Here is a 287,251-nt window from a genome sequence, read left to right on the forward strand (position 1 = left end):
TCTCATGGGGATAAGCTTCAGCCATGAAGAAGGGGGAAGCAGAAGACTTCTGCATAGCCAGCTACTGCCACACTCAGGGCTGTGGCTTGTGGGATCCTGGGGAAAGGTTGTCGGGACACATGGGAAATGTCTGCAGACAGCAGGGTAAGCAGCCAAGAGGCTTCAGACAGTGCTCCCATGTTGGTTTCTCTTCTCATTTCCTTCTCCATCCTCCGCTGTGAGGGAGCTGGGGGTGCAAGAAGAGGCAGCCAGCACAGCAGGCCAGGGCTAGGAGAGACCATGTAGAATAAACAGCAAGACACTTCTTTGGAGGGCTGGAAAAGATAATAAGGATGCCTGTTATTCGGACTGAATGGTGAAAATTGCAGCGGTGAAGCCTGCCAGCTTGGGTGTGATAGGACAATGTCCTGCTGTCCCTGGGCCCTGCTTGGGAAGAGCCTGAGAAATGCTGAGTGCTAATAGGGAGTGAGACCCAAGATAGTTCCTGGGGCAGTGGTTTTAGTTTCCATGGCAAAAGTGGAAATTATCTTTGCTTTCCTTTGATCTTCAAAGCACAGGGGGAAATTTCACACTTATGGGAGGCCACCTGGTGTAAGGTGAAGTTGCTGCAGCTTGTTAGAGTCAGTCAGATGCCATAAGATCAGCAACTCACCTGCCTTAGTGTGAAAATACCTTGCGTTTTCGTGAGGCTCGTTTCAGTTCTCTGGTTAAAAAATCACATTTGTTTGTGGATCCCGAGGCTGTAGACAGATAGCTTAAAGAGGGAGTAAAGCCCAGGCAGTGTGATCCTGATCAGTTTAGATATGTATTACTTTGTTGAATTTATGTGGCCTAAACTATTTTTGTTCTGATCTTATAACAAATTTACTGCAGACACTTCTTTCCAGGGTGCTAATTAGGAGCAGAGGCAAGGGGAAATGTTTTTTTTTTCAGAATTTCAGGATGCTCTGTGGAAGTCAGATATCCAGTCTGGCATCTCTGTCAAATGTAATTTTGTTTGTACTGGCCACAAAGACTGAAAAAGCTGCCCCAAAACAAGGCAGTCTGGGTGACAGACCTACACAGACTCTTTCTGCCTCTGCCCCACTGTCTGGCTCATCACATGTGCTGACTACAGACATTCAGAGATTCCTCTGTATCCATCCCCCAGTTTCCCCAAGGAGTCTCCATTGCTCTCTGTCAGTCTGTGTCCTGCCAGTGCTGGGAACAGATTGCAAAATATCCCTTTGGTCAAGTATGTCATCAAACAAGCAACACCTCCAGGGCCAAGACAGGCACCGCTGCTTCCCCTTGGCTTCTCACCCCATCTTGTGTAAGAGCAAGAATCAGTTTTCCTGCAGACACACCTGCAGAGCAAGCAGCCATTCCTGCAGGTGGGGGACATGTATTTATGTCTGTGTGGCTCTCCTGCTGTTGGGATTGCATTTACTGCTTGCTTGAACATTAGGAGATTTTTTTGGAAGTGAAATTGACTGCTTTTAATTCGCCTCCTGATTTTCTAGTCTTGCACTGTTGTCTGAGCTGGCAATCTTTCACCTGGATCTTGGGATTAAACAGGTCTTCAGATTTCTACCTTTGTTTATGAATTATTTTGATGAGAACCAGTTGATCCTGTCCTCTGTGGGCTGTCCCTAAGCCCGACTGATGGATGGGCAGCTGCTGGCCTCAGGAATGTCATACAGCCCCCTGAAAGAAGCCACCCCCTTGCTCTGAGGCCTGTGAGCAGGTGCTGACCCACTATCTCTTCAGGGCAGCCCCTACTGAAGCCAAGGGATGCTGTGGGCTGCCACCCCCACTGCTAGAACAGCTACTGGGTGCAACAGATCTGTGGGATCCAGCATCCCTGATTTGCTTCTCCTTCGTGTTTGATCCATCCAGAAACAGGTCTGGAGTTGCATCTATGGGTACCCTCCAGCACAGCTGACCCCGTAAACCACTCAGCACATATCCCTTCTCCGGAGCTTAAAATAGAAAAAACAGAGAGTAATGCTTTTTTTCCACAAAATTTCCAAATGCAACAAAGCTTTTTGTTGCATCACAGCTAGGGAAAGCATGGCTGGTTTCTCCCCTGGGGCAGGATGTGACCCGGGCTGCCGCGAACAGAACCGGCCCGGCCCACGCCACCTGCCGGCCCCGGGCACCGCGCTCGCTCCGCGTCTGCACAATGCCTGCATTTATGAAATCCGTGAAGCAAGGGAAATTCATTCAACCACAACTACATCTCATTCACAGAGAGGCTTGTCTGAAAGATGATGAGCAAAACAACTGTTTTCCTTAGTAAACCTGCAACAGATTTATTCATAATAACCTACGCCCTTTTAGAAAAAGGAGCCTTTCTCTGGTTCATTTTATGCTGATGTTTTACCTGGCCACTCTCGATAAACATGTTAGCTTTCTTAAAATGTTGTTGCATTTAAAGGTTTATGAATGAATACTTAACAGTCAACAAAGATTATTTAACTTTACACATTCAAAGGATCATAGTGATCAAGAGAAACATTCTTTTTTATTTTTCAAAAGAGGCTGTCTGACTGTTTTGAGCTGTTTAAAGTGACTAGAAACTGAGTCAGAAAAAGAGAAGCAAAAAAAACCCCTCCAGTGCTTTTCATGCATATTTATCATATAGATGCTCCCGGCAAATTCCCCTGTACAGCCACCACCCTGGCACCCCTCGGGGCGCACTGTGGTAGGAAGCAGGAGATAAAAAAGAGCAAGAAAATGGTTTGTAGGTGCTGGAAACAGGTACCCACTACGGAACAGAGATGTCACTGGCTAATGCTGTGCAGCCGGCATCTGAACCTGTAATTACATCCACCCCTTATCAAACTGAGATTCCTTTAAGGCTCTTGTAGGCTTAGGGCTCCCTCTTCTAAGTTTTGTGGCAGGCAGTTTCTCACTGTCAAAATTACAGACATTTCTGCAGGTTCTGATAAGGGGTCAGACTGTACATTGCAAGGCTTAGATCACTACACAATTTGAGAGCAACAGAGCTCAGTAATTTGTTCAATGCAAAAAGACATTGTTGGAAAGGAAGCTCGTGTGGTTTGCTAGCATTTTTTTACTGTAAATGTTCATTGTCCCTCAAAAGCTTGGTGGGTTGTTTGTGTTGAGCTGGATGTGTGTGCCAGGGTCTGTCAAGAAAGCACTGGTTTCTCTCACTTTGCCTGCTAGAATCTCCAGTGAGTTCAAAGGTGAGAGAAAGATGCATTATGGCCCTGCTGCCTTAGGATTCAGGTTTGGGTGGTCTAGGAGGAGAGGTATTATTGGCTGTCCCACCGTTGCCCTGCTTGACCTTGGGCAAGATCCTTTCTCACTGCCTTTGTTTCCCAGCCCAGAAATAGAACATCAGAATATCTGTTTGTGAGTTCAAAGTGCCATTGGACGCTGGTTTCTGCAGGGTCTAATCAAAGTGTCAACCAAAATCCAAGTTCCCCGGTTAGCTCCTGCTGCTGTGACACCAGCACTAACAGGAATTGCCTCCAGAAGTTCTGCCTCCCCTAATGATTTCAAGCGATGGAGCACAAGGGATTGACGCTGCAGTGAACCTACTGATTTCTACAGGCATTTGAAAAAGGCAGTAAATACCTCAGTGATTGCAGCCATTCATGAATGAAAGCAGTCTATACACGTGCTGTTTCACAACTGAAAGTGGTAATAGAAGAGGTTAATAACACTTAAAGTGCTTTGTCCCTCCCCACAATAGGTTTAACATTTTTTTCTGAGAGAAATTCTACTATTTGAGAAGAGAGAAAAAAATCCTACAGAACTGAAATCCCATCTATATGTTCCCATTAAGTTTAATGAAAGAAATGCTTGACGTATTTTTATGCTGATGAAGCCTAGATGAATTAAAGCAGTGTTCCCACTTCCTCCTTTCTGATGCTAATGTCTAATTCTAGCATATTTATACAAAAACACTGCTTATAAAGCAGGGCCATGGAAAAGAATCTCTGCAGCACCTACTGAAGCAAGGTGAACTCCTCTCGCTTAGCAAGCGCTGATTATATGTTTGCAGGCTCTGAATATAGAGCGCTGTTTTACGAGCTGTCAGCTTTCTGCACTCCTACAGCCACAGCAGCTTGACAGAATAAAAATGACATACATCACACTTGGGTTGGAAGCATATTTTCATCAAGTACTACAAAACTGAAAGAATAACAGGAAATTTAATACCTACCCCACCACTCTGCTCCCTCAAGTACGATCTCTAAAAGCCCTGTGGAAAACTTGTGTGCAGGGACCTTATTTGAGTATACGAAACACTCTTTGAACCAGACAATCATTTGCCACTTAATCCTTAATGAATACAGTTGCTATTTTTGCGAGCACGTCACACTGGTGAGAGCGTTTGATGATGGAATATCAGTAGGATGTGATTTTATTGCTATGAATAAATATAATGTGGTGTCTGTGCACGTTTGTATGCACACGAGCCCTCTCCATACTGCTGGAGTGTGCTGTATATCCAAAGTCCCTGAGAGAGAATGAGCACCTGGGGATAAAAGAGATCCGAGGTCCTTGTTTGTGCTTGCTCATAATAGTGATGCACTTCTTGGTGCACCTCAACAACAGGAAGCTGTCTGGAGCACCAGATGTGGATTGTTTGGCTTGACACAGAAGACTTGGTGCATTCAGGCACAACAATGTCATTGCATCAGTCAAGAGAAAAGGCAAATTTTCCTCAGCTGGTTTCTCTGAACCTCTTCTTTAGGGCAGGAAGATTAATTCCTTGCTCTGGGAGTCTATGATTAAGTGAAAATAAGCTTCTGAACTACAAAGGAAATTTCTAAAATGTGACTCAAGGTATCCTGTACCTCTAAAAGCAGAAAGCAAAGAGGAACGAACTTTAGAACCTGCCAATTTAAGAACATTTCTATGCCTATTACTGCCCTGAGAAACAGGGATGGTCTGTCCACATCCAACTGTGTCTTTAGCAGGAGAAGATTGTTAGTGTTAGAGGAGATATCTTGGCTGTTTGTTGAGACAAAATCCTAGGTGCCATATCTCAGCAGAGGCTGAACTGCACTGCCTGCTGTGGAGTGCCAACAGTCTCAAATGCATATGCAAAACATATTTCTGTTTACTCCCATCTGAATGCTTTCAGGTGGTTTTGAAAATTCCAAATTTATTTAGATCGCGTAAATATGTGTAATCTAGGTTGTGTAAATGGATACATTTTATTTATGTGATAATGTTAACACAAAACTGGATGTTAATAATTCTTTTAACCAGGTACAAGGTTGTTCAATTGTGTTGTAAAGTGGGGAATGTGACTTTTGTTTCTTTTCTTAAACTCTCTCCTCCCCCCTGCCAGGAGTCTCCTTGGATGGGCCAGGCATCTGGGACCTGAACTACCAGCATTTCTACCTCACTTTACCCCAGGAAAAAAAAAAAAAAAAAAAAAAAAAAAAAAGAGTAAATTCAGTATCACAAACTAATCCCACAAGGATGCTGTGAGATTTATTTGAGGATTTAAAAATCCCTGAAATCATAAGATGAAAGGGATTTTGAAAATGCAAGTAGAGAAAATATTTTTGCCTCAGTCCCATTGAACTAAGTTATTTAAAAGCCAAATATGACATGCAGGAAATTTTTGTTCTGAATTTGTTTGTTGGGCAGCCATTAAACGCTTTAGGTTTTTTAAGCCCCACGTTTTCTGAAGAAACAATGTACCACTTTTTTATAGGTGCTGGTAAAATCTGTTACAATAGCCTCTTGAAGGGCTGTTAACAAAACCATTTAATTACATGGCACTTGAGAATGTCTGGCACTGGGGAAATTCTCCCATTAGGGAAGAGAAGTAATTCGTCCATCTATTATTCTAGGAGAGGTGGAAACTAGACCTTTCTGTTCAAATCGTTTTTATTAGTGTTAAGAGGCTCAGCGGAGGAATTCTACTGCCTGTCTAGAAGTGCTGGCTACAGATGTAGCTTTGAAGGAACACTGTTAAATTGAAAATTGCATTTTCTCTGAGATGTCACACCCCGACTGTTGTCACAACACCTGAAATCACTGTAAGTAGAAGAGACTAGGTGAAAATTAATATTTCTCTCCCACCATTTTTCTTATTTTTATGTGTTTGACAGCTCCTCCGGGGAGCTGGATAGTGGCTCTGCGAGGTAAAGGAGCGGGCACGGACGCCAGCCAGGCTGTTTTCCTGAGAATGTTTCGCACTATCGCTGTTCGCCCAGCTCGCCCTGGCCAACTCTTCGGCTCTGCCCAGACCTTTTCCCTGTGAATGCGGAGCTCGGCTCCCAGCCCAACACAGCCAGGAGGAGGTGGCTGAGGGAGCGGGTGCGCTGGGGAAACGGGCGCGTCAGTGCAGGCCCTAAGGCTGCTGATGCCTATTTTTAATTATCATTCTTATTTTTAAAAATTATTTTTAGATCCTCGAAGAGAAGCCTTCACACCGAGCCTCAACTTGGCCTCTCGCGCAAGCGGCCCCTCAGGGCGTCCCCGACAGCGCCGCCTAGAGGCGCGCGCCACCTCTCTCTCCGCTCGCCTCAACTTGCCTTTGGCGCCCAATCCGCCCCTCGACGGGAGAAACCACTTCTCCCAAGTCTCCGGGGGGACCTCGGCGCCCGGGAGGTAGACTGGCCTGCCTTCCCCGCTAAACAGCGCCTTCCAAGAGACCACCGAGACACTTTAGAAGATTAAAAAAAGAAAATTCCCGCTGTTCCACGTGGTGTCGCATCTTCGGCGGTACAGGAGCGCGTTCTCTCTACTCCGCAGTTCTCCCTCCAGGTGGCGGTGGATGGTTCGCGCCAGGACGGGATGGGGAGGATCCGCCGCCATTTTGTTTGCGTGAGGGGTAAGCGGGCCCTGTGCGGGAAGCGGGGGGCGGCTGAGGGGGCGGGAAGCGGCGGCGGAGACCCGCGGTCAAGCCGAGCGCTCGGACTGGAAAGAAACGGCGAGAGCGGGCTGAACGACAGCGTGGCGGGCCTACCCCATCCTCCGCAAACATGTACATCAAGCAGGTGAGCCGGCGGGATTCGCGCCGCCCGCAGTGTGTGGTGCGGCCTGGGCCTGGCCGAGGGGGTTGGCGCAGCCCGCCCCGCCCCGGGGCTGGGGGCTCGGGGCTCGGGGCTCTGCACTTCGCACTTTCCCGTCTGCCCGGCCCGCAGCAGGCGGTCCGCGGGCTTTGCGGCGGGCTCGGAGGCCTTTGCTTCAATCTTTCCTGTCCCGGGGGGCGGATCGAGGTCTGGGCTGAGGGGGCCGCCCCCGGCCCGGCCACGGGTCAGGTCCTACCGCCGGCTGGGCTGGCGGCGCTCTCTCTCCTCTGCTCCCTTTTCATTCATTGCAGGTGTGAAGTGGCGCTGGGGGCTCTTCTTTCACGGACCCGAGACTCTTTCGCTGGGCTCCTTTGTACGCCAGCCCCGGTGTCCCGGCCGCGGAAGGCTCGTTCCCAAACAAAGGGCTCTGTTCAGCTGTCAGAGGCATCTTTCAGCTGTTCAAGTTGTGGGGTCTCTGCTTTGGGGTGCAGTCTTAGGCCCCCGGGCATGAACCATTTCACCTGTTAATGCTTCACCCTTGCCAAACGATCTTCGGCTGGTGCTCAGTTAAAAAGATCCTGGTGTTCACCTTTTTCAAACAGTTCTTGAGGTTGTCATTATATTACTTCTGCAGTTTCCCTGCAGCCGCTTTAGGAGCAGTTATTTATTACTGCTTTCGTGTTGATGCATATGTGTGTTCATACAAAGCCTACCAGGATTCTCATTTTCTGGTGGACTCAAAATTGACCTTTCTGACACCCTGCGGGTGTCTTTCTTAAGAAGAATACTTTATTAACTTTGAAAGTGCATGTTCTACATAGATAACAGGTTTTCATCTACTGTTTGGCTGACTGGGCAGTGTTTCAAAAGCCTTTTCATCGTGCTTTTGTAAATCACTCGTAATCATAATAGGTGGGTACATTGCTTTAAAGACTTTGAATAAGAGTTTTTGTTCTCCAGATTTGAATTGCTCAAAAACAAACAGTAGTGTAGATACATGAAGTAAGTCCAAATTAACTCAGAACAGGGGAAACGATTCATTTTGAAGAAAACAAAAAGAAGGAAATTTGGGTGGTCAGTAACCAATACTATTACAGGAGCTATAGAAGAAAGTGTAACAATGTGTGGCTGTGAGAATTAAAAGAACGAGAATGGATTTGATTCCATCAGTATCCCCTATTTTGTTGCTTTCCAAAAGTTATTCCTGGAGTTTGAATATTAAGAATGTTTAAGTCTTAATCTGAGTCAATACAAGGCAATGAAGAAGTCATGAGATTTCAGAGTATGTAGGATGGATGAAGTGATAAACCGTCTAGAGAAAAGCTCTGGGGAGAAGATGATGGCGTTCAGAGCCTGCCTGTATCACACTCCCGTGATGCCCGAGTATGTGGGTGGTAAAAGTTTGTGGTTCTATAGGAATATTCAAGAAATAATAATTGGTTGGTTTTATAATTTTGTAGAAACTTTCAGGTTCTTATGAGAATCAAGTAAATTAATTATTCCAATTCAGATGTTCTTTATGTATTATGTGAAAAAATGAAAAGTAGTAGAGACCAACTTTTTTAGTTTCTCTCCTTCCCCCTGAAATGTAATGAGTTTGGAAGTAGCACTGTCCCAAAATGTTTGGGTTTTAAAAAATATTTTTTATAAAATATGTTAAATCAAAGTGAATGAACATGGTTGCTGTGGCCTAGAGTAAGTGGCAAGCCCTGAGTAAGATATTCTGTTCCTGCTTTTCCTTTGAAAGCTGCTGGCACTGAGCTTGCTGCAAAAGTCTCCATCTGGCAGATGAGGCAGTCTGGTTTTTTTCGGGGAGGTCAGGTGTTTGTGTTCACAGTGCTTGGGTAGTCTTCAGTCCATACATTGTCTTAAACTTGCTTTCTGTAGTTTGGTTTATTAAATTCTGCAATCCTTGATTGCTTTCTGTGCAGTTGATCTGAATACAGTGCAGGTGGTTAAAGAAAACTGTCTGGCTTAAGGAGAGGGAGCACAGTCAATTGTAGTTCAGAAGAGGTTTAGGTATGCAGAGTATTGAAGGAAGCTGAATTGGAACACTATTCCTTTTCCAAAATAGCCTCTGCTTCAATCTGATGTTTGATGGCCAAGGATTTGTAATTTGCTGCCTACCTGTATTCTTAGCTTCAGATTCCAGTAATGAAATAATTTTGCAGAGAGAATTTGACAAGAAAGCCATAGTGCCTGGGAAGAGAAGGGCTTTCTTGAATTCTGACTAAAAGTTAGTTAACGCCTTAAAGTTTTATTTAATTTTGATTTTTATAAATTCCAGTGTTTGATTTGCTGTCTGACACAGCATTTTCATTCAATATTAGTGAGATGGAATTCAGCCATTAGTACAAACAGGTGATAAGAGGAGTTTCCCACAACAGTACTTAATAGTGGCCTGTCACATAATGTGAGAAAGACTGAAGATCACACTTGACATGAATAAATAGGGGCATTTTCTTCTCCCAGTATTTTCTTCAGTACTTTTTTTGGGCAGGATTTTTTTCCCCACTGTTTAATGCTACCAGCACATGACAGAATATGAATGCAATTATGCAGGTAGTTGTTTCTTGAAGTACACTTAATAGAGGCTTTTGTAGTAGTGAGGAAAGACTTGCTTAAACGTTTGCAGTACTACTTCTAGGCTTTTTGCTGAAGTTTTGTATGTGCTTCTTGAATAAAAAGTATTATGCTCATTTTCTGGAATATGTACTACTTTAACACTTGAAGGTGTGGGAGAAGGAATGACATGTTCAGAGAAATAGACAAAGATGATGGGACCATAGACCTTATAAACAAAAAATCTGAGTAATTTTGTATCTTAATCTTCAGCAGTAATAATGTTGAGAAATATCTTGCAAGCTGGTTTTGTGTCTTCTTAAGAGGTAATTTTTAGTTTATTGTAGCAATCATAGTGAAAAACTGCCACTCTTTTAACTGTATCCTGTTTCTGTTGGGGAAGAGCTTGGCAAAGAACAGAGCTATTAAATGGTAACTGTAGTCCTATTTCAAGTATTCTTGCTGAAAGATCTGCAAATGTCAAATCTTCAGGTGGCTGCTCTCTTTCTGGTGTCTTACTGAGCAGAGCAAAGATGCTGTGCTTTCAGCACAGCTTTGATGTATGGAACAGGTTGCTTGGTGCTAGAAGTTGGATCAGTTTTGTTGCTGTGCAGAGATGAAGTTTTAGAATATTGTAACTCTGTACCTTTTGTATTGCTAGGCCTGGCAAACCTGAAAATGCTGCCGAAAAGAAATAGTTGAAATTTGATGTGCTGCTTCCAGATGACTGTTTGCTGCATGGCTCTTGAAATTATTTGTGTACATTTTTATTTGTCTTGTTAGGCTGTGAAAAGCTTGCTTTTTATGTTTCCATTTAGACTGAACAGTAAAATGAGACTAGTGCACAGGTAATAGACAGTCTAGTACAGTTTTTGCAGCCTGCAATTGCACTGCTTGGAGAATTTGCTAATAAAATTCTCATGCTGTAAGTAGATTGCATGTTAAAAATTAAATATAAGTGCCTGTTATACTGAATTTTCTTTCCTGTATATGATACTTTAGGCAAATACGTGTTTTTGTCTAGTTTGTTACAAAAAGCCTCTTGGAAGTCTCTTGCTTGCCATGCTTTGGCCTGCACAGCATCTCTTGCTAGGGGAGAAATCTATCCCTAAATTGATGCTTAGGTGGGGGGAAAGTTTGATGCAAGCTTCTGATCTTGAGCTGGAAAGTTGAGTGTGTGAGTCGTGTGCAGGAAGGGCAGGCAAATTAAATTATAATTGATTTAATATTCTGTCAAACCTTATACTAGAAAAAATGTTCAAGAACAGAAAGAACTTTGTTAAAATAACTCCCCGTTCTCACCAGGTAATCATTCAGGGCTTTCGAAGCTACAGGGACCAAACCATTGTGGACCCATTCAGCTCCAAACACAATGTCATTGGTAAGTCCTGATACTTGCCTTTAATCACTAGTTAAAGATTGCACTTTTATTTCAGATGATATTCATGTTAGTCTCCTTTATAGTTTTTAATATTCTGGTAATATTTGATGATTGTATTTGATATTTTAGAAACTTCTGTACAGTTGTCTGTAATGTACCACAGGGTGTGTTCCACTTACAGCAGACAACTATTAAGGTTCTATTTTGTGGGGACATGAGCCGAGTCTTCAGAAACTGAGTGAGGTTCATGAATTCCTTCCTAGGTGCACATCTCTGTATCAGCCAGACCTCATTTAAAGGGTGTTCCTTGCAGGAACAGCAGCAGAGAATTTGGGTTTTTTTGTCTGTGCATGTCTCATCATTTTTATAAATAAGAACACCAGCAATTATAAACTCATGCAGAGAAAGAAGATCATCTTTTTTGCAGTTTTAAAGGAAGGAATTTCTGGACTGTAGACTGTCAAAAGTGCAGTTTCATTAATAATTCCTATATTAATAGCATGTTTTTGTCCACCATTCTCATACTTTTATTTCTGCCTATGGATACCCGACCCTGCTTTTTGTTTGAATTGATTCTAGTGTTTGTGCAGCAACTTTTGAGATTGCTGACCCAATAGCAAACAGTCAATTTTGGGCACAAAATCTTAGTAGCCAAGATTTAACTCTGGCACTGGGAAAAAACCCATGCGTATGACATGAATAGATGTCTTGCTTAGTAATGTTATTTCCACAGGAAATACACTAAAAAATCTCTTTCACTGAGAGTTTTTTGCTTTTTTTATAAGACTTCATAGTAATCCCAAGTAGCAGAATTTGAGTTTGGTTTACTGTTCTTATCCATCAGAATATCTGTGTAAGAACCAAAAAGACGGCAATAAATAGGATTGTTTGAAGTATTATTCTCATTGTGGAATAGTTTTGAAGTGTGGAAGTCAAGGCAATGTGTTTGAGTGGGCAAAGGGCTACTGTCTTGTACTCAGTGACTAAGTGATCCATCTACCAAGTTCACCTAATTCCCTTGAGATTTCATTTGGCTGTTATATTTGGGTTCTGGTCTTTAGTATTTCTGTGTAGCATTTAAGGTACATTGGACTGTTAACCTATGTCAACTGTAACTTATGTCATATTTTGTGTTTTAATTTTCAGTGGGAAGAAATGGATCTGGAAAAAGCAACTTTTTTTATGGTAAGCATTGATTTCTTACTAGCGGAGGGATGCTGAAAATACCAGGTTTCTTCGCTTGTTTTTGCTAGAACTTGATTTAACAAATGATCCTTCTCAATAAGAAGTGGCATATTGGAAATTACTTGACAGTGATGAAAGGCAGATCTCAATGCACTTGTTTAATGCTTAGTCCAGGTTTTTCCCTAGAATTCAGCTTCTCTTTCTAAGGACCTTCTAAGACTTTCAGCTAGCAAAAATATTTTCAGGAGGAAACTCAATTCTCAAAGTTGTCCTCTGTGAAAGATATTTCTGATACTTGCAGTTGTTTTTGATGTCCTTAGTGGCTAAATTCTACTAAATAGCAGTTTGGCAGAGCTTAGACATCCTTTTATTATAAAGGTAGGAGGGGGATTTTGTGGGGTGGGAGCATTATTGGAGGAGCAAAGTTGCTAATTAAAGGTGTTAGTAGGCTTTGTGACAGTTGTGTTTATAAATTGTCTAGTGCTAAGTATTCTAGCAATATTTTTAGTCTAGCCTGTGTGCTGTATATATGTAGAAGGAAGCTCATGAATCCCTAATTGTTCAGCATTGCTAATGATTATGCAGTGAACCAGTAATGTGGCAACAATGACTTCTTCAGATAAATCCTGCTGTGTACAGCAGGTTGAGTGATAAAGATCCATCAGATTAAGGTTTTTAATGAAGAAATACTGTAAGATTTTAGCAACAGCACGATTGTGTTACAACAGTAAACCAGTGTGTTTTCAGTTAATGAAACTGTTTCATATCCCCCTGAAGGAAACAATACATTTTCTGTTTCTTTACTATTTTATTACAGCAATTCAGTTTGTCCTCAGTGATGAGTTTAGTCATCTTCGCCCAGAGCAAAGACTGGCTTTGTTGCATGTAAGTGAAGGTGTATAGTAACAAAACTAAAGAATAAGCTAATGCATTTGAGTGGTCCAACAAAAATGTTAAATTGCTGGGCTGTGGATATTTTAAGCCAATTATTTTGAATGTAACTTTCTTTGTTTCCCTTGTCAAAAGGGAATTTATTACACAGTAGCACATTATGTTAATAATGCACACCAGTGAATGTATAGCCAAAATTATCAGAAATAAAAAATATGTGTGCTGGATCTTTATGTAGATGCTCTTGCATCTCTAGTCCTTGAAAGGAAAGGGGAAGTGGGGTCAGGGAAAAGAGGAGAAGAATGAGTTCAAAATCTTTTCTAAGGTGGCAGCTGTCTAACCAAAACATCTTTTCTTTTAGGAAGGTACAGGTCCTCGTGTTATTTCAGCATTTGTGGAGATTATATTTGACAATTCTGACAACAGGTTACCGGTAAGTTCAGTGAACTGCTTTGGGCATAGATTATAATTTCAGACTCAAGTGATTTCAGTCTTATGGAAGGCTTCAGAAGTTACCTGCTTTTGAGTAATTTCTGGTAAAATGTGCCATAAACTTTCTGGGTTAGTTACAGCTGCTTGCAGTAGATATGTGTGTTTACTGGGTTTTGTTTTCTGAAGATTGATAAAGAAGAAGTCTCACTTCGCAGAGTCATTGGAGCCAAGAAGGACCAGTATTTCTTAGACAAGAAAATGGTGACGTAGGTACTTCTTTTCCTTATCTGAATGAGAACAGTAGTATTTCTTTAAAACTGTGTAAGCAAGTCCAACACTTGCATCCCATATTTTTATATTTTTATATTTTATTTCTGTTGCGTAATACTGACTGTCAGTAGTTTGACAGCCGGAACATCAGTCCTTGTGCAATAGACAGCAGACTCTGAATATGCTGTTTAATCCATCCATTGATGTGGTTTTTAACTGCTTGCATAGTATTTCTTTGAGGTTTTTTTTTGAAATAGAGGAGTTACCACACTCTCAGTGGTTTTATATCCTTCCTTGTGATATGTTTGTCTGTATTTTCCTCCTCTGTGCTTCGTGGGGCTTATTTCTTAATCTCTTTCCAATTCTATATTTTCCATTTCTGTTCTCTCATTTCATTTTAGAATTAGCCATTTTCAAATAAAGGAGCTTGTTCAAACAGAGCATACATTGCACACAGTGATTATATTATGTGGTGTATAGCTGAGATACTTTACTGCATTTTTACAGCTCTCACTTTTACTGTTAAGTTTTTAATGAATTCATAATAACATTTCAGGAAAAATGATGTCATGAATCTTCTTGAAAGTGCTGGATTTTCTCGCAGTAATCCCTACTATATTGTCAAACAGGGGAAGGTAAGATTCTCTTTCACAAAGTAGAAGGAATCACTGTCACAAGGGTATCATGTTTCCTGGATGCCAAACTTAGTTCAATTATTTCAGAAGTAAACCAGAACCTAAATCTACCTCAGTTTGCAATAGTTCTTGTATGTAAATGCTTCTTTGCAGGTATTACTGTTTTAGTAGTTTATGTTGATTTTAAGAAAAAAAAATTAATGTCTATGAAGGTTGATATTTAGCAGAAGGTTTTTATCATGGTAATCTTTACAATCAGGTTTTTTTCCATATAGTTAAATACAAAGCGAACTTGATTCCTGTGACTATTTCAGTGTAAATTCAAAGATTTCTGGGCCTATAGATGAGGCAGCAAAGTAATGGTAGAGAATTTTAAGACGTTGAAAATACTGTCAATCGAGAATGAATGGAAAATGCAGAAGTACCAAAAGTACACATCAGGAAAAGGGCTCATGGCATGGGCTGTCTTAACTGGTCTTCAAAACCCAAGAAGCTTTCTAGAGCTTTCTAAGGACAGCCACATCTGCAGACAAAGCACATACTACTTGTAATGGCTGGATCATCAAGAAGACTGGGAACTGTCACCTCCAAAGGTGAATGGAAGGCATACTTGGATAGGAATGCAGGAGAAGAAGACTTGAGGAGCATTTGATGTCAGGAATGCTAACCCATAGTACAGACTGCCCGATGTTTATCAGGATAAATTTTCCTATACAGTTGAATGTGTGTATTTGAAAGAAGCAGCTTGAGCTGGGAAGTCACTCATACTGGGGATTGGTGCATGCTACTTAACAGCCAAAATACACATACTGGTTTTAATATAAGACAAATTAGAAACAGTTGCCTTCTTAGAAAAGCATGCAGCCACTGAAATTCTATTGAAAGGAAGTGAGTTTTATGTTGGGTGTAATTGTTTGACTGATTTAATGTCATATTAATGAGTGCTTCATGACGTGAATTATTCTAAGATTTATAACCCCTGCATTTTAGTGTGGTTTTATGGAGGCATTTAATCTATTTGATTTAGAACCAGGACTTAAAAGCCCAAGCTTGAGTTTCTCTAAATGTAATTTTGAGTGGTTTATGATTTTTTCAGTGTACATAGTACAGGTATCCTGAGTTTTAGCAACAAATGGTAACATTTGAAAAGCAACAAACTTCATTGTAAGCAGAATACTTGCTGTCCTGAAGTAATTCTCTCAAAAGAAAAGCAGTGTGGTGCATGCTATGTATCTGAATCTTCCTGCCAAAATTCTCAGGCAAGCAGGCAGAGCAAAAGAGTGGAATCTTTGCTCTGTTGTGGTTAGCCATACATCCAGAACAAGTTAGTGAAATCATAGATCTTGAATTTTCAGATCAACCAGATGGCCACTGCTCCTGACTCTCAAAGACTGAAGTTACTGAGAGAAGTAGCTGGTACCAGAGTGTACGATGAACGTAAAGAGGAGAGTATTTCACTAATGAAAGAAACAGGTAAAACTTTAAGAAATTAATGCTTTATATCACAGTAATTCAAGTAACTCTAAAACTTCAGACTTTTTCAGGAAAGCGAGATAGATGTTATTTGTGTTATATTAAACAGTGGAGAGCTTGACATCTTTCTTCCTTGAATTTCCAATATCTCAAAAAGTTTAATGAAGTTTTCTGTGTGCTTTTAGTAATAAAACCTTTTAGTTTAGCTAATACAGATAAATTTACTGTTCAAAATATATGAATGATGTCAGCTGGCAGTGATCCAGAAATCAAGATCCCTACTGCTGTGCAAACACTAAAGTTCATGTTGTACAGTCTGTATTAAGTATCTGTATCTGTGCGTGAGCCAAGAGAGTACGTGCCTGTGTTGCCTTACATCATAAGTATCAACAGTTCTGCTGTTGGGATGTTTTTTTGGAGAACTTCTGGACATGGAGTGTTTTTACATTTCATACATTTTACATGTATGTTGACAAATTGTGAATCACTGGCGTAGATTGAGTGGCTGTAAAGATGGGGAATTATATAACAGTGTTTAACTGAATTTCAATCTTGTCATGTTTTCTAAAGAGGGCAAGCGAGAGAAGATCAACGAGTTGTTGAAATACATTGAGGAGCGACTGCATACTTTAGAGGAAGAGAAAGAAGAGCTGGCACAGTACCAGAAATGGGATAAAATGAGGAGAGCATTAGAATACACCATTTATAATCAGGAACTTAATGAAACCCGAGCTAAGCTTGATGAGGTAAAATATCTTGGCTAGTACAAAATGTAATGAGCTGTTGGTTTGTTTTTGCTGCCATCTCCTTGTGATCCTTAATAGAATCCTGACAGTGTTAAAGAAACTTTCCTGTCCAGCCATCCAGGAGCCATTCTGTCAGTCAGAACCGCTTCACCTGAGCTAGGACTGAAACCCCTTCCCAGCGCAGGTGCTTGACTCCCTGCACCACACTCACAGCCAGTCCTGGTTTCTCATAGCTTCAAGAGTCTCAGATGTCTTGATCCTTAAAATAATTTAGTATTTGTACAATAACTAAATAACAAAGGAAAAGCTCAAGCTGGTGCCTCCGAGGAGGGACCTCAGCAAAGGAAACTGAGTTTTTATCCCATCACAGCAGGAGTGTGGGGGTTCCTGCTGTGTCTCTTGAGTGCCACAGGTACCCTTTGTTATGCAAAGGGACATGAGTTCTTTTGCCTGTGGCTTCCACCACCCAGAGCTTAATCTGCAGCAGTCTACAGCTGTAGACTGAACCACCCGCACTGTATGTACTCAGCATCACTGTTCTTCACTAAATAAATTATTTTCTTTTTGGAACCACTACTAAAGCAGAGCCTGGCTACTTAAGCTATTGGTGATATTTCCGTACAGCTTTCTGCTAAACGAGAGACAAGTGGTGAAAAATCGAGGCAGCTGAGAGATGCACAGCAAGATGCTAGAGACAAAATGGAGGTAAAAATACTTTTAAAGGGGCTCTCCAGAGGTGTGTTTTGCTTTGTGGTTTTGGGGAATTTTTGGAGGATGTGGGGAGGGAGAGGATGAGGGCTGGTGGTATCTATATTAAATTCTGTTGCGTGCTTTCATCCTGTTTGGAAACTTGGGGTTTTTCACACATCTACTGTATTGTGATCTACAGAATAATGATCTTCTGAGTTTTGACAAATAGTGAAATGTTCGTTCAGTGTTTAAGATACTGCATACTTAAATTTGTGTAGGAAATAGAACGGCAAGTTCGAGAACTGAAGACAAAGATTTCTGCAATGAAAGAGGAGAAAGAGCAACTTAGTGCTGAAAGACAGGAGCAGATTAAGCAGAGGACTAAATTAGAGCTGAAGGCTAAAGATCTGCAGGATGAATTAGCTGGCAACAGTGAGCAAAGGGTACGTCACACCAGTGAAGTCTTTAAATGTCATTGGCGCAAGGAAGTGTTCATGTACACTGACATTTTGGTTTTAGACTGGAGTCTGTCACTATTTTCTAAGGTTTGTTAGATTAGTTTAAAAACTAACTTTAAATACTGCTTTGTTTGACTTTCAGAAAAGATTGCTTAAAGAGAGGCAAAAACTTCTTGAGAAAATCGAGGAGAAGCAGAAAGAATTGGCAGAAACAGAGCCAAAATTTAACAGCGTAAAAGAAAAAGAAGAGAGGGGAATTGCTAGGTCTGTGGCATTCTATGTAAATTTTATCAATGCAGTTAACAAAAACTTGTACTTGTTGCTTCACAGTGGGGTAGCTACATGCACTTGGAGATGGTCTGTAAAGAGCCTGCTATATTGTTGGGATGGGAACAGTATTTGGCAAAATTATTTTCTAAGCTTCACGTCTTGTGGATGATTTTGTTGTTTATGACATGATCCTTTTCTTTTTGTTACTAGTTCAGTGCTTGAATTTTAGAGCCTCATTTGACACTTCTTGAAAATTCTAACAGTAATTCTTAATGCTTTTTCTTAATAAATTCAAGATTTCTTTATAATACAGCATATCTTTCTCTTCTCAAAACAGACTTGCACAGGCTACACAAGAAAGAACAGATCTTTATGCAAAGCAAGGTCGAGGGAGCCAGTTTACTTCCAAAGAGGAAAGGGATAAGTGGATAAAAAAAGAATTGAAGTCTTTAGATCAAGCCATCAATGACAAGAAGCGGCAGATTGCAGCTATACACAAGGATTTAGAGGATACAGAGGCAAACAAGGAGAAAAACTTGGAACAGTACAGTGTAAGTTTTCAGCTTATTGTCAGTCTTTTTGAGAGAAGGGTTAAATACTCAATCTTGGACAGTCAGACTTCAATGCCTATTTATATGGAAGATGTGACTTACTTTTTGGATGTTGTCTTTGAAGAATGCTTATTGAAAGTATCTGCAGATAAACTTTAAACTCCTTTAGTACTTCACTGTCTTTGGTCTATATGTTGGCTTTGCCTTCTGGTTCTTTCCCCAATGTGTTTGGCCTGAGTTATCAGGCAGAGGTTTCTGTCTGCCTTCATCTTGTCTATGTCAAACGTAGCCATACCATGGAAAACAGTTTGTTACATTCTTACAGAAAGAAGTCTGTGTTGGTTGTTTTCACTTTGCTCATTTTTCCCAAGCAACAGGGTCTTTTTGACTGAAGCAGCAGGCACTGCACCCTTGTTACCATGGTTGCAGCTGGTTAGAAGTTACATCCCTAGGCATATTAGAAGATGAATCTGTTACCTGCATAACTTAGATTTTAATTTCCATTCAGAAACAGTTCTTGGAGTGCAAATACAGCAAAATAATCCAAAGATAGCACTCCTTATAGGAGCTCCAGCCATGAAAACCCTGCTTTACCTTGAGAGAACATACAGTGCCAGTGCTGTAGTGCAGGTCTTTGTGTAATATACCTGCTGAAAGTGAGGTTCAGTCTGACACTGTGAGAGTGTAGTTGTACAAAGATGATGGTGTTCTGCTAAAATACTGCTTGATTGGAACCCACATTAGCAAAGTTGTGATTCTCTGAGTTAGTGAATGAAGAAAGTAGCATTTACCACTGGCTGACTGCAATTGTACTACACTGCTCAATGGTAATTCTGTAGAATTCAAGGGGTTAAATTTGTTGTGGATTTTGATTCCTTTCTATAAGCATGTCTTGGTTTCCTTTTCCTCCTCAAGGAAGGTTGAATTATGCTTAGGTGAAGAGTTGTATAGTTTTTGTTGTGCAAAGAGAAGGCATCTTGGGTGAATGTGATTGAGAGCTTGCAAGGTTAGTTTGGAATGAGCTGGCTGTGTTTTTAGAACTTGTACACATATAAATATGTAAGCACGATCGAGTGCTAGCCCTGAACTGCTTTGAAAATGGCAGGTGTTAAGTGAGCAAAGGAGGGGGTGTCTGTGCATTGGCTTAAACAGCACACTGTTGACAGCAGCTGTCTTTAAAGTCTAGTACTGCTGGAGAGCAAGCTAAGGCTTTTGACTAATAGTAGGTTGATGTGGTACACAAGATTAGTTGTACTTACCACAGATGTCATTTCAGAGCATGATTACACAGAAGTTATATGTATGTTGGTTACTGTTTTGATTCCAGTTCTTACTGTGACTTACAGGGATCCATTTCACTTTAATGCCCAGAGGCACAGTTGAACATTGCCTGCCTTGCCATCTGTATGGCACCTACACCTTGTTACTGCTTCTTTGCAATGCTGTCTTTATTCTTAGTGCTTTTTAGTTTGTTGTTAAGCTGGTTAAAATGTTTATAGGAATTTTCTGAATTTTTAGTAGTTCAGTATAAAGAATAAATAAAGATTTATTTTTTTTTAAATATAGGGAGCTGTAGTTTCATACCGTTCTTTTCTTTGTATTAGAAACTGGACCAGGATCTTAATGAAGTGAAGGCTCGTGTTGAAGAATTGGACAGAAAATACTATGAAGTGAAAAATAAAAAGGATGAACTACAGAGTGAAAGAAAGTTAGTAATTAATTGAAATATGTCTCAATCTCACTTAATGTGAAGGACCCCAACTGTGTAGTTGTTAACATGGCATGTAGGTATGTTTTTTAAATATGGCCATGTATGAACTTCTGCACTTTGCCTTCCCATTAGATTAGCAGTCTTTAAGAAAATAATAATAAAACCTTCAGATTGCATTCACACTTACAAAATTTTATTGATTTTGTTCTGTAGTTACTTATGGAGAGAAGAAAATGCAGAACAACAAGCTCTTGCTGCAAAGAGGGAGGATCTAGAAAAGAAACAGCAGCTTCTCAGAGCAGCAACAGGAAAGGTAAGATAATCTCACTCTTGATAATTCCTTGTGAAATCTCATTCTTAAAGGACAGGTCAGTTTTATCTGAAGGATGTGATAATTGTTTTTTGAATTATGGTCTTTCTGGCATAATTAAGATGGACAAATCATATTCTGGGCTGAATTTTTCAAATATTTATAGCTCTAGAACTACTTGAAAATGAGTTTTGTAAGCTCATGGTAGTGGATGTGAGGAGACTAGGCAGAAATGGAATACTTTTAAAATTTCCTCTGATTTTCTTTTGATTAAAAATAAAACACATACAAAACTGAAAAGTGATGGACTCTTATTTAGCAATCTTCTCTTAGAGCTGTAGGTTAGTTAACAGGAATTTGGCAAAAAGGAAGGTTACACCTGTCACAAAGCTAGAATGAATGTTATACCCACACATTTTAACTTCAATACAGTAATTACCTGTATTTTAACAGGCCATTTTGAATGGTATAGACAGCATAAACAAAGTTTTGGAGCACTTCCGTCGAAAAGGCATAAACCAGCATGTTCTAAATGGCTATCATGGAATTGTGATGAATAACTTCGAATGTGAACCAGCATTCTACACCTGTGTTGAAGTCACTGCAGGGAACAGGTAATGTTATGTGCTATTTAGTGCAGTGTCACAATTTAGTTGTTGCAGACTGCTACTGTAATTCTATTCTTTTGAACTTAATGTCTTGCTTTTTTTGTCCAAGTGCCTTCTATATAGCATGATCAAACTGTTCCTTTGTGAAGGAACAAAAAAGAATTCTGCCTATTTAAATATTAATCCTGGCTGCTCCTGATTTTGTCTAAAAGAACCTAAAACAAAACCAGAAAGAAAAAAACAACAAAAAAGGCCCCAGACCCACCCTCCTGACACTTGCCAGGGGGATTGGTGGTGAGACTGAATTATATTGAATAAAATGGACAGCATCTTCCAGTGTGAAGAGTTCAACAGTAAGAAAGGCTAATGTGTCAATAATCGTAAGAATTATTTCACTTGCACTAGAAAATCTCACAGTTGAGAATATTCTCTAAATTGTCAAAAATTGCTGTTTAAAAATTGTCTGAAAAGATGTTGAGTGTTAATGAGTCTGTGTAAAATGTTTTCTAGAAGGAAGTGCCTGTTGGGGAATCCACCACGTGCTGTAATATCTAACTTGAAATTAACTAAAATAATCTTTTTGTGTGATCAGTCCCTGTTCCAACTCTTGAGTAGCTCTTGCAGCTTCAAGGGGGATTACAGAAATATTTCTAGGTCTCAAAGAGATATGAGCAGTTGATGGTTGCTAGAAAGGTATTTCTTGTATAAAAGCATCAGTCTCAAAGGCAAAGAATTCAGAGAGTTGAAGTCTTTGCTAAAAGCTTTTGGCATAAAGTCCCGAGTTTTGAGCATCAGCTCTCTGGGATAAGGTCCCGATGTTCAGGGTAGCAGCTTCTTGGTGTGGAGTTCTGTTGTCCTGGGCCACAAAAGCAGTTGGTGATGATGATGGTGCTGATGTTCTTCTTTGGATGTATTTTTTTGACCCCCAATACAAGGGATTAAATTCATAAATCATCCAATCAGCTAAAAACACCCTCCTAAAACAATACTTTCTACACCAGTCTGAACTTAATTCTAACATGTGAAAGGAATGTTCTTTTTACCTAAATTTTACATATAAGGTATTATCTGTTTACGTGAATAATTCTATCTGTTCTTATCTAAGAATGCAAACTATATTTTCACTATGTCTAGAGCTAAGTTGAATCTGTGAAGGGTATTATCACTGAACTTTAAACTGGGTAATAAGGCTGTTCACTAGCTAACACAGACTCATAAGGCGCTTAAGCTATATTTTTTACTTACTTGAAACGAAAACTTACAATTTTACTCTGTATCTATGGTTTATTATATTTTATTTCTTTTCTCTCTCTTTGGAGCTCAGAGGGGCTTTTATTTTGGATTCCAACAAGTAGTCATAAAAGTTATTGTTCTAATGAAGTGTAGATAGTAGCATAAGAGCAGGAAAGAGGGCAGAAGTGACACGATCTTGCAACGTGTCACATAGAAATGTTGATGCTATTACGATTGGAAATGCAGTCTCTTCTGAAACTTGTGTAAGTGTGAACAAGGGTGTCTCTGAAGCACTTCGCATTTCTCTCTGAATCCCCATAGTTTGGAAAAAGCTGTAACAAGCAAGCTGTAGTTCAACTTGCAAAGGAAAAATCACTTATTTCAGTCCTTCTGGTGCCAGTCCTCATGGTGCGCAGGGAGGAGGGTGGGTGTGGTCTTTGTGTATGGCGTAAAGAGGCAGCAGAGGCAAAGTCTGGAGAACCATGTAGAAACAGGGGGCTGAATGTTGAGTAATGGAAATGAAGGACAGGGGTGTGGACACAGTGGCACTGTACACATATTGAGCTACTCCTGGCTGGATGGTAGAATGTAAAGTTGTTGGCTAATCGTATTTTAACCAAAGTGAAAACGTATCCACTTGCCTTTTCTAAGGCATGGAATTGGAAATGTAATGCAGCTTTATAGTGACATGTTATTTAATGGTATGTGCATGAATTACTGTCTGTATACAAATATGTTTGACCTTTTAGCATAGTAACGTTTTGCCTGCATGTTTGGCTTGTTAAACAGGTTGTTTTATCACATTGTGGATTCTGATGAGGTCAGTACAAAGATCCTAATGGAATTTAACAAAATGAACCTTCCTGGAGAAGTTACTTTCCTCCCTCTAAACAAGCTGGATGTTAGAGACACTGCTTATCCTGAGACTAATGTGAGTTAGAATTACTTTTGAACCTGCCTCTGCTTCATAAGTACTAAGCCTCATTTTTGAACTGTGTACATTGCTTATTGCCCACCACTTGCTTTTCTGTTTGTCTGCAGTTAAATACTACTTCTAATGTATACTTCTGAACATAAAAAAAACTATGTTATAGAAAAGCACTTTCCTGAAAGGTATCTGTTCTTTATTAATTGCACTTTACAAATAAAAAGGCAATACTAATAAGTAGAGTTTTATTGTAACCTGATAGTCAAGAATTATTTTAATTGCTGAATTGTAATTCTATCACTTCAGGATGCTATTCCTATGATCAGTAAGCTGAGATACAATCCAAGATTTGATAAAGCTTTCAAACATGTTTTTGGGAAGACTTTAATTTGTCGTAGCATGGAAGTGTCTACCCAGCTGGCCAGAGCTTTCACAATGGATTGTATCACTCTGGAAGGTAAATACTGCAATTTTATAAGTTATTTATTGTAAAAATAGGTTTCCTGGGAACATGGGGCTCATTAAACATGGTCTGTTCAGTGCTGTTGAAATAAGATTATTAAAATAATAGTATACTTTACTGAGATGTATGTACAAGGTTGCACTTGGTTAAGTACAGTGCTTAAAAATACAGGATTTCATGACAAGGTACGGAATTTTCTTGTGATCTAAATGTTAGTAGCAATGTATCTCTATCCTGAGAATTACAAAGCACATGAGGTTTGCATTCACACAGGTTTTTTATCCAATTTAACAGGTGTTTGTTTTCCTGGAGTGTTTATGATGTTTTCCCCAAGCCCAAACCAGTGTTCAGGGTGTGAATCAATGGTCTTATTTCCTTAAAAAGGCATTGTGAATTCTTCTGTGCAGCAGATATGTTTACATCTTATGTTCTCTGAAATAATCTATATCTCTTGTTAATTGCCTGTTTTAAAGAGGGTAGATTCCCTGCAGGCTTATAGTCTTTTTGTGTCTTAAAGTCAATCAGAAAATATTCCTAAGGGTGTCTCAGGAGGAAATTACAAGTTTTTCAATATCAGTATACTCTACAAGCCACAGATGCTGCTAGCTGCTTCATCTCTTTATTTCCTCATAGAAGACCTGAGATTTTTTTTTCAAACTGGTAGTGCTAGGCATTTGCATTTTTTCCTTAATATAAGTATTTTTTTCCTTCAAGCTGCATGATTTCAGAAGTTGATTAAAAACAAACAAAAGTAAGACAATGCTAGAAGGAGATGCTAGCAGTCTGTGATGATCTTGAGAAAGGGAATAGCACTTAAATTGAATACAGAAATAAACATTTCCTTAATTACTGTAAACATACATGATTGCTGATACATTCAGTTGCTTTTGTAGCTTAGTCAAAATGTTCTGGTTAACCTGCTAAGTTGTGCTGTAGAAACTGTGCTCAACCTTATGGCAAGAATGTAGCGTGCAGTTGATATCTCATTCTGTTGTGCTCTTAGGTGATCAAGTCAGCCATCGGGGTGCTTTGACTGGAGGTTATTATGACACCAGGAAGTCTCGGCTTGAATTGCAAAAAGATGTTAGAAAAGCAGAAGAAGAACTTGGTGAACTCGAAGCAAAGCTCAATGAAAACTTACGTAGAAACATTGAAAATATCCTTTTGTTGTTAATGGGGAAGGTTGTGTGATGACAAAGCTTTTGGTTTGTGGTTATAGTAAGAGATGGAAAACAGGAGACTGACTTGTTACGTATTATCTGTAGCATTTGTTTTGACTGTTTTGTATGCAGCCTGGTTCTCTGTATTGCTTTATTTGATACTGATCTTTAAAGCTTAGAGGGAAGGTTAAACCCTAAATTATGAGGCTTTCTATTCCTTTTAGAGTCTGTTGTGGTAACTGTCATAACCAGATATTCTTGTTATCTGTGATAATCTTCACTGCTTCTCCTGACTCAGGCTATATTTTTAGTTCTCATGTCCTGAATTTATGTGTTACACAGTCCGCTTAGGCTGTGGGGAGGAGGTGGGAGAGCACTGTGTTGTAATAAGCTCTGAGTTGCTTGACAGTTTGGTCTTTCCAGTCTTTTTGCACAGTGTCCTTTTGAGCTCCAGTAACTACAATTTAGGGGTAAGGGAGGTTTATACATTTTTCTTATACATCACCCATGTCATTCTGTCCTTCAAACTGAACTCCTTTGCTTTTACCTTGCATCAGTGCATTAGAGACATCTGTTCTGTATTTTGTAAGACCTGCATGTTTAAATGTAGTCCTTTGTTCTTCTGAATGGCATATTGTGAAAGAAGCAAGGAAAGCTTCATTTGGCTTAGTTCCTGGTATTGATAAGTTACTTGATAAGTTGATAAGCTGGTCAAGTTGCTTTTGTTGATGATTCTTGATTTTTCCTCTGTGAGTATTATGATTTGGTGGAGTTTTGGCTTATTTCCTATTTTGATGAAAGATGAATATGTCAGATAGAAAAAATGAAGGTACTAGTAGGAATAAAATGGTTTTTAAAACAAGGACAGAATTTTCCTTAGCCCACAGTATGGATTAATAATGAGATTGACCAGCTGATGAACCAAATGCAGCAAATTGAAACACAGCAGAGAAAGTTCAAAGCCTCTCGAGACAGTATTTTGTCAGAGATGAAAATGCTGAAGGAGAAAAGGCAGCAGTCTGAAAAGACATTTATGCCTAAGGTTGGTATGGGGATATTGAAAGCTGTTACTTAATTTATTTTAATTGTTTTATTAATGTTAGTGAAAAACTTTCATTCCTTTCTGGTTAATATGAAATATGAAGAGATAACTAGAGACATGTCACAGAAATATGATGATATGAACAGGTAAAATGCATATAAATCTACAGATTGCTTTGAGGATTGATTCTGTCTAATATCTGCCCCACAGCAACGTAGCTTGCAGAGCCTGGAGGCAAGTTTACATGCTATGGAATCAACTAGAGAATCATTAAAAGCAGAACTGGGGACAGATTTGTTGTCTCAGCTCAGTCTTGAAGATCAGAAACGTGTGGATGCTCTAAATGATGAAATTCGACAACTACAGCAGGTAAGGAAATTAAAATATCTTGCCATTAAATGTGATACCTTTCTTAGCAATAAACTTTTGTCCTATTGTATGAAGAGTCACTTATGGATATAGCGTCATTAAATTAGTGCTTCGTCAGTAGTAGGTTGGTGTGTTTAAAGTTCTCTCATTTGCAAAGTGTATTTGCAAGTTTTATTCAAACACTGGGTGAATTTTGATTGTGTGAGAATTAAGGCTATTTGTGTTGAAATCATCACAGTTTTCTTGCTCTTGCTATTGACTTTTCAACAATATATACAAATAGATAATATCTGAAGGGAGGATGCCCAGTATTAGAAAGGAAGACAATTCCTTTAAGTTCATGATAGGTGAGACAAAACTAAGCTGTTGATTGATACACATGTTGCTGGAAAAATACTGCTTCTTAAATATACTCTCTAAAGCATTTCTAGTTTGAGATTTGGGTTCAGCTACAAATAGAGGTTAAAAATCTCACTGATCTATACAGTTGACTTTTGCACTAGACACCTTTTGTTTTTTCTGTCAGTTAAAATTAGAGAAACAGTCCAGAGAACTGTGATATTTTAATACACAGAATTGTGTGAAGAGGGTTTATTTCTTGTTGTTGTTGTATTGATTTTCTTTTTTATACCAAGGGAAAACTAGTTCTAGTGAGGTAAGGCAACTAATATACTTTTCTACTTTCTTCAGGAAAACAGACAGCTTTTGAATGAGAGGATTAAATTAGAAGGCATTATCACAAGAGTTGAAACATATCTCAATGAGAATCTGAGAAAACGCTTAGACCAAGTGGAACAAGTAAGGATTTTCTTTTAAATGTACTTTTGCATTCTGGGTTTGGTTTATTTATAGGGCTAACATGTATTAAATTATAAATACTCATTCATTACCCTGCATTATCTGTGGTGGGATTTGCTTCCCTATGTATAAACTGAGTTAAATGTTCATTTGAATTTCAGCACATTAAGTTTTGACCAAAACAACTGAATACGTGGTCTGCGTATCAACAGGACTATCATAATGACAGATATTTTTGAAAATCTAACTATTCTCTAGAACTTTATAAAAATATTGACTAGTATATGTATATAATAGTTATATGTAGTTATATGAAGTTATGTGTAGAGTAGCAGAAGATGGCTTGTTTGTCTGGCTTATGTTCCCATTCATGCTGAAGCTCAGTGGCATTTATTTATCCCATAGGAACTGAATGAGCTTCGAGAAACAGAAGGTGGCACAGTTCTTACTGCCACAACATCAGAACTTGAGGCTATCAACAAACGAGTGAAGGATACACTGGCACGGTCAGATGGTTGGTAACATCATGTTTTGGAAAGAAAACTCTCCAGGGTTTTGAAAGTTCATGCATACCATATTTGATTTAGAAATAGACCATAATGTAATTAACTTGTGTTGGTGGTAATGGGCTTTCAGCTTGAGGGTGTAGTACTTGTGAGGCAACTGTCCTTACGAGCAAGATCATGTATCATTGTTTCTGAATTTTGTCTAACCCATTTAAAACTCAGTTGCTGTCAATAGCCTATCACATCTGTAGGGCTTGAAACTTCCTTTGCTTTTCTATCTAGACTTGAACAATATAACTGTAGTACATTTATTTGGGATTTTCTTAAGCTGTGTACTCATGGGGAAGAAAAGAGGGATTGACAGCCTTTTGCCTGAAATTTAACCTTCCTTAATAGAACTTCTTTAGTCAATCTTTTGGTTTCATAAATACTTTATTGGATAATTGCTGATCTTATGCAGGTATGTAAAACTTACAGCTTTGGGTTTTATACTCTTGCTCAATATTATAGATCTGGATAACTCTATTGACAAAACAGAAGCAGGAATTAAAGAACTTCAGAAGAGCATGGAACGCTGGAAGAACATGGAAAAGGAGCATATGGATGCCATTAACCATGATACAAAAGAACTTGAAAAAATGACAAACAGGCAAGGCATGCTTCTCAAGAAGAAAGAGGAATGCATGAAGAAAATACGAGAGTTGGGTTCACTTCCACAGGAGGCTTTTGAAAAGTATCAGACTTTAAGTTTAAAGCAGGTAAATAGTGTACTTGGTTTCATGTTTTACAACCTGAAACATTAGTGTCACCTGCACCTTGAATGTCAAATGTGGCTCGAATTGCAAGTCACTTTGATGTGTTAATGTTTTCCATTTACAGTTATTCCGCAAGCTGGAGCAGTGCAATACTGAGCTGAAGAAATACAGTCACGTTAATAAAAAAGCTTTAGATCAGTTTGTGAATTTCTCAGAGCAGAAGGAAAAACTGATAAAAAGACAAGAGGAACTGGACAGGGGCTACAAATCCATCATGGAGCTGATGAATGTCCTGGAGCTCAGGAAATACGAGGCTATTCAGCTGACTTTCAAACAGGTAACAAAATGAGAACAATTGTAAAGACCCTGGTGCTCAAATCAATCAAGTTGTCCCATGGTGTAGCAGCAATATGACAAGAGGCTTCTAAACAAATTATACTGATAGAAGGCAGTGTCATGTAACTTGAGGCTTGTTGGTTTTTTAAATACTGAAAAATAAATAAGGCTACCATGTTCAATATGTGCCCAACTCCAATACAACTCTAGCTTTGCTTTAAATTTCTTAAATTCTCCTGTCAAGTGAGCTCGTATGTACTATGTGCAACCCCTTCTGGGAACTGTGAAAAAACTGCACCAAATCCCTTCTCCAGATTTAGTGAAAGTAATTCTAATGTTAACAAAGAATCTTAATTGCAAAATGTGTGAATTGTTCTCTTTAAAGGTTTTTTGCTCAACTGAATGTTACTAAATAAATTTTATTTCTGCTACAGTTCTGTTTTAATTGTACCATTTTCTTGGAAAAAAAATCTGAAAATGCTCATACTACAAAAACAATTGCTTTGGTTCTTCTTTGAAGCCAAGCTTTGTACAGCATACATTTCTCACTTCTGCTTAAGAACCTGGATCTCTTCTTTGAAGCAGATACTTTTTGTGTTCATGCAAAAACAGTTGTCTGCATTTGATTTCACTCTGTAAAAATGAGTAGGTTTATTGACTGTTTCTTTTTCAGGTGTCAAAAAATTTCAGTGAAGTATTCCAAAAGTTAGTACCTGGTGGCAAGGCCACATTAGTGATGAAGAAAGGAGATGTGGAGGGCAGTCAGTCCCAGGATGAAGGTGAAGGCAGCACCGAGAGTGAAAGGGGATCTGGATCTCAGAGCAGTGTTCCATCTGTAGATCAGTTCACTGGAGTTGGCATAAGGGTAAAGAAAAATACTTGGTTTTTAGTCTTTTGAATGTTTGTTTAGGTTGTCTTTTAACTATATTTTTAAAAGGCAGCACTTGGTTGATCCTGTTTGTTTAATAGCAACTGATGCTATGGTTTAGTGTTTTGAAATAATCTTGCTGTTGCATTGTGTTCTTAGGTATCATTCACAGGGAAGCAGGGTGAAATGAGAGAAATGCAGCAACTTTCAGGTGGACAGAAATCTTTAGTGGCCCTGGCCCTAATATTTGCCATCCAGAAATGTGATCCAGCTCCGTTTTACTTGTTTGATGAAATCGACCAAGCCTTGGATGCCCAGCATAGAAAAGCTGTGTCAGGTACTTGTCTGCCTTTTATAGTCTTCATTGTGGTTGAAGGTAATAGTTTTTCTCATCCCTGATGTTTAAGAATAAAGCTTTTAATCCTAAAAGCACATTTTTGAGAAGCCCAGTATGTATTTGGGGAAGTTTTCATGAACTTGTTTTTATCTAAAAACTCTATTCTGTTACTGCTTCTAAGGAGTCTCCTTACTGCACTTAAGTGTTTTGAAAAACAGTCCTGTTTTGAAGTCTAGTTTGATTTTAAAAATTAACGGAAAAGCACTTAACGCTGTTTTTCATCTTAGAAGTTTAGTACCATACTATGTTTGCTGACTGTCTGGACTTGTCAGAGTTCATACTGGAATAATGAGAATATATATATATATATATATATGTATTATGTAGGAAATAAAACTGGTATTGATACTTTCTTGATTTGTGGGGTTTTTACTTCGTTAACCAAAACCTCATTTTGAATAAGGCATAGAGTTTGCTATTCTTGTTCCTCTCACTTTATTGAAAATATTACATTAATAAAGAATTTTTGTCTTATTTTTTAGATATGATTATGGAACTAGCTGAACATGCTCAGTTTATTACAACAACTTTCAGGCCAGAACTGCTTGAATCAGCTGACAAGTTCTATGGTGTAAAATTCAGAAACAAGGTAAGTAGTATGATAGGCTTCTTGTCAAACACGGTAATTAAAATAAGTTGTACATTTGAGACGTAGCAAGAGTTCAGAGTGAATCAGACTCACTTCAGCTGATAAATTTCTAGTTATGTCACAGTCTTCTACAAAGTTACCTTGTTCTTGAAAGAGAATTTTAAATACCTTCAGAAGTCCTGTGTCACATCCTTTTAGGGAAATTGTAAATCGATCATAGACTTGTTGCTGAGTCCTGAAGCCTTCAGAAATGTCTACCTTATTCTGCAGGATGTACTGTAATAACTGAATGCTTATTTGTTCCACCAGGTCAGTCATATTGATGTGATCACAGCAGAAATGGCCAAAGACTTTGTAGAAGATGACACCACGCATGGTTAAAGGAATTTGTAATTGCTGCTTATTTGGAAGATGTGTATAGTGCTATGTTTATGCCAGAGATCTGTACATTTAAAATATGAAGTATTTAGTCCTTGTTTAAAATAGTTTTTGAACACACATTTTAACCAAGACCCCAGAAGACTTAGTTTCAAATGAGCTTGAGTATCCATTTTGTCTCTGTTGCTGTATTTTATAAGATAATTGTTAATGTTACCTTTATACAATACCTGTAGTTTGGAAATTTTATTCTCTTCCTTCAAATCTTTTGTAAAGTGTTTGTTGCTGTTTTAAAGCTTTTCAGAAAGTGCTAGCTATTTCTTCCTAAGTATAGTTTTATCATTTATATTGCCTCACATGCTTTTTTTTTAATGGCTTCAATTAAAATGGTTGGTTTTATGGCTGTAACTTGTATATATTAAGTTTTTGGGTTATATTGTCTTTCTAAAGAGGAATCCACTGAGATGGAGTAAACACTTGAGTCATATTGGAGTGGTATATTTCAGAATATGAGACAAAGCAATTCTCCCAAACCACTGTTCTTTTTTCCCTCTTCTGCACGTTGCCAGTGCCAGAAGAAAACTGCCTCAATTCTATGTTTGTCCAAATCCTTATTGTTCTGGTTATTGAACTGAAAAAAGGCAAGAATCAGAGAATCATGAGAAGTCTGAGAAGACCCTAGAACTGCATCAAAACAAATCACATCCCCTTCTTTTTCCTGCACATTGTTCTGTGTAACAACTCCTCCATTACATCCCTTCAGTCTTTCAGACGAACTTCAGCACAACTTGAGCCAAGTGATAGTCCCCAGTCAGTGAAATATTTTCCTGCTGCCCAGGGTTTTGGCAATGGGATATGGTATAGTTTGATGGGTTCTCCTGGAGCACATTAAGAATTTACCACAAATCACAGATTTCATAGGTAGCAAAGCAATTGTAAAAAGAGAATCCATCGGTGTTAAAATAGTACATTTATAAAAACATAATAACCTTAAAGAATACCTTATACTACTTCCAGTAGTACAGTGAGAAACAGTGGATTTGTATGTTGCATTTATTCTGTGTAGGGCATGCTCAACAAAGCAGAAGAAAACCTGATAGGTTTTGGTCTGCACACACCCTTGCTCCCCACTGAGAACTCCAGGAAGTGTGGTAAAGAAGAGCATCAACTGATGGCTGGGCTCAGAAGTGCTTATCCCATGCATCACAAGGCAGGGCGAGAGAAGAGTACTGAAGCTGACGTGGAGCAACTTCCCCAGGTAGTGATAGACGTGGGAAATGACTACCTGCAGTAAGTCTTAAGCTAGGATGAGAAGAATATTGTGACCTAAAGCTTTCTATAATTCCAGGAACGCACTAGCTGCAGAAAAGACTTCTCTCAGTGAAGAGAGAAGTACAAAATATGAAACAAAGTGTCACAAATGCCCTCAAACTTTCTAGCGTGGGAATAGACTATGAGAACCTTAAAGAATTCGAAATTTGTCTTCTTCGTACAGAGCTCTGAATATGCACTTAGGGTGGCTGCTGCAGACCAGAATATTCCTGAATTACAGGTGAAGCCAGTGAGTTCAGAGAAGGACCCAAAGGATGCGGTCACAGGTTAATACCTCAGGTTACTGATTCAGTGGCATTTGGTCCAGTGTGTGTAAGGACACACTTGAGGTGTTTGTAATCCATGACCACCAGATACATAACTTGCGGTGGTAGTAGCAGGCTCTGCTCTCAGCTAATTCATTAGGCTTGCTAGTGCTAGGATATCAGCGTGACAGTTGTTATTTTGAATTTTGGAAGAGAGAAGTAGTTCACAGGCCACAAAGCTAATTACTGTGCTTATTAAGAAGTGTCATACTAAATTAGTCTAAAGACTGATCATGAATTCTATCACATAGTCTCATTGAAGAAGAAGTAGATTAGAGCCAGGGTTTTGTTTTGGTGATTTTTTTCGTACGATGCTCAGCATAGTGAAGCCTAAATACAGCTGAATAACTTGAACAACTTCAGCTGTATTAGGAAATCTCTGGGTTGAGTGTAGCATTAAGCTGGGTTAACAAGCACAGTAGGAAAATGGGTAACCAGTAATCTGGTGGACATTGAACAGCTGAACACTCTTGGTAACAGTGCTGAGGAAGAGTAAGCAGGGCCTTTAGCTATCATTCAGTTTCTTATCTGCTAAAGAATAAGGTTTAGAACTACTTGCACAAAAGTTGGGAGATTTCTCAGGATTTTCATAATCCCTCTTCAAGGTAAGTTTGGAGGGGGGTGATAGTTTTTTGTTTTAATTGATGCCGAACTTTATTCTGTCCTTGAAAAAGCATTTTTAGAGAGGCTACTTTCTAAGTTGACACTTTGTTGCATACTGTGAGCATACGCCTTCGCACGTGCTCCTTCCTAATGCTGTGCTGCCTCTCTGTTGTATAGCCAGTATAAAAAAACATAATGGCACCAGTTGTTTCATCTGGTGTACTGAGTGTGTTGCAGTAATGTTGGTACACATGGGACTGGAATGGGAAAGGCTGAAATAACAGCACTCTTTCAGATGTCAAAGTACAGCCTCTGAAGTGCTGTGAATTCCCTGCAATGAGCTGGGGTTACTAAGTTAGAAGCTATGGTTAGAATTAAAAGAGGGCCTCAAACAGGGATGAAGTTAGGCAGATTATGTAGCAAAATCTATACCAGCCCACTGTCTTGAAAAATTAATTCCATGGGGGAGAACTGGATGAAAGTAGGAAAAGGAGAACCTCATTTGTTGCAGAATTTTTTTAAGGAATGTCCTTCTATAAAGATGAAAGTATTGTTATGAAAAAAAGTACGAGTACTTAAAACCTAAAGGAGGTTTTTTTTCCTCAGCCTGTTAAGGTCAGGAGTAGCAGAGAAGTTTTCCTTGCTGTTTGCTTCAGATTGCTACAGAATGCAGTGATTGGAGTAGTATTTCCAAGGTGGATGGTCTTGTGTTCTCTTTGTGATGGTTCATAACTGCTCCATACAACATCAGAATTTACAAACTGCCTTTTCAGTCTGTTAGGGCTTTAAATTCTTCCTAGAGTTTTAAAAATAAGGTTTGTTGAGAGTTAACTGCATCCATGAGTTTCTTCAGTCTCCGTTTTTTCCGCCTGTAATTTTTAAGGCAGAATTCAGTGAAACTACGCCCTTGCTTCGAAATACCTTCGAAACTGAAGATATCTGGAGTGCCACTGGTTTCACCAATATAGGCGTTCAGTTGTTCTCTTTCTTAATTATTGATATGCAAAGCTTAGCATCTGAGTCACTGATCACTTCTAATATCTTAGGATAGTTTTCATCTCTAGCAAACATTCTTCAAGTACTTTGTAAGATTAACACCTTTGAGGTTCATATTTTTAAGCTTATGTAAATGTTACAATATGTAGTTTGTAACTTTGAGCAGGAGATGGAGCCAAACTGGACTAAATGCAAAATGGAAGTTTGCTTTATTGCTAAAGTTGAGGGTTAAATCAAAGCTTTTCTGTGAGATTTTTTGGAGTTCCAGGGACTCTTAGAGTTGTTATGAGTATCCTGAACAAATGGAGAAATACTGGTTATAGATAGTTTTACACAAATGTGAATGTAAATAAATGGAAATAATTCACAGTTTTTTGCTTTAGAAATTTATAAAAAGCCTTTAAGAATTTAATAATTTGCTAAAATGTTCTTATTGAATAGAACTTTGCCAATCTAGAAAAATGTATAAATAAATTTATGTAAAAATAAACATTGGTCAAGTGAAGTAAAAATTGAAAAAAATATCACAAAGGTACATGATTCTGGTTCCTCTATGAGAAATTACTAATAACTCTTTCTAGTGAATGAGATCCTTGTTCTCTTTGTGCAGATGAACTTATGGGTGTGGGAGGTGATGATTCCCAAGGCAGTGATGATCAGAGGGGGTGGGCTACTCCTGTTAAAGTTCTTCCATCAGATTGGTGGTATGAAGTGAGTTACCCTGACTGTTGAAGTTAGTAACTGCTGAGATCCTCTCAGCTGCTGCTGAGTGTATTTTTCCATAGGCAGACAAGAGCACTGCCAAAGAACAGCTGCTCTGTTCTTGGAGCACCAGGTTCTGGTGGATAACAGTTCTTCATCTGGGGGGAAAAAGCTGCTGATTTTGTAAGCTGAGAGTCTTCAGACATTGATCTTTGTTTCTAGCATCTGCTTGCTTTCTTCCTTGGACACAATGGACGCTTTTACAGTTTCCCTAATAGCCAATTAAAGCATCCCAGTAACAAAAGGAAAATCTCTTCACGTGTGTGCTAAAGTTCACTTCAGCAGCGATAGCATTTTAACTTCTAGGAGGGTTATGTAAGAGGGAATTTGGTTTTATAGAAAAGCGAATATGTAGCCACTTCCTTCTTGTGCAATTATAAATGTATTTGGGGACTATTTTAATTGAAGGTATTTCTCACCTCAGTCCTGGCATTGCATCCCTCTTCTCCCTCTTACGGTCAGCTGCAGTGTGTAGAGGGAAGCCAGTTAGGCTGAGATCCTTATTTCTAGTTACTCTGTTTGTTTCCTCCTTTAGTGTCATTTTTACTCTTCTCCATCTCTTTAGTTCCCCATCTTTTGTCTGCCGCCACAAGAGGACAGTGCTTGGGTTTGGTCACCTTGACTGCCTTGAGTTCAGCTTTTTGCTTTTAGTTTTCTGCCTAGGTATTTTGTCTCAGGCAAATGTTTCTTACATAATAGAGCAATAGTGATGGACAAAAATAATTGCTCAGTTGTCTTTGACATTTTTATTTATTTATTTAGTTGTTTGTTTATTAAGTACCTCAAACTTCTGTTTGTTAATGCAGATAAGAACTTGTAATTTCTTACTGTAGTCATGGCTTGCATTTGGGATGGCTTAATTCCTCTGTGGGGAAATGTAATGATGAGAAATGACATGCAGGTTCTCAGGTTCTGATGCCTGACAGTTCCCACCATTCTAGAAATGAGATTTACATTGGGTGGGATGAGCATTTAGACCTCACTTGTGCAGCTATGTCTATTAGATGTTTGTTGGGTTACGGGATGTCAATGATATAGAATCTACGTGTACTGGGCTTTAAATAGGAGGCATTCCAGACAGAGCATGTGTTTGAGTCAGAAGTACATCTAATTGCTGTTGATATCATTAAAGGTTGTAGGCAGATGCTGCTGGAGCTTTGAGCACAATGAAAATCTGCCTCTGTTCCTTCACAGGCTTTTCTGCTTACATTTTGAAGGATAAAAATGCATCCGTGACCTTCAGTGTTCAGATCACTCTAACAGCATCTGGCCAGCTGGATGCAGGCCCTCATAGTGCAGAGGAAAACACCCCCTTGCTTAAACTGGGGGAAGTCAGCTTGTGAATGATTTTCTGGCCGGTTTTCGAATTCACACTGGTAAATATTGAGTAGCTGGGATATCTCAAGTACAGCTGTAGTTTGCAGCGCTGGTTACTTGGGAATAAATTGCATTCCCACTTCTTTGTAATTACATTCAGTCTGACAGTACAGATACCGAAACCATGCTGGGGTTACTCTGTATTGCTTCCATGACAGCTAAGAGGGATTTCTAAATTTTAGAATATATATATTATAAAATATGTAATATTAAAAGGTATAAATATATATAACACATATAAAACCATCTAGAATATATAAAGACAAATTAATGAAATAGTCTTCTTAAGTTTAGACTTCAGCTATATTCAAAATTTTGTATGAATTGGGACTGAACAGCATAGGGTTTGCTTGCTTAGATGGTAAAAGCACTGTAATGTAGAAGAGATATTCACACAGTTCTTGCAATGCACATAGGTGGTATCTATGACCTACTTTAAAAAACACTTTTTATTTAAGAAGGCTCAGAAAGGCATGTGCCATGTCAGTTCTGGATTTGAACATTTCTTTCCCAGTTGTCCTTGCCTACAATACTATCATGTATATTTGCCCCTAGATATAACAGCTTTGGGGATATTTGATGAGTTGTAGTGTGGATTATTTATCTTGAAAGGATATCAAGAAACCTATCATTATTATGGCTAAAGCCCCTTTCAAACAGTCTTTTGCCAAGCATCTTTCTTTTATGCATGACAATTCTTTGACCACCATTCAGTCAGTGCTCCAGGATTTTTGATCCCTCATAATTTTGCAGGAACCATAGACACAGGCTGAGGTTCAAGCTGATCTTCTTTGATTGGTGCTGGATCCTGAGCATTGTTGGATTTGTCCTCTGGTTCATTCAGAGAACGAATTTCCAACAGAAAAATACTCTGCAGGACCAGGCAGTGCTTGTGAGCCCAAGTTTTAAATTATTCAGTCTTGTTGCCTTCATGAATTCTCTCTTCCCTTTCAGAGATATTTACGCTGAAGCTTGTAAGATGGCTCTGATGCTAAAAAAATATTCATATGAGTACCTGGGCAGATGCATGAACAACTTGGAAGTATGGCAATATTTAAATCCCTTGTTTAAAAAGGGACACTCTAAAAGGTGTGTTCTCAACTGCAATTTCAGAATATATCTCAAAGCTTTCAAGCACAATGGTCTGTATATCTAGATGAAAGGTGTCTTGCAAATCTAGTAGAAGTAATCTAGTAAAAGGTCTCTTGCAAATTTGAGGGTGAAAAAGAACTCCTACAATTGTGCTCCTTCAAAAGAGGAAGGGGAAATAAAACAGCTGGGGTTGTATTAGTGCGAGGCACCCGAATCCAAAATGACCCATTTGGTGTTGCCTGGGAAGACATCTCCATCTGCTACATAAGACATTAAGGGTCCAAGCCATAAGAGAACTGTTCCTAGATTAGATGTCGAGATTGATCATGTAAATATTCCTTCAGTATCCAGTGTAAGGATAAAGCAGACACCACAAGCTGAATGGAGGAGGAAGATTTGTTTTCATGAAGAAATAATCTGGTGGATAGCTGGAGTAAGAGCGAAAACTGGAGAATATTTCTGCTTTCTGTCTTGTAGTTCCTCCTCCTTCTTCCTCAGGAGGCTGGGGTACTTCATGGATGTAGAGCAGTTCTTCAGTGAGTAAAATGTCCCCTTGTCAGAATCAGCTGGTGATATTCAGCACAGTACACTTAGGCTTCATTGTCCAATTCCTCTGTTTGAGTTGCTGAGTGATGCTTGTTTCTGGAAAGTGCAGTGAGACAAGGGAAAAGCTTGGATGCATACAGCACGTGTGATAAAAGGAGACAGCCAGGTTTTCAGGATGGTTTTTATTTTCTGTGTAACAGTTCAGGAGAAGTGTCTGTGGTGGCTCTGAGGTAGAGGGGGGTGTGTTGTGCTGGTTCTTTGACCCAGAGGCACAAACTTGGAGACTGGCAGTCAGATAGGTATACTTGAATTAATGTGTTTGCTTGTTGAACCTACTTGTAGAGAAAGGAGTTCCTTCTCCTGTCTGATCCCTCCAAGGTCACCTGGCAGCAAAAGGAAAGGCTGCTCCGTGGGTTGCAGTTTCAGATTAGTGATAAGAATTTGCAGAGTTATCCATACCATGTGTTCCTAAGGAACCCCTGAATGGAGCCCTTGGTTCTACGTGTGGGTTTTTACACTGGCTGATTGTGGAGGTTGTATTAATAACTCTCTGTTGTGTAGAGCATAGATGTTGGCCTGTGTAGAACGAGCTAAAGGGCTGGATGAAAGCCATGGTCGAGCTCTCTGGCACTTGCCTTGTGACATTCAGTAATTCAATGGCTGCTGTTGTCTTTGTAGGGAAGCTGTGCTCACAAAACCACTTTGAGCACTCGGCCTGTGCAACAAACACATTAAAATTACTCTGTTTCCTTCTCTCTGTGGATTTCTAGATGCCAGAAATTGAAAGGCAGCACCCAGGATGCTCTGTTTCTCTTTCTACAGAGAAACCAAAATACATGGTCTGGGAAAAGCTCTGTTTGGTTTGCATTCCATCCTCCCAAAGCGGCATCACCAGCCTTGCCAGTTCCTATGAGGTACTCTGCTTGGTGACAAGAGAACTTTATTTAGCAGGACACGCCATCAAGTAGCTCCAACTGGAAAACTATTAAGAGCAAAATAGAAAAAAAAAATTATTGAAAGACACTTATTAGGTATAAAATACCTTTTATCCCATCCATGGACAACTTACGCATTACATAAGGGCATTGTTTATAAATAACCTGTAATATCACATCAGTCCCTAACTTCTGCATATTGTTTTTCCACTAGGGCTTGGAGAATCATTTTATGAACCAATTTCCTGAGATCTCAGCACTCTTCATGCTTTGTAGTTTCTCCTGAGCTCACCTTTCAGGAGCTATACCCAGTGACTGCAGTATGGGTATGTGTATAATGGCCTGGCAGGTCTCCACAGTTGTGGAATTTACAACCATTGCTGTGCGTGTAAAGCTTGGAACAGCTTTTTTTTTTATTTATTTCTGGTGTATGATGAATTAGGCCATCTGTCTCCAATGTCTGCTGACCCTTCTCCCCCACTCTCCTCTTGCCTGGTATGTTGGCACTGTCACACAGTCAGCCAAGGTCAAGGTCTGGAGGCTGGGTCTGTGACCTTCGCTGCTGAGCTCTCGAGGGCTCAGTCCTCAGTTTCCCAGGGTAATTCTCCAGTATGTTATGCAGCCACTGGCCTGAGATGCCGTGCAAGGAGGAGGGATCTGTTTACAGTAACACGAAGAATGCGATAATAGGAACTTCCTTCATGCACAGAGCCAGTGCTTGCAGAGTACTTTATTTAAGCCCAAAGTTAACAAGAGGACTAAACAATAAATTCAAATAAATTTCAAAACGTAAATGAGATACTTCCTGGTTTGCACCTAAAACAGCAGAGGACACTTGACCAAATGAACTGAACATAGGTCTGAAAATGTTAAATGCAGATGCATTTAGACATTACTGGTACAGAGGCAAGCTTTGATGAAACAAAAATAGAAAGCCAAGTAAAATTGTCTTGGCTTATTCCATTGTGCTCCTTGCCTGAAATAAAAATATATGATCGTGACATAAGTATCAGCAGCCAAACAGGTATGAAGGTCAACCCTTGTAAACTGGGCTAGCACTAGTAATTCTAGAACTTGATCCAAAGATTTCTGAGATTAATGGGATTTTTTCTATGGAGTTTAATTGTGCTTTAGATTAAGTGTGTAGATACAAAAGACTTTATGTACCAGTAAAATGTCTGCAAGCACTTGGGGAATCTTTTGGAAGCTTTCCTGTAGATTGCTAGATCTTTAGCATGAGTGTAAGACTGGAAAGTTTATTTACTGCTGCTGGCATCTATCACAGGGATATATCATCACATATACAAGTGTCTGGGCAGCTCCTCAGGGAAGTGACTTTTGTAGTATTGCCAGTACTGTTACAAGATGATGAGTCAAGTATTAAAAAAAAAGTGAGAGTGTATGGAAATGATGGGGCTTTGTTTTTAAATAGAAAGCTGTAGGTTCTTTTTGTTTGATGCTTTGCTTTTTGCCTTTAAAGGTGCCTGCAAACTGTATTTCAAAGCAGTTGTATGTACCCAAAAGGGCCAGGAACAACTTCCAAATCAGAACCTGAAATTGTCACGCAATGATATGACTAAAAGATGGTACAGAACATCATGGATTTACATTAACACCTCTGGAAAAGGTGATACTGAACTAGAAGAGGGATTGGTGGAATTAAATTTACTGAAGTTGACCAGCAGTGAGGAAGAGGAGGAAATTCCTACACATAGAAAGTACATGACAGAGCAGATGTAGCATGCCTGGAAAATAAATAACTCTTGTGTTATTCTAGATTAGGATTACCTTTGATGAGGAAAAATTATGTGTAGTGCTATGCAAATTCTATGCACAGTATAATTTAACCCAACAACTCCAAAGGGTTTTTAATTTTCAGCTCTCTTTTCTTGTTTTTTCAACTTGACTACATGTTTTTGCACCTGTTTTGGCTGCAGTGTTCAGAGGTTTGTCATGTGGGTCCAAGTAGTCCTCTCTGGATGTGAAGCAGCTGAAGAGGTTGATGCTGAAGGCTGATAACTGCAAATACAAATAGCTGTTCTCACCCCTTGAGAAGAGTCCAGCCTCTTCTAAAGATCAGAGCCTGCCCAGACTCAGCTGTGGTTGTCTATTAACAGATGAGATTGCTGCTCTGAGATGAGGTCCTGCTTATACTTCACTAAAAGGTTGGTCTTAAAGCAGTCACAGGTATGTGAAGCCACATGACTGCCTCCCTTGGCACACAAAGTTGGATGCTGTGCCACCCCCTCACACGTGGCCCAGAGTGTACATTCACAGACACTTGTAGGACCATGCTATAGAGAATTAGTAGATCTGCCTTGAGGGAGCCTTGGCCCTTCAGTAACAGACAGCACAGACATAGCCTTGATTTTTCCTGCTGGAATTTAGCTTAAAAAAAAAAAACCCTTTAAGCCTCTCTCTGTGACTTTACTGGGAGTTATTATGGAGTGACCTAGAAGAAGAGAAAATGAATCCACTGCATGTAACCTCAGTGTGAGGAAATGGGGGTTTGGTGGTGAAGTGACTGATAAAAAGTTTAATGTGTTTTCCTAGTGCTTTTTTTAGTATTAATGAGCCTTTAAAGCAACTTTTGATCAGTTTTTGGTGTATACCACAGTATAAGGGATCATAGTTTCAAGACCAGAGATGGACTTACAAGTTGAAATGAAAATCAAACATTCCCTTCATTGTTGTTATAATAGTTCCTCTGTACTAATAATCCCTCAAAGACCAAAGCAAAAAACGGTTTGCTCCTTGTAAGGGAGAAAAGTTCAGAACCATAAAATTCAGATTACTTTGAGATTTCTGTCTCTCTGACTTTACCAACTGGTAGAAAATTAGATGACATCAAAGAATTACTGGAAAAGAGCTTATTTAATTTTGAAATTAATTGGAAATTGTCACGTGTGGTTGTAATGCTAACAGCTGTTTTCGTGTCACTTTACTGCAAAAGAGAGCAGCATTATGCCTGGATAAGAATATAGAAGATGAAGCTGTGAACTATGATAGAGATATAAGTTGAACTTTCTGGGATACAGTCAGGTAATTCTGCTGTCTATACTGAATCTGTTAACTGTTTTGTTAAGTTTTCTTTTGTTTAAGTTTGTTTTGAAGTTTTTGAAAGAGTTAAATGTTAAAATTAGTGAAATTAATTCTTAAATTTAAATAAATAATTTTACTTCAAAACCGTTAGATGAAATATGCAAATAACAACCCTGTCCTAAAAAGGTGTTGGAAAAATATCTAGTTTTTCATGGTTGTTTTTGTAAGATGATGAAAATACCTCTACGGTGAGCTCAACTCTTCTGTAATTTCTTACACGTTGATCTAGGTCATATGTTTTTAGAGAAGGAACCAAAGAGTAAAGGTATTTGCAGTAAAAATCAGCTGAAGGCAAACACAGAGGAGTTTTGCCAATGAAGTCTACTTCAGAGTGGTTTATTGGTCCTTTGCCACCTCTGACTAGTGTGGCTTACCAAACAGCTATGGCTGCCTTGAAAGATTTTTGGTGAGCAGACTGAGGAAGTATGGTTGTAATGAAGCAATGTTTGATGCACAGTGTGCATCTGAAGGATTATCAGAGGATTTGAGTGTACAATGAGATACAAGCATGTGGGCCAAGTGCTTTCAACCCCTATCAGTCTAATAATTCATACAAAATGTGCCATTTTACCCATCTAATTGTAGAATTTGCAGGGAAATAATTAAAATCCAAAATAAAACTGTATGAGTTTATATGGGTTTATATATTAATAGACCCTACAATAAATATGTAGGGTGTATTAATAGCTGGTGTGAAAAGCAAAATAATTTCCAAATTTGCACATCTGCTCTGACCTAAAAACCCAATTCCTTGAAAAACACATTTAAAGCCAAATAAAACTTATGAGGGCTAACAGTTCCTGCAGCAAGATTTCAACAGTATCTGTGGTCCATTAATCATGTTCATTGGTGGGATCCCAAATGCAGTTTCTGAGATGGCTTTTCTGGATTTGGGACTTGGGTGCTCTGTTTGTTTTAACCTACTTTCCACCAAAATCCTTATAACAGCACCACAAGCTCTGTCCTTATGAAAAAATCTTACCAGGATCATTCAAAAAAGTTTTAAGGCTGATTATTTGTTTCTCATTTAAAGGAGTCCCATTTATAACAGCAAAAGTCCTGTCTTGTAGCCCTTGAGCTGGACTGGTGAGAGGAAAAGATCACTCACCCATTGCTTAGGCTGTCAGAAAAACCATCTGGGTTGTGGGAGGACAAATACAGATTGAGAACAGCCTGGGGGAAGGCCTGCAGCCACACTGTGTTTGTCAGCAGTGTGTAGGTCTGCCCATCCCTTGCTGTTGAGCATAGGCTGTTGTTAGTACTACAGTTTCCACTGTAGTGGAATACTTAGTGAAGGTGCTGAGAAAAACAGCTTCCCTGAGTGTATTATGCAATCTATTATACAGAATTAGAGATGAAACAGCCCATCCAGTGCGAATGCTCTTGTTTTATTCTATCCTTCCAGCACAGGTTCATCTGTGTGGGCTGGAAATTACAATATTAAATGCCCAGCATAGAAATTGTGTGTGAGGATTATCAGACTTAAGTTTTCTCAGTGTACTGCAGTCTGGGCTTCCTGCTGGCACAGGAACTTCCACTGCTGAGGTTTTCAAACATTAATGCCTGATTTATGAAAGGAGGAATAACAGAAGAGAATGTTTTCTCTGTTTCACTCCTTCCATGTGACAATGACTATTAAAAACTTTTGCTGTTCTCTCACTTCCCTCAAGCAATTTCTTTTAAGCTTTGCAGCTGAAACAAAGCCATGGCATTTTTCCACCTGAGTAAAATTGCTCTGTTTTCTTCAACATAAATACACAAGCCTTGGGTGCCAAAAATTTATATTTTTAATGCTGCTTTCCATTCTCCAGATTTACACATAAAATACATGTACACAGAAGACTCGAGGTGTTTCAGATAGTGAATGTATACTAGTAAGTATTATTCCTACTCCCACATCTTTGACTGAGAGCCCCTTGATTTCAAAATTATTGTAATTCTGAAAGAGGTGATTTACATTTTCCATTTCAAGGGAAGCTCCTGCCTTCCTTAGCAGACACCTCTCTTTTCAAACCAAGACAGTATCTGAGTGCAGTGTGATTATTTAGTGAGGATTATATTTCTTTAAGTTTTAAAATTACTGCAGTTGTGCTGTATTTTTAATTATGTGTTCATTTCAATGAATGTTGCTGGTGCTGCAGTGGTGGATGGCAATGTTTTTGAATCCATGTGATGCATCACCACCACGTGCTTGGTGCCTTGCTACTGGCCTGATCTTGTGAGGTGTTCATCACAGTCCAAAAATAAAACTTGCTCACAATGTGATGTATGGAATAGTCTTACAGGGAAAGGTAAGGGAGAGTTTTATTGCTTGTATCCCACTTGACATTGGGACTGAATGAAAACTGGAAAATATTATGCCACAGCAGTAGCCTTTCAAATTGCCTCTGGGTTATCAAGAGGCAATTACAAACCTTTATAAGCCATTATATAGCTTTCTTTTCTTCATTCCATTAGCTTAGTTTCATAGAATTTCTTTCTTTTGATGAATGTCAAATAACCCCAAAGGGTAAACGATTTTGTTGCAAAAACTGTTCCTCACATTTCTATCTAATTCTGGTGTTCTGTAAAAGGGTTATATAAATAAATGATTGTTATAAGCAAATGAAATTCCAGCACCTAACTACACAGACCCAGCATTTCACTGCAATCAGTTTGAGCTACAGCTAGGCCTCTTCAGTCCCCTTCGCCTGAGGCTGCAATGCTCCCACTATAAAGCAATTGGTCACACCTCATTATTGAGGTTACTTGCAATAGTGTGCGAAGGACCAAGTAACAGATGTTTTGAAATGGCTAATCAATTTTTATAGATTTAATTAGGTTGATGCCTGCACATATTTCCACTGTGTTTTTTCACCAAAGCTAGAGAAAGGATCTTAATGACAAATTCAGTCAAGCCTCTGTGAGGCTCAGGCTTCAATGTTAGAGCATAAGTATTACTTGCATGCTATTGCGATATTCTATTTTGGCCACTTACACTGGAGTATCTTGTCTCTGAACTTCACTCCTAGAAAGTTACATTTGGACTTAGATGTATGACACTTGTTGTTTGGAGTGACACACACAAATCCCCATATACCAGAATGAAAATTCAGCCCTAATCATCAAAGGGAAGTGAGGACTAAATGAATGTGTCATGCGTATCCAATTTCTCCACTGATCATCCAGAGAAAAATAAATCACAGTGGATGTCCTTCTATTCCTTCTTTGTTTCAAAAGCTAGAAGGAGTTCTCTGTTAAAGTCATCCTGGGTTTCCCCAAGGAATACTAAAATAAATTAATATTATCTGATTAAATGTTTTGACCCATATTTAAACCACTGGAAATTGATAAGCCTATTTTATCATGGCAGCAAGCCAGCTTTTTTTTTTTTTTATGTGCTACTGGAATCAGAGGATAAAACTGGAGGATCACATCTTAACTGAACTTATAACCAATTTCATTAATTTTTAATCTTTTTTTTGTAACTATACTTTTTCAGATAGATTTCTTATGTATGAATCTCTCAGTGAATGTCTAGTGTCAATCTGTGCTAAGATCTCCTGTCATCTTCCTATTATACATCAGAAAAGACTGCAAAAGTGATCCACAGAAAAGAAAAGAGAAAAATGGTGAAAGGCATTGCAGGAAGGTCTGGCTTGATTAAGTAGAAAATTTTAAATGGCACACATTGCAGATAGGTATCCAAGTCACATTGATTTCAATAAGAATAAGATAGTTTACAGTCCCTCATCTCTCTGAAGTGTTCCCTTGCACCCTAAGGCAATTTAATTTGGAAAGAACTGTTGGAAGAAATATGATAGGTGTATAAAATGAGCAGTATAAAAAGCATGCTGCCACAGCAAGGGCAGTGCCCTGAGACTCGGAACCTGCTCAAAAGTTAATTAAATCAATTGGAAAGACTTCTGTTGACTTAAATAAGCTCTGGATCAGCCCTTGTGAGAGCTACTTTCAACACCCAGGTCTACCACAAAGTTTTTGAATGGCTCAAAGCAAGTCGTTCAAAGCCATGTCCAGAAAGAGGGACAGATATTGTAATGGGATTGCTCCAAGGGAAGAGTGTGAAAGGTTCTCTGTGCTGCCTCACTAGGGCTCTTTTCAGAAATGTGTTATGAGCTGCAGATGTAAAACAAATAATGATTTGTATTTAACCTGTGGTGCTTACAGTTGTAGGATGCTGTCAAAACAATTTTAAAACATTTTAAAAATTAGGATTAGGCATTTAGGATTTAAAAAACAGCATCTGTAGCCAGGTTAGTTTTGATAAAATGTCACAGGCAACCAGTCCTCATGCTTCCAGCCTAAACTCACCACCAGCTGGAATAATGAAGCAGATACCTCAAAGGAAGAATATGTTACTGTTAAGCAATTTATTGTATAATTTATATCTTTTGTTATCCAGCCTTTATGTGGGTGGAAAAGGGGTCTGTTCTCACTGTCTGGGGGAAGGCAGAACTGTCTGTAACTTGTGTAACTGGGGCCATTCCCTTGAGGTGATGGAGGTTCCTGGTGAGTGCTGCACCCTTCAGACCCAATGGGCTGGGTCTTTCTGGCTGCCCAAACCCCTCACAAGCTCTAGCAGTGGTTTTGGTGCAGTCAAGAAAGCTGTGCAAGCACAGGAGCTAGCCAGTATTGTGTGGGATGGAGCCTTAGCCATCTGAAATTAGATCAGTTCAGATGGTCAGAGCATGGTGTTAATAACACCAAGATTGTGGATTCAATCCCTGTATGGGCCATTCACTTAACAGTGATACTTTTAATACTTTGCCCTCTAATCATGTCCTAGGAGAGGACAGACAGTTTAGCTGGAGATATGAAAAAAGTTCATCTGGAATCAAGGATTTCAGCCAAATAACTGCTTCTGATCATTGTTTAAATTCCATTTTGTTTCAGCTTTACCCAAACCAACTCTTATGTGAATATTTTGAGAAGTGAAAGAATTTGTTTTATGTTTACATGTTCACTCCAAAAAAAAAAAAAAAAAAAAAAATCACTGATCTTGTGAAAGCTTCACCAGAGTCAGTCTCAGGGAAAGGTAACTTGCATTTAAACTGAATTCCTGCTGCTTTTTCTTTTATATATTTATATTAGCTAAAGCAGCTTCAATACAAAAAGAAGAGAACAGTCCCAGAAACTCAGAAGTTTGGAGTTCTGGAAAGACTGGAAATTAAGGTAAGTTTGGAGAGATGGGAACATGCAGTTCAACCTCATACTCTGAAAAGGCAGAGGGATTTGAACTTTTCTGACTTTTCTCTTTACTAAGAATTTATTATCAATTACTTAGAATTTATTGAACTGGAACTATTCAGGTTTATTTTTTCCCTTTGGATTCTGTCTTACCTTCCTCCTGCCTGTCCCTATCAATGGGCTTTTTTATTTTCTTTTCTTTTCTTTTCTTTTCTTTCCTTTTTTTTTTTTTTTTATCACAGTGGTCCTGAGAAGTTTTCTTGCTTCTTTCAAGCATGTGACCTCACTTGTAATGTTTGTGACCCTGCTTACAGTTTCAGTGTCTCTTGAAACTGAGAGGGTAAGGACACAACTGTGCTTGTGAGAAAAGTCAAGACAAATTATATAATTATTTCAGGAGTATTATCTTTCTCCTGGGCTGAATTCAGCAGGAGCTGATTGATAAAGTTTGCCTGAGACTACCTATTTTTTGGCAATTGATCAGCTTACTGGAAAACACTATGTGACATGTCAAGTTCTCTGTGAAAAAACAAGTGGAAAGGGGGAAAAAGGAAGAGGAAAGGTATGATTTTAAAGGCTTCTTTTCCTCTTTTATAGCTTTTTGTCCTGAAAGTTCCATGTTAAAGAAAAAAAATAAAATTGAATAGTCTATATATTGTAACCACAACCTAATTGATTTCTCTGTGAACTATGAAAGGTAAGGGAGCTCTCAGTGCCTAAGATGGTTTATGGTTCTTTGGTTCAAGGAGACCATTATGGGGTTTCCAGAAATGAGCATTTCCAGAAATCAGAATTAATTTCATATGTGATTTTCAGTAGATTTTAGGCTTTAGCCTTTTCCTGGCTGAAGGCTGTTTTTGTTTTTCCTTGTATCCTGAGCATGAAGTAATCAAATAGCTTTGCTTTGGTCAGTTTGCAGACTGCATGGTAGTCCTTGCATACCAGATTGTAAGTGTGTAATGTTTGGAAGATTAATAATGATGTGCTATCACAGCCAAGGACAGTCCAAGTAAAAGCTTTGTGGACTGTGACTGATGGGTGAGGTTTATGCCACTTCTTTCACCCTGGGATTGCTAGCCACAGTCTCATCACACATCTTTTTATAACAGTGGAGAGAAAAGGGGCTGTTTTTATAAGTGGATTAAAGCATCTGACTTTTCAGACAGGATTCTTTAAGTGCAAACTATCCTGATATGATCATATTTATTTTATATTTTGTATGTAGAGCCATGTCTTCTTCAGGACTTGAACTGCCTATTACCTAGACAAAATATTTAATGACTTGGATTTAAACAAGCATAATTTATACTAAGGTTTCCTTAGGCTTTGGTTCAGGGTTTCCTGGATGGGGCTGAATTTAAGGCACACTCCACATGTGAAACCCTTTTTTCTGTTAAGGGACTGTGTTTGCAATGGCTTCTGTGTCTGGGAGAGTGATGCATTCCTTAGAAACACTGTATGACTTCCCTTCTCACTAGGTACATACACAAACATTCAAAATGTTTGTGTGATCTCTGCTTCTGTCTCTCTCCTAAAGAAAACAGTCTTTTCTTCTTCCCTACTTTGACTGTATCACTTTAAAGACCCTCTTTAGATGGATGGTTATGGCTTTTATTAATATACATTTTCAGCCATCTTCAAGCCATCTGAACCATGGACCTGTAAGGACTGTGAAGACTTGCTGGACCTGCAAACTACTTAAGTTATATCAACTTTTGCACTTGTTGCTTTCCAATGGATTTTTCATTTTTCCTTGCCATTCCAGAGTTTGCTTGCTCCAATAATCATGGATAATGGGACACCTAGGAGAATCTAATCCTTCCTCTTGCCCCAAAGTTGGATCATGTTTAACTCATTCCTGAAAGATGTTTTGTGCAACCTACTACGTCAGGTGTTTCAAAATTTGACATATTCTCTCATTTGTGATTAGCAGGTTTAATCCAAACTTCTTTTGCTATGATTCAAATCCACTTTCCTCTATCTTCTTCACCCTGGGGATCAAAACCAATTTATTCCATTCTCTTTAAAGGTTATTTTCTGCTTTCAGTCTTTTTGTTTCTAGACTGAACAATGTTCTTTCCATCATCCTTTTTTTTGTGGCTCTTCTTTTGTAGGCTTTTTGTTAGTCCTCTCCTTTCTTCTGATTTTTTCAATCCGTTTCCTAGTGAAAGTACCACTGCCAGAGTGGATGTAGTGCTCTTACTGAGGCCTTATCACCACCAAGAAAAATAAGGGAATTACGTCAGACAAAACTCCTATTTATATAGCTTAGGTTGATGGATGCCTTCCTTGCATGATATTGTTGACTCATGTTCAGCTGTGATCCTCTGTAATACTCCCCAAGTCTTGTTCAGAACAACTGTTTTCTGTCTAGTCATTCCCCATCCTGTGCTTTCCCAGACAATATTTTCCCTTCCTAAGTACAGGACTTAACACCTGTCCTTCCTCAGCTGAATCCTATGTTTTTCATAGTTTCTCTGATCTCTCCAAATCATTCTGAAAACTCTTTCTCTGCTCCAATTTGCCTATAGCACTTTATCCCACATACACATTTCAGATGTGTGATCTATTCCGTTACCCAGACTGTTGAATAACAATATAGGGAAAGGAATTAACCCTTCCAGATTTCCAAATTATACGCCTTTCTAGTTTGACAGTAGACTACTCATACCAGCTGTGAGTGAAGGTTTCCAAGAAGCTATGCATTCATATTCTTGTAGCCTCATCGACGGTATGCTTCTAGTTCTCTTTTAAGATTATTTTCTGTGATGGTAGAACTTTTGCTGTGTTACCATGAGTTATTCTCTTCAATTCACATTTCTTTTTACCCCAATATTTATCTTTGCTGTTTGTTTTCTATGCTCTTCCTCACAAGCTGCTGATAAACAAAACAGGTAAATTCACTACTAAAGTGGGAAGTAACAAAGGAGAAGCCCTCACAGCTCAAGTCAAAATATTTTCTCTTACTATAATTTCCCCATTCTAGATGGCACATTTCAACAAATTAATTTGACATCACAGTAATAACAGTTATGTTTTTTCCTCCATGGTTACAACAACATCTTGGGTTTTTTTGCCTCCATAGTTGTCTTTCAATACTGCTGTTTTATTTTTCAGTCCCTATGATAATTATTTACAAAATTTATTTTACAATCTTATATATTGTATATTCTTCTGCTTCCCAGTAGGGAAACAACTTTAAAAGTCCATGTAGATTTTCTAAGGGGAAGGAGCAGGTGAAAGGTTAGTAGCTGTGGTAGTTCAGTGAAACAAGCAAGAACTGTAGGTTCTAAACAGAAAGGCTGATTTTAGAAGATGACCTCAACAGGTGAGCAGATCATTTCAGGTAACTTCAGAGTCCTTTGCTTCTCTGCATTAAATGTCAATGTGCATTTCTCTGTTGACTGTTACCCCGAATATATAGATTGCAGGAGCTGAGTTAGATTCCAGATCAGCAAGATCATGTTTTCCACTGGAAGTATTCCAGATGATGATAAACATCATCAAATAACTTCAGGCTCACCATGAATGTTGATGAAAGCATATCTCAGACTTCAGGGACACATAGTCTCACCTACCTTATCTAAATGCCATGAGAGTTGTTTGAAATTACTGTAGTATCTACGCAGCAAATGCTACATGGATTTGGCACACTTTTGCAAGACTTCTTTTCTTTCAACTGTAGAGCTGGCCTCGCTGCACTAGACTGCCTACGGTTACATGGCTGCAGGTCAGAATGTCAGCGGATTCCCCACTCTTGTTCACTCAGGGCCCACAGTTCCCTCAAGAAGGTTGTCTCAATGTAATGGCTCAGCGCCACTGTCTGGCATGCAGAACATTCCTGGTTTGTCTCCGGAGATCCGCACTGCAAGTGCTGACATGTAACACCACAGCTGTGCAATTTGTCAGCGGACGGAGGGGGAAGGAGTCCTGCCTCGCTCCGTCAGGAGGCAGTGCAGCTCTGGCCTTGGCTCTGCATGAGCTCCACAGCCTCCCAGAGTCAGGTCACCTCAGCAGCTCAAGCCAGCAAACGGGGCCCGCACAAGTGGCCTGTCAAAAACTCAGTCCTGCAGAACATCTTTCACAAGTGAGAGGTCCCAGGAATGGATCTGTTTGCCGTAGACCAGATCACCAGAGCCTCACTATAACCAAATGTCATTTATAGGGGTGTAAATTGTGCAGTATTGGTACTGTTCTACTTAGGCAGACTTCCAGAAATCATTTGTCTTCATATAAAATATTAAAAGACCCTATTTTTTAATCTAATTTATGCCCAGTTTGTCCTTGTGTGTCATTAGTATTTATCACTGTCAAATGGTACTCCGAAGTTATGCAAAAAACAGTGTTTTGCCATGGGTAAAGAAACCATTAAGTTTAGACTTTGCTTCCAGCTATGTATATATCCTTAGAACTTGCATGCACATAAAGAGGAATTAGTATCTAAAGACTTGACAAATTGAGCTTTTTAAGGGCTGAATATTCCTTCTAATATAGTATATTTAAAATTAAAAATTACTGAAGTAAAATCTGTACTAAATATATTAATTATGGTTATTTTTATTAATAGTGAAGATGTAGTAGTTATTACCTACCACTTTGGCAATGAGAGGAATAACTCCCCATGCATACATTAGAAAGGAGTGGGGTAAACAAATAAATAAGCAATTATTGTTAATTCTCTTGTGCTTATGGAACCATGAAGGATAAGAAACAGAAGTGAGGATGACTGGAAGCAGACCAGTTACACCATGATATGAATGGAAATATGTAATAGTGAAAGCATGGAAAGATAAGTCAGGTTATTAACATGCATATTTCAGTTATCTGAAGAGCTGAGAGTAACATCAGGGATTTTTTTTAAAGCCTGTTTTTTCCTCAAAACACTTTAACATTAATTTCTTACTGTTGCCGTTATGTTTTCTTTAATTACCTTCTGCTGTTCTTTAACAAGTTGGCAAATATAGTTAAAATGGTAAACATTTGCCATTTCTGCAGCTAGAAAAGAGCATGATACAATCCATTAATGACATAAGCCAGTATCCTGGGATCAGAGTGTGTATACCTCCTAGGTATGAATTGCACATTCCAATATTTTCCAAATTTATACTATGTGAATTGAGGATTATATTGTCACTGGCTCAAGGTGCTGAGGGAGTACACAGTTTTTCACAGTACCTGCAAAAAGACATCATTAATTTATTCCACATTGTTCTGCATCAGGTCTAAAATTCTACAGTGTTTGCCTTTCATTAGTTGGCTGTCCCTGCATATTTGTAAGTCTCAGCTATCCATGGTTGAGTGTCTGATTCCTTATCTCCAAAGGTTATCTTTTTGCATCTTGATCTGCTTGACTCTTGAAAGCACATGATCTGCATACTGCAACAGTCAGTCCAGCTCTTGAGTTTTGTTTTTCACCTTTCAGAGGTCTGGAACCAGGCTGTATCTCTTGGTGAATCATTCATAAGCTTCTTTTTCTGGTTATTCATGGGGAGATTTTTTTTGCTTATAACCTACTGTGGTTAGTCAAATTCTTCAGGTGATTCTGTTCTCCTATAAAAACATCTGCACTATAACCAATTAATTCTAAAGGACTAGATCTCCCATGTATTTTCCTTTCAAACTATTAGGAAACATTCTTTCAAATGTCAGAATTTTTTTTTTTTGTTTGCTTATAAAGGAACTTGCAGGCTTGAGCTAAATTTTACCTGGCCCTTTGTAAATGTAGCTTGAGTATTTCTGAGCAGCACCATTTCAATGACATGCAGTCATGAGCAGCAGAGCCCACACAGGTGCAGGAAAATGCAAAGCCAGAGTAATTGCAAAAGAACCTACCAGTTGTGGCCACCTGTTGCCATTCACATCCAGTGAAAAGAAAATCACTGAAAAGAAAAAAGTCAAAAGTGGTGCTGACTGAAATATTTTTCAGGAGAAGCTGATGGAAGTAAATAGAGACTTACCCAGAAGGCGGATTTCACATACCCAGGCACTGGAAATTTCTGCTTCAGTCTTCAGCTTCTCTATCCGAACAATGATCGAACAAGAAAACATGTATAGCAAGCTCCAGAAACAGAATTCAGTACAACCTGGGAAAACCTAATACACGGATATCCATAAGCTGACTAGACTGAAGTATTTTTCACTTTTTTTTCCCCTGAATTTTCCTTCATTAGTTTTGGAAGTCGAGTAAGAGAGTGCTTTCCTGCCTCTTTCCATAGTGTTAAGGAGTACGATGTTGCCATTCTTCCTAGATGAAGTCTTTTATTCCTGCAACTGGATACTTATGTTACTTCAGTCCTATTTCAGAGATGACATCTCATTCTACATGAAATCATGTTTGTATTTTAATGACTATCACTGCTGCAGAACCACCACAACACTATCTAGATAGCACTATAAATATGAATTAAAGTACCTGTGTGCAGTAGTAACAGTAAAAAACAGAGTTTATTCTCCATCGTGTCTGGGTACCTTACCCACTTTGGGAATAAACCATGTTAGACCCTCAGTGGTACCTAAACTGGTGCTGCTCATTGCAGCTTAAGTAAGCAGGACATTTACACCAGGGCACAACATGTACATCTGGGCCAACCCTGGCCTTGAGGTACTTGCATTATCCAGGTTTTCCATCTTTCATTTTTTTCCAGCTGCTTCTTTTCCCTGATAATGAAGAGTTGATTATATATTAATTTTCAGAAGATTACAATTAAGGCAATTAATTCTCCAAGGATTAAATTTCAGGTCACAGAATGACAGATTCAGGCACAAACCAATGAAAGGTCTTAGACTAATAGGCAGATTGACATATTTTATTCTTAGATGTATTTCCTTGCTACTGTGTAACTCGATGGTTAAATAAGCTTTAAAGCAATGAAATCATTGCTGTTTTGTTATTTGTTGCTAAACTATTTGGGGACACAGTGTCCAGTGTGTGCCTGGTTCCATCACTTTCCTACTATATGATTGCTTAATTTTTTTCCAGGTTCTGCCTGTGCCTTTCTTGATCTGCTCCTAAAAATGGAATATTCTGGGTGTGAGTTCATTTACACCAGAGAGCTGCTTCTGATTTATCGTCATGCAAGTTAGAACAGCAGTTAGATCAGGATTTCAGTTTTAGCATGTGGACTGCTACAACTGGAAACTCCAAAAAGGCATTGTGAGAGGTGGGGATTGTTTAAGTGTATTGGGAGATACAGTAAGCATATTAATTTCAGCTGAAATCATTAGCCAGGAGTGCTTTTTGCATGAGTTCTCAATAATACCCATGGCATAGATATTTCAAAAAAATCAACAGTTTTAATCTAAAATTATAGATATTTAATACATATGAAGTCAGCAACAGGAAGGTCAGTGTTTTGCCAATATTTTTAACAAAACCTCTATTAGCTGACAATTGCACAAACAGAGAATATGTCTCTAGCCAAGGGGAAAAAAACCTACAGCTCTGATTTCTCCATGTGCATAACTATGTTCCATATTAGGAGAACAGGAACTTGTATAGCTGTTAGCACTTGTTCAGTTCTACTGCCAAACCAAGACCCTAAAACTGTGTTTTTTGGACCAGCCACTGTTGTTTCTCTCTTATGGCAGTGCTCCAGAAATACTGTAAGGGTTGGCCAGAAAACTGCTTATATTGATTTATTGAATAAGAGAGTCCATGAACATCAGTCAGTCTATGCTTGCTCACACCCACCCAATTATTTCCCTGTAAGACAGCGTCTGAGTGAGCCTTTGCTAGTGCCTTGTGGTAAGGCAGGGACCAGCTGGCTGTGAAAGGTCAGTGCTTTTGCCACACCAGATTATGCCAAGCCAAACACTGGGATATGACAGAAAAAGAGGGGAAAAAAACCTTGACAAGAAGCGGACATAGGGATGAGAACTGTTAAAATGAATGGAGAAAATCTTTGTAAAGTTTTAGGATCCCATGCTGAGACTGAATGCTGAGTTGTACAGTGGATGTATTAAGTGCAGAAATAGTAGTGCCTAGTAAAACACACTTGATCCATTATTACAAGTGATGTAATATGTCTGTGCGAAGTAACACGTTCTTGTGACTATCCACCTCCTAATCCAGGGCCATGCATTAGTGTCATAGCTGTGCCCCTGCTGCCCTCTGAGCCATGAGTCACCATCTTTCACTTCCTCAAATAATTACAGGCAGCAGTGGCTGTTGCTTGGTCTCAAGGGCTTTCACTGCTACTCAGGAAACTCACACAAAGCCACTTTTCTGTGGATGATCAGTAGACACCTGGGATTTGCTTTAAACTTTGGGTCCCACGTGTTAAACTTTTTTTCCCATGAGTTGCCTCACCTGTCTGCCAGACGTTACCTTTCCTTGGCTGGAAGATCAGGCATCTTGTAGCTACACATTGCTGACCACCCCTTGGCCCTCACTGAACCAGAAAATACATAATTTCCAAAATTTTTTTCCTTGTGGGAAAGGATGTGAAGCTCCATGTTTTGTATTTCTCAGAATATAGTGTAAATCAATGTGTCTAAACAAGTACTGATGGCTATTCATTTTTAGAAGGTGCATTTGGAGTTACATTACCATTAAGTAACTGTGCAACTGAAATCTGGCCCGGTTCTCCACTGCCCTGCACCTGGTTGGTGCTCTCCATCTGCAAAGTGTAAAGTACGTGATTAATGCAACTAACTTAAAATTTTCCAGTCACCGGAGGTGGCATTTTGTTCCCATTTAGAAGGCTACATACTTGTAAATGACTGTGCCAGGTGCAGGGGAGGAGAACCTGACCCCTTCAAAATTCGTCTTTCCCCTGAATTAGGATTAATTTTTCAAAGGAGGCAGGATGTTTCTGCTTTCCTCGGTGTGTGTGTGTGTGTGTGCTGGGGGGAGGGTGTGTGGCAAGCAGAGGTAATGCAGGAGCAAGTATTGAAATGGTCTTTGACTTGTCCCTCTCCAATAAACATCAGGTTACAAAGGTAGAAAGAGCTGGAAGAAACATTTTCAGTATTACCCACTTAATGCAAGAGTGCAACTTCTGCTCCATCGGTCTGAAATTTCCTCCCAGACATTTGCGGGTAAAACTTTTTTTTTGTCACATTGTATCATCAGGCAGCAATTCCACTCCTTAGTCCTGTGTTATTACAGCAGCAGGTAAAGCCGTCCTGAGTAGGTCTTGATCACGCTAGTATGCGTTTAGAAGCGGGGAGCCCATGATCGACATCCTTTATTAAAAGCCCATCGTGGTTAGGCCCAGACGAGGGGGGCTGCTATAGAGATGACTTGTTATTCGAAAAGGTTTATTAATTGGCTGGGGTACACTTTCCCGTTTTATATCACCCGACAGGGCCTATGTCTGATGAAAGACTGATAACATTTTTCTAGAGGTGCTACCAGGGAGGAATTAGAAGAGTACACATGCTTTTCCCCTTGTCCTTGGCGTTTGATGTTTCTAAACTATTGGCGGAGTGTGAAGGGGCCGGTATTGTTCATTCTTTGCTGTACAGCGCCTCCTTTACCAAGCGCGGCCCGCGGGACCACGCCGGGCAGGGTCAGGCGCACCCCAGCCACCTTGCCCCGAACAGGTGCGCCCGAGCCACCCTGCCCCGGCTAGGACACAGGGCAGAGCCGCCGGGTTTCTGCGGGGCGTGGGTTCCCTCCTGTCGGGCAGGTGCGGGCGGAGGAGGGAGGGAACGGGCCCGGCGCCCAGGTGGGGCCGGACCGGGGGCTCCGCCCGCCCCTCCCTCCGGCCCCGCCAGCGTCTCTGGGGCTCCGCGCAGCGCCGGCCGCCCCCGCCGGTGGCCGCAGCCCTCCGGCAGGGCGGGCTCAGTCGCAGGGGGTTGCCTGTCCCGCCGTCGCCAGCCCGGCGGGGGGGCGGCGGGGGGAGCGCGGTTGTCTCCAGGGCCGGTCCTCTGCCCCCTCCCTCCCTTCTCTCTGCCACCCTCCCTCCCTCCCGCCGCCGCGGCCGAGGGCTGCGTGGCCACCCGCGCCTCCCGCTGCAGGGGCCGCCCCGTATGGTCCCTGCCGCTGCCATGAGCCAGGCCCCGGCTCCCCGCGGCGCTGACCCGCCGGAGAGCGATGCCCGCAGCGGGGCCCCCAGCCGAGGGATGCCGCCGCCGCCGCCCAGCCTGCCCCAGCTCCTCCACAAGTAAGAGCCGCCCCGCGTTCCGCCGCGCCGGGAGGGCGGGCGGGCAGGCGCGGGTCGTTCTTCCTCCCCGGTGGCGGTGCCCCCCTTCCCTCCCCCCGCGCCCAGACTGACAGCCGGGCGGGCGGAGGGTCGGCCCGGCACCGGCCCTGGCCGTGGCCGAGCGGTGCCCCGCGGGGCTGAGCCTCTCTTCGCCGTGCGGGTGGCGGCGGGCCCGTCCCCGCTGTTAAGGGCACGGACTCCCCTAAAGACCGGCAGTGGCCTCGCTGCCCTCAGAAGTTTTCTGCCCGAAAAGCCGACTCGTGTCGGTTTCCCGAGGGTTCGCCCCGGCACCGCGTCTTCCGCGCCCGGGAGCTGGGCCGGGGAAGTTTCCGTCTCTTGCCCCGCGGCGGTGTTTGCCGCCTGCCCGGCCGCCGTTCCGCTGCTGCGGTCCCCTCGGCAGGCCTGGAGCGAGGGGCTCGTGGGGTTCCAGAAGCGATCGCATCTCTGCAAAGCTATCACGGGAAAAGTAACCTGTGCGGGCTTGGAAGTCTTATTAATGAGTGCAGTGATGCGAATGGCATTTTGCTGTTTCGTTTTCCACCCAGAAAGAGGGGGAAAAGCACTTCTGCTACACAGATGCAGTGATGCCAGTGATACTTATCTGGCTAAATGAGAAGCTTGAAGACAAACCGAATGCTCTGTAGTTAATAGGTGAATCGTGAATAAGGCCTAAGCTGATGATCTGTACTGATTCAATGTGGTTGTGTGCAGTGTATCTGATTTTTCCCCAAGTCATAACGTACTAGAAGAGGTAAGGGCTTTTTAATCTGCTAACAAGTACCCGGCTATGGAGCTATTAGAATTGCCGTCTATTACTTTAAGATTTGCTGCTTGAGTTGACGAGCAGGACACTGGGTGCTGCGCAGTGGCGAAGGTTGAAAACCGCTTTCGATATCATGTCCCAGACCGCCAAGTGGACTGAGCCCGTGTGCGGCCCGCAAGCAAAGCCCGAGTATGACAAAGCACCGAGGAGCTGCCACGGCCATGCCGCTGGGCTTGAGCTGCTTTCCTGCAACAACCCCTTCAGCAAAGGCGCTGGTTTAGGCATCTCCACTATCACTTTCGTAACAAAACCCAACAATGTAACTAATGGAGGAAATGCTTTCAATTCTCTCACATTTGCAAAATACACACATGTATAGAAATAATAAAGTGCAATGTATGCTTTGACGTTACCGCAAATTTAAAGTATGAGCGCTATTTTAAATTGGGAATCACATCAGCTTTTATAAATATGTAAATAACTGGATTTTCAAACCTTCTGCAGAATGTGGTTCATAAATTTTATACTTGATTTTCTTTTAGTCTGTTTGCTTTTAAATCATGGTTTGTAACTTAATTGTGAAAACGTTCAGGGTTCTTGTTACCTACATTTTTATTTCTGATTGGAAATATAGACTTAGAGATTTACACTGAAACACTAATGGTGTCTTCCTAAGTCCACTGGGCTGTTGCTGTGGTACGTGTGAAATATTGTGCAACCACAGAGTAATTTACACTTACTCAAAATCAGTCTTACATTTTAAACTACGGTCTCTAAAGATGGCCCTTATTTTCTCAGAATCACCAAGACTTTATATGGCTGTTTTGCAAGTCAGGTAGATCTTTTGAGAATACTTCATGATTGTCTTTCTAATGTGGTGTGTGATATGTATGAAGGCATCACATTCTTGCTAGTCATGCTTCTTAGCAAATTATAGGTAGGAAAACTCTAAATGGTTTCCTTTAGACCCTACCTTTAATGGAAAGATTTGAGAGATGCTGTGTTCTGAGGGTTCTTTGTCATGTTAATGTAACGCAGGGTGGCAATCATCGAACATCTCCATCTAAGGTCCTGCAACTTGATCATACAGTTTTGAAACCATGTGGTGTAATTTGGTGTGCGCCTGTTTACCTGACAGTTAATAAATGCGCTGAATTGGAAATGCAGGCAAATTATACTTTGCTTTGCTGATAATAAGTTGGTATTTTATAATCTAAACCGAATGTTCAGTGAATGATTGAAAGGGAGATGTTAGGGAATATCCAAAATTACTCTTCCAAATTTATTTCTAACACGCTAGGACAGGTATTATGACTGGTAAAATACAATGGAAAGGAAGGCAGTGATTCTCCTACAAAATGAAGTCATGGTTTCATTATAGGGAAGAAAACACTGATCTTGTTTTCTGAGCATTTTGTTTTTCTTGACTTTTTTTAAACAATTGCCATCTTTTTGCTTTGCGAGCTGCAGTAAACGAATGTGCAGTTGCAGAATACTAGTTCAGAGTCAAGTAGATCAGCGTATTCTGTCGTGTTTAACAAAACATCTCTGTTTCAAGTCTTTCATTATAATATAGTATAAAATATGCATTTTTCATTATACCATTTAAACTTTGAAAGCTCTCTGGATTCCTTCTTTCTTCCCCCTCAGTAGTTTTGTTAGGAAGGTTTACAGATGTTAAGTGAAGAGCAACATAATTTTAGAAAATGGCTTCCTACATGGGCAGCTGATAAAGCTTCACTGTGAGTGCTGAGCTTTGAACAAGGTTTAAAATTTAGTGAAACTGGAGATCTGAAATATCTTAGCAGCTACATTGGCTGAACTCATGCAACACAGGTAGCCTGTACAATAGTCTTTAAATGCCCCTCCGCTTTAACATTTATATTGTAATTTTAATATAAAAGTATTACTAAACTTCTACTTTGAAATTCCCTGTAGTGTCCAACTACAATAAGATATAAATTGAAATATGCTCTCTACACGTTGTACTTTTTTCCCCGAGTGACAACGTCAATTGAGTTGATAGTAGAGGTCAAATGATAAGATTTACAGAGTTAAAGCATTCCATCTATGCAAGTTGTTGTGATGTTTGATGGGAAAATACTTCTTATTTTCCAAAACTAAAAGCCTTATTGCAGGCGAAGCCCTCAAGCTGTAGAGCTGAGAATGAGAAATTGCTGGGAAAGGGAAACCAGAATTTACATGCTTCAGAGGATGACTTACAAAAACATACCCTTCTGTATGAAGTAAAGTAGAAGACTGAGAAGATCAGTTGTGATAGTGTTGGCCAGTGTTCATAACCAGTTTCTGCTGCAGTTGTGTGGAAGGAGTGGAAATGCAGGGTAAGGTCTGTAGTGTCAGCAAGTGAAACATGTATTGGATATCTCTGAAAAGACCAATGTGTATTTGGAACTGTTGGCTTGGTTCTTTACCCCCTCTTTTGGTAAGTCTATGAGAAAATTTATATGGTTTGAAAGTTTTGTTTATAATTTGCAGTTGCATTGCAAAATGTGATTTTATAGATGACAAATTTTAGTACCTGCTGTTAGATTGGCTGGAGTGGCTAAGCAGCATGAGAGACTCATATTAATAATTCCAGGTGTGTGATTCATTGCAGTCTGAGGGAGCAACTAGCTGGAAATAACTCAGAGAAAGGTCTGAGTGGTGGCTGTGGGTTAACTATAGAGATGTTGCATGAGGAGTGCTTTCTGTGAGAGTTCTTGCTGAAAACATTTGCCACAAGCAAACTCTGTGATTATCGGAGACCTCATTGTATTGAAATCCAACTCTTTGTATGCTTTTGGTTCTAATAATTAGTCATGGGTCATATCTGTCCAGTGGAAATGGAGCAGTTTTTAACTCCCTGTGTTGATATAGGAATATATGTTTTGTTTACGAATTGAATAAAAGGCAGCTTAAAACAATGGGGGGAAAACCAAAGTTAATATTTTTTTTCCTAAGGGGTTGTACCCTGGAGATTTTTAGCTCCTCTGGAAGGAAGATGGAATTTCCAACATCTGCACCCACGTTGTCATCAGTTTGTGCCAGTTCTGGGGGCAGAGAGGAGGAAGCAGGCTGGTGCTGAGTGCTTTGAGTCCTTTATTTCCTATAGCAGCAAGGAGAAAACTTGTTGGGAAAAATTACCTCCAGTTTATCTTTTTTTTCAACTCTAACCCATTATGTTAAACATGTGGGGTTTTTATTTGCATCATTGTTTGTTTGTTTTGTATAGTGTGGGATTTTCTTTTTCTTTCTGCTTTTCCTTTTTTTTTTCCCTCCCCAAGTCAAAGTCTCTCAGGAGAGATAAAATATGAAATGTACTCCCATTATATAGATTAGTCATGGCAAATAGTTTGGCATATATGGCAAAGGCTAAGCTGATACTTAACAAGGAGAAACACTGGTTTTACTGTTTCTCTTCTTACTGTTACTGATACAGGCTTTCCGTGCTTATTTCCCTTTTAAAGTACATCTCCAAAATCTCTGTTTCTTCTCTACCTCATAGGGCTCTGAAAACTCATGAAGTTTGTGTTGAAACAAGTCTAACAGCCCTTAGTGGAGAAGAAAACAAAACAGAGGGGGCTGTAGTTGTCTTAGCTGAGCAGCTTTACCAAAACAAGGGACAGGAGCTGCAAAAGCAGCATGGTGTGGGACTTGCCAGGGAATGTGGGAAGTAAACCCACATTGTTAAGCTCCTCCTTGTGTTTACCATTTATTGTCTCTGTATATTAGGAAACACACACTGGGGGAAAATGCAGTTTTTTCTGGAATTGTCTGGCTTCTTGCTTTGTAATTATTGAGACTCTTCTTACATCTCACCTGAGGTTAGAATCAGGGCTTAAAATGCCAAATGTGTGTGCATGAGGGGACAGGGACAAATGGAGGGTGCTTCACTTTTAAGTTTAGCTGTTTTCCAAAAGTAGCATCAATGATTATAATTATCTTCAAGTCATGTAATTAAAATGTCTTTTTTATTTTTTTACTTTAAAATTTATTTTCTTTTTTCTTGGATGGAAAACAATGACCCCTCCTTTATATCAGCTGTGACCCAAAGGTTAAAGATGACTTAATCATGTGGGTGTTATCTGTTTTAAACAAAAATGACTGAAAGTGTGGAGTTTGGGACTTGGGTTTGTTCTACTTGGTTGATTTTTTTCTTTAATCTCTAATTTAAAACACAACAGTTTACTGGCAGAAAGGCAAAATAAAAAGATAGAAGAGAGACCACAGAGGTACAAAAGCAGAAAGGGGTCAGACCAAAAGAATTTAGAAGGATTGTGTTGCATGCGAACATTTCCAAGTAATCTGACTTTTATTATCAGTTATCAATCAATTCTTAGTTGCCCAGAAATGTCAAATTTTGGTGGAGAGAGACATAACAGCAGTGATGCCAATTTTAGTGAAAATTTAACTAATGCATAATTTATAAGCAATGTAATAAGTGACTTCTGGAGTACAACACATGGCAATGGAGTCCTCTTCAGTAAAACTCAGTTGCCTGGATGTTGCTTTTTATTGGAAATTTAATATACTGTTCCCATCAATGGGAAGACTGGCAAATATGTTTCTTTAGTTTTCCTCTTAATTCACTACTTGTTCTTTCAGAGCTGTGTGCATCTAACAGTAGGAGTTGTGTGTGCCCTGCTGAGCTACTGCTATGCTGTGGTGCTAAAATCTTCCTGTTCGCATTAGGAGGAAAGGAAAACGGAGATGGGAAAAACCTTAGTAACCAGTCCTGATCCTTTCTGGAGGCTATCAAAATGGGAGGAACTAGATCTACAAAGATATTTTTTTACTTCATGGAAATGGTAAAAAAATTATTTAGGAGGGAAAAATGGGTTATTTGCATGAAATATTAATTTCAGTCACTTAAAATAATCCTTCAAATAGAATCTGCTTTCTTGGAAGAGTAAGTTATCTTGATTTTTCTTTTATTTAAATGAATTAATTTCATATGACGTGCAGCTGGACACTTTATCAAACTGACTTTATTCCCCTGAATATACTCCTCCCTTTTTTCCTCCTCTTCATCCTTTGTACCATTTTATAGTTGATTTAAGGATGTAATCGCTCTGTTAGCCTCTGCCCCTCTCTATGTCCAGCTGCTTTCCCTTTGTCACGCTAATGACCCGTCACAGTGGAGCTGTCACTTGACACAGAGGGGTAAACCAGAAAACGTCTCCCTTTGGGCTTGAGAAACGTTTAATATCTGTCCTGTTCTGACAGCTCAAGTCTAGCCCGTTTTACAAATGCCTCTTGCCTATTTAGAAGAAATGCTGAATAAATGCATTGGGTATTCTGTTGCAGGAAGGGGGCAAAGGCTTGTTTTCTTAAAGGATCAGTAGGTATGAGTGCACAAGCAGCTACTTTGTATCAGGCTAACTGCATTTCTGGGTGTGTGTATGCAAACTTGTGAAATGGGAGTTTAACTGATATTGAATATGCAGCTAGTGGTACAATTATCTTGTGCACAAGATAAAGGAGGACGTATTTGGTATTAGTTTTCTCCATGTCAGTGTTGGGAGATGAGCTGAACAGGCAATGAGCAGGACCAGGGTGGAGTTGTTCTTTGCGGCTGTTGCATGAACAATGCAGTTCAGATTAATTCTTCGTCATCTCCGTTGTTTAAAGATGTGCAGCTGTCCCACCAGCCTTTGCAGGGTGCTCCAAAGATGCCATGAGCACTGCCTGACTCTGGGGGTAACAGGAATCTGTGAGGAGTAGTCTATCTCCTGCAGTTTTAACTCTAAAGCCCGTCTTATGTGAAATCTTAATGATGATCACTCCTTGGAGAGAGATTCCACTTCTGGATTACTTCTTCCGAAGAAAAGACAGGAACAGGATAAGGAAGTCTTTAACTCACGTTTCCTTGAGGAATGTATTCTGCTGGCCATGATGAACAGAGAAAATGGCATTTTGGGCAGGTTATGAGCGAGCTCCCTAGCAGCTTTCTGATCACTTGGTCCCTTCTCTGACTTACCAGCTATTGAGATAACAAAAGTGCCTGGTGTTATCTAGTCTTAACTTTCATCAATTTGCCATAAAACTTGTGATTTTCTGTAGATTAGGATGCAGAGTTTTAGAATTCAAGCTATGTCAAGTCTCTTGAATTTGGTAGTGTCAAAAGCTACAGTTTCATGTGTCATGACTTTGCTTTTTTCCTGGATGAGCAGAGATGTGTGACTTGATGGTATCTGTGAGTTAAGACCACTTTGGAAATGTGCAGGAGTTGCAGTGCATTTTTACTGGTATTTTAATATTTGTCATAGGAAACAGGCTTAAGTACCTCTTCAACAAGTGGCTTGATGGCTGACATTGCCTTTACTGAGATAACAAATACAGTCTGTTTCTGCAGGAGGAAAGCATATTTTTGTCTTTGCTGATTAACATGTTTTCCCGCTAAGAGAAGATGTGCTAAGTAGTTTTATTAGGTTGATGACACATACACTGACCAAATTTTGCTGTTCTATTTTTGGCCTAATTTTTTAAAAAATATTTTTATAATGTCTTTCTCACCCTTCTTTCTGTTCTTCTTGGAAATAGCGTGAGAGCAGATTAACTCCTGGTACAAAGAAGGTTGCTCCAGTCCCTGCAGAGCTGGTCACAGCTATGGGTATTTGCATGATTTGCAGTTTGAATACTATTCCAGTGATTGTCAGAGGTTTCTTTTGCTCCTCCACATAAAATTCTGTCAGAGTTTATACGTAATTCAGACTAAAGATGGCATTTGGAGAAAAGATGACTGTCATCTCCTGAAACCATAGGGAGAAATATTAGTGAACTAGGATGAGACTTTTTTGCGGCCCTAGGCTCCTCTTTATCTTCCAAAGTCTTCCATTAACACATCTTAACATTCACACCCTTGCTATCCATGTACTCTGAACCATCCATTTGTGTCCCTCTCATGGCACATTCTTTTAAGGTCACCTACAGTTTTCCACTGTCCTGCCAACTTACAACCAAGCACTGGCCTCTTTATTTACTGCTTCATTCAAGGTCATGTTGTGTTGTGTAGCAACACCTTCTCTTGGTGCAGACAGGGCTGACCCTTTTGTTGGCACCTTCTGTTGACTCTCTCAGATGAATCAAGAGGTCTGCCTCAGGTTACTTTGCCATGTATTACACTTAGCAAAGTGTCATTATTACATCTAGAGGTGAACATGTAAGAACTACAGACGAATAGTGACTGCGATGGTGATATAGGTACCTCTGTGGGTGGCATGGGCAAAAAGGTTCATAGGTAAAGTGTTGTAATAAAATAATCAAAGTTATGTGGTACTCGAATCCAAGTCAACTCATTTTCTGTACTTGAACGTACCTCCTCTTTCCCAGCTTCTGGTGAATAAAAAATAAAAGAAATGCTAATTAAATACTCCAAATTTGACAATGAAATTTAAATTAACCATGTCATGTATCTTTGGTAGATCAGACTTCTAAAAAACATGGGATCATTACTGTTCAATTTAGGTTTTGTGCATTGCAGAGTACTAAATGGTTGAATTTCCTTCCAAATAAAACAAAAGGAGTTCAATCAAAATTTGCAAGGGCTAGAAGTAACTTTGTCATTTTGTGTAGATGGTTAAAGTATATCTGTGCAGAGTAAAGTAATATGTTTTTATGTTATAACTATATAATTTATTGCATTACATAAATAATGTTAGGTGGTCAAGAGTTTGCTTGTCAGTGGTAAATAGGACTTGAATTCCTCTTTGGATATAGTGTGTATGCTATGATCTTGTAAAGCCTTATTCATACACATGAGGATTATTTATGTGTATAAGGCTTTAAAGGATCAGATCCTATCATCTAAATTTGCAAGGCTTCATGACTCTTTACTGTTTGTTTTTTGGGGTAATTGCTGACAGAAGAGACCTAATGTAGCAGAAACCAAAGTAAATAATAGAAACTTACATTGCAGCATTAACTTCCCTTTTTAAAAAGGGTATGGATCTGTGCAAGGAGGAATATGCGTCTGTGCTCCTTTGTGGTGCTTAGTAGCATATTAGAGGTCTGACATGTTTTCAAACCAGTACTCTGGAGTGTTGAAGCCTCACCAGCTGTAGGGATTTGTAGAGTTGGAGAGGGGTCTACAAAGAGCCCATCAGTTCCTCTGCACAGTGCTGCCCTTACAGGGGGCCATTGCTGCTGTCTTCCCATTTGTGCTGAGCATTTGAGAGAACTAAGGCATGGTCTTGTATCGCTCATCTAAGCTGGCTATTTGCTTTGCTTTCTGTGTAAGTTCTCAGGATTTTTTGTTATTTTTGCTGCCCTTTTTAAATGGAATAACATGAAAATAGCAGATACAATTTTAGAGGAGCTTTTATAAGTTTTATAATGATCCCTTTTTATCCCCATCCATATGGCAAGAGCATAAAATATCAGCAAATAATATTATTTTCTGGATCGCTGCAAAATTTATAGAGGGAATCTGCTCTTAAACTGCAAGACAGCAGTTTTTAGTCCTTTCAGTGCAACATACTGTCTGTTACTGTGTATTTTGGCAGCACTTGTAATCTCCTCCTGCTCTGTAAAAATATAAGACCCTTTTATACGAAGATACAAACACTGAGAAAGGAGCCTCTGCATGCTTGTCTTATTGGTCTGTGTAGTATGATAGATTTTCCTTATACCCTTCTCTGAAGCATTAAAACTTACTGTTTTGCTTTGACATTTCTGTAATTTCAAACTGTATTTTGTAGAAGTTGGTAGCAGTGTTCAAAGCCAAAGACTTGATTGGCAAGTTTTAGCTGCGAGTAAATTTTCACAGCTGATCCATAAATCCCCCACAGACCATTAGGAGCTTCAGAGCGGCTCTGGCAAACTCCCCTACAATAATTGTAGTTTTAAGTTTGTTATATTTAGTTTTCTCACCTCTTAGCTGGATGCCAGGGGGACTCACTAGAAGTAAATCAGCTCTGTATCTACTTTTTTCTCCAAGCTAGCAGTTTGCACAAATAGCACAGCGTGGGAGGAGGGCTTGCTGGTTGGCTCCTGGTGGACAAAGCAGAGACTGACCAAGAGTGTGATTTGTGACAAATGGATCTGGGGTTAGACATTTTAGTAATTCAAGGAAACTTGGAGTACAAAATTTTTAACCCTCTACCTCCAGACCCTGTTCTTAAAAAATAACAAAACCATCAAGGGAGCAGGAAAAAATGCATCTTCAAGCTTGAACATGAGAGAGTTGTATACAACTGTGTGAGACAGAGAGGCAGCTTTTAATTTAAGTTCCCTGAGGTAATTGTACTTATTTATCTGTAGTGAAGCTGGCAGAGTGACCAGCTTTTAGGAGTCAGCACTACTCTAAGAACAGAACTGCATGGGTGGCAGCAGTGGCGGCAGCAGGCGCTGGTGGTGGGAGTATTGCTGGATCACCTGGAAGGCACCTTGGAGGACACATCCCCCTCACATGCAGAAAGCCAGTGCTGTAGGGACTGCATGGCATCTTCAGTAAGTCCTGGAGAATGCTTCGTATATAGTACTGCCAGAGAGCCTAATAAAGCCAGAGAGGTTCCTATCATTCCTCTGCATTTAGATCCTGCTGGTTGGGCTCTGAAGCAAAACTTAGATTTAACTGCTTGTTTTAGCAGGCAATGAATATTTCTTAAAAACTGCTTTGCCAAAGACGTACTTGCGCCTTCATGGAGTCTGGTCTATCACCTTGCTGAAGGGGCAAGAGGGCTGTGTAGAAGGAAGGTGTGTCTTGCTGGTAAACTCTTTCAAAGGGTATTTTTCCTTTTTCAGAAGATATAAAAATAAATATAATGTCTCTGTCTTCTGCCACAGAAAACCAACCTCTCACACCTAGAACCCACGAACGATTTGTTCACTCAGGAGAGTGAAAGAGAAGCATTGTCTGAATGATTTAGAAAGGGAAATGAAGAAGAATTGGTCTTTGAATTTTCAATATTTTTATTAATTTAGAGCAAGAAAAGCAGAAATTTCGTTTATATTAAAAGCTCTTTCAAACAAAAATGCCTTCATGGTACAATTTAAATTTAAGAGGTTCAGAAGCTTTGTTGATTAGAGTCTTGTTAGGGTAACGAGAGTAAGTAACTATAAATAGTGATGCAGTGAGTGATGATCTTGTCCTACAAACTTTGTGTTGAACTTAAGCAGGAGAAAGTAAAAATATCAGCCAACAACCTTCTTGCAAGGGAGCATCTCTAAAATGGAGGGGTCTTCAGTAAAACAAAAGGACTTGGTCATCTCTTCAGTCTTTAGTTTCAAGTGCTTTAACTTCATTTGTTGCAAGAAGTCAAGTGGAAGTTGTCATTCCAATGGTGGGGATAGAGTACTCTTGATGCATGGGTCTGTTTTGGTATCTGACACTTAAACTAGAAATGGTAGGAGTAATAAGAGCAAATGAACTCATTTCATGTGTACAAATGAAATGCAGAACACACTTCTGCTGGGAGAAAGGACAGTGACCTTCATCTGAATAGCATAATGGAAAAAAGTTTTCAGAACTGTATGGAACTTCTGACATGAATTGGGATTGGGTTAAGTGGGATAGTGAGAAAAAAACACATTGTGGTAATTAAAAGTGCAAAACTGTGTTAAGATTAAAACTAAAAGGTATCAGTTATATAGGTGCAAACAAGCCACACACATCTTCCTAGGCTCACCTGCCTAACTGTTGTGCTCTGCTTTATTTTGCTTTATTTCAAGAGCTGAATGGATGGGAACCAGCATGGCATGGTCCTTCTGTGTTTTTGGACACACAGTTCACTAACACAGTGTGCTAAAGATCATAATGGCAGGGCATCCTCACCTAGGAAGTGCTGATCAGCAGGGTGTTAATGCAAACTTCAACTGACTGGCATTTCACTTCCCTGGCAAATAAAGTTTGCAAATGCTTATTTACAGAAGGAGCTGGAGTGAATCAATGGTCAGTATTAATGCATGTGCAATTTTACTGATGAAGCCTCAGATGAATCTATAAATAAATGCCAAATGTAAAAGGGGGGATGTTTCTGAAGTTTTACTGCTGATCGTTGCTCTAAAATACAAGCAAGGGAATGTAACTGTGGGAAGAGGACGGGAGACTCTAGCAGGCTTGTTTTCACTGCAGGATTAACTCAGACTCTTGCCTAGGTTTTAACCATTGTCATCTATCAAGAAAATTAGTCTTAGTTGAAAATGTGCTTTTGTGGCGCCTGAGGATTTGGGGGAGAATCAGACCTTCACTTGCATAGCTGACACTTTGGGAAGAGTATGTCAGAAAAATAATCTACAAGGTGGTTTGCCTTCATTTCCACCATTCGCCGAAGGACAGAAAAGTTTTCAATGTGATGCTATTGAACAAGAAGAATTTCAGTCCTGCTCCACTGTCAAAATTTGCCAGCCTGAAACAGTGTTGTATGTATAGGGACCTGCTGTGGGGAAGCTTTTGCTTGGATTGGGTTAATCAGAGATGTCAGGAAGGTGAAGCGTATGAGGGAGTTATACGCAGAGGAAGAAGCTTTCTTTATGTGGGAAAAGTCTATGGTCTGTGTTCTTCTCTCAGCTTCTTTGGGAGAGCCTAGGCATTATGCCAGCATTAACTCGAACAATATTTCTCCCCTTCTGCACCCACACACCTTTCTGGTTGGTGTGGACTTTTTTTCCCCAACTCTTAATTAAAATGAGAATGAAGTTAAGGTGCAAACTCAATATTTTTCTTTTCCCTCCTCATGGTAGAAACCTACAGCTTTAGTAATTGCAGTAGGTGACTAATGGAAAAACAAGGTGTCCATTCCTGTGTGGATGTTATTTACCTGTGAAGTGGCCAGAGCAGTCCGGACATTCTCTAACTTCTGTGTATGTCTTTGAAAGTGAAGTGATTTGAAGAAGCAAACCAGAACTTTTTCCTGATTGAAAGGGTGCCTAGGCTTATGTAGGGCCACAACAGGATATTAATAGAACATACTGCATTTCCTTCACATAAAAATACGAAGGGCACTTTGCTGAGAAAAAATCCTGCTGTCCCTTTCTGTCTTTGGGACCAGCTCATCACCTAGCTAAAATTAAAACATGAAGTCAGGCAGTTCTTGCTCTCTATTTTTAAACTGCTTCAGCATATGAATGTGAGTGTGAAATCTTTCTTTAGGCCTCTCTTAACTTAATTACCTGCTTATTCAAAATATTCTCTTCTCAAATTACTGAGCTATAATTATATTAATCTTTTCTGTAGACACACTTCAGCTACTTTATGTTTGTTTAATTAGTTTTATGCTTAATTTGTAGTTCTGTTATTATTTACAGTGATGGAAACCTCATGGTAAGTGTTTAAAATATATTTTGATATGTTAAAAAATTAGCAAGTGGATAAGGTTTTTTTATCTGTTCCATGTGTTCTTCTGGAAAATATAATGAGAAAGTGCACCTAAAAAAAAGGTATTCAAATTAAATTGAAGCAAATGTCTTTTTATTCTGTCATTTCTTCACATATTTTGCTTTGTGTGAGGTTATCTCTAATTTTATTTTGCTTTTATGTCTTTTCTTTTGTTTGTGTGAAAGGGGTGATGTGATCCCAGAACACGAGGTGCAGTGGAACTGCTTATATACCATAGATTTGTACTGTTTTCTTCCCAATTTAGATATACTGAATTCTTTCTGCATTTCAGTGAGTTGAAAAAAAATCTGTGCAACTTCCTTTCAAACTGAGCTACCTTTGCTTGCCTAGAGCACTGCTGTTTTCCAGTGGCACGGTGTCAGCCTGCAGAGGGTGTGCTTCCTCCTGCAAGCCCTCCTCTCCCAGCTCAGTGCCCATACCACCCCGTCCATGAACACAGTGTTCGGAACCCAGCGCTGCACCCAGAGGTACCAAGGCAAAAGGTTGTCTCTGTTCCCTGTGGCATTTGTCCCTTGACTACTTTGACTTTCAGCTGTTTGAAGTGCGGGCTTATTCCCAACTGATCCCTGTCACTGGAAAGGACACTCCTGAGAGAACACAGCGCTTCTTGGCGTACTTGTGTCACTGGCTCTTGATCCTAACTATAGTGCAAATTGAAAAAAAACCTTCTCAGTGTTTTCCTGGTTCCTTTGCTTTTGTCAGGGGAGAGTAGCTGTGACGTCGGAGATTTTGGGAAGTTTTTCCTGTGGTTTCCCATGTCTGGCTAAGCAGTGATCAGGCTCCACTGTGTGAGGTCCTTTGTGTTCTGTCAGGTAGATGAAACTGGGTGAAGTAATCAGTTTTGAAAGGCATTACCTTCAACATCCACATACTCCTGCAGCACGCATGTGGGAGTCTATTTGCACTCCTACCCTTGACAGCTAAATGAGTAAATGGCTTGCTGCAAACTGTCTTTAGGGTGGCTGGTACCTGGGCATGGCAGTAAGTGTGATTACGTCTGCCCAGGCAAATCCTACTTGCTGTTCTGACTGCTGGACTTTCACACATCTTCCACTTACCAGAAATACTGGAGATTTCATAGATTTGGATATTGGATGACAGTGGATTTGTATCACTGCTGAGAAACATGTTGCTATTCACAGTGGTTGGTGAGTATAGTTAGATAGCCAGACAGTGATGTTAAATAACACAAACCAGGAATTACAGTCTTTTGGATGCGTCTTCCCATGCCATTCTTGGAACAGTTTGCCCATTAATTTGTTCCAAGCTTCCACCCCCTCCCTGCCCCCTCCAGAAAACCCTTGGCAAACCATCCGTTCTGTAAATCCTTCTTCCTTGGCTGGCTGCTGTCTCTCTGTTCATGCTCTCCTGTACCATTACCCATTTTTTACTTCAGATTGAAAATTTGTCAGCACAAAGCATATGACATCCTGTAAAGAAATACACAGACAGTTTATTCTTTCAGAAATGTAAAATTTAATTTTCAGACTTAAATACAGATGTGATATTCACATAGACAATTATTTTTTAAAAATGATAATTACATTAAGAGATTGTCTTTTCTCCAACTGAGACTGTAGTCCAGTGTTTGAAATGCCAGACTAACAGTACCTGCAGAACTTCTGCTTCTGTCATCTTTGTCTGCATCTTTTGCTGCTGTTTAGCTTTCTAAACTGATTAGTTTTGTATGTTTATTTTTGTAAATGAGTTAGTGAAACACATGCTTGACAAAAGCATCTTGGCAAAATCAGTGGGTTTTAATGGTGTTCACATACTTCTGTGCTTGAAATGAAGCCTGAAAAATTTGTCCTCTGGAATGTTACATTATGTTTTGGCCACTGGAAATGAAGCACCTGACAGCATTAAGCTATCAGAAGGATTTCCAGTCATGGGCAAGCAGCCATTATGTATATGTTGATCCACAGTAGGAGATCTGGACAGCTTTTGATTTACTAGTGCTCATCTGTTCAATATGAGCTGGCGATCAGGATAGCAATTACCTTCAACATTGATTGAAGAGTACTGAAAAGGGAAAGAGAATTTTATGCTTGCAAGTCTAGAAGAATTGCTGATTGTTCTTCTAGATAATCTTAAAAGTACACTTCTCAAGGTGGCAAAAATAACTATTTTTGTAATGTCTCTGCCTGTTTAAAAATATCTTATCAGTCTTATTTTAAAGCACACTTTGAATTCTATAATGTCCTTTTCAATAGATGGGATTAAATAACTGGAGAATTAGAAACTGTATCTGTTTTTTAGCATCTTGAGCATTTGTCCATTTGTTTGAATGCTGCAGAGTTCACATAAACAGATCTATTAGCTGAGCTAAACATGTGGGTTTAAAAAGACTATAAAAATTCTTACTTTTTTTTATTTGGGCTTTAAATAATTGTAATAGTAGACTTTATTTGAAGAATTTGAAGCATCTTTTTATTCCAAAAATGGCACATGAAATGTATTTAGGTGGCTAATAAATCTTAAGAGCCAGGTCATAAAGCACTTTTCACTGAAATTAATAAAAATAATGGCAAAATTCCTGTCACGTGATCTGATTATGAAAGCAGACTAAACAACTTTCTTGTGTAGTATATCGTGCAGGTGGAATAGAAAACATCTTTCTCTGTGTTATTAATAGAGATGTGTGTAATACATCAACATTTTTATGTGCGCATTTGTTTTTTGAGGGGTGTGTGTTTGTGCATTTCTATACAGTTTTATTTGTGTAAGGAGCTCCTGATATAGAAATTATGCACAATTTTAACTATTAATATTAATAACCTTTCCTAATGTATAAATACCCCATTCTGGTCTCCCACACAGCTGCCGTGTCATCCAAAAAGTCCTGTGCTCCTTTCACCAGAGAATTGTGTAAAATCAGTGTTGAAGCAATGATGTATATGATAAGCTGCATTGTCCAAAAGACCTCTTGGTTTCTTACCACATTTCTGGGGCTGCCTGGGTCAAGGCATTGATATGGTAGAAACTGACTTTATATTTCAGGGCGCAATTTTAGAAACAAATGGCTTTCCTTTTTCTCCAGTTGAGATGTCAGATTATTGCCTGACCTCTGACATGACCTAACTTTTACAGTAATGTCTAGAAAGTGCTCCTTCTATAGGTTTTACCACATTTGTAATAAATTTGTAACAAGGTTAGCCTGACCTGATTGGAGAGCTGGAGATCATGGAAGAGTTGAAATTGTTGTATCAATGTGGCTTTGTATGGAGAATGTGTGTGTTTATATACATATATATATATACAGACAGAGATATATTTTCTTGAACTGTGGACGATCATCCTGTTGCATATTTCCTTGGGGATGCTGAAGTCTTGGAAGTAAAATGGGAATGACTGCCTGGGAAAGCCAATCCAGAGGTTTCATTTACCAAGCTCTCTGCAGGTTGCCCTGTTAAAGGCTTGGCTTTGTCTTACTGGAAAAAAATATCTTAAGGAGCATGGTGGGATTTGTCAGCCCAGGGCTATTTGTAAAGGGGATTCACTGTGAAACTAAACTGCTGCTTGTTGTTCACCCTTGTTGGCTTTCAGCTGTGGAACAAGTTTCACAGAAATGGATCTAAGGGCTGTTGTGCAGACTTTGCTTGGCATGTTAGAAGTGGTGCTTGTCCCTTGCTGGCAAGGAGCAAGGATGGCTTCTCTTGTAGTGAGAGCAAGCCCTGCAGCACGTGCATCCCGGGCCAGAAATAAGCTAGGATGCTGGACATTCGGCGTGGGAAAAATGGGTGACACTAAAGGCAACTGTGACTATACAGAATACCATGTTTGTCTGACAAGTTGCTCTGTGGTGCATTCTTAGGGCAGCATTTCTCTTCAGCAGCTGTCCATGAGCAGTTTCTTCTGCCCGTCAGCACAGGACTAGTGGATAGACCAGGAATAATCTATAGCCCCTGTGACTGCAGTGGCTCTGCCCACTGCCAGCCTGTCCCACCCACTCCCTGAGAAAGTTACCCAGCTTTCTGTGTTGTTTTCTAATGCCTTCACTCTTTTGAGTCTTTCTGTACACCTAATAGAGGGTACTAACCAGACACTGGGGAATGTTCAAATTACCTTGCTGGTCCTGGAAAGCTCTATCCCAGTATGGTTTCTCTGAGCTGACTAATCCACTGCAAGAATGGATTTGGCAAGAAAATTTACCAGTGGAGATTTGCATTGGTACATAATTGGTTAAGGATATAAGCTGAAAATTGAGTTTGTACCTAGGTATGGTTTTTATTAAGAACAATATCCTACTTAGGATTTCAGTAACATATTTTACAAATCACTCTTCAGACACTCTTTCTGGAGCTCAAACAGCATTATAAATGAAGAACGGATTCAGGAGGCTTCACAGTATTAGTGATATATTGTAATGCTTTCCAGATGGTAGAACATGATGTAATCCATACTGCCCAGTTTGTTTCACTGCACTGGATACTGTTATATGCAGTAAGTAACCAACAGAGTCTAAGAAGCTCATCAGGCTGTTATGAACAATAGCTGGTTAATCCATATGTTCTTTATTACGTTATGAAAACTGCAGATTAACAAATCACTTGGTGAATGCAGGAAGATTGATTGCTACTCAAAGCTCTTCGAGAACTGGATATGCAACTCGGATTAGCTTAGCTCAAGCTACACATTGGTGAATGAATTCCATTTTCCTCATGGCTATGAAGTAGTTTACATCTGTTCAATTGCAAATTCCCCTAGCTGCACTGGGTAGTTTTGATTCCTCTTTGGAGAAATGGCAGGAATGTTGATTTGTTGCTGACTACATTGATCTGAAATAAAATCACAGCATTAGCATCACTGGTTGTGTGGGCATGGTGGCTAAGGTCAAATTAATTGCAGCTTGCAGTTGCTCATAATTCTGCCAGTGTTTGTGCAGTAATGTTGTTTACTAACTGGTGCTTTTATTAGGCTGACAGACCATCATTTCAATGGCAAACCCATCAAATTTAAGTAGGCACTTAACTCAGGATTTTCTCAGCATTAATTGAAGGCGCCAGGGGTACTGCGCTGGGACAGGTGCAGTATTGCTGTGAAGAGGGAGGATTTGAGGAGTACATGGGGAGGGAAAACTCCCTGTGCATCTTTCATTCAGCTGTGTAGGGTTTCTCACTGGAACCCACATACAAGAAGTGTTCAAGGGAGATTAGGGCTGGGGTAGGAAGTTTCAGTCTGCTGGCAGTTATCCTGTAGAGTGAGTTTTGCAGGCACTTCTTTAGGCTATCCTACCCTTTGGTTAAATCCAGAAAAATGGGATGGAGAGAAGATTAGCAAAAAAGACATAAAAAGATGGTTTTTACTAGCTTCTGGAAATGAGAAAATTTCCTTAGGTGGGTTTAGTATCTTGTGGTTGTCTAGCCATCCATGGACCATCTGCCCATAGGTTGCCATTGGCAGGTTCACATCACAGTTGATCTGATCTGGCATAGCACTTTCTACCCTGTCTGTAGGCTTTCAGGCAAGGAGGGTTGGAACAGGAGCAGAGAAACACTGGAAAGAAGAGCAGTTTCCAACACAGTTTTTTTTAATGGTTGTGTGATGCTGTTTTACTCAGTGACTCCCTCATCTGGTTTTTATCATGCATGGCACTGATTAACTGGTAGCTGTTTTTAATTTTTCTTTATCATGTCTCTGGGGAATTCCACAGTTCAGCGTCAGATCAATCCCTTGTAGGGAAGGATGGAAAGAAGAGAGGCTTGCATAATGCACATGTCTCATTTTACAGTTTCCTGATGATCTTTGGTTTGGCTGCTTGTGAGGAGCATTTGTTGTTTGTAGTCACTCAGCCAGGCTTGTTTATTGACTTGGGTTGTCTTTGTTCACTGCAGTGTTGCTGGCGCTTGAAGTGCTTTGCCATTCTGATTGCTACGGCTTGTCCTCTGAAACAAAATTAATGACAGTGGCTTTTGGAAATTGAAGAGTAGCAAAGACCCAATCATATGTTTCATTAAATATTCCTCTGAGCCCAGGGGAAGAGCTGTGATGCTCAGTTTCATGTAACCTCTTTGCTTCTTTTTGCAAAGAGTTTGTGGAGAATGGGCTCACCAGTAATTTAAGGGCTGAGAGAGGGAACAGAGGTGGGGAAAAGGTCCTGAAAGGATGCTGCTTTCATGCCCTTTTTCCCACAGACCTCCCTTTCCTCCTCCGCTCCTCAGCAACTTCTTCATCAGGTTTTCTCCCACACAAAATCTTTTTAGTCTTCCTGATGCCCTGCCATGTCTGGATTGGCAATATTCCTAGTTTATTTTCCTTTACCAAGCCTTCTTTGATTTTAGATTTTTGGGGTTTTTTTTGTACAATAATGGCTGCTTCTTCCTCAACAGCTGAACCTTGTGTATAAAGTATAAAGTAGAAATATCCATTGCTTCTTCCTGTTTGTAAGAAATGCCATAGAGAATCACAGCAGATTGGACACCTGGAAGGGTTTTTGCTCAGAAATCCAGCCCACTGACTTGGTTTAAGACGGTAGGAATAGAAATTCAACATTTGTTTGACTGAGAGAGACCAGAGATTTTCAGACTTGATAGAAAAAGAAAACTTTACATTCTGGAAATGTAACATTTATCTAAAGCCTGAAAATGCTCTATTAACAGGGGCTTTCTAGCATTACATGGTCTCTCCTCAAAAAGAAATTGACTGTCCTCATCAAGGAGAGAGTGACTGTAAAAGACATTACCGTCCAGAAGAGAAGTAGAGAAACTTCTGCAATTCTCAGAACCCTTTCCTGTATTTTAAAGAGGCTCTAAACTGAGTGGGGATTCTGCCTGGGAGGATTGTTGGCGTGCAGAGCGCTGCTGTAAGCATAGATTTTGTGTTGGCTCAGCGCACAGACTGCAGGGCTCGCAGCCGTAAGCGCAAAAGGTCAGGATCGCATTTAGCCCATAACTATCAACTCTGTGATACACTATTAGTCATAGAAACTTGAGAAATTTGTTAGATACCCTGAGTTTGATTTGGATATCTCGGGACAGATTTAAAACTCCATCGCAATTTAAAGTGGTACTGCCAGTAGGAAAATCAGTTGATCAAATGACAGTGTTTTTAAAAGATTTTACTTCTCTTCTGCTTTTTGTGAATTTACCATCATCTTATAATTTTAAAAGAAAAAAGTTATCTGTCAGTGTAAAAGCTGTCTGTCTAGAAGTAAATTCTTTAGGCATAATATGGTTAAAATACTTTCATGCATCTATTTAGTTGCAGCAGTAGTACAGGATCATTTTAGCACAAATAGGTTAAAAATTATTCAGATACAAGTGATTTTTTTTTTAGTATGCAAATGTTCCTTTAACATTCTTAACTACGTTTTTCTTCCCACCTCAACTGTCAATTTCTAATTAATCCCAATTAGGCAATTTTTGTTAATCAGTAGCGTGGTACTGTATTTTGTTGTTGTTTCTTAGGAGCTGTGTTTATCGAAATCCACCATGTCAAACTGTAACTTTTATAGGAAAGCTACAGAGCAAACCATAAACCATTTCTCTTGCATAAATCACTTCAGTCATTAAACATTCGGTTGTGCGTATTACTCTTGCTCTTTTTCTGTTTAAAGGGGGAGGCTTTTATGAAACAGTCACAGGACATGGTCTTTTGTTCTACTTACAGAATTTAATTTTTTTTTTCTTTCAGAAATCATGGAACAGGATCTCAAACTATATTGTTTATTTCCCATTGATAATAAAAAATATCAAACCAATAACCATCCAGAAGTCTTGTTCTATGCAGAGACTCATTTGAGTAGGTTAGTGGGAAGTGATGTGGAACTGCCATGTGAAGGAACAAGCAAAATGGAAAATCACTTAAGTTTATCCATTGGTTAACAATAACGTACTGTGGCACATCAGACAATTTTATTGTAATTACATACTTTCTATTTAGATAGATCTAACAAAATAATGTCTCACATTTGTTCATATTGTAGCTCATTCTTGCTTACTCTATCAGTGTATTTCTTCCCTCCAAGATAACTGCAGAAATGTCCCATTTTTGTGCTTGTTCTCTAGATATGTTGAGCACAGAAGGTGAAATCATGAGCTGAAGAAGCTGATACTTTATGAGAAAATTTTAAATCATTTTCCATTCTTGGATATATATGTAGTGCAGAAGGAGAGCACATGTTTTCATTTGTATCCCATCAAGAAGATTGCATACTACTGAAAAAACCCTCTTCCGAAAGTAGGAGTTAATTTTTCTGACAAAAGAAATTCCTGTGGGGTTAGAATCTCAGACTGGAGACAGGCAGGTCAAATTCTTTATTGCTTCTCAACTAAACATATTTAGCTTAGAATTTTAGTTTAATTTATTTAATGAAAGCTATTTAGGCATGTCCGTATCTTTTTAGTAGCATTTTGAATTATTTTTCAGGGCACATACAGAAAATCCTTGATTTTTTTTTTTTTTATATTAAAGAGCTGTATTTTTCTTGCTTAGGCTTGGATATAACTTATTAATTTAATTTAGTTCAAATTTGTAAAAACAAATCCTTTAAATAAGAGGAAGCCATGTTCAAGAACAAATGTAATTGAATAATGCTAATTTCTTTGGTTTAGTGTGTTTTTGTTCTTTTCTGTACAGTAATACTTTGTCAAATGTGATAAATTAAATACTACTTCATAATACCTATGCTTTCAGTTACTATTTAAACATTATTTCCCCCCTTCATTTAATGAATTTTTTGTTCTCTCTGCAACTATTCAATGCCTTAGAATTCCATTATACCTGAAGATTTTGAAAGGCAAATATTAATTTACTAAAGCTTTCTGATCTTGAATTTAAAACACATAGTGAAATTTATGTTTGTGTTTAGTCTTGGAAAACAACTTGTCAGTACTCAATTTATAGAACAGACAGTTTTAGAATACATTATTTTTAAATAAAGGCAAAGAATTTTCCTTAAAAAAGAAGTTTCTCATGCAAGAGAGCCTTCCACTGGAAAATGTTTTTGTTCTGTTGGTACACAAGGAAATCTGCATGTCTTAGCTAAAAAGTATCCCACCACCTTTTTATTAATAAAACTGCATACCTCAGAATCTGGTTTATTTAATTTTATTTTATTATTAAATTATAAAATTCTATAGTGGAGAAAGTGTGGATTCAAAATATGCCTATTCAAATTATATAAAATGAACTGATTTGTAATTGGAAGCACCTAGTGGAACCTGGCAGATAATCTTGTTCAATGCATTTACTAGGTCCTGAATCTACAAACTCCAGTTTACATTAATTTACAGATTGTCCTGACCTCAAGTTCTGTTTCAAGCACCCTGTTCCCTTTCAAAAGATAAATTTTCCATAGGCCAGTGCTTATCTGCCTGGCTTCCCGGCTGACTGGGATTTAAGCTATACTGGCTTGGACAGCACAAGCAGTTGAACTGTGTGAACTCACATGAGTGCTCAGCAAGAACATGGGGAATTACTGAGTTTTTATCAGAGGAAAGCAGACAAAATTTTATAAGAGGAAAAACGCAAAAACAAAGATAATGAATCAGAAAAGGTAGTATATTTATTTGACTTGATACTGGTTTGTTAAAATTGCTTAGTATAACTTTTAGTAGTTAACGCTATTTTTTCTTTGATAGATAAGAAGGAGAACACAGTGTATCACTGCTGTGTGTGGCTACCCAATCTTTTTTTAAGTATTTGTACCTTCAACGTGTGATATTGCATTGAGTAAAAAAAAGCAGAGGGAGATCCATGTGTTTTGGTTTTAATTTTCAGTGGAACGGGTTAGTGGTGGTTTTGTGAAGACACCTATTGAAAGCATAACATAAAAGAGAGGACTTCAGCGTAGGATTTTTTTTTCTTAATGGCTTCTATTGCTCTTGAAAAACATGCTTTTTCTCAAATATCATTCAGGGTTGTTGTTCCCAAATGACTCCACTGCAGATATGGGTGTTGTTTTTCTGAAGTGCTTAATGTGGTTTGCAAAACGACTAAGAATGAGATAACTGTGGAAATGTTCTCTGCTGCTTTCAGATGCAGACAGTCTATTTTTGACCTGGAGACCAATATCAAGCCCTGGGTTTTTGTTAGGTCAAAGGGGTGGGCACCAAAGGCCTTATCTCTTTTTTCCTTTGTTGACAACATACCCTTATCCTTCCTGGGTCCTGGGGTGACTGCTTGATAGTGCTGGCACTTAAAAGACCTAGATAGGAGAAGTCACAAACTTTTCTCTATTTTTAAGGATGTTCAATAAAGTCTCTAGCAAGGCTCAGTGAGCTACAGGGTTGTGGGAGAACACTGCTAGTGGGACCAGGAAGCCATAGGAAACCTTCCTTAAACAGAGATCTGTTAAAAGCATGAATTAGTGTAAACAATTTGGAAGCATAAAATAGTTTATAAACATCTTTTTTTGTTTATTTATTAGTTTTGTTCAGTAGGTGTACTTTAAAAGTGTATTTTTGTGGTGCATTTGGGATTTTTTTAATTAAGCAGTTAATTCCTTTAAATTCCTTTTTAAGAAGGGCAACAGCAATTATATAATGTTTTATTTAAGAAGCTACTTAGATGCATTATTTAAAATATTTTTTTGTTAGATAAGTGGTAAAAACTTAATATTGCCTCTCATAAAAGTAAGACATTGAAGGATGCTTTAGAAGGAACACATCAAATTCTATGCAAACTGTTAGAATACATTAAAAAAGTCATTGTGCTGTAGTGTGGTAGTGGGTCAATTCACTCACGTTATGTTAAATGATGGGTTTTGTTTAACCGTTCAGTGTTTTGGCTTGACACTGCCCCCTGCCCCAAATTCTTGGACCCTGCAGTGTTGAAAGAGCAAAGCAGTTTAACTGTAGAGTTGCTGCTCTGTCTCTGTTTGTGGGTTAATAATAAAGAACTATATAGTTAAGAAACGTAAAGTTAAGGTATGTTTTGATTTGCTTTATTTATGTTGGTATTTAAAAAAATAGAATAAAATAATGTAAATAAATTGTAACTGTGAAACTTTATTTTTTATTTTTAGCTATAAATAATGCACAAGAAGAAAATCCCGTAAGAGAATGTGCATTGTTATCACTATGGATAAACATAGGCGGTTTTGGCAAAGTGGTAGCTTTTCCTCTATTTCCAGTCCCTTACATATTATAGCAACTTCCTTTACTGCAAGGGAAGGGGCAAAGAGAAAACCATTTATTCAATATAGGCATTTAACTGGCAAATGGTTCTCTACCTAAGGACACACTTGAAAAATTTAAGCAGAACTTTGAAGGTGGAAGTGAAAATTTCTGAACTTCTGTGTTAACAGAGAAATGAAATGTTTTTTGTGTGTGTTCAGGCTGTATAAAATTGTAATTATTAATAATCACTAAGTTGCCTCTGTCTCTTCAACTTATCCATGCCATGGAAAATACATTACAGGAATATTTTCCTCATGGTAAATACAGCATACTCTTTTCAGGAATTATTTTATTATTTCATGCCAATTGTTGACATGCCTACCAACATGAATAATTGTTGTGTGATTTGCAATAGTGGTAAATTATACCTGAAAAATAAAATTAAGGTGACAAATAATATGTATTTGACCTTGTGTTAGTGAAGCATTGCAGAAACTACTGTTTAACACGTTCACCTATATAATTTTATTAGGCAATGGGCGAAAATCTCTGTATGAGGTGAAAATACTGCTGTGAACAAAGGATAATTGAGAGTCTTTCAAAATGAGTTCTTAATCAGAGAAAACATAGTTATCATAGAAGCAGTTTACACAGTCCAGTAGTGCATGTATAAGATCATCTCTCAACATCTTCAATGTATTAAGTGCTTTATGTCTAAATTGTATGTATCTGCAGTGTTAATCTTATGGACCTGGGAAAACGGTTTTAAAATGGTTAGAACAAGTTTTACGAAATACAGCTCAGAGTATTTTTGTACCAAATGAAAAAAAATGCTATAAGTTCGTATTGAGTAAGTTTAAAAAGCAATTGGAAGAGCTAAATAGATATTTCCTTGATATCACACTTCTTACTTATATCACTTTAGATAATTTCTCAGTGTCAGGTGAAAAACAGAAGTTAAATTGAAATCACAAAATAGATTGTAGCCTAATTATGCCCCTGTTTTTCCCAAAGCAACAAAGATCTTCATATCCTTCAGGAGAAATTTGTTGGTCTATAATATTAATTAGTATTACAATAAATGGTTTCTGTTGCAGTCATCCCCACAAGTGATACTCCTAGATTTACAAACAGTCCTAGTTATTAACTAAAGAATCTGAATCAGACAACGTGGTCACTCCTTGTCCTGGAAGTTTGTAGTTCTGACTGCACAGATTTGTGAAATGCTCTTATAAAAAACTACAAATTTAGCAGCATAGAATGCTCTGAAGCACTCCCTAATCCTATGGTTTGTAAATGTAGATTAATCCCCAGTGGCTCCTAGGCCACTCTATCTACTCTAGATGAGTAGATACAAATGTTTACCTTTTAAATGGTGTACTGTCGGTTTTTTCAGTGCATTGAAGGTGACTCCTGGTTAAAGCTCTGTGGAGTTGCCAAATGAAAGCATCAATGTTTTTTAGTGTCATTCACCTGTTTTGTAACTGTCAAAAAAGGAAAAAAGCTTAGGGAAAAAAGTAGAAAAAATTAACTGTGATAAAGAATGAGCTTGGTCATTTGGTCCCAGCCAGGTCCTCTCCACCTCTGCGGTTGGAGATTTGGGATTATTTCTTTAAGCCACCTTTCTTGAAGGATTTCAACAGCAAAAATATTCTGCTTGTGTAGTAGAAATGGCTTAACATCTGCAGCACACTGATGTTTTTTGTGTTAAAATTTGTTGTGGTGACTTTTTCAATTTTCCATACTCCAGCTTTCAGGCTCTTCATGTATCAAACAGGTAATAGAAGTCAGCAGAGTATCAGAACCATACTGACTGTAACAGACTGCTTCAGTGGTATTTTGCTGTCCTTCATGTGGAGTTTGCTTTCTAAAGCAATGAGCCATATGTTTTTATTTTACCTGGAGTGAAAGCTAGAGAGGTTACTTTTTTATCAGATCTTACTGCTGGTTTTGGATATGGTTTGAGTAAAACGTTTCCCAGTAAATGGAGTGGCAAAGAAAACTCATAATCTTGTCGCCGTTGCAGCGTTGTGTGACTGAAAACTGGAGTTGCTAAACTGCAGCAAAACTTTTCAGTACTGGCAATGACCTGCTGTGTACAGCACTGGGAGCAAACCTGTGAAGGAGTTTAAGCTGCAAATTACTCATTTGCACAATATATCAAATACCACATTGATAGGATATGAGATTTGTTTATCTTTTATAAATACTCCAAAGTCATTGTTAAAGTATACTTAATAAAATCAGAATGGAATTGTATTCTTTAGGAATAATTACTTCTGGAACAGTTCTTTACATGTGCCTTTTTACTCAGTGCATATATATTATAGGCTTATAACTAAGCAAATCATGCTGGTTTAGAACTCAAATTACCAAATTATCCAATAAGTTATACCAATAAATATATCCTGTTTTATTACCCTCAAAGACCAGGAAATAGCATGAACATTTCTGTTTCAGGAACATGAAAATATATTTTTTATTCATTTTAATATTTTCATCATATCTCTCAGTGAGATTGTACCAAAAATTAATATTTTAGAGACTCCTGTTCAACTCTCTCAGAATTTTAATTTTATGCAAAGTTCCCAAAATCAGTTGGATTGAGGTTTTCTGTATGTTATTCATTAGTCCCCCTGGAGCTTGAAAATTTCTATTTTAGAATTAGTAATTCTTTTTCTGAATCTTTGCATCAGGAAGCCTCCCAGGGCATGCAGGGAATCCTCTGCATGCTCTCTGGTATCTAAGCAAAATAGGTGTTAATATCCAGTATTAAGATTTGTTGAAGACTAGCAGAAAGAATAAATGCTGTATTTGTATTTTATAAAATGCTTAAAGAAAGAATGGAAATGTTGTCTTTGTTGTGCAGGAAAATTCTCATTACATTCAGTTAGTGATTTCAAATACTCCTTTATGAATAGATGACAGAGACAATTCAAAGCCCGAGCTTAATAAATTCTCATCAATAGATCTTCAGTCCTAGAGATGTTATACATGAAAGTTTGTTCACTTGTATTTTTGGGCTTGAGAGGAAAACAAAACAAAAATCACCTTAAAATAAGCCAACTGTCAAACATGTGGAGATGTTGGTAACCTTGACCAGTCTCATCGAGAAGTGCTCCCTAAAGAGCCAATGGAATTAGCAATTTTCTTTCCTTCATAACACAACTGGGACAGAGAAACCCCGTTTTCTTTAGCGGGAATGCTTGGACGCCCTCCAGTCAACTGGGAACAAAGAGTTGTCTGTCAGGGTCTGGGGAGCCCCCACATCTGCTTTATAAACAGGATGTGGGGAAGGGAAAAATCCTCTCCATTTGTGACGCTAACATGGCTTTGAGAACACCTGGAATTACTGGACCCAGCATTTGAATCTTTGGAGCTGATTTCTGATAGACTAAATCCCTTTAGAAGCCAAGTTTGTGTTGTGTGGGAGGTTGGTGTTCGGGTACATTTTCCACTGAAGGTCCTGAACCCTAAAACCTGAGCCCAGCCCTCCTGCGGAAAACTGTAAAATAATTTCAACAAATAACTTCTGGAAGACTGTTTAGCCTGATTCTAGCTTTTATTAAAAAAAGAAACAACCCAAACCCCAAAACAAGGAATAAAACAAAGTAATAAGCAAGCAAAATCTTTGAGTAGTTTTTACTACATTGTATTGTCCACTCAGAATTTTGTAAGCAAACACAAATTTGTGCCTTTATTTTTGTTGATCGGTTTCTGTTTTAGTTGATTTAATTTGTGTGAATGTTCAATGAAGCAGAGAACGTTAAACACATAATCAGGTTGTTTAAGGAAGTTCTTTGTATGCTTGAAAGACTGCTAAAAAATGCCTGTGCCTTTTCGGTAGAGCATGAAAGTGTTTTTTCTGTCAGTGTGCAGTGAAAATGGCCCAAGTACATCATAGTAGCAGTCAGCTTTTAGCAGAATGCATTTCAACAGTTTCTAAGATAAATCGCTAGTTAATAAAAGGAAGAAATATTTTGGCAGACAATTTGTGTTTCTATACTTCATATTAATTCATCTGTCTCTGCTTCCAACTAAATATGCTGTCAAAGAATTCTGTCAGTTTTATAGATAAGTAGCGCTGTTTACTTTTATTAAATTTGGGGGGCTTTTTTGTGCATCATGTCAAAAAGGTTTGTTGGGTATGTATTATTTTGTTTGTTTCATTTGCAATGGGAAAACCATAAATGGACTGCCATGGCCTGACTGATAGATTTAAGCAGTGTTACAAAACTTGTCTGGAAACCTATAAAAGCTCTACTTTCTAATTCAAAGATTATTTTTTTTTTAAAATCAGTGGCCTAATTGCCTGCATATTAAGTAGTGTAGAATTACTTAACATAAAAATGAATAATCTGTTTCAGAATACATATTGCAGTAAATTTTATGAAACAATTGTAATAAAAAAATGTGGTTACAATCATCTTTATTTCTGGAATTTTAATGTTTGTAGGAAAGCTCTGAGAGTAAAGGGTTGACAACTAAAATTGAAATTATGTGTTATTGAAACTAGTGGATATGTATGTTAATGACTGCTTTTTGTATTAATTCATCATAATTTATGATAGCACATAATCTTAAAAGTATATCAACTTGGTTTTGATCTTTTTAATATTGGAAAAACCCTGAAATTAAAGGGGTGATGCAGTACTTGTTGAGGGACAATTGCGTGTGTTTATTCTGTTTCATTTTTGTAGTAAATCCCAAAAGTTAAGAATGCTCATAGATATTTCAGTCATCTGAGTTTCTACTGGTTTTCATGAGTACAAGTCTCAGTGATGTGCTCAGAGTATCAAAATTTGTTTGTATTCAGCTTTGGTTGCTAAGAATGAATGTTCAATTTCATCTGTTGTAAAATTGTCATCTTAAAAAAATCTTTAAGAAACCACAAATTACAAAAGTGTTAATGTCTCAGATGGGTTTGTTACATGCTTCTCAGCAGAGAAGTCTGCAAATTACTGAAACTATAGCACTGGGCATGTAATAAATTCAAATAAAGATAATGATAAGATTGTTTGAAGGATTAGTTTTAAATCTAAAACCATAGAGAATATTTCAAATGTAAAAAGTTAGGTGCTGGAAGGAAAATCCTGGTGACAGCATTGGTGTTAATCTGGCTGGTTCACAGTTTGCCTTCACTCTTTCTTCTGACAGTCTTAATGCCGTGTAATCCTTCATAATCTAAAACTGGCTATGCACTTCCTTTTACTATGAAATAAAATATCACCTAGAGGTAAAAAGAAAAGAAAGAGTACCATTATACACAAAAACCCCAATGTAAATAACAGATGTTTTTCTAATTACTTGGGAGAAAGTATCACAGTTGCTATAACTTTTAGAATAATTTTCCATTACTATGCTGCTGGCAATCTTTTCAACATTTAAGAAATTTGTTTTTCACTATTGCTGTTCTGAGAGGATTGAGTTGCATGTACAGCTAGAAGCTGCTATGCTGTTGGCTTGTTGGAATAAAGTGCAATGAAAATAATCCTAGGTGTTGGCTGTCATAGTAGGAAAATCTTATTTAAAACGTCTCATTCTTTGTGAATTATCTAAAAATAGCTTTTCTTAGGTTAGAAATGCGGTTTTAGAAAATAGTAATTCCTGGTTTGAATCGATGTATTGTTATCCTTTTTAGCCGAGTATTTTAAAACTTTTTTTTAGTAAATTTTAAGTATATTTCCATATATTTCTAAGAAGGACAGTATAAGGAAAGTATAGCAAATACGAAGGACCGTTGATAGGTAGTAAAGGATAAACAATCTCTTGGATGAGGCATTTCATCAATATGTGAGAGTAGCTAAAATGTTACATAATTTCTGTTTCTCAAAAGTTAATATATGCATGTTAATACTGGCAGTGAAGAAATTTTTTTGAAATCCTCGCTGAGCTCAGAAAGCTCTGTGCTGTCCAGAGCGTACAGGGAACAAACGCAGAAACATTTTGATGTTATAATTAAATGTCAGTTTGCTACAAAGATTAAATAATATAAACTTTGCATGTCAGAAAATTCTGTGATGTGTTTGGCATTAGATTTTTGTGGGGGATATATATGTATATAATAGATCATTACATAAATATTTTTAATTACCACTAGTCCATGTTATAGTACAGGAGTCAACTAGTGGTTATACTTAACTATTTCAACTGGGTTTAAGGTTGCATTTTAAAATTTTGAAGGATATACATGTGTTTTCCTTTGCATGTGTTTAAATATCTTGAAAGCAGTTTAGTTTTCTTTCAGTTGTATAAGTGTACTTTTCCTTTATTGAACCATTTTTATTCTTCTACCTTAGGCGAAGCTGTTTGCCAAACAAAAAGATAACGTGTTACCCTCACACTTGAAAACGAACTGGAAATAAAGAGCAGTTGTGTATATTATGAATTCCCGGTCTAGAAACACACATACTGTACGGTTTCTTCTTTCTTTTTTCTTTGAGTTTAAGAAGCTTGAAACTAACTGGCTTTTTTAAAAAATGAAGTTTATATTAGATTTCCTTTAATTTTTATATCCAACCAATTATCAGTGTTTTCTTTTCAAGTACTTTTAAGGAACATGCAAAATAAAAATACCTGAAAATTATTTTGTAACTCCTGTAAGATCTGTGAAAACTAATGACTGGAATATAGGGTGGATGAAATTACAGACATCGCAGTAATCTACCATGGTACTGCAAAATCTACTTGAAAATGTAATAACTAAGTAAAAGCATGAGGTTGTTATGTTTCCCACGATATTTAGGGCAGGAGCAGTCTGTCGGTGCTAGGACAAGAGTGGTAACTTGTAGTAAACCTGCTGAATTCCCCACCTGGCCATAGGCGAGGGGTCTGCTCTCCCCTCGCTCCTCGGTGGCACTGCTCACGCAGCCGGCGGGGACAGGCGGGCGTCCCATGGCACCGAGAGCTCCCTGTGCCATTCCCCTGCGCACATCTGACAGCCATGGGTGCCTCCACCTCAAAGACTTTGTTAAGGATTAGAGGGCTTTAGCAAGGGTTCTGTGGTTTCATTGCTCCGAGCGTTGGAAAATGCGGTTGCAGCTTACATGGGTAGAGGTTACAATCCGGTTTGAAAAATGAGCTACGAGAGGTCCCCATTGCACTGTGGATTAAATAATGTGAGTCGAAGCAACAAAAAGAGAAAAATAAAGGTGGAGAGAACAAAGGAGATAAGTAACACTGACAAGTACACTAGGCACACAGACTAGTTCTGGAAGTACTTGGGTTGTCTTGACCCAAGAGTAAATATCTTAATAGTTATTTGGCAGTATATATTTGGCTAGTGGTAAGGCTCTGCAATATCTTGCATCCTTTTAAATTTACATATTAATTAAAAATAGAACATGTCATTCCCATGTGAATGAACTGGGATACTCTCTGAGTGCAGTTTAAAAGATCAGTATTATAATTTAAGCCATAGAAAACACAGGTGCAGAGAACATAAATAAGATTGCACATGTTTTAGCCATTCCATATCATGAACTGCTTAATTATCCTTCTTTGCTTGTAATTGAATATATCCAAACCAGGCTTGTGTTTATGAACAGCAATGGGGTGATATTTTTTACAAGTTTCCTTTATGACATTGCCATCTTAATTGACATTCTTGACTAAAAGTCATTTTATTACCTTTAAGCCTGTCAAGAGCCTGTAAGTGATTCTTTTTTCACGGCTTGATATCAGTAAGACTAGTGTGGCACATAGAAATATTATTTGTGCTAAGATGTAATGATTAAGTTTTATAGCAGAGAGGTAAGAAAGCTTGCAGCTTTTTCTTTTTAAATGGGCATGAAAAGCATTGATGTGCATAATCAAAGGTAATAGTAATTTCTAAGGAAAAAGCACCTGCCAGAAAACTTCATGGGGTAGGGAAAGACCGTCTGTGTTCACACTATCGTTTTGAGTTGGAAGTATCTGAGGTTGGATGTTTTTGTTGACTTCTGCACAGCAAACTGATATGTCTGATTTGTATTCCCAGTGAATAACCATCTGTATCACCAAACCTGCCTATTGTTCTCAGCAAAGGGAGACCACATTATTTAACCTCTGGAAGAAGTCAGAGTTACCATCATGTGGGAGCTACATGGGTTTGCTTTATCCAGTTCTGGCTGTGTTGCTGTTGCTTGGTGCATCAGTAGGATGCTGGTGGTCAGGATGGCTGTATTTCCCAGTAGCCTGAAGACCTCTGGATTTCAGCTTTCTTGACAACTGGGATTATATGTAGCTTTTAGTGGCCTTCTCAAGCTGCTAAAATGGCCACATTTTGCTGTGAGTTTGCCCCTCTTGGTCATGTAGAAAGTGTTGGTTGGAAAGAAAATATGAAAGAGGGGTGAAACTTTTGAAACTGGTGGACCTCTGAAGTCAGTGTCAGAATTGTGGTCAATGTGTTTATTAGTAATTAAGAATGATACTTCAGAAATAACCATCCCCCAAAACAGACTTGCCATCACAAACAAGAAAAGAAATTACCACTTTTCTTGAAGTTCACTGCATGGAAGCAACATACAGGCTTTTATATGCATTCTTCGGTTTGGGGAGGAGCTAGGTTTTTTCAGGCCAGTGTTAGGCTGGAGAGGTTTGCAAAGAGGTCACCAAGCTTTTGGAAGAATTACTGTGGCATTGCTGCAGTTAGTGGGTTTGTAATGAGTGACATTGAGGCTTCCAGAAAGAGATTTATTTTCTCCTCTGAACTCTGAGAATAAGTTTAGAGGTGATTATAGTACGCTGTATCATTTACATAACTTATCTATCAGTAACACTTCCCATATTGTCAAGTGTGTGTGTTTATATATATGCCTGCTGAAAGGATTGGGTTCAAAGGATAAACTCTGACGGTGATGTGGACTCTATTTGACCTTGTCAGAAGGTAAGTACCTCCTCTTTGGTTCTACTGCTTTTCATAAAAGAAAAACCAAATGCCTGCATGAGCCATTTCTTTTTCCCCTACCCAGACTATGCAGGACTTGTAAGAAAAAGGAACAAGTCTAATTATAACCCTAAAGCTTTTGATGACAATCTATTTTAGTTTTTGTTTATAAGCATTTTATGTTAAAGACTTGACTCACATTTCAGATAAACGGCTGAAATAACAAGGATTTGGTTCACTGTTGATAGTCAGCAATGTCTGTAAGTGTGGCTTTTCACCAGTTTTCATGCTATATTAATCTCAAAGTTTGAGAGCAATGGTGGGACCTGTCTCCTCGCCATCAGTCCTCAGCCTGTGTGCTGGATGTGTCAGCACAATGCTGCTGGCAGATGGAAGAGTTGCAGTAAATATGCACAGTTATGGTTTAAATGAAAAAGCTGTGGGAAAGGAAATACATTAATCCACTACGGCTGTTTTTGCTTTTATGTAAGCCTCTGTATTAAATTGTGAGTTTTTTTCTGGATTTACCCTTTAAATTTCTAGATTCCTTTCTTGATTGGAGGAGGAAGTAGAATAAATATTGAACCGAAGCATTGAAAAGCTCCCAAAAACCAGAAGCAACTGAGAATTAATTAGGTTGTGCAGGTGGAAAGAAGTCCTTTTCCATGGGCCTTTTTCTTGAACATGCTTCAGGAAATCTTGGTGTAGCAGATCATAAAACACGTACTCTTCTACAAGTGCATTGTTTGTTCAGGGGGTGTTGTGGAAATGATGTTCAGGAAGTGGTTTAAAGCCAGAAAAGATCACATCCATGAATCTGGGAAGAGATAACTTGATGAATGATTGAGTACAAACTTGATACTTGAAAGTATACTTAATGTTTGGTCTTTTAACTCTTTGGAGTTTTGCTCCTTTCTTCCTACATAATCAGGAATTTCACTGAAAGAGTGAATCTAATTCTCTTTCTTTGATATTTGTCATTTTAAGAACATTTAGGCCAAACATCTCAGGCCAGAAAGGAGAGGATATTGAAAATTTTACAAAACTTGTTTGTTTTTTAATTCAAAAGTATTAATATAGTTTTGTGTCTCAAGCATCTAATTTTTGTTTTGACTCTTACATCATCATCATGTTATTTTTTCAATCACTACAATTTTTATATCCTGAAGGAAAGAAATATCATGTGCCATACAAATTCGGAGGAAAATATCTTTTCCTGTCCCATTTCCCCTTCTCCATTCATTGTAAATCACCTTTAAGGTACATTAAATCTATATTTATACTTTTACTTTGACCTCTGCCCAGTGTGGCAGCAGTGCAGGGTCTCCAGTGTCTCCATAGGGTTCTGAGGGAGGGGTTTAGGCTCCTGCTCTCTGCAGATGCCACAGCTGCTGTTTTGGCATGTGGCACGGCTAGTTTGCCTGTTTGATGTTGATGTGGGTGTTGCTGCAAGGGCTGGTGACAAGTGGTTGTGTACTGAGGACATGGGTAGCAGGAGCCTAAGCTTTCTCTGCAGAAGTGCTGTTAAAATGGAATAAAATGCCTGCTCAAAATGGGGTAGGAGTGGCAGAGGTGGGCACTGATCCAAGCCTAATGTATCTGCACGTTGTTCCAGTTGCTTTTGGTCCTTGTTGGGATGGATGAAGCTGTGGGCAGAGTTCTGTGTTGTTACATCTCAACCCATTTCTTGTGCTCAAGCCAGTTTATTTTAAGCTATCTTGAAATATCTCTATGCTCCACCATAGTGGGTAATGTATGCAAAGTCATGCATCTCAGTGCTATCAGTTGCAAATTACTCTCCTGTCACATGGAAACCTTACAAGGAAAAAAAGATAAATAGTAAGTAAATAGTGTAAGACTCAAGTTAAACTGTTGCTGACTTTTAAATATTGCTCTCTTGCTTTCCAGAAACTTTTGTGGAAGCTGAAATACTCTAGGAAAAGGTGGCCACCTAAGGACACTGCTGAATTAAGCCATGGCTTATGTATGTTCTGTTGTGTCAGTAATTTCATATCCTCCTAAGAGCTTGTCGATCTTCTTACAAGGGTTTGATGTGAACAACGCCAGGGCAGAAGCTGATGTAAAATATGTATTACACAGCCAAGTCATGCACAGTGAAATGGGTAAACCCACATGCATATGGCCAGTGGGCGCCTCCTCACTAGTTAAATGTTATTTTTGTCAGGTCTCTTGTGGTACTTATATGCACAATCGGTTTTGCTCACCTACTTGTCTCTTTTCAACACTGAAAGAGCATTAATAAAATACAAATATTACCATAATAAGCTAAAAACTAGGAAAACTGCATCAGAGATGATTAAAAAAAATGTTGAAGTACATTATGAGCAGAATAGCTTCAAGTTCAATTCTCAAAGAAGCTTTTGTCCTTAGGAAAAAATCCTTTCCAGAGGAAAATTTTGTATCAGCCAGCACTAGCTCTGATGCAGATGGGGCACCTAATTCCCTTCTGAAGGAGACATTGTAGCCATGTAAAAAGGAGAGGATGCAGATGTTTTTCTTGTTCAGATCCTCTCCTCAGTTAATGCCATACTATGCACCATGTGTGCACCGTGCCATGTGAATCCTGCAATTCTCAGAAAGGCTTTCTTTAAACATACACAGCAACATTCCAGAGCTCTGGTGACGTGGAGCCCCATCACAACCTTTCTCCTTCATGCATCTTTTCTAGTGCTTGACCCTGCCAGATACATAAATACCTTAGGAATTAAGTTTTAGAGACTTATTTCCCTTGCTGCTTATTTTCTCATGTAAGACGTCTTTCCTTTTGTGCATGAGTTGCATTTATTTGTTGTTAGATAAAAGGTACAGTTTCTTGTTCACAACCATAGGATTGCAATCTGAAGTTTCATTAATGTCTGCACAACTTTCTGCCACCATTGCATTTTGAGATAAAAAAATGTGAATCTCTTTTACCCCACAAACTGACGGGTTCCTTTTCTTCTGAAGTGCTTAATTGTTCTGTGACTTGTCAAAGTGAAATATGCCAGATGTTTCCCTCCTACCAGAGTAGGGGAGAAGTTTTCCTGACCTCAAGAAAACAGACTGAAGAACAGCCTAATTTTGATTGGGCAGTAAACTGTGTAAACCCAGTAAACCCAGCCTCTTGTCTGGGTGTCTTGTAATCCATGTCCCTAATAGAAATATCCACTGGCATATGCAGAGACTGAGAGGAAGGATTACACCATGTTACTGAGTCTATTTCAGAATCAAGGAAATGAACTCATCAGCTGGGGGAATGAATTCCTCAGTCTGTTGTATTTTAGAAATAACCTTGTATTTAATTACTTAAAAGCATTTTTAAAATACCTTTCATTGCATCAGAGGATGATGCTGTCCTTCTGATAAATGTCCCTATGCAGACTACCAGAGGCCATGACATTCCTCTTACCCCATCCTGATAATCTGAAAATCTTATGTGCTGGAGCATCTACTCCAGGGCAGTAACATAGGAACATCAGATAAATTTTGTGTTTCATTCCTTGGTGGCTACATTTGCCAGGAAGTTATACAATAAGATTGTGTGAGAAAAAGGCGTTACACCAAATCCTAATGGGATCTCTTCCCTAGGAAGAAAATTAGAAATATATTAATGACAATGCATAGATATTGATGACTAGAAGAAATGGGACTGACTCCTGACATAATTATTTTATCTAAGAAAGAAGTTTTACACTAATCTTGAGACAGAGTATTGTAAGGCCACTGCTTAATCCCTGTATGTTACATCAGAGTCCTAGGTCTGCTGCACTTGAGCTGGAGAGCTCCATTCTCCTAGGTTTGTAGCAGCTTTTCTTGGGCTATCCTGAAATTTGGGACTTTATTGCATGATGGGATAAACCTTCTAAATTTGGGGATCATCTGCTGTTTTGTTTTCCAAAACACAACATTCCTCTACCATAGTTTTAATTCAAGTTTTACTGCTTTTTTTCATATCAACATGTGGGAGTAGCACTATTTTTCTGATCCTACCCCACAAGCAGCAGGAGCTGTGCATGTTCACCTGCACAGCACTGAACCCCCTTTATCTTTAGCTGAGCAAAACTGAAAGCTTGAAAATGAATGGAGAGACAAGAGGGGCAGGGATCTGATGTGCAGGAGATACAGATTACCCTACACATGCAAAGGTCACACTGCCAAAAGGGATTTTAATCTCTCAGACATCATGAGAATCTGAGGAGATGTACCTCAGACAGTTGACTATAATCTTTAAACAGCCATTTCTTACTGTTGATTATCTTGGTGTATTTTAGCATGTTCATCAGAGGGCTGTGAGGCTTGCAGCCTTCCTCTGAAGAACTGATTACTGCTGACAAATGTGACGGAAGGTTTGTTCATCAGTAAGTGAATATTCATCGTAATGAATGACATTAAGTATGCTGATTAAATAGTAGTGGCAATCAGTAAGTTCTAACAAAATTAGCACAAAGTGCCCTGTTTTTTCTCTTGATGAATCAGATCTCTGAAAACCTGTTAGAACTCAATCTCTTTCTAAACAGTTTCCCTGATTGTGTATGAAGGTGTACCTCGAGGCATCAGTGACATCTTGTCCTTGTTCGCCTCCCCTCTGCTCTGTTAGCGTTCAGAAACTCTCCAGAGCCCCAGGCACTGCTCTTCAGGGGGTTGTTCAAGCATGCTGGAATGCAAAGTGACCTTTGCTATTAACCAATGCTATGGAGATCAGTGGAAATGCAGCAGAATATCCCAGTGGTAAATCTGGCATCCTTAATTTCAGTTGTGTGTATTTTTCTAAATCACTTGTGCAACCAGGCTGAAGTTTGGGCTCCGTGTGGCTCAGCAGTGTAAGCCAATTCAAGAATTATGAAAAAGTGTTACTTTTCAAAGTCATCTGCAGTTCAAGCTGCATTGTCAGGAATATGAAGATATTTAATGGCATCAATAAGCAATTGAATGAAACAGCCCAAAATTTAATGCACTTTGAAGATTTTTGTAACAAATCTGACATCTCACACAAAAGCTTCATAGCACAAAATATGTGACAGTGATGCATAATGAAATGTAACATTGTTGCACAATCCAAAGTGTTTGCCAAGGAGCAGAGAACTATAATCTTCACAGAAGAGAGGGATAAGAAGTTGTTCATCTATTTATTGTTCCAGCTACTATTATGAGCAAACATCAGATTATTTTGAAAAGTACATATGTATGTGAATATTTCTAATAAATAATTTCTCCTGCATTCCATTCCAGGGCAAGATTATTACAATGTGCTGACTTTGACACAGAATGTGAAATCATTTAGAAGATAAAGCCAGTGCAGAATGTGCTTGTTAAAGCAATGTCCCTCTATGAAAGAACACAGCAAGTATTGTGTGATCTTAACTAATGGGCTGCTTTTTGCAAGCATTTAATATATAACATTTCTGATAGGTTATTTTTTCATTCTCAAATGAACTAAGTAGGAGCTTCCTGTCTGAGAGAGGCACTGGCTCTGAATCTGTTGCTGCATTGCAACTGAGATCTTTGAGTCGCTTTGGGCCTTTGCTCAGGAGGCTGAAGTGGAGGAGCACTTTACAGAGAAGCAGGAGTTCCTGGTGCTTTCAGCAGCATGTGCCTGAGTTCCCAGGGCATTCAGACATGGATGGAGCCAGTGCTTCAAGTTTCTGCCTTCACAAATGCAAAACACAGGCATGCACTGCCCGGCAGCTTACTAAAATCCAGCAGACCAGCCCCAAAGGCCCTGTCCACAGCCAGCTCTCCCAGGGCTTGCCAGGTTGGTGACTGATGGTGGAGAGGCAGAAGCCCAACCTTGCAGACTCTAGTGGTCTGGTAGGAAACCCCAGGAGACTTGCCAGGGTTGTCTTGCCCAGTATTTTTGCAAAGAATATTTTGATTGCAAATGAATGAGTATATAGTTTAAAGAATTTATTATTTATGGAAATAAATAGAAATCTTTCTCTTGGCTTCATCAAAGTTTGGAATAACATCGGGATAGTTGTTTTTAATTGCCCTGAGTATACTAAGAACTGTTGAGGAGGTCATGGTACTTATTTACATGGTAGACAATAATTCACTGTGTAAAATTATTAGTGTTAATATTCATCTAGGCATGACAAGTGACACAGACTAAGTTTGGGTTCTCATGGACATTAATTGCAAGAAGACTTATGTTCACCCAAATAACAAATAAGAATTCATCCAGAATAATTTGCATGGTGAACTGGAGTTGGTGAGGAATGGAGTGATCATTCTGTTTTGAAAGTCAGATTTCAGATTTGTTTTCTGTGCTTAGAGAATGGATTCCAGGTGACACTGTGCACCTGGTTTAGATGCATGATCTATGTGTTATTTTTCATAAATTGATTATAAAGAGGAGAAAAAATGAGGATCTGTTTTGACTTCAAAAACTCTGTTCTATTAATTAGGTTTATAAAAATGTACTAAATTTTGGGTTTTTTTTTGTGAGGAAAAAGTCATAGATAAATGTTATATTGTTCCCAATCTAGGCAATCCAAAATCCAAACTATAAGCATCATATATTTATGACTTTATTTGTTGGCCACCAGTTTTATCTGTTGACTGTAGAGGAAACCAGGAGTGATTACAAATCTAAGTTTATCTTATATTTATATTTGTATTGCAGTAGGCAAATACAATAATGCAGTATTCCCAGGGAGAACTTCCTTGATTTGAAAAAACATGAATTCCTTCTTCCATCCTTTGTATTATTACAGGACAGAACTGCAGAGCATCTTTTCCGGGCTGAGATGCAGTCGTTTGATAGAGCAGAAAAGAGCCACCATGGAACAGTTGAGTCCTGATCCTATAAATTACTGCCTCTGATCAAATTCTTGCATTTGCCCAAACCTGATCAATTAAGATCTTCTTGCCCTTTGCAAGTTCCTTCAGCCTCCTACCCTGAGCAGCAAGGGACAGGTGGGCCAGGAGACTTTTTTAGGAGCACCTTCATGAATTTTCCATAGGGACATGGAGTAACAGTGGCAGACAACAGGAAACTAATACAAACATAATAGGTAATAAAGGCAGTAGAAGATATAATGGGCAATACTGTGCAAAGTAAGGAGCTTTGCATTTCGTATCTGAGTATTTCACAGGGACTTATAATTACCTGCAAGATTAATTTGAGATGAAATACTGAAATTGATAAAATGTGAAGTGGTGGATATACAGTAACATGTGCAGTTCTCAGTCTGAGTTCTGCAGTTCTTTCAACTATCTTCTACACATGGGCTTGTTTTGCTTTCCAGATAATTTGCCTGATGTTTCTGGGAGGTTTCCTTAGGGATTTTGGCCCTGCATGTCCAATTGGGGCTTCTCTTTTGATGATCTGAGCAGCATGAAAAGCCTGTAAGTCTGAGGGCAGCAAGTCCCCTGTATGTTTCCAGAGGCACAAGGACGGAAAGACACACTTGAGAGACACCACAAAGGTCACTGCTGCAGTGTCCATTCAAGAGCTTTATGGCTGATAGAGAAGGGTTAAATGTGTTTGCCTGTTGGAGAGTAATATGCTGTTGTCATTGATCATAAATAATCTAAACTGCAGATGGTCTTTGGTAACAACAAATGCAGACTTTATGACCTATGTTCAAGCTAGTAAACACTTGGGTGCATCTCTGTGCTAGTTGGGCTAAAAATAGGCCCTAGCTCCAGTTAAATCAACTTTAAGGATTTCTGTGTTTAAATAACAGTTGTGGTTTACTATCTGCACTGCAAGAGAGAATGAGTAAGAGGCTGTGATCAAAATAAGTAAAATCCTTATGGAAAATAAGAAAAAATTAGGAGAGGAGTGATTACTCCTACAGCAGCAGTGTGTGAGGACTGAAGGCCAACACTATAAAGATGTGTTTAGATTTGTGTCTTAAAATGATGGCAGTACTTAGAAGCAAGGAAGCAATATCCTTGCAACATCTGTAAAATGTTGATCAGCAAGACTGCCACTTGCTTGAAATTGTCTCACTGTGTTTAGATTAATTTTAGGCTGTAGGATAGTTATTTTTATATGATCATGATTCTAATTAATGATTAGAAATCAAGACTTCTGCATATGGTTATGAATTGTAGCTGCAAAGCAAAGAAATGCAACAAATCTTAGAATAGACAAGCAGTCCACCTTTCCTGGCACATCTGTAGAATTATCAGTTTTTAACCTGTGTATTGTTTCAAACAATAGCTACCTAAGCTTCAGTGAGCAGTGAACCTCTCTGCTGTAGAGCACCATTGATTTAACGTGTGGAAGGCTTACTGAAATTATGTGTGTATACCCCCTGCTAGTTAAGCATGTGTGCTAATCTGATTTATTGAAGAAAATGCCAGTGTCGTGTTCCTGCCTTGGGTGGGTTTTCTTGATTTCTGTTTTCCTTCTTCTTGCTCATCTCTAAAAAGTACATCACACTCAATAGCTGACAATCCAAAACAGCAAAACATAATTAAGCAGCAGTACTAAAGCACATTGGAGTTCTTGAATAAAGAAAAGACTTTGCAGATTGAAATACCAAAGGCTAATTATGGGGAGACAAGACCAGCAATAGAAATCTTTAATGTGGTAAATCCAGATTGAGGTGATTTCTCAAGCTCTTACAGTGTTGAAAGTTGGGGGGGAGCTGAACAGCAGAAATTGATTCTGTATATTTTTGCATAGTACATACTAAAACCTCTACATTTTGCTGTGTTTGCCAGGCAGTGAGATATGATGAAATATTTTGCCTGGAATCTGTTTTATGATGTCACTGGAAAGTGCTATCCCCATGTAAGCAGGGATGTTAGTGGAAGGGGTAGGATTCACTTGTATCATTCTTCAGCAACATCTCGAGGCTGTTGCTTATCCCTTGGTGGGATTGAGAAGGAAGAAGGAAAGTTACTAAAGATCAGCATGAAGAAGTGCTAAGAGTACTTCCAAAGAGGTTTTTTTGTTTCAGTTTGCTGTTTTGGTTTTTTTTTTGCAATATTGTGAATTAAGATTTATCTCCTTATTTGGCCTGACAGGTAGGTTTGTCTATTCACAATGCCTTATTCTGAAAACTGTGTAGCTGCTAAATTGACATTTTATTCATTCCAGTGCCCAGGAGAAATGAATCCATGCTCTCCCTTTTAATTAATGGCGTGGGATGCCAGTAATTTTGGGTAAGTGTGGTCCAGTGTCCTGTGGGTCTCAGTAATCTATGTCTACCTTAATCCAGGGAGCTAAGTCATTATTTTATAAAAGCAGAAGAAGCAATTAAAGTTTGTATAGAGTTAATTTAAGTCAGATATGATTCGCAATGCCTTTTTCTGGAAGCACGTGTGCACGTCTGCTCCAAGAAGGACCTGTAAGACAGGTTGTGGTAATGAAATTATTCCTGTGTTTTTATCTTTGCAGAGTCTGGCTTTAAGTATTGAACTACTTGCAAATGTGTTTAAAATAACCCAAGGGGAAGAAGGGAGGTAGAGTGTTTCTATTGTAAGGTTGGCTACAGAGAATTTTTATGAGTTACTCATACTAAATTGTAGCACACAGAGTGTTGTCTCTTTCTATAACTACTCTGAATGGGGAAATGGAGAGAGAGAGAAAGGTTCCTTACATGAATTATTTGATTTATGCTTTTTTGGTGTACTGAGTTGCATTCTGTGCTATGCTTTGTATCTCATAAAAATCACCCACTGCCCTTCATGTAGGAATGTGCAGCCCAGTTCTGCCAGATCTGTCTTCACTCCTGGGAAGCAAAAAACAATTTGCACATCCCATGTCAATGTTGTAAGCTACAAATTGTTCAGGGGCAAATTAATCCCTTTTTGCATCTGTTTCTGTGATGTTCAAGTTTATGTTCTTGATGTTCATGTTTATTTATATCCCACAGTCCTTGCCAAATATATGATGTAATTTCCTAACTTGTGGCCTCGTGACTACTTGCTGATGTTATTCCATTTCAGAAATAGCATGAATGAAATACAAACTTTGTATACCTAAAAGAAATCTTGTCTCGTCTGCTGCTCCCACCTGTCATGTCTCTGCATCTATAGAAGATGCTTCTGCCATTGCTGGTTTCAGAAATCATGTGGTGAACTGCTGCTCCAAGAGTTTATACAGTCCCTGTATAAATCATTCTGTGAGAGATACAGAATACCTTTTCTCTTCTGTGCATAAATATATGTATTGTAGCTTCAAGGTTCAAATACATCCCAAGACACTGGTGCATATGGTTTCATCCATTTACATGTGTATTTAAGTTGGTTCAATAGCCTCCCATTTCTTCAGTTGAAGAGCTTACGCAATTTTAAATCCACTGCCCTTGTAAAAACAATAATTTTATGGTTTATAGCTGTGTGGCGTGTGCACAGTAGGCTAAGCTGATTGGTAACACCAAAGTTTCCCGTGAAGCTGGTGGGATTGACAGCCACAGCTTGACGACGAAGACAGATGGAAATCTGCTGTGTCTGCAGGCCGTCATGCCCAGCAGGTCTTAAGGCAGCAGCTATGTGAACACCAGTCACACAGCAAAGCCAAGGCCCCAAACCCCTGGTTGCTGGAACTGGTGGGATATGGAGGAATGAAAACAGCTTTCCCTAAATGCCTTTTGTTGTTAAGCTTCTTGGCTTGCTGCTTTGGAGAGCTAATGCTGATATTAAGACAAGCCACAGTTAGTGCAGCAATCCCATGGAGGTGAGGAGTTAATCAAGGTGTATTTCTCATGCTTTCCCCAGTGAAGATCTAAGCAACATCTACTTCACTTGTGTTGTTGATGCATTTGCTGAGGATGTGTCAGGTAAAACTGCTGTCACTTGACATGGCTTGCGTGAAATGACTGTTCCCTCCCTCCATGAGCTGAGCCGGGGCAGGCAATGGCCAGGGTTTGTCAGTGGTTGGCTTTGGTCTTGTATTGTAGTTGTCTCTTCTGAGGTGCTGGGATCTAAATGCCAGATTCAAGTACTATGAAGAAATTTTCCCTTACTTCTCTGTATCTTTTATGACAGATAATCAGAAGCTACATTTTTTTCAAAGAAATATAGAAGAAATTTTGTTTCATGGCCATCACTGATCTGCAAGAACATTTAGAAAAATATGTTGTTCTCATTTTCCTTTATGTTTCACATATTTTTGTTTTTATTTTTTTCCTTTTTGCCAGTTTTAAATCCAGGTATGGACCATGTCAGTAGGAAATACATGTTTAATTTCTTTATATTACATCTTAGCTTTTTAATTGTAAAGGTGTAGTTACCATAAGTATGAGAGAGTGTGATACAATTATTACCTTTGCACAATAATATCCGTGTTTTGGTAGCTGGCTTTAGTCTTTCCATAATAATTTAATTTTAGGTTTGCACTTTGGGCTTTCTTAGCTTTTTACTCTTACCTGTACAAGATGTCTTTAGATGTAGTTAAGAAAAAAAGCCCTGGTTTTCATTGTTTGGAGCTATAACCAGAAGATAATTGTCAGGAGAAAGGAAGAAAAGTAATGCAGCACCTTATGAGCTGTTTCCTTATAAACCAGTAGAACTCATCCTAATAGAGCCCAAACACAACTCTGGGCTGTGTTCCAGGGAACTGCAGAGCTCTCTGCATGCAGCAGCCTGTACCTTGCAAACTGGTAGGCAAAGCATGTCTGACATTACAAGAAGCAGATATAAAGGCATTGAATTAACATTTAATTTACTGCATTGGGTGTTATTGCTAAGTCAAACGTACAAACTGAGCTCAGCTTGCATTGAACAGATTGATCCCCTAATACAAAACACGTGAGAGAGAAATTGCTCACATAGCTCTGATGGGCTGTGGGAGACCAGCAGGAGGGAACTGGTATTCTCAGTGATTTTAAGAAATGTGTATTGCTAAACCCTCAGAGAACTATTTGTGTGATGAGGGTCATAAAACTCATGGGATACTTCAGTGGTGGAACCAGTGTCAAGTCAGGCTACTGTGACTGAACAGCAGCTTTGAGCACTCGATGCGATTCTTGCAAGGGATCTCCAGCCCCAGTGGAAGCAGGTTTACAGAGCTCTGTCATTGTGCTTTCTGGTCCCTGCCTTGCTCTATGGTGCCTGTTCACATCTCATATTTTCAATTGCCCTGGTAGTGCATGTGTGTAGTGCAATGCAGTTTGCTGGGGGTGTACTCAGTGACTTCCCTCTCTGCCCATGTGCTCATCCAGACTCTTAGAAAGGATAAGCACAAAAAAAAAAAAAAAAAAAAAAAAGAAAAGAGAAATGAAACTGGATGTTATAGTATTAAAGAATTGATGAGTAACTCATATCCACTGAATTCTGACTGCATAAGGATTAATTTGATAATCAAGGTCTGGAAAAGAATACATTAAATAAAGCCAGAGACCAATGGGAACTACTCTGTTCTTTGGCAGTTATGTGGGAGGAGAAAGAAAACAGATATGGAATATTTAAAAATGGGCCATTTAATGTGTCAGAGATCTGATGCAGCCAATAATAACAACACATTCAGCATTGCTAAAAACAGATAATAATCTTTTAATGCAAAAACCACAGCACACAATACCAGCTGAACCCATTTCAGACGTCATGAGCAGGGATGCAGATGAATTGATCAAGGGAGTGAGATTTGGTGGTTGCCTAGGGACCAGTGAGCCTGACCTACTTCCCAAAGAGGCATATGCTGGTTTGGATGGCTAACATGCTGATGTGGCATTTCAGAAATACTGAATTTCATCACTCCAGGGAAAAATCTTCTGAGCAAACTTGATGGAGAAGAAAAAATTAGAAGTGAATAAATCAAATTGGGATTTTATAAAGAAATCTTGCAGAATATTTAGTGCACCCTTCCCACTCAATAACAGAAAATTCAACAGGGGCGTTCTCTCTGGGAAGTTTAAAATAAAATCTATGGCTGGCGGAAATTTAGATGTTTCAGGAGAATGACTCTAGAAAGGACTGAGGTCTATTACCTGATAAAAACCATAAAGGAGCTAGAACTGATGCAAAAAAAAGCAGAACTGTTCAAGAAATATCTTGCTTTCCAATAAATACTTAATTTCTCTTTGGAAAAGACCAGCATAACCTTGTTGTATCAAATCAGAAGGATACAGTACACTGAAGTCAATATTTAGTGAGAATATGTTAATGTTTTTCTATTGGAACTGCACTAAAAATCCCGTCTGGTTACCTGCACCAAAGAATATGAAGAGCTGGATCCAGAAATTCCCAGACATTTTTGCCCTGATAATTTAATTAAAAAATCATGGAATGTGGCAATAAATTCAAACCATGGAAGAAGGGATAAGCATTGGAGAATAACTGGAATGGTCTGTGTATCGCTAGTGTGGTTAGTCTGATACAAGCAAGGAACAATATTACAGGAATTTTTAAGGTGGATACAATTCACCTTAAAAAGACAGAAGAGGGTAGAAGTGTAGTTGTTTCAGTCAGTGTAATGCTCTGTTAAAAGGAGTTAACTCACTTTTTCCCCACACAAGATTTCTAGTTTTGTTTGATAAAGGTTTGTATATAGATAATGAGATTTCATCTTTGCCATGTATTTTGCTTCATATCTCCCAGGCCTTTTATTTTTAGGGAAGAACCACATTACCTGTACAGCAACTTCTTACTGTATTAAAAGCCTGAAACTTTGAAATGTCTGAGAACCATTGGGAGTAGTGAATTTCCTTCCAATAGGGATCTTTTCATAGAGACTTGAAAACAATCTTACTCAGTAATTCCACCAACAGTTTGGAGTAAACCTAGATGCTGTTCTCTAGAAGCATAAAAATTGCTTCAGTTTTGGATAACAATAAGATTGTAACCTCAGTTTGTGCAGCAAGCTGGGCCCTTGTTAACACATTATATTCTAAAGCCAAACCCAAAGTAGTAAGTTCAGAAAAGGATATTTAAGTAGAGCTAAAATTCCATTGCAATAGTAATTGAAATTAGATCAAAACAGTGGTGTTTTGCAGAAAGCCTTGCTTCCATGCAAACCCATGGTACTGGGTTAAGGAGGTGAAGCCTCCCAGGCTGTGGCACGCAGGGTAATGTGGGGTGAGCTAGTGGCATATCCAGACTTGAACTTTACAAATCTGTGATTTTATGCAGCATAATAAGAGAAGGAGTGGAAAAGGCAATTGAGGCAGTGTCAGGATTGAACCAAAATTTGCAAAAGGAGAAGATTGAAGAAGCAGTTTTCACATAAAGACAGGAACTCGCGTTGCATTTGTCTATCAGGGAGGCAATGGAAGGATTAAAACGGGAGAAGTGTGAGAAGTAAAATCTCTCATTATTCCCAACTGCTTTGCTCCTTCCTCCATTTTGACTTCTGGCTCATGAGCAAACATTTTTGCTAAAATCCTTTCTCTGTTCCTATTTGTGTCATGGAAATAACCTGATCACCAGTAGTCAGCTGAGTACTGGCTCCTCATACCACAGCATCATTTCCTTTTGTGTTGTCCATACCTGTGTCAGGACTAAAACCAAGGCAGGTTGAGAATAACCCCATTTTGTCTCTCTTGCTAGAGCAAAATGAGCATCATGTGATGAATGCTGAGATATTTTATGATTCAGGTATGCTGATCTCCAAGCTCTCAGACAGGGGATAACTTGCAGTGTTTTGATGATGCCATAAATAGGGCTGTCCACATGCTGGTGAGCAGCCTGTGATGGGCCCTGATAAAGGTCACAAGTCTGTGAGTGTCCAGATCTTGTGTGCTCACTGTGGCAGTATCAGAGGATTGTCTATAGTTCTCTCTCAGGCTGAAGATATTTAGGCTCTGTAGGGGCATTGCCCACTGGACAAGTGGACATCCTGTAAATACTGCATATGACTCAGCTGTTGTGTGTTGTCTTTGATGTAGAGGAGACTCATAACTTACAGGAGTGTGAAGAGATGTTTATCTAGCTCATTTTGTTCATACTGAAAGATTATCATCTCCAAAGCAAGTGTGTACATGTCACCACAAGGATTTTTGCTTTTCCTGAACACTTTATCCTATGGTGAGGATGAGGCAAATGCTTCTTTGCAGTAAATGTATAAATATAATTCCATACTACAGAGATTCATTGATGTGTAGTGTCTGGGGCCTAAACTGACCAAAAAATTCCAGTATTGCTTATACTGGAAGCAACAGAAATGGTTAATTATTTATTCCAATGCCTTAAATCTATCACTAACCCACTGGAAGTTGGACATATGCTTCAGCGGCCTGGAAGAATTAGTGGCTAAGGAAAGAGTTACATTTTTTTTTTTTTTTTTCTTTTAATCATGGTGTATTAGAGCCTTTTCTTCAGCAAGTTTTCAGCTCTAATAATGGATGATAATGCCACTTTGAAGATACTAGATAATCTTTTGAGGGGGCTTTATAAAAATTTGACAAGAAAATCTTAAGCTTGTGGCCTTATTAGGTGTCCAGTTCAGCATTTGAGAAGGAAGATGTTTGTAAGCTGTGAAACATCAGATTACAATTAATAAGGTTCCTCTGTGCTTCACCTAAATCAAGTTACATTGAGCTGAATGAGTCTTGGGCTGAAATTGCTCTGGTGGTGTAGAGGATCCTGTGCTTTTGCTGAGGATGTAGATCTTGTGAAACAGTGTGAAGCCAGTGGGCTTTGCCCTAGGGCTGGGAGGTGAAACATTTGCTGTTGATAGACTAAAGAGGTAAATTTTACTTCAGAGCTTTGGGACCCTTCACAGGTACAACCTCCATGTTCTTGTTAGGCTTCTTGAAAACACTGAGATTTTTTGCATACCCCACTAAATTGGTAGATTTTAAGCAGGTTCTTCCTCTTTCTTCTTCTAACAATGCTGTGAACATCTAGAGGAAAATTTCCTCTTTTATTCTGGGGTTCAAGCAGTTTCAGCTTGAGCAGACACTGCATTGCATCCAGCTCATCTGTGTGGTGACTGGTGTTCGTAGGCAGTTTTCTCTTTGCCTTCTGTTTCTGTACTAAATGGCTGCTAGGCCTCCCTGATGGGGTCTTTTTAAAAGTAGAAAAGATCAAATATGTATACAGAGTACTTCAAAATTACAAGAGAAATGAATCTACAACATTATTCTGTTGAAGAAAAGTTGTATTGTTGGTAAGCACTCCCCACTCCCTGCAAGGAAGTCCCACGCTGGAACAGAGAGGGTACAAGGGCAGTATTGTTTGTGACTCCTGGCATAAATCTCTGTCCTTGCTGCCCCAGCACACTGGAGCAATGCAGAGGCAATTGCTTTAGTGCAGCAGGCAAATTGCTTTGTGCAAGCAATTCAGCTGCTGCTCATGAGAAACAGAACTGCAGGAGCGGTTTGACTGACTTTCATATTAATGAAGCGTGATCAGAAGATGTTTCTGGTGGAGTTTTGAGTCCCAAAGATTTCACACTTCTGCACTGCCCTGTGCAGATGCCAGGGTACTGATCTTGAATGCTAGCCCAGAATTCCCAGAGAGTCAGTGTTTGAGTGCTGGATGCAAGCTAAGAGACCTCTACAGATGGTTGCAAGGTGGCTTTTAAAAGCACTTTTGGGAATGTGAGAGCTGGCACCAAAATTATTTTGGAATGCAGTCCGTCAGAAGGATGTGATGTAAACCAGATTTCTGTGTGCTGTTACAAGTTAGCACAATATTAATCTGGTTGAATTAGTATCATCATTAATTTGTAAAGAGAGATTGTTTTATGGCTTCTCAGTGACTTTTATGGAAGTCTCTGAAACACAATAAGGCATAACAATATTTTTTGGAGATGAGCTGAATTTGTACACTGGAAGAGAAGGCACTTAAAGGACTGCCTTCCTCATTGGTGTGAATTTTACAATTTCACTGGAAAAACAGCCACTTAACTGACTGTGAACATGATCAAAATGCTTGTCTAGCAAATCATCATTAATTTTGATGATGATCCAAGAACCAAGGCAGGGAACTGGAAATACCTCTACCAATTCATGTTCTGGGTAAAACCCTCTATGAAAACAATTTTTTGGCTCAATTTTTATGGCTTCATGTGTCCTATAAATTACTCAAATATGTCCGTAGCTGTAAAATTATTTAGCAAATATACCTTTTGTAAACTGGGACATGGAGTGTTTTCAAACTTGAAACGACATCTTTGGTAGAAGTGGTTAAATTTTGAGCATTAGAGAACTTAATGGAGATTCAGAGCTTTGCAGAGGCTTAGCAGGAAGAGGATGCTCTTCTCTGGCAGATAATCTAAATCAAGATGTATTTCTGTGTCCCAAAGTGTCATCCAAATCACATGCTGCAGCTTGTCTCTTTCCGGTAATGCTGTTTGACATATTGTCAGCAGCACCGAGTATGTTTTTTCCCTTCCTCACTCTCTGTGTGTCAACACATTTACAGCTGTGATTAAGAATCCTCTGTTTAACGTTTCATAAGTTTTTGGATTACCTTACACTGAAATAAGCCAGTCTTCATCTGAGAGAGCTAAACTGCGTGTACATCCTATTGCTTTTCCAAAATAAAAGAACTCTTGAGAATGAACCATGTGTGAAATAATAGAATCATGTGTGTACACCTAGAGAGAAGGTTGGTAAGAAAGCTGAAATCATGTAGCTGAGTGGGAGTTTACTTCTCCAGTATGTTGAAAAATGTCATAAATATATTCACAAATTGTTTAAATTCTTAAGGGAGGCCAGGGGGTTTCTAGCATGGCAAGTGAAGATTTACTGCCATCTACTGTGCAGTTGAACACTGATTATGCATAACAGATAAAAGGAATGAATTGGGTTAGTGTACAGTTTTTGGAAGGGGGACATGGGTTGGGATTTAAGGTATTATCCCGAACAGACTGTGGGGTTTGAAGTTCTGCTTGAGCAAGGGCAGGGCGATGGTGCAGAGCAGAATCCAGTGCATCAACTTTCAGACTGTGTGTGACCAAGTGGCCAGGCACAGCCCTGGGCTTTCCCACCAGCATTACAGCTACAGATCCCAGGGGCTTCTTTAAAGATGCTCTGCAAGTGTTAGAAGAACCTGCAGCTGTTTCCAATGGATCTGACTTTTATTGTCTTCATAAGGTAGGTACTTATTCCTGAAAACCCTACTGAAGGTGATACCTCTTAGCACATTTATACTAATAGACTCTTAATCAGAGATAGAGATTTTTTAAACCACAGGTAGGATGGTTAAATTCCTTCAAATTTCTGCATGTTTTGTTAAGGTGAAAGGCAAAATGCTGATTGAGGCATAGTTAAAATGTCTCAATGCTCTGGCAGGGAGGGGAAACCTAGTAAGTAGATTCTTGTTACATTACTGCCCTCCCACCTGTAATAAGGAGCTTTTGAGTTTCTCTCAAAAACGTTTTGCCATGGTATGTGACTTTTTACTCCAGTATGAATCTCTGTTTAGTACATAACTGAATGGGCTTCTGAGCACTTACATCCTGCAGCTGGGGCTGTAGGTGCCTTTGTGTGGGCCAGGAATGCAGCCCTTCAGATTACTGAATTCCTGTGCCACTCTTAGGTCAGCTGTCTCTTAAACCTGCTTCTGGCTCTGCTCTGCCTCCGGCTCATGCAGGCTTGTTCCAAAATTTGGAAGATGCTGATTAGGTGTCTGTGCCGGCTGCTGAATTCATACCAGCTTGGCAGTGGATGGAAGCAAGTGGGTGTTTAAATGTGGATGCTGCCATTCAGACCTTCCATTCAGGATCATTATTGTGCTTCAAACTTTTGCTAGACAAATCTTTGTAAGATAAGAGAGAGATTAAATGGTCTTCCAGAATTAGTGCATCTTTTTCCTGTATCAAAATAATGCATTTTTTTAAAGAATTAATTAAACCTACAATTAGAATTGCAATTTAAGGCAATTCTAGACAATGAGGAGGCTGTAGTGAACTGAACAAGAAACTCGGGCTGTTATTAAACCCTTTTCTCTCTTAAGCAGAAAGTCCTAGGCCTTCTTTTCATGTCTTTACCTATTTAGATGCAATGTTATTTAGGATGAAAACTTAAAACTGAGTTTAATATATAGAAAAAAACACATAGGTTTTTATTCCTGCAGTGGAAGGAATCATTTAAGGAAGTATTCAGAAGGCTGCTTCTAACTTTTGCTTCTTGCAAAGCTGTAATTTTTTCTGCAAAATTCTTACAAACGGGCTTGCAAATATGCTGTACCTCAGTGCTTTACCATGTAGTGTTTTGGCAGTGTGAGGAGTTTTAATTTTCTGCTGTATAATTTTCTTCTATTATATAGGATCAGTGGTGCTGTTCTTATTACAGCTGTGTACAACCACAGCTCTATTGCATGTAGTTTTATGTCCTTCACTGCAACAGTGCAGTAAATTCTGATAATAATGCTAATTATATCAGGAAGTAAAACAAAGAGGGCTGGTATTAGTGAGGAGTCCTGTTTCACATGGCCAAGACATCATTACAATGATCTGAAATTTCCTTTTAAAATGTCTGCAAAAAATTGCATCTCTCTCCTCTTATCCTTTTCTACCATGTTATATTATCTATTCATCATCACTTTTCTAGCAGTTTGCCACAATTAGGGAATATTTCCAGAAGGATAAAATTGTCTGATCTGAGGCTGTTCTCATCTTCCTATAGAGAATTGAATTATGTGGATGTGATCTTTGTAGTCCTGTTGCTGAATCTCTGACAACTACATGTGCATGTTCGTTGTTAGTTTAATTTCTCTGAACTCACTATCAAATTTCTTGGTACATCACCCCTGAGGCCTGTATGTAGAGCATGTTAAAAAAAATCCCACTGCTTATAGAAAACAGATCCTGGGAGACTGATGACACATTCAGATCATTGTGAATCATGATGTGGAAAAATAGATTTTTCTGGATTGCTTTTAAGAGTTCTGCTCAGCTTTATCATAATTAAGGCTTTTCACTGTGGTATTGGAGTTCATTGTGAAACTACACAATAAGTACTATATTATTATTATGGTTTGCTCTTACTCCATCAAAAAAGCACCTCAGGGTGCCTACTATAAATGAGGTCCTAAGATCATTAGGGTTTGTGCATTTTCATTTATAACCATAAATGAACCAGGTGTGCTAAAAGTACCAGGGTATATTTTTTTTTCTGGATGACTTAATATTGTGCTACTTCAAATAGTGCTATTTATAATTGGTGGGTATTTTTAGTGGCATTTTGGGTTTTCACATTTAAAACACAGCAGTGTGGAATTTGGTCATTTGTGGGGAGGGATCTACAGCATCTGCTTATCTTTTCACCCTTGCTGTGCGCCCTGCTGCTGTAAAACCTGTGATTCCCTCGAGCAAATTTGAATTGTAAGATCCAGATGTAGAAAAGGGACAAGGATCCTAATCCTGAAGGAATTTAACTTTTTGGCAGTCGCTATAGGCAGACAGGTGTGGATGACTTTGGAGCTGGCTTTAGGTCTGTCACTTGATAGGGCTGCTAATGAGCTGTTTTATGCTTCCTTGCTGTAGTGGATGATGTTGTAATTCCGAGGATAGAATCAGGTTTCCTTCTGGGAGTATTGTCTGCAGCTCCTCAAGAGATCTCTGCAGAAGATCTTTCATGGAGCTGTAGTTAAAGTATTTTCTGATGCACACATATAGTTATTCTTTTAGTTAATAGGAGTGCCCACCCAGATACTGGTATGCTCAAGCATAATGCAATGAATTACTTTCTTCATGCCTGATGGGAGGGAATTCCACAGCCTAATTGGCTGCACAGAGCACTGAGCTGGACCAGAGCATGGGGAATGCTGTCTTGCAAATGACAAAATGCTCCTTTACAGTCAGCTGCAGAGTGTGTCAAAGTCTGTAATGAGCCTGACTGAATGTTTACCAGTGCAAAAGTATGAAAGTTTTAGAATTACATGAAAAATCTAATTCTGTCACTAATTCTGTCACTGTGGTGTGACAGAATTGCATTGTAGATGCACTGAGGCTCCCATGTGGCCATTAACAGCATCTTCTCAGATCTCAAATATGTTTCAGCAAATGCTCAGAGGAGGCTGAGTCTATACAGCTGACATCAAGAAATATTTTTTTCTTTGGGTGAAAAGAATGGTAGTCAGGAATACAGCCTGCAGTGCTTTTTGTATTTACCTTTACTTTCCAGTAGTTGAAAACTATGTCAAAGCATACTGGACATTGACTATTTCTTTTCTTTGTTGACTCAAGAGTTTGAAAGCCTGACTAAATATGTGTCATCTCTGAAACACAGCTTTAGAAATAAATTCAAGATTTTGCACCTTAAGTTGAAGGAAACTTTTTTTAGTTTTGTGCCATTTTTCACTCTTACACAATAGTTTTAAAAGGAGATGGCCAGCTACTTTCAAATTAAACAGTAATGTTTTGTTCATAACCTTTTACCTACAAGAAAAAGCAGTCAATGAAAAGTTTAAAAGGCTTCATATTTTTTTTTAAGTGAACAAATATCAGTTAGAAAGCTTTTATGTGAGTAAATACTTTTCAGCTTTGGAAAAAGGGAGATCCAATTTATTTGGAATATCCCCAAATCTGTCTGTATTCCTAACAGGGCTCCTCAGGTGTCTTCTGTAAAATAATCTGTTTTCAGAGTGCAGCCTTCTCTTGAAATATACTGGAATTTTCAAGTGATGTATGAAATACTTAAGTATGTCTGAGTGATTCCCCCACTGCTCTCTATTTAGCCACTGGCTGGGGAGGAGGTCAATGCTGGAAGAGAGGATTTGAAGGTAGAGGGAAAAGGGACCTTGGATTTTAATGCAGAAGGCGTTGCACTCACAGGGAGAAAGAGGGAGAAGTGAGCAAGTGGGCCCCAAAGCTGATAAAGTGGTAAAGAAAAAGCATTGCCAGTGCTGTGAAGAGTTTGAGGGTGAGGACTTATAAGAGAGGCTTCAAACCCTGGGACCTACAGAATCTTGAAGAGCTCTGTCATGGTGGAAGGGGTGAGGGCCATGCACATCTTATGAAGGTGTGGGTCCCATAAATTAGACAGGAAATGCATATTGAAGTTCTAGCTGTAACCTGATAAAGACATGGATGGAATGGCAGGATTTGGCCACCAGATGCTGGAGGAAAGAGCAGAGGATCCATGTGAGTAACAGGGTGGAAAAAAGGATGAACAGGTGGAACTGCAAAAGATCCCTTGCCAGGGAAGAGAGATGGTCAGAGGTGGAAAACTGCTAGAAGGTCAGGGAGACACACCAGCAGTTTGCTCTTGCTTGTATATTTGCTGAAACTATTTTCAGGTCAGTTTGGAAATATGCACATTGGTCTGATACTGTTTTCTGCCTGTTTTGTGTTGTACTGTTTATCCCTTGCACAATAGGAATCAATTCATGGTATTTCACTCAATCCAGCGAAAGACATGGAGAAGGCAAGTGCATGTGTTCTCTGTTTTTCTTTTTCCTTTCCCTTTTTTTTTCTTTCCTCTTAATACTCTGAAAAAGCTTTATTGCCGAGGTTGTTACACTGTTTTTAACTCTTGGCTCTTTAACATTCTGAAGCCAGACATCCCCATCTAGTGGTTATTCCACCTTCACTCACCGAGTACCACTTCGGGAGGAGGGATGCCCTGCACACACTCACACAGAGCAGGATGACCAGCTGTAGCCCCTTTGTTACTTCAGTGCATTCCTTGTGGGTGCCTTAAACTGCTGGGAGTCCAGAACAGAATGCTTAATTTTTTTTCCCCAAAGTAAATTTTTTTAGTACTTATAATTTGCATGTGGGGGAAAAAAAAAAGCTGATGTATGGAAGGGAATTACTTTACTACTGCTACTACTGCTTATGATGCAGCAAATACACATGAAGAACTTTTCATCATAACTGTGTGAAGAAAATAAAGCAAGATCAGTCTTCTTTGTTAACAAGAAAATGACAAAAAAATAGTTTGTGAATGAAATTATTGCATTAAAGTAAAATTGTTGGGACCATGTAGCACATACAATAATGCAGAATAATATTTCTGCTGCGTGTAACCCTTTGTAGCCTTTCAGAGAAAAACACCATCACTTGTTTTTCTTGTTGGAGTCCTGCTTCCTGAAGGCTTCACCATAATTCCCTGTTGCGTGGCTGATGGGTGGTGGTGGTGGCTGTGAGTCAGGAGTGGCTCAAGGCTGGTCTTTGAGAGTTGCCCAGCTTGGGGCTGTTGTGCAGCAGTCTGACCCTTCCTGGCTGTGAGGGAAATGGTGCTGACAAACACAGTCAGGCTCTCACAACCTGGGATGGGGAGACATTTTTAGGACCACTCGGGATGGGAGAAAGAAGGGAATCCCCCTGTTTTTCAAGGCAAAATCAAGGTGTGCACCAAATGTAAACCCCCATCTTCTTCCTCACAGGAAGCTTCATATTGCTTTCTCCACCATGCGGTCTTTTCCACTTGCGGGCAAAGAAATCTCTCTTGGACTTGACTGCAGGAATGGAAGCGGAGTTTTCTATTTCTCCTCAATCTTTAATTAATTCTTCTTCTTTTTGAAATGCCCTTTTACTTTACATACATACATACATACATACATATTCAGAGATCATAAGATAATTTGTTGGATCCCTCTCCATGCCCTGAATTAAAAAGTCTTGAGGGCCAGTCAGATTTGCTTTATGTCAGTAAGGGCTAAAGTGTAGCCAGAGCTAGAAAGCCAGAAAGGAGAACTAGAAAGACACTGTTAATCCCTTCTCCTGCAGTAGGGGGACATCTTCAGAAGTGCCTGGCTGAGGACTGGGTGCAGAAGTTGGTGTCCATGTCAGCTGAACAACTCACCTATGTTTATTTCTGGAGATGGTAGTAAGAACATTTGGCTGAAATTCTGAGAATTGGCTCCATTTCCACTGTCCTCAAATGAGTATTTTTAACGTGTATTTTATATGGTCATTTTTCAGAAGAGCTCTTTAGTGGAAAAGTCCTACTATGAAGGTGCTTTCTGTTCCCATAGCAGAAGCAGAACTGGTTCTGCATTGCATCTGGTTTGATTTTATTTTTTGTAATCTGTTAATGACTAAAGAGCCATTGGGTGGCAGTATCAGCCAGTGAGCACCTCCAATAGTTGCTAAGCTAAATGTAAAAGTCTAAGTAGGAGAGATGAGAAAGTTTCTTAAGATGGAGAAAATACATTGGTTTGTATTTGAAGAGGCTGTGTTTCACTCCACACCATATATGTTTTGAAAATCTTTTAAAATTAAGTATAATCTCTTTGCTTCTTCAAAAGCAGAAGTCTTAATTTGTAATATCAAGATTTTTTGTTTTTCCTACAAGCACCTATGACTGTAGAATATAATGAATCCCATGCTAAGAATAAGGGAAACTGCAGTGCAGGAGTTCTGGTTGGTGTGTGACTTTAGGGTGTGCACAGGGGTTTAGGTGCTGTTTGAGTTTGGTGTTCCTCAGCTGAGCACACACATCAGGGTAATAGCATCTGGGATTCACATCATACATTTATTTTCATTTTATTGAATTTTTTGGTTGATACAAAGCTCACTTGTGTGTTCGGCTTCATGACTGGAAAATAGCATTTGTGGTGACCTACTATTTAATTCTACATTTGGAGGCAGCAGACTTAAAATACCAATGTATATGTGATGATGTAAAACTTGCAAAACTGACTAAGAGTGCCTGCTTTTAGGCTCTATTTCTAGCTAAGCCGGTGTTTTCTGTGATAGGAATTGTAGTTATTTTTGTCATGGAGTATGGTGTCAGTTCCATTATAGGCGTTTTCAGAGAATTCTGTTTTATACATTCATGCTGTTAACTCTCAGCACTCTCTCCCAAGTTCAAGGCTGGCAAGACTATGAACGCTGCAAGCAAATTTTAACTTGTTCATAATATCCTTCACTTCACAAACCCCATCCTGATCCTGAACAAGATTTTGAAAGGTACCAAAAAAAGCCCCCATGATCACGTTATTCACATCTTGCTTTCAAATGCACCAGATAATGCCACTTGTTTAAGCTTAGTCATGTCTGGGGGAATGTCAGGAGTCTGCATCACATGAGCTGCTCCTCAGATTTCCCAGTCTGCATCAGCATGTTTTCCTGGGTAGAAGCAGAGTGGAGATGTTATTAAAATGGTTCATCCTATATGTTAGTATTGATATTAAATCTCAGGCTTATTCCTGTGTTTTTCATGCAATATTTCACATTTACATTCAGCTGATTTATGTGAAAATACTTTGGTATTTTTTTTCCTTAGGGTATATATGCCTCAGATGGAAGAACATACATTCTAACCAACCACTCTCTTTGGGTTCTTGCTGACAATTTCATTTTCTGCACAACCCCCAGACTTACCACCTTAGGGCAGCTTCAAGCCAACCTTTAGGTTAATTTTAAACGTGTATCCTTTCCATGATCTGTTTATAGAATTACTGTTGCTTGTCCTCTTTCCCTCCGTGGAGACCAAGAGGCCAAAAGGACCATTGGCATGTCCTTGCTCATGCTCTGGGTCAACAACCTTCTCCTGAGCAAACATAGCATGTGACAGACAGAGAAAGCACCCAGTACAATCTGGGTTTGTTCCCTCCTACCTTTGCAGCACTGGTGATAAATGCACCCCACCTGGAGATACTCCAGACTGGTGAGATCTTTGAGCCTTTCCCTCTGAGCATCAATTCCAAATGCTCAAGGGCTGCTGTACTCGCCACACCAGCTGTGCAAAACCTGGAGAGGGTGAGAGATGAAGAACCAAAAAGGCTGGCAGCATCAAAACGCTGGGTTGTCTTATGCCTTGCCATCAGGTGACTCGTATTCAGGACAATATCTGCTCAGCGTGTTCGACTTCACTCCAGGGCTCTGTTCCCAGGGTCTCTGATCCTGTTTCAAGAGTCAGGACGAGATTGGCATTGCTTCCTAAGGCTTCAAGCCTGTGTTTTGTCTGTCCTCTCCCTGCAGTCCCTCCCTCATGGTGCACGGGGAGTTGGATGCCCCACATGTGCCCATATAGGGAAGGGTGTAACTATCTTGTTGACATTGGCTAATCCAGGCAGGCATGTGAAGGGGCAGCAGAGTGTGATGCTCACATGTAGCGTGGCAGATGGCACTTGGGACTGGCTGTCTCCATCACACCCCTCAGGACCGACATATAAGACAGGGAAAGAACGTTTTTGCGTACCTCTGCATGCTCCTGGCAGAGCTGCTGAGGAGCTGGGCTGTCTAGCTCCATGTACTGAGCCACACTCATTCCTAGAGGAGAAAATAAATTAATCTTTCTAGTGCTGCAAATTAATAGCAGTTCTGCAATAACTGTAATTTCTACAACATCAGTGCATTGTATTAGGTGAGACTAACTGAGCAGGACCAGATGTCTTGAAGGAAACACCATCCTGTATTGGTGAAAGCCTAGCTGACCATGTCCTTTTCCAAATGTGTGGCCAAATGGGACGAAACTCAACTAAATTATTTGTTAGTGAGTTTTCATCAATAACATCTAGGTAGAAAACTAAGTTATCTCTATGATAATTCTGGAGTGGGCAGCAGAGCTTATTGTGTGTATTATTCTCATTGAAGCTCCAGTGATGAACAAAGGCTTTGCCTTCAGTAGACAAGTCAGAGGGTGAAAGTGTCTGAAAGCATTACCAACACACTGACCACAGGCTGGATCATATCTAGAAGACCTGACTGAAGGCTTATTAAATCTGTCAAGAAGCTTTGAGACTATTCTGTTGTGCAGGAGAATTTTAGGTAATCCAGTTAAGTAACTGAAAACCAATGCACTTATGGAAACTGCTCAGGATCTCTTTATAACAGTGCTGAACACTGAACATTATATTCACCTGCTATTGCATCCACCAAATTATTTCCGTGTCATAATGAACCATTGTATTCACTGTGGACTACAATATAAAACATAGTAGGAATAACAGAAAAGTAGGAAAAACATCATTAAAGCATGTAACTGCTCTGCCCTCAGATGGAAGCAGCCAGAAGTAGTGCAGGAGGCCAGCATTTCTCTGAAGTGAGAAGGCTTCAGCCTACATTATACATGTGTGGATTTATTGGTCCTGCTTAAATGATAACTATTTTCTCTGCTAAATTGTATTTTATGTGCAGCAAAAGTACTTGTGTTAGAGTATTTGATTAGCACAGTCCTTGAGCCAGGTGCAGAAGCATGAATGCTAGAGACATGAGCAAATCTCAGCTTGGTAGAGGTTTTCTTAGCTAGAAAGGACCACTACACAGTCGAGTCTGACCTCAGGTGTAACATAGATATTTCATACTGTGTGACCCAGAGGGTCCTTTATTATCCCAAACCCAGGTTTTACAGCTCATCCCCCCTGGTACCAGGGACCTGGACCCTGGCAGCTGCACTACACTGTGATTTCGGTAGTATATATTGGCAGGTAGATTTGGTGCTGCCAGTCTTTGAAGCCTCAATCTCTACAGGGACTTGAGCATCTAAAAAAAAAATCAGAAATATTGATGTGGGCCTGTTTTAGTATCTAACAGTAGTTGCACTTATAATCCCAGAAGACTGTGCTACGGTCTGTCAATGTTTCTTGATGTCATGTTAAAAAGTATTTATGAAGTTTGAATGGTCTTGCTAGTGGTTGTTAAAAAATGTCAATGTCCAGATACCCAAACATTTTGGAATCATAGTTGTATGGAATATTTTTTGTCTTCAACTTCTTAGTTTAGGTATAAACATTCAAGACATATGTTCAGTTTGCCTATCTATCATAAAGAAGTTGTAGATGAAGTTGTCTGGTTCCAGTCCCAGTAAGGAATGTGGTTTCATGTCTTTGTCAAATCAGGCTTCAATGCTGGCTGCAAAAAGAACAGTAGCTTACCTTTTTAAAATAATCTGTTTGAATATTGTTGTATGCAGCAAGATGGGTGCTCAGGAGGAATGACTGGCTGTGAGTAAAAGCAGAAAAAATAGATGTGAATTTTCTGCATGCACTGTGAAGACAGCTTTTTAAGTTTTTTCTTGGGTGAAGAAGATAATCTCTGTTTTACTGTACATTACATTGTAGAGACTGAGAGGAATGAAACACACTGCATTTAAAAAAAACCTTATTTGATTGTTATAGAAATGTGGGAATTCTTACAGCAGATCCAACCACAATTCTGTCTGCCAGTATCTCATTTCTTGGGTATTAAAGAAGCATGACTCTAAAGCCAATTTTTGTGGAATATGGAGATCAGCTTCTTCCAAACCCCAGTCTGTATTAAGTGGTTTATGCCAAGAGACTTTTAGGCTCATGTTCCATCCAAATAGCAGGATGTGTTCTTTATTCAGTAATCTTCTCTGAGTGGGGATGCTCCCACGTCTGAAGATCTTGGTCCAATCGTTTTTCTAAATTCTGATGTTTAAATATTCAAATTGATCTGTCACATTCCTGCTTGGCTTGCATTGATGCATCTGACTTCTCAGGATGTTTTCCAAATGACGTACTGATGTTTTTTGTAACAGCAATAGTATGATCCAGAATTTCTGGAGATAGGGGCAGATTCTAATTTTTTTTGTGCTTGCTTCAATAAAAAGAGATTTTTAAAAATGTGGAGAGACATCAGAACCCAGAAATTATGCTTAGGTCATTTATATAAAATGATTGACCACTAAATTACAAGGTCAAGCATAAACAGTCCCAAATTAGAGTGTGAGAGAGCAAAATTTCCTGAAAAGCTGCATCACAGGACTTATAGCTCCTCATCAAATATATTCTTGCCTTTGACACGATATCTGTCCTTGTGTGCCAACAGCTAAAATCTGTTCTCAGCTGCATTGCTTCATCTATGCTTTTTCATTTTTTGATCCATTTGCTCTGAATGGGTTTTTTTCCTTACTCCCACTAATATTTAAAGACTGCCAGTGAGCCTTTCTCATCTCACCAGTTCTGAGAGTATTATATTACCTTAGCAGAGGGCATCAGGCAGTCAGGAGACCATGCATGTACCAAAAAGGTGGGTATTGAGACTATCTGAAAACAATGAAGATACTCCCAGCTGAAATTGAACCAGCTGAGAGACTTCACAGTCTGTCTCTGAAGTCTGTCCACTTTCAAAATTAATGTTTATTTTGATTCCTTTTGATCTCTTTTAAGGTTGCAAAAAAAAGCTTAGAAGGCACATCTTAGTGAGTGTTAACTGGTTTATTCTGAATGGCAGGCCTTTCATTGTGGGCAAGTAGGGAAAGGACTAGCTGCTGGTTTATTTCTCTTTCTTCTTTCCTCCTAGGCTAGCAGATAGATGAGATTAGGACATGCCACAGGGATGAGACTTGCCAGACTGCCTGGAACACCGCGGTTTTGGGGCACATTCTTTCCCTGGACATGAAGGGAAACTCAAGTATCTGATGACATATGGAAATGCAGGTTGGGGAAAACTGTGTAGCTGAGAGAGTGAATTTTTTCCCTCTTCAGAGAGATCAGCAGCCATGCAGTCTGTGTGTTAGGCAGTGTTTTCTGAACTCAAAGTGCCTGTGTTACTCTCCTTGCTTTCCTTCACCATTGGCCTGCTCTGACTCAGTGGAAAAAATGCCAGTCCGCCTGCTGACAGGGAGCAGTTGGCCAGCCCCACGCCTGGGCCGGCAGCTGCGGGCAGGGAGAACCTGCAGCGCTCAGTCACATGAACCATGTGCGGGCAGCGGTGGGGATTAGCTCTGCTCCTGGCCGGAAAGGTCCCCGTGCGGTTCCCAGGCTGAGCTCGCCATATGTGCTTCACATGACTGTCCTGAGGGTGACATGAAGTGGAGAGTTCAGATTCGAGTGAAAGTTGGTTTGTGTTTCTTTACCCCGTTTAATGTAATGCAGATGCAGAGCAGAACATGAGGGCGCCTGTGCCGGGGGGAGATGTGACAGGCTGTAGAAAAGCCCTGTAGCTTTTACTAATTCCTTCTCCTTCCCCTGAATTTTACGCTGTTTCCTGATGGGAGTTGTATGTGTGAAGGAACCCCCTTGGACCACCTGTTAGGTGCCTTTCCCCTTTCAGTCATGGTCTTTGCCATCTCTTAAACATTGGGGGTTTTATATTTGGAGAAAATCCAAAAACTTGAACAATAGTTTTCTCCTTTTGAAAGGCGGGGAGAGCTCTCTGGCTCGGTGCAGGAAGGAAGAAATAAGGCAAGAAAAAATTTAAAAAATATTGATGGAGAACCCTCTAGGTCTCCACTTTGAGCGAGTGTGAAGTATTACAGGATTATAATTTATTTTTTTTTAAAGGTAAGAGGTGTGTACTTGCAGGCTGATTTAATTTGTGGTTTGCTTTACTGCAAGGTAATTTTGGAAACGGCGTCTTCCATAGAAGGATCATGTCACATACAGAGTGCCAGTGCTATTGCGAAAGGTTTCCAGACTAAAGCTGGAAAAAGGAAGTTTAACAAACTCTTGCTGTAAGAAACATCATCTAATGGGCTGAAGAGGCTTATATCCCTGTGGCAAAATAGGAATATATATATTTGCCTTATTTTGATCTTTGGATATGAGAGAACAGCTCATTTATTTTTTAATAATAGAATTTATTTCTTAACTGACATATATACTATGTCACGTTAGAAGCAGAGACAGCAAAATAGAATGTTTTCTGTCTATGTGAATTTTTTAGTAATGTGAAATATGGGAAAGATCCTTGATTTTGCCACCCAGATGTAAGGCGTAATATATTTCAGTTTGTGGAAGTGCAAAATTTGTTCTTGGAAAGCTTTGGTTTTCAAGGAAAAGGTGGATCAGCAATAAGAAGAAGCCTTCTGAGATAATGTGCCAAAGGCTGCATGGGCATGTGCAGGCTCTGCATTACCTTTTGCTCTTGCTTTGGGGTCCCAGCAGAACTTATGGCAGAGGTCAGCGCTCGTACACTTTTGGTGCAGTGGATTAGTGCTGGATGATGACTTTTCCTTTCGCTGTATGTTTCCGAGCGGGCAGATAGCTGATTTGAACGATAATACTGCTCAAGCTAACAAATATCAGCAGCGTCTTTCCTCAAAACCTCAACTGTCCTTAGGAAGCGGCCAGCCCGAACATGGACAAATTGCTCGAGGGGTAAAATGTGATGTATTTGAGCGCATGTTTTAAGAAACTGTTACAACTTCAGCTGTGGGTAATGCTTGTTGCCTTCCAGAGGGTTTTCTTTGTAAAATTCAGTCTCCCTCAGTCATCATTAGTGAGCCGTGTTTTCTCTGCAGTTTGCCTAATTAGACTGTGACCCTCTTCCCAGTAGGATCCTGTGGTATTACACTGTACAGAAACAGGATTTTGGTGCTGATACGTGAAGAGAACATATGGCATAAACATCAACCGATATTGTTTGCCATCCACACTTGCTGCGTGTAATGCAACAGGACCGGCTCCTGGTGGCCACGTGATCCGCCTTCCAGTCCTCCATTTGGGGTGGGTTTTTTTCGTTCCTAAAGTTGTGACTTTCTGGAAGGAAGCTTGTAAATAATCGGGGTGCAGAGAGCAGGTAGAATGTCAGTGGGATGTTACTGGGCGGCATGTGCGCAACGCTGACATCGGCTCCTGGCCGCGCTCCCTCCGCACCAGCTCGCTGCTCCCGGCAGCCCTTCATGTTGCAAGAAGGTAAGATCACGTCGTGTCACCCGTGTCCACCCACCGCCGTGCCGAAATGCCTGTGTCCCCGTCCTCTCAGAAAGAAGGGACGCTAATATGCCAAGTGGAGTATCTTAGCGATCTTTAAAATTAAATTTTGAAGTACAGCTCTTTCCGTAACGAAGGGAAAAGACAGGAAAGTGCAGCTCTGGCGGCAACAGCTAACTGGGATTTCAGATTAAAGATACGATCTGCTTTGGGCAGTAGCTTCTTATCGTGCTTAGCTTTTTGTAATAAAGTGCTTTTAGACTTTAAAAGACATTCCACACCCAATTGTATCCTATTGATTTGCCATGGTTAACCACCCGGTAATAAGCCTCATAGTCTGTGTTAGTAGGCACAAAGCAGAATTATATTAGTGCTGTTTACAACAGTGGGCACAGAATTATTTGCAAAACGTGAAAGAACTCAAAATACCAAAATATTTCAAAGACGCTTGAATTTGGAAATTTCACTAGGCTAGGAATAGAGTTCTTTGGAATAAAAAAAGAAAAAGGAAGACTCAAGGCATTATTATTTTTGTTTGTTTTGTCATTTTATCATTTGGGGTTTTTCTAATAACTGATAATTTATACTTCAAGAGAGCTTTTTATTTTCAGAAGCAAAGCCTGGTAAATAAATACAGTAATATTAAAAAAACCCAAGAAGCAATAGCAGTAATAATTCTCATAGACATCTTTTCACACAAAAAATGAATCTGGGTCCTAGGGTGTTTTGCAGTTAAAAGACACATCAATAACACAAGGTGTAACATCTACTGTGCAGGCCAGTGGGATAAGTAAAAACTTATTTTTCTTCAGTCATGTAAGCTTCTTTGACATTTAGACAACAGCTACTGAGCAGAGCATGTGCATTATAGTAAAAATGGACAAACCATCAAGTGAAAATTAAGACGAAATAAGGCAGTGCTTAACCAAAAAGTAGTGGCCAGCCATCTCCATTGACAGTTCTGTCAGCAGGACTGGGCAAATGCCCAGTTCAGTGTTTGGGATAGGTTAATATCTTCACACTTTTTCCTTCCTCACAGCTGCCACATGCAGTGCTCTGAAACCTGATATTTTTCATCAAAAACTGATTCTTATTTTCTGTCTTAGTATACTAATCAATTTTACCGTGCAGAGCTTGGAGCATATTAACTGTCAGTTACTCCTAATTAATACTGAAGGCAGACAGAAAGAGAGAACAAAATAATTGATTTTATTTAATGCAAAATGCCTCTTCCAATTTTGTTTCCTTTGTGGAAAACTCTTTTGGTTCCTGTTCAAGTTTTAAGCACAGTCCTGTTTTATGTTTTGTTTTATAAGGTTGATTGAGTGGCACTTTATTATTCAAGAAAATAAATTAAACTTCTCAAAGCCAAAGAGTTGCAACAGGCTGGCACAGGCTGTTTTCTGCCAGAAGAAACATGCTCAGGTCTGATTCATACAACTGTTGCCCTCTAACATAAGAAAATTAAAGAAAACCTATATATCTTTTAAGATTCACATTTAATTTCTTTAACATAGAAATTGGAATGCATTAAAGAAAACAGTGAGCAACGTTCATTGCAAAACAGATAATGAAAGCTTCTAGGCTAAAATACGCTGCATATTACTTCTGTGTAGCAGTATGAATATTATGGCCTAGTATTAAAGATTTCAAAGAGATCATGGAAAGAGAGCAAACTTCTTTGATGTTTTATGCTTAAATTAAATATAACCAAAAAGGGATACAGGAGCATTGCTCTTGCTTCAGTGAAATCAAGAAAGGCTTTGCAATATGATTCAGTAACTGCTGAATTAGATTTGGACTGCACAAGGTTCATGTATAATTTATGTACACCAGTAGTGTGTGTGAGTAGCTAAACAGTAGGAATTTATAACATTTATGTTGTTTTGAAATATGCATAAAAGGAAAACCGAAAAATAGGCCGAAGTACATAGCTGTGTAATATATATATATATCTTAGGAAATCCACAGAGGTTCTGGTTTTCTAATCATAAATCTGATTGAAAAATAACTGAAGCTTCAGGGGCTTTGGTTGGGTTTTTAAAAAACTTAAATTGCCAACATTTCAACATTAGCAGTAAAGAGAAAGTAAATCATCTCGGCCACTTCAGATAGGAGCTATTCCAGCATTTCTGCTCATGCACTCGTGTGCTATCTTGGTTAGTAGCACATAGCATGTAAACAGCTTTTAGGGGAGATGGTGATACTAGATTATTTCTGAAATGATTGTGATGCTCCTGGGTGTCTTGTAGTCACAAGCTGTCACTTTTTGGCTAACCAAGGGTACAAACAGGAGAGCTCAGGTTTGCATGTGATTTCCTTAGCCTGTGTCAGTAGTGTTTACTAATACGCTTTTTCATTAAACTTTTCAAATCTATCCTTGGCATTAATATTTAAAAATAAAAGGGGAGTTTAATTCTTTTTCCCCCACAAATGGCAGTCCTTTCTTTGAACACAAATGAAGCTACTTTAGTAATAAAAATCCTTCTTCGTACTCTACCCTTTCCACAGATATATGTCATTTTCCTGTCTACAAACTGAAGATATTACCTTGGTAAAAGGCCTTTTATATTGTCTTATGTTACTGTGAAATAGAAATGGCTTATTCAAATGACGAATTATCCGCCTACCACATTATGGCTCCTACTTTCAACATAGAAATGAAAACAGCTGTGCCTCCAGGCACTGCAAGATATTGATACATTCAAACTTATTATTGTAGTGGTTAACAATGCCATACAGAGAACACATTAGCAGGAGGTATAGTGAGATATTAATGTAGTATCTCTTGTAGTAAATACTATACGTCAAGGATTATTTTTCGGTTGGACTTTTGTCTATGTGCTCATGGCTAAACCTTTAAAGGGTTTCTGACTTGTTTTTTGGTTTTCGTTTTTTTGTCTTTTTTAAGGTCTGCATTTTCTTTTCTTCGACACATTAAAATAAGCTTTCCAGATCCTTTCCCCCCATAATTCTATTATTTCCAAGGGGAGACAGGGAGCACGGAGCCGTGTGGAAGAGCAGCAGCACCCTGGAGCAGGGGTGCATCTGCTGGAGCCGCTTGCCCTGTTCCCAAGTTACCTGGTTCTGCCAATGCTAACCTTGTCCCTTCCCTTTGGCTCACCCTGTGGATTTGCATTATGGTCCATACCACCTTTTCTCCTGCTTTTCATCCCCCAAAAGACCTTCTGTGCTCCTTGGCCCCAGGCAAGTCCCCAGGACTGTTCTGTTGGCAGCTTGGGGCAGGAGCAGGAGAGGTTTGGGACATGGGCACTTCGCACCCCAACACCACCATGTGCACAGGGCCTGTGGCTGTTGGGGTCCCCCAACACCCCTCCTTACAGGACCTCTGCTGGCATGCTGGCTTGCAGGGATCATCCAGCCAACCAGGACTATGGTCAGTAAAGGGTGTTTGAAACCTGGTTGATAAGAGCTGTTGCAGAAGGGGTGCTGGGGAGGCAGGCACAGGCAGCATGGCACTGCCAGACTGTCACAGCAAGCCCTGAAAGTGCCACAAAACTGTGGCACGATTTCTCTGCTAATTTAGAACTTCGCAACATGTTACTGAGGGCACTGATCTGGTGCTATAGCTATTTCTGACAGGTTTTAGCATGCATTTAAAATACACTTGAAAAAATATAGTTCTTTAATTTCAGTAAATAAAGAATTACATTTCGTTGGGAAGCGGTAGCAGCTAGATACTTGCAGTATAGCTAAAGGAATTAGTATGGCTGCCTACTGAAATTTAAAATATAGACCAATGTTCCTATGTGCACAGTAATGCTCAGAGACATCTTTGACATACTGGGGCACATCATCAAAACCAAACAACATTTAAATATCATGAAACAATATTATTATAACTTCCCCAGCTTTTGGAAATAATTACTTGGAGCCTTGGATTTAGATAATACATTTGCTTGACTATGTGCCTTACTTGAAAAGAGCTGAACTTTACCTAACTAATTATTGATGGAGAGATGCATTGCATGGGGGTAAGCAGAAATAAGCACAGTATGCAATCTGGAGTTCCACACATTATAAGAAGCATATTTTCAGGATAGAATGTGTCCTGAGTAACATACACAGGAAATGTGATGACCAGTGCAGACCTCGATGGTACCTGGTATTATTCTTGTATTGTAAGTGCCAACTGTTTTCTGTGCCACCAGATTCAGCAACTGAAAGCAACTAGAATGAAATACAACCAAATGTTGTTGCAAAGTAGCCAGAACATGTAATTGATTTTAAACAACAATCTGAGACAACTTCGCAAAAATATAGAGCAAGAGTAGTTAATAAGAAATCAGTCTCACCAGAGGTAATCTACCCTTTTATTCTTGCAAATGCAAATATGACTTTTCAATTTTTAATTTTTTTTTTAGCAGAAGAGACTGTCAGGGAGGGAAAAACATGGTCACCTAAGCATGCAAAGCAGAGCTTCAAGGTGGATAACATGTCCTTGAATTAATGGTGTTTGGAGAGAAAATGGAAAGCGCACCACAGCTTCTTTATTTGTAACAGTCCTTAGTTTATTTGACGCCTTCATTGATAACTTGGGTGAGCAAAGTATCCATTAAATCTGCAATTGGTGCCAAGAGGAGAGGATTTACAAGTGCTCTGGAGGCACCATGGGAATTCAGAGTAATCCTGACAAGCCAGATCTGATGTAATGTGGATGCAATATTGATGAGGATAAAATGAAATGATAATACAATTAATCCATTGGACAGTCAAAAGAAGCAAGGACTGAGCTAGTCCTTATTGTGTGGGAAGTCAGACCAGCTGAGCTCCCGAGATTCCTCCCAACCAGCATATCTGGGCAATATCCCTTCAGAAAAGGGGTTGGATGTAACAGGGAGCCACAGGCCTGTGCTGTTATAAAGAAAAGTAATCGGCCTGGGATTGCAAACAAATGCGGCACACAAAATGTGTAGAGAAAGGAGCTGGGATGATTGCAGAGAAGATACGATAGCAGCAGCTAAAGGAAGGTAAGAGAAGCCCTTCTCTGTGTGCATGGGAAGACAGGCTTAGTGTGTCAGCTGACAGCCACTATAGGCTTTTGAAGAGTTTTATAAAATTAAGGGGATTTGAACAATTAATTATCCCTGGAAGTCATGAAATATCCACCAAAGATTCCTGAAAGCAGATTAAACAAATATGTCCCAAGTGGTCGAATTCAGCTTGATCCCGCTTCAGGAACTGGTCTAACCATCCTCCTAAGATCACTTCCAATTTTATTTCTGTGATCACAAGAAAGAGCTGTTATCCAAGACAAAGCTACTGTATTTCTCCCCTTGTTCCTTTCTCAGTGAAAATTGCCTGGCAAGAGAACCTTTTGGCTTGCAAGCTTCACATGAGCAGAAGGGCTCTTGGTAGGAGGCAAGCACTTCCATTAGATTTGTAAATGCCAGTGTTAGCAGCTTTGTGATAGCATTTTACATTTCTTCTTCCAGATAACTGTTAGGTTGGATAATTGTCCGGATAGTAGAGTTTAGCATTGCCAAACATTCAAAACTCACTTGGCAAAGCCTATGTATACATTGGCTGATGTTTTATTTTCCTCTCTCAGTAATGTAATGGAAGGGTTTAGGAGTCGCTATTTGGGATAAGAAGGGTTTTACTTGAAGCTTATACATGTATTAAGGTAGCTTAAGGTTTTTATTGCTCCCCATCATTAGCTGAACTTAGTGGGAAACGTGATCTCTTTTTTTTATCGTTTCTAGCCAGAACTCAGGAAAAAAAAAGTTTGGTGGTAGGTGATTTCAGAGCTTAAATTATAAAGGTGAAGGATTTTCTCCTTTCAGCAGTCTTTCCAAGCTTTTCTGACCAAGAAATTTATTTCACTTAAAGGACAAAAAAAACCAAAAAAACTTCTTGTGGAGCTGAAGGGAAAGTGAACAGTTATATAGTACCAGCCAGAAATAATCTAAGGGTATAGGAAAAAGTTCCAGAGTTGATTTTTTAACCAATGTTCCAGTCTTTGTGGGTGTAAGTGCTGGATTTTATCAATAAGCAAAAGTGAATATAGATGCTGTATTATTAATAGGATCAGCAAAACAGCATTATAATGTAATTATAATAATTAAATTTTGTTGTAATTAATATATGTTGTGGAGTTTGCTGAACTTTGTCTTTACTCTTACCAGTGTTTGAAATATGACATTGTAGTTCCCTTGTGTTAAAGAGGCTGGATTCTGTCCCCACATACAAATGTGCAATTTTAATGAAGTACTGTCAAATGATGCATTTTAATTTGAAAATTATATCTACCCCTAATATCTTGCCAAATTTATCATTAAACAGTTGATTTGTATATTTTTAAGGCATTTTTATTTGTTTTTTTATTATAGTGGCAATTGTTTGGATGAATTTAGAGAAGGCAGCCCAATACATTTCACATAAACAATACATTACAGAGAAGGAGTGTTCACATTTCTGCATGACAGAATGATTTTGTGCTTGCATAATTAGGAAATGGTTCTGTGTGATGTATTCAGGAGTCCTGGATCATGATTTTAAAGTTTGCTAACGATTAGAAAAATTGATTCAGAAACAGCTTTAGAAAAAGCAGCATGCTACTGCACACATTCAAATCTAATACTGTACTAGTGTAGAGTGAGGATACATTTAGGATACTTGGGAATGTTATTGTCTTTATAATTTTAATTCTGAAATTTTAAAATAGTAATACAGACTGCTTGGGGAGAGGGGGGAAGGGCACATTTTGGAATGAAAATTATTAAAAATTTCTCAAGTAAATATTTTGACAGGTGAGTACAATTAAAAGTAAAGACATGTCTCAGGGGAGGGAATGCAACAATCCTAGAAGATACACAAGATTCATGGAAGATGCAAGAAAAATTCTGCACTCTGTGAATTAGCCTTTTTTTTTTTAAGTATTCAAATTCACACCTTATGCAGCATTTCAAATATTTGTATGTTTAAGTAGTTGCAACTCAGATCATCAGTTTATTAGTCCAGATTTTTTTGTTTATTTATTAATTTTGAAAGGTGCTGGGCAGCATTTTGAAACCCTTAGTTTTGTCAGTTGAAAATCAAGTTTGAGGTTGTTGGTCTATTCTGATAGACATGTTTTGTGGTCAACCTTTTCATCACTCTTGTAGACAGGATTGCTCAAATAATCCAGCCATCTAGATACCTTACCTCTGACACTGTTCCTGGATACTAAAAGCATAATAAAGATTACAGGGATAGCCGGTGGGCTGAATTGATTTATGGTGATATGACCTTGCCAGTGTTTGCAATCCCATTGTGAGTGCTGCGATATCAATGTACAATTTCAACTCCTGTCTCTCAGAGCTGTGTGAAAACTTGTCTGGACTATGGATTTCTTTGTCCAGACTGTGCGGCAGCACTGCTGCCTGTCATTATTTTAGCAAAGAAACACCATTTCTGGCGTTCCTGGTGGTGCTGGTGTAGGCCAGCTGTACAGCGGGTGTTAAATAAATAATTGCAGAGGACATCTTCTGTTTACGTTTTACATTGCTGACCTTATAATCGGGAATGTTTTGCACGGGATAGAGCTAGCTCTGTCTGACGCAGGCCAATTCCCTGAGCGCTTGATGGAGAATGAGAGCTTCATTCAGCTGCTTTCAATCATCTTGTGGCAGAGACCCCCCACAAGCAGGTGGGGGCTGCCTTTTGGTAACCTGAGGATGAGCTGGGGGTGGGAGGTGTCTGTGTCCAAATGGGGAATGGCACCCACAAAATACCTTAGTTGAGTGCTATCCTCACCTTGTGTTTGCATTTTCCAGTAGGTTAGTAAGTCTGTAGCAAGATTATTTACAAAATTACATTATCAAATAGATAAACATTGTGGTAGTAGAATAGAAAGAAAGAAACTTTCAAAGCCATACGCGCTGATCCGGTGTATCTCTTGTGCCATGTACTTCAGAGCAAAACAGAAATCCTCAAAGCTGGATGTCTCTCTAAAAGATGCTTTATGTACAGCTCTTCTTCAACCTTCCATCTGTGTATCTGCTTTCTCACTGACCCAAGAACAAGCACTTCCTTCTTTGCCTTGGTTAGATGATAAAATATTCTGTTTCTGCTGTGGGAGGATAAACTTTGCAACCCGAAACACCCTGAAATCTGGAAATTCATAACAGACATGAATTTTGAAGGTTTGGCCATTTCCAAACCTAGTGGTGCATGGGAACAACTGTTCCCTCTTATTCTGTCCCTCTCTAAGTGGATTAGAGGCTGTGGCTTCTTCATGCAACATTCATGTGAGGTTTCCCACAGCCCCAGTCTTTCCCTGGTTGGGACTGTTGGTTTGCAATCCAGGGATGAAGCTGGCAGGTGCAGGGAGCTGGTGCTGCCCGGCTCCTTAGCAGAATCCAAGGCTGTTGGTCTGAAGTGGCCAGAGCACTTCCAGTGCAGCAGTGCAGGGCACTGTTGGCATTGCCTTCCCCGCACCCAGCAGCAGATCCCAGAAGCCAGAGCAGAGCTGGGGAGAGCCAGCACCCAGGGCATGCCCAGCTGGTGGTGCAGTCTTGGAAGCAGTGCTCCAAACTTGGTCACAACATGAGGAGGCTGAGGCAGCTTCAGGACTTGTGGCAGTGTCAAGTAAGATGGTTTCTCAGGAGAGGGAGCCCGTGCCTGTGTCCAGCAGGTAGCCACCAGAGCTGGGACGTGGCTGCAGCTGTTGGGATAAGCACACTGCTGCGTAGGCTTGCAGCACAGTGGAATTAGATTGCTGGGAACAGGCGTCATCTGTGGCTCCTGAGCTGAAAACATTATATGCTGCTGGCTTTTCTTTTTGAGACCACTGGGCAGGTCTTATTTGCATGCTTTGTGAAAGTTTTTGACAGAGTTTTGTAGCTACTTAAAGAACAAAGGGTATAGCTAGCTATAAAATGAAACAGTTGTCAGGACTGTGGTAAATGCCAGAAAACACACTGTGAGTCAGGACACTCTAGATGCTTGGTGGCACAATGCAGCCTAGGCACAGGGCCATGCCATATCTCCCAGTGGCAATGACTGTGTATGATCTCCTGGGCTGGGGTTGGTGAGGCCCTCCATGTTGTTTTGACTGTACTTGTGCCCTGACTCTCATTTGTAATCAAATTTACAGCAAACTGAGTTGTAAGTGCAAGCCAGAGAGTAAGTGATGGAAACCACATGGGAAAATAGAAGGCACCTCAGCTCTGAAGCTGAACACTGGTGTCAGCCTGTGCTGGCAGGGAGTCATGTCATTACATAATGATGCATTTATCCAAACGGTGTTCTGTATTTTGGGAGACAGATGTGCCTTGCAGTTGCTAGTGGAAGTTAAATGTTAAATATGAAACCCATTCATTTTCTCTTAGTCATACTTTGGATTTCAGCAGATGTTTTCCTAATTTGTGGTTTTCAAATGTAGCATGCTGACAAGACATTTATCATTAACTACAGCTTCATCCATGCAGTTTAGCAAATTGGCCAATTATTAACAGTGAGGGTTGCGTGGTGGTTGATGCATAGTTCCTGCTACTTTGAAAGGCCTCAATTGAAACTCAATACATTTTTACAATATAAATTAATTGAGCTTTGGACCACATCCCTGTTGTGTGAGTGCTCTGTGCTCTCACTGTCAGAATGAACAGCCATTTGTAATGCACTGAGTAGCTGTGCTGTCTGTGAGCAGAGGTGGTGGAAAGTGAAGGATAACATTTTTCCAGTAGGAGCATGAAAATGATGGTTTGGCAGTGGTGCTATGAACTGGTGAGGCATTTCAAAGGTGTTTCCCAAAGCAAGGAACCACTGTATGCCTGAAAAATTTATCTCTTATTTTCCCAGCTCTGGAATTCAAGCAGGCAATACAGTCATTTATTGATCCCATGTATAAGACTTGAAGGACAACACTCAGTATATGTCTTATTTCTAGAAAGTATAAAGACCTTAACTTTCACCAGTTGGTACTGCAGAAATTTTGTCTTATATTCCAGCTGAACAGGGAAAACTCTTCAGGACAGCCTGTTTGTAGTTGCTTCTCATTTCAGTTTTCTTCTTCCTCTATAGTTGCATTTGCTCAACAGGGAAACTACAGGCTTTGCTACAGAACAGGCTGCTGTGCAGATTAATAACACAAGAACTGTAGACAATTAAAATAAATGCATGTGGAATATTTCATCTTGCTTTATGCAGCCAGATATACTAGGTGGGAAATACCTGTGGAGCTAGCTTTAAAATCCCATTGGATGTCCTTTTCTTCACATCCTCCTGCTTTGGGGAAAAAGGGAATAATGGTGATATCACAAAATCAGTCAGGATCAGCGATGTCTCAGCAAGGGAGGCTGAAGGTTTGCATGAAGTGCAGAGAGGGAGAAAAGTTGCTGATTCGGGGATGGTGTGGGAGGCCTCCATTCCTGGTCTTCATTAGAAACTTAAGTCCTATGTGTACTTAAAATGAGTTGAAACTTTGATCCAGAGACTGATGAGGGATGAAATAAGGGTTTTAAAGCAAGATCTTTGGCATAGTTGTCTACCAATTAACTTTTTGTTTGAAAGAGATGTGGCAGCAGATGTGGAAGGGAAGATGGTGTGCTGTGGATACGTTTTGAATCACTCCTTTGCTTTCCCTGACTTTGGATGCACTAAATCTCTGGAAGCAGCTGTGTATCCCATGCTAGGCTTTAACAGGAGGTGAGCATAGGTAGACGTGGGGTGAATTTGGCTAACCCAGATGCTGATCCTTTGCAGTGCTGCCAAGCTCCTGGAGAAGAATCCGTTCTCTGTTGGCGCCCCGAGCCCCCTGCTCCCCTCGTCAGCGAGCCTGCAGCTGGCACAGCTCCAGGCACAGCTCACGCTCCACAGGCTGAAGTTGGCTCAGACCGCCGTCACCAACAACCCGGCCGCTGCCACTGTCCTCAACCAGGTGCTCTCCAAAGTGGCCATGTCCCAGCCACTCTTCAACCAGCTGAGGCACCCCACGGTGATGAACGCCCCGCAGGGTCACACCACAGGCCCGCCCCAGGGGCCCGGCATGTCCGGCACGAGGTTCCCCTCTGGCAGCATTGCCTTTCCTGCCCAGAGCCCAGCCTTAGCCACCCCGGGGGGAGGTCTGGGAGCCGTCCAGGCCCCCAACGCAATTGTCATGAATCCTTTTGGAAGTGTCATGGCTCCGACCTCCGGCCAGCAACCCGTGATGGTGGGTCTCAACAAGGCAGGTGCTTCCACGTCTGCTGCTGCAGGGGGCTTTTATGAGTACAACAAGCAAAATGTCGTCACTGCCGCTTCTCAGGCATTCACCTCGGAGGGGGAACAGTCCAGCCAGCACGGCTTCCTTGCTGGTGGCGCCCACACTGCCACCTCAGCAGCAGGGCCGCGCTACGAGAGTCACTTTGGGGCTCCTGGCCAGCTGCAGCACGAGGCAGCAGCGACATTTCCTAAGGAGTCCTACGGGGCGGCAGCACAGCATGGGGCAGCACGGGCCTTCCCCAGCGGCCCACACACGGGCTCCCATCTGAAAGGAGATCCCGGCCCTGTCTTACATGGCAGCAGTACAAGCAACCAGTGGGAAAATATCCCTAATTTCCCCAGCCAAAACAAGCCTGACCTCATGCCCGGCGACAGCCTGTGGCCGTCAGCGAGTCAGCAGCAGTATGAAATAAGAAACGAGCTGTACAACCCCGAAGAGCCGACACCTGACACAAAGTTCAGCACGGCCGCCCCCCCCGCCTTCGGCCGCCTCAACCACAGCGCGCAGAGCTTCGGCAGCCCTCGCATGAGGCAGAAGGAGGAGCGCAGTGGTGGCACACCCGATCTGCCCACCCGCTCTCTGCCGCCACACCAGCTTGGCGACCTCCGCGGCGTGGCCCCTCTCCACTTCCCCCACATCTGTGCCCTGTGCGACAAGAAGATCTTCGATCTGAAGGTGAGTGGTTTGAGGGTGTCCCTGGGCACAGCTCACACCCTTGAACAGGCTGTCAGGTGACTGCTTTGGCCACCAGCTCCTGCCACCCCTCACTGCCAGGGTCCAGCACCACAGAGGTGCCCTGAGAGATGCAGAAACAAAGGGCCATAATTTTGCTGAGGGTATGTTTCATGGCAGTTACTGGGGCTTCGAGATCCAGTTTTGTTCCACATCGTGCCGTGAAAGATGGTGAGATTACAGCAGTGGTGTGAGAAATGTGAGGTCTGAGCCGAGGTCGTAGCACACCTCATGCGCCCGGAGCGAGGCGGGGAGGAGCTTGAAGCTGATCCCTCCGTACTCAAGCCAGTGTCGCAACTCCATGTCAGTAGTTTCATCTACTTCTCCTTTTCTGATCTCAAAGGCTTCCCTCTAACAGCCTCGTGGAAGCAGCTTACTTAAACAGTGTATTTTTTTGATAAAATTATTTTAACTATTCCTCTGTAAGAATTTTTTCTTCCTTGTGTCTCACAGGAAAATTTAGGGCTCAAGGTTCCCAGGGACCTTTACTTGAAATCAAGAAGCTGCTCAGCACATGTGGTACAGACTGTGCTCTCTCTCAGTTCTCTGTTCATACTGCCAAGGGAGCTCCAAATTCAACCTCACCCTCAAGAAACAGCTTCCCAGTTTCCCAGGCAGTGTGTTGTACATCACGTTATATAGGTCAGGTCTGGAGAAGGCCACTGAAGTGGCCCTCTGAGCCCCACAGCCATCCATGGTTGTTCTGTCCTCATGGTGAGCCCTGCTCAACAAGTCCTCATGACCTTTTGTGTCACATCACAGGACCAGCACCTAACCAAAAAGGCATGTGTTCTCATGCTGCTGTTGGCCTGACAATAAAATTATAACAGCATGTACATAGGAAGAAAAATTGCTAAAAAATTCAATAATACCTGATACCTACACACCCTGGGGATTTGGGATAATTGAATATATTTGCTTTCATATTTACCTTTTATTCTTTTAGCAACTGCTTGCAAAATGTTTTCCTTTGGTTACTGCAGCTTGCGGGGATGAGCTGAAGTAGCCCCTGTTTAGGGCATGCTGGGCATTTCTTTTTTTCATTAAATGCTTAAAAAGAATGGGAGGAATGCCATTGCAGTGAGTTTCAGGGGATATGTTAGTTGGGTGTCTAATGCACTGCCTCAACTGGATAATAGAAATGTAAATAGCTAAATATACTTCGACAAATGTTGCTGATCTAGTGAAATAATAAGTACTGTCCTGGCTGTCCTGTATACTGAATACCTTCTTTACAGACATTGAAGGAGTTGAGGGGTGCTTAGCAGCTTGCAGGATGAGGTCTTCAGCAAGAGTGAAATAACTTCATTACTAGAAATATACTGAATTTCAAAGCTAATACAGAGAAGGTTTCCTTTTGTAAACTGATAATTTAACATTCAAAAAATGAATCAGTGAATGCATTGGTAGAAGGTGCGCTTGGCTCTGACATCACATGGTTTAATCTTCAGCATCTCAGCATTGCTTTTAGAATAAGGTAAACTGAATGGAGGAATAATCTTTTGTAAATTTATCTCAGGATTTTTCTTGTGTTCATCATCTCTTTGTTTCAACACAGGACTGGGATCAGCACATTAAGGGAAGTCTTCACATCCAAAAATGTATGGCTTTTTCAGATAAGTAAGTATTATTTTAAAGTGAATTCTTCAAATTGAATTGCTAACAGAGTATCCCTTACTTCAGTGGTTTTCTGCTGGGAATTTACTGCCTAAAAATTAAGCTTTAATATTTTTGGCATATCATTCATGTTCCTAAAGTTCTTTTCTTTCTTTTCCAGCACTGGTATCCGGTGTATGTTAAGCTCAGCAGATGGAACATTGCATTTATCGCCAAATAATGCAGCAGTTTTCAATCCATCTAGTATTGAAGGTGAATGGTTGTATGTGCAATAGTTAAAAACACTTTTTTTAATTGAAGGGGAAATCAGTCTCTGAGGAGAACTGCATTTTAAAATGAAATGTGATAGAAGTTTCCAAGGAAAAATTTTGAGTAGTGCACAAAAAAGAGTGAAAGCCAATACAGTGCCCTTTAAAATATGAATTTATTTTTCTTTCAAACAATAACTTGTTTTCATAGTGCAACAAAAACAGTGTATAATTTGGTCTAAAGACTATGAAATTATTTACTGTGTAAATGGGGCATTTCTTACTGAGCACATTAATGCAATTAATATGAACCAAGATTTTAATGAAATGTGTGTAATCCATTATTTAGATTATCCACCAAATGTTGGTGCATCTTTTATCGCTACACCAGCAAGATCCTTTGGCCAGCCAGGTCCTACATTTTCTTCTCCTTCATCAGGGGTAAGAGTGAGTACCTAAGCAAATTGATGTCTGTGTTGAGATTCTTGTAGAAGCCACTTCTGCTTACTGGAATGAAAACCTTGAAGGCTTTATTTTAGACAATAATCTAAATGTTCACTCTGTTGTTTCAACTTCTCTGTATGTTTTTTTATGTTTTTGATTTTGACCGAATATGAACTTATTGTAGTTTTTGTTTTGCTTTGTTCTTTTCCAGTGCTAAAAGTTGTTTGCTTGTCAGAGTTATTTGGGCAAGTGGGTAGATTTGTGTGTGCTTTCCATTGACTTTTCCCCCACCATTGTCTGAGTCTTTTTGACCCAGGAAGGTCAATTTCATCTTGGAATGAAGATTTGGATTAGTTTTCAATTACCTTCAGTATTAACCCCATTAAGCAACCTTTTGTCTCTCTGGTTATTTATTTGTAGTATAATTGCTCTCTGCCTCTCTCATGCTGAGGTCCTTCTCCCAGGTAGCAATAGAGACAAAGACAGTGGCTGTAGCTTCACCGTTATTCACCTGGAGGTCCCATACAGTTCATTATACTGGACTAACTTTTCCTTAGTTTATTTTAGTGTAGTATTTATATCCTCTGCTGTCACTGGTAGCCTTTCAGCAAGTTTGCTTTGATGTGGAGCCTTCCATGGTTTAGGTTTATCAGTCCCTGCCCTGCATTCAACACAGGTCCCCAGTTATATTGCTCTGATGCACACTTGAATTCCTATCTCTATAATCAAAAATGCCAGAAAAAAGAATCAACGTTAAAAGGGGTTCTTACACTGACAAAGCAGAAATATTTTAGAAGGAAAAAAAAGGCAAATAAAAGCAAACCATATTCATAATGAAAATCCAAAGTTGTTAGGGTTAAAATGAAGCACATCACATATCAGAAAGCTACAACTAGAGCTGGACACACCAAGGACTTATGTTAGGGCGTTCATGGAATAGCAGCAGTAATCCAAGGGTTCAAGTTTTCACCTTGTTAACTTTTATGTATATATCTCTCCTGATGCAGTCTCAGACATTCTGAAAAGCCAGGCTGAACTGTGTCCCTGTGATACTCCAGTTCACATCAGGCACTGCTTGAAGAAAGGTCACCCAGATTTCCTTAATCCAACCCATTTCCTACTGCACAGTTTTACTGTGCAAGAGGTTACTTCAAGGGGTTTCAGCTTCTGCCTGTCACAGACACTGTGAGTGCAGGCAAGCAAAGAGCAGAGCTGCTCATGACAGCTGCCTCCAAGGTCAGAGGTGGACTAGCAGTGGGTGCAATGGAATGCTCCTTTTCATCATGTCTGTCAACTTCACAACAAATGAAATTTCTGCTAATACCAGTGTCATTTTTCTTTAGAATCTGTCACTATTTATCATTTAAGCTGCCTGAAGAAGTCCTCCTTCTGAATGACCTGCAGTATTTTGAGACATTAAAGAAATAATAACTTTGATTTTCCTGGACACTCTAAATCCCTTTTATTCTTCAGAAGGCTATTGGATGAACAGGGAGCTATATTAGAGGTGTTAAGACTGAGTTTGCCAGCTGTCATTCACTCTGCAACCCAGGTGGCTCATAATTTATTGCACCTTTGCACGGTAGTATTCACTTTCAGCTAAGCTGCTGCCATTTAACTGAGCAGTAGGAGATTACACTTGACCCTGCATGTAATCATAAACAAAGTGTTCAGATTTCTGGAAGAGCTTGCTCTGTGCTGTCCATCTGCAAATAACTCTATCCCTCTGTAAAAGGCAAGTGCTACCAGTCTTCACTTCAGCGTGGAGAGCCATTAGCACTGGAGGGATGAGATTGACAGTTTCTTACTATCTTTAGAAAAATTTCATGTGGAGCTCAAGAAAGGGAAAATAATATGAAAAACAAGAAACAACAACAACAAATGTAAGAAAACAGCTGTAATAAAAAAACACCAAATTGGATGGGTGAAATAATATTATAAATAATATGAGGTGCATTTTACTGGCGTGCATAATTTTTTTTTAGATTTCTTTATTTAATAGCCATGCAGCTGTATTGGTAACCCATGGTAGACATTGGTTGCCAAGAAAGTTAACTTTGATTCTTATTGAAAATTACATTCAATACCTGGCATGCAACAGCTCCTCTGACTTCCTGATTGTAGATACAGAAGGTGTATATTCCTTTTCTGACCGTGATTTACAGCTCTGTTTAATGAATGGATCCAGTTTAACTGCAATCAGCTGGCAAGATTATTGCTACAGCCTGTTGACTTCTGGCATGAGTATGTGACCACTTCTTAATCAAGAACTGCAGCAGGTTTATGGCATATCATTTTAATTTAAGCCATTGCCAATTGTGGGGAAGTGGCAACATCTTACAGTTGTTTGATTTAATGTACTTGAGGGCTGTGTGTGGGAATGTGGCCTCTGGAGCCAAGGCAAGAAAGAGCTGAGCCTTTCTAGTCCAATAGACTCTTACATACCATCTTTTAACAGATCTAATGAAACAAACAGAAGATGACTGGTGACCTGGGGTGTTCTTGCACTGGGATAGCATTTGATGTTTCCTTTTCCTCTAGCTGTAGTAGTGTTCTTCTTTTCTGTGCTACATGCTGCCTTGCCAGATGCATGCAGACATCACTACATTTTCTGTTCAACTGGAGTTGAGTTGCTTCATCTTTTTTTCGGGATCAGGCCTTTGTTATTTTTCTGCCAGAAGAAATACCTTACTTCTGAACTTTTGCACTTCTTTGACTTACCTTGTGCACCTGGGTGGGCTCTGTGAGATGCAAGCTAAGTAGCAGATCACTGTGTAATGCAGGGTCCTAATGCAGCAAAAATACACAAATGGTTAAGTGGTGAAGTCTGGAGGGAAGGCAACAGGATGGAGGTGTAAATAAGATAACATTAGCTCTGTAACTTGTGAACTTGCTGACAAGCCAAACATTTGTGATGGCTCTGGTGAACTTGATCCCACAAGATTACATGATTTGCATCTTCCCTTGAATGGCACAATTTTAACTGAAGGTAGAGTTACTTCTTCAGTAAAATCCTAATGCAGAGGTCATAAACATAGAGATAGTTTGGAAAGATTTAATCCTATGTGATTGATATTTTGCTTGTCATTAGCTATGGTAAATTAACTTTCTCTCTGGCTGTACCCTGATGCCTTTTGCACAGGGAGTGTAGAGCCTGCTTTCCATGCCAGGGAGATGGGTGGCTCTTTCGGAACTGCCCCAGCACTCCAAAATAGACTTCCCTTGGGAAGTGATCACCACTCCAGTGCTCTGTGACTGTGCCAGCCCAGTTTGGGAGCTCTGCCTCTCTGCATGTCCTCACTGTCCAGTGCTCACTGTGCCCCCAGGAGGGAGTCCCTCCTCCCATATATTGTTGCAGTGAGAGGGGACATTAGCAGGTTTTCTAACCCCAGGTACAGCTGTGTGTCCTCTCACAAGTTAAGTGGGGTCACTTTTACCCCATGCCCAGTCTGTTCCATGAAGAAGGATTTAAATTCAGTCCCTGCAATCCTGAACACCCATGTAGTCACCTAAACTTGTTTCTAATATCCATAAATCCAGCAAGGACTGCAGTGAGCAGTTAGTTTTGGCAGGAATATGGTTGATCCTGTTAGGAGGACAGTCTCTTTTCTAGAAATCCTCTCTGGACTTTGCAAAGTCCAGGGACAGAGATTCCTTTGCAACTTGTTTCATTTAATTTATTTTTTTTTTCAGAAATTTAAGATGTTATTGAATGGATAGAATAGCTAAGATAAAAACATTGGTTTGAGTTGGATTTTTTCCCCCAGTTTCCCCAGAGGAAATCTACACAGGGTCGAGTTGTTCACATTTGCAACCTGCCCGAGGGAAGCTGCACAGAGAATGATGTCATTAACCTGGGCCTCCCATTTGGGAAGGTCACCAACTATATCCTCATGAAATCTACTAACCAGGTACTGTACATTTGGGGTTACCAGTGTTGACATCTATTGACATAAAGATATGAAGACATAAATATGAAGATAGAGTATTTGGGGGGAACCTCTTATTTAGTAATAGAAACTTAGATATATGAAAACTACTCTTAAAGTAAAAAAAAAGTTGGTGGTCACTGAATTAGATGAGAACATAAACATGACCACATCTAAACAAGTTCTTGTTTAAAAATCCCAACAGTCTCAACGAAAAAGTGTAAAACTGTACTTTTGCTAAATTTTTTTTAAAGTTAATTACTTCCCGCCTGCTCTCAGCCATTTGCTAGGGTTACTTTCAGACTCCTCCTGTTCTTTATAGTAGCTTAAGTCTATCCTAAGTAGCTTAAGTGTACCAGTGGTTTAAGCTGGTAAGAATAGAATATCTTCACTCACATTCCTGCAGAACACAAAATGGATGGATGTAGATTCCATGCTAGTGGAAAATGTTTGAGATTGTAATGTTTAAAAATCACACAATCATAGAATGGTTTGTATTGGAAGGTACCTTAAAGACCATCTAGTTCTAACCCCCTGCTATGGGCAGGGACACCTTCCACTAGAAAGAGGTTGCTCAGAGTCCCATCCAGCCTGGCCTTGAACACTGCCAGTCAAGAAATATTAGATACCAGCCATTTAGTTTTTAACTGAACTTTTAAGGTCACATATTGGCTTTAATAGCTGGTTTAAAACCATTATTTGCAGTTAAATAAAGACTGAGAAATGGACTGAGTGTTATCACTTCAGCTTCAGGCTGGAAAGCTACCCAGTTTTGTACTATCAAGACATTTTGCATGAGAAGAATCCAGAGAAAATTTATTGTGCTACCTGTTCTCTCTTATACTTTGTACTTTTAATTATGCAATAGATTGTAAAGTTCTCTCCATTTGTGCTAGGCTTTTCTGGAAATGGCTTACAGTGAAGCAGCCCAAGCCATGGTACAGTACTACAAAGAAAAACCTGCTATGATAAATGATGACAAGCTACTTATTAGGATGTCTAAAAGATACAAGGAGTTGCAGCTGAAGGTAAGATGGTCATTCCTGATCAAATTATGTGAGTTTCCATGGCACATCTAGAGAATACATTAAAAAAGATTCTTGCTGATTACTGATTTCTAACTAATGCATTACTATTATGGAAAAAGAAATAAAGATAAATTATTGAATCTATATTATCTATCTTTTACACTTAGCTGCTTGCTCTTACTCTAAATTGTAACTCTTGGAAGAGACCACATTTTCTCTGATCCTTTCATACCATTGTTTCAGAAATCCCTTCTGAGCTTCTTTGTGAGCAGACTCCCTACATTGCTTGGTCTAACAAAGGTCTAAAAGACAGCCATGTGTAAGATACAACATGTCACCAAGAATCAGATGGTTCTATCCTTTTAGTCAGGCATTAAGCTCGGAACAATGCTTTTTTCACTGCATGCATGCTTGAGCCATAGCACAGTCTTGACACCAAGCAATGGCAACGGGACTAAACAGCATGCTGATTTATTTTTATTTCTTGTGAATGACCTAGGTTATAAAGATCTTTTATTTATTTAATTTTTTTTTTCTTTTAAAATAAAGTCAAAGCAGAGTAATATTATTTAGACTTTCTGTAGAGTGTGTGACGCTTCTGTTGTGGATGCTTGAGTGATGTCCAAAGATTGTTGCTCTTGTGAAAGTATTTATAGAGGCTTGTATACTGCCATATAATGTTAAGACAGTAATTTTATTTCATGGTGACTTGGACCAGAACTGGCAATGCAGAGCTTAAGAGCTTCATATTGTATTACCTAACACAGTACAAAGTTATTTTATAGAACAGCTCTGTAATGTTCCAATTTAATGTTAAGGGTCCTTTTATGAGTTTTTTGGGGAAAAAAAATAGAGGAACTTGGATGGTTTGACTTGACCTTTGGAAAAGCCTCTTTCTCTCCTGTATGTGCATACTAGTTTCAGGGGACTTAAAAGGAGCTGCCAAAAGTTCATAAATCAGGGCAGACTTTCCTAATGTGGTACAGGGAGGGGTTCAGATGTTAGGTGGTGGAGATTGTGCACCTTGACAGAGAGGCAGGAGTTACCCAGGAGAATGTGATAGCTTGCCTATATTCTAGGAAGATTTTTCTGCTTCTCCAATGTTTTTCAGTTTTTCAGGTCATGGAATTATTTTGCTTTGCACAAGAAAGAAAACAAATAAAAATATGAGGAGGGAAATATGCATGAGCTATATACTGCTACAAACTGCTGAGTTCCTGCATGATTATGTTGCTCATCTGTGTATGCTCCAAGTGTTTGAGGCACTCTGGCCTGTGTAGTGCATCCTACCTAGGGGTAATTGACACCCCAGTATACATCTTGCACTTAGCTTGTCTGAAGCTCTCCTTGTCTAAACATAGTCCTTGAGAGCTATACTCCAGAATGAGTGACTCTGAGATCAAGGGAAGGCAGCTCATACCTAGAGGATCAGAGATAAGCTGCTATACATATTTGATTCTTTATCAGAAAAATTGTCTGCTTAGTTTCCTCTTAGATCCAGTTCCTAGGAAATGCTCTGTAGTGATTGTGTAAGGAGGTTTGAGAGCAAGCTAGTTTTCAAAGCCTGTTAGAGCAGCCAAGTATGAAGAGAGAGTGCTACAACGTAATGGAGCAAATTTTCCGTTTGTATCATTTTACTGATTTGATCGTGCTGCTGAGAGGCAACTGCAAAAGAGAGTGTAACCACAGCACTGAAACTAAATATTTCTAGTTATAGTGTAATTGAATGAAGCACAGATACTGTTTCTTGAAGGACAAATCACCTGTATCAGCTTGGAGAATAGAGCCGCATGCTAAACCTTGTCTTTGTTTTTATTAGAGACCAGGTAAGAATGTGGCTGCTATAATCCAGGACATCCACTCGCAGAGGGAGAGGGATCTGCTACGTGAAGTGGACAGGTAAAGTTTCTCCAAAGTTTGAAATTGGAAGTCTATAAACCTACAGGTAGAAGAAGAATTATCCGTGTGCTTCCCTTTCTTATTTCATTGACTTTCCTAATTCAGATTTCATTTATAAAATAGTATATATTTTTATATAGTTCAGTAGGTGGTACAGGGGTCTGTATGATGAGATCCAATTGAAACTGTGCATATTAAGAAAATAACTCTTTCCTACTGTTTATGCCTCAGAAAATATATCTGGAATGTGAAGCACACAAAAATGAAGCTATTCTACTCTCCTCCCTGTTGAGTGAAAAGCATAAAGGCTGGGAGTGCTTTGAGACCAAGTGGGAAGGAGGCAGTTCAGATTAAAATGTATTTGGGTACATTTCTGATCTCTCTGACTTCTGGAACTTTCAGCAAAATTGGAGAGGAATCACAGTCCTAAAACATCTCTTTTAAACAGGTGGCCTTTGTCACTTTTGTGTCAGAGATGCCCTAGCTGAGTAAGTATTATGGGTACACACATTAGGGTCATTGTAAAGGTATTAACGTATTATGGGGCTTTTAATGCTAAACCCCTATGAGACACTTTTAAGAATGAATGAATATATTCTTGACAGTTCAGTGGGGATTTAGTTAAGCTCTGTGGCTATGACACCGCCTTTTCTCCTGTTCACTGTTTGCAGCTGTGCAGTGCATGTCTGTGAAAGGCCTGGGGTCTCAGGTTCGCAGTCCCCAGGGCAGTCCCCATGAGCTTCCAGTGTACAAGAATTGGTAGACAACAGTGGGTCAGCCAGTTACAGCTGCCTTTTCCCCCTGCAGCAGGTATGGCACTGAGAGGCCCCGCTCCCGCAGCCCCATAAGCCGCTCACTGTCACCTCGATCCCGCACACCCAGCTTCACTTCCTGCAGTTCACCACACAGCCCGCTGGGGACCGGCAGGACCGACTGGGGAAATGGGAGAGAGGCATGGGATCAGTCCCCCTATTCTCGACGGGAAGAGGAAAGAGATAGCAGAGAATGGCGAGAAAATGGGGATGAGAAGAGAGACAGGACTGATACGTGGGTACACGAGAGGAAACATTATTCCCGACAACTGGATAAGTTTGATTTGGATGAACAGCTTGAAGGAGGCAGAGGACACCGAGAAAAATACTTAAGGACTGGTTCCCCTGGGTCCCTTCACCCTTTATCTGGCTACAAGAACAGGGAAGATGACTATTACAGAAAATCCTCTAAGTCAAAATCGGAGAAGTTTCAGAGGCAGCTGCAGGATTTATCTGGGAGATCTAAGAGAAAGGAAGAGGCAAAGTTAAGGGAACACAGGCATTCTTACAGCAAGGACACTGCCAGGGAGGAGGCAGCTGAACAGAAGCACAGCAAAGCATCTGAGGGCTCCAGGCAAAAACAAAGCGATAAGAATAAGGTGAAGAAAACTGAAAAAGACCAAGAAGATGCTACTGTTGAAGGCAGTGATGTGAAGGAAACCAAACCTACTGAGAACGAGGTAAATAGAGATCATAAAAATTTATGTAAGAAGAAGTATAAATGCTGAAGTAATATATTTTCTGAAATATCTTAAAGCATTTGTTGTGGGTGCCAGCAATATGAAGTGTTTTTCCATGATAAAATTAGGGAATGTAGTCATAGAGGAAGTCTTGAGAAGTCATCTTGCTCATGTTTTTGCCCAGACCATGCAGATCTATTTCACTGTCATGGTGTTGGGTATATGGACATCATCATTCTGTGTCTAGCATAGAACCTTTGGGTAACAAATGAGGGGACAGGGACAGAGAACTGAAAACAAAACCAAGTGACAGTCTGCTATTTGCATGCAGACTGTGTGTGAAGAGGCAATTGTCCTCCTGCTAACTCTGTGCAGAATGCCCCATAGCTGTTCTTTCTGCATCCATCACCTGCTTCCACTGCCAGTGAGGAGAAGTGAGTTAGCTGGAAATTAAGTAATACTTTACAGAGCTGCACAGTATTTATACAGGGAAGTGGTTGCTACACTTTCAAAATAGTGAATTAACTTTTAATGAGAAATGTTTCTTTCTGGATAACTCAACAGAGCAATTATTTCTACTAGTCATGTGTCCCTACCCTCAGCTGTGGCAGGGATAATTCACACCACTCCCTTCAATGTTCTGGCAGAAATCTCTTCCCGTGACAGAAGCCACTGAATCAGCTCACCTGTAAAATTATGCAATCTCTGGAAAAATACTTCCAGTGGTGAAGTGGCAATGTTTGTGGGTTTGATTCTCCACTGGAAAAAGTGGAGGGGGAATGCATCCAGATGCCTCATTTGCTCAGTCTCAATACAGCCCATACTCACATCCCCACCCCTTGGGGATCTGGTTACTGGCTCTTGGCCACCTTGCAGCCCCTGGAGTCCCCCAGGGATAGCTGCTGCCATCCACCCCCAGGGCTCTTGGCACAAGGGGCTGCAGAGCTGCTTGGCTGACCAGGGCTCCATCTCTTGTGTCTTTGTTGGTTGTTTCCAGTTGACTTTCTTTTCATGTGGGGCTAAGTTGGTGGTCTAGTCTGTAACCAGCAGCAGCACTGCCTCATGCCATAGATAAGCATGTTTGTACCACATTTTATCATCTTTCTCCTTTGGCTGGTATTTTACTATGATGTATGGTTCCTTGGGAGGAGATGTCAGAGAGAAATGTCAGACCGCATCCTAAATCACACTCCTCTGCATGTTTTCCAAGTTATTTTACAGAGGCTTTGCTAAAGACACGCCTCTCTGGGGACTACTGCTAGTAATTTATTTTTATATAAGCAATAGTTTTGTATGTCTTGAACTCACTTCTGCTGTGTCCCTCTTTTACTAAAGACCAGGTAGTACTGTGGTTTTGTTCTTCTAAAGTATGAACTGTACCACCAATTCCATTTTCAACGGATCCTATGTCAATAAACAAAACAGTTGAGGTCTTCTGCAGAGTTTTAACACTGCTGCTCTGCTTACCACATCTGAGCCAACATAACAAATGTGGGTAGAGAACAGAAGAGTGGAGGCTGGAAATTTTAGTGAATTGACATTCTCTCCCACCTGTCTTTTAGCCAATTCTGTGATATAAATTACACCTCTAACTTTGTTTAAAATTCTTTTTCTTAATTCTTATTTGTGCAGCTCTGCTAATGGAATTTATTGTTGGGTCTTTTCCCACAGTCTAGTTGACTTGCATAAACTTTAGAAATAAAGAATGTGACCTTGTGAGTGACTTTGCTTCTTTAAACCCAGAATAGAAACATACTAGAGCACCACGGTGTTTTGCTGTACGTCTATATGTATTTATTTTAGCTTGAAAAAGAGGAGCAAGTTCCAGTGAAGAGCTCACCTTCAGATAATACACAAGAAAAAGAATCTGGAGAGATTCTGGAAAACACAAGGAAAGAGAAGGTTGGTGATACATTCTTGGTGTAGCTTCTTTGAGAAAATAATTGAAACCCCAGGTTTGGTAGCATGTTCTCCCAAATGAAATATTAACCCCTTATGAAAAAACACATAAAGGGCTTGGGGAAGGAGGTTGTCTAAATTAACTTGCCTTATCTTGACCTCTGCTTTAAGGGACAGCTTTTCCTGAAGTCTCCAGAACTCTTTTTTTAGTTACTCTTTGCTCATGTACATTGCTTCACATACATAGCACTTGGCAGTGGCAGCTGTGAGGAATGTATGCCCAAGTGAACTGGGTAACTTTGCAAACCGTGCCCAAAAATAGGAGATGTGGTCAGTTAGTGGGGAAAGAGGGGACTATGATGAATACTTTTTAGAACACTGGCCATATGAACTATAGATAGCAGTCTCCTGATTGTTTCTGGTTTTAATTAAATAATGCCTTTAGAGCACCCCTACTGCTGCATTGCAATTGGGGAGAGCAATGTCCCTGGAATTCCTCCAGCTTCATATCTGTAGGGTCATGGGTTGATGGTCAGATATGGAAGATATTGATATCTGTTGCTGCAGAAAACTGATCTCCTGGCAAGAGCAGTGCCAGCTCACAGAGTTTTCATGCTGTTTTAGGATTCTAGGAGGGGAAGTGTGGGAATGGCCAAACATTAGGAGAATACAGATTATTAATAGATTATGTGTACACAAGGAGTCTGGGAGTTGAAATCTAAGATGCAAGTGTGTCTTAAAAGTAAGATATACCTATTAATTCTAAGATTTCTCAAGTCCAGTATTAGTGCCTGAGTCCTGTAACTCAGTAACTGCATGTATGAGGTATTTCAGAATATGTACCTTGGAGTATAACTGTAAACCTGCTTTTTCCTAAAGTTTAGGCTAGTGGCTCCCAGCACATTCCCTGGCAGAGGGATCTTGCTGGTGGAAGGAAATGACTGCAGAAGGAAGCCATGTTTTCTCAATCACCATGTGAATTTAAAGGACCTGGTCCAGCAAAGTGAAAGCCACAGTAGCTCGAATGGGGTTCAGTATATTTTCATTACACTGAGATGGAGGTAGAGGAAGGGAATCACATAGCTGCATCAATTGCATAACAAAGTGTAACACATTGTGCCTTGCTCTACTGCTTACAGAAAAACAAGAAGCAGGAGACTGGAGAGACTGTAATCCCCAAGGCAGTTACAGAATTTTCACAAAGGGAAGTTGATGTGATAATTCAATAGAGAATTTTTGTCCTTGTATATAAGGTTTAAAATAACTACACCAAGGCACATCACTCTGAAACTAAAACACAAGAGGAGTTAGGTATGGCCATATTAAGGTTCTTCCTGGTTTCAAGACCCACTTTTTAACAGTGATGATCTATAATCACCAATCTCTCAAATGTTTTACATCTTTGTGACAGGACCGAGACTGGGAGAGTGGAAGTGAAATAGAAGGTGAGACCTGGTATCTTGCTAACATGGAGGAATTAGTGACAGTAGATGAAGTGGGAGAAGATGATTTAATTATGGAGCCTGATATAACTGAGCTTGAAGAAATAGTCTCAGTTGATCAAAAAAATAAAGCTGCTTCAGAAATGTGTCCCTGTATGTCATCCGTGTTAGAACTGAAAAACGATCACAGCCACTTAACCAGGAGTGAAGACAAATTTGCCCATAAAGCTTTAGAAACAAACTTCAGAACAGCAAAGGGCAGTGCAGCTTCTAGTGGCTGTCAGGAAGATGATGAGGATAATGATAATGATGATGCTGTAACTGAAGCATCAAGCCTAAATCTGGACCCTGAACAGAAGCCAGAGGAATTGAAAGAAGACCAATCTGCTAAGGAGTCTGATTGCCAGCAGAAGGAAGGAAAAATTGATAAGAGCTCTGACACTCATTTAGAGCCTGAAGATCACCATATACCTTCTGTTCATCTGAAAGAAGAGACTCTTCAGCTCCCTGATACATTTATAGATGATTACAAACAGATGGGATCACAAGGGGCTGAGAGCAGAGAAGTTACGGAAACACTCATTAAAAACGCTAGTGAAGAAACAAGACATGGAAGCCAAGAGTGTCCAGAGGCCAAGGGTAACTACTGCTTTTTTTCCCTTCAGTCTGCAGAGAGCCTTGAATGTTTTCTCTGAGGGTAGTCTGAAATTTATTGCTAACAAGAATAAGTGTTGTTAATAGTATCAAGGCTTGTCCTTGAAGCAGCTTAGTAAAAGAACCCCAGTGCCTTTGGCCAAGCTAAACCATTAGAGCCTCTTAGATGAATAGTGTAAAGGAAATATGATAAGCAGCTTGCAAGCTTTCTGAAAGGCATAAGCTGCTATAATTATTATGTCAAGGTTCACATGAGTTTAGCTGAAGTCTTTCAGTGCCTTGCTAAATTTATTTTGAATTGTCAATGAAATGAGTGACAGTCTCAGAAGGTCAACAGAAAAGTATCTGTGATGTCTGGCTGGCTTCTGGACAAGGTAGGTATTCTTACACACTGTACTGAAGCATTATTAACATAGATATCACACACAGATCGTTACTTCTGAACGTCCCTGTTCATGCAAATACATGCCTTTTGCCAGGACTTGCCTTATCATGTCCTGTTATCTATTGCATGCTGCCTTTAATATAACTGATAGGATGTGCTGTGAGATAATGTCAATAAATGTAATCAAAGCTACCTATTTATATTTTGGCTGTCAGGAAAAGAGGGATCTTGAGGGTCTGAAAGTCAGTTCAGTTCCTTGTCAAATGATACCTGAGCAAATGGGCTGTTCATAGGGAGATGAAGTGAAAAACAACATTGTACTCAATGTATGTTGGTCAGAAATGCTCTTTTTTAATTGCTGCCAGAGCCCATGTGATGCACAAGGGCTTGTGAAAAGAAGCTAATGGAAGATTTTTGAGGGTGCAATGCTGGAAACATTTCATGTGAACATCTGATATTGAGCTAACTTCTTCCTCTAGGACAGATTTGAAACCCATTGGTTTTTAATACTTACCTGATTGGCCTGAAGACACCAGACTTTGCATATTTGGAGATAACATTGCCATGGGACTGGGCAGGGCAAAGTTGGCTCTCCTGGGCTTCCTGGGCAGCCAGCTGAAAGAACTGGGTGTCTCAAGAGCATATTTATTAGCATTTCCAGCATCTAGCTTCCAGCTTGTCAGCAGGGAGCCTGGAAGCTCCAGGGCCTCTCATGCTTCCCAGGTTTCTGACATGGACTTGTTATCTGGGATCTGCACTCCAAGGCTCTAGGCCCTCTACAAATGCAGCTGCCAGCTCAGAAGCACAGAAAATTTAAGTGGGACTTAAATTGCTGCAAAGGTCCTGGGTGTCTTAACAAAAGTTTACCAGCTTGCTGGGGGCTTTTCAGGTTCTCTGCTTTAGTATTAGAATCCTGGGGTAGGTTTAAAGTTAATTTGAAAGCAAACTAGTCAGGATTTTTATATTATTTTCTTTTAAATCATGCAATAGACATATTAAAAAGTAAGGAAAAATTTGTTCTCATAGCCAGGAACTGCAGATCTTTGAACTACAGACTTGAAAGATGGGAAGGGTTTGGTTTGGGCAAAATATGTTTGTTTTATAAGAAACTATATCCCTTATCTAGGCAAAATTTGCAATGCAATAGAAATTTTGTCAGGGTAAGTGAGGTAATTCTTTGATGTTAGGACTGAAGAAGAGGAATCAGACCAGTTTATCTGTAATTTTGCAGCTCTGTGATAGAAATTTTCTCTATTTTTAAATAAAAGTAATTCATATGATAGAAATCATGATAAGGGAGAGCATCTGTTCTTTTGACTAGCTAGATCTGCCTCAGCAAATCAATCCAGTGTTTCCACATCTTGAATCTCCTGCTGTGTCCATTAATGTCAGCCAGCAGGGACCAGCCATCCCTACTATTCAGAAACCAAAATCTTTTAGTGGCTGGAAGCCATAAAGCAGGAACTATCCCTTGGAGAGGTGAGGATGGGAGAAGAGTGGCTCCAGGGAGAAGGTGGTAATGATGCTGCAAGGATCCTACAAAAGGCAGGTTTTGGGGAATTGTATTCATCAGGCCCTGCTGCCCCCAGCATCTCAGCAGCCCCTGTGTCAGCCCAGCTGCACCACTGGGTCATGCAGTAATATATGTGGTTACAAAGCTGCAGTCAGGCCGTGCTTCTGCCAGAGGTGTGTAATTTAGCTCTATTTAGAGATTAAAATACAAAACCCCCTCCAAACATACCATTAACTGAGAAATAGAAAAATGGTCTACTGGGAGAAATTGAAGTGACTGCACACTGTAGTACAGCTGTTGGAGTTGCGCTGAACAGGCCTCTGATTTGAATGGAAAAGCATTTTTTTCCTGATTTTACTTCATTTATAGATCCACCCAGAAAGTGTTCCCAAGAAGTTTACAAATGTCTCTTTAATAAACTGTTTTCATTCAATACATTTATTCATTTGTTAAGCAAATTCTAGGTTCTTGGAAATGAGATCTCTGGAATACCCGGAGGTAGACTCTAAACAAAGGCCTTCTGCACCAGGCTGGGAACAAGAGGACGTCTTCGAGCTCAGCATTCCCCTGGGTACGTTGGGCCGCCCACTGCAATACCCAGGGCTTACAACAAGATGTCACTTTAAGGCTACTTGCTATATTTATTTTTCAGAACAGATGTGAGGAGAGAAGGAACAGGGTATATGACAGACGGGTAGCTGTTGAAAGAAACAGGCTTTTGATTCTAGATCATTGCTAATTGATTCCAAATGAATGGCAAAAGGCAGCTGATGAGATGAAATAAGTTCCCTTGGACTATATATGAAATACATATGAAAAAATACTTAGTAATTTAGAAGTCTTTGGCATAAAAGAATAAGCAAAAGTATTGGCTTTACTGTGTAAATGCTGTTTATGAGCAAAATACCTGAAAGACATACGTCCTTAAAATAAATCCGTGTAACTTAAACATGAATTTAGTGCTAAAAAGTATTATTGCCTCTCTAGCCCCTGAGCTAACAGAGTGAAGTTTCCAGTCAATATTATGAGAAGGTAGATTTTAAAGCCTGTGAAGAGAAGAGAAAAGGTGTGTTTTCAATGGACAGGATTTTAAAGTGCAGCTCAGTATTGCAAAATTAGGGAAATTAGAAGAGTGAATCCAGGATTCAGTCTTCCTGTTCCTAACATTTAACTACGTAGCATGTTTTTTCTTTGAAAACAAGTTTATTATGGGAGGGGTAGGACTTCAACTGACATTTTAATATAATTTAGAATTTCTCAACAGGTGTGGAATTTGTGGTGCCTAGAACTGGGTTTTACTGCAAGCTCTGTGGACTCTTCTATACAAGTGAAGAGACAGCAAAGACAAGTCACTGCAGGAGTACTGTTCACTACAAAAATCTCCAGGTAAGAATACACCTAAAGCTACTGAACAACAGGCTCATGAGGTAGTTTGTGTGTAAGGTATATGATGCAATAAAAAATTAGTTCTTACTGTGTGGACAGAATTCAGATGAAGTGAAATTCAGGTAAGCAAACTGTTCAGTAGTTCCAATCATCAGCTTGCTAATTTCTCACTCTCAGATCCTTGAAATCAGCTTCTGGATCATAGGTAAAATGAGGCCAGCTGATAATTTAATCTTCTCGTATACATTTGATCCTTGTCACTAGCACAGCATGCAATTCAGATCTTTAATTCCCTGTTTCAGAGGGTCCCAGATGTTTCTGTCACTGGGAGTGACCACAGCAGCAGCGTTTAGTATGTCTTAATGTCAGGAGCATTAAACATGGCATTTATCTGATAGTGTAGTCGGGCCCATTTCTGTATTCCTGTGGGTTTCTCAGCGTGTTTCAGCTTGCAGCTCCGTGTGACATTCGGGCCCTGCGAGGCATTTCCTGTGGCCCACTGAAATCCCCTCCCTGTGTGCACAGCACCACTGCTGAGTAATTTCCATCAGGAGATGCAGGAGCATGTCAATGCTTGTTGCTCCATGAGAATGTAACAAAACGTGTCAGCAGTTGATAACAGCACACAGAGACCACATGTGCCTGCAGTTCAATCAAAGACCTGCCTTTATTGTTTCTGAGATGCACGGTTGATAGACTCAGTCACAACAGCCTGAGCATTACCTGTCCTGTGCTCAGGGATCCTCAGAGGAGATGGTCTTGGCTCCCACCCCCAGTCCCTGCCTGTGAGCAGGGTGTGTACACTACACACACACACACACACGTGTGCTGACATTCTCATATTCTTAGCAAAAGTCATGGCAGAGCAAAGCAGAGCTGCTCCTCCTTTCTCTGTTCCTTCCCTCTGCCCACAGTACATGTGGTAACTCTGCTTCTCTTCAAGTAATAGCTCTCTTTCTTTAGCTGACTAATAGGCATCGACTTTTCTTGTGACGCTCACAGTCAAGTAATTTCTCTGGGAGAATTTTCTTGGCTTTCCTGAAGTTTCGTAGCTGTCATCATACAAAGGCCTCTGGCTTCCAAAAGGTTCCTACAGAGCTTTGATGCTTGCTCATAATGGACCCTCCAAGTGCAAGCTTGAAAAACAGGTGCCCAGTTTGCATTCCCTTTTTTGCTTCATACAAAAAAGTCCAGAGGGATTCAGCAGAGGTGGCACCACTCAGTGCAAGCTGTGCATCCCATGCAAGTCTGTCCCTGAGAAACTCATACTAAAGAAAGATTGCAACTCCTGCCCCTGACCCTGGAAACTGGTTCCATGGGAAGAAGAGGCATTTTTTTTTTCAATTTTCTGAGTTATTTTGTTAAAGTCATAAAGAACAGGCCCAACTAAAACTGACTTAGCGTGAAAACAACCTCTTTTTCTCCCTCTTAAGACATTTCCCATGAGTACTGTGGTAGATATCTAACATTGACTTGAGATAAAGGAACAAAGACTATAAAAGCTGTTAAAATTAAATCTGCCAAATGCAGTAGTAAACACAGGCTGTTCTGTTGAGCCATACCTCTTATCTTACTAAATACAGGAAGTAAATGTCTCGTCCAACTTTTGCCTGCTCAAGTGGAAACTTAGGAAATTTCAAGTCACTGTTGTGTTACTGGAACCCTTTTAGTTGCCATAATGCTCATTTATGAATTCTGCAAGGAATACAAGTCTTCTCCTGTGATGATACAAGTTAACGAGTGTATCCACCAATACAGAACTAGGGACTCTGACTGTAGTGGAGCTTTGGGAGTGCTGCTGCAGTGTTCCTGTTCTCCTTCCTGAATGCCAAATGCCATAATCCAGTGACAACAACAGTGTCCCAAATTGTGTCATGGCTTTGAATCTTTTATGGCTGATTTGCTACTTGTTGTCTCTCATGTGATCGCCTTGAGCCACATCCAAAATACATGTTCAGTGTTTGGATTTGAATGCAAAACTGAACAGCTTGTTTGCCAATTTTCTTCCAAAAGCCTTGTTTATATGATGACAGTTTTGCCTTGAAGCAAAATAGTCAATTTCATCTATGATGATGCCCCTTGAATAACATCAGTCACTGATAAAAAAAATCAGCTGTTTCTTTGTCAGCCTCGCAGACTTTTTGTAATTTTTAATTCTCTTCATCATAATAAATTATTTTCCCAGGTGATAGTTGTATTTACTGATACACTGCAATTCCCACATCCAAAAAATCCATATTTTTGCCATCCCTTCCTCCACTTCCTCCAGCTACACAAAGCTGTCCCCATTCATCTGGTGGGAGCTACCTTGGCAACTCAGTGTACTATTGCATCCTGTTTTCCACTGGCTTTATGCAGTATTTGTCAAAACTTGTATTTAAATGAAAAAAACCACAATTTTTGCTTGACTGCCATTTTTCTATTTATTAATCTGAATCTTCAAACTTCAAATCTGGCGTTTGTGGTACTCATGATAGCAGGCAATATCAGCTAAAGGCAGTGGATAAAACTCAGTCTTATTTTGGTCGGTGCTTATTAAAAGCCCCAAAAGCTTGGCTTATCTGATCCAGGGACAAGTGTTAGTGATTTATTACAGTTCATGGTGTACAGAACATGTCTCCCAGCCTTTATGGTCCCTATATCTCTGTATACTACTGTAACATTTACTCTGGCATTTTGCCACATGGAATTTTGCACCCAGAGACCAAGACTGAGAGTTGTGTAATTTCCACAGCCCAGTCTCTCTATTCAGACTAACAAGGGTGCAGTCATCACTTTGTCATGGGTATGTCCATTGATTATCATTGCCGAGTACCTTTCACATGAACCTCTTATATTCAAAATTTGTATTTACCTGAGAGAAGGTGGCAATTCTAACAGCCTTTAGTATTCTTGCATCCATTTCTCATTAAATCTCTTCCCCAAGGGTGCCAGAGAGTATTCTACTCTGGGAAAATCCTGCAAGTTGAGAAAATTTTGCAGTGATGTGCAAGGGTCTTTTCAAAATAAATCAGAATGAGTAAATTTTCAAAATAAATCAGAATGAGTAAATAGCTATAAAAGGAGTTTTATGAATCCTAATAATGCGTAGGTCAGTTATTCTTGCTTATGATGTATGCAATGTGTGTAAGTCATTAATAAGAATACCTCTACATTATTATGTTGGAATTTCCCAGGTGTCTCTGCACTAGCTGCTGTTGAAGAAGCTTCTTTCCATCCATTTCTATGTCTGCTGACCTTGAATAAATAGTTTGAGCACTATTTTGAGACCCATACCTATTCATCATCCATTTTGTGTGCAGCTCTGCCAGCTAAGAGCACTGCCAAAAGGCTGAAAGGCTCACTGCCCATTTCTGTTCCTTTAAATCTCACTGAATACCCAAAGCAGTGAAAGGCTTTATCTTAGAGAAACACAAGAAATGTAAATACTCTAGCCAAAATGCTAAATTGTGTTAATTATTACTGAGTGTGATTATTCCCTTAAAACAAAATGTTCTCGTACAAAAGGTGTATTTCTGAACTGGACATGCTAAAAATATATAAACTTTAAATGAACACTCTGACACTTTATGTTCTGATACTCCAGTACTTTCCTAGCAGAATTCAGTTGACTGAGTGGAGTTAGTTCCTGCCCTGTAGCACTGGGGAGTAAAGAGAAGGTGAGGTCTGGTTACACAGACTGATGGGGAGTCCTCCTGGTTCTGTCACCAGTTTCTCCTGTGGCACACACTAAACCTCTGAACTTCTGAGGCTCTGCATGTACTCAGGTAGTCTGCCTGACACAGCCATATTTTCTGGCTTGAGTTTTCACCAAAATTTGGCTTCTATGTGCTTTCTCACCTTCTGAGATGCTGGGAGAGTTAGAACTCTGAAGAGGCATAAAGAATCCCATGCTGAATATTTTCAGTTTTGATAACAATGCTTTGGTTTTTTTTATGTGATTGCAGAAGTATCTATCCCAGCTTGCAGAAGAGAGCTTGAAAATGAAGGAAGAAGGCAGCCCTCGGCCTCAGGATGACACTGGCATTGTTCCTCACTTTGCAAAGAAAAAACTATGATGCAGATGAACTGGAAGAGCTGTAATGAGTGAATGCTGATACTTTTTTTTTCTTTTTTTAAAATTTCTATGATATAATTGTCAATTTGCACTGTACAGAGAAGGGGAAATAAAGAGCACGTTCCATGCATCTATGCCCAGAGTGCCATTAAAAACCAAAATGCCTGAAACTGTTTCCCACGGTGAAGCAATGCTGGCATATCTGTTAGAAGTGGAGCAATTCTTTCTCACACTCTGCGTGCTGGGAGTGGTTTCCTAGATTAAATCAGAATTCTCAGGGATTCTTAAAGTTTTAGTTCTGATGTAACATGTCAGGTCAGGTGGAGTACTTAGAAGCACTCAGCATCCTCCAGTGGACGCTGGAAGGAAAGGAGATTGTGACTATTTATAGGCTTTAATGTTGCTTAAAATATCTTCAGCCATTTCACTCACTGCCCCTGTGAGAAGTAGAATTTGCATATGTATCTAAAGCCATTTTGCTAAAACTAGTGAGTAGATGGCATAAAGTAAACCCCATCAGCACCCATGTCCATGTCTTAGAGCTTGGTGAAATGACAAAATGTTTGTGTTGTCAAGAACTGACTGTACACTGCCGGTGTTGTGTGAATTCCAGGGGAGCCACAGTCTGTCCCAGGGATCTCACAGCCTGAACCCAGCACAGCAAGAGCAGTTCAGATGCATGTGCTGACAGCCAGCCTGCTCTGGTTTCAGCATTTTCCATGGTGTGATCAGGGTGTTCTCCAGGGACCGTTGTGTATGAAACTCTTTTTGATAATTCTAAAGGGTGCCAACTTTGAGTCTTACAGACTTGAAACTCTCATGAGAGGCTTTTTAAAGTGCCACACGATTGGACCATGTCTCTTTTAGACATTTTATTCAAGATCCTTGCTTTTGGGGTCTTTTTGTTTTCTTTAAAGCTTGCTTTTCCTCAGCTTGGCAACGTTGAATTTTTCCTGGTTTTTATGGAAAGATGCCAGATTTTTAATATTGTTTTTGTATTTTATTTCCCTGAATTTTTTAAGGTGAATACAACAACTGATGGCTCATGGAGCGCTGCACTGAGAACACAGGATGCACCAGCAGCTCTGGCATTATTATGACCTATTGTTTCTGCACGGTCGTTGCTTAGTATTTTGCAAAGTCCCTTTGAAATGCACTGTACACGTTTCTGGTTCATTTCAATAGGGCTTTGTGTACTAATGCCTTAAGTTTTAGCTTTCATATTTTTCAGATTCTGTGCTGCCTAGGTTTGTAGCTCTGAGCTTCATATTAAGTATCAGTAAACTCTCTTCACAGAGTAGGTAGACAAAACAATTCCTTTTCCAGCTTGATGCCAAGGACAGTAGTTACAAGTTTAAGGCCTAAAAGCACAAACAATGGTGGACTGAAGACAGAAAACAAGAAGGATGTGACTTCATAATCTGAAGCTGTAATTGGAAAATTAACCCAAATATGTAGATGGACCAAAACTTATAAAAATTTGAGACCTTGTGACCAGTCGTCCATTTTGTGACCATTTTTAGGTCCATCTTGGCTGTAGCCCTGGCCAGGCTCTTATACTGCCCAAGGTGTATCCTTTAAGGCCTTTCAAGAAATACCTACTTTATTCTTAACTCTGTCTGGCCTCTATTCTAAGTCAGCCTTCTCAAGGCATCAGCTCTAAAGTGAATATGCATGCAAACCATTGCCAGGATTGATCCCAGAGTTTATAAAATGCCTGTGCAATCTGGATAGGTGGGGATTTGCAGGCATTTCCATTCTTTGCCTGACTCTAATATCCATCACAGTACATTCTGTAAAAATTGCTGGTGCTGGATGTCCTGTTCAGATGTTGTGCAGAGGAAAGTTTCCCAGAAGGTTCTAGCTATCCCTAAGAATGACAGGGATGTTGCACAATATTGCAAAGTGGCTAAATTGCCAAAACTGCTTCCACCAAAGTATTTGTTCTGTTATGTCTTGTGCCAGTAGCTGTGCTCGTTCTCTGAAGTACCCTGTAGCCAGGCAGTATGTCTCAGAGATGCCTGATGTTGTTGCCTGAAGCCCTGTTCCATTCCATGGCCTGTGCTTTCCACTCATTTTTACCAGAGGTAGGTTCAGATTTCATAGTTGGAATTCCTGCTTCTTGCAAGTTGAGGGATTCTTTGCATCCCAGATTCAGACAGAGCCTACCAAACGACAAGGGGAAATTAAAAACATTGCAGCCTAAATTCTCCTTTGTCCAGGCTTGAAGTATGTTAATACTTGTGTCCATCTGTCATTTAAAACATCTAGTTCGGGGTTGATTTTTTTTTGGTTTGGTGGTTAGGGTTTTTTGTTTGTTTGTTTGTTTGTTTGTTTGTTTTGTTGGCTGTTTTTGTGGGGGTTTTTTTTGTTTGTTTGGGCTTTTTGATTTTGTTTGTTTGATTTTTTGTGGGGAGTTTTTTTTTTTTCCCCTATGGAGAAGGAAAAAAACCACCAATATTGCAAACCAGGTATTTTTCCTTCAAGGGTTGGGTTTTCCTTTGACTGTTTTTCACATTGCGGTGAAAATTGAGCACAGGGCTATTAGGACAAGAGCTTGTATTGCAGGCTGTAAGATGATGAAAATGGCAGTAAAGATTGTGCAATTGTCTTCTAAAGTGCAGCTCTCTAGCTGGTCATGTATCATCTGAATATGAAGTTCCCTTCATGCCCTTCAGCACAAACTGAACACAAGGGAGGAAATCACTACGAATGCAAGCATCAAATCTTTGAAGCTAACCCTGCTATCAAACTGGGGCTCTCACCAGCCTAATGGGAGCTTGTTAGACCATGTGGTTTAAGCTTAATTGGATGTGAGACATAGCTGACTGTATATCAAAGTCATATGCCTCCAGCAACTTTATCCCCAGGTAACCTCAAATGAGAAAAGTATCACTGTTATTATTCTTTATTTGTAGTGCAGCAGAAGCTACAGGTCCACTGCCTTTATTATAGGCAAGGCACAAATCCACAACAAAGACTTTCCCAGGCCAAAGAGCTTTAAATCACACTTTCTGAAAACAGACAACAGGTGGATACAGGCAGGCAGGGAAAGCAGCAGGTAACCATGAGATTTTGACTGGCAGAAGAAGAATAATTAAAGTGAGTGTTTACCCAGGGGCTTATTTTTGGACTTATGGGAGATGATTCAAACTACTTTCCCCCTCCTCTGGTTCTGAACCAGGTTCACTCCCTTTATTCACAGCAATGCAAAACCCCTTCTTCATACAGTGGGCCTTGGTATCCTTTGGTTCCCAGCCATTTCAGTCTCCAGAGGTGGAGTCTTGACCGAGGCTCAGTAGGAAATGCCCTGGCTCTAGACACCTTGTTTGGGTCACAGCTACAGGTCCTTGCTTGCCACCGAGGAAGGAGGTGGCTCTAGATGGCATCTCTGCCCTGTGCAGTTTCCTCTTCTGGAGGGAGATGACTCAGGTGAACAATGCAGGTGCAGAGCCCAGCCCTGTAGACGTGATCAGAGCCAGACATTTGCAGAGGTGGTTTGGACACCCCATCTCTTTGGGCTCTGTCCCGACAAAACAGCAATCTGCAAAATCTGGGAACAAAGCGCCAAATGGGCACTTCCCCTTCTGAGAAGGTCCTTTCTCCCCTAAACCTCAACAGCTGAAAGCAATCCCAAGTCTCAATTAGCTCCTAATGAAGCCCATGATCAGTTTTCAGCTTGATGCACTTCAAAAACTCAGAGATAATCTCCTTCCCTCTCCAACAGGCCATCATACAATGCTGACAGGCACTCCTCAACTTCTCTCTACTACCTATATTGCTGAGGAAGAATTCTGCTGTAAGCAGGCCCTTACCTTCCTCAGCTTGTGTAAAAATGGGTTGGTTTTTTTGCTTTATTATATTTAAAATCTTGACTATTTTTAGTTGGCATAATTCATCATCACTATAATCCACGCTGTTTATTTATATATATATATAGCACAAAGCAGGCTCAGGTCTAGCCAAACAAATATTGATACTTAAAAAGGAGCTTCCTTAATATATCAAAGCCATTTCAATACATCTCAACCAAAGATTGCACTTTTATAGTAGGGACTATGTTTTTGATCTCTGTGAAATCTATTAATCTCAAATAGTCTTTAATGTCAATCTGCAACTTACTTTCTTCGAAGAAAAAAATGAAAGAATTAAACATCTGCCCCATTAGATCAGACAAAGTTTCACATTGGCTTTAACACTAAATTAGTGTTAGGCTGGTTATAATCAGGGTTTTTTTTCTATTATTTAAGGATTAAGGCTGTGATTTGTTGTATTATACTTGAACTGGACCAGATGTACTATTTATTGAGCTTATATAATCTTGTTAATTTAAGTTTTGGTTTGTAAACAGTTGAAATTTGTTAGTACTTGTTTAATTATGTAGGAATTGTCACCAATATTAACTGATCTGTGTAACTGATTGCAAAGTGTTTCAATTTGTGTTTCTTAAGAAGAAAAATTTTAATAAAGATAATTATAAAGCATATACATTGGTGGGCAATTGTCCCAGAAACAACATGCTTCAAACTTTCCAGGGGCTCTATTAAAAATCAAAATGAATAAAAGATAGTTTAAGGAGTAAGAATGAAGCAGGGGCACAAAAGGTTTGCTTTTAAATATAATTTTTATAAGTTGTGGTTCGTGGTTCTTGCCAGGGAGTTCCTGCTGTACAGATTGTGAGTGATTGCCATCAGCTGGTGCTGAAGTTGAAGTGAGCACATCTCAGCAATTCACTCTGTAATTATTATTAATTGTTATTACCCACTCCTGTCCCTCTAGATATGTCCTTGTTTCCCTTTTAATTTCCAAATGAACTGGGCAACCTGTCTGTTCCCACTGGCTTTTTGCTGTCTCCATCCAGGTTGTCTTCTCAGACTTCTGAAAGCATCACATAAAATCTTCCCCTGCCAGGAAATTTCTCCATGTAATCTCAACCTAAGTCCCTTAAGTTTGCCCAGTTATTCTGTTTCCCTTGTGATCTCCCTCTGCCTTTCCTGATTTTTCTTCTTTTCAGCAGTGTCCTCCCCAGTGCCACTCCAGCTATACAAGGACCTTTCCCACTCTGGCCTTCTCCCTGGCTCACCACCACTGCCACCAGCCAGAGCTCCTGGGGGGAAATACTCACCCTCAGCCAGGGTGAACTAAAGACATTCTTTTACTAAATATTTAAAGAATGCAATGAGGACAAAAGCTGAGGGGAGACTTTACCACCAGATTTGATAAATTCATTCAGTGGAAAACACAGGGAGGAAACCTGAGACAAGGCATTGTCTGGTCCATGTGCAAGGCAGGGCATGGGGCACTATCAAAGCATGAGCTACACCTCCCACTCCCCTCTCTGGGAGGAAAATGGGTCCTGTCTGCCCCACGGAATGGCTGGGGAAATGGGCAGAAATGTTGGCAGTCAGTTTTCTGACTCTGCAGCTCTTTAATCACTGTTTTTTAAGTAACTGTTTTGCAGGTGAGGCACATATGTTGTATATTTTAAGCACAAATGGTTTCAGTTCTTCTGTCCTGGATGTATTGAAACCTTTGTTCGTGTGATACCATCTCATTGTAGCTGTGAATCTCTCACTCTAGAAATCAGGCAGATGAAATCATATATCCATAACCAAAGAAAAAATAATGTGGTGGTCAAACACAAAGTTTCAAGTCCGGGTTTTGTCACACGTAATATTCTTGGTGGAAAAGGGAACTCAGGTCTGGAAAACTTGACAGGTGAACAAAATATCAGCTTGGCCTTTTGACACAAGGCAGTGACTGGCCTCAATTGAACAGCTAGGCTGTGAAACAACAGGACTGTCCAGCCTGCCCCGCAGAGCAGGTCAAGGCTGTCCCAAAACAGGAGTCTCTGTGGGAAGCTGGCCAGGAAGGAGGACAGGGGCATGCAGGGAGCTGGGGATGGTGCTGCCTGCTTTGGGCCAGGCTGATGTGGGGCTTGGCTGGGGGATGCTGCCCTGGCACATCAGCTGGGCTGACAGGCACTGTGTGGAGCAGCCTCCCCCTCCTGCTTTTTCAGTGCCCTGGGACTCTGCCATGTTTGTGCAGGTGGCAGCAAGGGCAGCCCCAGAGAACAGGTTTGTCTTGGCTTACTTTCCTACATCCGACTCCACAGATCTGTGTCAACAGGTCGAGCTCTCCTCATGTGCTTTGTTCACTGATGCAATGCTGCATCACGAGGCCATGGGAGCATGTGGTATGTATTTGTTCAGGAAAAGTTCCCCTGGTTGGGGACAAGACAGGGACTCAACAAGAGACAGGGGTTCTCCCTAAAACATCTTAATGGAACTGGGAAATGCAGCAGTGAAACACAAGAGAAATACCCACAAATACCAGCATTCCTGATGTTATGTAATGTCCTGAAGTTATGTCAGGGGAAGTTTAGGTTAGATATTAGGAAAAGGTTCTTTACCCAGAGGGTGGTTGGGCTCTGGAACAGGTTTCCCAGGGAATTGGTCACAGCACCAAGCCTGACAAAGTTCAAGAAGCATTTAGACAAACAGCACATGGTGTGAATTTTGGGGTTGTCCAGGAGGTGGACTTGATGTTCCTTGTGGATCTCTTCCAACTCAGAATACTCTATGATTCTGTGGTTGTCATTGCAGGGCCTGAGCTGGTCTTACTGACCTGGTGGTCAGCAATCCTTCCCAGCTCTCCTGTCATGCCCCACCTCCCCATTCCTTGCATTCAGTAGAGTTATGGTGCATTACAGCACTGGCAATCTGGCCCCTATCTTTATGGAACAGTCTTGTACTAACCTGACATACTCATGGCACCATGGGAACCTCACTCTCCAGGTGCAGAAGTGAAAGAAGCAGAGATAGTTTCCATTTATTACTTCCTACCTGTCCCCTTTTACTGCCAATGTGAGGGTCAGCAGGGCCCTGGTTGGTGTCATGAGGGCATGGGAGCAGTGGGGCCACAAGGATCTATCTTCCACACTCTGAAGATGGTTTTCTAAGGGTTGACCTGCACACAATTGCATCAGCTTTCTGCAGGGTGAGATTTCTAATCAGATACCCAAAGCCAGCAGCTGTCTCAGTTCACATCAGGCCTGTTCTGGTTAAAGGGCTGTCTGTCAGGAGCAGCACTCAGCTACCTGAACTAGCTTCCTTTAAACTGAAATAGGACCACACATCAATTTTTAATTAACTGTATCATCTGAATGAGTGGGCACGTCCAAAAGCTTTTTGTGGACTAGAAAGCTGCGTAGGGCATGCTGAATTCAGCCTACTAAATGTTTAAATAATTGCCAGGCAGAGTCTTGGACACTATTCCTCAAGGTAACACAGTAAGTAGCAGCAGCACAGCCCTGGGTTAGAAGGCAGATTTCTCAGACTAATTTCTTCCCTGTGCCTTAGAAACAAAGGCTCTTGTCTAAAAGCTGTCCTCCCCTTGTTCCTGAGTCTTGTTTGAGGACACGCATATTAGTTCCACCTTCCTTAAACACTGCCTTCGTGTCTTTAGAGAACACAGGAAGCCTGTTTTGTTTGTGGGTTTCTTCTCTGGCTAGGCTGCTTTTGCATTGCAGCTGGTTTATCTTTGGCAGATAGCAACGTGTTCTTGGCAGCACATTTTCACCTTGAGCTCATGGGGTGAAGCCACACTGTGTTTTGCACACCTCTGGTGGAGAACTAAGAAAGTTTTGCTTGTTCGTGTCACTGCTGAGATGTAAAAACCAGTTTCACAGCAGTGAACTATTAGTGCATTTTAGAGGTTCTGCCTCCCAAGGCGTGGATGTTGGAGGGTGGGTGTGCATGTGTGTGCATGAGCAAGGTTTGTGCTGCCTTGCATGGACTTTAGCACTGAGCAGCTGGCAATGGGACGTGCTTCACCATTACAATCACAAGTAAAGTTGTTTTGGTGTGCCCAAGTTGAGTTTCTAACCTGCTTATCTGCCCTGTTCACTGTCACCTCCCACAACACTTGGTAGGTAGAAGTTGTGGTGACAAAGCTTGCCAAGACATGGCTGCACCAAGACATTCACAGGGACTGGTGTCAGTGTTCCCCACAGTGCCCTTGTCACAATCTGCAGCGTCTCTGGAAAGAAGAGAGACCTTAAACAGTGTGCTTAATAGCAGAGCGAGAAGAAAGAACACTGAGACCAACAGCATGAGCAGCCCAGCTCTGTCGTGATGCTAATGGGGATCAGTACCACTCCAGCTGAGCTATTCTAGTGCCTGATTCCAATTGGGAAAGGTTAACTCAGGCAGGCAGGATGGATACACTCAATATTAGTCTTTCAAGATATCAGCAGGCTGACATCCCTGTGACTGCATGTTCACAGGCTGTGAGTTACATGGTCCTCTGCTTTTCTCTTCCTGCAGAGGCAGGTGCTGAATCATGAGCTGCTGCTGTAGTTCAGCCACCAGCACATCTCTTCCCAAACACCTTCCGTGGGGTCAGATCTTAAAACCAGCAGTGAGAGTCTGGTTGAATTGAAAACTACTTGAGCACTAAGGTAAGTTAAATACCTGTTTAAAACAGCAGCAGATGTGAGCAGTGTGAGAAAGCACTGGGCTCTACCAGCCTGGTGAAAGGAGAAAAAAAAAACAAAATGAAGAAACCCATCAGAAATATCGTTTGAGTATGTTCCTTCCAGGAGCTGCTCCATCTCTCCACACTTGGGGCATGTTCACACCATAGTAAGGAATGGCATAAGCTCACTTTCATTAATCACTTCTTGTCAGCCAGGCAAAGTGGGAAGTAAATTCTGTTTGCTGAAAGCACCATGCAGGTGGTCTAAGAGAGTGGATGTTGGCTCAGCAGGAGCAGGGAGGTGTGAGCATGGAGTTGGGGTGGGTCAGCTGGTACCCGAACACTGTGGTGTCTTGATTGCTTGTGATTGTGTTAACGAGCCTGAAGATGCAGACAGGATAAAGTAGAGTGATGCTTATGAGGGTTTTGAAGCTCACATTTGCTCTTATTTGGTCCTGGAGGCTTTCAGCAAAGACCACCCACTGAAACAAAGAATTACTTTCCTGAACTGGAAGGGACTGAGTCATGTATTCAACCTCTTTCAATGCCCTTCTGTGATCTTGTGGAGCCTTTGAATTCTTCTTTACCTACAAAAGGTTTACTACAGTGCAAAATGAGTTCCCAGAGCAGAAAGATGCTCCTTTTCCAAGGGGATATGGGTTGTTGAGGCTCCAGGTAATGCTTCAAGGTGAGTTGTCATACATTGCTAAAATAATCTTTTCCCACTACTTTCCTCATGTCAGCATTTCTAGAGCCCCAGTGCGTTGTGGCTGCTGTTGTTATGTAAGGATTTATGAATGGCTGCAAAGTTCAAAGGCATATTGGCAACCCCAAGTCCCAAAAAGCCAGGAGTAAGCCCAAGCCCTGCCCCATTTCCCAAGACAAAGTTGTTTGCTGACTATTTCTTTTCTTAACTTTTTTTTATTAGCCCACAAACTTTAGAATCTCTTAATTCACCTCCCAGGTCTCTTTAGCTTTTAGGTTGCACTAGTTTAATGATTTCAAATCTTTCATCCACAAAACCTTGAGGGCTAGAGCCATACTTTGTTTATAAATGAAAGCTAAAATTCCCTTGTTTCAAGGAGCTGGGATTTTAGGATATAATACCCAAAGCATAAAAATTGCGATAAAATCACAGGAGTTTCCAGTAGTTCACAGTCTCTTCTGTTTGGAAGAGGAGGTAGACTGCAGTGAGCTGCAGGCATCACTAGCTACTGTCATTTTAGTGAGTCAAATAAATATAATATTGTGGTTAAACATGAGCTCTGCAGGCCTAACTAAAGAAGATAACCTCATCTTTTTCTATCTGCAGTGCTTCACAAAAGCGCTGCCTTTGTAATCCTCTGGATTAATGTTTGCACTCAAGTACTCTGCCCCAGAAGCCTCTGCATCCCTGGCAGAGTGCATTTAAAAGGATAAAGGCTCTCTGGGATGCAGAGGAGGCTGGTGCCAGCCAGGCATCTCCTGGGACACGTGGCTGCAGCTGCTTCCAAACCAGGAGCATTTCAACCCAAGTAATCCTCCTTTCTTCCCTCTCATTGCTCTTGACTTCTGCATTAATTTCAGTGTCGTGCTGCCTTTCACGTAGCCCCCCTCAGCCTGAATCAGATCCCTATTGTCTGTGTTGTCAACACAGCTGTTTAAATCCCTTCTCCCGAATACCTCTGCTTTCCAGAAAGCTTCTGCCTGCAAGGTCCAGGCGCTGCTCTGAGTTTGCAACTTTCTGTCAGGTCCTGGGCTGAGCTCAGATTCCTGTTTGGACCAGCATGAGGTAAAAATGGAAACAAACTCAGGAAAACGCTGCACTTGAGCAAAGCCTGATGCTCCCTGGCTGCCTGCTGGAGGCTGCTGCAGCCTGAGACTGGCAATGCAGAACGAAGAGAATGATTAACATTATTAAAAATGCTTTGCAATTATGCAGCACCTTTTCATCTGAAGATTTCAAAGCTTCGTAACACTCACACAAAGTTTCTTATTATCCTTGGCGTTTAGCAGAGTCAGGAAATGCAGGAAAGCAGCTAAGTGACTTGCCTTAGGTCATGCAGTAAGTCGGCGTCAGAGATGGGAACTCAGCCCCGAAGTGCTGACTCTGTGGCTCATGCCCCAGCAGAAGACACACCCCACCTTCTCCTGCAGAGAGAGTGCCAGGCTGGCTCCTTGGGGTGGGCAGAGATGGGGGAAGCACTCAGCCCACCTGCAGCATCAGCACAGCCTCGGCAGTGCCCTGGAGACACCTGGCTGGGAGCAGCACCCACAGTTCCCAAGCTCTGCTCCGTTCCCAGGAGCCCTGTGCATATGGCTGAGGGGCTCTCGTGGGATCTCGTGTGCCTGAGGCTGCAGTCCAGCTTGCCTTGGCATAGTGTGGGGTGGGTGAGTGCAGCCAGTGACCTGGAGGGTCTGGAGGGCAAGGTGTGATGCTCCTGGGCTAAACATGGCCACTGCAGCCCCATCTCCAGCACGATCCCTCCAGCCCACTGGCCACACACACATGAGGAGACCACAAACCTTCCTCACCAGGGGACAAGTCAACCTCAACACCCTGGGAACACTACTGAGGACCAAAGTTGATTTTCTCTGTATCAGCACTGCAGCCAGGCTGCTGTTCTCCCACTAGCTCTGGCTAGAGTGCAGGTGCAGCAGCACTGGCTCTCTCCAAACCAGGTTTGGTTCTTCTTCTTGCAGCCTGCCAAGAAGCCTGGATATACATTCAGACACCTGCCAGGAGATCAGGAGATGTTACACTTTTTGGCCAGCTCAAGAGGGCTGGGCTGTGGGAGGCTCTGGGTGCCAAACCATTGTGCCTTGCAGCAACAGAGCTGAAAATGTCAAGTCCTTGTATGCTGACACTTCTCTGGCTTTAGTCCAGTGGTAGGACTTAGGGACAGTGTCCTGTTTTCTGTGAGGAAAGTCAGAAGGAGGAAGAGAAGAGATGGTGAAAAAAGCAGATGTGAAATGGAGTGAAGAAAAGCATGTAGACACTTAGGCCTCAAAGGTCAGGAAAAGACCTTGGCTGAGTCTCTTGGCCCCAGTGAGGTAAAACACCTTGTTAGTGTTTACCACAAAGGTGACTGGCACAGGTTTTTTATAAGATTAATAATAAAAGAAAAAATATCTAAAAAGACCAACTACTTCTATTCCACCACTGAGCTGCTCTAGAACTATAATGAAAATCCATTTTGGTCAATTTTTTTCTTGGAGACTTGAGATGCTGCAAGTTTTTTAGTCATAAACAGTATCCTGTTCAAAATATTATATCCCATTTCTGAAAGCAGGTGTGACTGATACAGCTTCAGAGTTCCAGGGGGCATATTTAAGTAAGTAACAGAAACTAATCCATATAGCCAGCTTTCCTTAGGAGTTTGGGGATTTGCATGTCTAAATTTCACTGCGATGAGACTCCAGGATAGTTAACTTCACTGGAGATAAAACCCAGGCAAGGGGAAAAGCTTGGAGACAGATGCTGCAGTTGAATGAATTTATACCTCAGAAATGCTACTTAGATTAAACAGCCATTACAAGGAATCATTTTAAAAAGCAAAATAACTGATTTGGTATAAAAACTATGTATCAAAAGGGAGTTAGAGTTTTGTCTTTTAAAGGATATTAATAAAAATTGGGGAAAAGTTTTTTCTCATTGCATATGGCTGAAGAAAATAGGAGGAAGAAGAAATTATAGGGGATAGAGGTTAATATGCATTGGGCATGTGCAAAACCAGAGCTCATACTTTGCTTTAACTTTTTCTGAGGATGTTAATCATGTGGCTGCAGATGTGAGGGATAATAGGATGGGGGTATGGAAATGTTTGTGGTCAGGATAGAAGCAAATCTCATGGCTGCTTCCTGCGCTGAAGGCAGAGGAACGGGCTAATCCACATGCCAGAGCTCTGGAAGAACTGGCCTGATGTCTTTAACAGGTCCCTCAGTCAGGGACAGGAGCACAGCAAACCTGTACAGAAGAAGTGAACTGATCTGGGCAAGAAGAGGCATGAAGGTTTCAGCTTAACAGCAAAAGGACAGATTCAGAAAAAAATGGTAAAGGAAAGGCTAGCAAAAGAGAGGGTGGTAAATGGCAATGAGATGAGGGTTTGTCAAACCTGTTTATCTTTGTTGGGTAAGGCAAGCTGCAAGCCATTTGCTTAGTGAAGGAAATGGAGTGAATCTCCCCTCTCTGGATTTAATTGCACATTTCATACAATGATACATGGAAAGTTCTTAAGAAAAGGGAGAGGTGATTTTGCACAAGGTATAAACCCCTTAAAGACCTTGGTGTAAAAGCAGCAGGGCTGTCAGGCTGGAGGGCAGTTACCAGGGGAGTGTTAAGCATCACTGCAGATCTGGAAAAGTGCTTTTGTAAATGAACTTGGCACTAATGTTACTGGAGAACTGGTGAATTTGCTGATGACAGAAAATATGAAGCAATCTCAGGGGAAAGGAGGCTTGAAATATTAGACAAAGAAAGGTAGATAGCAGAAGGTGGTGGTCATAGGCACAAATGACCAAAGCCTTTCCTAGAAGCTCCCTGGCAGCTCACACTTGATCAGCAGGTAACTGACTTGTCAGGAGTGGAAATAGGAAGTGAGAAATGCAGTCCGGGAAGGCAGCAGGAGAGGTGCAGCCCAGGCTGCACTGAAGGCTGGGGTGAGCTTGAGGAGAGGCTATCTCACTTCATTTTGCAAAGCAAATACTGTGAGCATGAGGCTTTCTCTACATAAATACTCCCAGGAAGGGAAGAGAGCAGAGCTGAAGGTGTTAAGGACCAGTGCTGGCACAGAATAAATGATCAAAAGAAGGCATCAGATATTTTGATCAGAAGATCGTTACCAACCATTTGACAATGTGGTTCTGGAATGGCCTCCCCACTGCAGCCCTGCATGCAAAATATTGACCTGCATGCAAAATATTGAATCACTTTGAGGATGGAACTTGGAAGGATATCCACGATAAGGATTATATCACATGGTGCCTTTGTTAGAAAACCTGACAGCACAGAAGTTCCTGACAGTCCTAAGCAGAAAGGTAAATGTTCTGTAACCCTCTGTCCATACAAATATAGAGCATGTGATTATATACACACAAAAAGCAAGCACATGATTTATTAATCACAGGACCTCAGCTTGTCAAATAATAATTACAAGGTAATAACACACCTTGTTTTAATAAATGGCTCCCTAAGATTTTCTCCCACAGTAAACCGGTAAAAAGGGACAATTATTCTGAGGCAGAGGTGGCATTTTGTGTTTCTGCTTGTGAGCTTTTAAATGAACTCACCGTCTGGAACTCTTAAATCAGGTACTCCCATTTTTCTGCACATTTCACAAGTTCAGCCCTTTCCAGTAAAGCGTCTTTTCAGATGCGTGATTGCCCTTTGTTAAGGCAAGAATGAACAGATGACAACGGCAGCACGGAGGAGACATGCCTGGAACAGTTTTAGGGAGCAAACCCGGCGCTGCCGCTGCCAGGGGGGTGCACTCAGAACCCAGAACAGGGGAGGCTTCTTGTGCAACGTGAGGGGAAAGTCCTGGAAAACCACGAGAGACACAGGAAGGCAGTGGTTGGGGAAAGCGTTTATGCAAAGCCATGGCAGTGGGTGACACTTGTCTCCGTGCTCAGGCAAACGCAAAGCGATCCTTCTCCACCTCCAAGCCCCGACAGGCGCTGCACACCCAGGTCTGCAGCACAGCCCCGTTCCCAGCCCTCGGATGGAGCTGCACGAGGATGTTCAAAAGCAGTTCTAATTACTGAGCATTAAAAAAAGTGAAGGCGTGTTTTAGTATCCTTTTGACCTGGAGCTGACTCTGCCTGATGAAGAAGAATGGGTTTGCTGTGTTTGCAGTTCATTTCATGAATGCACCTTAGCCGAAGATGCAAAAATAAAAGTAGTCTGAAGGGAAAGAAAGCAGAAGGCCAAGAGACAGGCAACTGAACAGAGCAGATTGATTTAACAGATATGATACATTTTTGCTGCCTGCATTATGTGTGGAAATTCTTATTCCAAGTGACACAGTAACAGACTCGACTGTAATCAAACAGCGCTGCTGAGGTGTCTGGAGCACAGATGCTGCCTATCGAAAATATTTAAAACAGAAAGTAAAACTTTGAAAAATCCGCATTGGGGAGCGCAAGGGAAACGCTCGGTGGTGTTTCTAACCCAAAGCAACTCCTCTCTGCCTTTCACTGCTGTGTCTGGTGCGGGAGGTCGGAAGCCCTGGTGAGTCAGCCAGCGACAGCTCAGCCGGAGCTCGGTGAGAAGCAGAGGCCGGCAGCAGGCTGGCCCGGGCAGCGCGGAGACACGCGGTGCCCATTGTGCACCACACATGGGCCGGGGGGAAGGGCTGGCCACGCGTTTTGGGGAACTCCAGCCAATGGATTCCTCCCCTGGGTGTTACGGGAGGGCTTGGCCTGCATGTGAGAAAGGGAGGGGAGAGTTTGAAAACAACCCAGCAGGCTCTAAGGAAGGAAGACTGCTAGAAAGTGACCTGCTCGCCTCCGTGCAAGCATTTTGCTCCAGGTGATCGGAGACTGTAGGGGTGGAAGCGCAGGAGGGGCCGGGCGGCTGAGGCGCGGCACAGGTAACCCGGGATGCAGGTGTCGGGCAGCGGGGTCCAGCTGAACACCCCTCACTGGCTGCCTCGAGCTGCAAATCCACCAGAAACTCCAAAGAGTTTGGGGTTGTTTTGTTTTTGGTTTTTTTTTTTTTTTTTTTTTTTCTGTGGGAGGAGGAATTTTGCTGTTTTGTTTTTATGGGGATTTTGGTGGTGTGTTTGCTATTAATATGCCTGGGGGAGGGAGGGCAGGAGGGAGCGAGTTGGTCTCTACAGCTCAGAGGTTAGCATGTGATCAGCTGGTTTCTAATTATTGCAGGTTTGAGATTAGAAAGGGAAAAAGGTGATGTCTTTTAGTAGGCTGGTTGATACAATGGAAGAATACAAATTATTTTTCACGCACATCAGCACTTTTTCAGGTCACAGTGCTTTAGAAATCAGAAACTATGTGCAGATGAGATTTTCAGTGATTGATAACTCAGCTGCTAATAGAGACATTCAGCAGAAGAAAGAAAAACCACAATTTTCTTGTCTGGAGGTGTGCTGGGTAGTTTGGAGGTTTTTTATCTTCTTTTGACTACTGAGCCAGCTTTTAGGCCTCTTGGAAGTGATCCAGTCCTAGACTTTAGCAGAGAATCCTCTAGCAATTTTCCGTGGTGCTTTAAAAAGTGTAATTGGTATGATGCGGTATTTTGTGCCATCTTCTCTTGTACAGGTTCTGGCTACTGTTTCAGTCTCTCTGTCACCTCTTTCTTTACTGAAAAATCTCTTTAAAGCCCCACTCTGCCTTGCAGGGGAAGCTGAATTCCACAATCAATGTTAACAGATAGCATTTGTTTTCCAAATCTCACTGATGACACTGCGGTGGTTTGCTTGGTACTCACAAGTCAGCAGAGGTGCAAAGAGAAAACTAGGAACTATTTTTTGATTGATAGGGAAATGACATCTTTTAAAGCTGCCTCTAGGTCACATGTGGAAAAAAAAATCTAGTGTGAACACATTGGACTGTTCTGACATTAAAAAGTCTGAAATTTAGTGTCTTCGTAAGCAAGAAAGGTATTCTTTCTGTCACTTGGCTGATGGGGAAAGTATCATGAAAACATGGCAATCGTACGGCACATTCTTTTAACAGATAATTGTTGTTTTAGATCTTAAATCTATTTTGGATGATTCATGCAGAGCCAGGCCAGTAAATTAATTCAGAGGCTCTTACACAAGGGAACTTTGGCTCTTATTTCAGTCAGTAGTATACCAATCTGGAGTAGAATTATACGGGAAAAACATGCAATAATACTACAAGAGTCAAGTCGTAATCTGGTTAACTGAGGAGGTTTCTCTTGCTGGTAGCTGGAAAATCCTGCAATGCACGAGTACCAAAGCAGAAGGGATGTCTTTGCTTCCCTCATTGCTCGGGCTCTCTGGAGTGACAAATTAGGGAGAGAAAACAAAGGGTGAGCTGAGTTTTGAGGAGAGACCTGAATGGAGGCAAGGCACATAACAATGAGAAGACACTGTCATCTCTAATTAGGTGTGTGCCCTCAGGCAGCTCGTACAGAGTAAACAGGGTAAACGTAAACTAAAACAAGGTGGAAAGTTTGGAAGGCTGTGGACGGACACGCACGGTTTATCTGTCAATCCTAAACCTGCAGCGTGTTAAGAGTTTCAGCAGGGGAGAAAGTCTCTGCAGCACCTCTCCCCGTCGATGGGCTGAGCAGCAGGAATCCCGTCTGCCAACTGCGGGCCAGCTGCGGCGCTTCCCAGCCCTGCCCAAGCCCGGTCCCCACGCTGAGGGAAGGGCTGGCGTGGGGGGGCAGCCAAAGGCCTGAGCTCCCCTTGCTAGCAGAGAGAAACACACAGAAGAGAGACAATATTTTTTTCTGACGGCTTTGCTTCAGAAAAGGGGGGAAAAAATAGACTTTTAGTTAAAGAAGTAGGACAGCACGTGGAGGAGGAGCCAGGCACAGCTACCGCGTTTCCGCGGCTGCCCCGGGGCTAACACCCAGCACCCCCGGGCGGGATGTGAGGAGTCGTTCTCCCTCATCCCGGGGGCTGTCGCTGCACACCTGTCCCCTCCACGGAAGGGTTCAGGCGATGCTATCCCGGTGTGGGCGCCCCGGGCTGTGTCTCACAGGGAAATGGAGGGCGCTGGTCAGGTGCGCCTCTGCGCCCCTCTCCCCTCCCCGCACCAATGGCTCCTTCCCGCTCCCCGCCCCTCCGATCCGCCCGCGATGGTCTCGCCCTCCCCGGCCTTCCCTCCCAGCCGAACGCGCGCCGAGCCCCGTCCGCCCCCGCCCGCCGATTGGCTGCGGGGCGAGCGGCAGCCAGCCAATGGCCGCGCCGCGGGTGGCCGTGTCGCTGGGGCAGAAAACACAGCCAGGCAAGGGCGGGCGCGCGCACGGGGGCGGGGCCGGGCCGGGTGGCGGGGGCGCGCGCACGGCCGGCAGCGGGAGCGCGCGCGGCGGCCGCTGAGGGGGGTCTCGGCCGGGGCCCGGCGGCCCTGAGGGAGCGGCGGTGCTGCGGGCGCATCCCGGGAGCTGCCGGCGCTCCCGGGCCGCGGCAGCCACTGCCAGGCCCGTGCCTGTGCGCCAGCCCGGCCCCGGCGGCCTGAGCCCTCGGCCCCGCTCCCAGCGGCCTGTAGCCCTCGGTCCCGCGGCCTGAGCCGTCAGTCCCGCCCGCTCCTCAGCGCCGGCGCTGCGCCGCCGTTGGTCCCGGCCAGCGGCACGGGTTTGGTAGGAGTACCGAATCTTAACGTGGCTTTTGTGTGTGGGGCTGCAGAACAGCAGCTGGTGTTGGCAGGTCTCCAAAGCTTCGGTGATGGGGGGTGTTCGCCTAAAGTTAGGGAGAAGGGGGGAAAAGTGTATGCTATGTGGAAGTTACTTAGGGATGCTTTGTGCCTATGGGAGGTCTTGATAACTTTTGGAAGCTTTGTCCTGCTACGTGTGCTGTTTCTAAAGGTTAATGTGCCTGCTGAGGTAGAATTGCCTGTTTAGATGAAGTGCAAGAAATGGTAGTGGGCACCGAGCATGTATTATTGTTGGATTTCAGTGCTTTGAAAAATACCCTTGTCTTAGGAGCTACTTTATAAAAGTACTGTTCGTAGCACTGATTCATCTAAAAAATTTCCATGGCGTTTATGTTCTGCCTAAAGTGGCTTCTGTCCATTTTGTTCCTGCATTATCTCTTCCAACATGGATTCTGATGTTTTTAAGGCAGTTTTGAGAATTGTGTTCCATAGTTTTATCGGTAGTGCTGTCTGATGTAAGTCTGTGAATCAGAAAATGATGGGTTTTGGATACAGTGATAAATCCCAGCATCCTGAAGCTCCAGCAGTCTGCTGGTTTGAGTTTGTAAGAAGGTGCGTCGCTAAAATGAGAGCGCATCTCCTGTCTCCTGATCAGTATGACAGCGGGACTTGGAAGGCTTGGATAAAAACAAAGTAGGGTACTGAATCTCAGAATGACATCACCTGGAAGTTGGGTTGTTATTTATTATGTTGCCCCAGGCAGAGGATTTCAACTAGGGTCCTGTTCAGGAAGAACATTTCTCCACTCGAAATTTAGAACTTGATTACAAATGATTAAAGTCGTGATAATTATTTCACACTGGTTTTGTCCTTTTTTTGTCTTTTCCCAAGAGGTGGACAACTGATGGAACATTCCACTAGGAAAGATAAAACCGTTCTTACGAGGTAGTTTGTGCAGATTAGACTGAGACTCACACGGAAAAATATCTCAACCAACAGTGACTGGGAACACTTGACAACTCCTGAATGATTGCTTGAGGTAACTCGTGAAAAATGTTTATTTAAAAAAAAAAAGTGTAAGGCAGAGAAGACTCTTACTGCAGAAGGCTGGGAACTGTGTGGTTTGGCATTAGGAAATACAAGACCATGACAGCTGAATGCTGTGCCCCAAACCAGTTTCTTTATAGCCAACGGTCTGTGATGAATCATTTACCGTTAATGGGTCTGTGGCAGGCAAGTGGGCCTGAAAGGGGAAAAGCAGGGAAGAGAAGGGGAAGGGAATGCAGTTGTTTAGTGTCGCAATCTTGGCACTCAAGAAACGGTGAACAGTTTTCAGGGCAACAAAGGATGAGATGGGAAAAAAGGGCTAGTGAATTCTTATGGGACAGACACAAATTCAGGTAATATTCCCAGGCCTATGAAGGGATTTGTGAAAAATCTTGCAGGTGAAAAAGTGTACAAGGGAATTCTGGGACTGCTTTATTTTTTGTGTACATAAAGGAAAGATGGATGATGCCATCCTGTTCACAGTGACATGGTTTGGAGAATAGCAGTTACTAGGAAGGGGGAGAAAGAGGAGCAGAAAAAGAGATGTGTTTAAATGAGGAGAACTTTATCCCTTGCAGATTGAATGCAAGGAGTGTTTGAAGAGTGCAGAAGCACAGATGTGAAAGCTTGATAGCTATATGTACACATACAATAAAACAGCATATGTCCTTGAGGAGGGGATCAAAAATTAGCTTGTTTTCTAAGGGCTGGGCTGAACTCGATAAATTGGTACCATTTTATCAGCATCATTCACATGAAGAACGTTTCTCTCATGGATGCAATTATAACATTGATATTGTACACTCATACAGATAACCAAGTGGCAGAACAGGACAGTCTAGGTTGATAGAGGTGACTTTTATCAGCTAAAAAAAGCTGTGTACATGGGGCTTTTAGCCTTAAAATAACGGCTTTTGTCCCCTTTATAAGCAACAGAACTGACAACTTCTAAGGTATCCAGGCTTAGATGTGTTAGGTGGTGCTTCTCTCTTGCTACACCATTTACATTCCCAGGAAATTTTCAGCTGTTACTAATAATTAATTATAGCTTAAGCCCCCCCATTTTTATATTTTTTGAGTGAAATCTTTGCATTTTACTTTAGTCTAGTGTTTTTTGTTCTCTAAGCTTTTCTGTTTCTGTTTAGGCCTTGGAGGGAAAACATTAAGACTACATTTCACAGTCAGCTCTGTTAAGCAGCTATGGAAATAGAAAAGGAACACATTTATATTACCCCAACAGGTAAGTAATATATGCAGTTGTTTTGTTGTTTGTTTTTTTTTACTTAAAATTGCTTAGCTGACCAGAAGTGTTCTCTGTAAAAAAATGCATCACCTGATAATTTTTTAACAATACTGGTTAAAAAAAAATCAAAATCTTAAAGAATAGTTCTTTCAATTACATATAATAGAATCCTGCTCTATTATGTTTATTTATTTAAAATGTATTAAAATAATGAAGTTAGCATTTCTGTAAGTTACTGCATAGTAGTTGCACTTGTCTTCTTGTCATCTGGGTTCAAGTAGTGCTGGTGTGAAGAAAAGAGTAAACTTAGAAGTGAAGTGTGTAGGTGTGTTTAAGAAGTACAAATTCTGTTTTTGTGCAACAATTTACCTTAAAATTAGGGGAAATGAATGTTGAAGGGCTTGACTGGGAGTGGGCTGGCATGAGAAAAATTTAGGAAGTATATGTTGGAGACTGCCATGAAATGGAAATGTTTTGTCCATATCACACATTTATTTTATGATGCTTAGTCAGGGTAACATAGATTCATGTTGTTTTCTGTGTCTTCCAAAGGTTATGATGGTCTGTACCGACTCTTTCATGTCACAGAGATTTAAAATGTTTTTCAGAATAACATGTACATGTTTTAAGATGGTGGGTAATGCAGTTGAGGTGGCAATATACTCCATATGGTTTCTCATGTTCAAGCAGAATTAGGTTAATGCAGAAATTGAGAACTTCGGTTCTCAACATTTTAGAATTATATTTGGATAATAGGTGGAAAGCTGAAGGAGAGCTAGGTTGACAGAGTTTGGACAGTTTAAATTGATAGAAGGTAGCCCATAAAAGCACAGATTTTAAGTGAACCTGCTATGCTTAATGGCAGGGTAATGAGATAAATTTGGATAACTTCTTAATATATAGTAAGCAAAGTATTAAAATTGATTGAAGACTGTTACTGCCTATATATGTATATGTTATATGATGTGAAAATAAGAAGCTGGAAGGAAGATCTGCACCATTTTATAGGTTCTTATTATTTTATAAGTTTTTGGAAAATAGTATATGTGTTCAGTCTGTTTTTTCATTCCTAACTAGGTAACTAATAGTGGAGGGCTACTTGGTTACTATATTACGGAGAAAGATTGCAGCTGGAAGTGACAGTGTTATATAAAAACAGTGTAGTAGTGCAGTGAGAAATATTAATTCTTATGGGTTAGATGTTTCCTGTGGAGGATTTCCATTAGTCTTGAACCTGAGATATGGATTGTGTAAGGATATTGGACTGTAGCCTCGCCTTTAATCCTTAGCTGTCAGAGTCAGGACTGGCTTGTGTTAATTGTTGGACATTTTCTTTGGAAACTGAGAAAGAAGTAAGTGGTCATTGAAGAATGGAGTTTCTGGACAGCCAGGTCTCAGGTCTAAAGTGGAGAAATTCATGGGAGACTGAGTATGAAGAAGAATTTGAGTACATTTGACTGAGAGGAGCTGGTTGTTGCTGATGGGGTCTCCTGGGGAATGAGAGGAAGGAAACCTGTTTGGGTTTGCTCTTTTTTTCCCCTCTGTTAGCTTTATGTAAATCTCTCATTGTTTCATTAAAATGTTAGACAAACAGAGAAAGCTGCTTGTGAGAAATCTTTTCCTGGATGTGATGCATGCTTTTCTTTTTTAGCTTGCTGCAAGCGTAAAAGGAATGCTTTTGTGGGAGTAATGAGTGGAAAGATGAAGCTTAGCCTGGAATGGCTGCATTATTGCTCAGCTGTAGCATTCACATCTGTGAACACCAGTATCTAAATGTTATTTCTTTGATCACCAAGTAGGCAGTTCCATCAAAGTTTGCTCAGTTTAATGATATGCTTTGATATGGGTAAATACTTGGAGACTGGCAATATTTTATTAGTCCACTTTGCTTTAAAAACAATTTTTCATGAACTTGTTTTGAAGTGAAAAAAACATAATTCTGAGAAATATTGCCAAATGCATGTTGCTGAGGAGAAGGTATTGGAAGGGTGAATTAATACTTTAGCTAAGTTCAAATGTAAATTTTGAATACTCTTCATATTCTGGGTTTATAGCAGTGAGCTTTTCTGTAAAGCAGTTTTGAAAAAGCAGCTTCTTCTGAGTGCCCTCTTATTGCCCTACTGCTGGTGGGGCTGTGGGTTGTGTTTTTAGGACTCTACTCAGTTCTGAAGAAACAGAGCTGTGTAACAGAGAGCTGAGGGTGTTCTCTGTCTGTGTGTGTCTTTTAATTTGCAAGGATTCCCAGGGTACTCACTGGAATGTAAATAGGTTCTCAGGTGCTTTTTCTTTTTTTTTTTTATACTTGATTAGTTAAGAGGAAGAATAGCTTGTGAAAGCTTTTATTTATAATGCTCTAAATAAGACATTCTGCTGAACCACACAGTGCAAATGGGGGACAACTAAACTCTGTGAAATAAGACTTTAGACCTAAACATTAAGTGTGCATTAGCTTCCTCAGACAGTGAAGTTATTACACTTCTTGGTGCTCTTTACAGATCCTTAAGTTGTGAGAGAGTTTTTTGTTGGGTACAAAACAAACTTATTATATTGTGTTGTGCTTAGAAGCAGTCTTGACAGAAGCTACAATGAGGGACAAGCCATGGAGAAGAGAGATCCCACTGATTCAAAGGATTGTGTATTCTAGGAGTTTTCATTACCAAGCTCTCCAAGCTTTGTATTGAACAGCAATTTTCTCCCTGTAACTTTAAAAACAAAAAATAAAAGTAGTGATGTTTTTATATTTTTCTATGCCTAAATTGTTGCATGCTAGTGAGCTGTGTTTGAAATTCCTTGAATTGAATAAGGGGAATGTTGGTTGATGATTTAGGGAGTTAATTTCACTTTGGTGACGAGTCTTGTAACATTGGTGAGTTCCTACAGAATTTACTGTATTGGCAGTTTCATTTGTTTCTAAATCAAGAGAAGAGTGGGTGGAGTGAGAACGAGGCACTTAGATCTATTGCACTTAGGAGTTCGGAGAGTTTTTGTTTAACATGGGTGGGGTTTTCTGTGGTTTATGTATTTATGTATGGTTTTATTAATTTGCTTTCCAACTCTTGACATCTGATCTGTTTAGCTTGTGGATATTTTGTGCAGGGCAATAAGGAACTCCTTATTACTGCAATATGTAGACATATCTTAAAAACAACATTTTTGCCTTAACACTGTTGAAAGCAAGAGTTCTATATGATGTTATAATCCTTTCTAAATGCAATGTGCTTCAGTATTCTAACATGAAACTGTTTAAAACTAAAATATTTTTTTTTCTGTCTTCTTTCTAAGAACTTGAGAATCTAAATGATGCTCCATTTTCTGGTGATGAAGAAAATGGTGGGTCTGAGGAACGAAAAACTGAAATCAATGGAAATTGGATTCCTGCAACTTCAATTACTGAAGCCAAAATAAATGCTAAAGCAAAGAGACGGCTGAGGAAAAACTCTTCTAGAGATTCTGGGAGAGGAGACTCTGTTAGTGAGAATGGAGAGACACTGAAGATTGGAGTTGTACCAACAAGCCCAAAGGGGAAACTCCTGGACAGGCGATCCCGGTCTGGAAAGGGAAGAGGTCTACCAAAGAAAGGTTGGTGTAGCTTAGTGAAAAGAGTAGAATGAGAAAGATAAAGATTTGATCAAAGCAAGGAACATTTTTTTCTGCTGGGAATAGTTTTCATAAACCACAGTCTCTGTGCAGGTATTTGGCCCTTTATGTTATTTAGTAGGTGGCAGCAAATCTAATATGTCTGTGATCAATCAACAGCTGTCTTCGAGGGAAGTACATTTTCTTAGCAGGCTTAATACACAAATCTGAACTGTTGGTGCTTCATGGGACTGTTACTAATGCAAATTTAAATCATTGTTGTATTCAAAAGTACAGTTTCAACTTCCAGTAATTCTTGTGCAGCTCATACTACTTCTAGTGTCCTACTGGAAAGTGATGAAAAGTGGCTGAGGAAGTGGGAACTTGTCAGACAAACACATCCTCTTCTGCATATATTGTTAGTCAGGAGATGGGCACAAGCAGTGATAGATCACTTTTAAGTGAAAGAATGTGTTGAAATTAGAGGTGTTGTTTTTGAACAGGCGGTCCTTACTTACTGTCCCGTATTTTGCCAGGTGGAGCAGGTGGCAAAGGAGTTTGGGGAACACCAGGTCAAGTGTATGATGTTGAAGAAGTAGATATTAAGGATCCTAATTATGATGATGACCAGGTATGCAAATAGTTTCTTTGCAGTGTTGGTTTATATTTTATTTTATCAATTTCAGTGGCCTTGTGAGTGAACATGAATATCAGCCTGGTTACACTGAAGTGCTCATTTTTTTGCTCAAGAATAGATTATTGGCTAGTAAAAAGTCAGCTGGTGTAGAAGTGTAGAAGTCACAATGTAATATTCACAAATCTTATCCCCAAGCCCTCTTTCTGTGCCTGAGTAAGCAGCATCCTTTTCCCGGGTGTGTTCTCCACTGCTGGTTCCCATGGATGTGGATGTTGCATTACTGTTCCATATTACACACAGACACAGTGTTAAAAATGCAACACAGACTTGCTCAAGTTGGGAGTTTAGTGGGGACAAGTATCCTTTATAGATTTTTGTCTTCCCAGCCCACCCAATGTCTTGTCTGGTTGGTGTAAACACTTCATGAAGTTGATAGCTTGGATATTTTGTTGACATACATTTAGAATATGTTATGGAAGATTGTATCTTACAGCCATATGGGGGAAGGGGAAAGAAAGCAAAGCTTACTGGGCAGAGGGGCTTTCTGTCATTGAAAGGGAAATGGTGGTTACAAGCACAGATTGCTAAAGTCTCTGAGATCAATATAATTGCAAGACTGACCATAAGTACATTCTGTATGACATAAGCAGAACAATGGTGGTGTCCTTTGAGTAGAGGCTGTTTGCTGTAGCCATAGCTGCTGAAAGAATGGTATGTGAGAATATCAAAACCTTCTTCCAGGATCAATTTTCCCTAAAATTTGACACTTTACATTAACAGAAATAGCCATTAAAAATGGAGCTGACAAGTGCACAGAACAAAGTTTAATGAAGAATGAACATTCTGTCTAACTTAGGTGTGATGGAAGGATAGGTTTTTTGATTTCTACTATACTTCTTGATCATGAAAAGTTTCTTTCCATCAAACGTTGGCTGAAAAATGTCTTTGATCAGATGTCTTTGTTCATCTCTGTAGTATTGCTCTGAATGTTGCTTCTGTAGGTGCAAAGTAGGAAACTGAATTAGAGCAGGGAGCTGGTGCTGCTGGAATTCTGCAGCATAGGTGATACATGAGGCAGTTGCCTCTTTCTTCCCCTCAGGAGAAATTACCTTTGCTCACAAATATTCTGAAAATGCCTTTTCTGTGATCTGTGCATGGCACCACCTGTCTGGTCACAGAGTCACCAAGGCAGAGGGAACAAGGCAGTGTTCCTGCCAGGGATAGGAGTGCCACTTGCAGGGGAAAGTGCTGTGGCACAGCCAACTCTGCTGGGCTGGGGCAGGAGCTTCTGTTGCTCTCTCCCTTCAGTATGGAGGCACTTGACCTCTGCTCCTGTGGTACCAGTTGAATCCTAGGAACGGAGTTTGGTGTGTTCACCATTGTTTAATAGTAAATCCAGCCTTTCAGTTGAATTTGGCTAACAGTAAATTCAAAAAATGAAGAAGTATGACAATTAGCCTGGTACTGTCCACACTTTAACAGTAGAGACAGAGTCGAATGTTTTTTGGCAGAATATTGACTACCAAGAACAAAGCATTAAGGATTAAAAACCCACTATTTTGATGCTATTAGTGCTGCATAAAGTGCAAGAAAAGATAGTAAGAGTATCTGCTTTTGTTATCTTTCAAAACAGGAGAACTGTGTCTATGAAACAGTAGTTTTACCTCTTGATGAGAGAGCATTTGAAAAAACTTTAACACCAATCATCCAGGAGTATTTTGAACATGGAGATACTAATGAAGTTTCGGTATGTTATTTTTATTATAATATTTTGGTATTATGTTTATTATATGTTTCGGTATGTGCCTTTTTATTTCTTCATTTTAGGGGCAAAAGCTGTAGCATACAGGTAATGCAATTGCCAGCTATGAATAAGTTTATAGAGAACTTGGCAAGAAATGTACTATAAGAATACCCAAGCAGTTATATTAATTACGTGAGCAGAAGCATATATATAATTGGATAAGCACATAAATATTTATTTGAGGTCTATTTATATATTTAAATAATAAAAATGATGAAATATCAATGTTTTGTTTTTCAAATCTTATCTAGGAGATGCTGAAGAATTTAAACCTTGGTGAAATGAAATACAGTGTGCCAGTGCTGGCTGTTTCCTTGGCATTAGAGGGGAAGGCTAGTCACAGGGAAATGACATCTAAGCTTATCTCCGACCTTTGTGGGACAGTAGTAAGCAAAACTGACGTGGAAAAATCCTTTGATAGACTGCTCAAAGAACTACCTGAATTGGTGTTGGATTCTCCCAGGGCACCGCAGGTATATTTGTAAATCTTCATGCCAGTAGTCAAAAGCTTTCTGTGGCTGAAAGAGATCAAATAAACTGAAATAGACTCTGTGTTTTGAAAAATATCTATTGATTTTCTTACTGTCTGTAATCCTCTCTCAATTACCCAGGCTGTGTTTTCACTTTGAAACAGCTCATTTAAATAAAATCTGAAAACCAAGCACATTATAATTATCTAGTTAGAACTTCTTTGAAATTCAGCATTTAATTAAAAATGCTTCTGTTTTGTTGCAGTTGGTGGGCCAGTTCATTGCTAGAGCTGTTGGAGATGGGATCCTAAGCAGTACCTACATAGATGGCTACAAAGGCACTGTGGATTGTGTCCAAGCTCGGTAATTTCCTTGCTTTCTGTATAGAGACAGGTTTCTATTCCAAATCTCAAAGATGAGGATCAGGAATTTACAGCTTCAGAATAAATCATGCATAAATCATTCTTTAACTTCCTTTATTTTTTATTTTTTTTTAAATTTCAAATGGATTAAAAACAAAAACCACAAAATCTGCAACAAAACCAACAACATCCAAAATTACTCAAGTCAGAGGAGAAATACTAAAAAATGTATTAATACATTTGAGTGCAGTTTGTCAGGTTTGCTGTCCAGCTTATGTTTGAGGGTGAAAAATGAGCTGAAAGAAGTGGTTATAGAAGGGTTTGTCTCAGAAAAAGCTTTAATGTGATTAATGGGTAAATATAGCATCAGGACAGCTGCTGTAAATATGTTGTGAAATACACAAGGGATTAACTGTTTTGCCTTACAAAGGTTTGAAGCTTGTGCAGTGATTTCCGAGACTTTCTCTGTAATGCTCTATTTGTCAAGAAGTTCAATTGTTTTCCATGTCAGTGTGAGAAGTCTGAAGGAGCAATCTCTGACAAAGAGGGATGTTTTAATAATGAGTCATGTTTTATTTTTCTTACCCCTGTAAGTGTATGTTTCAAACTTCATATGGAGGTGCTGAACTCCCGTTTCTTCCAGAAGTTGCATTTGCAATTATTATAGTTGTGCACTTTCAGAAGGAAGAATAGTTCTTAGCTTCTCAATTTGGGGGCTCAAATTGAGAAAATTGTCTGTCACTTATATAAATGTGTCCTGTGATGTGAAGGATTGTAGCTTGCATTCTGCACATCTGGGATGCTTTGCTGCCTTTGTTATTTCTTGGCCAGTCTTTCCTGCTCATTAAATCTTGGTGAATAGAGTTATTGTTATTGGCTTGCCCCCAGCATGAGGACTGGGAGAACTGTTCCTCCTTTACACGGATGGTACACACTGTATCCCAGACTTCTTTTTTTTTTCACCTTACTTCCCTTTTTATTATTTTTTTCAATAAACTGGCAGGCATCCCTAGCTTGTGCTATTTTTCCAACTACTTATTTACCTTCTGAAGTGTTTTCTTTGGTTTAAATTCTAAAGGTTTCATAATTCTTCAGACCCAAACGGAAAACAGTATTTCAGTAAAAAACTGTTCTTGAGTGTGGCAGCAACTCAGGCCTTTTTTGTTTGAGATCCACCTGCCAAGCTGCATTCTTGGAGGAGTCTGCATACAATCTGTTTCTCCATAAGAAAGTATTCAGCTGTTTTTAGTGAGGGTGTTTCAGGTTCTACATTGGTGATTTAATCTACTGCCATCACAGGATTGTTACCTGTTCTTGGTATGAGCAGGAGTGTAAGGGTGACAGAAAGATAACATGGGAACCTTATTTGCTGGTTTTTTGATCTGGATGATCCCTGTGGAGTTGATAACCTGATCTCTTCCCAAAGATCTGGTAGCTTTGTCTGAGGAGAAGTGGCCATTGGGGAAGTTGCAGATGCATTTAATGAAATTCTGTAATCAGGTTTTAAGTACTGACTTTGCCTTTAGAGCTGCACTGGACCGAGCGACGGTGCTGCTGAGCATGAGCAAGGGAGGGAAGCGCATCGACAGCGTCTGGGGGGCAGGAGGGGGCCAGCAGTCTGTGAAACACCTGGTCAAAGAGGTAATGACACAACTCCCCAGTCTCCAGCTGGCTCTTGGTCTAAGCTTGCTTTGGGGTAGAGGGAAGAGAGACATGTATCCTGAACTAAAATTATGTCTTATGTCATGAGTGTTGGTTTTGTTTTGTTGTTTGGACTTCCTTTTTTTTATATATTTTTTAAAATTTTTTTATAATTTTTTAAAATAATTTTTTGTAATTTATTTAGATGAAGTAGTAGAACCGATGTAGATAATTTCGTTGATTTTGTAGTATTTGTCACTGGTGGGAGAATGCTAGTACAACATTCTGTATTGCAAGTATGTTTCTTTTTGCTTTAAGCAAAACTTGTAAGTATTCAGCTTTTTAAGACATCACAATATAAAGTGATGAAGTAATTAAAAGCCAAGATGAAACTGGCTAAACTAGATGAACTATTATTTTTTTGGCATTGCTGATCAAAAGCACAGTAATAACTGAAAAAAGAGCGAGGAAAAAACAGGAATGTTTAGAGATCCATGCTATAAAGTAAGCAGGTCTAAAGGAAAAGGTCATGTTATAATTTCTAGGTTGGGAGTGTAACAGATGATAGAAGGTATTCAAGGGAGAGGATAAACTTAATTACACACATATGCACCTTTTATGGTGATGCACATCTTATAAAACAATGGGTTTGGTGCTTCTGTATCAACACTGTGGATAGGTATTTGGCTTGCATTGTGTTTCGGGTTACTGATAACATCTCCATTTAATTAATGCCTGAGTTTAAATACATTTATAAAAGCATTGGCAGCAAGTTTGAGGAACTAACTTGGTGCTGGGTGGATAGTGGATTATCAAAACAGTTGACAGCTTTTAAATTTTGTATCTAATTAGTATTGGGGTTTTGTTTTAAAATTCAATAGATTGATATGTTGCTGAAAGAGTATTTGCTTTCTGGAGATGTATTGGAAGCAGAACGCTGCCTTCAGGAACTGGAAGTACCCCATTTTCACCATGAACTTGTATATGAAGTAAGGAGAAATCAGAGTCCCTTTAATAATTGTTGGTATTTTGATGTGGGCATGCAAATAATATAACTGGCATCAGAAGCTTAGGTTACTTGTTCTGTTATTTGAGCAACTAAATTGTTGCATGTAAAGTTAATGGTTTGTGTGCTCATTTGTGTGTGCACTGTGCAACAAGTCAGCTGCTGCTGACTGGGAAGATCCAGAAGTAATTTTTGTGGGTTAAATAGTTGAATTTAGATTTTTTTTAAAGATCCTGAAAATAAGATCTCGGTTTATTTTCTGCTGAGGAATAGCAACAAAAAAGCTCCCATGCATGTTTTTGTGTTTATTTCCTTCTAGTTTCAGACATCTGGGTATTCTAATGGGTGTTACTTGTTTTTGTTAAGTTATAGAGCTTCCTTTTTCAGGGTAGGATTGTTTCACCCAACACATTTGTAAAAGCTTACATATTTCAGACCCAGTCTATAAGGGAGACTGTTCCCATTTGTAGTGTTTTATCTGCCAAATTGAGAAATGGTTGTTTACCAATAAAGCTGAACACCCACAATCTACACAATTCCCTTTTCAGTAAATTGACTTGTTATAGAAAATTCCTTCACAATAGAACTACAAAATGATTTCAGTTGATGGGGGTTGTGCAGTATTGTAGATTTTAAGCTTCTGAGTCCTTCTAAAATCACAGATAAGAAACTCCCATGGATACAAAATAAAAACCCCAGGATACAAAATTAATTTCATGAAATTAATTAATTGCCATCTGTACTGCAGCAGCCATACGGATATAGCCATGTAATGCTGAAACAAGAGACAGAAAGGCAATGCTTTTCACTCTGTCTAGTCTTTCTGGTTTTTCATACCTTTTATCTTATCCAAAGAACTGTTCAACAGTTTTTCTTTTTTAATAATAATGATAATATTAAACTGAAATTGTGACTGCAAGTAGCAAATGGGTTTTCCCCCGAAAATTCATAACAAAGCATTCACTCCTTTCTGTACCTCATGTGGTTACACACCTTGTACCTGAGCCAGTGTTTTAATTTTAGTCACACACTTGTATGATTTGTTTTAGGCCATTGTACTGGTTTTGGAGTCAACTGGAGAAAAGACCTTTAAAATGATACTGGATTTATTGAAAACTCTGTGGAAGTCATCTGTCATTACTGTGGACCAAATGAAAAGAGTAAGTATGCCATTTAGAGGACTTTGCATAAGGTCTTCTAAAATTTCCAGCTGCCTTTATGCAGCTAAATGGTTAAAACTAATTATCTAAAATGCTGCAATATTGCTTCATCTTTTAAATTTGTCTTTTTGTCTGGTAGTTCTTTGTAACTGAAGTAGTACAATAAAGGCCTACTAATTACAATGTCAAGTAGAGTAGTATAGACACCAGTATTTTGCACAGCTGGAATCACCTGACTTTACTTCTCAGGATGAGTATAGGACAGCAATTCTGTCCCAGGGCCGACTGGGGACCACACCAACACTTAAATAAAAATTGACCCAGCTGTGTTGCTGGTGGGAAGTGTTGAAGTCATCTCTGGTTGTCTCTAGTCTCCCTGCTGCATAAACTTCTGTTGGTCATTTGTGGCCACATTTTGTTCACTTACATGGAAGACTTACTAATTTTTCTTCCCATATTACTACCTATGTAGTAACAGGCAGGCTAACATACAGATTTCATACTGTCTGTATTTCTGACTTCTGAAGAAGTTTAAAGTTCAGGTTGTGTTTTTATGTAGACAGATATTTGTATAATGCCATGGTATGGGCTGATATTATTTCTCTTCTGACATGTAGCTGCAATGGTTTAGGTTTGTGAAACCATATTAAAAAAAAAAATCCTCTGGAATGCAGAAGGATATTTGAAAATATTGTAATAAAATCGTAGAATAACCTGATGATTATTTGAATCCTTACACTGCAGGGCTATGAACGGGTTTACTGTGAAATCCCAGACATTAACCTGGATGTGCCACACTCCTATTCTGTGCTTGAGCGCTTTGTAGAGGAATGCTTTCAGGCTGGCATCATCTCCAAACCACTGAGAGACCTCTGCCCTTCAAGGTACTTGTTTCATTGTAGATAGGCAAAGGCACTACTCTTCATTCCTGTCAATGGTTACAGAAAACAGCATCTTGGGACCAAAGTGGTACTGACTGGAAGTAGAAACTGGAGGATGGACAAACAGTTGGACTGGTAAAACGTGTATTAAGAATCTGCACTGATGTGAAACCTTGAGGCTGGGAAATACTTGGGGAAAGGCAGCCTCCTGTGAATCCCAGGCAGCACCCCTCAGTGCTCCCCAGAGGACAAAGGCTGCCTCTCTTCTGGTTTCCTGATTTGCTTGGTAGAAATCAGTGCAGCACCAGTCTGGAAGATCCAGGTGTCACAATGGTCCATGTAGGTAACAGTGGAAAACTGTCAGCTATACTGGGGAAATGAAAAAAAAAAAATCCTTTAAAAGTGGTTGAAACATATCAAACAGCCTGAGTAGAGCTCTAAGATGAGACAGCCAGTCCTAATATTTATATAAAAAGGAACAGGACACTAATATGGGATAAACGCTGCACACCCCATTCCTCATATCTGTCCTGTGATTCATATAATGCTTTTGGTTTGTTATGGCTTGGTTACTCATAGCATAAATAATGATGATGTGTGAACTGTACCTAATCAGTATGCTCTTACCTCCTTACTGGTCACAAAACAGTTAATAAGTTTCATTTCCTCTGGGGAATACATGTAAATTTTTAAATAGGATGATAAAACTATTACTCAGTTTTATGCATTTGGAATACTATTTATTTGACCGGTCTTTTCCATTTTGGATATTTTGCTAGAGTTCTTAAACCATATTGACAGCTTGTGATAAATTTGGATCTTGGGATGTTAGCGTCTTTATCAAGACCAATCTCCATTTGTGGACTTTACACTTAAAACTGTGTGTTGGTATCAAATGTTGTGTAGGTTTGGGTGTGTGGGAGGGTTGAGAGTCATCACTGCATCAAAAGCTTGATTATACTTTGGTTACCAGCTACGTGCTGAGATGCATTTTTGGTTTGTGTATTTTAAGTAGAAACCCACCATTCCTAGGTTTCTAAACTAGCATTTTTAAGCAGCTGAGGTGACAATGTGATCACTGCTAACCCTGCTGAACTCACACTTTATATTTGACTTCCAATACCAGAGAGAAGATTCTTCTCAGTGAGAAAAAACAAGCACTGCTACTCTAAATTACTGAAAAGATACTTTCTACTTTCTTACAGGGGCAGGAAACGTTTTGTGAGTGAAGGAGATGGAGGTCGTCTGAAGCTAGAAAGCTACTGAATGTGAGAACTGCCTCCTGAAGCCTTACAAGCTGAAAGGGAACATAGCTCGCTATCGATATATACAACACGCATGCTCCTCTGGTGTGTGTATGTATATATGTATACACATCTAGGACATACCAAATTTAGGAGTTGCTTAGCACAGTTCGTATTTTTTTAAGAGCACATGTTTTGGGTACAAATTGTTTTCTTTTTTTTTTTTTTTTTAATAGTTTTGTAAATTTCAGGAAGAAGTGTTCTTTCTTTGGGCATATGGTAGAACAACTGGCCACTCTGCTGTGGTGGTGCCTTGAAATAAGCTATCTCTGTATGTGCCATGTTTATGACCTAATCATTCCATGTGTGCATCGATGTCTGACTGCCGCTTGCTCTTTCCAGGACAGTGCTGTCATCATAAAATCACTGGTTTATACAAAGCTTTATTATAGAAGGGTCAAGTTAAGCTGCTGTGATCCCATTTCCATTGCTGCTAAAGAAATACTGTGCTTTGGGAGTTTAAAAAAAAATAGCAGTTTCTTTGTTTTAAAGAGCCCAAGAATATACAGTTGGGTCACAAGACAAATTCATCTGTTTCAGGGGAGAGAGAACACTGGTTGGTTTCAGCCCCCATGTACCAAACTTGTCTTTTTTTCTATGTAACTGGAAAAGTGAAAAGTTCTGGTAAAACATATTAAAAATATTTTTTGTGAAGCTCTTGTTTCTGCCTCCTTTTTATTTATTTTAAGCAGAATAAATTAAGCAGTACATCTAACGCCACCCTTTGGTATTGCAATCGGGAGGGAGAGCACAGGATAATTAAGCTCATGGTAAGTAAGTGTTTAGCAGATCTGTTTTGGAAAACACAACTGCCTTGCGTAGGAGCGTCTAGGCTGGCACAGATACTGGGAATGTGTCTTTGTAGCAGAGCTTCACCAAGCCCTTGCTCAAGAACAAGACCGGGTCTAAGGAAGACTCGCTTACAGAAGCACGGTAGAGCCTCTCCTTTGTTTTTCAGTTTCACCACAAGATTTCTGAAATTTTGGGAATAGCCATCCAGGGCCTGGAACACGCTGTGCTCTGCAATCCAACTGCTGCACTGCTCGAGCGGGTCTGGTAAACCCGGCTTGGAGCAGGGGCTTGTGGAACTCGCCTCCTCCCGTTTTCCGAGGGGTTCTGGTACCTCTAAAGATGCGTTTAGATCATCGCCAGGGCAGCGACCAGCGCAACTCCTACACCAACAGCGCCCGACGCGCGGCCTCCCCGCCCAGCCCGGCAGCACCGCCTGCGCTCAGGCCACGCTTTAATCCCGTTACACAGCGGTACCTCCGATCGCGGCTGCGGCCGGGCACGACCCTCCCGCGCTACTGCCGGGGCGACGCGGCCCCCGCGGACGGCGGCGGGGCCGACTCGGGCGGCTGGGCCGCCTCCAGCGCCGCCTTCTGCAGCTTCTCCAGCTTCTCCAGCGACACCGACTTGAGGGGCAGGATCTTGGGCTTGCACAGCACCATGGCGGGCGTGTCCTCCATCGACAGCTGCCCTGCAAAGGGAGAAAAGGGCCGTGAGCGAGCTGCGGGCTGGGCGGGCAGGGCCGGGCGGTGCTCGCCGCCGGTACCTTGCTTGGGCAGCACCTCCCGGAGCGCTCCCGTCCCCTCCGGCATGGCGGCTCCGGCACGGCACCGCCGCGGGGGACAACTACAGCTCCCAGCTTGCACTGCGCGGCGCCACGCCCACGCACCCCAGTCGTGCCCCCAGTGCATGCTGGGAGTGGTAGGCCCGACGGGGCTCCGGTTGCCCCAATGCGCATTGGGAACTGTAGTCCTTGGCGTGGCGCTGCGCCGGGGCAGCGGCGGGAGCTGCTCCCCCGGGGCTCTCCCGGTCCCGGGATTCCGGGATTCCGCTCCCCGCCTCAGCTGCGCCGCGCTCTGCTCTGGGGCGGAGCCGCCCCACCTGCGCGGGCCTGCCCGGCCCCGGCGAGCCGCTGCCTGCCCGCCCGCCGGGGCCCGCCGCGGAACTCGGGCTTTGAGGCGCTTTTATGGCTTATTTTCTGTTTTTGTAAATAAAATCCCCAACAGACACCGTCCAGCAGACGGGCGTGGCCAGGGCGTACGCGTCCCGGTTTTCGTTTCCAGGCAGCGCCTCGGGATTCACGATGTGAATCATGCTGCTGTTTGACATGTAAACAGCAGTAAAAGCCGCTCTCTTTCTAAACACTGGGAGTTTAAAAGTCGCCGAACCTGATGGGCCAGTGCACCGGGATCCCCCGCAGGGGTCCGCCTTTTGGAGGATCTTTGCCACCGGGAGCAGCTTCCTGGGAAACCCCCGCGGGGAGCCGCGTGTGACCCGGGATGGGCGGAGAGGGATTCACCTGTCCTGTGCCTTGGCCATGCCCCAGCAAGCCCCGATGCCGGGATGTGTCGTAATTTTAGAGTTTGCTAATGAGCTTGCCTGTGCACCCTGCGCACCCTGTGTGCCTGGGGATTGGCAGTTCAGGCTGGTAATCCTGCTAACCTGGCCTTGGCAGGCGGGGATGGCTCCTTTCAGTGTTCTGGGATTGAGATCTGGCTTCTCGCTGTGCACAGGGAATGGCCGTGGATGAATCAAATGAGGGAGCAAATGATCTTTGCTAATAACTCTTTTCCATTCTGCCTTGGTGGTGCTTGTCTGCATGCTTCCCTCTGCTAGCTCAGGTGGATCCAAGGTTTGCTGGGAGAGTAGTGATAAAACTTTAAACTTCCAGTAAGCAGCACCTCTCTGATAGTTATTTAAAGCCTCTGTCTGCATTGTTCCAGAACCATTTCCTTTTTCCTCTAAGCAACCTAGAGTGGGAAGCTGACAATCCCTCAGGTAGCCTGGTTCCACCTCGCTGGAAGCCACGCCTGATGCTGGGTTGGAGGCCAGCAGAGCCCACAGAGGGTGAGAGCAGGGCTCCTCCTTCCTGCCTTTTGTGGAGCTGGCCAAAGATAACACTCCTGGGCTGGTCCCGGGCAGCACAGACATGGGCCTTTTTGTCTCTACTCACATATTCCACTTTCAGATCAGAAGATTGGCATTGATGAGGCTGTAAAATAGATGTGCTTGCTGGAGACATCCTTCTTTACCCTTTGAAGTGCTCAGAAGCATTCCCACTGATTTCAGTGGAAAAGCTCCTTTGTCTGATGTGCTTTTCCGCATGCCAATCAGTATTTTGCGCTGACTGGAAGGGAAGGGACAAGGCGCTGCTTTATGATGAATGTTTTTAGACTTGGCCATTTTAAACAGTACATGCAATTTTCAGATCAGTAATTTGTAGTTGTTTGTCAGTTTGTTTTTAAGAACCGATCCAGCATCTTAGATATGGCTATGGCTAAAAATGAACATAAAAATACCCAGTTATGACTGAAAATTTTGCATTGTGAAAGCAAGAGTTATTCCTGCAGTAGCAAATATGGCCTGCAGAGCAACAGAAATGAGCTGAAAGCAAGATGTTGAAATCAAATTGTAGGCCAGGTTTTTTGCCAGTGTCCTTCACAGTGCCAGTGGTGACCTGGAGTCCAGCATTATGTGAACACTTGCATTTGGAGCCCATCTCAGTCATGCAGGGAATCACTTTCCAAAAGCAGTTTTCCTGCCAACGGGGTTTGTTTGCTTGGTGATAAGAAACAATGGTCAACTCAGTTTGTTACTTGAGCATTTTAGTGACTGAGGAGTCTGGCATCCTGTACTAGATCCATTTTCTTAGTTATTCAAATGCCAGCTTGGCAGCCTATCTAGGAAGCTGATAGCACTGGGACAGGCATGATTGTGGAGGTTGTTTTCAACAGTTTCTAGTAAGTCTGTTTTTAAGACACCTCTTTCCTTTTTTTCCTTTCCTGGGGAAAAAAATCAGTTACCACCTTCTTGATTGGGAGGTCTGGATGAGAGAGAGGAGGGAGGCATGGGCATGAAGCTTAATATCCTGCTTTTCAAAGTGCCTTAAAAACAGGACTGGGTTTAGTTTTGAGTAAGGCTGGTATTTATTCACTAGAATGGTGTTGGCTATAGTTAAGAGGAGGGAAATGCATTTCATAGAGGACCTAATTCCCCTTGTTGTGTTGGCAGAGAAACAACAAGAAAAAATGTGAATTTTCCAGTTACAGATGAGGCATCCAATATCTTCTGCTAAAGAAAGCATAGTTATACCCCATTTTTTGACCTTTTTGGCCTCTGGGGTTGACATGTGCTCAAGCACCCATTCATTTCCCTCACAGGCCTTTCGAGTTGCCAGGAATAGCTGGGAAGCTGTTTGCCAAAACCCTTCCATCTGGGAAAAGCACCGTGCATTTGCAGTGGGACTGTGCTGAGTCAGTGCATTATCTTGGTGCCATTCCACGGGGCTGAAGAAATCAGAACAAGACTGTCCTTGTGCCCAGGTCTCAAGTTGTGTCCCCATGGCATGAAGCTTCCCAGAGTCCTGAGGCTCGATGTTGGGGTGAAACCCAGTGTTATTTGAGAAACCTTAAACGTGGTATCCATGGAGAGGACAACGCGCTCTAGGTTGCACATCCTTATTTTACTGATGTCACAAACAAGTTATTCTTGTGCACTGCAGAGAGCCACAAAACCAGCAATAATTTTATAAATGATAAGCTTGTTTTCCTTCTCCTGTTCCCAGATACTCCGAGTGCAGCAGACAGCCGAGATGTGCATTGTTGGAATCCAGAGGGTTTTGTAATTTGGCAACCGCTTGCTGAAAGCCCTGCAGATACAAAACAACACTTATTTCAAGTCTTGAGAAACATCTCCTACTAAGTAGAAGAAAAAAGCATTTAGGTGAAGCAATGTTGCCAGTCCCATTTGTTTGTGAGGCTTGGTTTTTGTCTTTATACATTTTAAATGCTTTTTATTTTCCTTCTGCTCTTTAAGCCTTTCAAGTTCATGTTTTCCATATGACAAGAAAGTCTGGAATCAAGTCCTTACTTTAAAAAGCAAAAATTTGGTTCAGAGTCCTGTGTAATCATGTAGCTCCAGACATGGGGTGTTTAAAAATAAAGCCACTTTGGTGAGAACTACCCATCTTGAAGGTGACTTTCTGTTCTGAGTTTAAGTAAATACTTTGTTGACAGTATAGGAGGCTTTTAACAGCACCTGATCTCTGTTTGCTTTCCACTTGGATCTCTCTTTTCTTCTTTTCTAAAATTCTAGAGCTTGTTTATGTGCTGATGAGATCAGAAATGTAGTGTGGCAGCATTTGGTGAACGATGCATCCCAGTGCTTTCAGAAATACACCTGCAGATTTCATGCAATTGTCCCTGAAGCTGCTGAGTGGTACCATGGGACATGGAGCCCAGCTTCAGAGACAGGAGGAGGAGGGTGGTTTGGGTTTACTGGGTGGGGTAAGGCAAGGAACAGAAAGCCTGGCGTGGCTCCCTGCGGGAATCCCAAATGCCTTCAGAGCCTGTAGCTTGATAGCTTGGTGTTTAACCCAGTCCTTGTTTTTCAAAGGGAGCTGACAGACAAATGATTTTTTTTTCAGTTGAGCTTTCTGAATATACTTATTTTAAGTTTGTTGTTTAATTCAGTGGGATCCTCAAGCTGTATGCAAAAGGCAAGGAGACGTGCCTGGAAATGCATTATCCAAGGGACACAGAAACAGCTTTTTGACAGGCTGCTCTTCCTGCTAACACCTGGTAAATGCAGAGACCTGGCTTCATGTAAGTCCCATTCTGGGCTGCTAAGCCAAATGCTCTACACTGGCATTTCTAGGAGGTTACTGCTCTACTTGTGTGGTTTGAATCACTTAAGTCTTTGGCCTGATGCCCTGGAGTGCCAGCAGAGGCTTGCTGTAATTGCCCGTAAGTGCACCGTCTGTCAGATTATTGTTTAATTATTCCAGCTTCTCACCGCCACACACTGCTCAGTGTCTCTCTTGCTATCTTTATTTAATTGAGTGGAAGAAATTCGAGACTTGTGCTTCTCTTACATCACTTTGTTTTTACCCATCCTCGCCGCATCCTACCATGAAGTCCCACCTTTTGTTTGCAGAAGTCAGTCTTCTTTATAGAAATAAAAACCTATTGTCAATATCTCAAGCATATGTTAGAAAGAGAATCAATATTTTAACACATGGTAAAGTCAAACCATAAATCTCTCAACACAGTCAAATGATTGTATTATTCTCCCTTGAAACACCGCTCCTCCCCCTGAGAAACAAGAGAGGGAAAGAAAACTCTTGGATAACCAAGCCCTTGTCCTCACAATGCGGGACTGTTCTCAGCCCTTTGCTCTGTGTTGCTCCTTCCTCTTCAAGATCCGTCTTTCCCTAGCCCATCCCTGTTCCTCTGTTCCACAGTATTACTGGGATATCGGCTCTTTTCCTGACATCAGCTGGTCATCAGCAGTTCCACTGCCTACCTGCTGCCATTTCAAACATCTCTGTACTCCCTCCTATCCTTGCAACCAGGCTCTTAATAATGTGTGTTGAAAAATAATCTTACTGAGCTCTGTCCAACATTCTCTTTGTCTGTGTGACCTATAAAAAAGCCTGGCAGCACTCTAACTGCTTTTCTTCTCTCAGGCTCCCTGTGCATGTGACAAATATGTGTCATTTTTCTGGTGGTACACTTGGCTTTCAGATTCTGAATCAGAACACTCTTCTTGAACAGGCCCCCCCAAAGATCAAGGCTCCAGTGCACTACCATGATAATAATAAACGTTAGGGTTGCTGGCACTCACTCTCTGGGCAGACGGAGTTTCGTTAAGTCCTTTTGGAAGATCTATCTGATTGATTTAATTTTCAGGATTTCATTTAGAAATCCTCAGCTGAAATCTCCCTTTATAGGTGTACTCCCTGTAATGCCTGGCTCCCTGACTGAGAGGAGTTTGGGGCTGTTCTTTTTACTTCCTGTAACTCAACTGTAGGATTACTTATTTCTTACTGCTTTCTGATTTTATTTTTCATCCATCTTGTTTCTTCAGGAAGGAGAAATTTATGTAGGAATTTCAGTGTGGAATTGACTTTAGACTTTATTGCTATTTGTCACCCTTCAGGAAATACATCCCTGGCTCCAGCACTCAATCCCTGCTGGCACTCTTAAGAGGAAGAGAAAATAGCAGAGCTGCAGCTATTAAGACCAACAGGCAAATATTTTATTCAAACTCAACTTCTTCTTCCTGGGCCACTCTTGAATATTTTTCTGATTGTGAAGATGTGAATGAGGGTTGTGTTTGTTTGTTTGTTTTCCTGGAGATTCTCCTATTCAGCTGATCTTCATCTTCCTCCACATTTCAGGCAGTGGAGCTTGCAGCAGTGACAAGCTGTAATCCCAAGGAAAACTGCTTGTGCCTGTGGCCTGGGTTAACCTGCTGGAAGTGATACGTGCCTGGGCAGGGGCAGCTGTTTCACACAGCTCAGCATGGACGTGCTGCCACTCCCAGCCACTTTTAGGACACAGGTGAGTTGTTTACAGCAATCTCAAAAAAACTTGTAATAAAGCTCTGCCTTCCTGGAGCCACCGCTCCCAGAGACCTTTCCCCTTTCTTGGCTACTGCGGGAGACTACTTCCTTTGGCTTCACACTTTTATCAGCTAAAAATGATACAGTTAAGAAATGGTTGTGGTCAAGCTCTGTCTCAGAAGGAGGGGCTACACTGCCACTCTGTTGTGGCTGCTGAGAACGGGAAGATCAGAGAGGACGATGGGGAAGTGGAAGCCTGCTCCCTCTTTTATGTGGAATGGAGTCAGAATATTCCCTTTTATGAAGTTCAGCAGAGAAAAACTTGGGCTGCACTCGCATTCCTACCCACCGTGCCATTCCAGTCAGCCTGGTACTAATCTCCACGGATCTCTGAAGGCATGAAACAACATGCAGTGTAAATGAAATCTGAGCCACACCACAGTACCGGTGCCAGCCAGTTTTAGAAGGCTGCCATGAGAGCCAAGGGAAACAGGTACAATGGTAGACGATGCCTTGTACCACCTGCAGGCACAGACCTACAGCACTCCAGCAGCTCGTGAGGAATGTGAAAAGCTGGCGAACCCAGGGCCACTTAGACTTGAATGCACTTTCCTGGGGAGGAAGTGGCTTTTCCCTTGGAAAGCTCAACTCCCCAGGGTCTGCATGAGGTCAATGGAAAAAGTGATTTATTCTGAATATGATTCAGAGTGCCTAAGTACAGGGCTTATCTTATTGACTACAGAGGAAGCTCAACCTCTGTAGATTTAAACCCACTTTTGAGAATTCTCATCCCCTCTTGCCCCTTAGTTGTGGGAGTTATACTAGACCTGTTTAGTCCTTGGAAGGCACGCTACCTACTGAAATTCAGGTGCTGCAGACCAAAGCTAAGAGAAGCTTGTCTACCAGAGCACAGAGTGCCCTATTGGATCCTGCTTTGTCCTTCTGAGTTACCCTGGGATGTCAGAAATGGATTTGCAAGTACCAGAAAGGGAAATTAAAACAAGAAAAGTTAGTTTCTTCATGGCTGTCCTGACTAGAGCTGGAATAATCAGCATCTGTTTCAGTTTTACGGAGTTTTCATTCTGGCCTTTCTCCCCTTTCAAAGTACAGGCAACTGAAGCCTTTAATTTGCCCTGCCTTTCACTGTAGAAAAAACCAGGAGTTTCTAACAGCTGTTACTATCCTGTCTAGAATAGCTATATTAAAAAAAAATACAGTTTATTGTCTGTTGTGAATGAAAAAGCTCTTGCTTGTTTCTGTTGTTTGTCATGTTGACTTTGAAAGATAAATTGTTTGAACTGGTTGACTCTCTGTTTGTATAATTGAAGATTAGCTTGCTTGATAGCCTGCTGGATTTGCAGTTTTCCCTTGCACTAAAGAAACTGAAGAACTGCTGGCCTTGGGGCAGTTAGGACACAGCACATACTGGAAAAAGTTTGTGTGCATTGAGGTAAATAAGAAAAAAACTTCATGCATGATATTCTGGATGTGCTGCTTCAGTCCTGATATGTCATGTCTTTATACCTGGAAGAGCTCTTGTAAGACCTATGAAGCCTGTTTAAAAAATTGCTAACAGACATGGATAGGTGGCTAATGAGTTGAAAGTAGAAGTTGGCAGGACTAGAATTAGTTTTTACATGGTAGTTCTAAAATCCTAAATTGTGCTGCTTGTTTTTGAGAACATAAGTACTCTGTCCTTTTATCACACACTTGCTTTGTGAAAACAATTGGAGAAAAAGCAAAAATAATTTCTTGTCACTCAAGTAAGCAGACCTGGCTCTGAATATATAAAAGGAAGTGACAGTAAAAATAGCAACATCTTACTGTACTGTAGTCCTTCAACAGAGAACCACATTTTGAGGTTCCCCTTCTTTGCATCCTTCTTTGTATTGCAAAGGCATCTTGCCCCAGGCAGAAGCTTTTGCTCTGGGGGGTCAGAGTCTGATTTCAATGGGACAGAGCTTGGTGTCAGCCAGTGCATTGAGTATCATCTTCTAGACATTCACAAGGGCTCTGACTCTCCATGTGCATCCTCCAGGTTTGGTTTCTGTGCCTTCCTCTCTCCCTTCTCTCCCTTCTCTCCCCTTCTGCCAAGTGGTCCAACCTTCCCAGTTTTTGCCTACTCATAATCAAGGCAGTGGAGCCAAGGTGCCATTCGAGGGGAAGACAGAAAAGAATGACAAAGGTATACACTATTTCCATGATGGGTATGGTGCTCACAAAATTTGGTGGGATTTGTTGTGCCATCAGCCTTCAAAACATGCTTCTCTCCCCCAGAATAACTAAACCCCTTTCAACCCTTGGCCAAGAGACTGAAGCCAAACTTCTGGTAAACTGACAATTCAAGGGAAAGGAATGACAGGAAGGTCTGGATAGATTGAGGTGTAGATGAGAGGAAGGTAAAACCTAGTATGAAATTTTGAGATTTGAGACATGATAGTGGGAGATTGAGATACAGAAAGAAAAAAAGAACAACAGGGAATTAGAGTTTTATGTCAAGACTGTTTGGCAAGGAACGGGCAGACAGAAGACACAACAGAACTTCAGTACAAGGAAAGAAGAATGAAGAGAGTGGAAAGTCAGGTGGATAGGCAGTGACATGAAGAACCAGACAAGAGACTGGACTAGACCTGGCATGGGGAACCAAAGTTAGAGGCCCTGTTAGAGATTAAGAAAGGAGGGACAAGCTGGGGAAGGAACAAGTGGAGAGTGGAGGTGGGCACAGGCAGCAGGGAGGGCACAGGGTAGCAGGGGAGAGCTGTGGGAAGCAGCCCCACACGGGGCAGAGCAGAGGGGTATGTGGGTGGAAAGGGGCACAACGGGCTGTGCTTGCTGGGACATCCTGACTTGCAGGGCTGGAAGCGGAACAGAGCTTCCCTGAGGCTGGTCTAGATGTTGGCTCAGCCAGCAAAGAATTTGCCTCTTGTGCTGTCTGCCCCAGCAGCAGAAACGACTGGAGCTGAGTGTCCTTGGCTGGGGCAGCAGCAGCTGCCTGCCTGGGGGAGGAGAGCAGGCTTTCGGGTAGTTGGATGACAAAAATTTTACAGTTGGGAGGAGGTAGTGAAAAGGCCACATGACCGAGGGAGAAAGGGTCAATTCATTAGTCTGGCAGCCACTAAATTAAGAAAAGGCAAGTGGGACTATATATCAGAGGTATTTGAATTCAGTCAAAAATGCTTCTGAAGTTGCTAGATTGATCTTGTGGTTGGCTTAAGCAAGCTTAACTAATTAATTGCTTTATTTTAGTTCATTGTGTAAGAGCTAGCTCCTAATAAATCACACTGTTTTGTAGAAACATGCTTGAAGCAACTGTGTAAATACTAAATAGCCTTAGGAATGGTCTTATGAATCCACTGAATAATCCAAATTTCAACACTCATCCCCCTCTGCTGCTGGTCTGGATGGAGGATAACAGTCCACTTCTGCTTCTCTGTCAGTAAAAGGGCAGAAGTCTGTGTTGGACACAGAAGGGTGGGGACACAGCTGGTGGCCCATGGAGGTGCTGTGATGCTGCATGATACTGCACCAACAGCTGTCCTTTTCAGGAGTACAGGAAATGCTGTAGGTGTTACAGGAACATTATGAATGTTGCAAAGCCAAGCCTTTAAAAGTTAGGCAATGTCCAAATGAAATTGCCAGTGAAACCTTAATTCAGAACCATGTAGGTTATGAAATGCTCTATAATTATATTTCTCCTCTGGCTCGTTTCAGTGTGGATGGCAGTAATTCATGGTCCCTGTACAGTCCTGTGGGGTTTCTGGGACAACAAAGACTGAGGAACCTCTGACTTGCTCTCTGTGGATCTGTCTTAAGGAGAGGTAATCACAAAACTAGAGTACCAGTTTTGAACCAAGGCTCAAAATACAGGCCTGTCAGCAGTCTCCTGATCCTGAGAGACCCTTCACTGATACTTGTAAGGATTGTGAACTCTTATATTCACCTTCTGCTCTGGGACAGTTTGTGCCAATGAGATCTGGGGACAAACATTGCTGATGGAGACTGGGAGTAGGTTGGAGCTGAGCTTTCCAGCATCCAGTAGGAGGGTATAAAATTAACTACTCCATTTGGGCAGATTAAAAACAAATCCTTCATGCATGAATTCTGCCTTTGCGAAAATGTCTGTTAGTTCTGATTGTTGGCACAAGTATTACCATAGTATCAGTCTAATCTCATATGACATATTTAAGGATTTGCAGCAGAAGGGTGGAGTTACCAGTGCAAATTTCTTGGCTGATTTATCTCTGGTGACAATTGTCCTGCTCTGCTTTATATCAGCTTTTCAGAACAAATCGGGGGTTTTGAGTATGAAGTAACATTTCTTTAGATTTTAAATAATATTTTTTTAAAGCAAAGCAAGTAGAAACAGAAGTAGAGACTCTAACAGAACAAGAGTACATGTAGCATGTATCCTTTGTAAATATTTCAGTGCTAAGGCAACTGAGCAGTGACACTTTGCACACAAAGGGCCTGAGAAATGTAAAGGTACACGGCCAACAAAACATTCAGATCCTCCCTACAACACTACAGTCTTTTAGTGCAAATGACTGTGTTCAATTAAGTCACACAAGGAACATTTTTTTCAGACTCAAGACAAAGTGTATATTTCCATGTCTTATAGAGGATCCTGCACTGTCCACAATGAAGTTTTACTGATTAATAACAGCAAATAAACATCCCGTCATTTTAAGAAATATCGTCACTAGGAAATGTCAACTGCTTTCTGTCTTGTGATCCAATATGCCAAAAATCTGATTCTGCTTTTAATGCTGTCCAGCATTTACTAGTAAAAGCCCACATAACCACATTGAACTGTCTGGTTTGTCAAAGACTCACATAAAGGCAATTGGCAGAATTTTGGTATTTGATAATTGAATGTGAATAGCCTTGTTTCACTGAAACCAGCCCAGATGATTGCCAAAAGTTGTAAAAAATCTGGTGGAAATAGCAGATTCTCAGATTTGACTATCTGATGTAGGAAATGGCTCCCAAATTTGCACATGGTTTTGATTCTGCTGAAGTAGCTGCTGAACGTGACCGGTGGGACCAGTCCAGACTAGCAAGTACTGAGATCAATTAGTAGACTTCCATTAATTTGAAGGTATTTTAGAAGTTATAAAGTTGAGATACTACTGCAGTTTAGAATCCATCTAGGCTTGAAAGGGGAACTGATTGCAACCACCTGAGAACTTAGCATCAAAAAGCTAAACCTTTCTCAGCAAAATACTGAAAGATCTGTTTTAACAAGTCGTCAAAAAACTTGATTTTAAAGCCCATCCTAAATGAAAGGGCAACTGATGGCAGGTGCTCTGTCACACTTGAGTGTATTTGTCTACACAGAGGTGTGGTTGTCACCCTCTGAACGGCTGCTGCCCTTTCCTGCAGCTCCCACGTATCCCGTGCAAAGGCAGCTTGGTTGGACTTAGCCTGAGATGTGTCCTACAGGAAGACGTGTCAGCAAACTGGTCCGAGGTTACAGTAGTTGCCAGCTGGGGACGGTCCCGATTTTGTCGAGAAAGGAGACACGGGAATGTCGCGGTCCCACGTGCATTTTCCCGGCGGGTCTCAGCCCTGAAGGCGCCGTGCAGCGAGGGCGGGCGGCTGTGCCCGAGCGCCCAGCACTGAGGGGAGCTGCCCCACACCAACCCATCCCTCCGGCATTCCTGATCCTGCCTGCGCTGGGGGCCGACTCGCCAGCCCGGCTGTTGGACCGGCAGGAAAACACGTCCTGTTTGTTCTAACAGGTTAATGAATTGCGGTGGGTCATCGACGGAGCTACGGGCTGCCCTCCTCACCCGGGGACATGCCGGCAGCTTCCAGCGGGGCGTGCGGGGCCGGGGACCCACCCACGGGAGCCGCGATCGGCGCCGGGACAGCGCAGGGGAGCCCTGCCCGAGCCCCGCGGGGAGCCGGCCCTGGCTGCGGGAGCTCCCGGCCCCGCTCGGCCCCGCTCGGCCCCGCTCCCGCCGTCGCCACGGGCGACGCGGCGCTTCCGCCGTAACCTGGAAGCGCTCGGTGTCCGCGCTCGGCGGGCCCGCCCCGAGTGCCGCGGGAGGGCCGTGGGCGGGCGGTCCCGTGACGGCTCGGTGCGCACAGACGGTGGCCGGCAGGGCAGGGCCGGGCGCGGAGCGGGTGCCGAGCGCGCCGCGGGAGGATGGCGGAGCCGCACGGTACGGGGCGGGCGGGCCGGGGGGCTCGGGCGGGCGGCAGCTGACAGCGGGCGGCGGCCGGGGGCGGCGGGAGGCCGCGGGCACAAAGGCGGGGAGGGCCGGGGCGCAGGTGGGGGCGGCCAGCGGGGAGCCCGTGCCCGCCCCGGCGGGGCCGCCCCGCCCGGTCCGCGGGGCCCGGCGCAGGTGGGGCGGGCTGGGCCGGGCTGGGGGCGGCCATCGACCCCGCGGGGCTCGGCCGAGGGGCTGCCGGGCGATGGCAGCGACCGCCACAACAACAACAACAATAACAACAAAAAGAAAGGAGGAAGCTCCGTCTTACAGCCTCACCTCTCCTCCTCCCCGCCAGCTCCCGGTGCCGAGAGCTGGCAGTGAGGAATTGAAGCGAACTGGTGTGTGTGTGTGTGTGTAGTGGCAGTGGCGCTCAGGGTAATGATTACCGGCGTGCGGGTAATGATTGCAGCTGCCTCTGCCCTTGTCAGTGCGGTCCCCCACCCTCTCGCACAGGCGTGAGGCTCTTTTCCTGTTTCACCCGATGTATTTATTGTGGCGGTTCTGATGGAGCCACAGAGACAGAACCTGGTTTCAAAAGTCGTCGCCTTCCTGTCTAGCCAGGTGATTTTCCCGGTATTTAAAGCAGAGAGGTGTGACAGACAAAAGCTGTGTGACAGCTTCCCGCGTGTATTTGTGGCTGTAGAAGGCGTCTTCACCGAGTTGTTCGTGTCTTTCTCTAGGAAATGCTTCAAAAGCTGTAGTAACCTTAGTAAGGTGAACGGCCGCGTTGACTAAAATCGCGACTGGGCGTGAGCTACACAGCAATTCAGCAGAGCTAAAGTTTGGTGAAACTGTGCTGCTGCTTCACTTGTCCATCCTATTTAGGAGCAGGTATGGACATGGAATAAAAAGTCACAGTGTGTGAGAAAACAATTGCGAAGTGCTGAAATAGCGCTGGTAATTTTTGAGTTGTGTTTTTGAGATGGGACTGTGGAAACGTTGAGATCTGCACATGTGCAGACTTTTGAGGCAGGATATTCATGATCAAGGAGTTGTAATTTTGTGTATTGTCATTGCTGCAGTACTTGGTGGGGATTTTTTTTTGACTACTAGAATAGAAATTAAGATGGTTTCAGTAATTACCTTCAGGGTCTTAATTTTCTACTATTTCTTTTTTGCATGTTTGACTTTATATAGTGTTGTTTTTACCTTCTAAGCTGTGTGTGTTGGTTTTTTGGTTTTTTTTTTTTAATCGCTAGTCTTTATGATATACTTCTATTTATAAAATCAAGGGCTTAAAGTAGGTGGTGGTCAAATTAAATCACACTTATTTACAGACATATTTCAGGCATATGTTGTATGGTGATCTTGATATAAACCTAGTCTGGTTTTGGGAAAGCTTTACAGTATCTTATGAATTTATTATTACACTACTGTGCATACATTTTAATTTTAGTAACACCCTTATCATTTTAATTCCCCTTGAATGTTTTGGATTTTGCTATTTTGTTTTTCTATGTAATTATTCTTTGCTCTGGATGAGTAAAATGGGAGATTATTTTACTAATTTAAAGCTGTATTCCTTTAATTTTAAGCTGTTTTTAGCCATCAGCATTTCTGTACATGTGGCAAGGCAAAGCATGTATATTAGGCAAAACTAATTTTATATGTAACCTTGAAATACACAAAGATGATTCCAGACAAAGCTCTCCTTGTGTCCACAACCTTCCTTTAAGGAATACTGAAGGATCCTCAAAGAGGATGCTGACTTCTTCCACGTCCCTCTATCTGCTCTTTCTAGAAACAATCCCCAGCATTTTTTTGTTTGTGGTGATGGCAAGGGAGGGTCGATGAGCAGTTCTGGTTGTGAGTAGCTGCTGTTCCCGGTGCAGCGTGGCATATCTGTAAGGCAGGAGGTGCTGGGAGGGGCGTTCCTTTGTTATGTTGACACTTAAATCGCACTGACTGGTGTATTCTCCTCCAGGAATTTTGTGTGATTGAAGGGATTCCTTCAGACGAGGAATATTTTCTCCAGCTGTCTTCCTGCGCTGTTAGCCTATGTACAGAAATTAATTGCTTGCAAGATCTCTGCTGTGCGTATGCCTTTTAGGAAGCCCTTGGATTGATTGTGACTTGGCTGTGGCTTTCTAGAAAAGCTTGTTTCTACTGGAGCAGCGTGTGTGTGGCAGTCCTGGCTTGTCACCGTGCGAGCTGGCAGCTGCTGACCTGTGTCCAGCACCCGTGAGATGGGTGGATGTAGGTGTTTGCATGTGGGCATGGTGCTCATGCATGGTAATTGAATTTGGGCTATCAAAGCATCTTCTGCATGTTTGAAATAAGGATCACGTTCTGCGGTCCCTTCTTGACAAGGCTGAGGAAGCCCAGTGAATAACAAAGCTCTGTTTTGGGAAGGTTTAGTATGGTAGCAAGGAAATAAAACTGCCTTTGAGAGACCTCAGTGGTTCCAAAATACCACTGTGGAGAATTTGGGTGGGTGCTGGGAAGGAGCTGCGTCTCTCTCTAAGGAGCAGGTTCGCCTTTGTGTCTGAGGGAAGATGAAAACTTCTGTGCCTGGGAGGGGAGGACAGCGTTGTCCCTTCCCATGTGACACCACAGGAATGGCTGTCCGTGGTGCCCACCTTGCCCCTGCCCTCCTCAGCACCTGGGTTTGGGGTGTCTGTGCTGTTCCTGGGGCAGGAAAAGCTGGTGCCATACCCTCATGTCCAGCCTGTCATACCCTCCGGTTCAGCATGGCCAGTGGCATTTCCCACCCAGAACGCTTCGAGGCTCATTGCTTTTGGTTTTATTTTTCAGTGGATGCTCTTTTAATTGAAGGTTTGCTTTCTGTTCTGTCGTCATAATACCTTGTATTTATTTTAACTGCATGCAACTGCATCTCAGAGGAGATATTTCTGCCTCTGACTTTTTGGTGGGTTTGTGTGTGTGTGAGAGGGCTGGGGAGGACAGAGCAGTGAAGATTAAAAAGCTAGTTACAACTGATGGTACAGATAGAAAGAACTCTCGTTTTAGTGGGAACCTTACTGGCTGACCTAGTCTGGTCTGTTTGATACAGTGGTCTTGCTGTGTTACAAAATGGACCGGGATAAAATGTAACAGGTTGTTATAATAAGCAAGGTAATGTTTGCAGTATTAGCCATTGACCTTAATTTGCTTGTTTTTTGCTGCATCGCTTTGCCTTGACTCTGTTGCGAAATACACATCCATGTACTATTATAAATCTGGGAATTCTCCAACACAAATTTGGTTCAGTAAAGACATTTTCAATATACCGAGGATGAAAAGGGGATTTTAATTACTAAGATTTTTTTCCATCATTAACATCCAGGTAATATATCTTTTGTATAGAAATTATGGACAGTTTATAATTTCTTTTAAAAAGTAAGTTTGTGCCGCGTGGTGATTTTAGACTGTTTTAAGATTGTTGCAGTTTAAGACGTACTTTATCTGTATTGCTGTACAAGAGAAATGAGAGAACAGAGCCCATCAAATAATTGCAGATACGCTGACTGGTGTGAGGATATATTAAAAGGCTGTGAATTGGTGTAGATAAATATTAGGATGTACGGTCGAAGAACTTCTTAAAACAATCTGGCTTGCCTGTATACTTGGTTGTTTTAGTATTGTTTTGCCATTAAGGTGTACACGTTGGAAAAATAAAAAGGAATTACTTGAGTTTATTAGTTTGCTTTTTGCTTTTTCTACAAAAGCGGAGTCTGTTCTCAGTGGATGTGCATTAGATCCTGGGTTGCACGCCTGCCTCTCTTTCTGTCTCAACCAGAGCTGGAGAGCTTTTATTTATTTTTTTTTTTTTTTTTTTTTGCCACAGGAAAGTATGTACCCGTTTTTTATTATTATTTTTTAGCCCAGTTGAAAGTTTGCTGCTGTGTGTTAGTGGTGGTGGGGTTTTGCCGAGAGGAGCAGCCCTGGGGATGGAGCTGTGCTCCAGCCCAGTTGCTCTCTTGTGAGACATGAGGCTGGTGCTCGCATTAAATTGGTTGTAGCTTGCGCTCACCTTTGCTGTGCTAATCCTCTGCGTGCTTTTGTGCCCAAGGACGCTTCATATTCTAAGCATGAGCAATGAGCAAGAGGTACGGTGTGATCCAGCAGACAGTATTTCCATGGAGCCCTGTTGATCCCGTAGATATTGTATCCGGTTCAGTGGACCTGCCTGCCCTGTGCTCGGAGGCTTTTTGTTATGCATGCATCCTAATTGTTCTTTCTCTCGGCTTTGTGCGCAGACTGAAGGGGCTGTGCACCAATGCAAATAGCCTTTCTAATACCTTCCGCATTTGCATTATAATGGCTGCATAAATATTGCAGCACATCTCAATTCACTCACTGCTTTGACTGCTGGGCTTTAAAATAGGTTCTTTCTGTAGCACAGATCTTCGAGGTTGGTATTGCTTTGGAGAGGGGTTCTGAAGTGCATCCTTATTAAATAGTGAGGCTTGTTTGTGATGAGGTGCAATTTTAACTTAGCCATGTTCTAGTCTCCCACTCCTTTCAGCCCACAGGTTGATACATGCACTTTGAGGCAAAAAAAATTCGAGCTTGAGCAGTTTTTCACCAACTATTTCTAAACTCACTATATTTGGGGTTGCAAAACATGTTTGCTTGAGATTTCGTTTTGCATTAATTCCAGAAGTCCTATGGATGCCTGTGAGAATATTTTCTACATAAGGAATGTGGAACATTGTGCCACCGTTGTTTTGGTGCTGAAACATTTGTTGACTTATTCTAAGTGTCGATACAGGGATGTGACTGAAAGCAGACACTCTTTTTGGGAACTGGTGGCAGATTGCCATCACCTATCTCTCAAAAGTTTGCTTTACAGAGTTGTTAAAAAGAACAGTGATTAGTATCACGTACTTGACTCTTAGTGATTAATATATGCATAGAGACTTTTTAATATCAGAGAATGCCAGCTTTTCTTGTGGCTGTAGACTTGTTATTGATGTAATGTATCAAATTTTGGGAAGGGTAGTACATGAAACTATTATTTATATGTTTTGGCTAATCCATTTTTATCCTAGGATTCACTCTGTTTTATGTGGTTTAGTGTATGAAAACTGCAGCAAGAAAGGTATGTTTTAAATCAAATGTTAGGGTTTTTTTTAATATATCTGATGCTGGTAGCTTGTCACTCTTCCACTTGTTTGCATGTATTAAAGCAGCATGAGTTATTCAGGTTAAGGATACGCAGAATGAGCTTGTTGTAGGAATTAAAATTACAAAAACTGTTTTCTGAAACAGTGAGTGATAGTATTGCAGGAATCCTAAATTTACTTAGGACTTTTATATGATGGTTGATGATTCACTTACATATGAATTATTCTTCATAGTGCTGCAAACAACATATGTATTATTATAATACAGTACTTTTAACACTTATCCTGTAAAAAAATTGTGTCTATTAGAAGTTTAGAATAACTATTTATAGTGATGGGCATGAAAATGCAAGGTTAAATAACGTTATGTGAAAGCATAAAAATAATCTTAAAACCCAAATACCTGTGAACACTAAGCTGTAGTGTATCTGTACTCCATTTACAGATATATATGGATTTCAATTATCTCTTAGTTATTACAGATAATGTTGGTTTAGTACATTAAAAAATATGGCAAAACTACTTCAGGATTTGCTGTTGTATTTATATCTGTGTTTTCAGTGTCTCCATCCTCATAGAAATTATTATTAAATCAGAAATTTAGGAGTTATTTCATGACAGGTTTGAATGGTCAGAGCAATCCATTGGTCTGGCATGTTGTTTTGACTGGGAAGAAAAGTAAGTGTATTTATTACTTTTATGAAGAAATACCTGACTGGCAGCCAAAACAACCAGGGCCTGATATTTGTTTGTAGCTGAGGTGCAGCAATGATCGTGGGGAGTCGAACTTTTCTCTTTTCCTTTCTCTTGCCTGTGTCCCAGCCATTTAATATCTTGGCAAATAGGGGATTTTGCTTTCTCTTTGTTATGAGGCTTCTGTCCTGTGACTGCCAGTAGTGGTAGTCTGTGTAATTGTAGCACGTGAACTGTCCACTCTCCTATATAATAAGATTTCTGACTGTTGTAAATTTTTTGATGCTGTAAGTTATAATCTGTTTTGTAATACACAGCATTAATCGTGGTTATCGGGAATTGTCCTGGGAGGAAATAGTCCTGCTGTGTCAAAGTGCTTAGAACAGAAAAAAAAAGTGCACTTTTTTACTGTTTCTTAACTGTTGCATCTATTTTTCTTTTTTTTTAAACAAAAGAAGGCTATTCAGTGTGTCACAACTTAAAGCCTATATTGCACAGTAGTGAAGGTTGTAGTTAGTCTGTAGGTAATTAGCTAGAGCTCTGTGTACAGTGCAACTGCAGGTGCTGAGTAAAGTACATTGTACCATGGAAAAGTTCTGACTCTTAGCTTCAGTCTTATTTCTTTGTTTGTGTTAGACCTAATCTAGCACTATTCCATCCTCATTAAAAAAAAAACAAAACACCTTGTAATCTCTCTCAGTGCTTTTCTCCCAACTCAACACCCCCAAACAACCTGCAGTTGTCCAAAGCAAAGAAATAATTGAGCGATCATTATTCTCTTCATTAGATGAGAAGCTGTGTTTCTGAAATTGTGGTGTTAGAGTTTTGTGCTCTGTTATATTCCCCTTCCCCCTCCGCTGCAGAAAAGCAGAACTGTGCGTTTCTTTTAATTACAAGGGATAACTGCACAGCCAGGAGTCTTTTGCAGATTGCTGCAAATACCAACTCCTGTTTAGAAGCGTGTAGTTACATGGAGTCACTGTGTGTAGCAGAGAGAAAATGACTTCACTAGCAAACTATATGTCTCCTGGAGGCATCAGGTGGCTTAATATGTAAACAAAAGTCCACTGCAGTCAAAAATAGATCTTTATAAAAAGAAATAGTGCACAAAAGTGACCTCCTAAACAAGGAAGTGAAGGGCTAACAGAGAATTCATCTGTGTAGTCCTGCAAAATGCTGATCATAGCAGAATATGAAGGATTTACCATGAAAACCCATTTTGTTGTTGCTTCTGATGCAGCACTTAGAGTACATGACTTTTAAAAATGGTTCATGTAGAGAAAAGATTGTACAATCAAAGGGTTTAAAGCCAAGCATATATAATATGCATCATTTGGGGTGATTTGCACAGATTTCTTATTGAAGGGATGTATGGGTAAAATGAAGCTTCAGCTCAAATGTTCTTGTTAATATGTTAAATCTGTGACAATTACTTTTCTAATAATTCTTCAAATCTAATGGCTATTGTTCAGTACTTACAAAACGAAAAATATTACTTATTAAAGATAATTTTATAATACTAGCAGTTGCATAAGCTTTATTGAATTTAAAATTCTAGATTTCATGAAAAGGGAAATTCATATTATTAAATAGCACAAATGAATACCTGGGAACTTGTTTTTGTGCAGCAGATTTTGTTTTGGTAAGTCTGTCCAGGTCTCTTGAACTCTCTGACAGTGTGCAGATGATCACAGATTTCAGGTAATTGTATTTGTTTTTCATGGTGGGCTACATATTTGCTTTTTGGAATATTCAAAAAATTGTTTGGCAGCTTTCTTTATAGCACATTGTGTGTGGCAGGCCTAGCTAGGAGGGAACAAAAGTTTAAATATTATACCTATGAGTTGTAATTCAGAATTTAAATACAAAAAGATAGATTGTGTGTCTCCCTGCCATGATTTCATCCATAAATTTATTTTCTGTGGTTTAGGTCATCATTAGGGACATCTTTACAGTAGTAATTTATCTTTTCTCCATAAGAATTCTTCAGATAAATGCTGGCAGTTGTTATTGCATTTAGACTGTATCCTGTCTTGTCTTCTAAAACTTATCTCTTTACAGTGCAGCTCTTTGGAGAAGCCTTAAGTCATACCCAGATATCGAGGTTTCATTTACATGCTCTCACTGTAGTATCATATTTTCTTCTTCTAAACCGAGATGCTGTTTATTGAACCAATTAGCTGCTGGGTGCAAGCCAGAACTTTCTCCTGAAATGAGAATTAATGAACAAACAGATTCCAGTGGAAGGGTTGCTGTTCTCACTGGGCAGTGACAATTAACGTGTGACATGGACACAGTTCCTGTCCTGTCGTCTCAGTGCCCGTGTGTGTCTGGGTCTGTACTTGGCCTGCCAAAATCCACAGGGTAAACTTCTGAGTATAGATCACAATGTTCACATCTCATATTTGATGGTATGTCTGTCTTGGGCTGTTTTTGAAACCATTCCAGCTCTTCTGTAGTCAGCAGATGGGATGCATACGCCTTCATTAACAAGCAGTTAACTCCGCTGGTAGGACTGAATTTTCATCATGCTCCGGGTCTCTGACTTGGCTCTTTCTGCATTCCAGCTCCCACTGTTTGTTCTGCTGTCTCTAAGAAGAAATCGACAGGAGCATTACATGCTCCTGCCCTCCTGTGGTAACAAAAACCCAAATGTTTTTCTCGAAATCAGATTGTGTAAAAATAAAAGATAGAGAGAGGAGAACAAGGAACTAGTTTTTCTCTTCTAGAGCAGCTGCTCACATCTCCAGATGTACGTTTGCCTTTGGTGAGGTGTTCTGCTTCAGAAGCCCTGAGAAAATCATAGTTATTTCTGAGTTTGCTGTTGCAGTATCAAAAAAGACCTTGTAGTCTTTTATAGTCTTGAATAAACTTTCTCGCCTTTGTATGTGATGTGCACTATCCCTGTTGCATTAGAGAAATTAAGGCACAAATTGCAGGGGAGATTTTTACCAGCAGCTGTGGCAGTGGGACAGCTCTGCCTTCCCTCCTGTGAGTCAGTGGGAGCTGAAACCCCGTCCTGGGACGTGGCATGGAGACGCCAAGCTGACCATGGTTGAGGAACAGAGGTGGATCCCAACCCCAGACTCCTCACTCCTCCCAGCCAAGTGGAAGATGGAGCAAGGCAAATGGGCACAAAACCATGGCTGCAGTGAGATCTTTGTTGGCTGTGGGGACCATGGAGAGTAGCGTGTTGCATCTTCGAATGTGCAGTGTGGTAACAAGTAGTCATGTGTCCTGAAAGGATCCTGAAATGGTTGTAGTCTGTATGTGACCTCTTATTTCTTAATGATCCTCTGTATTAATAACACTAAAAGAAAGGTGCTCTCAACTTCTAAGCTCGTGGTGTATATAAACTGTGGACATACACCCTCAGTCTCTGTAGGCAAATCTTTGTGTTCTCAACCTGTAAAGTCTTGGAATGAGAAATCTGTGTTTGTCACAGATTTCAGTCCTGTGATTTTCAGTGTCTGCTGAAACTGGTTTGTTTGGTTTTTTCTGCTTAAACCTGCTTTATGTTAGCAGTGAGACTTCCACAGTTTGCACATTGTTGGTTCTTTGGGCCAGCTTGCTGCCTGTCTTTCAGAAGCATTTAATATAAGCTGATCATTGTATACCATGATAATCTAAAAGTATGCTCTAGAGCTGCTTCTACTAATTTTCATGTTGCTTTGCACTTTTACAACGTGATTTTTGCTCCCTATTCATCTTTGAAGCTACATAATTAATAGTTGGAGTATCTTCTGACAAAAGGAAATGGTCCAGAATAATTTTTTTTTTTTTTAATCTTGGCTGTAAATGTCTTATTTTGTGACATGGAAACAAGTTAATACAAGGCAAAAGGGTGTACAGAGCATGAAAGCTACTCATTGCTACTGCTTGTCTGTATTGCCTTATCCTGAGGTAAGATGAAGTATCCTGCTTCCATTCATCCTAATGCACACATTCAGGTATGTATGCATGCCTGAACTTTTTCCAAGTACCTGGTGTGCTTCCATCATTGAATTACTCTGTTTGCAAGTCTAGAGGTATTAAAGTTTTCCAATAAAAGTAGGGGGAGAGAGCGTGGAATGTTTGTACATGAGTGTCACTTTCAAGTTGCCGTTTCTAAATTCTAGAGATTAATAATGATTTGAACTTTCTCATGCACTTTTCCAGTGATAGAGCAGTGACTTGTATGTCATGTGAGCAAAAAGAGCAAAACGTTCTGCTTGGGTTGTATGTGGCTGTAAAAGCTGATGGACTGAATTTCAAGTCATCTAGGTGCAGAGTATAGAATTACTGCTGAGACTCTTTAAATTCCTTCCAAGAGTTTTCTTTCCTGTCTAAACAACTTTCTCATGTAGTGGAGGGTGAGATGGGCAACAGCTCTGGATATATCTTAGTTATGATTTTTAAAATTCATAAAAATTGTAAATTCAGTGTTGTATAGCCTGGTTTACAACTAAAAGAGACTAGGAACTAAGGAACTAATTAACAAATTTTCTTATGTGGGATTCCACTTTGATGGCTCTTCCATAAGTATTTGAGGTGTGTGTATATATTAATCCACTACAAATGTGCTGTTTTTCAGTTACCAAAAGTAAATGGGCAGAACCTGATTAATAGAATAAATTAATTATGCTGGAAATAATCTCTTCACCAGTTTTTGATCACTTTTCAGGTAGCTACTCCAAAATAAAGTTTTTATTGATGCATTATAGAGATGATTAGTCCAGAATCACAGCATTTAGGATTTGTTTGGCTTCTCATTTTCCTTGCTGCCAGAACTCTTAATTACCAGCTAGTGAGTACTGTAAGTTATCTTGTCAGTCAGATGTGGGAGGCTGGTTGTAAGGCCCTTTTTCTGACCTCCTGTGATCATGGGCACTTTCTGTACAAGGCTACTGTTTGGTTTTGATTATTAGTATCATTATTAATGGGCAGCTTTTACCACTGCCTACTGCTTGCTACCAAATGTAAATAAAATATCCCAGCTTGAATAGCAATGACAAATGAAAGCTGAAGCAGGTGATCACAGAGCAGAGTAATTAGCTAGTGCAAGGAAGTGGTTCCTTTAGGTCAAGCTTTTCATTTGCCTTTAAGGGTCACACTTTTCAGTGTGAGATGCTCTGATATGCTGACATAGTTGTTATTATGGTTTTATAATTATATCTGCACATATATATATATATATATAGTACACTTTGTGAAGTTTACCAAACTCACTTGTGGATCACTCCCACTTTTGTTTTGGAACTTCTGGTGACAGGTAGTGGTGCTTGAATTAAGTAATGTGGCTTTTATACAAACTTCCTAATATTTGAAACAGTATCTAGAAATAATAAATAACGAATTGAGAGCTCCTGATGATAATACAGATGAGGAAGAAATTTTAACTGGAACAGATGGTATTTTTTCAGCCTAACTTGGATTTTCTGTGTTATCTCTTTTTATTTAACATTCAGTCTTTTGTATCTCGATTAGCAACTTCATTTATTGTATATGCAGGCATGACTAATGTGTTGGAGCATGCAGGGCAGCGTGGCTTGGAAGCAGTCCACAGGCCAGAGCTGCCTTGCAGAGCAATGATGTGCTTCCTTTTTTCTAAAGGACAGGTGGAAGGGCTATTTGGGCAATAAATACTTTGACACTGAAATTTTTCTTAGATAGCACTTTGTAGTCCCATCTAGACATAATGGTATCATGGCTAAAGGATGGAGGGCATAGGCAATTTTCTAGCACATTCCTCCAGTTATGGTGTGTCTATAAATATGAGAAGAAGTGGAAGCAAAGAAGCATCACTTGAAGATACCACATTGTTCTGGAGAGAGATGAAGAGCTCCTGAATCAAAATAATGATTTATTGATAAATGCTAGAAGTAGGAATGAGATGGTGCTGTGTAAGATCATGCTGTAATGCAGCCCACAGTGATGAGTCTGAGTGTTGGCAGGGATCATCTGGTCTGGATTTAGTGGTAGTGTTGCTCTGTAAAATAAGCTAAAAGGTGGTTGTGAGAAAAATGAGCAGTGAAATAGTATCATCTGCACAGATCTGACATGAGGAATTTAGAGGAGAGCACACAGTGTGTCAAAACCAGAGGCTGTGGTTAAAACCTTTTTCTCAGTCACGTTTTTAACTGGTAGTCCTCACAAGCATGGATCAAATTTAGCCTTAAAAAGCAAGAATCATTTAAAATTAAAATTTCCTTCTTTGCATCATGTCTGAATCTGATCCCCACAGGATGCTGATCAAGTGTGATTTTATGTGTATATTCATTTTTAAGAAATTGATAATTCATGTTTATAGCATTTAAGTGTGCTTTAATACTGAGCCAGTACTGTCAGTTGTCAGACTAGTTATGCTACTAAGAATTACAGAGGCTTTTGGGTTGGTAGGAATTTGTGCAGTACACACAGTGATATTCAGCTCTTCAAATTACAACTTCTGCACCTCCTGTTCGAAGAATTATTGTCGGAGAATGTAAGAAGGGGAGGAATGAGGAATTGTGGGGGAGAGAAGCGGCCCCTGGTTTTGTGCAGCCGTATGTCCAAGAATCACAGGAGCTGGGGGCTGGTGGGGAGGAGGTTTCCTCAGACATGTGCTGATCCTTTAGTCCCAGATAGGAACAAAAGACTGGATGTAACTGGGCTTTTTCTTGCCTTGCAGTAAAGGGAGGGATGGAGCAAGGCTTGTGATGGGATGGAGGAAAGCTCTGGCATGCTGTGCCTTGCTGGGAGGGTGGCACTGGCCCTCTTGCAGGGGTCACAGCAGTTCAGGTCCTGCTCCATACATCCATAGCCATGCATAAATAGCCTGTTCTGATGCCCTGCCTGTCTGTCTGCTGCTGCTCTTTGGTTATTCCTGTACACTGTCAGAATTCCTTGCAGCCTGTACCCAGCACTCCTGTCTCACTTCAGGTTTTCATCTCCCTTTTACCTGTACTGGTGTTTTTCTTATCCTTGGAAAGAATAGACACTATGGAAGTGTCATTCCTGTGATTCCTCTGATTTTTTCTTCCTTCCTCACTATTTTGAGAATGGTTGCATAAAAAAGGAACAAGTGGGTAGCAAGTATTAGTTAAAATTAGTAAATCAACTTCTTTGCTAAACTAATTTTTATTTATATTTTTTAGAATTTCAGGTACAGTGTTTCTACATTGTTTCAGTTTCTTCTTACTGCTTCTGTTCAGGAGCTCTGTTCCCACATCCTCAGATATTTTCCTAGTATTCTCATACTGTTCATATATATATATATATATAGTATCCTCATTTTGAACATATTGTTCTGGAGCATATTGTCATACTAAAATTTGTTCAGTCCTTCAAATCAATTTGTGAGGCTGTGTATTTTTTCTGAGTGCTTTCTGCATATGTCTAATACATTTTGGATCACACTTGGTTTGAAAAGGACTTGCTGTCTTTTGGTCTGAGTTGGTTCAATCTGTGCAACTCATGTGAATGTCACTTAGGTGGTTGAAATACCCCTCTCCTGTCCTGTGCATTAGTGCAAAAATTAAGGCTCCATCAGTTTGTTGAGCTGTTTGTTGGAGGTTGGGTTATGGTCACTCTGCAAGGAGCTGAGAGCATCCTCACCTCTGTGCAGGTCAGAGAGGAGCAGATGTGGGCGATCCCAGTGCAGGGAATCGCCTGTTCTCAGCTTGCAGGGTTTAGTGTAATCCTCTGGTCCATTTATTCAGTGGGAACAGATTCTGCAAGGCACAAATATCTGGGGACCAGCAGGCCTGGTGAGACACTGTTGTACCTGAGCTGCTGTAAAGGTTGCATTTTAAGTGTTCACAAACAGACAATTTCTTGCTGAATTATGTAGACATTTATGACATCTGTTTTCTGTGAAACAATGGGCAGTAAGGTGCAAAAATGTCACTCAGTATAAATAGGCATATAGTACAATTTTGATTTTAATTTTGTTAGGATAGTGGTATGAACTTTAGTGTAGCTCTAAGCTAGCCTGCTTATTCATCAGTTTTTTCAGATTTCCATTATCTTGTTTAATTTTTTTGGAAAGTGGTGAGGTAAAAGGTATTTTGCAATACTTATACGATGTTGTTTTATTCAGATTGCATCTAATTTTTTTCCATCACATTTTTCAGGTTAGCACTGCTACTTTCTACTTTGGCAATACAGAAGCCTTTCAAGTGTGCTAGGAGTCTATCACTGAGCTGATTTTTGACAAGCAGAAATCATGTTTTTCACTGTTTCTAGGAAAAATGTAATTGAAGACTTTTTTTTTTTTTTTTAAGAAAAGAAAAGACTGCCTCATCTGAACAGATTTTGAAGAATCTGCTTGGAAGGGATTTTCTTTTTACTTTTTTTTTCTTTTGAAGGAAAACATCTTGTTCCTGTGAAAGGACTCAATTTATCATGTGCTTTCCAGAATTGTTAGTATATGTGAAATAATCCTGTAATCTGGCTCAAAGTTAGGAGCAGAATAGTATTCAGTGCTGGGGCTGAGGGTGTTTTGTGCATCAGGCTCCGTGACAGTGGGGCTGAGGATGAGGAGTATTCATGGTAGGTCTGGGCATTTCATGGTTCTTCACAGGAAGGTGGACAGAGCTTTATTTCTCATCCTTGTTTGTTTCACTTTTATCTGCTATCCTGGGAATCTCTGGGAACACCTTGGGATTCTGTAAGAATGTGGATGAACTTGCAATAAATTCAAATGCTGCCATTTTCGGTTTTTTTGTAATGCTAATGCATAATGTTGAGTGGGGAAGAAAACATGTAAAAAGCTAAATAAAAATACTCTTAAGAAGTTATGAAAATGAGGTTTTCAATATAAGGCAATCTGAATTAGGTAGGTGTGAATGAGATGGCTTCCAGTGCTGTAGGTGACCATACTTGTCAGTGTGTGTTTAATGCCTCTCCAATCACTGCATACTTCTACCATCTCCAAGACCCCTTCTCCACACAGTGTGTAGGAGCAGAAGTGGTGCCTGTTGACTGATTATTTTCTCAGTATTTTTATGTCTGTGATACTCTCTTATGTAGAACTTCTTATCAGCTGGTTCTTGCCCATCACCTGTGCCTGCTGGCCTCCTGTCCTTATTCTTGCTCCTGTTCCCGCTAGTTTCTCAGCTTGCCTGTGCTCCAGACAGGAGCTTTTTCCTCTGAGTGGCTGCTGTGACCCAGAGGAAGGTGGGGGAGACAGTAGGAAGGTGCCTCAGCTGGAAGGAAAGACCTGTTTGGCCCCTCTGGGTTTGACTTGCTCTGTGGGGATGCCTTGTATCAGAAGCTGTTGGTGTTGAGGAGGTGAAGCCTGCTCAGGCTGTATGAAATACTCAGAGCTTTGTTGCCAGAGGAACTCCTTGTAGTTTTCTTATTAGACTTGAGTGGCCAGGAGTGAATATGTGGTGAAATTCACGGTGGCACCACACATTGTAATAGGTTTGAAGTCCCTAATCTAAACTAAAAATGCCATAGTTGTGATATTTGTTGTGTTAATTTCTTCAACTTGAACAAAGCAATGTGATTTAACCAGCTGTTAGTCTTACCTTATCTCACCTTTTCCCTCTATTCTTGTGTTCCCTTACGGCCCCTCTCTCCAACCCCGAAACAATCCAAAAAACCATGAGGGTTGGCAGGCAGATGCTGGTGAATGTCAGCTTGAAGGAGTGAAATCTTATACAGATTGGTGTGATTGAAGAAGCCTTTGCCACAGAGCACTGGCTGTGCACAGGGCTACCTGAATCACCTATGGAATGCATCTATTTGTTTCAATAGTACTTCTCTGCTTTATGTCATTGTGTTTAATTCTGTTATGCTCAATGGGGGAAAACAGTTGAAAGCTTTGAAAGAGGCTTGGGAGCAATTCTGTTCTTCATCACCTCCTCAGGGTGTATAATGAGCCTATATTTCCATGGTGCTGCTAATTTGTGAAGTTCCCCAAGGTATTTCTGAGTTGCTTTGGCTTCTCCAGCTGTGGCTGAGCATCATTTCAAGCAGTGGTGCAGGAACATGGAATCCATTGGAATGTGGTGCCCGTTGGAATGTGGTAATCTGCTTAACCACGTGCAGTAATGCAGCATAAGAAGGTGAGAACAGGGAGAGAATAATGCAAAATCCAGTTGAAAGTGAGTGGGTAGAATGCAGTTAACCTCAGAAGTGTAGCAGTTAAAACTGAGACTCCAGCTGGAGTGGGTACACATAATACAGGAAAAATACCATTTTTCTTTCACAGTTTCTAGTTCTTGCATCTGAGTATTTGAACGGCAGAAGTGGTCGGTCACATCATGTTTAGGCAAATGATTGCTGGAGAAAAGAGATGAGAGTATTTTAACTTATATCTAGTTAGCTGAAACACACCAATTTCTTTGTCCTCATGTTATACATATGTATATAGATAGATAGATAGATATTGATTAACCTGGCCTGAATCAGTTTGCTTTCACCAGGTGAGATGCATTCATCTGAAAGAGTTGTATTACAAAACCAAACAAAAAAAAACTCACTGGAAAGAACATTACTTAAGCAGTAATGGGGGAAGATGTGTAGGTTTTTTTTGACTTTTCATTCAGAATAGTCTACATTTTGGTTTGCTGTAATATTTCAATATATAATGTAAACTTTTGGAAAAATATGCCATCATAAAGAAACAACTTTAGCTGGTCATTGTCCAGCTTTCAAATAAATTGTATTTAATTTAGTTGTAATGAAGCAGGAATGAACACTTAGACTGAGCAAATTTGATGCCGATTGTGGTTATCTTTTCTGTGGGAAGAATGCCAATCTGTTCAAGGAGCTAGTTATTTTCTAAGAACTGGTCAGATCCAAAATATGTTAATGATTTTAAAGGTGAGGAGATGTGTAATTGAAACTCGTGGGTAAAGTATTTTTTTGGACTTTGACAGACATTTCTTATCTTCCAAACTCACAACATTAGTTGAAAAGTAAATGTTACTGCAGATTTCCTTTTCAATGCATTAGTTATATTTAAACTAGGTGTTCAATAAAACAAATATATCCAGGCTTTTGTTGTCTTAACTGAAGATCAAGAACTGCAAATAATTTTAGCTAAAAACAGTTAAAAAATTGAAGAGAGGCTAGATACTGTTCACTGCTGAGCTGCAATAATGTGGTTATTGTGGCTTTGTCTACTAGAACATAGAAGGCAAAGAGTCATCGCTCTTTTTCATGTACAGAATTGTGTTAAAAACACGTTTTAAGTTGTTTTTTAAATTGTTGTTTTTAGTGGTTTTTTTAAGCATCGTGTTTGTCTGCAAAAAGATGCAGTGACTTATAGTCACTAATTATGGTCAGAAAATTTGAGGAACTGAGAATCATCCAGCACTGAACATTGTGAAATAGTCATAATTATTACAGAAAAGCATGTTGAAAAAGGTGAGCAAACTTACTGTGTCAAATTCATAGATAAATAAATGCAGAACTGCTACAATAAACACGATTTTTGGTAGATAATTCTGGGTTGCTGTTATGGGCCAGGGTGGGATGCTACCATATATAGTAATTGAGCAATTTTTTGTTTAGCTGTGATGGGGTTTTGTGTGTGCTTTGTCTCAGCTTCTGTAGGATCAGCATAACTTAATTTGTTGATAATATAGATAATTAGTAGATAATATGTTACTCTGCTGTTGTTTTGTGTGTTTACTTTCTCACTTGCTCATCATTCATGTTTAGTCTCCTTTTTAGTAGGTTTTATTTTGATAAGTTGTTTTTATTGCTTAGAGGAAATGATGAATGAATGAATGAAAAATACCTGATGCTGGTTTGTAGTTTGTACATCACCTTTGGTGGGACCTGTGCCATTTTCTGTCAAATTTGTAACAGAACGTGTAGCAGGTTGCTTCCTTTGTTTGTGGGAGCTGTTACGGGATCAGAATGGTTGTGTCTGGATGCTGTGTAGTGGTAATAGTGAAAGGTTGTTTTATACTGGAAATTAAATTTTTGTAACAAGTGGGTGATCATTGTTCAAAGAAGGGTATTGGGTAGGTTGGGAGCACTTGCTCTTGCAGAAGGTTGTATGCCACTAGACAGAGAAGTTGTATTGCCACAAAAACAGGAACTAGTTTTTTCTAGACTAGTATATCTATTTAGAATGACTCTTTTAAGAGATATTAGAACCTGCACTAAATCCTGGAAATTAGTTTCATCTAGAAAGTTAGGATTTTCAAATTTCATGTATTATGCAGGATTACACTGCCTGCTGATACAGTGAGTTGCTATGGAAATGGGGACATGCTGCTCAAAAGGTACATGCTGGGGGGCCACACATGCAGAAAGTACCATATTACATATTAAAATAAGCTGCTGCATGGAGTTAGCAGAATTCTTTGCTCTTGCAGTCTATTTCTAAAAAAACATGTAATGATATTTTATAACTTGGTCAAAAAACTAGTGGGTTTTGTTCCTGCAAAAGAGAAGAAGAGAGAGTACTTTGTAAAAATAATATTGGAGTGCACAGAATGAATCACAGTATGCATATTTTTGTCCTTGCTAGGTGAGTTCAAAGGCAGGGCATAAGAGATTATTTCTACCTCCTAGGAACTTAAGGCGTAGGTGACTTTGTCTGCATAGGTGACTTTCTGTCTGCCTTGTGTGGAGCCTTTTTATCCTGACTGCTCTGGACTTAGGTACGTGACCTGGCACTTGGTGCAGGGAAGTACTTACTGCCAGAGAGCAGCAAAGCTGGTGACCAGGGAGTGAGAGGATGGATTCCAAAGCTTCTAAGCCAGCAGTGGTGTCCATGTGCCTGCCTGTTTGCACTGGAAGGGCACAGTTGTGTCAGAAGCTGGGATGGGATATCCTGGGAGATCTACCTGGTTCTGCAAGTGCACAATGATCAACCTTCAAAATCTTTAGAAACTCATTTGCTTACTTATAGTAACTCCAGGTGTAATTGCACATAGGTTTGTAATTAGCTGCCTATAGTTACAGATGTGCTTGCAGATTTAAGACACCACAAGTGAAGCGTAAGGAAGCCTTTAGAGATGATCTAAATGGAATTGTTGCTGCCTTGGACTGATGTTTGCTCAGTTATTCCCTTGACCCCCAGGTTTTGCTCAAATGCGGGGCTGGGTTATGCTCGGCTGGTTGGCAGCCGTGGAAGCAGCAAACAGTCAGGATGGTTTTGGCTGCAGTCCTGTGGCAGATGAAGATGTTCTAAAGGGCTGTCAGGGCCCAGGCCTCCTCCTTTCCCAGCTCCACAGGCCCAGGCTGTGCCCACAGTGAGCAAGCCGCTCCCCCAGTGTGAGAGGGGATTAGGGTGAAAGCTGTGCCACATCCTGGGGTGTTGAAATCAGGCTAAATGGGTAGTCTGTGAACTACCATCTGCTGGCCATCCACTTACAGGACTGAGATAGATTTAATGGTCAACCTTCTCTATTGAACAGGCCAACCAGGATAGCTGGCACAACGAACCGTGACAGTATTACCCTGCTGCCATTGAGCGCCCTGTTCTCTGGAATAACAGGTTTCTTCCCAAAGAAGAGAAGTTGTCTAGCTGGCATATTTCGGGAGCACTGCTTTTGTTGAGATGGATGAGGTGGTTTTTGATCTCGGGTGGAGTGATAGCTAGTTGTTCCCTTGCTATCTCCATACCTCTGAATGAGGTTTTGTGTTTAGAGGAGCTGTGCAACCGCCGGTGACTGATTCAGCAGTTTGCTCTCAGCTGGTCTGTGGTGGCTGCAGTGGCAGAACTGAAATGCACTTATGCAGATGAAAACTCTGTAGGTCAGATGTTTGAAGCTAGCAAATTGTAGGAGAGAATGTGCTTGGTTTGCAAGTGACTCGTTGGCTTAAGCTATTTGGTTTTCCAAATGAAAAAGTGACTGGTGGTTGGGGTTTTACTGGGTTGGTTTGTTTTTTTTTTTTATTTTTTTTATTTTTTTTTTTTTTTTGCATATGTGGTATGGAGAATGGAAATTCATTGTAGCCACTTGGGCTAAGCTTTAAATTTCATCCATTGCTTATTGATGTGTTCATCTTTGTGGTGTACTGGAGTACAAAATGTTTTTGATGTATCCCATGCTGCTCTAATTAAAAGGTAAATACTTTTAACAAGGTAGATTTTTTTTTTTTTAGTGTGTGTTTGTTTGTGAAGAGGTGTTGCTGCAATTACCAGATAGCATTTGAACTCTGCCTTGTTGTTAAGAATCACTTACGGCTGACTAATCAGAAATACCTAGATCAGAATTGCAATCTCAGAACATTTTATTTATTATTATGTAGTAGAATGATTGTCTGCTTACTCCAGAGTGTCAAATACGAGCTGATTCCTTATTTCGTCAGCTTGTTTAATATTCGGAATGATCCTCTGCTGTTATTTAGGTTGAAAACCCCTAGCTGTGGTGTGGATTAAATTTAGTACAAACACAGAATGAAGAGAAAAATCATTCCTATTGTGATAAGGAGTTCTACACGTAGTGAAGTATTTATTTTCAAATGCAGGCCTGTATGTCTCTTCCTACATTAAAGAAGTAAAATTCTGTTACAGTTGAGTGTATTGTGTTACACTTCAGTGAAAATGATGCCTTGGATATTATATGCTTAGAATACCAGAAATGTTTATGGATTGAAGTGCCTGTTTTGGCTACTGAAACACAGAAGGGGAGCCAGTAAGGGTTTAGGTGGAGCTGTAAAGTGACCATTTTGTAAGATGACGTGCCACAATGATTTTCCTTTGGCAGAGAAAACCGCTGTTGGTTAGCCTCATTGCTTGAGAGGGAAATGTTTCAGCTGTGGGAGACTTTTATTCCATTTAACGATTTCTTCTTCAAGCCATCTCTGTGAACTCACAGGAAACTTTCATATAATTGTAAATCACAAGACTCTGGAACTCATCCTCTGGGAAGTGAGGGGCTGCTGAGAGTAATTCATGTGGGGAACAGCGTGTTCTGGGGGGTCCCACTGCTTTGCAGTAGTGGATAGGAGACAGTTAAGGCCTTTACAACCTTACTTGAATAGCAGTTGGCTGAAGTCCTTTATCTCAAGCTTCATATTGTGTTAGATAGTGACCAGGAAACATCGGTATTTATATTGCCAAATTGCAGTGATTAGTGTATTGTTATTCCTAGAACTGCAAAATGTTCCTACATTGCCACTCTTTTAATAAAGCACTTATTTATTGCGTAAATGTTTTAGGTTGTATTGCTCAGAAAAACTGAAATCTCTTTTCAATTACTTGTACATATTTTAAAAGAAATCATTGAAATATACAAGGTAAATGTGTTCCTCTTTTGCAGACAGTAAGGAAGGTGATACAGTTTAGGCTGAAGTTGCTTCTGTTTCTGAAGTTTCATCAGTTACAGATGACAGAAAAAACGAAATGCATCTGGTTTATGTTCACCAGACATCAGGAGGAGTGAATCAAAATTCTGAAGTTGGTTATTTATAGCTATTTACAAATATTTTACTTTAAAAAAAAAAAAATCAGAACAGGGAAGAGATTATTTTTCTTAACTTCTCTTAAAGTTTTTTTTCCCCTCACATACTGTGCCAAGCAAGAGTCTTATTAAATTTTCCAAGTTCTCCAGGACATAATAGTTAAATGTTTTTATGTCAATTAATATTGACAGGAAGTCAGTTTGAACAGCATTGGAAAATGGAAGTAGCTGGCAGAACTAGCTAATTTCACTGAGTTTCCTTTTGCTAAAAATATCTCTAAAAGAAGCTCTCCTTTTGAGATACAATGAGTGCTTGTTTGACTGTAGTTTAGAATTGATGATGACTCTTGTCCTTTAACCAAAAGGGCTTGATAAATATGCATAACCTTTTGAAACATATTTAACTTGCTTTATAGTATATGTAATTATATCCATGTCCACCAGAAGTTTACATATGTGTTTGACTTGATGTATGTGAGAAACCCCATCAGCTTGAATAATGTGTACTAGAGAATGTGTAGAGCAGCTTACGTGAAGTTGAGCATTTAATTTCTTTCTAGGTACAATTAAGGTTTTTGCTAACAAAGACAGTGAAATGCTTGCAGATTATTTGGAGCACTTGCTCTGCCGAGCTGTTCTCTGCAGCACTAATCTCCAGCAGACTTTCATTTCTGAAGCTCTTTCTAGACTTCCTCCAGCTGCTGTGCACATAAGAAATGAAACAAATCTCTTGGTGGGTCCTAAATTTGATTAAATTGAAAGCTCAAGAGAGCAGCGGCTCTTTGAGTATTTCACGCTTTGGAGACTCATGTGGAGCAGTATCTGTTCTGGCACTGCTACACTCTCTTTTCTGTGTATTATCTGAATTCAGAAACTGTGTTCTTGATTCTTTGTGTTACTGTTTCATAAGGAAAACATGTTGTCAAGCCTTTCGAGCTCCCACCCTTTAGTCAGCTATGTTTTCGCATTGGGAGTCATTACATTTCCTATTACTGGCGTTTTACAAGCGTGTAGATTATACATTGCTGAGGAGAAGTTTTAAATATAATCTGGTGAGGTTAGTAATCTTGAGGAGAGGTCAAATTAATGGATGGTGTAAAAGCTGTGTGGCAATCTTAAGGATACAGTAAAGGACTGGCTTATGACGCTTTAAAAAACTCAGCAGTGCAAAAAATTTCCAAGTTAAAAACTGTTTTTGCTTGCTGCTGCTAGCATTCAGCCATGGTTCACTACAACAGAGTTGTCCAAAATTGCTGAAGGCAATTTTGAGCTTCTTTTGACAGGGGAGGGTATTTTGTTTATTTATTTATTTATTTATTTATTTTATATTACAGTGCTTGTAGCACACTCGGTGATGCTGCAGCATTAATGAATCAGGGTGAAGGACTGGAAGGCACCTCCTGAGGCAGGTTCTCTTTCAAGTATTGTCACTAAACATCTGGATTTGCAGCTAGGGTAAAGTGCCTTGTCCTTCTGATCATCTTTAAATAGATTTTCTTTACTTTTTAAAAAACGATAAATGAATATACATATCTATATATAGAAAGAGAGACAGCATAGTGTGCAGCTTTGTGTTCTCCATGTACATTTTTGTATTTGAAGATAAGTATACACAGCATGACCACAGTTAAAAATGTTTACTTGAGCTTTGCTAAAAAATGTTTGTGTTTATAGTACTTGCTGATGGCTTAAGTATGCAAAATATTATTTAATTGATTTTGATTATAAGCTTTATTAACTTGTGCAGAAGTTGGAATGCCAGGACAGTCACACAGCTCCTGTGGAGGTTTAAAGAGTATTTAAACAAGGTGGCTGGGAAACAAGGGACCTTTCTTCAGTAGTTGCATATCAAAGCTGAAAGGTGGACTAATATGGAGATGTGAAATTATTGTTGCCATTGATTGTTAATTTTTCTTTTACAAATATACATTCAAAAATCTCTCCATGTTACTCAGAATCATGAAGTTCTTGGGCATGTCATGTGTTTTGAATTGAAACATAAAGAAGAGCGACTTTCCATGATGCATGATGATTTTGTAAAAATGTAAATGGATCACTATAGGTTTCAGACATCTGTTCACTTATTAAGATGCATTATAGTCATTGAGGGGGAAAATTCAAGATATGATAAAGATATATTATGTCCTACTCCCAAGAGAAGTTCCTTCATAATTTTGCTTATCTTGAAGCATAATATAATATTTCTTCTGGGCTTTTGGCTGACTTTTTGTTAGGTATATTTAAAAAATCTTTGTGCTTAGTTCTTCAAAGCACGTGAAGCTGGTAAGAACGTTCTGCTCCACATTAAGAGCAGCGACCTGTGGTTTTGAGCTGGTCAGAAGAGAGATCTCAAGGCACAGTGTTTGTGTTACTGTTGCATATTAGATTTTACTGTAGATTGAACTGAGATTCTTTTGTGCTGAAAGAATAAGCCTATACGGGTTTGTTTGTAGAGGCAGGCACTTAAAATTATAGCAGATATTTATTGGCTGATTGGGCATTGAAGGAAAAGGGAATATTTATGTTGATGACCAGGGGCTTATTGTAAGAGCTAGGTAAGATGTAAGATGATGACTCAAACGTAGTACTGAAGGCAGTATTATGTTTAAGAACTGTGGTTTTTCTTCCCTCATGACTACTAATCAGTACAGCTCTTGTACCACAGTGGGTTTTGGGAGCAATGTGTGTAGTATTTTTAGTTTAGCCTTGGGTTTTTCATTGGCATTTGAACAGAAGGACAAATCATTAACCTGAGTTAGTGAGCACAGGCTTGATGTAGAAACACTCAATATATAACTGGAAGTTTTATATTTACACTAACTTTGGCTTCTCTTTTCTATGTTCCAGAAATACTAATACGGAGCGTTTGACCTGATCTCTACAGCTGGGTCTCCTGATAGTAGGATTAGGAAAGAGTGCCTTCAGAATCAATATGTAGCAAATGGGTGTCACACCTCTGAAGCTCCTCCCTGGGTTCAACACTTGCGTGTTTTAAGGATCCTTGTTGCCTCAGCATCGAATTGCTCTTGTGGACTTCAGAAATAGATTTCATGTGGTGCTTGCTGAACGTTGAGTCACCATGAGTAGTAACCTAGGAAAAGAAAAGGACTGCAAAGAGAAGGATCCAAAAGTCCAATCATCAAAAGAAAGGGAGAAGGAGGCTAAGGCCTCAGGAGGATTTGGGAAAGAGAGCAAAGAAAAGGAGCCTAAGACCAAAGGGAAAGATGCCAAAGATGGAAAGAAGGACTCCAGTAGCACGCAGCCTGGGGTAGCTTTTTCAGTGGACAATACAATAAAAAGACCTAATCCTGCCACAGGTACTCGCAAAAAATCCAGCAATGCTGAAGTGATCAAAGAGCTAAATAAATGCCGGGAAGAGAATTCTATGCGCTTGGACTTGTCCAAGAGGTCTATACACTTGCTTCCATCAGCTATCAAAGAGCTAACGCAGTTAACAGAACTTTATTTATACAGTAACAAACTGCAGTGCCTACCAGCAGAGGTGGGCTGTCTTGTGAACCTGGTGACGCTGGCTCTGAGTGAAAACTCACTCACCAGTTTGCCTGACTCTCTTGATAACTTGAAGAAACTGCGCATGCTTGACCTGCGGCATAACAAACTGAGAGAAATCCCCTCGGTGGTGTACAGGCTAAGCTCCCTCGCCACTCTGTACCTACGCTTTAATCGTATAACTACTGTGGAAAAGGATATCAAAAACTTGTCAAAACTCACCATGCTTAGCATACGAGAGAACAAAATCAAACAACTACCTGCTGAAATTGGTAAGTGATTATACTGACTGAAAGTGTGATGCTGTTTTTACGTTCACTTTGCAGTTCAGCTAATTATACATAAACTGTCAGTTTTCCAACTGCACTTCATTTAAAACTACATAAAATTATACTCTCGATCGTACTGTTCCACTGTTAGCTTGAGAATAGTCAATACCTTGTATATATTTTTTTAAACAACAAAAGCTCTTTTTCTTCATCTGTCATCTTAAAATCAGATGTATGTTGTTTTCATCTTTGCTTTGTACTTTCACATATTGTGTCTTGAGAGCCCAGATGGTTTAAAAAAAAAAAAGAGACATACATAGGCATTTTTTATTTTAAGATTTTTTATAAATCATTTATGAACTGTTCCAAGTTATAAGCACATTATGGGCATGTTACAGAGGGGTGTGACCACAGTTATACAAGGTAGAATAGGTAGCTACATGCTATTACCATAAGCAAACTGTTGGGTGTTGTAACAGTTAATAATCTAGGTTAATGATTTGTGCAGGTATCTGCCTTATGTAAGTCATGAATATATAAATACATGGACTCTGAAGTGACCAAATGTTGTACACATGGCTGATAATTCTTATGACTTTGTAATGAATAGTATTTGTTTTTCTAAACATTGTTACAAAAGTTCAAAAGATGGTGAATTAATATGAAAGTGCATTATTAATTTAAATGGTTTATTACACAAAATATGCTGGACTAGCTGTATATCAAGAACTTCTATGTTGTTGCTAATACCTTCTGCTTCATGGAAAATGTCTTTATAACACTGTTCTCAAGTAATGTTTAAACAATGTATGTGCCCTATAAAAGTGTGATTCTGTTAATCTGTAGGTTTTTTCTATATATCACCAGTTTTTAAAATGCAAGTATAGTTTTGCCCTTTTAGGAGGTGGGGGAACATGAACTTCACACAATTTAGAAACTGCATTGACTTTCTTCAAGTGTGAAAAAAAAACCCCTTGTGAAAGCCCTTGTAACACTGTGAGTAATAATTCCCATGCTCTGTTTCCAAAAGCTGCTGTGGGACTTCTTCCTGTTGTCCAAGCCAGTGTGTCAGTGTGTTGTGACCCTATGGTTAGTAATTTTGCAAAGCTTGGGAAATGCTCTTGTTTATATACCTGGTAGATCTTTCTCAAGCCTGCAGTGTTTCATCTTTATCTTCTTGCATGTTGATATAAAAGATACATAAGATAACCCGTTCTTGATGGCGGGAACTCCTGGATGTGCCTGAAACTGCTAATTCAGTTACCAGCAATGCCCAGTACAGAGAGCTTTGACCCTGATAACAGGAGTGAAGAAATGCAGTGGTGATGCCAGATGTTGGTCTGAGCCTTTGGCTCCCTGTGGCAGCTGCTGGGGATGGATTCTGCTGGAGCCACAGGAACACTTTTTGCTAGGCAGAAATGAAATGGTTGATATAGTATGTTTTCTGATTCACATGATTTTTGGGTTGTCATGAGCATCTCTGCAATCCTTTGAATTTTCCCTGGGAAAATGAAGGAATTAAAATTTTAACCTATTTTGACGCTTCAGTTTAAGTTCAACAGCCTCACTGAATTTTTTACTGATCAACAAATCATAGTGGGAACCATGGGGCTGATGTTTACAGAAAACCCAGCATACTGCGTGTTTCTACATTCATTGAAGAAATTGTGGCCAATTTAGCTGGTTGAGCTGTTATGCAGTTGTCAGTATTGGACCTGATTCTGTTTGTGGCTCAGTTATTAGTTAATCTAGCAAAGATCCATCTTCTGAGGTTCAACTGGGGATAGTGCTGCATAAATTTAAAGTAATACTAGTAGTGTGTGAAGAAATACCTTCTGTGAGGTGTTGGATCCTAGTGTTTGGTGTTGTGCTTTAGAAACTGTCCTAAGGTGTGTGTGATGCTACCTACACTGCTGTTGCTGAAACCTCTTTATTTCTTTTGTTTGTTGAATATGGTTTACATTGAATTCTGTAATGTCTGTATGTGTTTGTTCACAGTAGTCTTGAAAGACATCATGTATAACTGCTTAATGGGAAAATTAGTAGGTACTTGTGTTATGAACGTGTGACTTGTTTCTTTCTTTTGTGTTTTTTTATTGTCTTGATATGTGTACAGGCAGTGTTCTCAGTTCTCTATAAAACCCTAGCTTGGGAACATTAACTACTTTACTTCTGTCTTTGTATCCAGCAGTTAGTCCTGCCTTTATTTGAATTGTGATAATGCTTGTGTTCCTTGGTACGGGTCAGCACCTCATTGTGGAAGGCCTTTTAGAAGCACAAATGCAAGACAACTGTCACCCTTACGAAGAATTTCAGAGGGAAATCATCATGTTCAACAGCATCCTTTTTTATTCAAAGTAAATTTCTCAGAGTAGGTTGCCTGAAATTGAATCAGGTGAAAAATAAAATTAATTGGTGTTTAATACAAATAATTTAAACTACCAAGATGCATAGTACAAGCAGTTGAAAATCTTTTTCATCAGAGTAAAACCAGATAAGATAGTTTAACTTCTGCAATTGATTTCTACTCACTCACTTTCATGTTACTTTTTTGATGAAATACTTGTGTTGAAAACACAGCTGAAAAATGAAACTACTGAGAACTGTATTTCTGACTTTCCAATGGAATTTCTGTTTCTTTAAACAGTTACTATTTCTTTACATTTCACATGTGCACTTCAAAAAAAAACCCTCCCCTTTTAAGTCTCAATGCTTTTAATCCCTTGTATGTTTTTTAATACAGTATCTAAATACTATAAACTAGCAAACACTCATATTATCAGCTTGTAAATAACACAAATTTTTGTTGCTACACAGCGGGAAGTAAAATGAAGCCATTATCTTTTACATAGCAATATCATGTGGAGCATTTCAAATTCTTTTTAAAAATGCCCCATTGTTCTAAGGCCTAAGGCTCACAATGGCATGCTAGTGTGCTTGTTCATATTTTTAAAAATTCAAAGCTTATGTAACCTGCTGACTTGTCCAGCAAGGAAGAGTCTTGCAGCAGTTAACTACAAAGTGCTCATGTTGCTGATCCTGGTGCACGCTGTGCAAAAAATCCTGGGTTTTCTTTACTTTATCTTTTGAAAGTAGATGTTCTACAAAAGGTTGGTCTGCACAAAAAGAAAATTGAAGATCCAGACTTCAGTTTGAAAAATTTTGCTATTGTTCCCTCAAAGATGGATGACATTAAGTCTTACCCTGGTGCTACAGACTTGTGATGGCTTTCACTGTTACTAAACAAAATTTTTTAGTTTTGCATAAGAATAAATGGCTTTCCAAGTTCAGGACCTCGTTGCTTTAAAATAAAGGGTTACATGATTTGTAAGCAATCATCCTATTGCTTTTCTAGGAATCTTTAGTGTCCAGCCTTATAAAATAAACTTTATTTTCATTCTACTCTCATAGAAATAAATTGAATGTAGGGACTTTTAAGTGCTCTGATAATTGAGACCTTTCTTCCAACACTCAGTATGTCTTTGCATAGTTGTTTTTGTGTCAGTGATGTTCCATTTTTCTTAAATGCAGTGCTTTCCCTCTGTTGCCCACATTTGTTCTCAGGTGGTCCTGGAAAATGCTTTACAACTGACCTGTTTAAGGTGTTTGTTATTTCGAGGAAAACCTGGAAGAGGTGAACCTGCCAGCTCTGGGCTGCTGGGAAATAAGCTGAAGTTTCATTCTGTTTTGGACTTTAAAGTGTCTTTAATAGTTGAATAACACAAACTTCAATTAGATGACTACACTTGAATAAAAGTTGCTTTGCATTTAAAACAAGCATTTTAGTGAGAAAGAGGAAGTGTTATTATCTATAGGTAGTAAACAGATGTGTGTGTTTCTGGTCCTTCTTTCCTCCCCAGAATTAAGCACCTCTCATTCTATTGCATCCAATTGCTCTGTTGTAGGTAAACTTTATTATAGATAGGTACATACTAAATAATTTCTGCTTGTATTTATCAGACTTCTGTTAACACTTTTCTAGCAACATCTATATTGCTTCTACATTTTTAATACGATTTAAGATTATTTCAGTTTACTGCGTAGTACGCTGAGGTCTTGGTATGCATTGTTGTATTTTCAACTATAAGCATGTTTGTTTGAACAAGATGTAAAAAATACTTAAATACTTCATTTTGGCTTTTTTTCCATGTTTAACCAAGAACTCTGCAGGTGAAGTAGTGGGAGTTTTCATGAAATGTATGTGTTGATACATAACAGCTTCATGATACTGAAAGTGGCAGTATCCACTCCACTCCTGGCAGCTTCCCAGATGCTACTTTTGTTTTCTATTACTTGAGGTAGTTGAAATCAGTGTAGTTTCAGATCAGCCTGGAACTGGTGTGGGAGGAGGAGTGGGAGAGTGTGAACTGGAACAGGGAGAGCAGGGCTGTGCCTGGCCCCCCTGAGCCGTGGGGCCAGCTGGGCTCACCACAGCTCACTGCGAAGCCTCTCAGGTAGGACTGCTCTTGTTGTACACAAGCATGTCAAGTGCACTGCAGGTGCTCTGAGCAAGGGTGGATTGCTGTCTGCAGGGAGCTGTTGGAAATGCATCAAATTCTGTTTTCAGAATCTTTTTCTCCTTTTCCTGCTGCTCTCCATGTCTTGTATCACAGAACCTGGTGTAGCTTATTGGAATCCTGGTAGCATTAGCTCAGCTGCACCTTCCTGAAACAATTTTTTGGTAATGTTTCTGTGTATACTGGTCAGAATCCAGTGATGGGAGTATTTTGATGGCAAAGCTGCTCTATGTTGTTCTTTCTTACAAATTGTATCCTACATAACAGTGGTGATAAATTGTTTCAAAGTGCATCTTGCCCTGTATCCTGGTTCTGACTGTAGCCCTAAGCAAACGTGTGCACAGAAACAGAGTAAGTTTATATATGTGGCTTAGTCTGACTCCTTGTCCACATCCAGCTGTTTTCGTATTAGGGATTTCCTGAGTCTGGTGCAGCTTGTTTCTTTAGTAATTCTCAGCACACTCTTCTTCCAAAGGCTTGGCCATTTTTTTTCCTTTAAACTCCTATAAATGCCTTTCATCTTTAGCAAGGTCTGTAAGTTTGTTTTGACTGTTGTTCCTGACCGTAAAGGCCATTGTTATGCAGATGCTGAATATATATATGTGTACACACACACACATATATATATATATATATATACATAGATGCACACACACACACACCAAGTGCAAGGCAGAACTTACCTGTTCACCTGACTGTTCAAGCTCTGGTGGTATCCATGAAATAAAACCTAAACAGGAAAGTTTCCCTGTGAAAACTTCACCAGAAGACAATCTGGAGGGATAATTGTGGAGATGAGTTCACAAGGTGGACACCATTTTCATCTCCTTATCTGGTAAATTGTCCATTCCACTGGGATTGAAAAGTGGAAGATTAGAATGGAAGAATGTGAATGCTTTGGTGAGTCAGGCAGTCAGCATGAGAAGGATGAAAACCAGAGGAATTGTCTTGGGATGAGGCCAAGCAAATGTTTCAGTTTGCATGCTGTTACTTAAGCAAGGCTTTTCCATTTCTTATATTTCGAGTTTCATTGCATTCCTCCTTGTTGTGTTGAAGGAATTGTTTTGCACAATCAAGCCGATAATACTTTCTTTGCAAAGACAAGGTTGCATCTTATACCATTTTTCAATATTTTTGTTATGTTAACAAACAACACACATAGAAATAATATTATCAACATGGTTGAAATTACATTTACACAATTTCTGCAAGTTTCTTGAGACTCCAAATATTGTGTTTTTGGTCTGTGAATGCAACTCTTTTTCTGGGGAGAATCTGGTCAGGGCTGTTCTGCAAGGGAAATATTTTTAGAATGTAATTTGGGGAATCTGCCTACACCAGACTAGGAATGTCTTTGAGACTCTCTTCTGTTCTCTTCCCCCATCTACCCAATATTTAGATCATTTGTGGTTTCTTCACTGCTTCAAAACTCTTTTTCATAACACTTGCACCTGTTTTGTTTTCAGTAGTATAGACAGTGGACCAGATGTGTGCAGCCACATTAGTTCACTCCACGCTGAATGTGGTGCCTCCTTATTAAATGACTTGCTACTCACAAAGTTTTTCAGTGATGCTCTGAATTTCATTTCCCCCCTTTTTTTTTAGCAGACCTGACAATATAGAGAAATATTTGTTTACATTATTTGTATCTAAGGACACCTTCCTGTGTTTCATCAATTTGAAGGAAAAAATGTGTTTCTTGGCTTAATTGGCATGGTAATGTCTGCAGACAGTGATTGAGAATACTTTTATATATTTGTATTTCAATGTGATAAAAGCCTGAAGTTGTGAACAGGAGTGGAATAAATATAGGCACTGATGCATCTGTGTTGCTCTCTAGAAGTCAGAGATAATGACCATTTATTTGATCCAGTTCTGGTGGTTTTCTTGAGCTGCAGGAAAAGTGTAGAACTCCTTTTGACCAGCTTCAGCTTTAGTATCTGGATTCTGATTCTTGTGAAAGCTCTTGTGGGGATGCAGATTTGTCTTGTCAGCTAGTCAAATTCCTCCTGATTACATTTTCTTCAGACTGGCTTTAGGATAATGATAAAGTAGTCCTGCCTTTTTGATCTAGTTGCAGAGCTTACTGGGATGATGTCCCAAGTGTAATTCCAGTAAATACTGACAGCGTGTTAGAAGTCCAGGGTTCGTGGTTTGTTGTTTTTTTTTTTTTTTTTTAATCAATGCTGAAATTATTTTAACTGTTTGAATACTTTCATAAGTACTGAACAGAGGGAAAAAATCACTTCCCTCAGGCTGCCCTTGCTAATGTAGCCTGGAAGGTGGTTAGCCTTTATTATTTGAGAGCTTGTTCCATGCTCAGAATGAACTGGATCCAGATGTTACGCCAGGTTCAGCATCACCAGGACCCCCTGGTCCTTCCCTGCAGAGCTGTTTCTCACCTCCTGATGCAAGGTTGTAAGTCTTTACAGGGTTATTCCCTGCTAGGTGCAAGACTTTGCCTTTGTCTTGGCACTCAAATGAGGTTCTGCTGTCTGCCTCAAATTCTGTCTCAAGCCCTTACTGAGACTTTTTTCTACATTTCGCATGTTTAGGATTTTGTTTGAACATGTTTTTAATTTTTATTTATTGTTTATAACTGAAAGCAACAAACAGAAATAAAAGTCTGCTGTTGTGTCTTGTTGAAGCTTGTTTTAGAGCAGATTTTGAGTCTTTCCAGCTGAGTTTTATTTCTGTGTTTTTGAGTGGTTCCCATAACTAGTTCCTGGTGTGCATTCTGCAAATTGTGAATAATATTGTTTGTTTCTTTTGTTTATTTTTATTTTATTTCTGTGCTTATTTCTTACTTATATGAGTATTTTAACTTTGGTAGTCACTAAGTCACTCATGACCATATTTAAATTGCATTCCTTCTCCTCGGTAATTCTTCTGTGAAAGTTACAGTTGTGCAGTAATAATTCAGAAGAATTCTGACTGCTTACCTCTTATTTTGGCACTTGGTAATGCAGAACAAAGAGCTCAGGCTGTCTGTCAGAGTGATGTACTTGGATCTCATAGAGAGGCAAAAGATTCTGAAACTGTAAAATTGTTTTTAATTTTTTTCTAAAATCAGGAAACTTGTCCCAAAGACTTTTTTAGACTGAAAATTCTTTTTCCTTTTTATTTTTCCTTTGCCAGCAGAGAACGACATGGAAGATGAATAACTATGAAAGTTATGGGAACTGTTTGTAACTTGTTCCCAGCATTGCTGATTTTGGATAATTAATACTTACAAATTAGCTTACAACCAATCTTCTGACACACCAGCCTGAAGTCCCACTAATGTTTGCATTCTCCTCTTCCTTCTACTTTCCGTAAGAGTCTTGATCCTCTTGCTGTGTCATCTGGCCTAGGATTTATCATGTTGTGAAGGATTTCATAATGTTCAATCTGCTTAAGCATGGGCAGGCATGTCATTAATCCAGTGGAAAAAGGCTACATTACAAATTGTGTTTGCCATCCAGGAGTGGTGCCCACTGACTGAATTAGTGATTGGAGATACTGAAGCCTCTTTGCTATTGACCTATATACTCTCTCCAACTGTTAATTTGTGTGTACTTTAGTGCTTTTTGATGAAGCAGTATTTTGTGTTTTAAATGGCCAGAAAGAACTTTCAGAGTTTTGTAAGTCAGGGCATGTAACTTGGCCCTCTAGTCATAACAGGCTTTCAAAGTTGGTCATGAAATGGGGCTGTAATTCTGCCTCATTATGCTGAAAATATTAGTCATTGTGCTGTTTTTTTAAAGCAGGTATATTTAGCATTGTCATACTATAACATTTATTCTTTGTGTGTATGAGAACAACAGAGAGGTGATTGCTCACTCCACCTTTTTAAAGGCTTGTTGAGGTGAATACTTAGTTGTATTTTTAACAAGATTTTTTAAATGGAAGGTGGTTCACAAACTATCTTCTCTGAAAAATGCATTTGGATTGTGTGATTTTTTAGAGCCTTTTAAAATACAAATTTTTAAGAGCTACATGCTAGGGTGTAACTGACTGTTTTGTGAAGGTTATTTATAGAGAAATTGTTTTATGTTTTTCAAATGGTCATTGCTCCTACTTTAAACTTTTATTGTCAAGCCAGCTAGTACATGCAATTCCTGTCTGCTTTCTTGGCAGACTTTGAGCTTTAATTGCCTTTTTGTCCTTTGCAATCACAGTGCAATATAGTAAAAAAAAAAGGAAAAAGGCAGAAAACCTCTCTCCCAAAAAACTAACTCCAAACCCTAGCACCTTCTTAGTTTACTTTTTAATTGTTGTGAGGGTGCTTATCCCTTCAATGCAGTGGCATTGTAGTGGTCTGCAAGTAGTCTGTAAGAGTTCTTTATTCACTACTGTGAACTTAGAACTTGTCTATTTTGGACACTACTTGTGGCAAAAAGAGTTAGTTCATTTAACCTTTGGTTAGTATTTCCCTAAAGCAGTGCTTGCCTTATTGTAGTGATTTTGGGTGTTTGAACAGTATTTAGTGCAGTGATGCAGGAATTGTCCACATGATGAGAAGGAAAGGGTTTTTCTTCAGGAAACTGCTTTCTGGTTAAGGCTGATTTTTATCTGCTCCACATTTCTAGCTGACTTTTTTCTTGTTAAATCAAGATAAAAACACATTTCACCAAATTTTATGTAGTACACAAAAAAATTGCAAATGTTGATTCTTTTACTGTGAATAAGATAATGAACTCCTTACTCATTAGACATTTTTCTTTTTGTACCTGAACAAATCTTTGCTTTAGGAAAACTTTTTTTTGTTTTTTACATATGCTTCTTACCCTAGCATAGCAAAAATGCAATTTCAATTGTACTTCGTTAAACTTATTTTCACTTTTTAAATTTTTTTTTTGAGAAGCGTTTCCTCAGTACAGCTGCCACTGTTCAAACAATAAGAAGGACACTCACTCACTGAAACATCAGCTCCTGGGAAGAGCATTATGCAGATGGCCTTCAGTTTGGCCTCTTTGTATTTGCAGATCATTATTTGTGTGTTGGCTGCTCATGCCATGTGTTTGTGCTGGTGTAACTCCTGACAGAGCTGCTGTTGTGAGCAGTGCTGCACACTGTGGCCATTCACGGGGAGCTCGGTGCGGTCACTCAGCCGGGCAAGGAGCTGCCCCTGCTGTGTGGCTGCTGCTCACCTTGCCCAGAGCCCGTTCATCCCACGGCCTGGGATGAGTTCAGTAGTGCTGGCCACATTAACTGGGCTGTTGCTGGTACTCAGACCTCAGAACAGGAGCTCTCACCCAGGAAAAGAGAGAAGAGCTGTGGTACTGGTTGGCTGCAGGACATGACCAGCATTGGGTTGTAAGGGACTGGACCCTTTTAGTTCCTTGTTCCTCTGTTTTCCTACACTTGCCCTTCTAAGCTACATTCATTCCTCCCTTTCCCATTCCCTAAAGATTCCTTAGCAACTCTTACCATCCCTAGCTGCTCTCCCTTTTACCTCCCAATAAGTGTTCAAGCCCCACATGCAATAACAGCCCTCAGTCTGCGAGGTGCTCTGCAGAGCCTTTCCATTTATGTGCCGTGTTGGGTCTCACACAAACGTGGACACCCAGTTTAGTTCTCAGGCCACAGCTGGTCCTCTGTATGCCTTTGCAAGTGAAGATGTAAAAAAGCATTTAGCTCAGTTGTTCAGAGTATGGTGCTCATGACACCAAGGATGTGGGTTTAGTCTCCCTGTGGGCCATTCACTAAAGAGCTGGACTTGATCCTGAGTTTTTGAGTTAACCTCTTTATAGGTATACTGTTAGGGCTATGAAGTGATTCTGAGAATTTCATTTCTATCTCAAATGGAGTGTTTAAGTTGATAGGTTGGTGTGGTGGGTTTAGCGCTGGCAAAAATCACCAGTGCACCCACTAGAATTATTTACTCATTTCCTGCTGTGAGATATGAATTAGGAGGAGGGCAAAATAGGCTCAAAACTTAAAAGGTATGAAGAAAAATTTATTAACAGAACTAAAATAATAATAAGAACAAAACCTTTAGAACACTTCTTCTCCCTCTGCCCAACTTCTAATTCATATCTCACAGCAGGAAATGAGTAAGTAATTCTAGTAGGTGCACCGGTGATTTTAGCCAGCACTTATTTAGTGCGTTGGCTGGGAAACTCAAATTGGCGAACCAAAACCACTACAGCTGGGTTCATGCTCTTCACTTCTGTGATCTGAGTCTTTATCACATCACCCAAATGTTTTTCACTGTGTTAAGCATATTGGTTGTAAGATTTATTTTTTTTGTCATATGTCATGGAGAGCAACAGGAGAAATGTACCCTGAGTGATTTTTGTTGACTTGCATGCTGTTGTGTCTCAGTAATTCAAGTTAAAGTATTGAAAAAAATTTCAGTGCCAACAGTATTTCATCTCCCCTCTCCCTCTACCCTTAGAGGGGGCAATAAATCCATTTTGATGAAATGCTGTCAAGCTATAAGTAACTTTATGTCCAAGAACAATAGTCCTTACAATATGAATTAAAAGCTGAATATGTCTGTATCTCTTGAATTCCTTTCCTTAAATCACTATGCTTCATGGTAGGGTTTTAACTTTTCATTTGTGTTCTAAAGTCTAAAATTTGTTGGGCTATCCTCAATCTGTTTTAACATTCAGTATTTTTATTAAATGCTTACCAGGGTTGCTTTTAGAAATAATGCCTGCATCTTTAATATAACCATATTAAGTATGGCTGTCCAAATTAAAGTGTTTGGTTGTCCTTAAATTTCTAGAGAGAAATAGGCACTACTTCTCTTGTTATTTTTCCTCCTCAGGATTAGGTAGTAAGGTGTTTCAAACATTTAGCTTGCTGTTGTCAAAGACATCAGCAGGTGCAAAAATGAAATGCAGCACATGTTGCTGTAAAACCCCCAAGTATTTCTTTGACTTCAGCAGATGTAGAGTGGGAAGAGTCAAGTAAATGAGAACTCGGCGCACTGAAATGGAATTTATGCCATATTTCAAATTTGACATCATTGGTTAAGGTCTGAAGTGAAAACAAATGAAAGCAGAAATCATGAAATGAAAACTACTGCCCTGAAGTGTGTGAAGGTTCTTGACTTAGTAAAGTTTTGTGAAGCTCTTTTTTTTGTTTGTTTAAAGGGAGGGATGCTTAAGCCTTCCTCAAGCTTTTCTTCTTCCTGTTCCATTCTACACTTTGCCCACTTTTTCCATGAATAATAAAGGTGGCATTGCCGCAGACCATTAACTCTTGCTCAATCTTTCATTACATTTGCTTTCTTCTGCATGGCAGTGGCATTGAGATGTGTGGGTTATGCAGTGCTGGATTCAGCACATTTAACTGTTGCCTCTGGTTGCCTGGACTGCACTCTATTGCTGATGTAAGAAAGGGGACGCACAGTGATGGAGTAGCTGCTTGAGTACCAGCTTTACATTTCCATCTTCTTAGTTTCTAGAAAAACATCCCATTTTGGGTTAATTAGCAGGAAATAAGATATGTTAACATATCAGTTACATCTAAAAAAACTGAATAATGAAGCTTTGAGGTTAACTTTTTTCTTGGCCTTTCACAATTGTTCTGTGATACATAGTGAGTATTGTGGCTACATGATGCTGGAACTCTACGCAGAGTCTGAATTCATAGTATTTTATGATGTATTAAATCACCAGTTGTGATTATCTGCTGACCTAATGAGTAGACACTCTGCACGTCAGAACCTGCCCAGGATAATCCTGCAGGCCTGTGAGAAAATCCTTGTGTCAAAGATACAATGCTGAAGCTTAAAAATAGACATTTGCTCCTCAAAAGGAATTTGCTACTCTTCCAGATTTGTTACTCACTGAGTCATGCTCTAATATACAAATGCAGTGACCTCATCTGTACTGGAGAGAGTAGAAGCTGTTCAAATCATATGCATTAATTTCACCTCCATCAGATGCAAAAAATGTGAATACATACACCTGTATTCATGCACACAGTTGGTTTTTCCTTTTTTTCAAACCTAACAATCTTTTTCTCAGAACACAGTGTATTTGACATAAAAATAGGTGAAATTACTGTTCAGAGAGTTGTGCCTAGCTGTGCTTTTAAATTAATTTGTAAATGTCAGAAGTGAAATAGTTCTGTGTACAGTGGCTCTAAACTCCAAGTAAATCCAAACTTTTTTTAATGCTTAATAGATATGCCTTTTAATTCAAACTTTTATTTGCTGTAGGTCTTCTTGCGTACACTTTACTTAACGTAAGTTGTCTTTTTTGTGATGACTAAAAATGTTTAAAAATTTAAAAGTTCAGGACTTTGGATTATTTAGGTTGACAGCCAAATAATTTTGCTGTCTTTTAATTGTTGATTTTGTGTCTGAAAGTAATTCATGATATAAAAACAGATCTTAATTTCTCAAAATTTAATGCAGATCATTTACTTAGTGATGTTTTAAACTTCTGGTCAGCCTGAAACAAGTGTAAGATGCAAGTTTTGTATTTCTATTCCACAGCTTGAACTGTCAGAGTAAACTCAATAAATAACAGTTTTTTGGAGAATCTATTAAAGCTTTATCTGAGCTTTTCAAAATTGTTGATCAAGTTTTAGATCTGACTGATGAAATTATGATCCTGTAATACCTTATTTTATATGTATAACTTTGTGGTAGCAGTGGCTTTTTTTCAGCTTATCCCAAAATCCGTCTGATTCTATTAATCTCTGTGTGGAGGTCATTCTCGAGAGCTGTACATTAAAGTCCTTTATGTTTTGGTTTTCCTGTGTGCTTTTAGGTGAGTTGTGTAACCTCATAACGCTGGATGTAGCGCACAATCAGCTTGAACATCTTCCAGAAGAGATTGGAAGCTGCACGCAGATCACCAACCTTGACTTGCAGCACAATGAGCTCCTGGACCTGCCAGAAACCATAGGTATGTGAAGAGGCTGGAGAAGAAAAGACCAAAAAAAAAAATCACTACTTTAAAATGTTCAGTAAGGGGAACAAATTTAAGAATGAGTATTTGTTAGTGGCTGTAGAATGACTGGTGTTCAGCTCAACACAGCTTCACACTTGAGATTTAAAGCAATGTGTGCTTGTTACCTTAAATGTTACCTTAAATAATTTAAGAATGAGAGTTACAATGAAAAAAATCCAAATCCATTACTTCTAAATCTTAAGGTGTTCTGTGGTTATAAGCAAATGTCTACTACTTTGTTCATTCTGTAATGAAACTGAGCATATAAAGAAATAAAAGGCTCACTTATAGTTGAAGTGTAGTACTTCGGCAGATAATTTTAACTTACGTTTTGCCTAAAGAAAAATAGAACTAAAATCATAAATGTTTTAAATTAATGTATATGTATATAATATAATGTAATGTATATGTTATGTTCTTTGGTGGAACATCTAAAAAAATCTCCCAAGTCCACAAGGTTATTATGCTCTTATGCAATAGAATACAGAGGATTTGCAACTTACATTGGGAATAATAGACTTAGACACAGTCCTGATTGGTTTCAGAATCTCTTATGGGATAAAGCAACAAAATATGACTTTTCTCGTCTCATTAAATCAGTTTTAAACAGATGGCAGAAAAAGATGGCTGCAGTGATTAAAAATACTAAAAACAAGGCCATCATGATTTTAAGCTCTGTCACCAGAACATACTCAGAAGAATGAACATTTTCAGTTTAATATTGAGCATTTAATAATGTATTTTAATGCATAATAAAGTGAGGAACCACGTAATGATACTCCAGCTTTTCTTCTAGCAGTAAATTGTTGAGGATGAAGTTACTGTGGGTTTTGGTTGAGAAAGTTTGACCTGAGGAGAGTTTACACTGATGATGTATCCACTGGAACTAAACTTCCTTCCTGGATTGATGATATTTTTAAACTCTGGAGATCCCATTCCATCTGGAGTTTGCGTCTAACTTACACCATTCATAAGTACAGCCTTTATTTTTGTTGCTATTTTATAAATCTTGCTGAATGTTGTTTTACATAACACTTATGTGTAGTGTATGTGTCACATTTAGGGAGTGAGTTCCCTGGATAAACTGTTAATTATGGGAAAAATTCTCTAAGCAAGTGTGAGATTTCCATATTCAAAGCTTATAGACTAATGCAGTTAATTCCTGTGCAGAGTAGTAGTATGATTTATGAAGTTGTTTGGTGCCTGGTAGTCACCAAACTTCTCAAAGGACCAGAAAAATCTCATTTGTAATATATATGCTGCAAGACTGTTCCCTTACAGGGAAAAGTCTTTGGATAGGAGAGGCACAAAGTTACTAGGCAATTAAATCACTTGTGATGGATAGGAAATTGCTCACTCTTCAATCAAGATACTTTGGACTCACCTATTTCTTAAGAAAGTTTCTGTAAGCTTAGGTGGTTTCTTTTGAGTCAAGTTCATACCTGGTTGGACTGGATTTCTATTTTCTTGTTTAGTTTTTCCCCTGCATTGTCTTTATAAAGTTTAGAAGTTACTTGCTTTTAAATGTTGGTAGCTGTCTCTTAACATGCTTATCTGAGCTGAATATCAATGTTTTAGAGATCAAGAAACCACCAAAGACAGCTGAATAATGGTAGGAGACAGCAGTGAGCCATCGTGTTGCTAACCTTACTCTAGTTCAGTTTTTACTACACTGGAAAGCCTCTCTTGTAAACAGTAAGTTTAAAAAAAAAAAGTATTTAAGTAAGAAATTAAAATCAGAAATCCGTGTTTGTGGCTCATGTAGTTTGCAAACAGAATTTAATAGTGGAGAGAAAAACTTTAGGTTCCATCTTAAATGATAATGATCAGCCTACATTTATGCATGCTGCAGAAAAGGCAGCCGTAGCCAGTTCAGCAACATTGGCTTTATTTCTTAGTCACTGCAGTTTTGGTTCAACATATGAAAGCAAGTTGCGGCATGATTTTCAGATTACAGCTTGCTTCGTGGTTGGGATTGTTCAGCGAGAAACTTTGAGTACTGAGAAAAGCCTGGTGAGTCAAGCGCGTGGCCGCCTGCGTGCGCGGCTGGGGGCGGCCCATGGGCCTCGCCAGCTCTCGCTGCAGTTTCTGTCTCTGCCCTGCTCCTGGGTGTTTGCCACGACTGGCTTTTCTTGCAACATTTACACGCTTCCAGGTGTCAGGGTGCTCACTGTATGAGTGCTGTTAATGGCTCTCAGTTCAGTCAAACTCTGGGTTACAGACCGGGGACAAAACAGACCAAGCACATTTGCTCATTATAAATATTTGATGTTCTGTGAGCCCATGAGCCTCCTGTTATGGACCAGACTTTCCATTACTGCCGGGTCTGTCCCCTCCTCCCCCACTGACACCCTTTTGATGGAGGCCTCATTTTCTCTTGAGAAGGATGTTTTTGTCACGCTGCCTTGAAAAACAAACAGCCCCCTCTGCTTTCTATTTTTCCCTCCCCTCAGAAAGGACCCCTTCCTTCCTCAATCAGAAAACCCTCTTAAAGTAGCTGCTGGACTATCTTAACAAGTTTTGGTTTTACTATTTTTTACAGATTGCAGAATCTGCCAAGTTTTTTAAAAAAGCTTGTTTGGTAACTAACAGCATGTACTGAGATGTGCTGGAGCTGTGAGCAGGGACGTGACGGTGACATGCAGGGGAGTGGCAGGGAAGGGATTATGCATCAGGCAGTGATTACAGAGGTAGCAGAGCCAATATACCCACTGTAAAAATACCAAGTTCTTCTCACAACTAATGCTGTAGAAGCATGCTTTTGTGCAGTAACAAATGTCGATTTTAGATATTAATTGTCAGGAAGTGACCTAATGCCTTGCTTTATAGATATTGGCTTGATACATTCATATCTGTATTTCTGTTGATTGAAAATTGTAAAGTACTTTTTCTATTAGATCACTTCCTGTAAGAAAAATGAGCTTTGTGGAATGGCTTAGCACATTCCGAGAATCTCAAGCCCAGAATCAAAATCATAGTGGGATCGTAGCTTTTTAGTGTTTTCATTGCAGATTGCACCACCCCCCCATATTCTGGTGGATTTTTGGATTTTTTTCTTTTGGAGGGTGGTGGAACTGTTAGCTACTTTTATTTACACAGTGTTTTATCTCTATATACTTAGTTAGCATGCTCATATCCATAAGTTATATAGAAGAAGGTGAACAATATACCATTTATATTGAAATTATTAATTGAATTTTTGAGACTGAAAACAAATTTTGGGTGGAGTAAATTGTTTCTTAGGATTACAAGATAGCTTAGATAATTTTGTCCTGCACATATCACATTGTGAGTGTTTCCCTCTTTGAACTTTTAATTTTAGTCTTCTGTACAAATGTGTTCACAATTTCATATGTAAAAGCACAGAAAAACTTGGAGAAAGAAATGTAACAGAAACAAAGTTACAGCTTTTAAAAATACCAGATTCTTCATCTGCTTTGTAATTTTCTAGTTTTGTGTGCTTACATGTGCAGTTTGATTTTAGTCAAATGTGCCATATTCACAGACATCTAAGGCAACAGAAATTTTAATAAAAGAATAGTCTATTGTAAATGTTCCAAAATTATACTTTTAAAGCACAAAAAATTCTATCAGTGGACACACTTTCCAGTGTCTGACATAGCACATTTCCTAAGAGATGGTTAGGAAAATAGGAGGTGTATTTACAGCTCTGCACTACCCTCCTGCCCTTCACTGTGGCACTATAGCTCAGAAGCTGAAATCATGACTTTCATGAAATTAAATAATACTTATGTATTGGTTTTACCAGTTGAAATTGTGCTTCAAACAATGCTTCTAACCTGTTTAACCCCAGTGTACCTCTGAGAGCACTGTTGTGTTCTTTAAACCTACAGTTGATAAAAAATGAAGTGCTGAGCAGAACCAGACTTAAGGAATTGGTACGGCTCAGGTGATGCAAAATTGTGGTTAAGAACTTTTAAGTCCCTAGAAGTAAAGATATTTCTGAAGAAATGTTTAACTACTTTAAAATGGTATTTTAAATTTGGCAGGTTTAGCAAAAGTAGGAGTCTTGTTCTGAAACGTCTGAGCACCTGCAGCTCTCTCAGATCAGGGGCAAAGTTCAGATGTGACTGGTGGGTTTGATGCTATTAATTACTCACTGTTCTGATGGGACAAAGTGTAGAGGCTTCTGCTCCAGCTTTCACAGCAATATTCACATTCTCAGCATTTAAGTATGACTTTGTGCTTTGGTCAGTGAGCATTCTGTGCTTTGTGGCATCAAGCCTGTTTCCTTAGGCTCGCTGCAGGAGAGCTGATCAACATTCGATGCTTGGTCTAAGATTTTCTTCTTGGACTATGCTGTCAATTGTAATTGTCAGTGGATTCTGCTAATATTGGGCAATTGCAATAAGTTCAGCCTTTTCTTTATTTGATTGAAAGCAGTGGCTCCTACTTTTATACTCTAATTTTTGTATTACTGTAAGCACTGTCTAGTTCTCATGATGGTTTCATTAAGGAAAACTTATGGTTCTTGTTGCCTTCAATTCTAGATTTAGTAAATGTAAAGTAGTGAAATTGACTGGAAAATGGCAAGTAGAGGGTAAATGGGAAGTGGCTTGCTCATTTTGTCATCTAAGTTCAGAAGGGCAGGGATGGGGCTGTGAGGTGCCTCACACTAGTGGAGATCAGACAGTACTGCATGTGAAGGGCAGGGGACATTTGGGTCTCAGTGTTTGCATGGGTTGATGTAGATGTTAAAAGCTCAGTGTGACATGGCAGTTATGCAGAAGAAAATTATAACAGTTGCTTCTACATTTGGGAAGTCTCTGTTGAATCTTCCCTCACCCCTCGGGAAGTTTCAGGGTGGCCTTTCCCCTTTCTGTAGCTTCTCCCAGCATCTGCTGTTGGACAGCATTCAACTGCAGGAAAGATGCAAAATGGAACCCTGGTCTCCATAAAATAATTCTCACATTTCGTAATTAGCTAAAATTGTAAAGATACATTTGTGTGTTGTACAATTTATATGTTTGCTTTGTATAGTAGGGCAGACTTAAAAAATTAAACGCATCATTCACTTAGGAAAGGTTAATGTTTTTATTGCATTGCCAGTTAGGTATAAACTGTTCATACAATATGATTTACACTTATATAAATCTTTAATTTCCCAGGAAAGCTTTAAATAGTCATTTGAAAAGGAAATAAAAACACTACCAATGAAGAATTAAATAAAAAAAATTTCAGTTGCTTTGTCTTACTGTATGCAGTGTGAATTGAGTAAAATGCAACACTTTCATTGATAATTCAAAATAAGGTCCAGCTGTTGTTTTTGTCTCTGTTGCAATGTGTTTTTGTATTTTTGTAAAATTTTCAGCTAATTATAATTTCTGTTTTATGTTTTAATTAATACATTTTCCATGCAAACCCAGTATAGTTAAATACATACATACTACTTTCATTAAAGGTTAGAATAGCTTCTAGTGGCTAATTAATTCTGAGTTTACTGATTAAATGTATTTATGAAAGTATTTTTTATTTTGTATTTTGTTTGGATATTTATCCTGGTAAGACCAGAGTGGGGACAGTATATTTTAGTGAATGCATGTACCATCACACAGTAATTAGATGCGGAGACCAATGTGTACGGATGTATTATAACTGCAGCTCAGCATTTTTGGAATGATTAGTATACTGCAGAAAGAAAAGGCCTATAATCTTATTTTCTTTATGTGAGAAGCTGGCACAAGGGAAGAGTGATTCAAAGGAACACATCAGAATTGAGACAAGCAGGTCTGTGAGTTACATTTTGATGAATGCATATTAAATGAATTTTAAGTTGAATTTTCATTGCTTAGCTTCAGAACATGTCACTAAGAGTTTGTGCTCTCTAGCCTTATGCAGGTGTGTGTGGTGCATGTTGGGTACCTGAGCCTTTGTTGCTTAAGTTTTGCATTAAGTATCTTGTGTTCTTCTTTCACACAGTCAGCAATGTTACAGTCTGGAATCAGAGCTGGGAGATAGCTGACTGCCAATACGGTCACAATTTAGTGTTTTAGTATTGATATAAATGAGGGAAAACCTGTCTTTGGATGATAGTGTTAGACTGAAAGTAGGGAGAACTCTTTGCTCAATTCAGATAGCATTTAAACTTGTAAGGGTGGTAAAGACTAATTTTAAATTGTTAAATAGCTTTCTAATAGTTAATATCTTCATCAGAACTCCTAGAATTTGTAGAGGGAGGATAATACTCCTTGGTTTGAGCAGGGCAAAAAATGATGGACCCTGCTGACTTTGGTAATTTGTGAACTTGATTTTGCCTCTTACTCTGGCCTGCCTAGTATATCAGGAGGTGTTGGTGTCTGAAAAGAAAAATTAAAATACACTAAAAGTCACTTTACGGTTAAAGCAGTAAAATTAGGTCAAACTTTGTATTGTGTTTAACTATACTTTTGTATTTGGAACAGAATAATTACATTTCATGCTTTGGCTTTGATAGTTGGTAGTTATGATCAAGAGGGATTTTCTTTTCTGAAGTTCTGCTAAGAGTGATTGCCCTCCCACCCCCATCATCTTTCTGTCCCATTCCCAGTTTTTCTAGGGTGTCAGCCATGTGAAACATTAAGGCTGTAGGGATTATAGAAGGGATTTGTCATCTTTCAGATGATGATCAGTGAGACAAGTTAAAATTCATACAAACCTACAAGCTTTGGTTTAGGAAGAAGATGCCCCCAGACCAGACGAATAGTGACTATGAGATTTTGTTCTTGTTTCCTCTGCAACAAGATCACTGAGATCTCTTTTGGGCTATCTTGGACCAGTCACTTTGTGCTGTTGCTCTCTGCTTGTGGAGTGCAACTGAAGGTTAAAACACTTTATCTGCAGCCTTTCGTTTTACTCTACAGCTATCAGGGGATCTGGTTTGCTTTCTGATAAGATTAAACACACCAATAGCTCCTTTCACCTAAAAATCTGTTAAACAGTTAAAAAATTGTCACAGAGTTTGGCTAACATCTGGAAAACTAGTATATAATAAGTACAGAGTGTGGTACAGGCATCTTCTGACTCAGGGCTATTTTATACCAGGAGCCACTGTTGAAAAAATCTGAATGCAGTGTTTAATCTCTGTCCACAACTGCCTATCTCTAGCATGTCTGCTATCTCCCATACAATTTGAAATTTATTTTGTATTATCGTCTTTGGTATTCTCACTGCAAGATTAATACCATGTAGTGTATTAAATTTAATTAATGTGTGTTTTTTTAAAGTGACATCAAGGGTAATTTTTTTAAAAAAAGAGTTATTAATTTTGGCTGTACCTCTTGCTTCCAGTTAGTTAAAAATGACAGCTGGTATCTTTTGTATGCAAACCAGCAGTTTCTCTTTGCTAGAAGATCCGTCAGTGAATTAAGCACATGGCACTCCATGAAATAACATGTGACCATGTAAAACATGTTCTTTAGCTTTTTTTTCTTTTTAGTTTAGTTAGGCGACTGCTCATTGTATGCCAAGTTGAATCAAATAAAAATCTAAGAATATTTATACAAGTTAGACCATCTGAAATACTGAATAGTGCCATGTTGTTTGTAGCAAGTTCCTGCAATTTTCTATTGTGTGCTGAAGTTCACGTATATTGTTGATTATGATCTTACGGGGTTTTGATGTGCACAGCTCTTATAAGTTATATTTGTGTTTTTAATGTTATCTGTAGATGTGTTCTCTAGTGAACAGATTTTAAATTGATATGACGCTTTTGGTTTATTTAAAAGAAAGCAACTGACAGCAAATTAGCTTGATGAACTAAGTTTCATATTAATAATGACCCTTCATCTAAGGATAGGGAATTTGAAGGATTATTTTAACTAAGGGAGGGAAAGGAAGAGGTGTGGCAAATGTCAGAAGAAGAGAGCATTTGTCACTCTGTTTAAAAAGCACTGGTAGGACTTTGAATTAGGAATTTGTATTTCATTATATTATTCAGATTGCTAATTCTTTTTTCTCTTGATTTGGATGATAATCAAGATAAAAAAGAGATGTAGAGACCACTTCAGGTGGTCTTTACAAAAAATATTGTTTTGTTAGCATTGTTTCCTGCTTTATTTCCTGTTTTCTCCTTGTTTTGGGATTGGCAAACACCTGCTTTTCCTTTGATTAATATTTTTGAAGTACTTTTAATAAAGAATTAATTTAAACAATCTATTTTGCATTCCTTTTATTGTAACTGTTTAATGTTTCTGGATTTGCATGCTTCCAAGGATTTTTTATTCAATTCTGTGTAAACGAAGCAGCTAATGCTGAGAAAGACATAAAGTCACTTCAGTGAAGGGATTATTAATTCTGTGCTTAGGTTACTTCAGCCCTGAAGCTGGGGTCTGCTCATGGGTGTTAATACTGTGCTGGTGAGAAAATGGACCTGAGAGAAGGTGTCTGTGAAATCTGCTTCTCAAGAGTGACTGTTTCTGACAAAAGTTGAACCAAGCCAATTTTTCAGTGACTTCCTTAGGCCTGGTGTAAGTTTAGGGCTTAGTCAGGCTTTGCGATCTTATTTTTAGAAGTACCAATGAATAAGGCACTTTAGTTTACAAGGATTTTCATAATGGGCTCTCTAAGAAAAAAAGTTGGAAAGGGTTTTGCTTGTTGTTTTTCCTGCTGGTATCTCCTTTTCACTTGTGGTTATCAAACTGTCACGTACATCTAGTACAGTGTTTTCTGAGTCATTACCTGCAAGGGGCTGTTTCAGGGGAGCTGCTGAGGTACAGCTTCAGTGACTAAAGTACAACTGCAAATGATCCTGATGAGTCTGGCTGAGCTGATCATGATCAGTTGTTACCTTCCTTGCCTTATTCCTTTGACCTAACCTGACAGCCCATCAGCAGATTCCTAGTGTTATTTCATCTTGGAAAGCAGTAGCTGAGCTGGAAATGATGGAGATGAGTGAAAGCACTGTAAAGCAACTCCAAATATGAGTATCAGCTAGGTAACGCTGAGCTCAGGGAGCTCTAAGTGGGATCATTTGATGGTTCAGTGCAGCCAATGTGATCCTGAGCAGCTTGTAACAGTTTCTGTGGTAAAACAGTTGGTCAAGTGGTTTTCATGTCAGCTGGCCCCTGGACCATGGAGGCAAATGTTAACATTGTACTGGTGCATTCCGGTTCAAAAGAAAAGTTAACTTGAACACACCGGGCAGAGGGAAGAGCTGTAAGGGTCATACTGTTTCGTGAAGCTGGGACTAAGGTCTGGTTTGTCCAGCAGGGGAAGATAAAAGCTGATAAGGGTTTCACACTTCGATGCATTCACAATGAGGTGTGTGTATGTACTTGGAGGATGAGAAGATATCTGAGCCTTGTTGACAGAAGACTGAGTGGCTGTAAATTGGATGTAAATAAATTCTGGCTTGAAATGAGAAGGTGGCTTATGTTGTCTGCATCAGTTGGGCCCAGGACAGTCCTTCCAGCAGCAGTGGGAGAGGTGCTACTGATGGAGCTCCAGCTGAAGTCGTACTGGTTTTGTCCTCAGGAGTAATTGTATTTAGTGCTGTGGTGTGTAAAACAATCACAAGGAATGTGGTACACACAGGGATGTGTCTTCTGTTATGCCTTTGTGTGCCTTTCCCATGGAGAAGAAAGATAACTAGTAAAGAAACAGTGATAAAGTTCTATTAAGAAATGCTATTTATGATAAGGAGGAATTACTGGGAGCTGCTATTTATGCCTCCTTTCTGATAATGTCATGAGGATCGCCAACGTGTGTCATTTTCTTCTTTATGGTACATTTTGCCTCTCTCTAGTGGCTGCCTTGTTTCATTTTTCTGAAATGCCACATTGCTGGTAGGAAGAGAGCCATATACATACAGCCTGTGCTCACAATCTGGAACTGGCACAGCAATGTTGTATTGCTAAGCAACAGTTGGCATCACGCTGTCTCCTTCTCTGTTCGTCCTTTTTGCCTGAAAAATCCAGATCAGCATCTAGCGCTTGTTTTAGGTAGTGAAAAGAATAGTAGATTTATATCTTACTTGGTGTAAAGTTTGTTGTTCATTCTTTAGTAAAATATTAAATAACAATTCAGTGAAATACAGTCAGGGTACGCTTTGTTCATCCCTAGGATGGCAAATCCTAATGATCTTGGAGCCTTGCAATAGAATTTTTTTTTGTGTGAAGTGAGGGCAATTTTTTATTCAGCCAGCAATACCTGATCTCACAAATACAGCATGAAATAGCTAAGTACAAATCTGTGTCTTTATAGTAGTGGACTGTAGAATCAGAATATGTCTTAATTATTCTCTTCAGTGTGTATATGGATTGCAGGATTCAACAGGAAAAAATGAAGATTTGTGCACTGAAGTGCAGTATTGATAGCCTTGGATTTTAAATGCCTTTTTCCAAAGTGAAGACTTTCTTTGCTGCTTCTATAAAAATTAATTTTATACTTGCTTAGAATCCAGCACTTTAAAAATAGAACTCAAAATCCCAGTTGAAGATACTACTAGTTAAGTAATGGTGTGTAGCTACATGTTTTGACTTTCATTTAGTTGTTGATGGTACTAAGTAAAATTTGTTGCCAAGAATTTATTGTTAGATAATTATCAGATATGCACCGAAAATTCATCCTCTTTTTTTCTTGATTTGTAAGATGTAGGTAATTTTTATTCTCTATTAAGGGGTTTGCAGGTTTTGGATTTTTTTTCAGTTGCAATTTTGTGGGGAGCTAGGGGTTTTTTTTTCTATTCTTCTTTTTGCTGCTTTTTTAATTTGTTTTACTTTCATTGCTCTTGTGACTTCTCTGTTTTAGAAACTACAGCAAATCATACAACATTGTTTCCAGTTTCAAGTTTTTGTTATCTACATTTCCAACTATTTGGTGATATAGGGACAATTTTACTGTATATTTTGACCAGGTTAAGGAAAGAGATATTTTGCCGCTTGCTTTATTGGAAGTTTTTTCTCTGTCTGACATTATCTACATTTACTCCTTTCTTTGCTGTGCTCCATAACCTTTGTATAAGTGCACATGCATAGACACTAATACAGCCTTCATGTAATGAGCAGTTAGACTGTACATATTAAGGCCCCCTTCATCTTTTTAAATTACTTGTGGTTATTCATTCTACCATTTATTAAATCCTGTGTTTCCTTTCTAATCTTTCTGGTACTTCAGTTTGCAGAACAAAAGTGTTGTGCCATGGGTGGTTGTAAAAGTGAATGTGAAATAGCAAGGAACTGCTTGTGTGAACCTGTTCCTAAACTTCCCTGGTGCAAAGTCCACACCTGCATAGACACCTTTTCTGACAGTAGGGGTGAACCAGGGGTCAAGTTTCTTTGTACAATTTGACAGCTTGCTTTTCAGTGAAATTCAAGGCCTTGCTACCTGCAGGAGAGGCTAAATGCCCCAGCACCCTATAGTTCAACAACATCCTCGAGCAGCTGGTTTTGGTCTTTAGTACTTGTTTGATGGTAAAGGTTGGAGCTAAAGGGAACTTCAGATGAAAAATTTTCAAGTTGTAAGTTTCTCAAGATTTTTATTCCCTGAGAGAAAGACATATCAACTGGGATTATCAGCCTAGCAATATTCAGAAATATTTTTACATGCACTACTGTCCAGATTTTTGCGGACTCCTGCCAGACTTTTCCTTAAGTATCACTCAAAGATGTAGACATTTTGGGGTTTTTCCTATCACCTATTGAAGGCTTTATTACTGTTGGAGGATGGTTAAGCTGTGGGGTTGTTGTTCCCTGCAGAGGAAATTGTTTTGCCAGGATCTGAGATGTATGATGCATGCCCAGGTTCTGGTAATATGAGTCATGGCATTGAATGATACTGTCTGTAATTTTAAAAAGTCATTTTGGGGACATCTGGAAAATGATAGTATGTTTTGTTGATAGAAAGATCAGGATAGAAGGACTTTTACAGTAGGACATAACCCTTGCTTGCTTATCATATTATGCAGAACTTCAGAATAATATTTAATATGCACTGTGTACTTCTGCATGATTGACTTCAGCATTGGAAACCTGTGTATCTCCTGTTTGGGATGATGGCTCCATTTCACCTTTTGAAATTTTGAAGTGTAGGGTGAGAGACAGCAGAAGAATCAGAAGTCACACCTTGTTCTGTGTGTTTGTGTGATTCTCACAGTATATTAACACCTGTTTTCTGCCCGCAGGAAATCTGTCCAGTCTAAGTCGGCTTGGCCTGAGGTACAATAGGCTGTCAGCAATTCCCAAGTCTTTAGCAAAATGCAGTGAACTTGATGAGCTGAACTTGGAGAACAACAACATTTCTACTTTACCAGAGGTGAGGAGTAGAGGGAGTGGACTGGGGAGGGAATGCTGCTGGAGGGCATCGATGTTTTATAATGGGAGTGGAACACGGGAAATTATTTCATCTTGCATCTTAACTCTGAGGAACACCCTTTGTTTTAACCTAAAAGTATTTGAATTATGTTAATTGTGTAAATATTAGAGGTATATTTAAGCAGTATAAAAGGACTAATGTCATACAACTTGAGTCAAAACTGGGAGCAACACATGTGATTGTATTTGCTGTCCTGTATCTTTAGAAAACCTTAAATAATGAGTTCAGATTCCCACCCTTTAAGCCAGATAAGCGTTTCTCAGTATTTCTGCTTCATGGAGCATTAGTGCCTGGAAGTAATTGCTCAGATGACAGAAAAAAAATCTGATGTGATTGCTTCTTATTTTGGATATTTATTCAATTTCTTTAGAAGCTTTTAAGACGAAAACTTCATGACACAACATAAAGTTTATAGTCTCTTCTGTTTTAATTATGGTAGACTGCTTTCCTAAGCTGTCATCCCCATGACCCCAAGTCATCTAAAGTACTAGTACAGAACGAGTTAAAAGGTTATCTAAAGATGTATATAGCAAACTATAAATAGAAAAAAAAATGTACTCAGAATTAGGCAAAGCATTTACAGTAGCAAAGAGCAGTAAGTAACTGATTTTCCTCAGATAAATTTCTGAGCTCAGCAATGATAGACTGAAACAGAGAATTTAATGAATGTTTGGGCAAGACTATAATTTAAGAAAATGCTAGAGTGAAAGCCACCAGGCTGCTTTTAGGATGAGAGCTAAGCTAGTCCACCCCACCCAGACATGTTACAAAAGCAACAACGGTGTAATTACAAAAAGCTAATGTGAGGGATGATTACTTGCTTTAAAACGCGTTCAATCATAATACAAACCATTGTGATGTGCTGCTTTCTTCGGGTATATTTGCCAATGGTATGTTAACTCTACAGAAGTGTATAGTTTATAGTGTAATCTGTTTAAAATAAAACATGTTGTGCTATAAGACAAAGAACTGTATTTGTAGAAGAAATTTCTGAATTTCAAAGCATAGCTGAAGCTGCTGACACAATGCCTAATAAATATTTTTATCTTAAAAGGATGGGCTGGAAGAAGGCAGCACTGTCACAGCTCTCATAGATGTAAGAGCATTGTTCTCTTTGTACTGCCAAAGCTCTCTTGCTTCCCTTCAAATGCATTTAATTACTCTAGGCTATTAGAGTGAATTAGCTGACATATTTTAGATATTTTTTTGGTATACAAGGAGACTTTAAAACCAGCTTTTAAAAAGCCAAGATCCATCTGAAGCAATAAAATGTGTTAGAGCTCAGGGACTGCCTAACCCTAGGACTAATATCTGTTAGTGAAAGTATAGGTAGAAACAATATTTCCTAACCAAAGATTATACTAATTAATGATTAGGTTAGATAAATACTGATTTGGATTTGAAGATCCATTATTTTATCTATAGTGGGGAAAATAGTTCACTGATATTTGCTGAGATGCCCCCAGTGTCTAAAGTTTTAGCCAGGGCATGTAGGTAAGTCCCTATTAGATGCTGTTTTATTTACAATAATGTTAATAAACTATTTATAAAAGCAGCCAAAGCTTTTCTGGTGAAACAACTAAGCCATGTTCTTAAAGCATTTACAGTGAATATGGAGCTCAAATTGCAATCCAGAAATACTGACATTAGGAATATGGTTGGAATCATTATCTTGTTAGTGCTCATTCCTGATTGCAGATGTTGCATTATTTATGGTATGTAATACTGTGCATAAATCTCCAATTTCTGTAATACTTAAGCAAATAGGGCTGGATTCAAGTTGGTGTAGTAATAAGCAAAGGTGACACTTCAGCAGTAATTTAGATCTCATTATTCATCTCCACAGTTCCAGCAACGTGCTTGGCACGCAACTAACAGATAAACTGAGATATGGGCTGCTGGGATTTTGGAATCTAATTAGATTGTCAAGAGAGATGAAACTCTGGATTCAATGGACAGCTGTTGCTATCCAGTATAACTACAGGCTTCTTGCTTTTTGTTTTTTGAGGGGGGGAAAATGCAGAGCAGTAACTATTTAGAAATATTTTAGAAAAAGGAAAAAACAACTGAATTTTCGAACCCATCCTATTCTTTTTCTCTGTCTGATTATCTGAGACTATTGTTATTATAGAATTACAAGACACTGACAAGTTGTGATCACAATATGGATTTTTATGAAGTTACCAAGGATTTGTACTGGAATTATCAAATGTCTCTTTTGGGAGCCATTGTGTGGGGTTGATATTTCTTTGAGCCCACTTTGGATGTGGGTGAGCTGCTGGAGCCAAAACAGCTGCTGGGGATGGACACGTGGCCCCTGCGCTCCTGGAGCAATATGTTGTTAGAAAAATTGCTTTCAGAGGAGAAAAGAGTTACTAAAGCTCCCAAACTTGTGCTTTTAAATGTGGTATATTTGCTTTTTTTGTACTTGTCAGCGTGCAGGGAGGAAGGGGGAAATAAGGTAGTGGCTGATGACTGTGAGCAGAGGTTGTTGCTGGTGGAAGTTTTATCAAATTTAACACTGGTTTGTGTGTTGCAACACGTCTTCAGGGTATGGACTTGAGGGGGAAAAACATTTCTAATTAGACCCATAAGGGAAAAGAGATGCATTCAAATAAATCTGTCCTAAGTTCTTGGGTGGTTTTCTTCTTTCTACAGGGTCTTTTATCCAGCCTTGTCAAACTGACTAGTTTAACATTGGCCAGGAACTGCTTCCAGTCCTATCCTGTGGGTGGCCCGTCCCAGTTCTCCACAATCTACTCTCTCAATATGGAGCACAACCGCATCAATAAAATCCCCTTTGGAATTTTCTCTAGAGCTAAAGTATTAAGTAAGCTGAACATGAAGGTGAGGCACAGAAACATGCTACTGTGTAAAATCAATGAGGAGCACTGTTTGCCGCTCCGTGAATTCTGGCAGACTTAATAATGTAAGGAATGAATTTATCACGCTGAAGTGGATGCTGCTGCTATCACATATATAAATAATTCTGTATTAGTCTAAAATTGTGCTGTCAAGATGTTACTAATTTGTCTTTATGTTTGTTAGTAAAGATTTTGGCACGTTTGCTAGAGTTTGAACAATGAAAATAAGAAAGCTGGCTGCAAAGTTCTTGAATATCCACATGGGACACAAACATGTAGATTAGCTTATTCTCCCTCAGACACTGTTACAGTTTACATTATAAAAAGAATTATGTAAAATAATTTTTATTAATATAATATTTAAAAACCTAAGTCCAGAGACTTTTGGCAATGATTGAAGAACACAGCAAAAGAACTTTCAAGTGTGCTAATACAGTTAAAGTAGGGAAAATAGATGATATTTTTCTATGAACAGATTTATTTCAAGAAATGCTTGAGCAGTAGCTAAGCTCAGCTACTGTTTTAGAATACAGTTTGACACAAATGAATCCTCAATTTGCATTAAGTCCAGTTTTTATCATGTACCCATTTTTAACTTTGCGTGTTTACCAGAGCTTTGTATGACCATTTTTTAAGATTTTGTGGTATCTGGTCTAAATCAAATATTGTAGAACTATTTTGAGCAGTAACACATTCAGAGTAATTTCAGATGCTTTTACTCTGAGCCATTAAATATATGGGAGTTTTTTGGTTTTGGGTTTTTTGGTTTTTTTTTTGTTGTGGGTTTGTTGGGTTTTTTTCTCCTCAGCAGAGTTTGGTGTGTTGGGTTCTGGTGGGTTTTTTAGTGGTGTTTATTCTCTTGATTGGTTTGTTTGGATTTTTTTTTTTTTAACTCCTTATATTTTTAGGATTCAAACATTTGGTGATAGCACCTTTGTAAGTTGCAGTGAACTTTCTGTTCTTTTCTTGAACCCCCCATCCATTGTATTCAGTGGAAATAGAACAAAAAATTGTTTTAACCACTTGGTGAGATCTTGAGAATTATGTGCTTCTAATTTTTCCACTTCAGTTCATATTAGTAACAGAGAGTTAATTCTGTAACTCTAGATCGATACCACTAATATTTGGTGTAATTTGAAAAAAATTGTCCAATAACCAAGATTTTATTCTTCTTATTTCATTATTGACAATGTTGTTATGAAGTATTTCTGTTAGCAGTTTGTTTAATCTGTCAGATGCCTTCCCAGCTTCTTGCAAGGGCAGACCGTAAATGTTTGATATGTTAAATCACAGGACAATCAGCTGACGTCTCTCCCCCTGGACTTCGGGACTTGGACAAGTATGGTAGAACTGAACTTAGCGACTAACCAGCTCACAAAAATCCCTGAGGATGTATCTGGGCTTGTTTCTCTTGAGGTGAGAACAGTATAAAGAGTATAAATTAACAGCTAAGTGTTGCTTGCAACATAGGGATTCTCTACTTCAGGTTTAAGTAATGTTACTTTTGGGTCAAATGAAGCTAAATAAATATGTGTATCTGTGCTGTTAAATCCCCTGTTGCATGTTTGTGGCTGTTGTCAATGGCTTTTGAATGTTGTTCTTTAAGCTCTTGATGTATGTGCACAGGTATAGTGTGAGTATGTACAGCTATAGTTTCAGCCAGCTAGAAAGAAAATTGTTCTCATCAGGAATTAGTGTTGTAAATGCAATGTTGCTGAACTTGGTTCAGTTCCTGGAGACCAGCATGGAAGCAGCAGAGATCAGAAAAACATAATTAAATATTTGACAGCCGGGGGTGGCTTGAGCTCTGTGAACCTTGTAGGCAGACAGGTGGGAATTCTCAGCCTTTGAGGGGGAAGAACTTGTAGGTTAAAAGCATGAGCTAAACCTGCTCTGTCCCCTCATCCTGTTTCTCAGGGGACCATCAGCAGAGACAAATTATTGCCTTGGAGGGACAGAAAGATAGAGGTACTTGTTTGGGCAGTTGAGGGGACTGGGTAGGCTCTGTGAGTTGCTGGGAAAAATTTGTTAAAGAACTATAACAAATGCCATATTTGAAATTGCAAATTTCCAGTGTGACTTCTTCTGTGAATATTTAATTATTTCTGTAGTGTGGGACAAAAATTATAACAGAGTAATGGTCACTTAATAGCCTAGTTCCCTTTTAAGTTAAGGCTGTGGTTGATGTGATTGGGAAATTAGTAACCTCTGACAACTGGGTTTGCTGGTGGTCTGTCGGCTGCTGAAGCTGGAGAGCTGCTTGGTCTGCTGACCTGTTACCACTGTGTTTCTCTGTAATTAAAAAATCAGATACAAAGGGCTGTTTGGGAGGTGTTTACACAAAAGTGAAGGTTCTCACAGCAGTGCTAAGTCAGCTGCATTGCACATAGGTAATATTGTCTGTTCCTGCTTTTGTTTCTTGATACGTGATTAAAACATTACTGTTCTCACTGCTCTGTGCATGTCGTAGTGCATAAACGATGGTCACTGAAATGCTTCTTGTGCTAATCCTCATGCACTGGCTTTTTTTCACTTTGATTTTCACTTTGATTCTCACCAAGTCTTTATTTTGTTCCTGCCTGTGGTGTTTTCACATGGCATGAAGCCAGTGAGAGTCGGGATTATCGGTAGAAGACAGGCACTTACAACCTTGGCTGGTTGTGTGTGGCTGGCACAAGGGTCCACACTGGCTCCTCTTTCACATCCTCATGTTTCATGTAGATCTTAAAGAACTAGATAATAATAGCATTGTTTAATCAGTAATTAATTACCTGACTACTCAAGGTGTTCTTATGAGGCTTGATTACTTCCAAGAACTGCAGGGTTTCTCCGGAGGAAAAATGATATATTAGTGTAACCCCTGGTAACTTCCCTGTGGAGTAATGAATAACTCTGTTAACTGACCCTGCAAATAAGGATACACTTCTTGAACCTGGGGTATTTATAATGCAACTCAGAAGGGAGCAGAAAAACAGGAGGACAGCACTGTAGTAGGTGTGGGTGTGTGAAGGCAGCCCGTTTTGGAAAGCCAGTGTTCTGCTTGGGTGCTCCCATCTGTGTGTTTATTTGCTGCTGCTCCTAAGCAAAGGGGCATAGGGAGAGGAGGAAGTACTAAGCTTTTTAAGGAGAATTTGGCAAGCACAGCAAATAATGTAAAACATGATTATGAGATGGCTGTAAGGAAGCATAACAAAATGATAGGCAAATTCAGGAAGAAATTGTTTTTCTTTGGTAGTTTGAAGAAATAAAGTTTCTATTGTTTTTGCTTTGCATTTATTATTGCATATAATAATATTTGAAAGCAGTATATCCTTGTATATATACATTGTATACAATTGTATATATATACACACAAATCTATATATTTGTATCATTAAAGACTTGGAAAAAAAAAGTTAAATCACTGACTTGTTTTATTTTTTATAAATTTTCAACTACTCCTATAGTGTAAAAGTATGCTAATGTTGTAATTTCATTGCTTGAAAATATGAAAAAAAAATGTATCTAAATCTGTTATGTACTCACGGTGTTGCTGAAATTCTATGTTTGGTTCTTGTTTCGTTTTTGAGGTTCTTATCTTGTCAAACAATCTCCTAAAGAAACTTCCCCATGGAATTGGAAATCTACGGAAACTCCGAGAGTTAGATCTAGAGGAAAACAAACTGGAATCCTTGCCAAATGAAATAGCTTACCTCAAGGATCTGCAGGTGAAACAATAATTGGTTGAGATAACCATCTTAATGTCCTTTATTTACACCATGCTGATTTAATTGCGGCTTGTTGGATGAGTGGAAGCTATTTGAGACTGGACATAGAAACAAAAGTTAAGAGTCTTGTGCAACTTCATCCACAATTAGTCCCCATTAACTGTTCCCCAGCTTTATTAGTTAATACTCAACAAAAAATTTTGGAAGGTTTTAACTTCCAAATGAGTGCAATACCACCCCAGGAATTATTTCAGTCATGGTCATGAAATCTTCAGTGTTTAGGCATGTGTTTTGTTAGGCACCTTTTTATTTTTACATCCAGTGATGCTTAATAGAGATTTGAAATGTTGTTGAATGATTGAAATTTTTCTTGTTCAAATTCAGGAGAGCAGAATCCATTGATTTGTCAGCTACATATCTTGTTTTTTGCTGTCATTCCAAGCAAAAATCATTAAGTTAATTCGTAAAAATGTATTTTTCCCTTAGAAATTGGTTCTGACTAACAATCAGCTGACCACCCTTCCCAGAGGAATCGGTCACCTTACCAATCTGACGCACCTTGGGCTCGGAGAGAACCTTCTCACACACCTTCCTGAGGAAATTGGTAAGATCCCATGGTCTGGTTTGATGCAGTGTGTCTGGGCAAAGCACATATCATAGCCAGCTATTCTGCTTATCAGTAAAAGCCACAAAATTAATTTGAAACTTCTAAATATGTACAGCCTGATGTAAAGCATGTGCCACAGGAACAGCACTGGAGTGTATGATCTTTATCTTGCTGAACTGTAGTGGAAAGGATGCACTATTTTCTTTCAGTTCAGCTGCAGAAAGCTGCTGAACACACACCAACTTGTAATGGTGACATTCCTTATCTCCAAATTCTCCCACAATTTTTGTGTTATCCATGACTCAACTTCACAAATCTATTCTTATAGAAAAGAAGTGCACTGATCCTACTCTAATGCCATGGTGTAGACAAAACCCTTGTGTAAGGTGTAGACTGCTAAAGCAAATGTTCTTCTTGATAGTCCTTCTGCATCTGCTTTTGTGTATAGGCCCTCATATTGTTTTTCACCTTGATGGGGTTAGAAAATGAAGTGGAGGAAATCTACAGAAGGAAAGAAAGGGATAAGATTTTTTTTTGTGGCCTACCTGAGACATTCAGACTAGGTGAGTTTCAGAGCATCCGAAACTGAGAGCCCATGTTTCTTCTATAATTGGTCTCCACAGTCCAGAGTATGATTCTGAACACTTAAGTTAAAATCTTATAGTTTGCGCTTATTGTGGAGGAAAAAATGATGGGACAAGCTACACCGAGCAAAATGTAGTCAGAAACAGTGATGTGCAGATGAAGGTGGCATGGTCTGTCTCTCGCATCGTCTTTGGTGAGGAGCCATTACAGCTGCTCATCTTATATGTGCCACAATGTGAGAAAAAATTAAAATAATCTGAACCCAAAACTTTGTCATTTATAAGCTAGTGGAGAGATTTTGGATGCTGTGGAATTAAAATAATTAAGAACATTTAAAATGCCATTGTAGGAGTACAGCTTGTTTATTAAAGCTGGTTGTCTTCACAGATGAGAGAATAGTTACTTATTGTCAGGTGTGACTGTTTCATGTATCATGCTATCAAATGTTTCTCATCATTTTTTCTATAGCTTCTCCTTTTAGTTGGTTTTCCATGCCATGAGTCCTGCCTACTGCTTTCACTTATCAAATATTAAATACTCTCTTAGGCTATAGGAGATGTTTATGGTATAAAAGATTGGAAGGTGGGGAATATTTTGGGGAAGACTAATATGTTTTTGAAAGGAGGAATGGAAGTCTTAAAAAGAAATTACTCTGTTTTCCAGCTTCTGGTTAACCTGTATTGCAGTATCTGTAGTAGAGGCAAACTGTAAAATTTGAATTCAGGAAAAAATTTTCACACTTGTTAGTTCCATTTAATAAATTCATAAGTTAATCTTTCTGTGCAGAGAAGTCACACTCTTCTGCTTTTTTCCTGTGGCACATGGCAGTTATGGCTTCATGTCTTTAAAAATATCTATGTCATTCCTTTTATGTAATTAGAATCTATAAATTAAAGAGGGAATAGATCCTGTATGGTATAAGTATTTCCTAGGTACTTTTGACTAGATAGCTATTCCATGTTGCCTGCACTTGCATAGCTCTTGAATGGCTATGGTGTAGTCCCTCTCAGTTCTTTTATTCTCTCTATTTGCAGTTCATTTATTATGTAAAGGAGATGCACTAACCTCCTAAAGGAAACAAAATCATATTGATTCTTGCTTAGGTACTGCTGAATAGAACTTGCAGTGCTTGAGAACAGGAATCTCACTTACTCAAGGTTCTGTATAGGAAAGAGTCTTCAAGTGTACTTAGAGCTTCTGTCTAAAAGTTATAAACTTCATGAATCAGAGAGATACTACTACTAGTTATTATTTTATTTTAACCAGGTACACTGGAGAATCTGGAAGAACTGTATTTGAATGACAACCCCAATCTGCACAGCCTTCCCTTTGAGCTGGCTCTTTGCAGCAAACTGTCAATAATGAGTATTGAGAACTGCCCGCTCAGCCACCTTCCACCTCAGATTGTTGCTGGAGGACCCTCCTTCATCATTCAGTTCCTAAAAATGCAGGGACCATATCGTGCCATGGTCTGATGCTCATTGACTTGTCCAATACACTGTACAAAATACAAACTGCATTAATGTTGTAATTGTCTGTATATGTATATATAATATAATATATGTGGTTTATATTATATTATATATATATAAATATATAAATAATATAAAAAGGCAAATTTAAGACTGCATTATGTGTTTCTGCTAATAGAGGAATCATAGCCATTTAGATTTTTTTTTATTCTGTAAAAATGCTTGTCTAAGTTTTCTTTGCTGAACTTGATGGAAGTTATCTGAATAATCTGAAAATGCCAGTTCATTTAAAGCAATTGCCAATGAACTCAAAGTTGAAATTTAAGGGACAAAACCAGTTTTGCTTAGATTTACTTTCAGTTAAGAGAAATGTATAACCTTTATATAATGAACTTTTCTGTTTTCCTCCCCCCCCCCGCCCCCCACCTTTTTTTTGTGTCAAAACCTGAAAGGGTCACGTGCCCTTGAGTTGGGATTTTCTTTTAACTTATTTTGAGATTTGAAGCAAATGGTGTTTTTATATTGTTTACAGTCAGAGTAAATCACTGGATTTTGTTTTATTCTGATTTGCTCTGTTTTAATCAATCATATCTAGAATTTATATGCCTCTGCTGATGAATTTTTATCAACCAGTTTGTATACTAAAAACATACTCATCAGAACAACTGGCAGGTGAAAAGGATGCAGTCAAAACAAAAAGAAAAGAAAAAAAAGTTTGAATTCCTATAAGTCTTGCTTCCCTGAGTTATCAGTTGCAGGCATAACATATCTGAACTGAGCCTTTTGCGTTTGGTCTTTTCTAGCACAAGTAAACCTTTTCAGATTGGTAAAAATGTGGAGTATCCTCAGTGAAGAGCGGTTTTCATTGTGTGAAGTAACAAGTCCATGAGGTCTAACAGTACAGTTATGTGACAAGGAAATAATATATATGTACATTTTTATTACAATGTTGAGTCATAAACTACAATGGGCAATTTTAAGGATTCCTTATAGACCTTGTACAATAAATGAATGTGTCTTACTTTTAAACACTGCAATATATGTAAGTTTTAAGGTTGGTTAACAATGTACTATGGTTTTATATCTTGACTTGCCTTGTACCTCCTTCCATTATGGAACTTCTGTGTCCAAGCACAATATCTTCACACTGTGCTGTTTTGCTGCTGAACTAAATGCACTTTTCCCCACAGCTGGGGCACTTGCTTCAAAATATTCAGTTCAGTATCTTGATTATTCTTTTTTAACTTCATCCTATCTGTTTCAGTATTAAACCGATCTGTTAAAAAAGAGGCACCTTTTTCATTTGTGCAGAGATGTTGGTAGCTCAAGAGAAACACTGTAAGTAGTGGACATTGAATTTTATCATTAATTTCTTGGCTGTTTAGAAGGTAGAAGATGCTTCAGGGAGATTTACACTATTGCTGCACTTGCAGGGCCAGTTGTCCTTTTTCAGGAGGGTAAGAACTCGAGGCAGTCGCATTCCATTGTTACCCAAGAACTGTTCAGTTTATATTCACTGGAATTGCTGCTGGGGTAGTGTGACTTACAGGACTGTACCTTTTTGCACAAAATCAAATCAGTGGATGCCATGGGAAATCTGTTTCACATGCAGAAGTTTGGGAATATTATTTCTGGCTTTCAGGTGTGCTTATTTAGACATATTTCCTTGATCTAATTGCAATTTGTTTTGTTGTATGTCTTTTCATTAACAAGGAGTAAGTTTTAAATGGAAGGCAGGTGGAGATATAAAACCTTAGAGGGCTTAAACATGCTGTAAAACTATTGTAGATGTCACTGGATTTTACTAAGTAATATTCTGTTCTTTCTCACACACTCTCTCTGTTGTTCCCCCCCTTCCCATTTTTTCTTTATTACATCTACTGTAGCTTTTCAGTTTAGACTTTAGTTTATAAAAGGCTAGTTCCTTACAGTTCTGCCTGAGTTAATCTTTCTCAGCACTAAGGTGTTAAAATAGGAAGATGCTGAAATGCTTAGTATCAAGACTGTAATCTAAGTTCTGAATATACTGCAAAGTCTGTGTTTGTGCCCTCAGGTCACTAAGGGGGAAACTGGTTTGATTAATATGGTTCCTTCAAGCAAAAGTGGCGACCCCTTGTGTTTCCAAATGTCTTGGTCTCATTCCCTGTCTGCTCCTCAATCCCGTTTTTATAAGAGTTCAAGGGATTGAATTTGTTTAGTTTGTAAATATGTTGATTATTCACCTTGTTAAGGTACATGATTAATGACTGTATGATTGGAGCTGACCCTCTCTCACATAAATTCCTGTGGAGAAGTTGGCTACCAAAATAGTGCTCGTTACACTCACTTAGAAACAAACTATTCTTTTCAGTACACTTATAGGAATAAATAAAGCTATGTTTTAATTCATTACTATATTAAAAACAGGATATTTTTTTCCAACTATCTTTGTACTAGTATGGTTGTTGCAATGCCAGATAATCCTGAGCCCTGTTTTAGGAGTTTAATTTTATACACTTTGAGGTGAATGTTTATTTTTTCAGTGTCTCAAGGGAGATTTGAATAAGAGGAGTGTGAGAGAAGTTCTGGTACAGGAGAAATCTAGTCAGAAGAATTAGAAAAGTTCTTTAAAATTATCCAAAAGTTTAAGTATTAATTATCTGGCACAGATTGGGAATGCATGCATATAAATCCATATAAGTACAATACATGGATTTATAGCCAGATCTATACATAGATCCGTAGAAATCCAGCTGTTTTAATCATTCAAAATTGTCTTACCTCCTGAAATAACAGACTTTTACATTTCCCAGGATGCTGGTTTGTAAACTGCTGTAGTTTCTAAATGGTATTATTGCCTGGTGACATTCACTTGAACACACATACTGGCTTACACAAGAATTTTATTTGCCCTAATCAGTTAAAGTATGAATGGAAAGAACTTCATTCTGAGAACTGTATGTATACATAAATACAAAAATGTATTTGTGTATCTATATATGTATGAAAGCATAGACAAGGTGGAGAAATAAATTATTTAGAGCATTTTTGAAAATAAGATGGAGAAACAAGTGATTCCCGGATACTTGTATTAAATGTTAATCCTCCTTGCTATACTGAGGGAACTAATTTAGAACAGTTATTGAAAAATGTGACAGTCTTTACTTAGGTTGAAAATCATGACCTTGGTTGCTTGTCCATAGCCAAAATACCAGTTTTAAATGTGTCTGGGCCTGTGCATATACATACTCATGCCCCATAGACACTATCCTGAATCATGCCTTCATTAAAAAATGCTAAACTATAGCATTTTTTTATAGTATAGACTATGTAGTATTATGTAAGTCTGGAAAAGTATAAAGCAGATCAGAGATTTGCTAATCCATGAAAAGAAGGAGCAATTGCTGTTGTGACTCATGTTGGTCACATACTGCATTTTAATTTACTAAATAGGGATTTTTTGATAATTCTTTGCAAAAGTTTTTTAGCATAAGCCTGTTAAAGTTGTGTCTCTCACTGTCCCATATCCAAGTTTGTCACCAAAATTGTCTGGTATAAGTGCAGTGGAAATGCTGCTTGTAAAGTTGGGTCACACAGTTGTATAATTGGGACTTTCCATTTTGGCAGATGCCAATGGAAATGTTGACCTTCAAGCACCCTTTTTAGAAAGATTTGGATTGTAGAATATTTGCTTCAGTGACTCACCTTGATTTAGTATTTTTAAGAATGTGCATGTTTAGACATCTTGAAGGTTGTGTTTGCTCATGTACATGATTCAGACAATTAGTACTTAGGTTGTCTCTCTGGTTAGTGTTTAAACCCATTGTGTCAGCTGGAATTCAAGTGTTGTCTTCAATCCTTGGAGTTTGAGAAATATCTTTTATTTAACAATTAGAAAACTTTAAGAGGTTATTTTTTCTCTCTCTTTTTTATTTTTTTGAATCCAAAAATTAATTAAACTTCTGAATCAGCACAAATCCATATCAGGAGACTTTTCATATCTGGATGCAACGAAGAATTTTCCTATCAGTGTCACACCTCAGTTGTATCAAGTAGACAGGCCAGAATAACTTCTAGTTAGGAATGTGCAGTTGGCGGTTATTTGCACAACACAAACTTCGAGGCACAGTAAGGATGATTACAAATTATAGGATCTACGAATGGGTTTGTTTTCACATTAGCAAATATCAAAAAATTATGTTTATTATTATTCTGATTTAGATCTTAACCAGGACTGTACAGGACCTTTGCTGTGGAAAAATATCAGACCACACTAATTTTGTGGTTAAAAGCTAAGTGAGAGTGTAAACAGTCTACAAAAAATGTACTTTTAATTCAAATTATTGTAATGTTGTTATGTCTATATAAAAGATTGCCTTGCTTTTTTATAAGAGTCATTCTGTATCAATGTATTCATTATAAATAGTATATTTGTAAATAAGCTGCCACTGAGTCTTTTCAGAGTTTTCTAGTATTTCTAGTCCGACATTAACCTGATGTAAGTCTACTTTTGCAGTACCTCAAATTATTAAGAACTGGGTTCTCATTATATACTTACCACTCTTCAAAAGATCTCAAAATATAGATTTTCATGTAAAGCAATTACAGGAAACTTCGAAAGTTGGATGATAGTAACTTCTTTACTCAGAGTCATGTAGATTGGAGACCTTCTGTAAAGCAAATGTTGGTAAAAAATTTTATATTCATTTTGTTATGGTTTAGTAGGGCATGTAGTAAAAAAATCCTACAGCTTTCTCTCTGATGGGGAAAATAAATCTTGGATTTTAGTGAAAAATGATTTCAGCAGCAACAAAATTAAAGTAGGTATAGAATTGCAGTGCCTAAAAGACAGACACCAGCATTTAATCTTCAGGTTTAATAAAAGACCGTATTGCCAAACTGCCATGGCACTGTTTAAACTGATATCTTCCATCTCTGTGAAGCTCATTGCACAGACTGCTTCAAGAAAGTCATGCTTACATCGTGCCCTACAAACAAACAAAAAGCCAGTGTCCTTGGAAGTCAGCATAGAAAGACCTCAGGAGGTTGGACATGAGGAAAGAGGAGGAGGACTGTAGCTGGTCGCTTACAAAAGCTGGAAACAGCTCTCATGGTGTGCAGCAGTCACTTGGGCAGTGGAGAGTGCTTCTGTCATTTCATCAGGCCCCTGCTGATTAAAATCAGTGGAGGGTCTGATCAAAATACCTAAATTTTGGTCTTTGAGGCGGGTCAGTCCCTGTAACTGTAAGTGATCTGAGAGTCTGAAAACAAGCCAGTCTCCTCAGCAGCATGGCAGTCCTGTGCTGTGATGCTGGACCTCCGCTGTGCTGCTCCAGACCTCACCAGCCACCCTTTGAAGGGCTTGCAAAAAGGAAACAGCATCTTCATTGCTTTTAGTAGCTTTGATAGATGAAGCAAAATCACAGAAGAAACTTTATTTTTTTAAATTATTTTTTTATTTTTTTAATTTTTTTTTATTATTTTTTTTAATTTTACATCTCTGTATTTCTGGCCTCTGCGACATCCTGTGTCTAATAATTCTACAATATAATTATGTGCTGGGTGAAAAAGCACTTCCTTTTGTTTGTTTTGAACCATCCAACCTTATTTCATTTGGTAACTCCTAGTTCTTATAGAACTAGAAATTCATGAACAGTTTTTTTCCTGTTCATCTGCTTTTTACCACTTTTGAAGATTTTGGGTTTATTTTCATAAATGGCAGTATTTTTTCTCCAAGTCATGGAGTTCTAGTTTTTTAGCTTCTCTTCAAACTAACCCTCTTCCATTTTCTGATAATTCTTGCTGCCTTCCTCTGTGGTTTTCTAGTCCCAGCTCTGAGTCTTTTTCCTAGTTCGTGGCCTTTAGCAACCTCTTCTGATTTGTTGTGTACTTCTGCTTTGTGAAATAAAAGTACTGTACTTCTGTTATGAAAATTAAAGTGGAGTGGATGATAAAGTTTAGTACTAAGATCTGATGAGGAATAATCCTGCTAGGCAAGGATCAGATTGGGATTTATGCTTCAAATGCAGGCCACCCTCTGCCATAATTAGTTGTTTCCTCTGATTGGCTATAACTGTCTCCCATCATCTCTTGCAACTAGGTATAAAAACCAGAATTAATATGAATTTGAATTCTTATGCTAATTTAAATAATGCCAGGATTTAAAATCCTTTCTTCATGCTAGTAGGAGTTAATTGTTTTGGAAGATGTGACTTTTGAATATTTCAGCTGACCTCTTTAAACTATCAAAGCCCAACATTTTCTGAAAATACTGGGAAATTTCTGGTAGTATGTTCTTTTGGAAGAGAAATTGGAGATTGCACTGGTTGGGTTTTATTTTCTTCAGTGAAGTCTTTGTAGAAAGCTACATAAGAAATTCTCATAATTAAAAATGAGAGAAAAGGAATCTTCCCTGACCCTTCCATGGCAGGGAGCATCCTGCCAGCAGCTGGTGTCAGCCAGGGCTTGCCAGCCACCTGGACTGGGGGAACCTGCTGCTTATGACCACTTTTTGTTCAGATGGTTAAAGTGAGCGGCCCCAGATGAGCCTGGCCTCAAGAACCATGCTATTTGGCTCTAATTGAGTGAAAAGTGAAGAATGTGTCTTGTTTCCACCTCCCCATGTCCTTAAGGCTGTACAAAAGGCCTCAGAAATATGCAGACGGTGTCTTGTGTGTCTCTGGCGAGACAAACAGATGACACATTTGTGCGATTAATCCAGCCCAAGTGCTTCAGGATACCCAGTGTCCCAGCACTGCTCTCCAGTGACAGGTCCTGCACTCCACTGGTGGGAGCTGAGCATTTTAGATACCCACTGTATGTTTTTTAGTGTACAAATACTGCATAAAATCTGAACACTCGGCAGATCTACAGAACATACCTGGTGCTCTGAACTCTTTGTCATGGCCATGGTAGAAAAAAAGGTGTTAGATGGCTAGAGATGGTTAGCTTTGATACAACTGGAACAGGCTGAGTGCCTTGAAAACTAATTTGTTTCATTTTCACAATCCATCTCCGTCAAATAAAATACATCATCTCTTCCTTCAACCCTTGCCTCACTTTGGATGGTAAGAGTGGGAGATAATTTGATTACCAAGATCAAATGATGATGTTTTAGAGGAGGAGCCATCTGGAGTTTCTGAGTGAGCAGCTGGCAGCCTGGGCTGCACAGTTAATGATCTGACTGTGTGCCTTGCAACTATTTTATTTCTCTGCAAAACCTTTTAAGAGTCTTTAGAGATCAATCTGACCCACTGCCTCCAAGTAAGATGCTATCTGCAAAATTGCAGACAAGTGTTTCCTTTTAAAAGGTCTTTCCACAACACCCTATTTTTTCTTTCTATTAGTAAAGTACTTCTTTGTTAAGACTCATAATGAATCCATAATTTGCTGTAGTTTGGTACTTGGATTTGCTTGACCTAGTAGTAGCTGGTTTGCATTTTGTCCTGCATTATTACAGCTGTACTGCCTGAAGTGATTTTCAAACTTCATGTGGTCGGTTTTCATGGAAATACATTTTTTCCTTGAAAATCTTACGAGGTTGTTTGAAAACAACCATGGTAAAGACAGTGCAGTAAAACTCTTCTCTCCATATGACCCAAGGTTTTTGGATGCCCTTCATTTTTTTGGTTGTTGCCAAGTAATGTTAACTGAGAGGGAAGTTATAACTAGCTTAGAATTATCTATACTTGCCAGAGCAGCAGTGGGCAAGAAATTTAACTAAGTATGGAGCTTCTGGTCAGTGAAGCAGCTCTGATTTCAGGCTTTTTAATAATCTCCAAGTCAAGCACTTCTTTTTAGTCCTGCCAGGCATTTCCAGCCTCCCAAAAAGCCGCATCAGACAGTGCCATATGGTTCTGATGTGGGGGACTAGGAGAGAGTCCCAGCAGCACCAGGGAGTCAGAGGTTTGCCTGGAAAGCCTGAAAGGCACTGGAGGCAATTCCCTAAAAGCAAATAGAGCCAAGTGGAGAGCGGGTGGTACCCTGCCAGCCTCTCCTGATTGATGCTACTGGTGGCCTAGGCTGCAGCGCCAGGCAGGAGAGCACAGCCAAGATTCTTGGGTCTGTGGCTCCACCAGATGGATGGTCCTGAGGTCAGGCCACTGCTTTTTCTGAAGAAGTTTTTGAAAGTTGGGGAGTGTTGATGTCACTTTAAAACAGAACCATATGTGGAAGTAGCAGAATCCCCCATGAGGAGGGGCTTCTCTAGCATTGCTTCTTTTTCCCCTGTGAGCTCTTCAACTCGTATCAACTCTGATCTCAGCCTCTCCACTTGTGCTCTTCCTTGCCAACTCTCCTACTTCAGATTTCACTCTTTAGCCAGCATCCCCGTGTCCCCCACACTGTGCTGAGCTGATGTAAGTGGAGGAAGGTAGGGAGAGCAAAAGGATGGTGTAGGACCAGTGACTTCTGTCCCATGTACCTGTTGGTGCAGCCAGTTCTTCAGAACTTGCTTTGTATTGGTTATGAGCCCCTTTTCTCCAGTTCTATTGCAGAATGGAAACACCAAAGAGTAAAACAGGATTTGGGAACAGATGGCTGGGAGAGGAAAATAAAAAAGATAGATCAGCTGCACATGGCACAGCTGTGCATTGCTGTACAGCTTCTCTGTTGGCTCCTTGGACAGAGCCAGGTTTTTACATTGTGTCTCAGAGTGCCTGTAAAGAGATGGATGTCTGAGTACTTGCCAGATAAAAGATTTGGCTTGGGGTACATGTCAAGACTCAGAAAGGAATGAATTTTGATTAAATGGCAATTCTGTGGCCAATCTGTGCTCCAAACCGTTTAGGAATAAAGATGGATGGTTTAATTTTTGAAGTGACACAAAATGCTTAACAGTCCAGTAAAGAGTTCTGATATATCTGTAATGCGTAATAATATTAATCACTTCTGCTTTAGGAATACGCACATGCTCCCACAGTTAAATTGTTAGTGAAGTATTAATAAAAAAATGACATTCTCATTTCATAAAGACATGTAATTCCCATTTGTAAAAATGTACATTTTTAAAAGATATTTGTTAAAGTTGCCACGATTGCTTTTTTACTTTTTTACCATTTTTGCCTTTTGCTCTGCTTAAGGAAAATTGAAATTGGATTGTAGTGAGGAATCAATGGTGATCTTCAGTGACTTCAACTCCAGAGGACTTTACTGGCCTGGCAAGGTGTCCCAGTGCTTAGGGACACAGGGAATGCTCCTAGGAAGCACGTGAGCCTGGGGGCTGGGTGGGTAGGTCAGAAGGGCTCCTCAACAAAAGGGTTTTGAGGTGCTGTCTGTTAAAGCCAGTTGCAGTAGCAGTGAGCTCCCTTTCTAAAGATTTGGGAGATATTTTTAGCCTAGCTAGAATGAAAGGGTGCTGAGATTTCAGTTGTGCTGTTTTCCTGTGCATGTCTGAGGGCACTGGTACTGTGCCTCTGGAAGTGCTTGGATGCTGTACAGCAATTTCCACTTTGTGGTTGTTGCCCAGCAAATGGCCTGGCCTCAACAAGTGGAAAGAAAGAGTTCAGGGTGGGTTCAGTGCTCCCTGTCTGGAGAGCTCCAGTGTTTCTCATGGATTGCTTTGCCTCTTGCTCCTCGTGCCCTTGTGTTTCACTGGGTCTGACAAGGTGGACAGCAGAATATACATGAAGTAGCAGAGATTGCTCCTTTCCCTTCCCTCAGCTATGGCTCCCATCGGTTTTTCTTGGAGTGGCAGAGGGTGTTAAAGACATCAAGCCTTGTGAAAATGGGGATGGTGTCCTGTGTCGATGGGACCAGTGACCTGCTGTATCCTTCATCAAAGTGCAAAGACAAAGCTGTGGCAGAAGAATCTGCCATTGTTCTGTTCAGGGTTGAAAATTACTTCAGGGAAAAAAAAAAGTAAGGAGTTTGCAGCAGCAGAGATTAATGCTTTCTGACATGTGCCTGGTTTTCTGTTACACTTCAGGGAATGACATGGATTGTTTTGCTCTTGAATTTTGTATGGCAAGAATTTCCCTTGGTACCTAGGATGCTTCCAGGGAAAAGGAAAATCTGAGTTGAAAAAGTGCAAGTGGAGATATAGTGCTTCACTCAGCCTGCTTTCTCTAAGTGCTTTGTCCTCATTACACATTACCACCCTTGATTCCCAGATAGGATAAATGTTTCCTGGGGAGAGAGCCAGTTTGTATTGCTGAAAAGCAACTGACAGTGCTGAATAAGCAAATACATCAAAAGCTGGTGTTTAAACTTAATTTGAGCCTCTCAGGGATAAAACAAGTTGTACCTTGCTATCTGTAGCATCCCTATGCAATATTCCTGTGACTGTGCCTTGCAATCTGCAACATCCCTGTGCAATCTGCATAGGGGTAATTGTCTTGTAGGCAGTGTGGAAATGAGCACAGTAATGATGATGGATGCAGAATCTGCAGAGCACCGTGAGGATGGAAACTCTGGCCCTGGAGAGAGGAACCCTTCATCCTCTGCCACCAGATGAAGATCATTCTGCTCTGGTTGTGGCTCACCTGGCTATCACCACACAGGCCAGGAAGGTGTTGGACCATGGAGCAGCTGGAGTTCAAATGTGGGGCAGCACTTGGCCCTGCTCTGGGGGCTGAACCTGCTGTGACCTCTCCCTTCTGGGTAGTCTCCCTGCAGAGACAGGTGCCCTCCCCTTCCCTCTCATGGAGCAGATTGTGTGCAAGCATTCCTGCCATGTCCTAGTGGGTGGATTGTGGCCAGGATGTGGAAAGGAGGCCTGGTCTTGGTGGAACTTTCCCCTATGGCATGGCCTGATGGCATAGGGGCAGCACAGGGAGAAAGCAGCTCTGGAAAGCTGATGAAGGCAATCTCTCCCCAGCACCCCAGCTACTTGCATCACCCAGCTGCAGCCACAGTGAAGGTTCTTCCTTGGAGGTACGTGTCCCTTTCCACCTTTTTTCCTCTACTCACTGCACTGCTGGTTAACAATTCAGCTGAGGTGGGGAAGGAAGTCTCAGCTTGGAAGGTCTCTGCACACCATAACATCTTTTCCTGGGGGCTTGGCTCAGCCTGTGCTGGGTTTGATTGCCAGGAGACCTGGGTTTGCCCTGCTGGCTATGCTGCCTGTCCCCCTGGGAGCTGGGGCCATTCTGAGGAGAGGCTGGGGTGGGGGCAGAACTGCAGCCTTGGGGAGGAATACAGGAACCTGTGGGCTACAGCAGGGACACAGCAGCACGGTGTGGGCAGAGATCCATCTGGGAGGGGAGTCAGCCTGTGCAGAGCAGTGTTTATACAGGCCTATGATTTAGGACTGGGGGATTTGCAGGGCTCTGGGTGTTGCCTGTGTTCTCCTTTGTGTCCCCAGCTGAGGCAGCTGATCTGAGCAGGAAGAGCTGGTGCAAAGCACAGTCTCCATCCACAGCTGCTGCATTTCCTGGATGGCTCCTCAGTGTTTGTTATTTCCTTTTGCCACTAGATGGTGAGGTAAGGAATAAGGGAAAGCAGGACGTCTCGCTGTGCTCCCGGGTGGCCTCCCTCCCTGTGAAACCACACTGACGTGCCCTGCTTTCTGGGAACCCAGCAATTTCAGGCAATTACTCCCTGGACATTTTATACAGCTCAGCCTTTAAGAACTGCTGCTGCCACCCTGACTCTTTGATCTTTTTAACTCCAGTGCTGTCACCCTGCCTTGAAGTAGACATGGCAGGCTGTGTTAGACACAGAGGGCAAACCTGCCTGACGCAGGGAGGTGCTGAAAGCTGTCTCCTGCTGTAGCAATTCACTTTGGTCTGTTTTTTGAAGAGGGTGTATGATATGTTTCTCCTTTCCCAAGAGGACCTAAACCTGCTGTGAGACCCACACCTTGGCAGGTGGGAATTGCAATCACTGCGTGGCTGCTCTCTGTTGTGCCATCTCTTTTCAGAGCTGTTTGCTTCACTGGAAGCTTTGCTCTGGCTGTGCCGGAGGAGTTTGCCGGGGATGGGTGATGGACCGGAGAGTTACAGCCCACCTGGGGCACTCCTGCCTTCGCAAGAGGCATGGAATGAATGTTGATGATGCAGCCCCTGCCCCAGAGGAAGTGAAGTAGATGGTGGAGAATGGGGAGAGAAAGGGCAGATGCACACCTTTGGGCACTGGGGAGTAGAACTTGAAGGAATGAGTTACTCCTCAGCTGAGTAACTGAATGCCAGTGTCTCCCAGCTGGGAAATTAAATGTTTTAAAGGGATGCAGTCTCAATTTTGTCTTAAACATAGGCTGACTCTACTCATGAAGGGGAACTTGTTGAGCTGCAGAAACTTTATCGCTTTCATTAGGGAAGGTTATAAGGTGCCCAGCCTTTCTGTTCTCTGGATACTGGCCTTGGAGCCAACTCTGCATGCCCAGGATGACCTGCTTTTCATACAGTCGTAGAATGGTTTGGGTTGGAACATGTTTTAAAGGTCACCTAGTCCAATCCAACTCCCCTACAATGAGCAGGGACATCTTCAACTAGATCAGGTTGCTCAGTGCCCCAACTAACCTGACCATGAACATTTTTAGGAATGGGGCATCAGCCACCTCTTGGGGCGAGCTGTTGCAGTGCAGTCTTGGAGAGCCATTCCCTTTGTGACTGGCTGGAACACTGGCCTGCTTGCCCTGGTCCCTGGAGTGTGGCAGTGCTTCTGGCTTGGTTATTTCCTGCTGGGTGTTGCTGCCGAGGGGAGCCTTTGCATGGGAGCAGATCAGGGAATGCCCACAGGAACAAGGCTGTGTGTGGGCAACCTCCAGGCAGGAGTGGGGTCAGGTTGGGGAGTATCACCTACCCTCGGTCTGGCCAGGGCTGGAAGGATTTGGCTGTGTTTTCATTGTGTTTTGGCTACGTGGTTCTTAGGTATGGGAAAGCCCATTGTAGTCTGCTACAGGGATTTATGAGAGGCAGTGCTTCAGTCCCCTGAGCGAGATAGTGAGCTGTAGGGAAAGTCCCTGTAGCGTATTAGGAATGGTCCAGAGTCAGTTTGGTTTATTTTTTACTGTTTCCACTGTTCTTGGCTAATTTCAGTGGGCTCTATCTTGTGAGCTGGCACACTGGGAAGCCTGAGGAGGGGAATGGAGCTGCTCCCCAGCACTGAGGGATGGCCCCCTGGTGTTTAGTTCTGGCCACGTTGCAGGATGCAGTGAGGAAGGAGAGGTGCCAAATAGGGACCTGAATAAAGTAAACAGCACTTTATAAAAATGCACTCACCTTGTGTTTGGCACAGAGGGGTGTGTGTGTTTATTTGTGGGTGCTGCAGAGAGAAAATGCACATTTCACTATCCCTTTTCCCATATGCATTGAAGTGCCTGAAGGGCACAAGCCAGTGACATGCAGACAGCCAGGGAGGTTTCTTGTGCACTTCTCCTCCTGCAGTGCTGAAACGAGCCTTTTGTGTTCCAGAGGCCACTGTGACACCAGGCAGAAGCAAGAGGGAAAATACTGAACAAATAAACCTTGCATGAGCACAATCCCCATGTCAGCCTCACCCCTGACTCTGCCATGCTGTAATCTGTAAGCATGGAAATGTTTCTCTTGGCTGTCGGTTCAGGGCTGTGCAATCAAATCTGGTAGTTAAAATCCTGCTGAACAGGGCAGGCAACCTGAACAGCAGAGGAAAGGCAAGCAGAGCTTTCAAGTTGTTTGCAAAAAAACCACCTGAGGAGCAGGTGGTCACACAACATCCATTTTGTGCTGTTTTGAGCCAGCTGTCTGCAGATGGGGGGAAGTGAAGAACTGCCACTGTAGGGAATATTCAGTGTGTCTCTTTTCCTTCCCCTCTGAACATCTGATACCACAGCAGCATCCCTGCTCGCAAGGGGATTAGGTGCTAGCACAGACCACTGCTGCAGCTATCCATTTCCTACTGGTTTATTCAAATAACTTGGAAAAGTACATCCAGCAGCTGAGTTCAGAAAAACTCTGTTGAAAAACATGCCTGGCTCTGCAGGAGCTGCTGCTGTGAGATCTGTGAAAAGAGCAAATCCCAAACTCTAATGTGCAACTCTAAGGGGTGGGGAATAGAAGGGCTATGGGTCTGAATCTGTGTAGGAGGAAAAGTGCCTGGGGTCTCAAAGCAGATAGAGAGGTGGCCACACTAGACAGTTTTTAAATTTAATTTAGAAGAAAAGTAGAAATCACAACATTTGAAACATCTGCTTGGAAATGGATGGTGTGCTTGCTGTACTACAACCAGAGGCAACATCATAAACCCAGCAAAGCCAGGTTTCCCTGCAGAATGTCTGTGCCTCTTCCCTGATAGCTCCTATGCTGTTTCTCCTCCTGAGGTTAACACAGTAAAAGGGAAAAACATTTCTTTGTATGACTTAGGTGCATCTCTGCTGGCTTGTCCTGGACCTGCAGGAAAACTGACCAAATTGAAGTTGCTGTGAGGGGCTACTCAGTCATCAGTCCACAGGGTGTCACAAAGCCATGGGATTTCAGCGCCTTACTCCCAAGGGTAACTGAACAGCTTGTAAGGCAAATCCTCCTGAAAGACACCCTGCTTTGACTGATACATTCAGATAAGGCCGGTAGCATGATCAAAATACACAGCTACAACAAGGGCTTCCTGCCATGGATATGCAAATATTGAGATCGGTGCAAATCACAGGCCTCATGCAAAGCAAACTGTGACTGCTGTTTACCTCTGGGTGCACAGCACCCACAGCTACAAGGCTTCCCTCTTTTATGCTTGTGTCAAGTTGCTCTTGAAAGCTCCTGCTGAGCAATAATTTCTGCACCTTGTTCCAATGGTTGCCCCTTTCATGTGGTCCCCCCCAGGAGTCTGTGCTGCCATGCCTTGGCATAGTCTTAGGTTTGTCCAGTTTCCTTAGGCCTGAACCAGATTGTCTAAAAAGCAAGCCTCGGTCCTTCACCGGTATTTTTTAAATTTTCCCCTGCCAGAATCTCACTGCTCTTCTGGAAATAAACAATTCCTGAGGCTGCTTGTTCAAAACACACATTTTGCAGCCTTATTACCATAGCGATTCTTTCCAGAGATTCTCTCTCCATATGTGGTTTGCTTCGTGCTGTGAGCATGAACATTTCTCAGCTCCTTCTCCCCAAGAGGCAACAAGGGAGGGTGGTCCCAGTTCCCTGCAATGGAGACGATGCTGGAAACGATGCTGGAGTCGAGGAGTGGAAGAGATGTATAAACATGGAGGCAGCATGCCTAATTAATGACCTGAAACCAGCCATAAAGGTCAGTTTGTTTGCGGGGGCCGCGCTCGAGGCACACGCGCTGAAGGCGAGCTTGGCCGCCGTGCCTCGGAAAGGGCACTGCTGCCCTCCCGGGACAGCAGCTGGCTGGGGGAACCATCACTGCCTCTGGCACTGACAGCCTTCAGCCTCGCTCATTAGTGTGCACCCGGGCCATCCCCCCTTGTCTGGCGAGCCCGATTCCTCGTGGGGCTCTGCTGAGAAACCAGGCTGCGTTCTGGGGAAAGGGCAGGCTCCTGCAGGTCTTCGGTGTGGGATGCTGCAGAGAACAGGTTGTTTTCTGGGCTGTCTTGTCAGGCGCTTGTCTACTGAGTTTGATCTGCAGAGTCTTATTACTCATATTAACGCTGTCAGCAGCACGCATGCAAAAATTGAGCGTCTGGATGCAAACGCCAGGGAATTGGTATAGAAATGTTCTTTTCTAGCTGTTTTTTGTCGCTGTGAAACTTTTCTCTACAGCCTTCCAAGGGCTAAAAAGTCAGGTTTCTTGCCTAATCCCAGGAATCTGGGGGTTAAGGTTTTATGAGTATTACAGATTATCATCAAGCATGGTATAGACTTGTAAAGACAGCTGTCCTGTAGGTCAAGGTGTGCCATGGGTTGTCATGTGAGATCTTCAGGGTACTTGCCAGCCTTTGTAGTTTCTGACCAGCTTTCATCTCAACAATTGAGCAGAGCCATGAGATAACCTGCAGAGAAAATCAAGGGGAGATTTAGCATTACTGAGTCACTTTGCAGACAGCGCTGAGCACTACTGGTGTCAATAAAATCACAGAGATGTCACACACACAACAATGGTGGCAATGAGAGGAAAGTGCCTTTGATGAGGCAGGTTTTCTCCCTCTCTGAGAGGAACACAATGCTATCCCAGCTGTTCAACACTTGCAGAGAGCTCTCTTTCTAGTGGTGTTTCTGGGACAAACCCTTTTCTTCAGGTCTTTGGCCTCATGTTCCCCTTGAGCTCTTTGTCCCAGCAAGCTGAACTGATCAAAGCTGCTTTTGCCATGCAGTGGATCAGGAGCAACGTTGTTGGCTGTGTTTAGCTTCAGGCAGACTGAGGGTGTCTAGCTACAAAAAGAAACAGACAATCAGGGCAGCTGGTCATACTTTGTCATTTAAGTCAGCATTCTGACTGTGCTGGGGAATGCAGAGAGCATGGGGGGAAGGCAGGTTGTTTCCAGAAAGGCACCATCCCAGGTCTGAGCAAAGCGTCTCAGACAGTCCGTGGTGGCCTTAGTGAACACTGAGTCCTGGGATCAAACTGATCCCAGAAGGGGTTGATCATGCAGCACCTTTCCCCCTCTGTGTCTTTCCACCCAAGCACTGACCAAGGAGGCTTCTTCCAAGAGTGATGAAGACTCCTTATCTGAGGAAGACCCTGTACCAGGCAGAGCAGGCATCCTGCAGAGCACAGCAGTCTCCTGCAAACAGCAGAAGGCCGGAGGTGTTTGCAGAGTCCAGCATATCCTCGACCCCCTCTCACTTGGCCTTGCCATAGACTGGGGTGACTTAGTCCTCTCATGCTTGCAGAGAAGGCTGTGGTTATACGTCACATTTACTCCGAGACAGAGATCTTTCCTGTGGGAATGTCAGTCATCTTGGGTTCAATTTACAGGTTTTAAGTTATTCTCTGCATTTTTTCCTTTTCCCAGACACATCAGTGCAGTGGGCCCTGCACTCACTTGCCCAGGCAATGGGATTCCCCCTCATTTTCCCTCACTCAGCCCTGTGCCAGTCCCAGAGGCTGTGCTCTCTGGCTCCCAGACCCTGTATCTCCCATTCCTGTTCCCTCTCTTGGGCGTCACTGCTCCTGGGCCTGGCTTATAACACGGTGTGTGGCACAGGGACAAAGATGACAGGCCTTCCTCCCTGAAGGCTTTCCTCTTGCAGAGGAAATCAGTTCATTGGCCCTAGCATTCAGCACGGCAATTGAGAGCAGCCTGAATCTGGAGCACCAAGTGAGCATCACTGGAACCATCTGAAAACGAGGGAAAAGAGATGATCGGGGCTGGAGACCGTGTGCTCTGCGGGTGAGTGATCTGTCCGTGCTGAGAGCTGGCAGCATCGGGGCTGGGTGGGATACCTGGAGCGTCACTATTGTTCCTTCGCTGTTACAGAGCTCCCACACTGCTGCTGCAGCCACGGAGGTGGGCGATGCCAGTCCCGGTGCTGCCGGGGAGTGTCTGGGGAGGCTTTCCAGGTGTGGGGCACCCTGTGGGGCAGCTGTCTGCCCAGGCCTGCTGCCCCTGGGGGGCTGCCAGGAGCGAGTTTGCTGAGCCTGTGCTGTGGCGTGGGGCCGCCGTGGGTGCCCGTACAGCGGGGCTGAGCCGGCCTCGGTCGGCGGGGCTGTCCCAGCCCCGGCTGCTCTGCCGCCTGTCCTCCCCTCGGCCGTCGGGGGGATGCCGCAGCGGGGGGACGCCGCTCGGCCCGGCGGGTGCAGTGAGGCGCCGCGGCCGCCAGGTGCCACTGCCCCCCCGCGCTGCCCGGGGCCGCCGCCCGCCCCGCCGGCAGCGCCCGCTCCGCGGGGACCGTCCGTGCTCGGCTCCCTCCCCGTGGGGACCGTCCGTGCTCGGCTCCCTCCCTTCCCTCCCCGCGGGGACCGTCCGTGCTCGGCTCCCTTCCTTCCCTCCCCGCGGGGACCGTCCGTGCTCGGCTCCCTTCCTTCCCTCCCCGCGGGGACCGTCCGTGCTCGGCTCCCTTCCTTCCCTCCCCGCGGGGACCGTCCGTGCTCGGCTCCCTTCCTTCCCTCCCCGCGGGGACCGTCCGTGCTCGGCTCCCTCCCTCCCTCCCTCCCTCCCCGCGGGGACCGTCCGTGCTCGGCTCCCTCCCTTCCCTCCCCGCGGGGACCGTCCGTGCTCGGCTCCCTCCCTCCCCGTGGGGACCGTCCGTGCTCGGCTCCCTCCCTCCCCGCGGGGACCGTCCGTGCTCGGCTCCCTTCCTTCCCTCCCCGCGGGGACCGTCCGTGCTCGGCTCCCTTCCTTCCCTCCCCGCGGGGACCATCCGTGCTCGGCTCCCTCCCTCCCCGCGGGGACCGTCCGTGTTCGGCTCCCTCCATCCCCGCGGGGACCGTCCGTGCGCGGGGCCGGCAGCTCAGCCCTCCCTGGCTGACACGGCGGGCCGTGGGGAAAGCGCTGCCCTCGGGGCTCCCAGCGAGCACGGCCGCCCCCCCGTCAGCCGGAGTGGAGCCCGTCCGTCCCCCGGCGCACACGCGGAACGGGGCGGCAGCTTTCACTCCCTCGCAGCCTGGCTTTCTGCACCCTCGGCCGGCCCGCGGATGCTGCGCAGCGGCAGCACGGTTGTCGCCTCCAGCCGCCCCTCGCACGCCCATCCCCGGGGACAATGGGGCTCGCTCCGCGGGGCCGCTCGTCGCTCTGGGCGGGGCGGAGAGCCGGGCTGGGCGAGACCGTGGGATGGGGACGGCGTGACGGTGGGTGCGGGTGTGTGCGCGGAGGTGCCGGGGAGCGAGCGGCTGTGCAAACACGGGCAGTGCGGGCGGGTGCGGTGTGTGCGCGGAGCGGGCGTGAGAGCCGAGCCAGGGAGGTGTGCGGGGGACGCGTGTCCGTGCCGGCGCAGCGGTGCGCGAGTGGGGCTCCGTGTGTCCGTGTGTGTCTGCCCGAGTGGGGCTCTGAGTGTCCGTGTGTGTCTGCCCGAGTGGGGCTCTGAGTGTCCGTGTGTGTCTGCCCGAGTGGGGCTCTGTGTGTCCGTGTGTGTCTGCCCGAGTGGGGCTCTGAGTGTCCGTGTGTGTCTGCCCGAGTGGGGCTCTGTGTGTCCGTGTGTGTCTGCCCGAGTGGGGCTCTGAGTGTCCGTGTGTGTCTGCCCGTCCATGTGCGTCTCTGTCTGTGTCTGTGTCTGTGTGTGCGTGTGCGCGCACCGGGGGCAGCTCCCCACGTGGGGCTGACGCGGCAGCCCCGGCCCGATCCGGGGCTATAAAGCTGCTCGGCGGCGAGCGAGGCAGAGCAGCCGCGGCCGGCTGCAGCTCCAGCCTCGGCCCCGCTCCGCCCGGCGCTCGGGGGTCCCGGCGGCAGCGCCCAGCATGCGCCGAGCCCGCCCGCAGCCCCCCGGCCCCCGGCGCGCCGCTCCGCCCCGGCCGGCCGCACAGTAGGACGCGGAGGAGCCGCGCACGGAGCCGGGCGCGGCGCGGGTGGAGCCGGGGCGAAGGGCGGGGGTGTCCGCGCAGCCGGGGTTGATGTTTAACCTGGAGCGCCCGTTCACGGAGAGGGGCCACTTCTTCTCCTCCATGGAGTACCAGCGGCAGCTGGAGGAGGAGGAGGGCTACCCCCCTCCCGGCACCAATGGGACCTTCAACGACAGCGGGGCCGGGCCGGGCTGGGGCACGCCGTACCCTCTGCACACCACCATCACTCTCATCAGCCTGGCCGGCTTGCTCATGCTCTTCACCGTCTTTGGCAACGTCCTGGTCATCATTGCTGTCTTCACCAGCCGGGCGCTCAAAGCCCCCCAGAACCTCTTCCTGGTCTCCTTAGCCTCAGCTGACATCCTGGTGGCCACGCTGGTCATCCCCTTCTCGCTGGCAAATGAGGTGATGGGGTACTGGTACTTCGGTAAAGTCTGGTGTGAGATCTACCTGGCCTTGGATGTGCTGTTCTGCACCTCCTCCATCGTGCACCTCTGTGCCATCAGCCTGGACCGGTACTGGTCCATCACACAAGCCATCGAGTACAACCTCAAGCGTACCCCGCGACGCATCAAATGCATCATCTTCATCGTCTGGGTCATCTCAGCTGTCATCTCCTTCCCACCACTCATCTCCATCGAGAAGAAGAGCGGGCAGCAGGCTGACCAGGGGGTGGCAGGGTGCAAGATCAATGATGAGAAGTGGTACATCATCTCTTCTAGCATCGGCTCCTTCTTTGCCCCGTGCCTCATCATGATCCTGGTCTACATGCGCATCTACCAGATAGCCAAGAGGAGAACAAGGGTTCCGCCGAACAAGCGGGCAGAGCGCCCTGAGAAGAAGCAGAATGGCTTGACTGACAAGGAGGAGCTGCCGGCCACAGCACAGCTCAACGGGGAGAAGGCAGCAGGAGGCAGTGGTGGGCAAGAGGGAGAGGTCAATGGCATAGACATGGAGGAGACCTCTTCCTCCGAGCACCAGGAGAACAACCAGTGTAAGAAATCAGAGAAACCATCGAGAGGAAAGACCAAGACTAAGCTGAGCCAAATTAAGCCCGGGGACAGTTTGCCCAGGAAGACAGAGGAGGAGAGGAACACCAAAGGGTCCCGCTGGAGAGGCAGGCAGAACCGGGAGAAGCGCTTCACCTTTGTGCTTGCAGTGGTGATCGGCGTCTTTGTCATCTGCTGGTTCCCCTTCTTCTTCACCTACACGCTGACGGCCGTCTGCGAGAGCTGCTCCGTGCCTGACACCCTCTTCAAATTCTTCTTCTGGTTCGGTTACTGCAATAGCTCCTTGAACCCCGTTATCTATACCATTTTCAACCATGACTTCAGACGGGCCTTCAAAAGGATCCTCTGCAGGATAGAGAGGAAAAGGAGTGTTTGAAGGACCCTTTGCTACCGGGAGGACTAACCAAGACTTTGTAGGAGTGTAAAGTGTGTCTCTCGGGCTGTGCTTGCATGGGATGGTTTCCTTCAGCTCGTGAGCAGGAAGCTTTTGAAACCTGAGATGAGCCTGTGGGAGCACCGGGCAGCAGCAGTGAGGAGCAGCAGCAGGCAAGTGGAGGTCCGAGCTGTGGCATTCGGCTTGCCAGGGGAGGATGGCCTTTGACTTGCTTGGTTTATTTTGTTAGGTTTGTTGGTTTTTTTTCCTTTTGCCAGGGTCTCTCAGTGGATATTCTCATGACTACTCAGTTTGACTCTTTAAAGGCAAGCATCGTGCAGCTCTGCGAGATGAATAACAAAGAGGGAGTATGCCACACCAGAGGTGTTGGCTTTTTAATTTTGTTGTGTCTTTTTTCCCCCCTGTTGTATATGTAATGAATTTGGACCCCCTTGTAAAATACAGTATTGTATTCTTGAATTTGAATGTCTTAATTTTTGTAAGGCAAGCAGCTTTGAAACTGTGAATGCTTTAATTATCTTTGATACTTTAAAAGTCTTTCTTTTCCTACCCCCTGCAAAGCCCCTCACTCAAAACCATTGAACAACTAGAGCCATCCCCCTACCTGACATTTTGATAATATTACCAAAATTCCCAAATTCCTGTCTTTTTTTTTTTTGGTTGTTGTTTTTTGTTTTGTTTTGGCTGTAAAGCTTAGGATCACAGACCTCACCAGACTGGCTATTTTTGTTGTTTCTGTTTAATTTCTGTGTTGTCTGTGACACAACACAGCTGAGATGGCAACTGCCATCTCGTTACTCATGAGAGCAGAGCCCGACGGAGCGGTGGCTTTGCTGTGCAGGCAGGGATGTCCCAGGCAACAGAGACTGTCTCCCTTGCAACGTGAGCCTTGGGACCCTGCCAAGCTCCCCACGAGTTAATCTTGTTTGATATTATACCACTCTGCAGCACTGAAATGTGTTCGATGCTCACTTGCTTCCTCCACCTCAACTGTAAATAGGTAACGTTTCAAAGCAAACAGCAGGGCTCTGCATATCACATTATCTCATCTGTGCTCATTTGTGGTGGTTTAACTCCTGCAGGATTACCTGCAGAGAGGAAGGGGTTTGTGCACAGTGGCCATTTGTCTTTCTCAATTAAGAAAGAGTTCGGTTTTTAACCTGCCAGTCTCACCTTTCCTAGGAAATAGGGAAGCATCCCTCTTTCAGTCTTATACAAGGCAAAACTCTGAAATGGGAAACTTAACTTCCAGTTTCGCCATTATTTTATAGTGTAATTAACCTTTTTTTTAAAATTAAAATGTAAATATTGTGAGATTGGAGCAGGAGAGAGAGTTAATACTGCTTTTACACTCTTTCCTGAAATGGCTTTCAGCTCTTTGTGCTAAAAAAACAAAAACAAAAATGGACTGAACAAATCTAACATCCTTGTGCCATGAATAAATTTCTGGAGAACATTTATAGGAAAAACTTTTGATTTATCACAGTAAATAAATGAGTCTGCAGGTCTTTTCTTGTTAGAAAAACGGCTTTATCAAATGCTGACAAGTCACAGAAATGGTTTGGAGAAAGCAAAGTTTGTATACATTGAATGTATAAATAAATTTGCCTTCTCTGGAGTTGTGTGGTACACAGGAACAGACTTTAAAAATACGTTATTACTTTTGGGAAGTGTTTTGTTGATTTTGCTCTCTCTTTTGACTTTCTAATTAACTCCAAGTGTCCCTGGGTGCATCTTGGGACCTGGAGAGCAGTGTTTACATTCACTTGCATTTTCAGAACTGAATCCTCAAGAGGTGAGGAAAGCAAATAAACTGTGCTTTAATGTAAAAAAAGACAAACAACAATCCACAAGCAGAAGTTGCTATAATGGATGATTATTTTTATTAAATAAAAGAGCGTTTACAGATCAAGTGTGAAAATCCTCTGAATAATGGTAGCTGTTTTATTTTACTTTACTGTATTTTATTTTCTGAAGTGGTCACCGATCTGCTGGTAGCTTTGGTCTTGCCATTTTTTGAAGAACACACTGGGAAAAGCACTCATGTTTCCTGAAAGGGATTGTTAGCCCAGGTAGGAACAATGGCTCTGTTCACTGTGCAGTGGCATAATAACAAATGAGTCCTTGCTGTTTCTTGGGTATTTCCACCCCCTCCTCTTTGTGCCACAGTAAGGCTGTTCATGTGTTTGTCAAAGAAAAGAACGTAGGGTTTGAGGGTGTGATCTGCAGCCTGGAGTGCAGCCTGCCACTGCTGCTGGGGACGCCTGCCTGGCCTGGCGTTTGCAAGCTATTGTGAGGGTTTTTAATAATCACTTTGCAAATTAGAAACAGGCTGGAAGGCAGCATTTTGTGACAGCTGCAGGAGTGTGCACCTGAGTGGTGTCCAGCCCCCAGGAGCCACAGCTTGCTTGCCCTTCCACCAGTGCTGCCGAGTCCCTCCCTGAAGGAGGTGATGGGGGAACATTCTCCCACCGAATGTGGAGCTGGTGAGAAAATGAATGACCAGAGCCCCTGCTGGGAGCTGCTGGTCCAGTGGCCCCACTCTGCCCGTGCTCTGGGGCTGCAGCTGGAGGTGCTTGGCAAGGTGGTGGGGGGCCAGGGTGTGCAGGCAGCATCACTGCTGGGTGTAGGCCACCTGATGGTGGCCCAGAGATGAACATCTTGCTCACTTCATGGTGGCCTTTGCAGGCCAGGGCAACTTGGTTTGGGTAGAGTGTCCTGTCCCCACTCTGGTCTTGGCTGATGGCCTTGGAGGGCTTTACAAAGCAGATCCTGTGGGAGAATCCTGGGACACGAGGTGATCCAGAGCCATTGACTGCACTTGCTCCACCCCTCTGGCTGTCAGTTGTCCTTGCTGCCAAATCTCTAGTGTGGACAGTAGAGTATTTTGGTGGGTTTGGGGTTGGGAGACTGAGGCTCTTCCCTTCCCTGACTCCTTCCCCATCATCGCTTCCAGGTCGTTCCCTTGCAAATGATGCATTAAGGGATGTAATGAACTTTGATTGTTTTTTTAAAACCTTTTATTTTGGGGCTGAAAGGTTAATGGTGTGAGGGGAGGGAGGAGGACCTGTCTCCCCAGCCAGGCTGGGGCAGCAAACACCAGGCAGAGATACCACTGCCAGCTCTACCCTGGGAGATGTTTCTCCACCACTTTGCTCTGTGGGGTGACCCTGCACACCACCCCGTGTGTGGGGACCCCTGAGGAGGACACAAAGGTGACAAAGAGATGTGCAGGAGGGGCTCAGGTGAGTTGGTCTGGTGTAGCAAATGTCCTAAAATGCTTCTGGGGAGAGCTGCATGAGCAGCAGGGTTGTCCTTGCAGAGACCTGTGGCTGCCTGCCCAGGGCTTGTCCCTGATCCCCTCAGAACTACTCATGTATTTGTTTCCATGGGCTTTTGGTCCACGTTCTCAGGGGGCCAAGGAGCTGGTCACATAGAGGAGCCTCTTTCCAGTGAGGGAGGGACTTGGCCTGAGTCACTCTGCTCACACAAAATGAGTTTCCCAGACCCAGAGGAGCCTTGGTGGATTTCAGACAACGTCCATCAGCCTTCTTATGCCGTAAGTACCCCCAGTCCCACCCTGCATCCCCTTGCTCAGGGGAAGGTTCCCTCTGGGTTGGGTAGTGGCCTCACTGCCTGTGCAGATTTCACCAGCTTTTGAAGCTCTTTGTTTTGTTTCTTAACATTCCCTGTTCTTTGGAAAAGTCCAAAGTCTGTTGAGATTGCTCCTTTATTACAGCCAGTGCCCTGGCAGACAGCTCCACTTGCAGCTCTCATCATCCCTGGTATGAACTGCTCTTTGCAGCTGGTTTATAGGAACATCTCCGTGACTTGTGAAATGTTTGTAGTAGCTGTGATTTCTGTGCCTTATCTCAAGTTGTAGAAGCGAAGAGAGAACAGAATTTGCATCACCCCAAGCCTTGCAATAGCCCCTGATAGTCTCAGCTCACAAATGCTCAGATCCCAACCCCTGTGGGAACAGAAAGTTTCACAGCCTGAGCCCTGGGAAGTCCAGGTGAAATTCCATCTGGGGGTCACAGTGCAGGAATGCACAGTGCAGGGAGTCTACAGCACAAGCCCAAATATCCTCAAGGCTGAGCAGAGGGGATGGTGAACAGGGCTGTGGAGGGCACAAAAATCCGTGCCTTTTTTCTGTCAGACCATGGCTAGTCCCAGGAGGGAGGTGTCATGCAAGCAGAGGAGGAGGCCTGCTGTTGTGGAGCAAGGGTTGTTGAGAGGTGTTGAATGGAGATACTGATGTTTGAGCTGGTCATTCAACATTCATCTTGGGAGACCTTCTTGGCCATTTCAGTTGTCCCCTTGGAGAATTCATTTCCCAAAGAGGACCACAAATATCGAGGACATCATCTCACATCCAGGAGGACATGGGGGTGAGGTGGGGCTCAGTACCCAAATCCAACAGAGAGACATGAAGATAGACCATAAAAGGGAGTAGGAAGACGACTCCCTCACTTGAGCCTAGGTGTCATCAACAAAGGTATAAACCTGTTGGCTTAAACTAGCTTCAAACTGCCTAAGCTGGCTCTAGCTGAGTCTGCCAGTGTG

The 287,251-nt window shown here is 40.7% G+C and overlaps 6 protein-coding genes and 1 long non-coding RNA gene across 24 annotated transcripts; 5 read left to right on the forward strand and 2 right to left on the reverse strand.

Annotated features, from left to right (window-relative positions):
* The first annotated feature begins 6,810 nt into the window (after nucleotides 1-6,810).
* On the forward strand, nucleotides 6,811-31,395 carry SMC3 (structural maintenance of chromosomes 3). 2 transcript variants are annotated; one of them, XM_058841143.1, is made up of 29 exons: nucleotides 6,811-6,977; nucleotides 10,860-10,935; nucleotides 12,082-12,120; nucleotides 12,938-13,005; nucleotides 13,373-13,444; nucleotides 13,630-13,709; nucleotides 14,270-14,348; nucleotides 15,704-15,821; nucleotides 16,392-16,567; nucleotides 17,192-17,272; nucleotides 17,536-17,700; nucleotides 17,858-17,979; nucleotides 18,323-18,536; nucleotides 20,141-20,244; nucleotides 20,461-20,560; nucleotides 21,011-21,171; nucleotides 23,188-23,329; nucleotides 23,633-23,783; nucleotides 24,793-24,945; nucleotides 25,840-25,991; nucleotides 26,202-26,360; nucleotides 27,051-27,158; nucleotides 27,564-27,672; nucleotides 28,175-28,422; nucleotides 28,544-28,756; nucleotides 29,429-29,620; nucleotides 29,783-29,960; nucleotides 30,503-30,609; nucleotides 30,919-31,395. In XM_058841143.1, exons 1-29 carry the CDS (start codon nucleotides 6,963-6,965, stop codon nucleotides 30,988-30,990), a joined length of 3,654 nt encoding a protein of 1,217 aa, XP_058697126.1. In that variant the 5' UTR covers nucleotides 6,811-6,962; the 3' UTR covers nucleotides 30,991-31,395. The 2 variants fall into 2 exon arrangements, with proteins under 2 accessions (XP_058697126.1, XP_058697127.1); XM_058841144.1 differs by lacking the exons at nucleotides 6,811-6,977; nucleotides 10,860-10,935; nucleotides 12,082-12,120; nucleotides 12,938-13,005; nucleotides 13,373-13,444 and having other exon boundaries at nucleotides 13,632-13,713.
* Nucleotides 31,396-36,774: 5,379 nt separating this feature from the next.
* LOC131580381 (uncharacterized) lies at nucleotides 36,775-53,415 on the reverse strand. 2 transcript variants are annotated; one of them, XR_009277854.1, is made up of 3 exons: nucleotides 53,204-53,415; nucleotides 53,057-53,103; nucleotides 36,775-38,982 (listed from the first exon to the last, which is right to left on the reverse strand). It is a non-coding gene; the product is annotated as an uncharacterized LOC131580381 (long non-coding RNA). The 2 variants fall into 2 exon arrangements; XR_009277855.1 differs by having other exon boundaries at nucleotides 53,182-53,415.
* A 3,584-nt stretch (nucleotides 53,416-56,999) lies between these two features.
* On the forward strand, nucleotides 57,000-160,174 carry RBM20 (RNA binding motif protein 20). Of its 9 annotated transcripts, none has more exons than XM_058840739.1 (14): nucleotides 57,008-57,333; nucleotides 132,465-133,638; nucleotides 135,254-135,315; nucleotides 135,473-135,564; nucleotides 135,910-136,007; nucleotides 139,772-139,915; nucleotides 140,830-140,961; nucleotides 142,781-142,860; nucleotides 143,671-144,352; nucleotides 146,156-146,254; nucleotides 147,663-148,332; nucleotides 150,700-150,816; nucleotides 151,510-151,631; nucleotides 155,579-160,174. In XM_058840739.1, the coding sequence occupies exons 1-14, from the start codon at nucleotides 57,200-57,202 to the stop codon at nucleotides 155,687-155,689; spliced, it is 3,717 nt and encodes a 1,238-aa protein (XP_058696722.1). In that variant the 5' UTR covers nucleotides 57,008-57,199; the 3' UTR covers nucleotides 155,690-160,174. The 9 variants fall into 9 exon arrangements, with proteins under 9 accessions (XP_058696724.1, XP_058696722.1, XP_058696721.1 ...); XM_058840738.1 differs by having other exon boundaries at nucleotides 57,010-57,333; nucleotides 143,668-144,352; XM_058840740.1 differs by having other exon boundaries at nucleotides 57,013-57,333; nucleotides 135,910-136,001; nucleotides 143,668-144,352.
* A 10,411-nt stretch (nucleotides 160,175-170,585) lies between these two features.
* On the forward strand, nucleotides 170,586-189,236 carry PDCD4 (programmed cell death 4). 2 transcript variants are annotated; one of them, XM_058841147.1, is made up of 13 exons: nucleotides 170,586-170,735; nucleotides 174,343-174,490; nucleotides 175,644-175,738; nucleotides 179,024-179,320; nucleotides 179,854-179,948; nucleotides 181,588-181,701; nucleotides 182,010-182,231; nucleotides 182,494-182,591; nucleotides 184,117-184,231; nucleotides 185,113-185,220; nucleotides 186,287-186,397; nucleotides 187,142-187,281; nucleotides 188,484-189,236. In XM_058841147.1, the coding sequence occupies exons 3-13, from the start codon at nucleotides 175,699-175,701 to the stop codon at nucleotides 188,542-188,544; spliced, it is 1,401 nt and encodes a 466-aa protein (XP_058697130.1). In that variant the 5' UTR covers nucleotides 170,586-170,735; nucleotides 174,343-174,490; nucleotides 175,644-175,698; the 3' UTR covers nucleotides 188,545-189,236. The 2 variants fall into 2 exon arrangements, with proteins under 2 accessions (XP_058697130.1, XP_058697129.1); XM_058841146.1 differs by lacking the exon at nucleotides 170,586-170,735 and adding an exon at nucleotides 173,104-173,437.
* On the reverse strand, nucleotides 182,137-190,272 carry BBIP1 (BBSome interacting protein 1). Of its 3 annotated transcripts, none has more exons than XM_058841150.1 (3): nucleotides 190,138-190,272; nucleotides 189,849-190,062; nucleotides 182,137-182,276 (listed from the first exon to the last, which is right to left on the reverse strand). In XM_058841150.1, exons 1-2 carry the CDS (start codon nucleotides 190,181-190,183, stop codon nucleotides 189,887-189,889), a joined length of 222 nt encoding a protein of 73 aa, XP_058697133.1. In that variant the 5' UTR covers nucleotides 190,184-190,272; the 3' UTR covers nucleotides 182,137-182,276; nucleotides 189,849-189,886. The 3 variants fall into 3 exon arrangements, with proteins under 3 accessions (XP_058697133.1, XP_058697132.1, XP_058697131.1); XM_058841149.1 differs by lacking the exon at nucleotides 182,137-182,276 and adding an exon at nucleotides 187,406-187,642; XM_058841148.1 differs by lacking the exon at nucleotides 182,137-182,276 and adding an exon at nucleotides 187,406-187,647.
* An 11,694-nt stretch (nucleotides 190,273-201,966) lies between these two features.
* SHOC2 (SHOC2 leucine rich repeat scaffold protein) lies at nucleotides 201,967-263,026 on the forward strand. Of its 5 annotated transcripts, XM_058841237.1 has the most exons (10): nucleotides 201,999-202,103; nucleotides 202,835-202,985; nucleotides 226,105-227,039; nucleotides 240,271-240,408; nucleotides 252,572-252,702; nucleotides 255,421-255,609; nucleotides 256,920-257,042; nucleotides 259,196-259,333; nucleotides 259,820-259,937; nucleotides 261,792-263,026. In XM_058841237.1, exons 3-10 carry the CDS (start codon nucleotides 226,337-226,339, stop codon nucleotides 261,998-262,000), a joined length of 1,749 nt encoding a protein of 582 aa, XP_058697220.1. In that variant the 5' UTR covers nucleotides 201,999-202,103; nucleotides 202,835-202,985; nucleotides 226,105-226,336; the 3' UTR covers nucleotides 262,001-263,026. The 5 variants fall into 5 exon arrangements, with proteins under 5 accessions (XP_058697219.1, XP_058697220.1, XP_058697222.1 ...); XM_058841236.1 differs by lacking the exon at nucleotides 202,835-202,985 and having other exon boundaries at nucleotides 201,967-202,103; XM_058841239.1 differs by lacking the exons at nucleotides 201,999-202,103; nucleotides 202,835-202,985 and adding an exon at nucleotides 202,314-202,492.
* Nucleotides 263,027-281,105: 18,079 nt separating this feature from the next.
* Nucleotides 281,106-284,519, forward strand: ADRA2A (adrenoceptor alpha 2A). The gene has a single exon (XM_058841939.1). The coding sequence runs from the start codon at nucleotides 281,333-281,335 to the stop codon at nucleotides 282,665-282,667; it is 1,335 nt and encodes a 444-aa protein (XP_058697922.1). The 5' UTR covers nucleotides 281,106-281,332; the 3' UTR covers nucleotides 282,668-284,519.
* Nucleotides 284,520-287,251: the final 2,732 nt, after the last annotated feature.

This window comes from Poecile atricapillus, chromosome 6, assembly GCF_030490865.1.
Source record: "Poecile atricapillus isolate bPoeAtr1 chromosome 6, bPoeAtr1.hap1, whole genome shotgun sequence".
In the NCBI taxonomy this organism is placed as follows: Eukaryota; Metazoa; Chordata; class Aves; order Passeriformes; family Paridae; genus Poecile; species Poecile atricapillus.

Bases quoted from the DNA above. Each gene is read 5' to 3' on its own strand.
- SMC3 (XM_058841143.1), top strand. The intron at 15,822-16,391 runs GTAAAACTTTAA...TGTTTTCTAAAG, and splicing joins TTCACTAATGAAAGAAACAG to AGGGCAAGCGAGAGAAGATC. The intron at 29,621-29,782 runs GTAAAGAAAAAT...TTGTGTTCTTAG, and splicing joins TCACTGGAGTTGGCATAAGG to GTATCATTCACAGGGAAGCA.
- RBM20 (XM_058840738.1), top strand. From the start codon at position 57,200: ATGGTCCCTGCCGCTGCCATGAGCCAGGCCCCGGCTCCCCGCGGCGCT. The intron at 135,316-135,472 runs GTAAGTATTATT...TTTCTTTTCCAG, and splicing joins TGTATGGCTTTTTCAGATAA to CACTGGTATCCGGTGTATGT. The intron at 150,817-151,509 runs GTACGTTGGGCC...ATTTCTCAACAG, and splicing joins CGAGCTCAGCATTCCCCTGG to GTGTGGAATTTGTGGTGCCT.
- PDCD4 (XM_058841147.1), top strand. From the start codon at position 175,699: ATGGAAATAGAAAAGGAACACATTTATATTACCCCAACAG. The intron at 184,232-185,112 runs GTAATGACACAA...AAAATTCAATAG, and splicing joins TGAAACACCTGGTCAAAGAG to ATTGATATGTTGCTGAAAGA. The intron at 186,398-187,141 runs GTAAGTATGCCA...CTTACACTGCAG, and splicing joins CTGTGGACCAAATGAAAAGA to GGCTATGAACGGGTTTACTG.
- BBIP1 (XM_058841150.1), bottom strand. From the start codon at position 190,183: ATGCCGGAGGGGACGGGAGCGCTCCGGGAGGTGCTGCCCAAGCAAG. The intron at 190,063-190,137 runs GTACCGGCGGCG...CTCCCTTTGCAG, and splicing joins GGAGGTGCTGCCCAAGCAAG to GGCAGCTGTCGATGGAGGAC.
- SHOC2 (XM_058841236.1), top strand. From the start codon at position 226,337: ATGAGTAGTAACCTAGGAAAAGAAAAGGACTGCAAAGAGAAGGATCCA. The intron at 227,040-240,270 runs GTAAGTGATTAT...GTGTGCTTTTAG, and splicing joins ACAACTACCTGCTGAAATTG to GTGAGTTGTGTAACCTCATA. The intron at 255,610-256,919 runs GTGAGGCACAGA...GTTAAATCACAG, and splicing joins TAAGTAAGCTGAACATGAAG to GACAATCAGCTGACGTCTCT.
- ADRA2A (XM_058841939.1), top strand. From the start codon at position 281,333: ATGTTTAACCTGGAGCGCCCGTTCACGGAGAGGGGCCACTTCTTCTCC.